The 240,294-nt window shown below is 42.5% G+C and overlaps 6 protein-coding genes and 3 long non-coding RNA genes across 28 annotated transcripts; 5 read left to right on the top strand and 4 right to left on the bottom strand.

Annotated features, from left to right (window-relative positions):
• Positions 1–2,860: 2,860 nt before the first annotated feature.
• Positions 2,861–11,141, bottom strand: LOC111769336 (uncharacterized). Of its 2 annotated transcripts, none has more exons than XR_002802291.2 (3): positions 10,627–11,141; positions 9,907–9,987; positions 2,861–2,992 (listed from the first exon to the last, which is right to left on the bottom strand). It is a non-coding gene; the product is annotated as an uncharacterized lncRNA (long non-coding RNA). The 2 variants fall into 2 exon arrangements; XR_011428807.1 differs by lacking the exon at positions 2,861–2,992 and adding an exon at positions 9,646–9,782.
• A 622-nt stretch (positions 11,142–11,763) lies between these two features.
• Positions 11,764–68,342, top strand: CDKL1 (cyclin dependent kinase like 1). Of its 2 annotated transcripts, none has more exons than XM_003363681.5 (9): positions 11,764–12,594; positions 40,703–40,824; positions 54,006–54,078; positions 56,440–56,530; positions 57,126–57,326; positions 59,336–59,418; positions 62,255–62,311; positions 63,705–63,860; positions 65,467–68,342. In XM_003363681.5, the coding sequence occupies exons 1-9, from the start codon at positions 12,427–12,429 to the stop codon at positions 65,572–65,574; spliced, it is 1,059 nt and encodes a 352-aa protein (XP_003363729.1). In that variant the 5' UTR covers positions 11,764–12,426; the 3' UTR covers positions 65,575–68,342. The 2 variants fall into 2 exon arrangements, with proteins under 2 accessions (XP_003363729.1, XP_070098771.1); XM_070242670.1 differs by having other exon boundaries at positions 11,799–12,594; positions 59,138–59,418.
• Positions 28,860–32,834, top strand: LOC138918980 (uncharacterized). The gene is made up of 2 exons (XR_011428797.1): positions 28,860–29,122; positions 30,559–32,834. It is a non-coding gene; the product is annotated as an uncharacterized lncRNA (long non-coding RNA).
• Positions 68,221–79,201, bottom strand: DMAC2L (distal membrane arm assembly component 2 like). 5 transcript variants are annotated; one of them, XM_070242685.1, is made up of 5 exons: positions 78,793–79,201; positions 71,815–71,926; positions 70,684–70,892; positions 69,934–70,105; positions 68,221–69,148 (listed from the first exon to the last, which is right to left on the bottom strand). In XM_070242685.1, exons 2-5 carry the CDS (start codon positions 71,919–71,921, stop codon positions 69,034–69,036), a joined length of 603 nt encoding a protein of 200 aa, XP_070098786.1. In that variant the 5' UTR covers positions 71,922–71,926; positions 78,793–79,201; the 3' UTR covers positions 68,221–69,033. The 5 variants fall into 5 exon arrangements, with proteins under 5 accessions (XP_070098786.1, XP_070098793.1, XP_023480738.2 ...); XM_070242692.1 differs by having other exon boundaries at positions 69,934–70,102; positions 78,793–78,934; XM_023624970.2 differs by lacking the exon at positions 78,793–79,201 and adding an exon at positions 77,889–78,019 and having other exon boundaries at positions 69,934–70,102.
• On the top strand, positions 78,028–118,269 carry L2HGDH (L-2-hydroxyglutarate dehydrogenase). 6 transcript variants are annotated; one of them, XM_070242657.1, is made up of 11 exons: positions 78,045–78,234; positions 81,742–81,857; positions 82,553–82,704; positions 86,242–86,424; positions 87,984–88,115; positions 97,317–97,479; positions 98,762–98,796; positions 105,372–105,539; positions 106,445–106,602; positions 107,679–107,810; positions 116,186–118,269. In XM_070242657.1, exons 6-11 carry the CDS (start codon positions 97,323–97,325, stop codon positions 116,379–116,381), a joined length of 846 nt encoding a protein of 281 aa, XP_070098758.1. In that variant the 5' UTR covers positions 78,045–78,234; positions 81,742–81,857; positions 82,553–82,704; positions 86,242–86,424; positions 87,984–88,115; positions 97,317–97,322; the 3' UTR covers positions 116,382–118,269. The 6 variants fall into 6 exon arrangements, with proteins under 6 accessions (XP_023480706.1, XP_023480713.1, XP_023480710.1 ...); XM_023624938.2 differs by lacking the exon at positions 86,242–86,424 and having other exon boundaries at positions 78,028–78,234; XM_023624945.2 differs by lacking the exons at positions 86,242–86,424; positions 116,186–118,269 and adding an exon at positions 115,637–115,932 and having other exon boundaries at positions 78,028–78,234.
• On the bottom strand, positions 84,160–84,321 carry LOC111769334 (translation machinery-associated protein 7). Its single transcript, XM_023624996.2, has one exon. It carries the CDS (start codon positions 84,319–84,321, stop codon positions 84,160–84,162), a length of 162 nt encoding a protein of 53 aa, XP_023480764.1.
• A 4,044-nt stretch (positions 118,270–122,313) lies between the features above and the next one.
• Positions 122,314–210,789, top strand: SOS2 (SOS Ras/Rho guanine nucleotide exchange factor 2). Of its 3 annotated transcripts, XM_070242506.1 has the most exons (24): positions 122,421–122,760; positions 138,548–138,674; positions 141,050–141,175; positions 142,826–142,957; positions 144,065–144,229; positions 158,137–158,340; positions 160,992–161,135; positions 164,428–164,538; positions 167,784–167,882; positions 177,914–178,041; positions 178,537–179,192; positions 179,865–179,946; positions 181,599–181,721; positions 185,917–186,020; positions 188,189–188,411; positions 191,380–191,499; positions 191,647–191,809; positions 196,948–197,065; positions 198,557–198,729; positions 201,431–201,547; positions 202,722–202,983; positions 203,513–203,554; positions 208,146–208,255; positions 209,070–210,789. In XM_070242506.1, exons 2-24 carry the CDS (start codon positions 138,636–138,638, stop codon positions 209,577–209,579), a joined length of 3,951 nt encoding a protein of 1,316 aa, XP_070098607.1. In that variant the 5' UTR covers positions 122,421–122,760; positions 138,548–138,635; the 3' UTR covers positions 209,580–210,789. The 3 variants fall into 3 exon arrangements, with proteins under 3 accessions (XP_023480621.2, XP_070098607.1, XP_023480629.2); XM_023624853.2 differs by lacking the exon at positions 138,548–138,674 and having other exon boundaries at positions 122,314–122,760; XM_023624861.2 differs by lacking the exons at positions 122,421–122,760; positions 138,548–138,674 and adding an exon at positions 122,921–123,403.
• Positions 210,790–211,301: 512 nt separating this feature from the next.
• On the top strand, positions 211,302–218,079 carry VCPKMT (valosin containing protein lysine methyltransferase). 6 transcript variants are annotated; one of them, XR_002802256.2, is made up of 7 exons: positions 211,321–211,644; positions 211,770–211,880; positions 212,050–212,122; positions 213,175–213,294; positions 214,292–214,396; positions 216,985–217,274; positions 217,918–218,079. XR_002802256.2 is itself a non-coding variant. In XM_023624878.2 (7 exons), the coding sequence occupies exons 1-6, from the start codon at positions 211,379–211,381 to the stop codon at positions 216,997–216,999; spliced, it is 690 nt and encodes a 229-aa protein (XP_023480646.1). In that variant the 5' UTR covers positions 211,321–211,378; the 3' UTR covers positions 217,000–217,037; positions 217,918–218,079. The 6 variants fall into 6 exon arrangements, 4 of the variants coding, with proteins under 4 accessions (XP_023480639.1, XP_023480646.1, XP_023480653.1 ...); XM_023624878.2 differs by having other exon boundaries at positions 216,985–217,037; XM_023624871.2 differs by having other exon boundaries at positions 211,302–211,644; positions 216,985–218,079.
• LOC138918954 (uncharacterized) lies at positions 217,604–223,199 on the bottom strand. 2 transcript variants are annotated; one of them, XR_011428736.1, is made up of 3 exons: positions 222,037–223,199; positions 220,104–220,273; positions 217,604–219,530 (listed from the first exon to the last, which is right to left on the bottom strand). It is a non-coding gene; the product is annotated as an uncharacterized lncRNA (long non-coding RNA). The 2 variants fall into 2 exon arrangements; XR_011428735.1 differs by lacking the exon at positions 222,037–223,199 and adding an exon at positions 220,351–220,601.
• Positions 223,200–240,294: the final 17,095 nt, after the last annotated feature.

Genomic DNA, 240,294 nt, shown 5'->3' with positions numbered 1-240,294 from the left:
TGAAGGAGCAAGCTGCGCCTTGCACTGGGCCCAGGTAGACTCCTTAAGTGTCAGAGAAGGCCTGAGGCTGAAATCAGAAGTGTGTGCAGGGCTTGTTTCTCAGGGCCCCAGCGTTCAATCAGTGATGATATTTTTTCTAAGCAAAAACTTACCTAAAATTGAAATCAGACAAAAAACTGACAGTTATTAACTCCAGGAAGGCAAAATTTGTATAAAAAAGAAAAAGTATGACCAGTGGTTGAATGGCATAACCTTGGTAACAGTAAATATTAAAATCAAAATCGAAACATGATTATATGGGGACAGGACTTGGTGCTGTGGAGGTGAGGTAGAAAAGTCACCTCAATCCTCATCTTTCACAGTGGGAAACCAATGGATAATACCTAAAATTTTAAAATCAAGAAACAGCTTATTTAGTGACATGGAAATAAAATAATCTGCTAAAAGAAGGAAAAGTTGTTTTTGAGGTGAGAGAGGAGCCTGCTTTTTTGGTGACAAACTTTATAGGACTATTTGGTTATTTATGTGTGTGCCTACATTTGATTTTTTTTTTAATGTCAAAGAAAACTTTAAGGGGCTGGCCTGGTGGCACAGCAGTTAACTGCGTATGTTCTGCTTTGGCGGCCCTGCGTTCGCTGGGTTGGATCCCAGGTGCAGACATGGCGCCGCTTGGCAAGCCATGCTGTGGTGGACATATAAGGTAGAGGAAGATGGGCACGGTTGTTAGCTCAGGGCCAGCCTTCCTCAGCAAAAAGGAGGATTGGCAGCAGTTAGCTCAGAGCTAATCTTCCTCAAAAAAAAAAAAGAAAGAAAAGAAAACTTAAAAGTAAAATCTTGAACCAGTGCTCCATGATAGCCAGTGAGCAAACACACAGAGCAAGTCCAGCTCCTTCCACCTGCCTCACGCAGAGTAGGCATCTGGTAAGTGGTAGAGCTGACATATGCATGATGTGGAAGGAGGTGTCGTAATCAGGGGAAGAAAACTGGGTTGAGTAAATTAGAAGGTCTTGTGAGAGAAAGCATTTTCATCAAACTCTTCTTGGCTAAGCCTCCTGTCCAGCCTTCCCTCCTGCCCCCCTCCCAGCCCCATGGAACACCGGCACATGATCATTCCAGCCTCACTGCTAGACTCACAACGGCTTCCCCACCCCGAAATTCTGATTTTTCACCAAAAATATAAATCCTTTACTTCACTCAAGGCACTCAGGTGAAGCTAAACTTTTACCTGACAGCTGTGACTGCTTCAGCCAGACCCCTGTCTGTGTTTCAGAATTTCTACCGCACGTATAGATTGTACGTCTCAATGTTAACACTCAGTTGTCACTTTCGAACCACACAGCACTTAGCCCTTAGCTCAGACAACTTACTGACCCATCTGGACCTCCGTCTCCTTATCTGTTGATAGGAAATAATGGCCACTTCATGTGGCTCTTAGGAGCATTAAGTGAGGTCATGTGCACTGAAGTTTATTTTCACCAGGAAGTTAATTGAGGGCATAAGGAGCACATTTTCATTCTTTAGTTGTTCCTGTCATTGTGTGTCACACGTTGGTAGACTTGTCAGGGGGATTTTTGTTTCTTTTTTGAGGAAGATTAGCCCTGAGCTAACTGCTGCCAATCCTCCTCTTTTTGCTGAGGAAGACTGGCCCTGAGCTAACATCCATGCCCATCTTCCTCTACTTTATACGTGGGACACCTACCACAGCATGGCTTTTGCCAAGTGGTGCCATGTCCAAACCCGGCATCCGAACTAGTGACCCCGGGCCACTGAGAAGCGGAACGTGTGAACTTAACCACTGCACCACCAGGCCAGCCCCAGGGAACTTTTTTAATTCTGCTTTTTTCAAGTTTCTTATAAGCTTTTTCATTAGAGAAATAACCAATATCTTGTACCAATGGTCCAAGAAACTCTCCCATACCAACCCTAGCAAAAGGGATCATTTTAGGTTTTAATGAGAATTTCAGACTGTTCTTAATTCGTCTTTCTTAGGAAAAAAGCAGGAAACATTTGTTAAAAATCTGCTACATTGAGAGCCAGCCCTAATGGCCCAGTGGTTAAAGTTCAGCATGCTCCGCTTCAGCAGCCCAGGTTCAGTCCCCAGGCTCAGAACCACACCACTCGCTTGTCAGTAGCCATGCTGTGGTGGCGGCTCACATAGAAGAACTAGTAGGACCTCCAACTGGAATATACAACTATGTATTGGGGCTTTGGGGAGGTAAAAAAAAGAGAGAGAGAGGAAGATTGGCAACAGATGTTAACTCAGGGCAAATCTTTCCCAGCAAAAAAAAAAAAACCTACTGCATTGACATCAGGAATAAGTCCAATATTCTCACTCTCACCACTCGTTCATTGTCTTGGAGGTCCTAATCAGTTCAATAAACCAAGAAAACTAAGAAAAAGAAATAAAATTAAAGTAAAGGATTAAAAGATTTAGAAAGGAATAAAAATGCTATGGTTTGCAAATAAACGTTAGAAATCATAAGTGAATTTGGAAAAGCAGCTGGATGCACTGTCAACATAAAAAAGTTACATATACATAAACTTGCAATACACAAAATGAAATTTTAAAAGGATACCATTTGTAATATAGAAAACCATCAAATATCTAGGGAGAAATAAAATGACATGCAAGATCTCTGTATAAAACTACAAAACATTAATGAGAGAAGTTAAAGAAGTCCTGTTAATGAGTTAGGTTTGATATTGCAAACATGTCAGCTGATTTAAAGATTCTGTGTGACTACAGCAGGTATTTTATGGAAATTGACAAGTTGATTCTACAATTATATAAAATGCAAAGGGCCGGGAATACTCAAGGAAATCTTGAAGAAGAAAAACAAACCTGTGAGTCTTAGGCTGCCACATTCCTAGAGTTAGGATAAGGCTTCTCTAGCAGGTAAGATAGTGTGACATTGGCACAAAGATAGACGATGAAATACAGTCGAGTCCAGGAACAGACCCCCACTTGGTTACCTTGTGTAAGACAGGTGCACTGCAGTGGAGTGAAGGAAAGGATGGCTTCTCAATAAATTATATGGAAAACAATAATGGAAAAGCAAATTAATCTTGACAGCAACTTCACACAATAAACAAAAATACTAAATAGATTATAAAATATATAAAACTATAATGCTTTTAAAATAAAACATAATATCTTCATGAACTCAGAATAAGCAAAGATTTCCTAAATAATACATTAAGACTTTGACTTACAAGAAAAAGTTGATAAAATGGACTTAAAGATGCTCTGTTCATCTAAGGGCATCTTTAAAAGAATGAAGAGGCAAGCAACAAAATGGAAAAGAGGCTTGCATTACATATATCCACAAAAGACCTACCCAGAAGATATAAAGAACTTCCACAAATCAATAACAAAAAGACAGACAACCCAACAGAAAAAATGGTCAAAAGATTTTGAACAGGCATTCCACAAAAAGGTAACATCCAAGTAGTCAATAAATATGTGGAAATATATTCAACTTCCTTGGTTATCAGAGAAATGCATATTTAAAAAAAAACAATGCAGTAGTTTCACAGCCCCACCAAAATGGCTAAAATGAAAAAGACAAGATAAAAACAAATAGGTGAGATTGTGGAGAAACTGAGGCACTTACACATTGCTGGTGGGAATGTAAAATAGTACAACACTTTGGAAAACAGTTTGGCACTTTCTTAAAAATGTTAAACATGGATTTACCATATGACCCAGCAGTTCTACTCCTAGGTATGTGCCCTAGAGGAACTATGTCCACACAAAGACTTGTACGCAAATGTCCATTGCAGCATTATTCACAATAGCCAAAAAGTGGAAGCAACCCAAATATCCACCAACCGGTAAGCAGATAATTAAGATGTGTCATATCCATGCAGTGGAATACTATTCAGCAATGAAAAGAACAAAGTACAGTACTGGTACATGCTGCCATGTGGATGAAAATCAAAAACATGTTAATGAAAGAAACCAATCACAAGAGATCACATATTGCAGTGATTCTGTTTATATGAAATGTCCGGAAAAGGTAAATCTGTAGAGACAAAAAGTACACAAGTGATCACAAGGGGCAACGCTTGAGAATTGAGTGACTGTAAATGGGCATGAGGTTTCTTTTTGAGATGATGGAAATGTTCTAAAATTAGATCATGATGATAGTTGCACAACTCTGTAAACTTACTAAAAATCGTTTATTTGCAAAATTTAAATGACTGCATTTTATGGTATGTAAAATATACCTCAATAAAGCTAAACAGAGAGAGAACATCCAAGGAGTCAATAAACACTTAAGATATTCAACTTCATCAGTTACCAGGGAAATACAAGTTAGGCAATAAAGCCACTACAAAGTGAAACCACAGTACAATGCGATTACACATCTGCCAGAATGACTGAAATGAAAGAGGAGACAGCGTGAAGTCCTGATGAGGATATGGAGCAACTGGAACTCTTACACACTGTTGGCAGGAATGTAAATTGATACAGTCACTTTGAGAAACTAAAGCTGAACACACACCTTGTAACCCAGCATTTCCCATCATAGGTCTACACCTAAAAGACATGTTCACTGAAAGACACACACAAGACTGTTCATAGCAGCATTGTTCATTCTTGCCAGAAACTGGAAACAACCCAAATGTCCATCTACAGTAGAAGGGATCAATAAGTCGTGGTATATTCACAACTCAAAATCAACAATCAAAAAGAACAGCAGAGCGATCAAAAAGAATGAACTTCTACTGACAACATGGATTTCAGTCCCTCCAAATATAAGGTTTTGTATAAGAATCCACACATTAAAAGTATACTGTATGATTTCACTTAAAAGAAGTTTGAAAGCAAGCACACTAATCTTTAGGATTAGAAATCAGGATGGTAGTGACCTCTGAGGAGGAGTGAGGGAATAATGATTGGGATGGGGCATGAGGGGGAGCTTTTAAGGGGCTGGGAACATTCCATCTTTCACTTCTGGGCAAGCTGTACACTCGTGACTGATGCATTTTTTCTGTGTACTTATACGTCAATAAAAGACCCTCATTAGATTCTGTGCCAAGACCCACACTGGGGAGACATTGACCCTATGATGTAGGCAGTGGGGTTCCTATTTTATAAATGAGAAGACCAGTGGTCAGTCATTGTCACGGACTGGGTTCTCTAGAAGCAAACATCAGATGGAAGTGAAGTGCAGGAGATCCATTTGGGGAAACAGCTGTGTGAAGAAGAAGAGGAAGTGAGCAGGAGTGAGCAGGGAGACAGCACAGATGTGACACCTGTGAAACGAGAAGGGGAGGGATGGGACTTGGTCGAGCCTCACACTGCAGCTCTGAGAACATCTTGGCAGGTAAATGGGGAGCCCCAGAGCAGAGACTGCCCACTGGAGGAGTCCCACATTGATAAGCAATGACTCCGCTCTCAAACCATCCAGAACTCAGTTGGTCATCAGCTGGGAGCAGCCTGGGGAGAGCCTGGCCAGGGTGGAGGCAAATGCTGAAGGCTAATGCATTTCCCACAGCAGGTCCCTCCCAAAGGGAGATCTGATGTCTACAACTGCCCCACACACGTTTAGTTGGAAAGCTGGGATGGATCCCGCGTCCATCTGTCTGTCTGAATTCAGACGGTCCTTTTATGACTGCTTAAATCAAAACCTATCAAATGTAGCGCAAACATCTAAGAAAACCATTAAACCAGTCCACGTCTCTAAAGGAAACATACAAAGTATTTGGAAATGTAAAGATAGGAGTAAAGGGCATTCCAGGCAGAGAAAATGTATCTGAAATAAACATTATTGGCAGTTAAGCTCCTGTATCAGGGTTCTTTGATGGCTCTTTGATTGTCATGGATTAAAGAAAAAGCTAAAGAACTGGGCTTGGAGAAGACCTAGGAACAGGAAGGAGCCAGCAGACAGTCTCTTTGAGCCCTAGGAGGAAAACACTCCAAAAGCCTTCTGCACTGCACTGTCATGCAAGACTCAGGTTCCTGGGGAAGAGGATCCACGTGGCCTAGGCTTGGTTAGCCCTTGGCCACGGAGGGTGAGGTACCTGGAGTGATGGTCCCACTGAGACAGAAACCCAAAGCAGAAGGAATGGGTGTTGGGCTTTTAACAAGGAGAAACGGATGCTGGGCTGGAAAAAGCAACAGATGTCGTGTATAGTTATAAACCACCACTTGGTGAAGCTTAAAAAACAACCACTCACCACATGTGAGTGAACTAGTTCATTAAATCATTATGATCTTCAACCACAAGTTCTTTCCTCAGTGATTTTGGTAAGTGTAAGATTTAGCACGCTCTAAATACCACATTTAATTTGGGGTATATGACTTCATCCTGGTAATGTTTCTCAAATCTAAATCTTCCTGGATTAGTTTCTTCACTGTGATTATCTCGCGATGGTGAGAAGACAGAGAATCCAGTGATGTGTATTGGTCACTGAGCACCTGCCAGAGCGCCCAGCCACTTGACACATAAATTCTCTGTTAAAGCACCGACTGTATCCAGCTTTCCAGTGTAAAATTATTTCTCACTTTATGTATCCTGAAAACCCGCAGTGGATACCACTGAAATTCCGTAAAGCCCAGTTCCAAAGTCTTCTTCAGGATCCCACAACCCTGTGCATCCATTAATAAAGCTTCTTTTACTACATAATAGGTAGGTATTTCTTTCTTTCTTAAGGATAAGGAACAATGACCCCATATTTTCCTCTGTAGGGGAGGAAGACATTTCCTCTACCCACTCTAGGTCCTTCTGGCCAGACTATGAATTAAATTCACATGAGACAGAATAACAATATAATTGGGGAGCGGCAGGGGGGACCCTGAAGCCTTGCCCCTGGGCTCAGCACTGGATGAGGTATTAGTATTCTGCCCACCCTGGGGGGAGTTTGCTCACACAGAAGTTGCTGAGCTACTGTGGGAAGGACGCATAATGACAAGGCTCATTGCAGCGTGAACAAAGGAGGGAGCTACATTGTGTGTTATAAGTGCTTCGGGTCAACTCAGAAATCCTGACAACCACCCTGTGCGTTAGGGAGTATGAGCGAAACAGTCAGGAGCAAAGGTCCTAGAGTCTGCCTGCCCGCGCCCCACTCCCCGCCTCACAGCTCCCGAGCTTCATGTCCCCAGACAAGTGACCGACCCAGTCTAAAACACACTGTCCTCAGCTGAAACTGCAGGAGAGGAGTGGTGCCCATCTCCTAGGGTTGTTGTGAGGCTTGTGTATAAAATGTTCTCAGCATGATGCCCGCGACGAAGTAGGCACTAGGTACACAGCCATTGTTGTTTAGGCAATAGTAATTATCTCACACGAGATCAAACACCAGTCAGAAGGTAGAAACCCTGTCTTCGGCTCCAAATCCAGGCTCTTTTTCCTACCACGTGTTACTCTACTGAGTGTTTATTGCTGCCTTCAATGATTAACGTCCCACGGGACTGCTTGTGTTATCCAAGGACACTGAAGCATTCTAATTATGCAGAGCTGAAAAGAAAAGATTGCCACACGTGGAGAATCCTCATGCTGTTTCACTGCTCTTTGCACTGGCTTGAGAAGAAAAGTCCATGGATCAGACCATGCCTCAGCTTCCCAAAAACTATACTTTCCAGAAGTTACAATTCTTTGATATCAAAAGCAATTGCAGTCCTGCCACTGAAAGGACTGCCTGTGATTTGACAGGACAGAGGCCACAGCATCTTCTCTGTTTGGTGCTAAACGGTGGCATCAGGTTTTTGCCTCCCCTTCAAAGTTCTTCTCAAATATTTTGCTCCAGCTTCCTCCAAACAAAACAACTAATGCAGCTGCAAGTCACGCTGGCTTTCTGGGTCACTGCCCCTTAGTCGTGCACAACTGTGCGCTCGTCCCTACTCCAAGCACCACTGCGCCTGGCCCTGTGCCAGCCTCCCTGGGTACTGAACCTCGCGGAGTCCATAAAGTTAATTTTCCAGACTCACTTTAGCCTGGTATGAACTCCAGACAAGGTAGCTCTGGAGAAATTCACGTTGACTTCCCCACCTCATTTAAAAATAAATTTTTTGAATTTTCGAAAAGAAACATGCACCAACATACACCATGTTCTGAGCCATAAAACAAATCTCAAAACATTTGAAAGAATTTAAATCATACAAAAGGATTTCTCTGAACACAATGGAATTAAACTAGAAATCGAGAACAGAAAGATATCTGGAAAATCCCCAAACAGTTGGAAATTAAACAACACACTTCAAAATAACCCATGGCTCAAATTGGAAGTCACAAGGGAAATTAGAAAATATTTTGAGTTGAATGGCAATGAAAATACAACATACTAAGATTTCTGGTATGCATTTAAAGTGGTGTTTAGAGGAAAATTTATGGTATTAAAGGCTTATATTAGAAAAGAAGAAAGATCTAAAATTAATGGTCTAAGCTTCCATCTTGAAAAACTAGAAAAACAGCTAAAAGTAAAGCAAGCAGAAGGAAGAAAACAATAAAGGGGTGAAATCAATGAAATTGAAAAACAGAAAAACTACAGAGGAAATCAATTAAATCAAAGCTGTTTCTTTTAAAAAAACCAATAAAACTTGTAAGCCTTAGTCAAACTGATAAGGAAAAAGAAGGAAAAAAAACTTAAACTACGAACAATCAAGAATGACATAAGGAACACCACCATGTACTCTATAGACATTAAAAGGGTCATAAGGTAATATTATATATAAAAAACTTTATGCCCATAAACTTAAATATGTAGGTGAAATAGACAAATTCCTTGGAAGACGCAAACTCCCAAAGCTCACTTAAGAAGAAATAGATATTCTAATAGTCCTGTATTTTACTAAAGAAATAGAATTTTTAATTAAAAACAGTTGAACAACGAAAACTCCAAGCTCAGGTGGCTTTACTGGCAAATTCTACCAAACATTTAAGGAACAGATAATACCAATTTAATGTAAACTTCTCCAGAAAATAGAAGAGAAGGAAACACTTCTTAACTCATTTCATGAGATCAGCATTACCCTGATACCAAAACTAGACCAAGACATTACAAGAAAATTATAGATCAATATCTCTCAGAAACATTAATGTAAAAATCCTCAATAAAATATTACTAATCAACTCCAGTAATGTGTCAAAATGATAGAACATCATAACCAAGTTGGTTTTAGCCCAGGAATGCAAGGTTGGTTCATCATTTTCAAATCAATCTATGTAATTCACTAGACCAACAGACTAAATAAGAAAAATCTAAGATAATCTCAATAGATAGAGAAAAGCACTTGACAAAATTCAACATCCATTCATTATTTTTAAAAAACACCTCTCAGCAGTTGGAATTAAAGAGAACTTTCTCAGTCTAATGAAGGGCTTCTGTGTTAGTTCTATTGCTGCATAACAAGTAACGCCAAAACACAAACATCAAATATTTATTATCCCACAGTTTCTGGAGGTTGGGAATCCAAGCATGACTTAGCTAGGTGCGTCTGAATCAAGTCTCTCACAAGATTGAACTTGTGTTGACAGTTGGGGCTACAGCCTCATTTGAAGGCTCACTGGAGTGGGGGCGATGTGGAGAGATCTACTTCCAAGCTCACTACATGGTTGTTGGCAGGATTCAGCTCCTTACAGAATATGGGACTGAGTGCCCAAGTTCTTCTTGGCTGTTGGCCTCCTCAGTCCTCGCCATAGGGCGGCTCACAACATGGCATCTGGATTCCCTCAGAGGAAGTGAGCAAGCGAGTACAAGAGAGGACCCAAGGTGGTAATCACAGTCTCTTTGTAACATGATATCAGCAGCGATATTCCATTACTTTTGCCATGTTGTTCCTTAGAAACAAGTCACTAGGTCAAGTCTACACTTAAGGGCGTGAATCCCAGGAGGCAGGGATCGTAAGGACCGTCCTAGAGGCTGCCCACCACAGCATCTACAGCGATCTAGCCAGCGTCCTACCTAGTGGTGCAAGCCCGAATGCTTCCTTTCTCAGACCAGTGATAAAGACGTCTGCTCTCACCACTCCTGTCTGATAGCACACTGCAGTATGAGAAAAAGCACAAAGACACACCAGTTAGGAAGAACTAAAACTGTCCCTGTTTGCAGATGGCATGATTGTGTACATAGAAAACCCCAAGGAATTTACAAAAACCATCTAGATCTTATAAGTGAGAAAACATCCGGGTGGCAAATGAGCATATGAAAAACTGTTCAACATTAGTCATCTGGGAAATGCAAATTAAAACCACAAGAGGGCCCGCCCATGGCCGAATGGTTAAGTCCATGTGCTCCACTTGGGCGGCCCAGGGTTTTGCTGGTTCCAGTCCTGGGCGCATCAGACCTAGGCTGCTTGTCAGGCCAGGCTGAGGCGGCGTCCCACATAGCAGAACTAGAAGGATCTACAACTAGAATATACAGCTATGTACCAGGGGGCTTTGGGGAGGAGAAGAAAAAGAAAAAAAAAAAGAAGACTGGCAGTAGACGTTAGCTCAGGGCCAATCTTTAAGAAAAAATAAAAATAAAAAAAATATAACCACAAGAGGCAATTATCCATCTATCAAAATGGCTAAAATCAAAAGAACTGAATGCAAAGTGCTGGAAAAGGTGCAGAGTAACTGGAACATTGCTGGTAGGAATGTAAAATGGTAAACATTGGAGAATATATTGGCAGTTACTTACAATAACACGTCCTGGCCATACGACCCAGCAGTATCCCTGTAAGTATTACTTTCCTAAGAGAGATGAAAACATATGTTCACCAGAAAGACCATGCATGCATGTTTACAGTGGCTTGGTTTATAATCAGCAAAACCAGAAACAACTCAAATGTTCTTCAACTGGGAATGAATGAACAAACTATGGTTTATTCATACAGTGGAATATTACTCAGTAATAAAAAGGAATGAACTACTGATAAATGCCAACAACGCAGATGAATCTCAAATGCATTACGTTAAGTGAAAGAAGCTTAGCCTCAAAAGGCCACATAATGTATAATTCCACCTATATGACATTCTGGAAAAGGCAAAACTACAGAGACAGAAAACACATGAGTGGTTGCCATTTGCAAACAATTTCTGGGAGGTTCACAGGTCACCTCTGGCCCACCCCTGGACGCCATCTATGTGCTACTGTATTTTCAAGGGGCACCAATCCGGCTCCTCCCAGCTCCAGCTCCTTCCTAGGCCCTATCCAGATTTACACTCAGGGCCATGCTGCTTGGCACTGGATTGGTCCCTGTTTCACAGAGAGAATGTTCACTTCTCTCCTCAGGTATTGCTCTCAGGGCAAACACCGGCCTCAGTGCTGGGCAGACGGAATGGGATGAATGATAAAGTTGCGGGAGTCTGCCCAGTGGCAAATGCCCTCATTTCACGATTTCCCCAGGTCCTTTAACCTCCCCACTGTGCTCAGGCCTGAGAGAGCAGGAGTCTTGGGAGAAGGGTGGGAATAAGGAACCTACAACAGGGCGGGAAGGCCCCCCCAGCCCAGAGCTAGAGGCGGAACGTGTGACTTTAACCCATCTCAGTCTTGATGCCTTCCTCTTCGTCTTTGCCCAGCTCCCTTCTCTCATTCATTCATTCCTCATTCACTCCTTCGTTGACTGGAGGCTACCGCGCTGACCAGGACAGACACAGAAGCTGCCCTGTGTAGCCGAGAACGCGGGGCGTATCCGGCGGCCGGCGCAGACCTCCTGGGGGCGGGGCGAGCGCGGTCCTCCCCGCGGCCCCGCCGCAGCTGCTCCGACGCCCCCTCCCGCGGACGCCAGCCGAGGGGCTTCCCGGGTGGGCGGGCGGCCGGCCTGGAGGCCGGGGCGGGGCTGCGGGGCCGGCGGAGGCGGGGGCGGCGGCAGAGAGGTCCCGGCCCAGAGCCCCGAGCGGCAGGTGCACCTGCGCCCCGCGGGCCCCGCTCCCCCTTCCCTCCCCTCCCCACTCATTCTCCCCCCTCCTCGTCCTCCTCCCCCTCCGCTCCCCTTCTCTTCCTCCCTCCCGTCCACACTCATTCTCCCCTCTCCTAGTCCCCCCTTCCCCTCCCCTCCTTTCCCCTCTGCCCCCCTCCCTCCCCACTCCTCTCTCCCCCTCCCCCTGCTCCCCTCCCCCGCCCCTGGGAGCCCGGGCGTCCTCCTGCCGGAGGGAAATGAGACCCAAAATGGGAACCGGGGAAGCCCTGGGCCTTGGCAGTCCTGCAGCGGATCGGGTGAACTACGACGTTGGAAGACGGATCGCCTTACACCTCCGTGCGCTGCAGGACGCGGTTACATTTTAACTCGCTGGTCTGGAACGCGATTGAACTGGGCGAGGAGGGCGCCGCCCGGGGCTGGCGTCCTGGGTCTCGAGCCGAGGCCTGGAGGACGCGGGGGAGCCCTGAGCCTGCAACAGGTGTCCCCGGTCTCCTCTAGGCTCCGTTCACGCCAATATTTTATAGGCGACATTTTCAAACTATGTGAGGATCCATTTTAAGAAGATTTATTCCTCTGTGATGGAGAAGTATGAAAAAATTGGGAAAATTGGCGAAGGATCCTATGGAGTGGTTTTCAAATGCAGAAACAGGGACACGGGTCAGATTGTGGCCATCAAGAGGTTTCTGGAATCAGAAGATGACCCTGTCATAAAGAAAATCGCCCTTCGAGAAATCCGCATGCTCAAGGTAATGGATTCTTTACAGTGAATTTTCAGGGACTAGAAAATCACAGTGAGTCGTGCTATATTAAATAAGTGCCTTGACCTGTGGTTACATCTCCTTCCTGCACGGATTTCGTCCTCAGTGACACAAATGGGACAACTGTGCACAAGTCGCCAGTTATGTAATGAACTAGAGACGTCAGTGCCGGAAGGAAGGTGTGTTCACTTTCAGAGATGCTGTGGGATATTTCATTTCTCTTCCCCATAGCTGCTTCCCCGTGTGACCTGTAGATCTGGTTCTTCGGGAGCCATGGACTTTGATAGTAGGGAACTTCTGCAGCTGGAGTCTGCTAGCATTCATGACATTTAAACTCTAGGTCATCTTCAGCTGATATTCTCCGTCCCTTAAGAGAATTAGTCGTGCGCCTGTTTTCAAACTGCGAGGAAGCTGACAGGTTTTCACTACACCTCACATTTATCTACTGCTGAGCATCATAGTGTCCTGTCTCTAGAAGAAGGATTCTTCTTAAAGGAGTGAAACGATCACTTCAAAACCGTTCATTAGTCAACCCTAGGAGACCTTGATATGGGGTGGGGACAGTTGTTTGTTACAAGCTGAAAGCATTTTTTCCTGTAATGGGAAGAGGCTTCTTTTCTGAATTTCTGTGAAGATGAAACCCCAATCGCAAGGCAGAGTGTGCCATGCCATGAACGCAGTGGGGGTGACCTTGGTTTCAGATGGTGAGGGCCTCCATGTGCAGCTAACCGTGTGACCAAGTGTCCGGGAAGACCACCCCACTGGGAGGGGTGGGGCTCATGGGGTCTCTCTCCCTCTTGCTTCTCCCACCTCCCAGCCTCTCGAGGAGTCTTCTTTTCCCCAGGAATTGCGTGTGTGGGGTTATCTCTGGATGAGGACCCTGAGTGGGAAGCAGCAGGCTTTGGGTAAATTAAATGGGCAGATCACAGGACCCCTTTCCCTGTTCTTTATACCAGCAAGCTCTCACCTGTTGTGAGAAGACGCTTCCAAGCCCTTGCCCCCCAAAGGGCGAGACCAGCAGTCTTGGCCCACCCCGTGACCTGGCCCCTCTGCCCTCCCCAGTCCTCACAGGGTCAGTTCTCAGGGTTGCTCCTGGGCTGATGGGCATTTTCCCTTTCTCTGGCTTTCCCGAGAGGAGAAGGCGGTAACTGTACTTCAGGGGTTCATTTATTCCAAAGAAAAGACAGTCTGTTCCTAGCAGAGAGGCAGTCTGGCCCCGATTCTGAAGGTGGCCTGTGGACACCTCTCTCTGCCTCCCCCAGCCTTCAGCGATGCGGTGTTTCCAGGTGCAGCTCCCTGAATTAACTGAGTTCCTCCGGGATGGGCACCTCGCCCCTGTATCTCTGGGTCAACTGCTTGGCATGTAGCAGGCTCCAGTAAATGTTATTGTTGGATTAAAAAGAACATGAACAAGATAAGCTCTTAGGAAGGGTAGGTGTTGCCAATCAACAGGGAAGTCAGATGTGTTCTCTGGAACAAGTGAATGTGGATGTGCTGTAAAGGGTCGAGTTGTGGTCACAGGAGCCTGACTCCAGAGCACACAGCACCCCAGTCCCCAGAGATGAGTGCACACAGGCAGACCCCCCATCTCTAGGAGGTGTTGGCCCTAGACTCTCGGTACCTTCTGTCTCTTTAAGCCCTAACTTTCCAGAATTCTGTAATATTCCTCACACAAAATGAGTAGTTAAATATTTGCTGAATTAATGAATTGAGGGTTTGTTAAATGAAGTCATATTTTCGGCATTTGTTTCTTCAGTAAATATTTGTGGAGCCCCATTGTGCCTAAAACAATGTTTATACGAAGTTATACACTCTGTCTTTCAGACGCCTTAACTTCTGGAAGGGAAGTCAGGTGAATTTCCCCTCGGCCCTCACTCCCAACAGACTGGGTGCCTAATGGGCAGGGCCTGGGTTGTTCACCTTGTCCCCATGCCAGGCAAGAACCCGCTAAATAAAGCGTTTGGAGGCACATTTGGACTCAACTTTGCAAAGTTTCGGGAGGCATGGAACGCGAGAGAAGGCAGTCAGGGCAGATGGTCCCTTCTGGGAAAAGGCGCACAAATGGGAAGCAGCATATTGAGAGGACTCGGGAGATAACCCCAAAGTCTTGGTCAAGATCCCTGCTGGGCTCCGGCAGGCCAGGGAGAGAGGGAAGGAAGGGAAGCCTGGGTCCAGTAGGAGGGGGTGCGAGGAGTTTCCTGGAAGATAGGTCTGGCCTTGCAATAAGTGATGGTTAGCGCATAGCTGCACCTTGGCCCCAGCTGGCCCAGGGTTTGGAGCCTGACTCCCGGGGACATGTTGAGACAAGGAAACCGGTGAGGTCCAGGCAAGTGCTTTAGGCCCCATCGGAGCCGGAATCCAAGCCAGCGCTCCAGTGCCATGGGAAGAGGGACGCAACTCCAGGTCCGTGCGAGCCCCGGGGGGTGGTAGCTCAGGGCTCCGTGAGTCTGAGTTCCTAGTTGGGTGTTTTTTCCTTGCACACTCCTCACACAGCTGGGGTTTAATGACCCCTGCAAAGGTCAGCCACCAGGAACTAGGAGGACTGAGGCTGAAGGTACCTCAGTGCCCTTGGCCCCAGCAGTGCGACAGGCTGGGTCTGACCCCGGACCCCTCCTGCTACAATAGGGAAAGCAGGAAAGGCAGATGAAGACCAGGGTAGATGGCCTGAATGCCCGGCTAAGGGGTTCCACTTTCTCCCGGAAAGAAGAAAGCCAGCCAAGATGGTTTTCATATTAGAAAGTTGTCGTTTGCAGACTTTTGGGTTTCATGAACCAGTAAAATTTCCAAAAAAAATTCTTTTTTTTTACAGATTGGGGTAGGGCTACCAGCATTTTAAAAAACCAACTACCGACTACTATCACCATCACTTCGTAAAAGAAAGGACATTTTAATATTTTTTAAAAACTAGGAAAGACACAATTTTAGAGAAAAGCACAGTCTTCCTGAGAGTAGTTGACAACTATAAATAATATCCATATATATACGTTTCTCTGGTGTGTGTGTGTATCATTGCCCTTATTTTTCTCATTTCACTATCCATTGATGAAAATGGTGACATCATTTGTTTTGTGCGTGAATATTAGTACTATGTCTGGGAACAAAAAGGTTCCCCAGATCCGGTGATGTTCTGCTTACAGGATCTGTGTCTGATACCACGAAATACTAGTACCACAGAAGAACAGAGTGGTCCCCTGAATTTTATGTTATAATAGAATTTGGCCTGTATCCATCCTCAGAGAATTCCGTGTGTATATGCTTTTTAAACTGTTTATTTAACAATTTAAAGCAACTCCCAGTGGTTGCTAATGGACTCCTTTAAAAATCCCAGTTGTTTCCTCTCAGGCGGATAGGATCGGGGGTGAGTTGTCCAGCCGCCAGCTGTGTAACGTCCAGGGCAGCACACCTGTGGAGCTCCCGTTCTTGATGTGAAAGCGTGTATGAAGATGTAACCGTCCGCTGGTAAATGTTTGTATGATAATTATTATCAAGAAACCTATTTTGCTAATATTTTCAGAAAACATTTTTTCTGAAAATTTGAAACACTTTTCAAACAGTAGTATTTCATGCCATTTGGAAAAAGTGTGATACTTTTTTATGACATAAATTCACTATTTGTACTAATAAACTAAATATAATTCACTCCTTACCCAAAGGTCCTACTGCAGTCAACCCTTCAATGTTTTAATTGTGAATCTTATTTTTTCCAGGTTACGTAATTAGGCTTTTAAAAAAATAAATAGTTGCTCCAGTTAAAATCAGTCAGCTCATACTCCACGTTAGGAACAAATTAGGTGCCGTTCTGGTGCCAGTAGTAAAATTATACTGCAGTAGCTGAGCTCAAAGAAACTGTCCTACCCTTTCTTAAACTCACTTTCCATTGCAAAACAAAAAGAGAAAGAATTCAGTATTTCAGTCAGTGTGGTTGCTGAGACACCTGTGTGTCAGAGCTGACACGTGCTCATTCGGCAAGTTTTGGCAGAACTCTTGCCATGTGCCCGGCACTGTTCTCTGCCCGTGTCCTCACAAGTAAGGAGAGACTGCCAGTAGACAAATAATTACATGTCAAGTGGTGAAAAATAAAGCAGGATAAGGGGCGGAGGATGCTGGAGGGGCTTGCTTACCTATACAGGGTGGTGAGGAAAAGCCTTTCTGATGAATGACATTACAAGAGAGACCAGAAGAAATGAGAAGGGGTGACTCATGCAGCTTCAGGGGAAAGGCATTCCAGGCAGAGAGAACAGTCAGTACAAAGGCCCCGAGGCAGGATCAAGTGGTGGGTTCTGGCATGTGCTGGCCTGTGTTCTAAGAGGAGCAGACAGATGAGTGCGTCACAGAGTAAGCAAGAGCGAGAGTCTTAGGAGATGAAGTTAAAGATAAGGAGTCGAAGTGAGGGCCTATGAATGAGGTGGGGCCGTCAGAAGGCTTTGAGCAGAGGGCGCCCTGGCGTGACTAGAAGGATTCCTCTAGCTGCTGGTGGCTCCAGCTCCAGGAACAGGAATGTGAGTTAGAGACTGTCAGGCTAATCCAGGTGTAAGGAGATGGGTTTGGTGTGAGTGGTGGCGGTGGAGGTGGCCAGATTCAAGACTTTTCTGAGAGAAGAGCATGTCGCAATATGCTGGTTGGCTGAGGAATCAGGAATGACTCCCAGGTTCTCGACTTGAGGAACTGGAAGAAGGAAGAGCTCATTCACTGTGACAGGGAGACCAGGTGCAAATTTGGGAGAAAGGAAACCGGGAGTTCTGTGTTGGATATGTTAAGTCTGAGATGCGAACCCAAGGAGACTGTAAAGTGGCGATTCAGTGCACTACGAGTCTGGCACTGAGGGGAGAGTTGGGTTGGAGGTGCAGAGTTGGGAGACAGCAGCACAGCAGTGGTGTCAAAGGCTGTGAGCTTGGGTGAGGTCACCCTGGGAGACAAATACGGAAGACTGAGCCCTGGGGCTCCAGCGTCGGGAGGTCTGGAAGACGAGGAGGAACCAGCAAGGAGGCAGGAAGGGCTGATCCTCGGGGTGGGAAAACCCCAAGAGCAATGTTCATGAAAGCTTGGGGAAGAAAATGTTTCAAGAAGGAGGGAATAGTTATTGGTGTCAAAGGTCACCATTAGTACAGATTTAGAATCAGCCATTGGCTCTGAAAATATGAGGGTCATTTGAGATCTTGACAACAGCTGTTTGGGTGGAGCGGTGGGAATGAAAGCTCCATCAGAGATTGTTCAAATGAGGATGAGAAGGGCCAAGTGGAGACGGTCACATCGGCAACTCTTTTGAGGAGTTTTATTATAAAAGGACGCCGAGAAATGGGGCAGGAGGCACTTGGAAGGATGTGGGGTCAAGAGTTTTTGTAGCTGTTGTTTTTAATATGGGAGAAAGAAGAGTGTTTGTATTCTTGGTATCAATCCAGTAGAGAGAAAACTTGATGTTATTGGAGGGAAGGAATTCCTGGAGCCAAGGCCTTGAGCTACTAGCCTGGAGCATGACCAGAAATAGCTCTAACGGCATAATAAATGACCTATTTGTGGACCAGCTAGGAGATTAGGCTCCCTCTTATTTTATTTGGAATGTTGCTAGGTTCTTCACGTACACGATCCTTAATCTTATGTAACAGGACCCCCACAGCCATCTCCAAGCTATGCATGAGGGACTGCTTCCACTAGGATGTATGACATCTGCTGATTTGCACGAGACACCTGAGCCCAAAGGAGAGAATTCAACCCCTTTCCATAAGCAGGGTTCAAGCATATAAAGATATTTTGGATGGGAGGTGCGGCGGTCATGACAGAAGCCAGATTACGGAGAGGGGCAAGGTCCCTGAAAGAAAGCCACCTTAGATCAAGAAGTCTGGCATGATAGGCTGAAGTCATTGCAGGCCCTGTGGTTCAGGTGGGCACTGTTTCTGCATAAAGCAGGTGACTGTGCTTGAAACCAGCCCAGCCCCCTGGGGAAGATCTGTGTGTCCAGCAAGAAGAGGACTGTGTGGTTCAAAACTAACACGAGCCAACCATCCCAGAATAATTGTATTACTAAGGTCCCCAGCCTCGAGGCTGCTGAGCCTTCCCTCTGGGAATAAAAATGGTAGAACTATTAGAAGAGGAAGGAAGCAAAGGATTCCAACCAGCAGTGGTGGGAAGAGCAGACGCTCCCGGAGGAGTTGAGATGAAGGACAGGACGCTGCCATCATGAGGTGCCTGGCAGACCTTTGGCAGTGTGGCAGACAGTACAGGGGGCCTTAGAATGGATCAGTCATGGGCCAAAAGCAGCAGCTAGGACATTGTTTGTGACAACCCTTCCTCTAGAAGATAAGAAAACCGAGAGACAGGCAAGGAGAAGGAATCACATGTTGCCATTTGGTGGCCCAGCAGACTTGGGCAAAGCGCCAGGCGTCGTTACCTAGGATGCACAGATTATGCTTCTAACAACTTTAGAAGGTGGGTATTGTTTCCCGTTTTACACGTGGGTTCGGCATGGTTAATTATTTGCTGTGGCCTCCTGGTTAGGAAGCTGGAATGCAGCCGCGTTCCATCAGTCCCCAAACCCACAGAGCAGAACCACCACGTTCCACCAGACCCCACACTCAGAAGTTCCCCAGTGGCTGGTCCCCGGCATTTATCCCGGCCTTGCCTCCAGCGGGGCCTGGGCTGTGGGTCACATTCTCACTAGAATAGGAGTTCTTCCTGACTCTCCTTCCAGAACCCTGCGGATCATTTTAGAAGGCAAAAGTTATGGTTTGCCACCAACGACAGTGCGAATGAGCAAGGGGGAAAAATGTCCATTAAAAACTTTACTGTAAACATGGCAATAAAGTGCATGCATCCTTAGTGAGGAAGGGACCACCCCCAAGGGATGAAAATTGTTCCGGGGCGGGGTGTCAAACTTTTATATTGTATAAAGCACAGATATACATATAGTACATATGGATATACAGTAGATTTGTGGAATTAAAATTTCACTGGGGGGTGATTGGGAAAAAAATGTGCAAAAAGACTCCTTTGGGGAACAAATAGGAAAAAAAAAAGCCCACAGGGTATTGGGAAGGTAAGAATGCTGAGTGTGGACTATGTGCTGGAAACCTGCTGTCATTTGACTGTAGTCATGAATACTAATAACCTCCCAAATGTTCAGAGCATCTCCTTTATTTCTATGATCTCCTTACTTTAAGTAACCGTCTATTACTTTAAGTAACTACTTACTTTAAGTAACTGGGGCTGTGTGACTGCATGGGGACAGAGCCAAGTTAGGAGCACATTGTCTGATCTGCTCAGAGCCGTTGGTGACCTCGGGCGAGCTCGGGAGCCTCCTGGAAGCTGGCCCAGAGCATCGCGGTGATTTACGTCTCTGTTTGCCGTTGCTTCACCAACTGTGCTGAGGGAGCAGAGTGCTCCTGGGCCAGCCATCTGATGGTGGTCCAGCAGCCTTGAGGCTGCGAGGACAGGAAAGTAGAGGGTCAAAAAGAGCAATAGCAGAGGAGAGAGAGATGCACAGTGCGAAGGCAGAAAGGTGGGCTTTGAATGCAGTGCTGGTAAGGAAGGGAGGCCCATGTCTCCCCAGAGACGATCACCGCCTTAGATATCAGACCAGAAAGTCTGCTGGCAGGTTACCGCTCCAGCGACGGAATGGCCTGTGGGAGGTCAAGGTTCCCTGCCACCAAAGCATTTACTAAGAGCTGAATTCCAGGCGACGGTTAGCCAGGGTCCCATCCCACTGAATGCTAGTCAGCTTTAGGATCTAACTGGAGCTTTCACAATTTGTAAAGGCTTCTGCTCCCCCAGTATTAGTTGAACGAATGTTTCTCCCATATTAGTTGGATAATATTTCCCAACTCAATAAAAGTCTCAGTGGGAAATCCTGTGACAGCTTAAAGAATTTAGTCCTGCTGTTGCTAATTGGTGCCATTTCTAAGTCCCTTCTCTTCAAATTGTGTAATTGGCTTGTTGAAATGGATTAGTAAATTGGGGTTTTTTGGGGTTTTTTTTGAGGAAGATTAGCCCTGAGCTAGCATCTACCGCCAATTCTCCTCTTTTTGCTGAGGAAGACTGGCCCTGAGCTAACATCCGTGCGTATCTTCCTCTACTTTATATGTGAGACACCTGCCACAGAATGGCTTGATGAGCAGTGCCATGTCCACACCAGGATCCAAACTGGCGAACCCCAGGCCGCCAAAGCAGAACGTGTGAACTTAACTGCTGCGCCACCGGGCCGGCCCAATTAGTAAATTGTTTTAGCCGTATTCAGCATTCTCTGTTGTGGCTTATATGAGATTACAAGCTCAAATGTCTGTGGGGATGACACTGATACCAGAAGTGAGTGAAGCAGGCTGAGTGTGAGACAAGATGGAGAGATGGGGACTAGGGCGCCCTGCAGACCACGTTGTGTGTCAAGTAGGCGACCACTGCTCAGCTCCACAGACTGCGAGCCCAGAGTCTTAGATTTTCATTTCTTCTTTTAAAAAGCCAGAAATTAAAGTTTTATGTAAAATCTCCTGGCTTTTTCCCCGCAATGCTTTGTTTTGAAAAAATTTTCAAAATATATACAAGTGGACAGAATAACACAATGAATTCCTGCATACTCTTAGCTAGATTGTTTAGTCAGTTAGAATTCTGCTTTATTTCCTTTCTGTTTCTGTCACACACATGCACATGCATGTGCACTCACACACTTTTTTGGCTGACTCATTCCCCAAGTACGCAGCATGACTCTCTTAGAACAAAGACATTCTCCTGCAGCCACAGTAGGATTTCCACACTCCAGAACTTTAACATTGACTCAATATTGTTATCTCATGTTCAGGCTGTGCTCAAATTTCTCATATGGTCCCAATAATAGTCGTATAACTCTGTGTATAATTATATATATATATATTTTTTGAGGAAGATTAGCCCTGAGCTAACTACTGCCAATCCTCCTCTTTTTGCTGAGGAAACCTGGCCCTGAACTAACATCCGTGCCCAGCTTCCTCTACTTTATATGTGGGACGCCTACCACAGCATGGCTTGCCAGGTGGTTCCATGTCCACACCCAGGATCCGAACCAGCAAACCCCGGGCTGCTGAGAAGCACAACGTGCGAACTTAACCGCTGCACCACCGGGCTGGCCCCTGTATAATTATATTTTTTAATCCAGGGTCTAATCAGTTGCCATACATAGGATTTAGTTGCCACGTCTCTTCAATCTCCTTTATTCTAAAACAGCTGTGCTACGTTTTAATTCTTCTTTTAGTTGTTCATGACATTGGCATTTGAGGAGGGTCCTGGCCAGTCATCCCGCGGAATGTGCCTCCACAGAGATTGTCTGGCTGTTTCCACACCGTTTGGTGCAGGCTGGACATCTTCAGTGAGAACGCTGCATGGGTGAGGCCGTGTCCATCACACTGCTTCTCATCAGGAGGGACCTGATGGCGGTTTGCCCCACAGTTGGTCCCCTTGGTTCTAATCTCCTGGTTAAGATGGGTCTGCCATGTTTCTCGATTGCAAAGAAACATTTTCCCTTTATCATTAGTAAGTAATCTGAGGGGTGATATTTTGCAATTGCGTGACTCCCTGTTCCCCAACAACTTTCACCCAAAGATCCTGCCTCAGTAAGTTATCATAACAGTTATTATAAAATTGTGATTTTCAACAATTCTTTCTACATTCATTGTTTATAATTTTTCTGAAAAAAAAAAAACAAAAAAGAACTTTTCTTCACCACCATCCCCCCCATACACGTGCTTTTTAGTATCACTGTGAATTTGTGGATTTTTTTTTAATTCAACATGTCACAAACCGTCGCTGTCATTCTTTTTGATTCTCAAATTGCCTGCATCTGGCCATCCGGGGCTCCTTGGATCCAGCTCCTTGTCCTGACGGATCCTGGTCCTTCCCTGAGTGTTTCTTTACTGTGCGGCATGACAGAATGTCCCGGGCTCATCCTGCCCGCTCTCTGGAATGAGCCGTTTCTCCTAGGAGCCCTGGTTCCTTTTAGTGAGAACGAGATCTAACTTTAAAACGTGCACAGGCAATTTAAGGGAAGGCTGAGCACCATCCAGGCCACGCAAACCCATCTGCGGACAGTGTTGGGCGCGCTGGGTCTGGGCTGGGCCTTCGGGCCACATGGCTTTCGTCGTATGCAGTTTTCTTTGGAGGCTGGCAGGTCTGGCCCCGCAACATGCATCACTGGTGTAGGGACAGACGCTGGGAGTTAGGGAACCTGGTTGTCACCAGCATGGACCACAAAGCAGGGCATTCCCTTGCGATGCCCACAGTGACAGAAACCAAACAAATGCCCCCATGATCTCTGCCTATTTGTTCTACAAGTGGAGACCTGTTTAGTTGTATTTTACAAGATAATGTAGTAACTGCAAATAGTAACAGACTGTTTTGTTTGTGTATTAGGAGATTTTTTGACCTAGCTCACGACATGTTTATCTAGAAAGAGTATATTCCTGCTGTGTCGTGAACTCCTAAGTAATAAAGCTGCCACACAAATATTGCAAGAACAAAAGCAGGAGCAATCGCCCGGCTAGCTCGTGACCTTCTTAAAGACACCGAGTCTGTAAGGGGAGTAAGCACACACTGCCACCTGTCAGCGTCCTGAACACTCCTGCTCTCATCCTGCCACACGCCCAGGCTCCAGCAAATCAAATACCACAGAGCAGGAGGAGGCCGAGTACGTGATTTTATAGTGAACACTGGTGAAAAACGTAATTATGCCTTTGCTTTTTTGGCCACTTAAATTATTTTTATTTCCAGCAAGTAAAATTTATAGGTAGACAACCTGTATTATATAGTTATTATGAAACAGTCAGTCCACACTGGAAGGTGGTACTTTGTATGTGGAATGGAAAATTTTTTTTTCTGCTTTTTCTCCCCAAATCCCCCCAGTACATAGTTGCATGTTTTAGTTGTGGGTCCTTCTAGTTGTGGCATGTGGGATGCCGCCACAGCATGGCCTGACGAGCGGTGCCATGTCTGCGCCCAGGATCTGAACCAGCGAAACCCTGGGCCGCCAAGGCGGAGCGCTTGAACTTAACCACTCGGCCACGGGGCTGGCCTGCTGTCTTTCACTTTAAATGTTTTTAATGTTTTAGTTTATCTTTTTATTTGGCAGGACTGATGTTTTAGGCCACAAATTTGCTTTCAACAGACATATTTTCTTGCTAATTATTAGCCTTCTTTATTACTTATTAACTTTAAAAGCACTGTTGTAAAAATGCTGTTGGATAAAATTGCCTGGTTGGAAATCTTTGAACTCCATCTCTCTTTTTGTTAGAATATGAAAGATAAGAGTTTCTAAACCAACTGATGCTTCAACCACACCTTAAAAACAGTTTGATTTGTCGCTGTCAGTTCATTGTTAGGTTAATTTTTGGCTGTGTCAGTGTTAATTTTCCTTTTGATCACATTTGTACTATTACTTCTTTCCTAGTACTTTTCAAGTACTTTATTAGTCGATAAAGCAGATTGAGCATCCGCTGTGCGCATCCTTAGCCTGTGCTGGGTCTTGAGAGGAGTCCAGAGGAGACCTCAGCCCAGTCTCTGGCCAGAGGACCAGCCTGGCACATTCTGCTGCATCCGTGTTGTCTACGGAAAACCCCACATAAACAACCCTCAGGCCCCAACCTCTGCACCTGTGATGGCAGCTCTCTCAGAGCTCCTCCCTTCCGTGCGTCACGCCCCGCCTTGGCTAGCCACCCCCAAAACAAAACACTAGCAGAGTGTCTGCCATGGGTTCCTGGCATTTGGCAGAAATGTGGGATCATTTCCTTTACCAAAGGAGAGCGCTGACAGGTGATCCCTCAGCAGCACCAAGAAGGTGCAGGGTATTTTCCTCTCAGCTGGAGATGGTGGTGATAATCCAAATAGCCTTTTTAATAATGAAAACAGCCCCCCCCCCCAAAAAAACTGATGTATTAACTAGCTGTCTGGAACTAACTTCAAAATATTTATCTCGGTTTTATAACATAGTGAAGAGCTTATGCAACTCATTTTTAAACCATTTGCATGATAAAGTCACATGTGCTTATGTAAGAAAAAAAAAAAGCCTGAAGGTCCAGGAGGACGTAAAGTGAAAGGAAACCTCCCTTCCTCGCCACTCTCCATCCTCATCCCCCCAAACCGCCACAGGCTCGCATGCTTCACTCCAGAGGACTTCTGTGCTTGTACAGGACATATATTTCTGTTTTAAAAACAGATGCAAATGCTATCATATTGTATATACTATTCCGTAATTACCTTTTTGTACTTAATATGTCTTGGACATCTTTTCAAGTCAACACGCATAGATGTGCCTTATTTTTTTTACCAGCTGCATACTATTTCATCATTTGAATATGCTATCAAGTCCTATTGTTTATTTAACTGAGGACTTATTAATGGGCATTTCGGTTTTTCCAGTGGCCAATCACGTACACATAAAGCTCTGCACATTCGAGAGAATATCGGGGCAAGGAAGCATGACTTCCACAAGTGGGTCATTGGGAGCTGTGATGAGGGAGTGTAGTCCTGATTCCTCTCTGGTCCCCGGTCCCTCGGATTAGCTCCTGGAGCACAGCACCACGTGGTGCCTGCTGGTTCAGTACATTTGCTCCCGAAGGGCTGGGGTGCACATTCCATCATTCTGCTGGGCTGGCTGGTTGCAGGTGATGAGGCATATAGCAGAACGCATGGATCCTTGGCCATATGCTGATTGTCATGCCTCCTTTGCTGCAAAATGGGCCCCTTGGTCTGCTGTTGTGTGGACTCTCATGCCAGTGAAGCAAGCATTCTCTAACCCTGGGATTGTGATGCAGGCAGGAAAGGCAAAGCCCATATCTAGAAGTAGTATCAGTTCCAGTAAGGACAAATGCTGGGCTCCTTAAAGGCCAGTGCAGATCAGGGCCTCAGCATCAGTTTTTGCTACTGGCAGGTTGGGTCCTCAGTGGCAGCAGGAGCCAGATCAGCCTTGGAGAGAGGGAGCCAGTGCTACTGGGCCATGCATAGCCACCCTCCCTGCCACTCTGCTCATGGGTAGGTTGCACAAGCACTGGGGTGGCCAAGGACAGAGCAGGCTGACACCCACCAGAGAAGACATCCTCTGCCTGGTTGCTCAGTGCTTCCCCTGCGGCAGATGCTCTCTGGTGGGCATTAATACGAGGCCCAAAGGTCCTCCAGCTCTGTGCTCACTCCCGCAAGTACAATTTATGCCTCTTCTCCAAGTAATCTTTCAATCTGGCTCCTTCCAGACTCAATCAACTAGACAAGCTAGTTGCCACTGCCCACAGGTCCATGCACATCTCAGGTCCTTTCTTCCTCCACACAAAGTAAACCATCAAGTGCTCAGCTTGAAGCTCTGCTCAGTAGGATTCGCCTTCACCATTGTCCTTCAAGCCCTCTGCTGAGTGGGGTTAGCGTGATGGCAGTCCATTCTCAACTAGTGCCAACGTAATGAGCTGGTCCATCTGGGCGCTGGACTTGAGGTTTTTCTCCTCCATTGCTTGGAAACTCTGGTTCAACCATATCTGCAAGTTGAAGCAGAGGCGACAGTGCAGCAAAACAGATGACATGGGTGAACAGGCCACTTCCTTTGTAACTTGCTTGTTCCCTGTGGATCTACTTGATCCCAAATGTATAGTTTTCGTAGTGGTGGGTTGCTGCTGCATCGTGCAGTCTTATGACAGTGGATCTCTGTTGCCCAGTTCACAGTGGGCAGCTCTGGGTCACAGAGTCACATGATGTCCCATAGTCCGATGCCCAGACTCTGCTAGGGCTTAGTGACACACCAGGAGCTGGACAGCGCTAGCATGATTGTACATACCGTGTTGGATGGCCTGAGTGTAGGATGGCCTGGACCTACCATTAAGTTCTCTCTTGCTTTGGGTCCTACTCAGGACCGGCAGATCACCCGGTGAATCAGACAAAGCAGTGTTCCCAGGGGCTCTATGCACGGCCTCCAAAACCGAAAGAGACCCACCAAGCACAATGCCTCTTTTTCAGTGATGGGGGACATAAGGTGCAACAATTTGTCCTTGCTCTAAAGGGGGTGTCTCAGCATACCCCAGGTCACTGGACCCTAGACATCCCCCAGACCATGCCCCAGAGGGTTTTCTCCCATCCTTTGGCACACATGTGTCTTAATTGGGTGTCCACAGGACTTGCCATTTCCCCTTCACCAGGAGGCCCAGTTAGCCTGCTGTCATGAGTACAGTGGATCAGCAAGATGTTCTGTGGAATGTCAAGACAATCAAGGTCCCTGTGGACTATATTGTAAGAGCAGGAGAGTTAACGTGGGCCTTGGGCGGGACAGTGAATGTGAACTGCTGTACGTTCCACAGAAAGCGAACTGCTCTGATCCTCCTACTGATGGGGATTGGAGCGAACTCATCCATCGATCAGTAGTTGCATATCAAGTGCCAGAGACTAGATCTGTTCCAGGAAAGATGCGACTTCCGGCCCAGCAGCTGCAATTGGAACTACGATTCGGTTGAGTATATAGTGGGCTACCAGGTGAACAGAGTGGGGTATGATGGGGATGCCACTCTGCATCCTCTAAATCTTTGATGGTGGTGCTAATCTCTGAAGTTACTCCTGGGATGTGGTTCTGCTTCTGATTTACTGTTTTGGCCAGGGTGTTTTGGGGGTTGCGCAATTTCAGGGCTTCCATTGGCCCTTTCTGCCATATTGGCTCTTACTCCACAGGTCACAGAACCAATGTGAGGGATGGCCGGTTGCTAAGTGTATACAGTCTAACTATGTACTTGGGAGTGAACCCCTGGACCCATGGGGCCCACTACAAGGCATTACAAGGCAATGATAACATTGTGGGTCCCCAGATAGCAGTGCTAGCTCAGGCCTTGTAGCCACAGCCCTTGAAAAGTCTATTTCCCTTTCCCCAGTTACTCTGGTAAATGGCCCCAGATCCCTTTGGGAAAGGATCAAGGAGTGCTTGTGGTGGCATTCCAGGATTCTTTGGCAAGGTGACTCTATCAACAGCACTTGGTCTACAAACTGACAGATCTAGAAACTGGGTGAGGAACCGTGGTTTCCATTCTCACAGTTGACATCGCCTGCCTGCCATCTCGCATTCCTTCTGGGAACACAAGTCAAGCAGCACACCTGCCCTTCTAGTTCACCCATGAGGCCTCTACAGCGAGTTCCCATCTGTGCGTCAGCATGGATTTGTGGGAACTAAGGCGTCTGGCCTTGCTTCCCACGATGGTAATTATGAACACCCTGCCACTGTCAGCAGCTGGTCTCAGCCCCCTGGAAGCTTGTTGCTGCTGTTGGAACCAGAGAGCCTAGTTCTATGGTGACCTCTCCAGCCCACAGAGGGCAATCCTGTCCACCCAGCCTGCAGAGGACTGCCACCATGAGGTTCTCAAGATGTCAGTGACTCCTTCCCTGTGCCTTCCTTTCTGCTTAGAGGAGAGTGTGTTCTCCGGGCCTCCAAGGAAACATAATCAGGTAGTGGGTTCTGCCGTCCCACGTCATAGGTCCATTCTAATGTTTCCACCTCTTTGAGCTCCCAGGCCTCTTCCTCAGTACTCTGCCAGGGCAGTACCAGCATCTCCACCTTATCTACTGGAAGCCCAGCCTTCAAAAAGCCAAGCCAACAACATATTAAAGTCTGCCTGCAGGTGTCCTTGTCAGGAATTAAGTCCCAAGTCATGGGACAGTGCTCCCACATCAGTGACTTTCCTGCGTCCAGCCTTGCACATCACCACTGCCGTGGTCCAGCCCCTCGAGATTCCTGCTGGTGCGTCTGAGCCAGCTGTTGGGATTCTTTGCGTGTAGTTGTTTCCTCCTGGAGCAAGAACCGTATTGCCATGCTCAGGCACTGCTGCAGCCCATGCTGGTTACAGGGCTGTGGGTCGCGGGAGGAGGTGGGTAGAATCCAGAGGACATGCGTCATCCTCCCAAGGAGCACCTGCCTCATGAGGTCTTTTCAGGGACTCCGAGAGAGGGGAAGCGTTTCACCTTTGGCAAAAGGGTGGAAGCTGCTTCTTCCAGCCCGGGGGGTTCTAGGAAATTTGAGGATTTGAGATTCTCAGGCTCTTCCCCCTAATGTCCCTCTCTTTTCTCACCAGAGCCCTGACTTTGGCGTGAGACCTGTTGCGGTTGGGCCTGGTGTCTCTTGTCCCTCTGATGCCCTTAAAACTAAGTCCCGAGGCTGATTCTGCACAGTCTGTCTGGTGTCTGCGGAGAGAGAAACCTCTTTCAGGACTGCCGCAGAGCCTTCTGACTCCCGGTCGACTCGTGGCTAACCTGAACCTGTCATTTTCTCTTCTCTTTTTTCAATGACCTAGAGGTGTTAACAAGCCAGCTCCTTCAGTAATCCCCGTAATTACCATTGCTCCACCCTACTCGTGCACCGCAGCTGCCGCATGAGCCGACCTGTGCCTCACTCAGAGCCACCGCGGAGGAAAGTCTTAGTAACTGTGTTGCTGCGGTTCCCAGAGCTTCGTCTCGGCCCACGTCCCACCAGCACTGGGGGCCTGTTGCGGTCTGCCTGGGGACTGATCCAGTTCCAGGATCCCATTCCGAAGATAGGCCAGCAAGGCCGCTTCTGGTACTACCCGTCTTGGCTTGTACACGTCCCCCAAAGTGAAGTCTGAGACAAGGGGCTGTGTGTTAGTTGCTGATTTGGGGAAGTGATACCAGGGAGCTGGAGCAGAGGACAGGAGAGAGGGAGATGGGGAAGGAGGACCAGCCAGTGCAGGGGCAACAGTTCCCTGAGGAGCCAGGGACCAGAAGAGGGGAGCATTCACCACCACTGCCTGTCCCCGTTGGCCAATGGTCCCCCCATGGGGTGTTAACTCCGGAGTGTTAGAATCATCCCACCAGCATCCCATACATCCCTCCTTGGGCAGAAAGCAAAGGGTACGGATGCAGCTGAGGTGGGGGCTGTGGGCTTCATCCACTCAAAGCTGGTTGCTGCAGTGACTGTTAAATTAAAACATTGGCAGAAAGGCTGGGAAGCAGGACACAGAGGCACTGAAACGCTGACCTCCTTGCTGTTCCACAAACTTCCCAGGCAGGAGCGCACGTAAGAGCCTTTGGAACGGCAGTGCCGTCCGCCTGGAACACTTTTCTGGAACCCTCACGACCCTTCCTCAGGTCTCCCTTCATTTGTCACCTTTCAGTGAGGTCTCCCCTGACCACCCTGTTTTAAGTCACACCCCCCACCACGCTATGCCCCCTACCTACTTTCTTTCTTTCCATAAAACTTATCACCATCCAACATGGTCCAGTATGAGCTTCCTGAGAGCAGAGATTTTTGTCAGCTTTGTTAAATATTGTAATCCCAAAGCTCAGACTAACGTCCAGCACAGAGTAGGGCTCAGTATGTTTTAAATAATAATATGTAACAAATGAATATGTGAAAATAGAGTAATTTTTAATACATTTTAATATACTATTTTCATCTATTTTTAATAAAATTACTCCATAGCTTCTATTTCCATATACTTTTACAAAATTACTCAGCTCACCTCTTCACTCAACAATACATCACTGTCATTGGGTCAATAGACAGACCTCTATTAATTTCATTCTTTTTACTAGCTGCATAGTATTTCATATTTCATGTTTAAATGAACCACAGTTTACTAGCCATCCTCTTCTATCAAAGGACATTTGTATTGTTTCCAATGTTTTGCCTCCACAAACAATGCTGCAATAAATATCCTTGTACATACATTTTTAAGCAATGGTGCTTCTGTTTATACGAGGTGTATTCCCAGAAGTGGCGTGCTGGGTAAAAGAGTGTGCGTGTTCCAACAGAGTTCATTTTGTAGAACAGTCATAGATTTACAGAAAAATTGAGAAGATCATTTAGAGAGTTCCCATATACCCTGCATCCAGTTTCCCCTATTATTAACATCTTACTTAGCGTGGTACATTTGTTATAATTAAAGAACCAGTAGTGATACATTATCATTAACTAAAGTCCATACTTCATTCAAATTTCTTTAGTTATTACCTCATGTCCTTTTTCTCTTCCAGGATCCCATCTAGGAGACCACATTGCATTTAGTTGTCCTGCATCCCTAGGCCTCCCTTGGCCGAGACAGTTTCAGACCATCTGTGTTCTGATGGCCGTGACATCTCTGAGGAAGACTGGTCAGGTGTTTTGTAGAATGCGCCTCTATTGGAATTTGTCTGGTGTTTTTCTCGTGGTTAGACTGGGCTCGTGGATTTGGCGAGGAAGATAACCGTGTCACACCATGCCGAGCGTGCAGACGATCAGTATCAGTGTTGACCTGAGTCCCCTGGTGAGACAGTGTTCGTCAGGTTTCTCACCGTACAGCTGCTCCTCTTCTGTCTCTCCACGCTATGCTCCTTGGAAGGACGTCCCTCTGCGCAGCCCTCCTACAGAGTGGGGAGTTAGGGTCTCCTCCTTGAAGGCGGAGTATCTACATAGATTATTTGGAATTCTTCCACAAAGGAGATTGATTTATTCTCCCCTATTCATTCATTCATTCATTCATTCATGTCAGTATGGACCCATGGATATTTGTGTCCCTTTGACATACCCCCTTCAGTGTAGTGTTTGTTTTTGCTTTAGCACTTCCTTACTTTCTGGCACTACGAGATGCTCCATCCTCATCTTATATTTTTCCTGCCCTCCCTAGAATCATCCATTTTCTCCAAGGAGCCCTAGTTCCCTTCCCTGGAGAATGGTATTCAAAAACAAGATCTGGGCACTGGGTTTACTTGTTGCTACTGGGGTGTGGCTGCTTCTAGGCCCTCTCAGCTGACAGAGTAAGGCAAAAATGCGTGTATACACACAGATCCGTAGTTATTTTTATATGTAACCATCTGTATCTATATTAAGCTGAGCATGAGTTCATGCTGATGTCTCCAACTCTAATCCATGGATAGATGAGATCATGGATTATCCTTGTCTCCTCTCCTGCTTGTCTGTAAACTCCCGCTCTAATGGGGAGAACCTGGCTCCCATTACCCAGCATTCATTTACTTAAGTGTTCACTTCCAGTATACATATATAGCAGAAGCAGAATTGTTACCCTGCATCCCCCATGGGAAACAACCTTATCAACAAGAGTACCGTGCTCATGTGTCATTCCTTTAGTCCTACAGACTACACGTTTCCAAGGTTACGTAGGTCGGCACCTTCTCCCTCCACCCCCTTCAGTGAGGTTGTTTCATACATTTGTACTATTCACTTGACAATATGCATTTAAGTTTCATAGATGTCTTTTCATAGCCTAATAGCTTGTTTCTTTTTATTACTGAATGAGATTCCATTCTTTGGGTTTAGCACAATTTGTTTATCCATTTACTTATAGGAAGACAACTTGGTTGCTTCCAGTTTTGGGTTATTATAGATAAAGCTGTTAGAAACATTTGTGTACAGGTTTTTGTATAGACATAGTTTTCAAATCATTTGGGTAAACACGTAGGAGTGTGATTGCTAGATCATATGGAACAACTACCTGGAGCTTTGTAAGAAATTGCCAGACTGTCTTCCTACGTGGCGGTCCCATTCTGCATTCCCACCAGCAGTGACTGAGGGTTCCTGTTCCTCAGTGTCGTCACAAGCATTTGGTGCAGTCAGCTTTTTTTGGGTTTTAGCCATTCTAACATATGTCTTATGGTATCTCATTGAGATTGAGTATCTTTTCATATGTCTCTTGCTCATTTCTTTTTCCTCTTCTGTGTCTTACCTATTTATATCTCTTGCTCATTTTCCCACTAGGTTGTCTTATTCTTTATAACACATAAAACTTCTTTGTAATTTTAGGAACATCACCGTTTATTTGTCATAACTTTAACAAATATTTCCCAGCCAGTTGTCTTTTGACATTGTTTGTAGTTTTGTTTTGTTTTTAGCAACCAACATTATTTTACTTATTTTTTATTATGATAAAATATACATAACACAAAATCTACCGTTTTAACCATTTTTGAGTGTACAGTTTGGTGCCATTAAGTACATTCACGTTGTTGTGCAACCACGCCCACCACCTGTCTCCAGAACTTTTGTCATCTTCCCAACGTTATTTTCTTTTTCTGTAGCCAAACTTACCTATCTTGTCTCTTTTCTTCTGGATCTCCTGTGTTGTTTTTAGGATGCTCTCTCCCCTCCCAAGTTCATATAAAGGTTCTCCCAGTTTTTTTCTAGTATTTATATTAACATTTTTAATATATCTGAAATTTATTCTTGTATATGGAGTGATGAGATATGGTTCCATTTTCCTGATGGGTATCCAGTTTTCCCAGAATCCTTATGAAATAAAGCACTTTCTTTTCAACTACACTGAAGTACTGCCTTTGTCACATGTTAATTTCTCTTAAATACCTGGATCTCATACCAGACGCCATACTGCTTCTGTTTTTTCATTCTGTATCCATAGCCTGCTGGCCTACTGATGAGGATGACAATGAGGATGATGGCGATGGCGGTGGTGGTTAGAGGCACTGTATTGAAAATTTTACCATCTGGCAAAGCAAGTTGCCCCCACTAGTTTTTTTCTTGGCAATTTTTAAACAATTATATTTCTGTATAAACTTAAAAGTCATCTTATCTAGTTCTAAAAAAAAAATCCCGTTTGGATTCTGATTGGAATTGCATTACATCTACATTTTTTTTTTAGAGAAATTGACCTTTTTATGATATGAATTCTTCAGTGGTGTCATTTTATCATGACCATACCTGTACTTCCAAAGTCCTTAAATGGGGTAAAGGTGAACTTTAGAGCTTTCTTTGTGAATCAAAAGAAAAACTGGGTTCTGCTGCCATTAGCTCTGACACTGAGTGGCGAGGTTTAGTTGAGAGCGTTCATCCAGGTGAGAAGGAAGAACGAGAGGAAATGTGAGGAATCTTGATTCTTTCTCTTCTTAGTTTGGACAAGCTCTAAACCGGCTCGATCTCAAACCCTTGAGAGTAATGTAATATACTGGTCTTGGAATCCTTGGGAAGTGGGGGGGCACATCATTCTGGGAAAATGTTAATTGACAAAAGATTCCTGCAAAGATGTCTATGTAACCCAGACCTATCATCAAGTTCAAAAGTCTTAAAGGCTTGCAGAAAACACTTATTGAGAGGCTTCCACTTTCTAAACTTTAATCTCTGTTCTTTCGTTATTTAGCACAGTTGTGAGAGAAGAAGCATGGTTTTGAAAGCAAACAGGATATGACCATTGAGAAAATGGTCTGTTGTTTTTCTCTAAAGCACAGACAGGATAAATATCCCCCGCTCGCCCCACAAAGAACGTAGACCAGAGAAGCCTTGACATTTGAGGGATAGGAGAGGCCAGATGTCATGGTCTGTACACGTCAACTGAGAAGCATGTGACCACTGGGGACCTCCTAGAGTAGACGTCACAAACCCAACACCTGCAGGGGCCAGGCAGGGGGAAGAAATGGTTCACTTCCACAAATAAATGCACTTTTCCTTTTTTCAGCTTTATTGAGATATAATTGACACATAGGAGTGTGTAAGTTTGAGGTGTACAATGTGTTGATTTGATACACGTGTATGTTGCAAAATGATCACCACCATAGCAGTAGCTGCCACCTCCATCCTGTCACATGGTTAGCATTTCTTTTTTTCTGGTGAGAATGTTTAAAATCTACTCTCTCAGCAACATTCAATATGCAATACCATGTTATTAGCTATAATCAGCATGCTGTACATGAGACTCTCAGACTTGTTAATCTTATAACTGAAAGACTGCACCCTTTGAGCAATCGTTCCTCATTTCCCCACCCCCCACCCACCCCTTGGTAACCACCACTCAACTCTGTTTCTCTGAGTTTGTTCTTTTTAGATTCCACCCAAGTAATATCACACTGTATTTGTCTCTGTCTGACTTATTTCACTAGCATAATGCTCTTGAGCTCCATCCATGTTGTCACAAATGGCAAGATTTCTTTTTTTTCTCATGGATGAATACTATTCCGTTGAAATAGAATTTTTCTTATTTGTCTTGAAAATGCAGTCCTTTCTATTGCTTGTACATTTTCCCACTTTTGCTAGAAACCTGGGTACGTTTAATATCTCACTTTTAACTCCAATATATGTAAATTAATAATGCAAGAGTGATGATAAAAGGCACCTATCACTCGGCCTTTGTGTCACGGAGTGGTAGGGAGTGGCGGGGACTGTGTTGAACAAGGCGCACAGGCCTTATCTAAGTGAGCAGCTGCTTCTGAGCCCCAGCTCACTGAGGCCACAGAGACTGCAGGCCGGTGTTGCTAGATGGCCAGTGTTTTCAAGAGAATCCTGGTAACCAGGTTTTTAAAGTAACATTTCCTGCTGAAATGTTGGCAACTAGTACAAAATTCTTCAAAATGTGGGCTAACAGGCCCAACATCTCACCTTGGAGGTTGTAGAAACCTGAGCTCATCACAGCGGACAGGTGGTCAGCGGAGATACGGGCCGATGACGAGGCGGAAGAATCCGGCCAGAGGGTACACAGCGTTCTCAGCTCTGCAGGGAAACCAAGCAGAGTGCAGGATAAATGCAGCTGATGAAAATAGAGTCCTTTTTTAATGTCAGAGAAAATGCTTTGGTTCACAGCATAATATGAAGTAGCAGCATTCAAAACACAGAAAATAAAAGGGAGACCAAAATAGAAGTGCAGCAGCCGAGGCAGAAACATGTGTGAGAAACGCCGTCTGAGCCAGCGCAGGCTTCTGGATGCAGAGGTGAAGATGGTGCTGGCCTGGAGGGAACCGCCGAGACCCTCAGGCCTGGGCCAGCAGGACTCCGAATGCTGAGGACAAGCCCAGGCCTGAGGCTTTGCTTCACGTCCTCACAAACAGGAAGGCATTATGACTGGATAAGCCCTGGACCCCATCCTTGTGTATGCACAGTAACTGAGCCCGTCCTGTTACTATTGCTGGTAGGTGTAATGAACGTGCTGAGTAAGCCCGAGAACAACCCACCCATTGTGTTGCTGGGGTCGTCTCATCTCATTCGTCTGTGTCCCCAGAGAAGTCCATTCAGTGCTGAAGAGGGAGCATCCAACCCTTGTGAATGAAACATTCGCAGTATTGGAGCTGTGATTAAAAACTCGTGGCTCCCAGTTGCAGAGATGTCCCTGAGTCCTGTCCCTGGGGTCAGGGGAGTCAACAGAGAGGCAACAGAGAGAGAGGAGGGAGGTGATTTGAGATGCTAAACCCACACCATCTGGCCCCTGGTCCCAGAGCAGCACAGACACTGCTTCCAGCGAGGTCACATGACTTTGCCTGGGGACCCCCACCTGGGAACCTGGGGGGGGGGCACCTCCCAGGCCTCTCTCCACTTGACCTCCCAGCAGCACCGTCACTGGGACCACTTCCTCCTTCTGTGACACGCATGGCGTCAGCTCTGGTGTCTTCTCTCTTATCTTGAGGGGCCTTCCTCCCTTTCTCCTCCTCTGCTTCCTCCTCACCCACCACATGTCTGGTGCTGGCTCCTTGGCCTCTTTCCCATGCGCTCTCCTGGGCTGTCACATCCACCCACGGCTTCTTACCCTCATGCTGACTCCCTGGCTTTATCTTCAGCTCAAACTCCAGCCAACCTGGCGACTGCACTTTGGTATCTTAGAGACCCCACCAACCCAACGTGCCAAAAACCGTAGTTTCTTTCCCCAAAACGTACCCTCCTCTTGGTGACGGCGCCACCATCCACCCCATTATACAAACCTTCGGTTGCTCTTGACACTTCCCTCTCCCTCACCCCTCGCCACATCCTGACTATTCCGATAACAAAGTTCATCTCCAAACAGTGGGTTCCTCGCCATCCCCCTCGTATCTGCCCCGTCCAAGCTGCCATCTCCCACTGTCACCAGGCTCCTCACTGGTCTCCTCTCACGTATTGCCTCCTCCAAACCATCCCGTATCCTCCCCCCATAGCAAACTTTAACAACCCAAAGGGCCTCATATCACATCTTGCAAAATTCCTTCCAGTACCTTCCCATTGCACTTAGGATATTGTGTGAATGTCTCAGCATGGCCCGCAAGGCCCTGCCGGACCTGCCGTCTGCCCGGCTCATGGTCTCAGTTCCATGCGCCTGACCTTCAAGCCACACTGTCTTCCAGTTCATTTCGTGGCCTGAGTTCCCTCTGGGCTCAGGGCCTGTCGCTCTTCCTGGAAAGCTGCCACCTCTGCCCTTGTTGTGGTCAGGCCCCTCTTGCTCTCTGGGACTCGGCTCAAGGTCAGTTCCTCAGGGACCATCTCTCTGAGGCAGCTAATCTCTTGCATGTGGAGGGCTCTTCATGGCACCTCCTTGTTCAAGGCCTGCAGCCTCTGTCCCGTCCCCCAGCGTGTCACAGAGTCCAGAGCAGAGCCTGAGGCCAAGTGGTGCTCTGGAGATCCTTGAATAGATGAACGCAGCCAGGACGAGGACTGGCTCCCAGTATCTGCTGCTCGGGAACGTTTGCAGGTGGCCCAGAATCCTGGCGACCCAGAGAGAGTTAATAATTTACTTAAAAACATTTATAATTTAATATTCATAAGTCCTAGTTATAATTTATTCTTAGAGATCGGTTTTTCTAAATTAAAACTTTTCTGAAAATAAGTTGAGAAATAAGTTACTGGCCGTTTTGCAATTATATGAGAGTTCTCTCATGGAGGGGGATAGGAGAGACAAGTGGCTTAAAAATCCCAAGCACTGCCCTGTTGCTGGAGGCGAGCCCTGCGGGAAGCAACTTGACAATACACGTTACAGACGTTGAATGTTTGTGGCCTCAGAGCTGGCTGGGGTCTGCCAAATAGCGCTCCTGCTCCTGGCCGAGGGGTAAATGTGTGTGATCCTTTGGGAAAGCAATTCGGTATCTCTAGAGCCATAAAGCTGTATTTCTGGGGCTCTAGATGGTGCCCAACCAGCTTCCTCAAGGAGGTCTTCCCTGGACCCTACCCCCTTCCTCAGACCTGGTAACTACCTTGATTTTTGTAAGATGCACCATGTCTGTGCTCACTTGTTCAGTCTCTGTCTGCCTCCCAGGCGCTGAGCTCCATGAAAGTGGAGACGGGATTTGCTCAATTTGTCTCTGCATCCTTAAGACTAGCACAGCGCGGTGTGCACATTAAGGTAAAGAGACAGTTGTTCATAAAATGAATAGTGAAAATCATCCTCAATAGAAATAGACTTAACCCCAAATAACAGTATTAACAGTTGACCCTCATGGAGCCGTTAATATGAGCCTGACCCTGTTGTACGCGCTTTGTGTGTGACAAAGCTGTCACAGAGTCCTCGAGCTTCCTGCCCTCACAGATGGAAGCTGAGGCCTCGAGAAGTTAACTTATTTGAAGTGAAGATCTACCAGCTAGTAAGTTTTCATCGAAATTTTATTTTTAATAGGCAAAAATTAGACAGAGTCTGATGGTATTTGAATAGAATATCCTGCAGTTGTTAGAATCTAGGTTTTTGGTTTTTGTTTTTTGAGGAAGATTAGCCCTGAGCTAACATCCGTGCCCATCTTCCTCTGCTTTATATGTGAGACGCCTGCCACAGCATGGCTTGACAAGCGTTGCCCTGTCCGCACCGGGATCCGAACTTGTGAACCCTGGGCCATACCCAGGATCCAAACTGATGAACCCTGGGCCACTGAAGCAGAACATGTGAACTTTGCCGCTGTGCCACTGGGCTGGCCCCTAGGTTTTTGAAAGGCGCATAGTAACAGGAAGATGGGTATAATATAATATTTACTGTCCCCCTCGGTTCCATGGATACTGCTGTGACAATGCCCTCTGCCTCCACGTGGCACCCGTGCTTGGGTTCCAGAGTTACAGCTCTTTCAGTTCATTCCAGGTGTGTCAGGTGGGGTAGAGGAGGCCAGACAGAGAAAGTGACATCGTGGGGATTGGAGTGTTTCAGAGAAGCGGGTGAGCAAGTGCTGAGATGAGAGGGGGCAGGACTCGAGAGAAGTACACTGTGTCTGGGAGGAAGTTATAGGAGATGAGGCCGAACACGGAAGCTGAGGTCAGGTCGAGAGGACCTCCGGGTTCTCCAGAGGCAGCGGTGCCCTGCATGATGGTCGCTGCAGGTGTGGACACAACAATCGGAGGCACCAACGTGGCGTCCAGAGAAACGCCGGGTGTTTGTTTTGGTAGAATTGATGTTTGTACTTTTGCTAGAAAAGTTGGCTAGAGATGTGAGTGAGGACTATACGTGGAACGTGGAAAATTAAAGAATCTAAGATTCCAAGTCTTAAGGTCTAAAGACAATGATTTTTCAGAGCCCGAAAGAAAACCTCTGCCTTTCGCTAATTCTCTCATAAAGCTGCCATTCAGCCCCTCTGAACGGGGTTGTTTGTTTTCCCTTTGAGACGTTTGAGCCAGTGCAGCTCTTTGGTTTAAGGCAGTAGTGAGCTCTGTCTTACTGTGTCTGGAAAATGTTAGTTCAGGCTAAAAGTTCCAGGTGGGGCCACATAAATGTGGGTTCCGTAGCTTGGAGTACCGTCTGTTCTAAGGCCTGCATGACTGATGGCTTAAAAATCTTGGCTGTTTTGTATTTCTTTCATCAAATGCGTTGTCAGGAGCAGGAATTTCACATCTTGAAGATACAAAGGAATTTTACGAAGAAAATAACTCTTTAATATTTCCCTTGCTGGCTACTTCTCTCCTCGCTGCCCATACCAATGAGCTATAGCACGCTGTTCAAGAACTTCAGTTTTTCTCCTCTCACCTTTTGTCATTCATGAAGCACCTATTTGCCTGTGATTAATACCCCTGGCCACCCACTGACTCTCCTGGAGAATTTTGGAAAAAACCCAGATGCCTGGCCTTGCCTAAGACCAATTCGGGAACTCTGGGGCTGGGGCCTGGGCCTCTGTAGTTTTCACAAGTTCCCCTGGTGATTTGAATACAGGGTGATCTATTGCTGTCTTAATAAACTTCCCCCAAACTTAGTCGCTAACAACAAGAGTATTATTTCTCGCAATTCTGTGGCTTCACTAAGTATTTCTTCAGCTGGCCTTGCCCAAGGTTCGCACAGGCAGCTGAATCCATGGGGGCGGCTGGGGCTGAGTTCGGCGAGACACCTGGGCCTCTCTTCCCAATGGTATTTCATCCTGGGATCCTTCAGGGCTGAATCTGCGTGGGTCTTGTGATTGGTTCCAACCACTGGAATGAGGCACAAGTAATGTTGCCTGACTTCCAAGACTAGGCCTTACAAAGCATCGTGGCTTCCTCTTTTGCTCTCTTAGACCACTGCCCAGAGGCCTTCATGCCCTGAAGAAAGTTAACCATTTTTGCTTTCATCACAATAATTAGTTTGCCTGTTTGTAGTGTTTCTGCTACGATTGTGGACAGAAGGGGCCAGGAAGCTAAGTACAAGATTTCTCTCTGACAACACCAACGTTCATTTCAGCCCTTTTTTCTAGTTAGACACTTTAAGTTACATCACATTGGAGAGTCTTCCTAATTTTTCTGTTTTAAAATGTTCCATCAACCTAGAAGTTATGATTTACAAGTAATTATCAAATGCCTATTATAAGTGAGCCCCTATGCTAGGCGTATAACAACATCATTTCAAGTAAACAAGAGAACGCAGACCCTGATGTCATGGTTCTTATATTTTATGGAATGTACCTATATTCCATATCCACATATCCAGAGTCATAGCATGGAATATATCTATATTCTATCAAATGTATCTAGCATCTGTGGAATGTATCTCTATTCCATGGAATGTATCTAGCATCTATGGAATGTATCTATTATATCTACTGACAGCAGAGCACATTAAACAATCAATTGAACAATGTTTACTAAGTAATCCTTACTTAGTAATCCTGAAAGATTCCAAAGGACACATGCTTCTGGGAGACTGCGAGACATACAGGGGCGCTGAACCAGTCTGGGGAGATCAGAGGAGACCTCCTTAAGAAGGGACCTTTGATCTGGGCCTTAAAGGATGAGTTGGTATCAACTAAAAATTTCCCCCCTCTTTTCATTCTCTTTTCTTTTCCAGCCTTCTCATAGCTCTCTCTGTCACCTGAGTTCTAATCATTTTTCACTTACAAGCTGGTAACAAACAGCTCGTACAGAGAGTAGAATAATACTGTTTACATCCTCCTTCAGTCTGAGACGTGAAACTTCCTAAAGGACAAACAACTGTCTTTTCATTCGATCAAAATTAGAGAAAGCTGTCTTTCCCAACTCACCTTTGGCACTCGCTTTCCATATTTTCAGCAACTCAAGCATCCCAACCTCGTCAACCTCATTGAAGTCTTCAGGAGGAAGCGGAAGCTTCACCTGGTGTTCGAGTACTGTGACCGCACCGTTCTCCATGAGTTGGACAGATACCAAAGAGGGTGAGTGAGCCATCCCTTACAAACACGTGAGGGGAGATTAGCAATGACCCTTTTTCAGATTAGACGGGAACAGCCAGTGTTGGGACAGCATACTCTGTGGCTGGGGTTGACAGCAGAGGCATTACCAAAAATGCTGGGAAAGAGATCTTATCTGACTGTTTTCATGAAGAAAGTGGCAGCAGCATTATTGGGTAGAATTTGATTTCTTTAGTGCGTTACCTGTGTGTAGAAGCTATCTGAGTATCTAAGAAAGGGAAGGAAGGATGTTAGTTATTCCGTGCCTGACCAGGGGGGCATGAGGACTGAAATTGAGAGGAAGAGGCCACAGACGATAGCTAACAGGAAGATCAAGGCTGAAGCGAACGTGGTGCTCCATTCTGAGCAATCCACTGTGCGGTCGGCTGCGTGGGTCGGGACTTCTTTCATTACAAGTGACAAAAACCCACCTGAAGCAAGCATGAAGAAGGAGCATGTTGGTGGCTGTCACCGGCAAGGGCCTGGGATGACTTCAGGCTCCGCTGAGGTCCTCGCATGTCTCCCTCTAGAGTATGCAAGCCGCTGTGTGCGCTAAAAGGAGGCTTGGTGAGCAGACAGAGCCTTTGGTTGAAAGAAAGGGGGGGTCCCTTCCTCTGGTTGAGGGTAAGCAGAGTGCTGGCAGGATTTGGGCTCCCACCCCCTCCCTAGCAGGGGAGAGGCCTAGGTGGTGGTGGTTCTCTCTCTCTCAACTCTTCTTCTCTCTGTGTTGGCTTCATTCTGCCTTGCAGGTAAGTCTCCCTTACAAGGTGGATTTGGGAGGGTATGTGTGTGGTGTGTGATGGAAGGAGTGAAGAAGGGAAAATATGGAATAGAAAGTAGGCCACAGGCTTTTATCAATCTATATAGCCATTCTAGAGGAAGGGAAGTTCTAGAAGAAGGTAGCATCTGCATAGACGGTCCAGCGGAAGATGGGCTGAGCTCAGGTGATGCAGCTATCCTTAGGGCCAATCACCGTGCCAGAAGGAGAGGGTAGGATGATTGGCAGACGCCAGGAAATGTGATTCAAAGTGGGTCAGTCAAAGAAGACTTCGTGGAGGAGGTGGCCTTTAAGTTGAATGGTGAGAAGGTTTAAAAGAAGTTGAGTAGGGAAGGATTTCCCAACTGCTCCTTTTGCCCTGCTCCTGGGAGCCCAGCTTTGGCTGGGGATAATAAGCAGAGCGCATTGTGGATCAGAGTGGTGGAATGGCGCCCCACCTCAGCCCCTGTTCACACTCCCATTCACGCGGGAGGCTCAGGCTCTTGCAACAATGCTTCCGAGCCTCGGCCAAGCGCTGGCTCTGCCAGGTGGTGGTGGTTATATGTGATCTGCATGACATCCAGGCAAATGGGATTAAAGTGGCTGCTGGTTTGTTAGTGAAAAGCACAGGCTTTTCATGTTAATTTACACAACCAGAGAGAGCCAAGAGAACAGACGCCTCCCTTCAGAAGGTCACTGACACAGAGAAATCGTGTGTTCGAGGGAGAAAACATTCAGTATGTTGACATTTGCTCTTTTGATTGCTTGCGAGTGACACGTCAATAAATCTTATTAGTATCAGTTGCTCGCGGCTGCGTGGTGCTGGGGAGAGGTTGGGGGAGCTGGATCAGTCGCGATACGTTGGGTCGCTTGGAAACGCGTGTTAGCAGGGGATCGAAAACAAGCGGGAGTCAGTTCTTTTTTGGCATATAGTTTAAGCAGAAGAGAAAAAGGAGAGGGCGAGGAGAGATTAAAATTAAAAGCAGGTTTTTTTAAAAGCTCCGTTGGCAAAATACATGTGTTCCAGGAAATAGAAAATGCTTTACTATGGAGGTGGGTTAGAGAAGAGAAGGACGGGTAGATATTTGGGATTACATACAAGCCACTTCACTTCCAAGTGACAACATGCTATGGTTTGTCAAATATAAGATTGACTTAAGGAACACTGACAAATGAGCAAGTTTGAAAAATAGGATTTATCCTAAGTCAGATCATATTCATTTATTTTGAAGTTTAAGGATTTTGTTTGTTTTAAAAATAAAAGTCACTTTCCGTTATACTAACTATTTGGCAATTCTCCAATCTATTTTAAACACTAGTTCAAATTTTTGCTTGTCATCATTAAGGAGTAAATGTCGTTAAACTGTGTCAACCAAAGATTTTTAAATTCATAGGAAAACTTTTTATTTTCAATGTAGAGATCTCATACTGTAAAATAAAACTTTGTAAGTACATTCCCAGTAAAAGTGGGTCAGCATCAACTGTGTGACCTTTGGCAAGTTGCTTACAGGTGTCCTCACCAGTAGAAATGAGAGTTCAGCACCCCGTAAAGTTCAAGAGAGCTTCCAGCTTTACAGTGCTGTGACCCGATGCCCTAGTGCCCTAGAGGGCAGAAGTTCTCCTTCAGTTTCACAGTGGACCTGTTAGACAATATCAAAAGGCTCATGTGCTGATGCTGGTGTGTTCCCTGCCTGGTGCCAGGCTGGGTCCTCCTTAGGTTTGCACACTTACCCCAAGAACCTCCTGTGATCACTGTGTTTCTAACTTCAGGTTTCTAAAGTACAAAGTAACCATGCCCTTCTCCTACATAAAATCCTTTAGTGGCTCCCACCCGAAAGCTTGCTGGTGTGGTAAAACCCTGGCATGGGATGCAGATGCCACTCACTCTGCTAGATGGCTCCGTTTCCACCAGACTCCCACCCCGTGGAATCAGGCGCATCCTAGGCTTCAAGATGTGCCGTTTTCTCAGCGCGGTTGCCTTGCCTTCTCGCCTCTGCCCTGCGGCCTCCTGCTGTCCATCAGCTGCAGCTCAGTGTGACCTTCTTTGTGACGCCTGCTTAGCACGCTGAGGAGAGTGGGGCTTCCTTCTGCTGGTGTCCATGACATCTTCTGGGATTATTTCTATTACAGCCCCATCTGTCCAGTTAATCATGAAATATTCAAGGGCAGGGGCTGTGCCTTCCCCCCTGGGTACCCCAGTATCTTCTAGCTTAATTCTTGGTATTTGGCTCATCCCCAGTACTTGTAAAATGACCAAGTTAGCAAAGCAATAAATTGATACTTACAAAATGATTTTTTTTTAATGTCACAGCTTCTTTTTTTAAAGATTTTTATTTTTCCTTTTTCTCCCCAAAGCTCCCCAGTACATAGTTGTGGGTCCTTATAGTTGTGGCATGTGGGACGCCACCTCAGTGTGGGCTGATGAGCGGTGCCATGTCCTTGCCCAGGATCCAAACTGGCAAAATCCTGGGCCACTGCAGCAGAGCGCGCAAACTTAACCACTCGGCCCCGGGGCTGGCCCCACAAAATGATTTTAAAGAGTAATCATAATTTTTGATTATTTTTTATTTTAAAATAGTTACTTTAATTTAAAAATTCTAAAACCTAATATTGTCAAAGGAAATTGTCAGTACACTGCTGGAGCAACCTGTCCAGAGGGCCATTTGACAATATGTGTTAAACGCCTTAGGGACATAATCTTAGACTGAAAAATTCTACTCCTAGTAATTTACCATAAGAAAATAATGAGTATATGTGTAAATATTTAGTTATATAAGTGTTTATTGATAAAGTATTATTTATAATGAAAAAATTGGGGGCTGGCCCAGTGGCACAGTGGTTAAGTGTACATGTTCCGCTTCGGCGGCCAGGGGTTCACTGGTTCGGATCCTGGGTGTGGACATGGCACTGCTTGGCAAAAGCCATGCTGTGGCAGGCGTCTCACATATAAAGTAGAGGAAGATGGGCATGGATGTTAGCTCAGGGCCAGTCTTGCTCAGTAAAAAGAGGAGGATTGGCAGATGTTAGCTCAGGGCTAATCTTCCTCAAAAAAAAAATTGGAAACAACTGAAATGTCCAAAGATAGAGGATTGGTTAAGTAGATTATGGTGTAGCTTTACAATGGAAGACGGTAGAGCCACTGAGAATCATGCTTACAGATAAAACATACATTGACATAGAAGAATGTCCATGAGCAGTTGCAAAATGAAAAAAAAATTATGCTATAATAAAAAGACATTTCATTTTCATAGAATTTGTATATAGACAGAAAAAAGAAAAGTAATTAATATACACATTTTAGTAGTGATTATCTCTGAGTTGTGATCATTATGGATCTTTTTCATTTTATTAGTGTTTTTTATTTTCTCCATGTTCCATTTGTTACTGTGGTAATGTTCTAATTATTAAAAATAATTCTTGCCAGATCAGACTCAAAGACATCTCTACTTTGAATCTGAAACGGGCACCAGTTCGTCTCCTTTTTAACATGTTTGTAACTTTTTGTACTCCTTTGAAAACCTTTTGGAGAAGATTTAGATTTGTGCTACTACTAATAAGCAAGTTTTTGCCACAAGACTCGTCTCCTGTCGGGTGACCTGGGTACATCTTTATCAGGATCCCCCAGGGCTGTGCTCCTGTTGTTTGTATTTACCTTCAGGCAAACACATCACCATTCCTTGTCTTCTGTTGGACTTAATATGCTTTGTACTTACTATTTATAAACTATTGGTCCCTCCTATGTCAAAGTTTTGTAAGTGACTAGTTTAGGTGTTCTCTCCTCCTTTTTCTGCCCATCTATAAGTGCAGCCTGACACAATACATCATTGATTTTTTTCTTTATGACACTTCCTCTCTGACTCTCATGTAGTTTGTTGAAAGAACATCTGGTGGGTAAAGGGGATTACTACAGGTTTTCAGTTTCTGACAATGGAACTCCTGACAATGGAATTCCAGAACTCTCTCTTTTTTTTTAAAGATTGGCACCTGAGCGAACAACTGTTGACAATCTTTTTTCTTTCCTGCCTTTTCTCCCCAAATCCCCCCAGTACATCGTTGTATTTTTTTTTTTAGTTGTGGGTCCTTCTAGTTGTGGCATGTGGGACGCCGCCTCAGCGTGGCCTGACGAGCAGTGCCATGTCCCCACCCAGGATCCGAACTGGCCAAACCCTGGGCAGCCGAAGCGGAGCTCGAAAACCTAACCACTCAGCCATGGGGCTGGCCCCAGAACTCTTATAAAACCCTAAAAATCTCTCTCTTTTTTAGATTAAAAGTGATAGATTATTTGTAGTAAAAATATTTCAAGCACACAGAAACGTATAGAAATATTATCATTTCTCAAATTAACATTTGAGAAGTTTTCTAATTATTTTTATGGATATATATTTTTTAATAGATTGTATTCCACACACTGTTGTGCATTTTTCAAGTGTGTTTGGGAGCTGTATCCCTATTCATGCAGATCTACTTTTATGTTTTTTAAATGGCCGTGGAGAATTCCACTGTACAAATATACCAGGTTTTCTTTATTTAATGCCCCATTGACAGATATTTAGATTGTTTCTAGTTTTTCTCTGTTACCACCAAGGCTGCAGTGAACCACCACTTGCACAAACGTCTCTATATGACAAATCCCTAAGAACGTATTTCTATAGGAGCTTGGCCAGCTCTTCCCCAACTTTCTGAGAGTTATTTTGTGAGACCGACACATGATGCTTTGGGGCAGAGATGTGCAAAGCAACCTTAAGGGGATAGAATGGCTACCCAGCTTGTTGGATTTGACTGATTGCATATGCTTTGTCTAATGACAAGAGCCTCCTAATTTGGAGATGGGTGCAATGTCAGCCTAATGACAAAAACCAAATTGCCTACTTTCCCTCGTCCCCATTCTTTGCTCACCAAACACCCTTCTGATTATAATCTGACTTTCTTTATGCAGTTGCCTACAGGAAAAGCATAAGCTGGTACTCGGAGTGTGAACATGGATGAATGAATTGGCATCTGGTTTTATATCAGGCTAGTAAATTTGTTTGCTGTTCACCTGCCCCTTTGATGTGGGTACTGTCTTGGTGTGCTGACACAATTAAGTGTCCACGTCTGCAAACCTGAGGAGCCCTATAGAAGCAGCCAGCCTGCTGGCACCACACTCTCCGTGTTGCTGTGATGAGATGACTGTTTTCCCCTCAGTTCTGTTCTTCACTTAATAGTCTTTGATGTGCATTTCTACGTATGTTGCAACATAATCTTTAGATCTATTATTAATACCTATAAGATATGGCATCAAGTCATGTTACTGCCTAACTATCCCTCCATTGTTGAATATTGAGGCTGTTTTCAATGTTTCATCTGATAAATGGTTCTTCTATCAAATCTTCCCACAAATAGATTTTCCTTCTTCTGTACTTTTTCTTTAGAAGTTCTCAGGGGCCGGCCCCATGGCCGAGTGGTTATGTTCGCACTCCGCTGCGGCAGCCCAGGGTTTCACCAGTTCAGATCCTGGGCACAGACATGGCACTGCTCGTCAGGCCACGTTGAGGCGGCGTCCCACATGCCACAACTAGAGGGACCTGCAACTAAGATATACACCCTGTACCGGGGGGATTTGAGGAGATAAAGCAGAAAAAAAAAAAGATTGGTAACAGTTGTTAGCTCAGGTGCCAATCTTTAAAAAAAAAGTTCTCAAAATGGGATTCTTGGGTCAAAGGGTTTGCCACACTGAACCATTTACCTTATCACCAGTGATGTAGATTTATGTATTTTTTCCTTATAGTCATGGCACTTTGGATTCTATTATTAAAATATTTGATGAATGAATTCCATCAAACATGTAAGGAAGAAATAATACCAATCCTACAGAAACTCTTTCAGAAAATATAGGAGGAAGAGACATTTCCCAAATCATTTTATGAGGCTGCTACACCCTCATACCAAAACTAGACGAGGACATTTCAAGAAAAGAAAATGACAGATGGATATTCTCTATGAATGTAGGTGCAAAACTCCTTAGCAAATCAAATCTAGCAATATAGTGCACTATAAAAAGAGTGATATACTGCTTTTTCTTGATTTATCAATTTTTAGACATCATCCATAGACTTTGTATTATGACAGATGAGGATTTATCTCTCTTATGCCATTATTCCCTCTGTGTCCCCTTTCTACTCCCCCCAAATAGTTACATTAACATTTTATTAATTCAGTGTTCCGTGTCCCCATTATTACACCTATGTAAATATTACCTACAGCTGAGCTTTCTACCATACCAGGGTTTCCTTTTGTACTTTTTCCACAAGTTAATATTTGCCTTGCTTTTTAAATTTGCTTAGTAGTCTTTAACCCTATTTCTAACTTTCCCCACTCATTTTTAATAGCCTCTCAATATACTTTTCCATATCAGGTAACCCATTGGTTCCTTTTTCTTCTTGGTGGTGTCCTGCCCTTAGACTCCCATTCTCCACCTGTCTTGTACTTGAAGCCTGCTGTCCAGCTGTCCCCCAGGCCTTCCCTGGGCTGTCGTCCTCGGAGCGCCCTCTGCATTTCTCTGTGGTTGGATTCACTACTTCCTGGCACTCCCGTCCTCCTCTTTCTGGGTTTACTTACTTATTTTGACCAAGCACATCCATCTCCAATTGGTTAAAAAGATGAAATAGTCATGCAGAAATCTAGACTACAGACATTTCTAATGACACCCCCTCCCCCAATCCTCACTCTTCTTTGGAGCCAAATAATTGGGAACCTTTTGTGTTCCTGGGGGTGAAACAAAATCCCCAAAGGAGGCAGGAAGGCTGCCGTGAGGTCACACTGGTGAAGGGCTCAGGAGCACGCTCCTCCTCCACCTCTTCCCACTCTCAGAGGATGGATTCCATTCCAGCCTCCCTGGAGGAGGGCCTCTGCTGAGCCGAGCAGCAACCCAGCGGGCTCCAGAGGAACAGTTGTAGCTCTCAGCAAATCACCTGAACTGAAGACCCCAAGGAAGACGCCCTGACCATCCAGGGAATGAAGGCATGCCTTCCTGAGCCCCTCCCACCTTGGTTTGGGACAGAAATAAAGGGGGTGTGAGTCAGTTTTCTCATGCCTTGCATAGACTCCCATCTCTAGGTCTGGGGAGCTGGCATCTTCAGGAGTACAAGTCCCACCAGACCTGCCCAGCCAGCCGGGAATCCAGGAGGCCCAGGCTGGATCCTGTCCAGCTCCCCCTGAGCGTGTTTACTAGGAAGAGGAAACGGAGATACGGTTTGTCCAAAGTTCAATGTCCTGATCTCATGGTGAACCAGGTCCAGGCACGGAAAAGCTCAGATGCCTTCCTTCCCTCACAGGTTAGGGTTGAGCTTACACATGATTCCTCTGAAGGCACAGCTTGTGTTTGAGCTAGAATCCCACTGGGGCTCTTGAAGGCAATAAAGAATGAGAGACAATGGGCGCTTCCCTTGGTCACTGTTCAGTCCTCCCCCCTCTGCCCCAGAGCTCAGCCATGACCACCATTGCCATCAATATGGAAACAAACACTTTAAAGTGGAGTGAACTCTTAGCCTTCCCAGCATGAGTACAACTTGAAGGACATCTGCCTTGGCCCGAAGGGTCTGGCCACTCACTCTGACTCTTCCAAAGCTTTTACGTTTGTTAAATATTTTCATCTTTATTTAAGATGGTATAAGGCAGGGGCCGGCCCAGTGGCACAGCGGTTAAGATCACACGTTCTGCTTCTCAGCGACCCAGGCTTCGCTGATTCAGATCCCGGGTGTGGATGTGGCACCGCTTGGCAAAAGCCATGCTGTGGTAGGTGTCCCACATGTAAAGTAGAGGAAGATGGGCATGGATGTTAGTTCAGGGCCAGTCTTCCTTAGCAAAAAAAAAGAGGAAAATTGGCAGTAGTTAGCTCAGGGCTAAACTTCCTCAAAAAAAAAAAAAAAAAAGATGGTATAAGGCAGGGGCCGGCCCAGTGGCACAGCGGTTAAGATCACACGTTCTGCTTCTCAGCGACCCAGGCTTCACTGATTCAGATCCCGGGTGTGGATGTGGCACCGCTTGGCAAAAGCCATGCTGTGGTAGGTGTCCCACATGTAAAGTAGAGGAAGATGGGCATGGATGTTAGTTCAGGGCCAGTCTTCCTTAGCAAAAAAAAAGAGGAAAATTGGCAGTAGTTAGCTCAGGGCTAAACTTCCTCAAAAAAAAAAAAAAAAAAGATGGTATAAGGCAGAGGGCATGGTGATGACAACCCTCCACATGCCTAGCTCTTGAGTCACACGGCCCAACCTGGACGGGTTGCTTTCCGTTCCCAGAATGCGGTTGTCGTCCTGTCATTTCCCTTCACCATCCTCCTGGACATTCCCATTGCTCTCCTCTTGTTGGGTCTGTAGTTTCTCTATCTCGTGTAATCTTCTTCTAGAGTTTCCTTCTTTTTGGTGGAGTGCATCCTCCAGGGGCTTCCTGAGAAAGAGTGTATGAGAGGTTAAAAAAAAACAAGAGAGAGAGATTGAGACCTTGCCCTCACGTGTTTAAAAAGTCTTTATTCTCCCTTCACGCTTGGTTAGCATTTTGTTTGGGTATAGGTTTTTGTGTTTGCTTTTGGTGGAAGAAAATAGTCCTTCAAAATTTTGGAGGCATTCTTTTTAGTGCCTTCTATCTTCTAGTGCTAAGAAGTCTAATGTCATTCCACCTTCTGCTCCTTTGTGAAGTCCTGATTCTTTTTTATGTCCAGACACTTGTGGAATCCTCTCTTTGTTCACAGCATTCTGAACCGTGGAGATTGCAGGCTTTCCTTTTGTTATGGTGGCACTTGGGGGGCCCTTTCTGTCTGAGGGATAATTTTTTTCTTTTTTTGGTGTGGAAGATTGGCCCTGAGCTAACATCTGTTGCCAATCTTCCTCTTTTTGCTTGAGGAAGATTTGCCTTGATCTAACATCTGTGCCAGTGTTCCTCTATTTTGTATGTGGGATGCTGCCACAGCATGGCTTGATGAGCAGTGTGTATGTCCGCTCCTGGGATCTGAACCCATGAACCCTAGGCCGCTGAAGCAGAGTGCATGAACCCAACCACTACACCACCAGGCTGGCCCCTGAAGAACAATTTTTGAATTGTTTCATTATTGATTTCCTGTCTGTTGTTTTCTCTATTTTCTCCTCCTGGACCTTCTGTTACGTGGATGTTGGCCTCTTGAGTGGTGCTCTGGTTTTCTCACAGTGTCTTGTTCTCAGTTCTTGGTGCAAACCGCTCTCCTTTTCTCTCTGAGGATATTGATGTTTTAAAAAAACGTTCTCTTTGCCCTCCATAATTTCTGTTTCTTCCAAGTTGATTTTTCTTTTTGTTTGATCTGTAACTCTCTCACTTGGGGCTTTTCTGGGGCCTCATGGGATCTCTGGTGTACGCCCATCATTAAGAGTGGTGAGCTATTGGAAGCTCTGAGCTTCACTGGGGGGTTCTCTGGCTGGACCATTTGCTGGGGGGACCCCAGTGTCAGAATCTTCAGCTCTTTCCTCTGAGCTTCCCCCAAAAAGTCCTCCAGTATTTTCCCTGGAGAGGGAAGTCTGGCTGCCAGCCTTCTCAGAACCTGGGGAGGGAAGAGGGCTCGGGAGTCTCAGATTCAACAGTTAGTGTGTATGCAACCACTTAATCTCCTGTTTTTGGAGCAGTATCCACCATCTCAAGTGCACCAAATGTCCTCTGTTTTATCCTTTCCAGAAAACAAAACTCCAGCCTTTTTCTATGTAGGGGAGAGTGTTCCCTGTGGGAACAGAATAGGAGAGGGATCTAGGAGTTTAATTGTTTCCCAGACAGATTTTCCACACTCCTGCTTCCTTCCCACTGCCATAGAGATCTTGGCTGCTGGTTCCTGAGCCTTCGGAGGATTCTTTGGGGTAAATTGGTTGGTCCCCTATTCCCCTCTCCTGGCTTAGAGCCCAGCTTTCTAGGACTTGTTGTCAGTTATTCATCCAACTGCTTTCTGGATTCCAAAATGTGTTACTATTTTCTCTTCTCCTGTTCTCTCTGACTACCTCTCAGTGTAGTCTTAGTGGGTTTGGGGAGGGAGTGACGTTAGGTGGGTTTATTCAATCCTCCATCTTAATCCAGAAACTGTTTCTTCAGTTGGCTTCAGTGACACCATGTTCTCCTGATGGTTGTCCTGCTTCACTCCAGGCTCACCCCAGTCTCGTGCTGAATCCCCTCCTCTTCTGACCTCTGAATGTTCCAGGGCCTCAGGACTCGGACCTTCTCTCCTCTTTCTGTCTTCACTCCCTAAGTGGCTTCATCCAGTCCTAGGATCTGAACACCATCCATATGCCCAGGCTTTCCAAATTCCCGTCTCCAGCTGGACCTTCCTTCTGAATTCCAAACTGCCTACCCAGGGTCTGCCCTTGAATGTCCAGTCAGCATCTCAACTTGTCCACCCTCCCCTTGCCAAACCAGCTCCTCCCCCAGCATTCTCCTCAGTGAAAGGCACCACCAAAAACAGCTACTCAAGCTAAATCTTTGGTATCGTTTCTTGATTGCTCTCTGTGTCTCATATCCAATCATGCAGAAAATCCTGAAGACTCTATTTTTAAAATATAGCCCAAATCTGGTCACTTCTCACCACCTTAATCACTACTTCAGATGTTGTTTTTAGCAGAGAAGCTTTCTGGACCGCCCTATATAAGAGGCACTCCTTCCAGCCCGGCATCCTCTGTACATATGAGTATATCCAATTCCGGTCCAACATCACAGAATAGATTCTAGTTTTCTCTCAGTCCATATTTGTAACTCTCTTCTCCAACAGTGAAAACCTGGCTCCTACCATCGTCAGCTAAAAAGGATCTCAGAGTCTGAGGCCCTAGCATTTCAGAGAAGAAACGGAGTGATAAAGAAGTAAAGTGAGGAGCCAACCCAAGGCGACACTAGGGAGTTTGTACGGAGTTTTTACATTTGAGAATTGTGTAAGGATGTGCTCAGCCTTAGAGGAACATTAATGATATGCTATTATAATTTACTTCTAAACACTCTCTTTGCATAATTTCTTTGGGAAATGTTTTTAGAGACTAAAGGTACCTGCACTGATAACCTTATATTAAATCTTAAGTAATTAAATAATCAAAATATATTCCATTTTTTCTCGACAAAACACGGAGGCTGGGGGAAAGCGTTTCCTTTGAAATGCCCTCTTCTTCGTTGTGTTTTTCTAGGCCTTCTTTCTAGCCAGGTGAGTTTTTCTAACATCTGTGCCTATATGCCACTAGAACAAGGGAGAGAATTTGGAGAGAAGCTACTTCAAGCCCAGGGACATAGTTTTGCTCCAGAAATGTCCTAGCTCTTCTTCTTGGAAGTGGCCTCTTCATTTCCTCCACATTGTCTCCTCCTCTTTGCAAGCGTCCTCTGATCTGCTTGAAAGGATTTCCTGAACATCTGGTCTGTGACAACGGTGGCCTCCTAGCCCCTCCCAGAGGCTGGAAATGGCTCTTTTGGTCACACAACTGTTCAAGCATTTCCTCCCGGGTCTACTGATTAGTTCTGGCTGAGGACCACAACAAGTTTGTTTAATGTTTGATCACAAAAACACTACGTCTAGCTGGTGGGTGGGGTCTCTGGAAATAAATGTACTCTTTCTGTATCCATTTCACTCAGTGCCTGATATATATATATATATATTTAAATGCCCCAGAGGAGGTGCCTTTTCCTAATTTACACAAAAGATCTGCTGGGGCTCCTGGTTGCTCTGTTGGCATAAACTGAGAGTCAGAAAAGAAGAGCTTGGAGCAGTGGCACCGAGTTTAGACACTGATAGAGGACAGGCCAGAAAGACACGAGCGGGATGCACCTGGCTCCCAGAGAGGAGAGCACAGGGAAAGAACCAAGAGGCCTACGTGAGCTTTTAATTATTTTTTGTAACATGATGTGCAATGTAAATCTCTTCCTTATCTTCAGTAAAATCTTCACTACCCTAAAAAAAATGCTGCCTCTGGAGTCTGCAGAAACCATGTGCTCTCACATGGGAGATGCATTCTGCTTAAGATCATCAATGTGGGGCAACTTGAAAAAATAAACAGCATCTTTTATGCTGTATTTTCACTAACTTTCCATCAACAGAAAGCTTGTAGAAATGGAGCTTCAGTTACCAGGCGGTTTCCCAGGGGTGTCCCAGAAGTTTGAGGGGGTGGTTGTGAACCCTTGTTGAAATCCCTGTGCGTCTTCGTGGTCCCTCCTTGCAGATGTGGCTGTCGGCATCGTTGTGACCTTGCTGCCCTAGAACTCAGCAGTGTGCCAATCGCATGTTCTCTACACGTTGGGCCTGTGGACGCTCTGCCCCGGGAGTTCAACGACTCTGGTGTCACCTGGGATCTTTTACTAATTAGGCTCGTCTTGGTTTACTTGTGTCTTTTTTTGAGCTGAATTCCATGGCTACACTAAAGAATGTGTCTGTGCTGCTTCTTATTTTCATTAGGGTTCCAGAACATCTCGTGAAGAGCATTACTTGGCAGACACTGCAAGCTGTAAATTTTTGCCATAAACACAATGTAAGTCTCATGTTCTCCCTTGAAAAAACAGAAGGAGGCCCTTAAGCTGAGGTGGAGCCTTTGTCGATCATTTTGTGTATATAATTTTTCACCCAAATCTTTTTAAGCCTGGTTGGGGTGAGTAGAGGCTAAAAATGCTGACCTAGCTCTTCCTTCTTGTTCAGGTGACATAAAAGGTGCATTTTTATAATTTTAAGAAAGTAGTTATGCATTGATACTGATTAGAAACGACTCAGAGTTAGGTGGGATCCCATCCTCCTGGAGTCCGTATTGGTCTGGTGCCTCAAAAGGTCTGAAACTGGGGGTCAGAGCCCCAGGTCACTCACACCTGCGCAGCTGCAGCAGGCGGACGGCCAAGCACCCTGGACAGTGCTCATGTCTGCTTTGGTGAGATACGAGGGCCACGTCTGGAATGGAGCAGCCCAGGGGGACCGCCGACGCTCCAGCCACAGCCAGGCCTGGTGGGAGGCACGTGGACGCTGCCCCGGTGGCGGCATGACTTCACAGGTGCTGGAAGCCTGCCACTCGCTCCGATACGACACTGCCACTTCCTGCACACAGAAGCCAATACCAGGGCCAGAGCTGCACTTGGCCTCACGGGCGATTTGACTGCAGTGCATCATCCTGCTGACGGCCAGGGCCAGTTTAGCTGGGGGCTGCATTCCCTTCCTTGTGTGGTTCTAAATGATTTTTCCTGAAGCTGCCTTCCCAGAGGAGAAAATGTGAGAGTAGCCAGCACTTCTCCCTCCTGAGCCTCCACCTGGCTAAGGGCCACAATCCTTGTCAACGTGCATGTATACCAGGCAGGGCAGACACCTTATAGTCCTATTTACACTCTCCTGAGAGCAGGTTTTAGGACGGGGGAGCAAGAGAGACCACATGAAGGCCCTGTGGAGATAAGTGGGATGCATACCGCCATCCCTGGAAAGCCCCAGAGGCTCTATTTGTCCACATGAGCTGATGAGGGAGGGGGTAGAGGCTTGTAAAGAGTTCCCAGAACAGAACAGGAGTGCGTTCTTGCATACAAGTCCTCCAACCGTCTGTCATCACGATGCTCACGGATGTACCCATTTATAGTAACATGTGAAGCCAGTGGTAAAAGAGTGGAGATCTCAGGGCCATTAACTGCTGAGAACCAGATAGACTGTGATAAAATAATTCAGAAATTGTCTCTCCCCCGTTTTTCCAAAATAATAAGTGCCCATAGGGAACACTGACCCTGGTCTCTCACCCTGAGGGTCCTCTGGAGTGGGAACTAGGCCAGGCCCAAGAGGAATCTCTGTCCTCTCTCCAAATTCTGGAAAGTCCAGAGTACCCCAGGGTTTCAGCTGCAAGCAAGAGGGTCTCTCAGACGCAGAGGATCCAGTCTTCTCCAGAGAGGAAAACGCCTGGAAGAGGGGACGATCATTAGGAACCCTGAACAGTATTTTGACCCAACTGTTGTTTTTATGTCACTGTTAATTAGGTTGTTGATTTGTTCTTTGCCAAGAAAATTGTGATTTCATAAGAAAACCATGTGAAGATCCTTAGATGTTCTTCTAACATGGCCCTGTTAAACAGTGCCAGTGGGGTTTGGAAACCGCAGGTGATTTGGGTCTGAACTGTGGCGTGGGGGCTACCCCCCGGGGGGTGGGGGTGGATGCAGCGCTGAGAACCCTTGATGTGTGTGTGACGGAGCTGACATCTAGCGACTCTCCCCAGAGGCTGAGCGCCGCCTGCTCTGTTTATCTCGTGAGGACGAATGTCAGAGCTGGAAGGGAGCTCTCGGGACTCCTGATTCTGCCCTTCTCTTCCTCGGCTTATCTCAGCGAGCCTGGAGCTTGTCCTGTTTATGGCCCCCTGTGTCCTGTTCTCAGGCAAACAACTGAATCGTGAATTCTGCTTAGGCCCCAACTTGCAGCTCCTGCAACCACCAGGCGGGCCTCACCCAGAGTCTTTTAACAGTTCGCTTCACCCGGGCTGCCAGATTCAATACAGGACACCCAGTTAAATGTGAATTTCAGATAAACGATCATAGCCTTTTAGTATAAGTATGTTCCCTAAATTATTTATTGTTTATCTAAAATTCAAATTTAACTGGGTGTCCTGTATTTTTTTTTTCCAAGTCTGGCTACCCTGCTTTCATTTTTCCTTTCACCCTTCTGGGTCCCTGTGGGCCCTGCAGGAATTTGGGGTGATTCAGGCCATGATAGGTAGGGTACTGGAGTTATTTTAGGCTGCTATTTTGCAGCCTTTTATCCAAAAGGCCGGTGAGAGGTTGAAATGATTTTTCAAATATTTGCTAAATATTCACATTTTATTTATCCCGTGTATTATAGTTGCTCCTTAATAATCTGTTTTTGTTTTGATGTTTCTGACTAGTGCATACATAGAGACGTGAAACCAGAAAATATCCTCATCACAAAACAGTCAGTGATTAAGCTTTGTGACTTTGGATTTGCTCGGCTTTTGAGTGAGTATCGAAGTTTTCTTTAGTTACACATAAAAGACGGAAAGATTGTTTACATAATAAAGGATCTCAATGCTATAGAAAGCTAGTTCTTATATATCTAGGGCATAAGCTTGCTATAAATTACACTTCTGTAATTATTGAAAAAGTGTAGATACATTCAGTGGTTTTGAAATGTATGCCATACGTTAATTATACCAAAGTAAAGAGGTTATTATAAAGCATGTTGCCCTCCTGGTTTCTACCATTTTTTGCTAAAATAGAGCTTTTCAGAAGTACTATTTTAGATAAGTGGTTTTCAACTTTGGCAGCAGATTAGAATCATCTCAGGAGCTATGAACTATAACTTTAAAAACTACAGTGACACACTTGGACCCTCCTACAGGGTTTCCGGCTTAATTGGACTGTGGAAGGCCACCAGCATCAGTAATTTTAACAATACTGTGTTCCAGGTGAGTTTAATGTGAAACTGGCTCTGAGAACCACTGCTTTAGAAAAACCGCAGGATGGGGCACAGCTTAATTTGTCAAGTCTCCCCTCCCATTTTGATGCCGGGTTCCCCCGCTCTCTCTGTTTTCCATGTCCCATCACTGGCCAGCTGGACCAAGTGACTACTACACAGACTACGTGGCCACCAGGTGGTACCGCTCCCCGGAGCTGTTGGTGGGGGACACGCAGTACGGCCCCCCTGTAGATGTTTGGGCAATTGGCTGTGTCTTTGCCGAGCTGCTAGCAGGGGTGCCTTTGTGGCCAGGAAAGTCGGACGTGGATCAGCTCTATCTGATTAGGAAAACCTTGGGTAAGTGGTGTTTTCATCCTGCCTTTTGGGAGTGTGGATGGTTGACCCACGTCAGTGCTGGGCAGAGCCAGATTCCTGGTCTCATGTTATGCCTTTACGGTTACGAAAGAGGGAGCCCCCTGGGGCCTCATTCAAATGACTCCTTAAAAGGTGTCCACGTTTGTCTTAAGAAAGGGAATCAATAACTTTGGGTGCATACTAATTGTCCAAAAGACACAGATTCTCTCTTCAGCATGGTTGGGATCAAGTTAAACTCTGAAAAATGATCATGGCAGTAGTGACGACTTGCATTTCTATGAGAGCTTAGCCGTTTACAGCTTGCTGTGGAGTTTTATTTCATTTCTGACAATGTGGTAACTCGTTCTTTGGCTGTCCTTGACTCCAGCCTGCCAGGCTGGTGTGTATTGTTCAGACGCTGTGAGGGAAGATTCTGTCTTCTCAGGGTCAGGGAGAAAGGCTGGTTCCCCAAGGTCGCTCTCCTTGTCTTGCTTTCCCACCCCAACGCCCTTCCATTTTTTTTGTCCTCATGGGGGCTGGGGAGAGCAGAGAAGAGGGGCAGATGGAAAGATCTGGATAGCGATTGCCTTCCTCACAAGCCGGGGAGCGGAGCCACGCCTCCCCTGAGTGTCCCGTGGGGAAGCGACTCTTCTCTGAACTCACCAGCACCTGCAGTCTCCAGGTTTACATGTCCTCGTCCTTCTATCTTCCCAAAGATGCTGTAAGCTCCCTGAGGGTGAGATCATGTCTTCCATTTCTCTTTATCGTCCTTTGACATCCGCACACAGCAGGCAGTAAATATGTGCTGATGGCTTTTTGCAGTGACGTGGAAGGCACTTTGGGGCCCTTCCGGGTTGTTCTGCCTCCTTTGCTGTGTTTCCCTGGTGATTTCAGGGCGCCCTCTTGGTGTCCCCTCCAACTCTCGGATGGAAAAAGTTTACTGAAGTCCAGGCAGTGTGCTCAGGATGAAGCCCACAGAGATCTGGGGCAGGGCATGGGAGAGTATGTTTTGGCTGCTCATCCAAAATGGGGCGGGACAGCAGCTTTTGGATTTGAGTGAGAAAGTTCTGAAACAAATGGGTAAAATTGGACACCTTGAGGCCCCAGGCGGGAACTCCAGCCCTGGCCAGCAGCAGCATTTCTGAGGCCTGGTTGGCATTTCCGGGGCCTGGTTGGGGGTCTGGTTTTCACTCAGCTCTGGGGAGTGGGCCTGCGGGGACCCCAGGGCGCCCTTCCAAGAATCTCCTGATACTCTCTGAGCAGAATTCTTCTCCAAGTGTAATATCCCGAGAATTTTACAGGAGGAGGATTTTAGCTGAGTTGGCTGAAGTGTGGGCAGGGTGAGCCTCGCGTCATCCCCCAGAATGTAGGAATGCTCCTCTAGTTTCATGTCTTCACATCGCAAGTGCTTCTCAGCAGTAGATAAAATGGGATGTCCAAGTGATTGCTATTTGGCGAAATGAGAAAATCTGGTTCCAATTTGGAAATGTATTCCTTCCAGCTAGAAGATCTTCCATAATTTGTTTCCTTCCATCCCTCTTCCTCCCTCCCTCCCTCCCTTCCTCGATATCCGATATTTGGAGTGCTTGCTCTGTGTCAGGCACAGTTCCGAGTGCTGGGCTAGTACATTTCTAGCTCTACCCATCAGGATTCAGTTACCTCAATTTTGATTTGCAGTTGTTGCACTTGCTATTTAAAAAAACGTGTTGTCTGGTCTGCGTGTGTGCCGCTGGTTGTTTGGTTTGGATTTCTCCATATGTTGTGAGCCCTTGATGGGCAGGAGCCTTGCAGCCTCTGCTTCCCGTGCTCCTCAGGGCCTAACTCGGTGCTTCGTCCGTCCCCTGTCGGCTCAGCACAGGGTGTTGAGTACCTCTCAGCACCTCTCCCTCCGATTAAGAGCACACTGCAGCCCTCAAGGTGGGCACAGACGGACACACACGGACGGAGGGAAACCACAGACCAGAGCTTGCTGACCCTTCTCTTTCTCCCTCCCTCTTTCTTCTTGTGCGAAGGAGACCTCATCCCTAGGCACCAGCAGGTGTTTAGTGCGAATCAGTACTTCAGTGGGGCGAAAATCCCAGACCCTGAAGACATGGTGAGTGACCCGCTTTGGAAAGAGCTCTGCATGTCAGGGCTCAGGTTTCCAGGCTGTTTAAGTGGTTTCATTCTGTTTACACGGGGAGGTGCAGGCTAACTGGGTTTGGGTAGTTACTCACCTGCCCGAGCCCTACAGCCCACTCTGCACTGGAAGGTCGGTCTGAGTGAAAAGAAAAACGGGGCGAATCGGCTAGCAAGGCCCTGGCCTTCAGTGCTCCTTTAGAGGCTGCGGAGAGCAGAGGTTAGCCAGTGCCCTGGCCTCGCCTGTCCACCATCATTTTCAGCAGTTGAAGCGAGTAGCTCAGAGCCAATGAACGTTTAGACAATGACTCATCCAGGAAAGTCAGGCTTTGTCCAAATCCCTGAGTCTGCCCTGCTCTGGCTGCCCTGCTCTGGCTGCCCAGACCGAGGGGATGAACTTGCTTGGCCAGCCTCCCCCTGGTGCCTGTCCTCTGTGGCCAATATGGGGAAAACACTCGTTTAAAAAAACTGAAAAAATAAAAAATGTGCATACCCTTCACGCACTTTCAAGAATTTACTCCAGTGAAACCATTAGACAAGGGCATAAAGATGTGGCATTCTTTAATAGAATCATTTCCTTTAGTGTCCCATCAGTAGGGGATTAATGAAATAATTAATCAACTAAATAATTAAATAAGGTACTTCTATATCCTTACAATAGAAGTACCACATAGCCACTAAAAATAATTAGATTTTATGTGCATTCATCTGAAAAAAAATTCCCCAACATATTGCTAAATGAAAAAATAGTTATACAAAAGTATAATTTGACAGAATTTTAATAAATATTTGACAAATATACAAGCATATTTTTACGTATGTAAAGATAAAATAATATGACAACCTCTGGAAAATCATGCAAAGCTTTTTACATCTGTGAAATAAATGGCTGTAAGGATTTATACCAAAATATTAACAGTGGATATCTCTGTGTTGGGGTGACTTTTTTCTTTCATGATATTTTATATTTTTGAATGTCTTCTAATGAGTCTGTATTATAATCAAAAACATCTCAGAGCACAATTAAGGTTTGTGAAATCCTGAGATTCCACCGTCTAAGGAAGATACTTTCAAATTGAAACTAACCCTCCAGTTGGTCAGTTTCCACATGGAAATTCCATCAGATTCCATCTGAGCTGTCTGTCCCCTCAGCCTCTTGGCTTGTCCCACAGTGAAGGCTTCCACGTTCCCCCTCTCCCCATTGCCGCCCCCTCCTGCAGCGCTGGCAATAGGAAAAGTGGGTCACGCCGGGGAGCCTGCCAGGACGAAAAGGCAGGAACGACACTGGGCATATGGGAGGTGACCCAGCTGGCTCCCTCGTGACCTGGACATCCCCAGTTCCACACTAAATATCCCTTAGCGATTTCCTGTTCGCTTGTCAACGGGTGAAGCCTCAGAAACAACCCAGGTTTCACAAGTGTGAGGCGCTCCCTACGGCTTCCCAGAGGTTGTCTTGCAGGGCATTTCCTGTTGACAGGAACACAAGAAGCAGCAGCTCGGGGGCTGCGTCCGGGAACATCTGCGTCTGAGGCCCTCTGCTGGTCAGCAATCCTGCCTCCTGCCCGGATGCCGGCTGCTTCTGGGGCTGGGAAACTGGCTCGGCAGGCAGGATGGGCCGTCATGTCACAGCCAACCGGGGCCTCATCCGAGGCGTTGTCGCTGAGACAGCAGAGCTGGATGTCAGCGATGTCATGGCGATCCCCAGTGGTGCTGGGGTTCAACACACAGAAATAGCGAGAGAAATATTTAAGATATGGAGGAAAAAGGCTACTCTTAGGGGTAATACAAACCTGCTTTAGGATTTTTTTCTATGGATCTTAGGGAACTCCAAAGCTGAGGCTTTTATCTCTTACTCTTATCAGTGATTAAGAAGTGCACACTCAGGAATTGGTTTTGTTGACTGACTCCTTCTCCAAAATAACACGGTGCGCTTAAGCTTGACCGCAGCATCAGGGATGGTGTTTCATTCGATGGGCCCGGCCAGCCACTCCAGCCTCCCCTCACACGCTGCCGTCTGCACACGTGCACACGCACACCCACACGCACGCCATGCGTTTATTCGGCTCAGCTCGGCTGGCTCTCATGTTTTCAGGGCCCTCCTGGGTTGGCCTCTTCGCCAGTGGTGTCTCTTTAACTGGCCTGCCATCTGCCTGACGTTCAGCCTTCCTCCCCCTTTGGTGTCCGTGTTCGTTATTCCTGATTGTCTCCAGCATGTGACTGCAGCAAATAGCCTTATATGGACAAAGGGAGACTCCGCAAACAGTGGGATGATCAGGGAAACAGCAGGCTCTCATTGGAGGAGGAAACAGTGTTTATTCCAGGATGCCCAGAAGCATCTGTTCACCTGAGTAGGAGAAAAATCTATTTTGAAGCTCCCTTTATGTAAATGCCAATAAATGCAATAATTAGGACTCCTCTAAATAAATGCCAATATAAATGCCAAAAATTGTTCTGAGGCAAGGCAAGTTACATAAATTGAGGCAGAAAAAAGGAAATAACAATAACTCAACAAGTGTTTTTTTCCTCTTTCATGAGTTTTCCCTCATCATTCACTACCAGCATCAGTTCTTCAGGAAATGAAAGGAGTGGTTAGGAAGAAAATTTGGAAGAGCAGCTTAGAGAGAAGGAGCTTTTGAAACCGGCCGCCGGCAGTTTGTTTCAGGTGGAGGTGGGCTGGGCGGAGGGAGAAGGAGGAGAGAAAGGTGCCAGGAAGCCACTTCTCTCACTCAAAAGAAATTCAATCTGAGCTGACCTTATCTTTGAATACATACTGTAAATAAAACCCCTCTCTCTTGTCTTTTTTTTTTAAACAGGAACCTCTGGAATTAAAATTCCCAAACATCTCTTATCCTGCCCTGGGGCTCTTAAAGGTAAAATCATTGTTTCCAGCAGACCAGAAGCACTGGCTGGGTTACCACTGGGGAATTGGAAAGATTTGTCAGGCCAGGAATTGGAAAGTGTTCCTTTTAGAATTCTTCTTCTCCCTTCAAAAGTATAAATACTTTCAATTTTTAAAGTGGGTCACATTCTATTACAGTGAAAACATCTGTGTTTTTCACTTTAGATCAACCTAACATTATAACTGAAATCTAAATTTCCACAAAATAGAAATTTCAGACGGGTGGTGTTTTACAAAGGGATATTTTTCTTCAAAAAAATGCTTAGCCAAAGGATCCTTTTAAATGCCAGATCCTTATATTTGAAGTAGGTTTTGATTTTAAAACTTGATTTATATATACATTTCAGAAATACATGGCTCTTATGTAAAATGTTACACTCAATGTTCCCCCCGTATCCAAAAATATTTAATACATTTACTGATACATTTATAATATGATTTTAAAAAATGAGACAGAGGCTGGCCCAGTGGTGCAGCAGTTGAGTTCACACATTCTGCTTCAGCAGCCCGGTGTTCGCCAGTTCAGATCCCGGTTGCGGACACGGCACCAATTGGCACTCCATGCTGTGGTAGGCATCCCACATATAAAGTAGAGGAAGATGGGCACGGATGTTAGCTCAGGGCCAGTCTTCCTCAGCAAAAAGGGGAGGATTGGCAGCAGTTAGCTCAGGGCTAATCTTCCTCAAAAAACAAAAAGACAGTTCCTTGGGTGTGTAGTCGTGAGGTTTAATCTATCCAGGCTTGCGCCCTGTGGCCTACTTCCTGGTGAAGCTCATAGTTGAGACAGACGTAACATGAAGGGGTGTCTGTCGTGTGGCTCCTTCCACACATGCACATCTGTGCTTCTAATGCAGACTGCTTCTGGAAGAATATACCAAAAAAAAAAAGGATAGCTGGTTTTAAAAGGGAAATAGGAGAGCCGGAGTGGTGGAGAGACTTTGCTGAATCCTGTATGGATTTTATTTTTACCATGTGTGTTAGTTTTTAAATAAAGCTAGTTTTCCACAAAGTAAATGCAAGAGACCAAACCAGTCAGGTGGATTATTCCAGTTGGACACTGAGTTAAACTAAAAAAATTGTATCCTGCCCCCTCTGGGCGGGGCACCAACTGCATCAAGAACAGAACAAGGTGGAGAAAATGATTTTTTGTTACCATTTCTAGAAACTATTTATGAATAATGTATGTGCTTGTCCATTTAGGAATGATTGTGGAAGGAACTCAGATCATGATTGGTGTGTTTTTCCTACTTTTTTCCCCCTTTTGTTCCCAATTGAAGAGTTTAATCTTTGAAAGAAGAAAGATGATCTTAATAGGTTAGTACAATTTTAAAGAAGTAAGAGGAGGGAATTTTCTGTTCTTTCAGGGCTGTCTCCACATGAATCCTGCTGAGAGGCTCACGTGTGAACAGCTGTTACAGCACCCATATTTTGACAGCATCAGAGAAATAGGGGATTTGGCAAAGCAGCACGACAAACCAACAAGGAGGACCCTGAGACAGGCCCAGAAGCACCTGCCAGGGGTAAATACGGGGCCGGGCCTACAGACGTGTGCAGGGCTGCAGTTTCTGAGGCTCTTGTACCTGCCACCTGGGCAGAGTCTTCATCTGTACCTAAGGTGGCAGCCGCCTTGCCGCTCCAGCGTCCTCATTCCAGTGCGAGGAAGCAGGTCGCGTGATCTGCCAACCCGGGCCCCACAGACACCTGCCTCCCAAGGCTCCTTCTCCCTGGATCCTAACTGTGTCCCTGCCCACAGTTCCCTGTTGCCACACAGGGCAGGGGTGTTTGGCGTGATGAGCACAGGTCTCAGCCGGGTGCATGGGGGTCAGTGCAGCTGAGCGTGCTTCTTATGCTCCAGAAAAGGGAATCAGATTGATCCCAGGCTGTCATCACGTTTACCTTTAGTGTTGACTGACATTCCAGATTTATCCAAAAAAGGAACCGTTTTCCTCCCTGATCCTTCAGTCGTCAGAGCCAGCTACGGTCAATGCCGTGATGGGTGCTTCCGTGACAGCCCAGACAGGAGTTTAACCAGAGAACAGCGTCCAAGCTGCACACTGGGTGCCTGTGAAGAGTCGTGATTGGTGTAAAGCGGCAGAATGACCTGCATTCAGTGTCTTGTCATAAGCAGAAAGCTGTCATAGCTTAGAATGACCGCAGTTGGAACCACAACTGCAATGAGCTGGCTGCTCCTGGTCCCTCTGGGTCTGCCCTTAGCTGTGAATGACCTTTTCTTAGTCTTTCCTTTTGCAGCCCCCACACCAAGTGGCATCTGGGTGGTGTGCGTGAGGTTTGGGGGAGAGAAGAGGGTGGATGATCCATTAGGAGCAGGTGCAGCATGAACTCCAGGGCCCCGAGGTAGAGCAGCGTTACCAAGTCAGGAACGCTCTTGTTTTATTCTGTCATTTATGACCCAGGTTGCAAAATGGGCTGGAAATAGACCTTCCCTCCAGAGTTGCCCCTGTCTTGCTGTTTCTTTGTGTTCAAGAGTAAAGGGTTTGATGGACATATTTTTACTTGAAAGAATAGGGGAACTCCACTAATTTGTGTATCATTTGTAGGTCCTGAAGGATTCAACTATTTGATTTAAAACTACTAAAAAATACTTGCTTTTCAGACACCTAAGGCCAAATGGTAGAGTACAGAAAACAGATGCATGTCCTTACTTTCCTGTGATATTGACAATAAATTCAGATGTTTCCCCTGCAGCACAGGGAGCAGGTTCGCCTTTTTAACTCGGAGTAAGTGGGCACATGGCCTGAGTGCTGCACACATCAGTTGTCTTTGACACAAGACAAGGCATTGGTTTAAAAGACCCCTAAGGCCTCAGCAAGCTCTCAACTCCTGTGAACCTATGCTTTTGTGCAATAATGTTAGCATGTAGATTTTCCCTTCTTTTTCATAGTCTCTAAATTTTCTTTAATGTGGATGTTTTGCTTTTTTGTGTAAAATAAGCCTTTAAAAGGAAAAGCACAGACTAAATTTAAACATTTTGTCCTTTCTCAGGTCCTGGATTCTGTGCACAAAAAGCGTTTCTGTGCTGAAAAACTTATTTACCTCTTTCGCGATGTGTTATCAGTAATGAGAAAAGTGCCGGCATTGACCCTGATTCTGTGTTTGTATTTTCAGCTGCAGTGCCTGCCTCAGCTGACCACCAGTAGCATCCTTCCCGCCCTTGGTAACAAGAAGTACCACTGTTACACCAAGAAACCGGACTATCGATTTCCAAACATCTAAGGAGCTTGGAGATGGATGACAAAAAAGCGTTAATCAATGATTTGAAAAAATGAAACATACATTTGATTGAAATCACAACGTTGAAAAAACATCAGGAGGAAACAGAAGTAACTAACTCGGGGCAGCCACTTGGCAGGACTGGAAGGGAAATTCCAGAGGCAGTCTTCCATGTGTGATGGTGGCGTCCAGGGCAGGAAGGAAAAACTTGCCGAGATTTTCACTTGTATTTTTGTTGTATCTAAGTAGCTGGCCTTATGATCAGAATATAAACCGTATCTACTGCCCATACCTCTGGCAGAATTAGAGATGTAAAAAGGATTTGTGGGGCTGGTCCCATGACTTAGTGGTTAAGTTCAGTGTACGCTGCTTTGGAGGCCTGGGTTCTGTTCCTGGGAGTGGACGTACACCACTCATTGACGGCCATGCTGTGGTGGTGACCTACATACAAAATAGAGGAAGATTGGCACAGATGTTAGCTCAGGGTAAATCTTCCTCAGCAAAAAAAAGATTTGGGTGTCCATTGTACCATATGCAACAAGTGAAAAGTCGATTACAGAGGGGCCAGCCAGGTGGTGTAGCAGTTAAGTTTGCTCACTCTGCTTTGGCAGCCCAGGGTTTGCTGGTTCGGATCCCAAGCGTGGACCTATGCACTCCTTATCAAGCCATGCTGTGGCAGGCATCCCACATATAAAATAGAGGAAGATGGGCACAGATGTTAGCTCAGGGCCAGTCTTCCTCAAAAAAAAAACACTTATAGAACCCCCGTATTTCCCTGGGTCTGTTGCCTTGAATCCTATCTCCTGCCTTTTCAGATTGCCTCAACATCATATTTGAGGAGAGTTTTAGTTCTTGAAATCAAAATGTTTAAAATTCCATTCCCTGCTTGCTCTCTTGATTTTTATATTTTAAAACATTTTTGGGGAGATTTAAGAGTTGCTCAAAATATTTAAAATCATATGGATTATCATAAAAGTGTGGTTCACATGCTTATATATTTAATGATGTGTTTATAGACATCTCTCAATATGCTTTGCCTTGAGTAAAGGATGCGTCTTAGTCATTCTGCTGGGAGACAGATTTACCGTAACCCATCTCCATGGGCACAGTTGCCCTTCCCACAGAGGCACAGGCTCCATGGCTGATGAGGTGATCAAGAACAAGGCCTACAGGCTTCGCAGGAACAGGCCTGTCAGCCTGAAAGTAATTAGTACTTCATTCTGTCCAGCTCCGCCTCCAACCTGGAGACAGATCGACAGGCAGGACTGGCTATAGCAATCTGGGTTTCAGAAGACACTGCTTGTGAGCTTTCACTTGGGCCATGAAAGACAGTAGGTTGCAAACTGATGTTTTCCCTGAAATATCTTTTTACACTATACATATGTATGTATGTATATATACACACACATGCATATATATCTACATACACGTGTATATATACCATCCTGGCAACTGGAAGATAGCTAATAATGAGAAAGTAGTCCAAAGTGATATTGAGGACTCCTAGCTTTGATTTGGCCTTGATTTTGCTCCTATTCAGAAAGCTTCTTCATGCCTGTTCCCTGGATACAGGGCAACATGGAGCTCGCATCTCACAGATCAGCACCATTTTGGTTGACGTCCTGCTGCTATTTCCTAGCAGTTCTCAGCTGCGGCTTTTGAAGTTGTAGGTTACTGTATCTTCAAAAGGTTTCTTCTGCACCCTATTTACTGCTATGTTGATTTTCTTCATGAGAACATTTGACCCTGTTCACTCACTGCTAAGTAATCCACCAAATGCTGGCGTCCGTTCAAGAACTCTGGCTCCCCCAGCCTGTTCAGTGGTTTCCTAAGGCCCCCTGATGTCGGTAGCTCCTTGCATGGAGCTGATAGTGGATTCAGTACGAGTCCCAGGATTATCTTATTCTTGTTACACAGCCTTGATTCAGATGACAGGGAAGGACATCCAACTTCTGTGAGTAGTTTATAGTTTTTGGGTTTTTTTCCTTAACCCAAAACAATGCACTTGACGAGGCAGATGACTACAACTGCCTAACTCATCTAGTAGTTTTACTGAAAACCACGCAGAATAGAAAAGGAGCTCCAGACTAAACTGTGGTGAACCGTTTGCCTCACCACCCAGTAATCAAACCTGAGGGAGAAGTGTTCATCTCTTTTCTCTCGAGTTCTACTAAATGTATGCCTATGCTTAATTTCACCGTATCTGTAATCCTTTCTGCAGCATGGAATCATCAGTTTCATGAAGACTGTTCTACATCCTTGTCTTTTTTTTTTTTTTACTATTTTCTGATTTTTTTAAATGTCAGCTGCGATTATATTAGTAAATAGTGTATCATTTATGCTATGTGCTATTTACCTTAGCTTGTTCTAAACCCAACTAAAATTCCTTTTTCTTCCTGAATGTTGCATCATAGAAAGTGTTTAAAACTATTTCCACTGGGGGCTGGCCCCAGGGCCAAGTGCTTAAGTTCGTGCATTCTGCTTCGGCGGCCCGGGGTTTCGCTGGTTCGGATCCTGGGAGTGGACATGGCACGGCTCATCAGGCCACACTGTGGCAGCATCCCACATAGAGGAACCAGAATGACCTGCAACTAGGATATACAACTATGTACTGAGGCTTTGGGGAGAAAAAATAATTTCTACTCAAGGTTGTATTCAACAACTTAATGTTCAAACCAAACATACAGAAGTCCACAAACAAGTTGGTATATGATTAATAACAGAATCAGGGCCATTTCAAGTGGGTAAAAATAAAGATCTATTTTTATCTATTTATGATATTCTTTATCACAGCTGGGCTGGTCTTCATGAATGTTCCCTCTGTTCCACCACAACCAGCACAACTATTTGAATTCAGCCAAGCATTTATGACTAGTTTTAAAAAACTTTACACACAGAAAAAAACAACAGACTAAGCTTACAAAACAGACAAAGTAGCCAGAGCTATTCATTCAGAGAAAGGGTGTGTATAATAAAGACCACAAGAATGAGCATGCAAATCCTGGGAGCAACATGAAGCCTCGTCAACCAGACCACTTGGTGTGAGTGGCTCCTCCATCAGGGATCTGAAATGTAGCTTTCAGTGTTTCATAACTGTACATTCATAGGAACATGCTTCAATAACTTTCAAGTAAAATGTAACAAATTACTGTTAAAATACAATAAAGAATATCTACATCAAGAGCTATCTATATGAGGAATACATTCAAATTAAAATGCTACCTGGTTTACATTTTTCTTAAATGACTTAATGTACATAAATTCTCCCTTCCAACTTAGTAACTTGAGTGAGTCACATCTGAATATTTATTTTCTACATGATGGACTCTCTGCTTCTAAAATGTCATGGTATGGCATCCGTATAATTTTATTGATGATTATATAATATTTGTTGCTGTTTAGGATCGCCAATTTCAAATGATACTTCATATTGAAATAAGACACTTATTGAATATTATTATTTTACTTCAAATCTAATTTTAGTTCCAGAGAAGGCAGTGTTGTTTTAAAGACTTGGACAAGGTTTTCTTTTTCTCTTATTCCAGGAAGATCACTTAACAACAAATACTTGAGGTTTCTGCAAAAAGAGAAAGAAAAAAAGTTACTTCAGTTTGGCCTTTACTCTTATAGCATTAAAATAAACTTGATTTATTGACTTTTAGAAAAAATTACACACAGAATGTGTTTCTATCACCCTACACTTTCAAAATGACACCTAGAACAGTCACCTGAGAGCACGACCTTAAATGAATTCACGCCAGGAACTAAGGCAGACTTTGGAAAGATTGGTTCTTCTGAACTACATCAGTAATTCTAGCTGGATCCTTCCAAATATTATACGTACATTATGGCACAGAAGTCCTCTGCATGTGAAATACAAAATATGAATCCTGACCCAGAAAGGGAAAAAAACTGGGAAAGTTCTTAAAGGAACTCAAATTTCTATTAAAAGATGAAGCCTCAACTAATGTACCAGACAATCTGGTACTTTTGGTTCTAATGTTTAAAGTTCCCCAAACTTCCTGTAATACCGAGGTTGCTGGCAGAACACGGGGAAACTGCTTTAAAGACGGCGAGGGCACTCAATGGCGGATGCTCATCGAGAGCTGACCATAGCAGGCACCACACAGGGCTTTGTGTGCATGCAACTTTTTAAAAAGATGCTCCCTAAAAAATGCAATAAAACCATAACATGTTAAGGTCGATAATTTTAACTGTTTTAAAGTAATATAGATGAAAGTTCAGTCGTTTTCTTAAATTACATTTTTCAGAACTGAAAAAAGACACCACCCCTCCACTGCTGTAAATGCTGCTCACTCACCTGAACATCATCAAGTTTCCACCGGGGCCCTGACCACATACCTCAGACGGTGCAAAGCTGCCACCCCTTTGTCTGTGACATTCCCACAGGAAATTATTTCCATTTCCAACACGCTTTTCTGTAAGTTTTCAAGTTGACTAAGTCTCTCCAAACAGGCATCCTCGATGTAATGACACTTGCAGAGCCTTATTTTTTCCACATGCCGTAGGCCTTCTGGGGAAAACAAAGTCCAGTTGAAGAATCTGCTGTACCTTTAAGATGACCAACTGTCCGAATTTGCCCAGGACTGCTCTGGTTTTAGGATTGAATGTCCCATGTCCCGGGAAACCTTTCAGTTCCAGGAAAACTGGATGGATTAGTCAACCCTCTAACCACACAAGGTATTCACTAGACAGGCTGCGCTGATGGACAAGGCCGGTCTGCACTCAGATGCCCTTGTGCTAGAGGAAGAAAGACCCACGCAAGCAGAGGCTGTGTGGATACGATTATTCCTATGTTACCGAGGGTTTCTCAGGACAGAAGTTTGACAAAGACGGCTTGACAAATAAGGCCTTGGATTTTAAGTCAATAAACCACAGAATAAAGGCATGTAGAGACAAGCTTAGTGAGGGGAGAAAGAAGAGGAAGGTGTGACCTCTAATTTAAAAATAAGTATCAAGCACAGAAGGAAACTAACTGGATTGTACTGAAAGGGCACGAAGGACACACCCATGATCACAACCGCACGTCAACTGTAACAAAGTGTCACTGCGACCCACAGCATTTCCCATAAGCAAAGGACAGGCAGTTACCCATGTGGTCAAACCCAATGTTCATGATACAGGAGTCGGTGGCGTCGATCGCCTGAATCTTGTATTTGTCCAGAGGGCCTGTCGGGAGGTGGTTGTAGTCCTTCTGCCACCTCTCCTGGCCCTGGTAGCGCACCATAGCCCCACAGCGCAGCAGCCACTCGGACGCCGCCCTGTCGGGACCAACGTCCCGGATGCGTTCGTGATCCACTCTGTCGGCCGGAGGACAAAAGCAGTTAGCTTTCACCGTGATCACTGGCTTCTTACCTAGATTCACCAAATAAATACAGAATAGCAACAACTTTTCATTTCAAATGAGGCGGGAGAGACATATATCAGTGAGGGCCACGTAAAAACATACGATGGCTCTGCCTGCTACCCTGTATGCTTTTGTTTTTGTTTCCAAGTGAACTCTGTCAAGACATGCTATTTTGATGAGTTTATCAGGCCGACACGAGTCTTCATGGGTTCGTGTTGCACAGTAGCTTGACACCAGGAGGTACTCAGTAACTACGCACTGAATGAATGACTAGACTTGGTTATCATTTTTATTAATGATACAAGATTAAAGAGGGAATAATTTTGAACCTTTGTCCAAATTAATGTCATTTAGTGATATTTATTAATGTCTACATATGCCTGTTTCTCTAGTTAGTGGTATGAGTGCTGTATTAGGCAAAGAGGAGGTTAGTTTCATTAGTTTCAAAATATTTCTAAGCATGCAACCCACTGACTTTTCAAAAACTTGAGTTTCCTGGATAGTATTCAGAAGGCTAACTACATCCCTTAAGAAGCCATAGAATAAAACATTCTAAAAGTACATTTACTGAGCTTTTCTTATCATACAATAAATGTTCATTTTAGAAAACCTGGAAGGCATCAAAACGACAAACAAAAGAAAAATCACTGAAATCCTGACCCGACAGTCACTGTTCATATTCTGTCATCTATTTTTCTGGTCTTTATTGAGTGCTTGTGTGTATGTTTTATTTGTTTGTTTTTGAACAAAATTAGGATCATACTGCATACATTGCACAAAAACATGTGAAATACAACAAATAAACAAATTAGCTGCTGGAAAGTCATCAAGCTGTAACAGTCCCCAAGTTTCTTCACTTTGGTTGAGTAACTTACTTATTAAACACTGCATTCAACCAGCCCCAGAAGTGTCTGGAGTCACATGACCATGGGAGTTTCTTTAAGCCACACAACCGCTGGGAAATTGTTCCAAACAGCATCATTGGATCTAGACACACAAAACAGTATTCGTATTAGATCATCAGCTGGCAATCTGAGTCCCATACACATAGTAACTCACTCCACAGCTTCAAAGTCAAGACTCCGTGCCGAGAAAGCTGATGACTCGCTTGCCCCTCAGTAGTTACTGGGCAAGTCACTCTGGTCTCTGTTTCTTGGTTTCTTTTGCTGCAAAAACGAGGGGCTGAACTGGAGGGTCTCCATGGTTCCTTCCAGCCTTGACGTCAAGTCCCATTGTTCAATCCTCAACTGGAGCTGGCCTGCAGTGTTGCCACCTGGTGTCCACTCGGGCAGTGCACCTACAAACTTGCTGGAACCAGCTCCACTTGCACTCTGCATTTCCAGTGTCACCGTGACAGACAGTCACCAGGGGACAACGTGCGGAGGGTAAGACACTCACACGCAAGAAGAGGGAGGAGACACAGCAGACCTCCCCATGGCAGGCTGCAATCGTGCCAGCACAGCAGTCAAAGCACTGCCAGGGCAGCCGGGAGAGATGGGCCAGGCGGGGCCAACTCTCCCACCTGGGCCTTCTCATTTGTAAGATGAGACGATTTGCTCAGACGATTTCCAGCTGTAAAAGTCTGGAACTGTGAGTTGAGACAGGGATTTCTGGATTGGGTCTCCACGTGATTAACCTCAATTCGAGTTTCTCTAGTGTGCGCCCGGTGCAGCAAAGACACAGACAAACGAAAGGTGGTCTCTGCCTTTGAGGAGCTGATGACCGAAATCAGGCTGCAGTGAGCGAAAATGAGTCACCAGGTCCTCAAAATGCATGACGGAACCTGATAAATACCCCAAAGAGTGAAAATAAGGACAGACCAGGGTTTCAACAGACACGGATGCCAGGAAAAGTTCTGTCGGGTGACCAGTGGGGGCCGGAATGTTTCAGGCTGTGGTGGTTCACTTTGGGCAGCACGTGGGGCCAGGGGAGGAGGCCGACAGTTTACGAAGTCAGGTCAGGAGGGCTGTGGCACGGTCGGCCAGGCGTTTGCACGGTCTTCTGCAGGCAGCCGGGAGTCAGCGAGGTTTCAGCGCAGAGCACTGGACTGTCGGAGCTACGATTCGGGAATACTACTCAGACAGCGGCAGCAAGGTCGAGGATCAACAGAACAGGACAGAGAGTCAGCTAGCCAGGGCTTTTCCCGTGGTGCCGGGAAGAAAGGGAAGGGCACCGCAGAGGGCACTCCACATGGCCTGGGAGGGAGACACACGGCAACGGCCAGAGGCGCTGAGGATGACGTAAGTTTTGGTCCTGGGTCACTGGTAGATAGTGATGCCATTAACAGAAATCCGGGTTGTGGGTTCAGGGTTTCTCCCCCCAGTTTTTTATATTCTAAATATGAAGTGTTGGCAGCACTTCTAAGTGGAAATGACCAACAAATCACTAGAATCATAGTCACAAAATTGTAGAGCTGGAAGGAACTCAGGCCACCCAGACTAAACCTCTCACTTAGAGATGAGGAAAGCGAAGCCCTGATAATAAGAAACTTGCTGACACCCTAAATCCTTTCTGGAACAAGGCGGGGTATTAATAAACGCACGTGTTTAAAAGGACTTGCCCAAGGTTTCATGGCTAAGTGGTGGCAGCGCTGAAATGCAAACCTAGTTCTCTCTCCTACCAGACCAGGGCTCCTTCCTCAGTCACTGGATGGTTCTAGAACGCAGGAAATGAAGAGGAACAGAAAGAGGCCTGAGTGGGAACCACCTAGAGCTGAGGCAGTGACTGAGGATGCTGAGAGAGACGAGGTCTGAGGGCGCAACTTGGCGCACCTGCCCTCCGCCTTCTCTGCCATCACTCTGCCTTCCTTACTGCAAACCTCCCGCTCCCACTCCCACGCCCCGGCCCCTCCCGCTTTGTGTTAAAGCTCTCCCCTGTGCCCGCCTCTAACAGCTCCATTGGCTGCAACTTCATTTACACATCTGGGCTTTCTGGCTTCAACTCAGGCTGCTCCCTCTACTTACTGTCCCTTCCCGGCCCCCCATCCTGACTGTGGAAATCTTACCCAACCTCAAGACTTTATTCAAATGCCATCTCCATCCACCCATCCATTCATTCACTCAATAAATATTTACTGAATGTCTGCTAAACTTAGTGCAAGAGATACAATGGTAAGATAAAAACAAAACAAACAAGGAGAGACAAACATTCCTGTCCTCATAGAACGTACAGTCTCGTGAAGAAGACAGACAACATGTAAAGAAAGAACATGCAATATGGTGTGTTCACAGAGGGACGAACGAGTCTGAGAGCCTGGAGGAGGGCGTGAGGGCGAGGCTTCACATCAGAGGTGTCCTGTGAGATGCGTCTTACCGTTCCCAGTTGGGCAGAAGAAACAAAAGTATGCAGGGAGAAGAGAAGAGCAAGGACCACATCTCATTCTTTCTCGTGTCCTTAGCACCCGGCACAGTGCCATCTCCCTGGTGCCAGCGTGAAATGAACATTTGCTAATTAAGTCTCCAGTGGCTGGTATTTTTCCAGAGAGAAAGGGAGAACCAGAGAGACTCACTGAGCAGGTAAATGAGAGCAGTCCGTGAGAACTGAAGTACCCTCACCGGATTCACTCGGCCCACCTCATTACTCAGCTTAAAGGAAAGGCCACATTCACCCCGGCTGTGATCTCTAAAAATACTATTATACTTAAAATAATTTAAACGTAAAAACAAAATTTTTAGGGGCCGGCCTGGTGGCGCAGCAGTTAAGTGTGCATGTTCCGTTTCAGCGGCCCGGGGTTCGTTGGTTCAGATCTCGGGTGTGGACATGGCACCGTTTGTCAAGCCATGCTGTGGCAGGTGTCCCACATACAAAGTAGAGGAAGATGGGCACAGATGTTAGCTCAGGGCCAGTCTTCCTCAGCAAAAAGAGGAGGATTGGCAGCAGATGTTAGCTCAGGGCTGATCTTCCTCAAAAATAAAAAACAAACCCCAAATTTTTATTTGGCAATAAGGGTAAAAAAATAAAAACTGTGACTTTGCTAATTGATTTCAGGAATTTCAGCGGAATCCAAGCAGCCTCTGAGACTGCTTTCTGCAGGGGAAGAGGAGACCTCTACTGGCCAGTGGTGAATTTAACACTAACGAATTAGAAGAAAGCAGTAAAAACCAAGTTAAAAAATAACCGCTACTACATTACTGCTGTGATAAGTAATTCAGGAATTAAAATCCTTAAAAAACAAAACCAAACTTCTTCTTACTATCAGAACATGGCTTAGGGCCATAAGTTTGAACAGATGTTTCTAAAAGTTGCAATTATGTTTGTGACTTACAGAAGGCCAGACCTCTAATGTGGGACTCAAAATAGGATACATACAGTGTTTCTGAGTCAGTTTGATTGAGAGTTCTCCTATTTGCACAAAAACATTAATTTTTTTTAAGAGTCGAAGTTCTGTTTTCATGTATTAAATGTAATTACTATGGTGGGCTATTCAAAGTGATGGCTAACTTAGTGGTCAAAAAACCTGACCTAGCGAACTAGTTCTCGAGGGTGGTAAAAATGAGGAGAGAGGGGTGGGTGGCATCAGAATTAGGGTGATTTTTCCCAAATTACAACCTGTCTCACTGCAAATCACTCATTATTGATGCCAATTCTTATTACTGAAGTGTGTAGAGTCTAACAAAATAGAACAGAGCAATTCATTAAGAATTGGAAGCAAAGGTCCCAAAAGCCATTCCTAGCCCGACATTACATGGCAGTCATTGAAATACATCTTACAGGTTCTGACACAGACGGAAGATGAACAGGAATTCTCAGCTGAGGAGGTGTCATGAATGCAAACGTCCCCAACCAAAGACATTATAGGGTGTGTGAACGTAAAGTGAGCTCTTGATTTGAGATTACTTAATTGAAACAAATTAAGGTACAGTCATGCATCACTTGATGATGGAGATAGTTCTGAGAAATCATTAGGGAATTTCATTGTTGCACAAACATTATGGAGTATACTTACACAAACCTAGATGGGACAGCCTACTACACACCTAGGCTGCATGGTCTAATCCTATGGGACCGCTGCAGTATAAGCAGTGCCTCACTGACCAAAATGTCACTATGCAGTGTACGACTGCAGACTGAAACCTGGGGAAAGGGTAAGCAGAAAAAATTTTATAAAAAGGGCATGTGTCCTGTGAGTTCTCTCCCCTTGCTAAACTAAGCAGCACACAATGAAAAATCACACGACAGTAAAAGAGCCACTACCACAGGTCCAGGTGGCCCGTGAAAGTCTGACCCTAGAAGTCTATCGTTCTGTATTCAACCTAATAACAAATCAAAGACATCCTGTGCAAACTGAAAAATAACCATTTCCTCTACATACCTAGTAGAATGATTAAAATAAATAGTGACACCACCAAATGCTGGTGACAATGAGGAGAAACTGGATCACTCAAACATTGCTGGTGGGAATGTAAAAAGGTGCAGCTTCCTTGGAAAACAGTTTTGTCAGTTTCTTACAAAACTAAACATGTGCTTGTCATATGACTCAGCAATTGGACTCTTGGGCATTTATCCCAGAGAAGCAAAAACAAGTTCACACAAAAAGCTGTACACTAATGTTCATAGCAGCTTTATCCAAAATAGCTAAAAACTGGACACAACTCAGATTCCTTCAGTGGGTGAACGGTTAAACATACTGTGGTACATCTACACCATGAAATACTACTCAGCAATAAGAAGGAATGACCTGTTGATACAGGCAACAATCTGGATGGATCTCAACAGATTACGCCGAGTGAAAATAGCAATTCCAAAAAGTTATGCATTGTATAATTGTTTATATAACATTCTTGAAATGACACAATTTTAGAAAGGGAGAACAGATTGGGGCAGGAGGTGCCCTGGCACGAGGGAGGTGTAGTTACAAAAGGAAAACTGGAGGATCCTGGTGGTGATGGAACCGTGCTGTAGCTTGACTGTGGTGGTGGATACAGGAATCTACACACGTGATAGAAACTGTGGAACTAACCGCACACACAAATGTGAAACTGGGGAAATCGGAGCAAGATCAACAGATCGGTCAAGGTCAATTTCCTGGTTGTGATACAGTACCATCCTTTTGCAAAGTCTTATCCCTGGCGGGGCTGGGTAATGGGTACACAGGACCCCCACGGGTTCTTATAACTGCTTGGGAATCCACAAGGATCTCAAAACAAAACACTGAGTTTAAAAAATTACCATCTCGTTTTTTTCATTTGTGATGGAACACGCAATGACAATCTACATTGTTTTCACACATAAAGCAAACCACGGACAACTGTCCAGGCGGTAAAACCATTTAAACACACTAAAAGCAGTCATCCACGGAGAACTTCCCTGGCTGACGCCTGCGGGGCCGCCGCCCGCCACCCCACACGAGCCTATGGGCAGCGCGGCCGGTGCTCAGTTCCCAGAGGGTCGGAGGCAGGGGGGTGAGCTGACCTCCCAAAGCCCGACGAATGACCCGAACCAGATTCACACAAAGCCCTCCCAGCAAGACAGCGCATCACTCCATCTTTGTTCTGATCAGCTGTCTCGACCCTAAAAGTTAAAAACGGCGGGAGCGCTAGATGATGGCAGAGACCGAGCCGTCTGTCCCCTTGGGGCCCGTAGTCACAGGACCAGGAAGGACTGGATGCACAAAAGTCCAAAGAGCGCAGCTACGGGACAGACAGCCTGGGACTGGGCGGCTGGCGCTGCGCCGGGAGGGGGAGGAGCCTCGGGGCCGGAGGGCGGGGCCTCGAGGGGCGGGGCCCGCGGCTGGGGCGGGGCCTCGAGGGGCGGGGCTCGGAGGGGGGCCGGGGACCGCTGGGCCTCCCGTCGTCACGCCCAGACCTCCTCCCGGGGGCCCGAGTCCGCTCGGCGGTGAAGGTCGAAGAGCCGGGCCCTGCTTTCAGCAACCCCGGCGACGGGAGAGGGGCAGGGGCAGAGCGGGAGCACCCCCAGCCCCGCCCCGCGCGGACCTCGGGCCCCTACTCACAGCGTCTGAGGGAGGGAACGAGCCAGCGAGCGTCCCCGCGTCGACGGCGGCGCGGCCTGCCCTCCGCCCCCCGCCGCGCGCGCCCATTGGCCGCCGGCCGCGCTCCCACGTGGGGCGGGGGCGCGCGCCTGATTGGCCCCTGCGTGGGGCGGGGCTGGAGCGCGCGGGGCCCGCAGAGTCGCGCTGACGGGGTCGTGGCGCCGGTCATGGCGCCCGCGCTGCGCTACCTGGGCGGGGCCTGCGCGCGGGCGCGCGGGGGCTTCTCCGGGGCCTTGGCCTGGGGTTGGGGGCCCGCGCCGGGGGCTCCCTGGCCGCTGGGCCGCGGTGGCCGCAGGGCCAGCACCAGGTGAGTCGCCGGCGGCCAACCCCGCCGCCCGCGCTGCCGCCTCCAGGTGCCTCGTGCGGGCCTGTGCCCTATTCCACCTCTGCCCCTGTGCCCTATTCCACCCCTGCCCCAGTGTCCCTTTGCACCCCCTGCCCCTGTGCCCCTGCCCACCCCCTGCCCCTGTGTCCCTTTGCACCCCCTGCACCCCTGCTCACCCCCGGCCCGTGTCCCTATTCCACCCCTGCCCCTGTGCCCCTGCCCACCCCCTGCCCCTGTTCACCCCCGGCCCGTGTCCCTATTCCACCCCTGCCCCTGTGCCCCTGCCCGCCCCCTGCCCCCGTGTCCCTCTTCCACCCCTGCCCCTGCTAACCGCCTGTCCCTATGTCCCTATTCCACCCCCGGCCCAGGCGCGGGAGGAGGTGGCGTCCTGTGGAGCCTGGCTCAGCCGGCCGGACCCTGGGCTCCCTGCAGGAATCACGGGTCGTGTCAGTGGGCCGGAGAAAAAGCACGAGGGACGTGGTGCTGAGTGGAGGTCAGGAGCAGCTCTCCTTTCCTCCCTGTCCACTCTGGGCTGATTACCGAGGCTCCTGACGGCTCAGCGGTGACCAGGGTCTTAGTGTCTGCCGCAGGTGGTCGTTTGAGGATTAAAGGTCCTGGCGCGCTGTAAGCAGTCAAATGTGCGGTTTCTTAGCTGGCGTCTCTGGTGTCACTTGGAAGATCTGGCTCCGGTCTTAAATCAGTCGGATCCTGGCACAGGCTGCATCGAGGTGGCCTGGGGGAAGCAGTTAGGGTGCCAATTGAAGCCTGCAGAATTCAGTGTCCTGGGAATTGAAGTTTGGAGGTCACATCGGAAACCACTGTTTTTCTCTGCTCTCCGTAGAGGGAATGGTTTATGCAGAGGCTTTAAAGCTGCAAAGCTCTTGGCTCTTAGGAGAACTAGAAGGTGGTCAAGATGAGGTTGATGAGCTTAGCCGGGCAGAGATGGTGTGGGATGACACCAGAGAGGGGCTGCCTGGCTGCAGGGTTTTTGTTTTACTTTAACTACACGTTGAATTTTATTCTAAGAGCATTGGGAGGCTTTTAAAGGGTCTTAAAGAAGTAATTAAATGTCTCAAAAGTTGACTTTGGCTGCTGGGTGTTAGCGGATTGGACGGGGATTACAGTGGCCTAGGATTGGTGATTCATTGTAGGGGTATGTAGACAATTGTTTTGAAAAGATTCTCAAGGGAAGAAAAGTAGGGTTGGTGAAGGTTTTGTTTATACTTTTTATTTTGAAATAATTATAGATACGTAGGAAGTTGCCCAAAAAGCAGCTCTCATGTACCATGCACCCAATTTATCTCAATCATAATAGCTTATATAACTGCAGTACAATATCAAAACCAGGAAATTAACATTCATACAATCCACAGACCTTGTTTAGATTTCATCAGTTTTACATAGACTTGTGTGTGTGTGTTTCTATGCAATTTAATCATGTGTTAATTTATGTAACTACCACCCAATTAAGAAACAGAAATGTTCCATCAATACAAAGATATCCCTGGTGTTACCTACCCCTTTATATTCACTTTCCATCTCTCCAACCTTCCTAACCCTTGGCAACCAATAATCTGTTTTCCAGCTCTATAATTTTGTCATTTTGAGGATATTATGTACGTGGAATCGCACAATATATAACCTCTTGAGATTGGCTTTTTTCATGTGGTATAATGTCCAGGAGATCCATCCAAGGTGCTGCCTGTAGTGGTCGTGTCTTCCTTCTGATTGTCGAATAGCATTCCATGGTGTGGATGTAGCACAGTTTGGTTAACCACTTGCCAGTTGAAGGATGTTTGGGCTTTTTCCAGTTTTTGGCTATGCGAATAAAGCTGCTATGAACATTTATGTACAGGGTTTTACATGAACGTAAGTTTTCATTTCCCTAGGATAGATGCCCAAGAGTGCAGTCATTAAGACATGTAGTAAGCACGTTTAATTTTTTAAGAAACTGCCATACTCTTTTCCAGAGTGGCTGTACTATTTTACATTCCAGCCAGCAATGTGTGAGTGGTCCAGTTCCTCCATCCTCACCAGCATTTGGTGTTAGCACTTTTTTTTGTTCTAGCTATTCTGATAGAGGTGGAGTGATATCTCATTGTAGTTTTAATTTGCGTTTCCCTAGTGACTAACGACATTGAACATCTTTTCATGTGCTTATTTGCCATCTATATATCTCTCCTCCTTTTTTTTTCTTCTCCCCAAAGCCCCCCAGTACATGGTTGTATATAATAGTTGTAGGTCCTTCTGGTTGTTCTGTGTGGGATGCCGCCTCAGCATGGCCTGGTTAGAGATGCCATGTCTGCGCCCAGGATCCACCCTGGTGAAACCCTGGGCCAACGAAGCAGAGCGCGCAAACTCAACCGCTCGGCCATGGGGCGAGCACTCTCCCTCCTCGTTGTTGAAGTGCTTGTTCATGTCTGTCACTCGTTGTCGATATGGCTTGTTTGCTTTGAGAGTTCTTAATATATAGTCTAGATGTGAGTCTTTTGTCAGGTGTGTAGTTTGCAAGTCTTTTCTTCCAATTTTTTGGTTGTCTTCTTATCCTCTTAACAGGGTCTTTGCAGGGCAAAAGTTTTTAATTTTGATGAAGTCCATTTTGTCAATTTTTTTCTTTTATGGATCATGCTTTTGGTGTCAACTCTTCCTAGCCCTAGATCCCAAAGATTTTCTTGTTTTCTTCTTAAAGTTTTACAGTGAATATTTGATGATATAAAAATTTGTTAATTTTTTTAGTTAGAATAATGGTATTGTGTGTGTGTTTTTAAGAGACGTTTTAGAAATAACATATTGAAATATTTACAAATGATGTTTAGGATTTACCTTAAAATAATGTAATACAGGAGGGGGTAAAGTAGGTGGGGTGTAGAAGCAGCAGGGTTGGCCATGTTCCTGTAAGACCTGGATATGTTGACATGAGATCAGTGCTGAAGGTAACCTTGTAGTCTTCTCATTGCAGAGTTAGACTGTACATGCCCTTTCTAATTTGTGAAATGGTTGTGTGTTCAGGGTTTGTCATGGCTAAAATTGTGGTTCTGAGCCCATTTCTGGACCACTTATTTCCCTAAGGTTTGATGTTCTCACCGGCTGTTTCCTTCTCAGCAGAAAAAAAAAATTATAAATTCTTGCACACCGAGGCATTAAAGCCTTGATGGTGGCTTATCCTCAGAATACTGCACTTGGATTTGTAAAGAATAGAGGGTAGAGAATAGGGTGATGATCGCTGATGTGTGCGTCCCCCTACCCTGGGCAGAGCACCCTGCAGATTTAGAGCAGCTTTGGTGGAGCTGATTGTATGACCCACCAGCCATGCCTGTAACTTTTAAAGGGTTTTTCATTAGTATAAAGCGAAATAGCACAAAGCCTGATGAATATTTGATTTTAATGATAAATTAGTAGTTTAATTGTCCATTGATGATGAAAATATGCATGAGAAGTTTGATGAGGTCTGTAAACATGCATTACTTTAAAGATGACTTTCTCTTAAAGCTCGTTTGATGTAGTCATTGTTGGTGGTGGAATTGTGGGGCTTGCCTCTGCCAGAGCCCTCATCCTGCGGCATCCAGCACTTTCCATTGGTGTTCTGGAAAAGGAGAAAGATTTAGGTATGTATGTATGATTGGGTATGTATGTTATCAGTGTTGCTCTTTGAGCTTCACCGGAGCACCTGTTCGTTTCGTCAGTTCTGCATCATTGATGCCTGATGTCGACGGCAGTGTCCGAGTCTGCGTTCTCTAGAAAGCGGAGCTGGGACTAGTACTGGGGTCTAAGTCACTTATTTGAGGGGTTATCTGAGGAGACAGGAGTGAGAGGATGGGGAGAGTCAACTGCAAAGGAGGAGGATGCTTTATCAAGGTTGCTGCTGTGAGCTTCATTCCACCGGGACCTCTGAGGAGCTACCAAATGTTTCCCAAGATTGTGCTCATTTATCCATCAGCTTCTGTCCCTATTGGTTGAAGACTGTCACTAGGGATGTTGAGTTTGCCAAACCACCAAACATTAGAAAAGGCTCTGGGCAGAATGCAGGGAGCTCTTGTGGGCCCTTGAAGTGGTGTGCTGATAGTGAGAGGTGAGTTTGTGCACCGGTTGTAGCTGAAGTCAGAGGTGGGCTGGAGGGATTTCACACGGACTACACTTGGCCGCCAGAGGAAGCTACCAGTGCTCTGACTATAAGAACAAACTTGAGCGGAGTTTAGAATAATGTGATCTCTAATAGCTTCAGCTATAAGTTTGTTGCCCCACTGCCTAGATTTTGTATGAGTCATGTCCTTTTTCTTACCCTGTTTCTCTCGTTCTGTAGCTGTTCACCAGACTGGACACAACAGTGGTGTCATACATAGTGGAATTTATTATAAACCTGAGTCTCTGAAAGCTAGATTATGTGTGCAAGGTGCGGCCCTCATCTATGAGTACTGCAACCAAAAGGGGATTTCCTACAAGCAATGCGGCAAGGTATGGCGTTTTACCAGGGCCTTGACTTATTTATAACTAGCATTTTCTTAGTGATGTTTAATGTTGAATAAAAAAATGCCTGGCTTTTCTTTCTTTGCATCTATGTAATTTGCAAAATCTGGACGTTTCATATAAATGAAATCATGCAATATGTTGTCCTTGTGACTGGCTTCTTTCACTTAGCATAACATTGTCAGGGTTCGTTCGTCTTGTAGCCTGTATTAGTACTTCTGTCCTTTTATATTCCGTTGTAGAGGTATACGGCCTTTTGTTTATCCGTTTATCAGTTTATGGACATTTGGGTTGTTTCCACTTTTTGGCTATTATGAAGATGCTGCTATGATTCATGTACAAGTTTTTGTGTGGGCCTATGTTTTCATTTCTCTCAGGTGCATACCTAGGAGTGGAATTGCTGGGTTACGTGGTAACTCCATGTTTAACGGTTTGAGGACTGCCAGACTGTTTTCCAAAGTGTTCCACTGTTTTACATTCCTACCAGCAGTTAGTGAGGATTCCCACATCTCCACATCCTCGCCAGCGCCTGTTGTTGTCTGTCTCTTTTATTTTTGCCAACCTAGTGGATGTGAAGTGGTGTCTCATTGTGGTTTTGATTTGCATTTCCCTAGGAATTAAGGATATTGAGCATCTTTTCGTATACTCTTTGGCCACTCATTTTTCTTCTTTGGAGAAATATCTATACAAATCTTTTGCCCGTTTAAAAATTGGGTTGTTTGTCATTTTATTGTTGAGTTGTACCTGTTTTTTAATATATTCTGGATATAGTCCCTTATGAACTATATGATATTTACTAAAATACTACTAAGATATTAGAATACTTTTTATCTTTAAAATAGAATAATAGTAATAATGATATTTTAAATGTTGCTAAATATTTTCTCTCATTCTGTAGATTTTCTTTTTTATATTCTTGATGGTGTCCTTTGAAGAACAGAGGCTTTTAATTTTCATGAAGTCTAGTTTATCTTTTTTGTTGTTGTTGCTTGTGATTTTAGTATCCTATCTAAGAAATCATTGCCTAACCTTAGATCATGAAAATTTACTCTATGTTTCTTCTGAGAATTTTATTATAGCCTTATCTCCGACATTTAGATCTATGATCAACCTTTTTGTCCCCCAAGTGAGTAGGTTTAATTCTGAGTGGTACAGAATTCAGGGTAGAATAAAGACTGAAGAGCAGACTTTGGCAAGATTCTGAGCCAGGTTCACTCTGACCTCACACTCAAGTAGAAATGGCTGAATGAGAAGAATTAAAGAGGAGATGGGCCACTGTATGATTTTTTTCTTTTCTACTAAAGTTTATTCTTAAATGTACAACAGGCTCCCAGACAACACTTCATTCTAGCTGCAGGTGGCAACATATGTAATGGCAGGGACTCCAGATGTTTAAACAGGAATGGAGTGGGGGATCACCATCGCCCAGGCACAAGGAACAGCTTACTTCTTGCCCGATTTCTTAATTCCAGCTGTGGCCATGGGGGCCTTCTGCTTGGCCGTTGCTTTCAGCTCCTCGAATTTCTTACGCTCCTCTTTTTGTTCCTGCTCGAGTGCCTTATCGTCCTCATCCATTTCCTTGGCCTGCTGTTTGGGCTGCTTCATCAGCACCTTTGCAGCAGGCCTCCTGCCCCTTCCCCAGACGCTGCTGAGCTCCCCACCCCACCCCCTGCACCCATACCTCCAGCGTATGATCAGTTTTTAATTAATTTTGGTATATGGTGTGAGGGAGGGGTCCAACTTCATTCTTTCGCATGTGGATATCCACTAGTTGAAAAGACTATTCTTTCTACATTGTTTTGGTAACTTTTTTAAAAATCAGTTGAGTATAAATATAAGAGGGTATGTTTAGGATTCTCAGTTCTATTCCTTTGATGTATGTCTGTCCTTACGCCAGTAGCACACTACCTTGATGACTGTAGCTCTGTTATTTTTTGAAATCAGGAAGTGCGAGTCTTCCAACTTTGTTCTTTTTCGAGATTGTTTTGACTATTCTGGGTCCCTTGCATTTCCATATGAATTTTAGGGTCAGTTTGTCAGTTTCTCCAAAAAGGCAGCTGGGAGTTTGATAAAGATTGTGTTGAATCCTTTGATCAATTTGGGGAGTATGGCCATCTTAACAGTATTAAATATTGCAAACCATGAACATAGGATGTCTTTCCATTTGTTTAGATCTTTAATTTCTTTCAGCAATATTTTTTATTTTCCACTGTATAGGTCTTGCACTTCTTTTGTTATGTTTATTCCTTGGTATCTTATTCTTTTTGATGCTTTTGTGAGGGGAATTGTTTTCTCAATTTCATTTTGGATTATTCATTGCTAATGTAGAGAATATGATTGATTTTTGTGTATTGATCTTTTATCCTGCAACCTTGTTGAACTCATTTGTTAGTCTAATAGTTTTGTGTGTGTGGATTCCTTAGGATTTTCTATATGCAGGATCATCTTGTTTGCAAATAAGATAGTTTTACTTCTTTTTCAATTTGAATGCCTTTTCTATTTTTTTCTTGCCTAGTTTCCCTGGGTAGAAACTCCAATACAGTGCTGAATAGAACTGAAATTGGACATCCTTGTGTTGTTCCTGATTTCAGGGCAAAAGCATTCAATCTTTCACTGTTAAGTGTGATGATAGCTGTGGGGTTTTTGTAGATGCCCTTTATCAGATTGAGGAAGTTCCTTTCTATTCCTAGTTTGTTGAGTGTTTTTTATTATGAAAGGGTGTTGGGTTTTCTCAGATGCCTTTTTTGCTGGTATTCAGGCAATCATGTGGTTTTTGTCCTTCATTCTATTAATATGGTGTATTACATTAACTGACTTTTGGATGTTAAATTGGTCTTGCAATCCTACGATAAATCTCACTTGGTCATGGTATATAATCCTTTTTATATGTTGCTGCTTTCAATATACTGGTATATTGTTCAGGATTTTTGTATTGATTCATATTGCATCAAATTCATGAGGGACATTGGTCTGCAGTTTTATTTTCTTTCCATGATTTTGTCTGGTTTGGGTATCAGGCTAATACTGGCCTCATAGAATTAGTTAGGAAGTTTTCCCTTCTCTTCTGTTTTCTGGAAGAGTTTATGAAGAATTGGTAATAATTCTTCTTTAACCATTTGGTGGCGTTCATGAGTAAAGCTCTTGGGCCTGAGCTTTTCTTTGTGGGAAAGTTTAAAGTTAACTAATTCAGTCTCTTTACTTGTTACAGGTTTGTTCAGATTTTCTTTTTCTTCTTGAGTCAGTCTTAGAAGTCTGTGTCTTTCTAAGAATTTGTCCGTTTCATATAGGTTATCTACTTTGTTGTCAAACAGTGTTCATAATATGCCCTTTTAAGGATTCTCCATGTAATTTTTAAAAATAAGAGTTCATTGGCACCATTAAAGATGTTATGAAAATTTTTTTTAAATGATGTGGGAAAGTGGTCCTGACATAGTGTTAAGTGAAACAACCAAGATATAATACTGTATTTATAGTTTTTATGATTGAGTTATGAGTTTCTTTGTTTTTTTGTTTTTATCCTTTAAGCCAAAGGAACCAGCCAACATCCACTGAACACCTTTGAGAAACATACCAGGCCCCATGCCTGCCCATAGGATGATTTTGAGCTCTGTAGAGCCTACTTCATTCTGGAGCCCTGAACACTACTTCACATTCCCTCTTCAGATCAGATCACATCATTGCTTTTAACCCATCTCAGCTCAGCTCCAGGTATTAATGTACAGATTGCTGCTTCCAGGCCACGGTGGCGTCACTGTGACTTAATGCCTGATTTTACAGTTTTTCTGGTTCAGTCACTTATTTGAACTTTTGAAGGTCTGTCCCTCTCCCACTTCTTCTTTTTTTTTTTTCCAAGTTTAAAGTCCTTTTATTTATTTTTTATTGAGGTATAATTGACATACAACATTATATTAGTTTCAGCTGTACAACATAATCAATATTTGTGTATGTTGCAAAATGATCACCAGAATAAGTCTAGTTAGTATCTATCGCCACACATAGTTACAAAAAAATTTTTTGTTTCTGGTGATGAGAACTTTTAAGACCTGTTCTCTTAGCAACTTTCAAATATGCAATACAGTATTATTAGCTACAGTTACCATGCTGTAATTACCTCCCCAGGACTTATTTATTTTATAAAAGTTTGTAGAGAGTTCTTTATGTATTCTGGATACTAGATCCTTATCAGCTGTATGATTTGCAAATATGTTCTTCCGTTCTGTGGGTGGTCTTTATACTTTCTTGATAGTATCCTTTGATTCCACTTCTATTTTTAAGATTAATTCTTTGTTCATTTAAGTAATCTTTACACAATGACTAAAAGCATTTCCTCATGGAGTTCTGTTGACTCCTCGCTATGAGATGTGGTTTGTGGATTCTGATGTACCTGTGAGTGTCATCTGTGCTTTCCTTTGCTGGCAGCTGTCAAGTAAGGAAGACACTACCTCCAGCAGATACTTTGCTCAGAAATAAATAGAAAAAGAGTCTTGAGTACAGTTGATGAATTTACTGTTTGTTTCCTCTGCAACAGAATGTATTAGTAAATAGTTTGTAATGTACTTTATTCCAGGAAATAAAATGGATAGTTTTGTGTTAGTGAGATCCCATTATACTGAATACTGGCTATCTTTCTGATGCACTGGTATTTCACATTCTCTTATAGAAATAAGGCCATTCTGATTTTCGTGTTTTTGTTTTCTAAATTAAAGACTAAGCAGCCTCTGCTTCTTTCCCCTCTGGACTGAGGGAGCGAGTGGTAGTGATAACACTTGCTTATGGCCACAATACGTGTAGAGACTGTGATGGGAGAAGTGGAAATTGAGGCTGCATCTCACCTTTGGGGAAAATTTGTTTTAGTGCATTTTTCTTAAGATATCTTTTTTTGGTGAAGGAGGAGGAGGAGAATGAGGTCATGAAAAAAGGGAGAAGTAGATACATGAAGAAGAAAACAATTTCTCTCTTTTTCTTGAGGAAGATTTGCCCTGAGCTGACATCTGTGCCAATCTTCCTCTATTTTTTGTTTGTGGGATGCCTACCACAGCTTGGCCTGATGAATGGTGTGGAGGTCCGCAGCTGGGATCTGAACCCGTGAATCCTGGGCTGCTGAAGTGGAGCATGCAAACTTAACCACTGTGCCACTGGGCTGGCCCCTGAAAAAAACAATTTTTAAAAATCAACCCAATTTGAGTGATAGAATGATTTTCTATTTATCTTTCATGGCTGATGATATGTTTAACTCTGTACTTGTTCTTTGTCTTTATTTTTTTAAGCTTATAGTAGCTGTTGAACAAGAAGAAATTCCCAGACTTCAGGCCCTATATGAGAGAGGCCTGCAGAATGGTGTCCAGGGCCTGAGGCTGATCCAGCCAGAGGATATAAAAAAGAAGGAGCCGTATTGCAGGGTAAGTGATTCACTGTAACTCCACGAACGTGCTCACAGGGACGTGTTCATTTAGGGCTCAGGCCTGTGACTTGGAGGCGGAGGGTGAGTTTATAGGAGGCGAGAATTGTAGAAACAGCTAGATGATCCTGTCACAGAAGCAGTGAGGAGACACCACCAGAAGGCATTGCCACAAACTCTGGATACCTGGTTTTTTTCTTCCCCATGAGAAAATGCCGGGTCTGAAGAATATGAGCAAAGATGACAGGAGGTCTGAGATCTTCTGGCATGTTGGGAACCCTGAGCCGTGAGGCGTGGTTGGATTGTAGATGGGCGTGTGGGGAGAGAACGTCGATGGGACTGGAAAGGCAGGACTAGGCCTGCAGGGAGGGACTGATGTTCACGCTAGTAACTCTGAAGTTTATCCATTAGGCATGAGGAGCCACTGAAAATTTTTGAGGAGGGTGCCTACAATTTCTGCTCTGTATTTTAGGGAGATAAGGCTGGAAGGGTGGATCGTAGAGTAGCTTGCTTAAAACATGCTATAGGCAGAAACAGATCTTTCTTTCATTGTGAAAGAGACATGAATAATAATAGAACAGTTTCTCTGCATATCGCCTGTCCTTGATAGCCTTTCAGAGGCTGTCAGTCCAACCCGCATTCCGCTGACTGTTCCAAGGAGTGCCTGTATCTCCTGTACCGCATGCCCCACTATTTTCTTGACATACACAGGAGCTGGACTCTAAGTACTTGGCTTACAGAGCGTGACCTTGAACTCACTGCCAGGCAATGCTTGTCAAAAGCCTGCTTTGGAGAGACAGTATTTGTGCCTGGAGGGTATGTAGACCATTCATTCCTCTGCATCTCTCCAGACCCTCAGAGAGGCACACCTACACTGTAGTGTTTTGCTCTCTCCATCCGACTCCTTGACCCCAAATTACTCTCTTTGAATTGTGCTTTGGTTTTATAGCATCAGCCTGTAGAGAAGGTGGTTGTGTCACTCACTGAGGCTCCTGCTGTAAGGGTGTGGTTGAGGACATTGGTTCACGGTGTTACACAACGTCTCTCTGAGAACCCTCAGGAGAAATTTCTCTCAGACCTCAGTTCCAAGAATATTTTGTTCTTCCTGAGCACAGTTGGCTTGTTTTTATCTTGTGGACACTGTGAGTCATTTAACTGGTTGTGTTGCCCTGTTTGCCTTGGCTGCAAGGAAGCTCAGAGACACATGTGTGCCCCACTCCTGCCAGATACCTAGTGCTTTAAGCATGTGTTTTTGTTTATGTACTAACTTCCTTCTTATCTTTCCACCCTCGTTTTCTGTCTGCCCTGATATTTTGGAACTTTTTATTGAATCATAACTTACAACAGAAATCATAGATGTACAGCTTGATGCCTTTTCATTAAGTGTGACCAGCACTCAGATCAACGACAAAACACGACCAGCCTCCCGGTATTCTCCTCATGCCCCTCCTAGTCACTACCTTTCCCTTAAGGGTAACCACTGTCCTGACTTCTTACATCACAGGCTTTTGAATTTTATGTAAGTGGGTCATATACCATGTGCTCGTTTGTGTCTGGACTTTTTAAAATTTACTATTGTTTATGGAATTCATCCATATCATTGCATATAGTTGTAGTTTGTGTGTTGTCATTGCTGTATGTCTGTTGTATGAAAGTAGCATGATTTTTTCCACTATTGATGGGCATTTGGTTAGTTTCCAATTTGGAGCTATTCTAAATAGTGCTATTGTGAACATTCTAGCACATGTATTTTGGTGAATACATGTACACATTTCTGTTGGGTATATACCTAGAAGGGAAATTACAAAGTCATAATTTATACATATGTTTAGCTTGGCAGGTACTGCCAAAGAGTTTTCCAAACTGTCTCAATTTATAGTCTCATCATCAGTGTATGAGAGTTCCAGTTGCTCCTTATCTTCACCAACGGTTGGTATTGTCTGTTGTTTTCATTTTAGCTATTCTGGTGGGTATATAGTAGTATAATATTATGGTTTTAATTTACATTTCCCTGGTGACTCTTAAAATTGTACGCCTTTTCATTTGTTTACTGGGCATTTGGATATTTTCTTTTGTGAAGTACCTGTTTAAATCCTTTGCCCATTTTTCTGTTGGGTCTAGATATCTGGTAGAATAAGTTCTTCAGTTTTGTTCTTTAACGTTGTCTTGGCTGTTCTTGCATGTTTGCATTTTCATATATATTTTAGAATTAATTTGTTAAACTCCGCAAGATAACCTGTTATGATTTTGATTGAGATTGCATTGAATCTGTAGGTCCGTTTGGAGATAATTTACATCTTTACAATATAGAATATTCTAATTCGTGAACATCGTATATCCCTCCGTTTATCTAGGATCTTTAATTTATTGCAAAAATGTATTATAATTTTCAGTGTAGAGGTCTTATGTCTCTCTTAGATTTATTTCTAGATATTTGATGTTTTTTGATACTCACATAAATAGTCTTTTTTTTTAAGGTTTATTTTCTACTTCTGTTGCAGATATATGGAAATATAATTGATTTTTGACCTTGTATCCATCTTGGTTGTTTTAAATTCACTTATTGATTCTAACAATTTATAAATTCTTTTTGAGTTTCTATGTACAGTCATGTTATCTGCAAGTAATAACTATTTTATTTCTTCCTTTCCCATCCATATACTTGACAGGCTCAATGTTTAATGCTAGTATATGTTGTTTTCTATGTGTTTCTTGTTCGTTTGTCTGTTTTTACAAGCTAACGACAGATAGAACACAAGACAGATAGGAATGGATTTTTTCCCTTAAGTTATCTTTAGTTGTACAGTTAAAGTTGAGTCACAATATATGATTTTCTTAATTAAAGTTCCCAAGAGGCTGATAGTACTTGGGAATCCAAATAGTGTCGAATGAGTTCTTCCTGCAGAGAAGGTCATAGCGTCTTCAGCTCCAGCGGACTCAGCTTTCCCGTCCCCAGGACTCAGTCCAAATGATCAAAGTGTCTTGCTTGTGGGTTACACTGGGTCTTCTCCTCCGTTTTCCTCTGTCCATATGGTCTTTGTCTCTCTGAGATGGGGAAGGAATGACTGATTCTTTAAAAAGAAGACACACTCATTGAATATCTCATTTTGGCTGTTTCTGTCAGGCTTTGGGCAGATGGTACATGGTACAAGCCAGGGCTGGCAAACTATGACCTGTGGGCCAAATCCTGCCTGCCACCTGTTTTTATGGCCTCTGAGCTAAGAGTAATTTTCACATTTTTAAATGGTTAAAAAAATTAAAAAAAGAATAATATTTTATGACAGATGAAAATTACATGAAATTCCAATTTCAGTGTCCATAAATAAAGTCTTATTGGAATACAAGCACGCTCATTCATTTATGTATTGTCTATGGCTGCCTTTGCACCAAACAGCCAAGTGGAGTAGTTGCAACAGAGGTCATAAGTCTCACATAGACAAAAATATTTACTGTCTTTACAGAAAAAATTGCCAACCCCTGATCTTAATTGTAGGGAGCCGTATAAGGATTTGAACAGGAGAATGACATGCACAATGTGCTAATTTAGCAAAGTTAATCAAGTTATGGTATGTAGAATAGCATTGGATATAGAAGAGAGGGGAGTCTTGAGGTAGGAGGCCAAAGCCATTTATAGTTATTTTTGAAAGGCAGCTGTGCTCACCACCAATGCCACTTATTTATAGTCATTTTTAGAATGTCTGATTTCTGTCCAATACTCTTGTGTATCATAGGTCAGCAATTCCCAGACTTCAGGGAATTTTGACATATTATTTTACCTATTTATTATTTGACATATTTTTTTAACGTATAACTTTATTTTACGTCACTGTATCATCTCTTTTTTTTCATAAACTGGAGATTTACGTAAGGTGAGCAGCAGCACGTGGTGGCTGGGAAGGCAGGCAGACGTAAGTTCAAACCTCACATCTGCCTCTTCGCCAGCTGTGGGCCTGGAGTGGGCTGTTTTCTAAGCTTCAGGCTCCTCATTTGTAAAACAGCTGTTGCCCTGAGAATTAAGTAAAATAATATGTGTCAAGCATCCAGCATGTGTTAATCTTCAGGAGTGGTAGATATTATGATGTGCTTGTTTAAGTGATTCTGGTGAATTCAAACTGGTTTTGTTTGAAATACTTGGGGACTTTTCATGCTATCTGTTAAGATAATTAGGGATGCTTAGTTAGTGTGTTCTTTTCCCCTGGTTTATATTTCCCACTTTCCTGATGATTTGCTTGTAGCTCGTTATTTTATTGTGTTTATTTCCTTTAACCATACCAATTCCTCTGTAGAGTAAAAAGGCTATTTAAAAACATTGTAGAGAGAGCCTGGGATAGTTTAAAAACACAGTTGTGAATAACCCAAATAAGAGCTTGTCTTAGTTTGGGCTGCTATAACAAAGTACCATAGACTAGGTAGCTTATAAATGACAGAATTTATTTCTCACAGTTCTGGGAGCTGGAAGCCTGAGATCAAGGCTCTGGCAGAGATGACATCTGGTGAGGGCCCACTTGCTGGTTGACGGACGCCCATCTCGCTGTGACCTCACGTGGCAGAAGGGGTGAGGGAGCTCTCTGGGGCCTCTCTTATAAGGGCACCACTCCCATTCCTGGGGGCTCCACCCTCGCATCCTAATCAAATGCTCCCAAATGCCCCACCCTCTAATGCCATCGTGTTGGGGCTTAAGTTTCAACATGTGAATTTTGGGGAACACAACATTCAGTCTATAGCAGAGCTCGTCCTTTAGACTGATGCCATACTTCAAGGAAAAAAAAATACTAGTATTAAAATTAAGAGAATAGGGGCCTGTACATATGTCGGGGCAGGACGTATATGGGAAATCTCTATACCTTCTGCTCAATTTTTCTGTGAACCTAAAACTGCTCTAAAAGATCAAATCCTTAAAAAAATGAACAGATTTAACTCACGTCCCCCCTTATCTGTACAGTGCTTTACAGAAACTGTTGAGTGCTTCCTGAAAGCCTGCTGCTGTTTTATAGCTTTATGTGATTTCGATAGAATTTAGTTGTGAAACTAAGATGTCAAAATCTCACTGATCTGTTCCTGTTGACTAATACGCTGCCAATTGAGAATGGAGCAATTTATAACCTCCTTCAAAAGGGCATGCTAATTTTTAACATGTTTCTATTTTTATTTGCTAAAGAAAAGCTCTTTCAAACTTTAAAGTTGGTGTCAAAAAAAGAAAGAAAAGGACATGTGCGCCCCTGACCCCACTGTAGATTTGGTCGTGATCTAAAAACAATATTGACTGTGGAGTTTGGAAAACAGGATTGTTGGCTTCGTGGTAGTGCTGGAATTTGGGTAATTTGGAAGATTCCAGCTAATCAACTGGAAAACAGTCATTGTCTGTTATGAATCCTTGTGAGGGGCTTTAAAGATAGAAAAAATAAGAACAGGATCCATATTCTTTATATCATGCTTTACTGTTCAACACCCTCAGCTTTTCACACATCATAAAGGTTAAGGATGAGTCTGGATATTGTTCTGTGCACCTGACTCTGATTCTTACGGATCTTGAAATGAGGTAGATGAGATATGTGGACATAGATAATCGAATTACATACCTGCACTACTTTGTGTCTAGTAAATGAAGAAGCTAGTTAAGTTACTTTCCCAAGGTCACAGTGCTCCTAAAGAGTCCTCAGCCCCCAGATCTGACTCAGAACTGGTACGTTTTTCTGTTCAGTTTGACGACCATTTTCTTCTTTACTGTGTGCCAGACATTGTGTTAGGCACTGCAGGTATGAAGGTGAGTGAGACATGGTCGTCAGCTTGAAGGGAGTTAGAGCATGGCAGAAGACAGGATTTTAGTACAGTGATAAGTATTCTGATAGCACTGGTGCCAGTGTAAGGGAGAGCTTTTAGTTTAGTCCAGGAGCTTAGGAGACCCTTCTCAGAGGTGAACCCCCACTTGAAAGATGAATAAGTACTGTAACTTAGAAAGGAGGTATACCTTGCGTTTCTCTGAGGCCTCTGCAGAGGTGATCTACTATATATAATGCCACATTGTAATTATCAATGCCTAGATGTATTTAGGGATGGCAGTATATAGTGGAAAATATAGTCTGGTTATTTCATAAAAGTGTCTTGAGTAAATTCCTCCCTTTTCACCCAACCTCACCACCACTACCAAGAGTGGTGGGCAAAATTTCCATGGTACAAGGTCAATTCTGTTTCTTTCAGGCCCTCCAGAAAGAAAAAGTTTATCAGAGCAGCTCTAAAGGGCTTATTGGACCAGATCCCTTTAAGAAGGAAATTAAGTACCCCACAGGGGAGCATCTTGGAACATTTTAAACTGCCTCTTTAAACTTAGGCTTGGGAGGAGAGCTTTTTTTTTTTTTTGAGGAAGATTAGCCCTGAGCTAACATCTGCCAATCCTCCTCTTTTTCCTGAGGAAGACTGACCCTGAGCTAACATCCATGCCCATCTTCCTCTACTTTATACGTGGGACGCCTACCACAGCATGGCCTTTGCCAAGTGGTGCCATGTCTGCACCCAGGATCTGAACCAGCGAACCCCAGGCCGCCGAGAAGCGGAATGTGTGAACCTAACCGCTGAGCCGCCGGGCCGGCCCCAGAGCTCTTGACAGCTCTCTCTCTGGGCTGATCCTGACTGCTTCCTCTGACCTTGGCTGTGCTCATCTGCCTGCCTTCTCTTTTCACTATTGGTCAACCACATGTTCATGTGTTCCCTACACTCCCGACTGACTTCCAGCTCCCAGCTTTCCCTGTCCTGCTTGCTGGTTCTCCAGCCCCCTGACCTCACGTGACCTCAGATTTCAAGCTCTGGCCTGCTCACCTGGACAGTGCATGCCCCGTCTGCTGGGGGACAGACACAGCCAGCCTGTCCACCAGCCCTGTGCTGCGCCAGCACTGGATGGCTTGGCAGCAGTGACTCGCTCCGCCTTCCCCCGACACACACATGTAGGTGGGGCACACAGCATCTCAGGAGGATGGTCAAAGCCAAGAGTGGAAAGGGTCAGAAAAGAAGGGAGACCTTTTAGGGAAGGTCTAGAGGGGAAACTCTAGTGTGTTTAAAGACAGTCCTCAAAAGCCCATTCATTCAGTAAATATCTGAGTGCCTTCTGCACGTCAGGCATTGCGCTGGGCTACAGGAGTGTAAGATGAATAAGGAGGATATTTGGGATTCCAAAAAACTATTGATGTGAAGCACATTTACAGCACATGTTATCCCTCTGTTGTCATACTGGCCACATAGTTTTATGCTAGTAAGCACATTTTTGTGACTAAACTCTTGGTCTTATCCTAAGTTAGCTTCCAAGGTTATTGTACCCAAGGTACCATTTATAGGTTGAAGTGGAATCATACCTATTGACCTGTGGATTTAGGGATTGCCAGGCAATATAAGGTCTCATGTAAAATCTTTCTGATATCTGCTGTACTGAAACAGAAGGAATGATTTCCCATCCTTGGCAAATGCTCTCATGTTCTGGAAGCAAGACTGTCGGGAGAATGATGAAGTTTGCCAAATGTCACTTTCAGTCTGTGCGGAGAGACCTCTGGCTGTTTGTGAGCCTTCCCCCTTAGTGTGACCTGGCCTTTTGGAAGCCTTGATCAGGGACAGGTGGCAAAGTCAAAAGCTTTTAACGGGGCCGGCCCGGTGGTGCAGCACTTAAGTGTGCACGTTCTGCTTCGGTGGCCTGGGGTTCGCTGGTTCTGATCCCGGGTGTGGACATGGCACCGCTTGGCAAGCCATGCTGTGGCAGGCATCCCACAGATAAAGTAGAGGAAGGTGGGCACAGATGTAAAGAGGAGGATTGGCAGTAGTTAGCTCAGGGCTAATCTTCCTCAAAAAAAAAAAAAAAACGCTTTTAAGGACCAAGCAGGTAAATGTATTGGAGTAGGCATGGGCAGTGAATACAAGATTGAGATATTTAAAATAATATTATCAGGGGGCTGGCCCCGTGGACAAGTGGTTAAGTTCGCACGCTCTGCTTTGGCGGCCCAGGGTTTCGCTGGTTGGGATCCTGGGCGCGGACATGGCACTGCTTGTCAGACCATGCTGAGGCGGCGTCCCACACAGCACAACTAGAGACCCTCACAACTAGAATATACAACTATGTAGTGGGGGGCTTTGGGGAGAATAAAATAAAAAAAAAAAAAAGATTGGGAACACGTTAGCTCAGGTGCCAATCTTTAAAAACCTAAATAAAATAAAGTGATATTATTGGATATTATTTGAAAACTGCAACAGCAGAGCTGTGCTGGCCAAACAAGAGGACGGCAGTGCTTACCAGCCACACTCGGCTTCTGGGCTTTCGTCGTCCTGGGGACCAGGCTGCCCTCTCAGGGTGAATGGATTGGGAGAGCTGACGTACTCGTGTCCACAGTCAGGCAGCAGAAAATGCTGGTGTTACCAGGGATTCACCAAAATGTAGTCTATACTTGGTGTGTGAAATTCTGCTCTTATCCTTTTCTTCATAATTAGAAAAGACCAATGCACATTCAACATTTGTTCCAAAACATTAAATAAGTATAGTTGTAGATCATTCATCTATAGAGTTTGATCATGTCTTGAGTGGCAAAAAACAACACAACTACAAAAAACCCAGGCTGTTAATTTCTCACGTCACCTGAAGAGAAACTGTGAATCAGCCACATGAAGTCTCCCTTCAGCGTTTGTGGACTTGAAGACAGGGTCTGCAGCAAACCACATCAGCGCTCTGCAAACCTTGGGAGCAACTCTGCATTCCCACTGAGTGTGCAGAAGTGATAAACTACTGGGGAAATCTCAGTGGGGTTATTGAAAACTGAATTGTTTGGTGAGACAGAAGGCAACTCAGAATCAGATATGAGTCAGAATCAGATATGGTGAGGGATGAACAAAACTGAAACACCCGTTGTGGCAGCAGGAAGAGCCTGGCAAAGTGAACTCCTCTAAGGAGGAGAATTGCTTCCTGATTATAGAGATTTTCTTGATTAGCTAGTAGTATTTCTTCTATCTGCTAGACATGTTAATATATGTACTCATCATCAAATTTAGGCACTGAACAGAACAAGCTTTTATTTTATTTTTTTAAGATTATCAAATTTTTGCCAAGAAACGATAATGCATGTTATCCATCAAAATAAACAGTAAAAAAATTCAGCCAAAAATAAAATTTGTTGAACAACCTATCAGTGATTTTTAATTGTATTGCCTTGACTTTTCCACACTCCTGTCCCAGGGTCTAATGGCTATTGACTGCCCATATACTGGCATTGTGGACTATCGGCAGGTGGCCTTGTCGTTTGCCCAGGATTTCCAAGAAGCAGGTGGCTCTGTCTTGACCAATTTTGAAGTAAAAGAGATTGAAAAGGCTAAAGAGAGTCCTTCAAGAAGTAAAGATGGTAAGCCACCCTCGTCTTTTCTTTTGAATACATGTGTTGACTTCTGAACCATCTGGGGACTGTTTTTGGCTGGGTAGCCCTGGCGGGAGGGACGCCAGGAGCTAGGCTAGAGTGGGACGCCGAGCTGGTGCAGGTGCAGAAGGGACCGGGGAGACCGGGCGACGGAGGACTGGGACTTGTAGAGAGTCTTGTGCTGATGGAGCTAGGCCCGAGCGCTAAGACCTGAACTGACGGGGTAGCCCCAGACCCTTCCCTCTCCTGCCCGAGCGCTAAGACCTGAACTGATGGGGTAGCCCCAGACCCTTCCCTCTCCTGCAGGTTAGAGTCAGCATCCCTTGGGGATGCTCGTTAAAAACACAGATTTTGGCATCACACAGTCTTACTGAAACAGACTGTCTGGGGATAGGACACGGCTCAGCCATTCTGAACACACCCTACCCCTGCATTGTAGACTGCACTTAGAGTTTGTTTTGTTTTGCTTTGGGGACAGTTTTTGTTTGTTTGTTTGTTTGTTTTAAACCAAATGAATTATTTTGTTACCCTTGAATTTGCTGTTGGGAAATTTGAGGAGAAAAAAGGTAGTGCTTGGTTCATTCTTCTTGATAGATTTTTAAGGTGATCTGGGCCATCTGAATCATTCTCCCAATGTCCTTTGAAAATTCTGAGATGATGACAAATTGTTAAATTATTATGATTGTTATAGGTAGGTAGCTTAATCAACCAAATTATGAGGCAAGTAGATCCTATTCTTTACCTGCTGTACACATGCTGTATAAGACTTGGAGATCCAATGTGTCTGATCAGGAACTAATTTTATAAATAGTCAGTTTGTTATTGGAAATGTTGCGTGGTGATAACTCTTGCTTCTCCACAGCAACTAGAATCTGCAAGGACTCAGGGAACCAGCACCTGGATAGGCGTCACAGCATCAGTGCTGCAAGAGAATGTACACTGATTCAGGACCCATTTTACAGCATAGCTTCTAGGATTGTAGTTGAGAGGAAAGCTGGGGCTGCCTGGTTGAGCTGAGGTTGGGATGATTTATAAGCATAGATTAAATGAATTAAAATGAAATAAGCTAAAAACATGCCAGAGTTTCATGTATTGTCAAATATGAGCTAGCTTAATCTTGTTACTTAGCAAAAAGCTTCAGGATGAAAAGTGGGAGGCAGTCATGGTTATGACTGAAGAAAATTGCTTAAATTTGTTTCTCGTATAATATTTCAAGTAACGCAGGCTTTCTTTTACTAAAAATAAATCTTTAATTCTTTTTTTTTTTTAGGGGTGACATATCCAATTGTTATAAGGAATACAAAGGTAAAAATTCTTAAGCAAAACTGCCTTCATCTACTTTATCTACTTTCACCCCCTCTCGTTTCTTAAAAACCACAGTGCTTAATAACCACAGTGCTGTATTTTATGTTATTGGATGAAATTTGTCTAAGGTAAAAGTTATTCTGAAAGAAATTCTCTGAGAGCAATGTAATAGCGTTCGTTCTAAGGGTTTCAGCTTGGAAATGTCTTCATAAAGTGATTGTGCCAGCAAAGAACAGGATTATAAGCACTCAGAGTGTTTAACTTCAAGGCAAAACTGGTAGACACTTTATTGCTCTGCCTTCTGCTCTCCATTGACTTATTAGCTCTCTACTAAGGAGAAGACGTTGGGGGACATGTTGTGCAGAGCGAGATGGACTGCTTTCCTTCACTCCACATGGTCTAAAACAAGCGCCGTGGGATGGCATGGAAGCGTTGCATTTGCTGTGTGTTCACTGAATGATCAGAGTTAGTCAGGAGAGCAGAATCATTAGCATTGTAGGATTTATTATGGGAATTAGGCCTTACACAATTATGCAAGGATCTGAGGAAGCAAAAGGCAGAAGGGGAGTTGGTATATCGGAGGCATCTCCAGCCAGTCTGAGGAGCCCAGTGTGTCCAGCTGCTGCAGTGGGGCTGCAAACGGGAAGCTCGTCTGAGGAGGAGAAGATCTGGTGGGGCTCCTGCCCCGGTGTCTACACCCATGCAGTGGGCTGGGGCGCTGCTTGGTCAGTGGTCAGTAGTTGGGAAGAGGAGCTGGAAATGGAGCTATGATTCACGTGGCAGTGGGTGTTTGTCACACAGTCGACAGGAATGACCTTCAGAGCAGAGCGGCTGCTGCTGCACTTCTGCCTGCCGTATCGTGTGCCGTTCCTGTTGGGTCGACTTTGGGTTGGGACCATATAGGGAAGGGCATTCTGTCAAGCATAGTTCCCAGCTTACGCACCTCGATGCAGTGTAAACCCACGGTGCATCCCTGTTCAGCTGACATCCATTTGCACCCACAGTAGTAACTACATTTAGCTTCCAGGTAAAGATGGTAGTAAAATTACACTTCCACCTACAAGGTGCAGCTGTCTTTCGCACCACTGAAGGCATGCTGATTCTCCAAAAAGATACGCAGTCCACTTCACCCATCTTTGGGTGATGTTCATTTCTTTTCTAGCTGAGTCACGCTCCCCTTTGAGATCCTGTAACTTACATGCTGAGATGTAAGGTCACCCGCGGCTGTAGCATCTCCTGTTAGACAGTAGTTCTCAGCTGGAGGCGATTTTACCCCCGGGAGACGTTTGGCAATGTCTGGAGACGTTTTTGGTTGTCGCAACTGGTGGAGGGGGACAGTGCTACTGGCATTTAGTGAGTAGAGACCAGGGATGCTATTGAATATCCTACAATGTGTGGGACAGGCCCCCATAAGAAAAAGAGGTCTGGCCCCAAATGCCAGTAGTACTGAAGTTGAGAAACCGTTGTGTTGGATCATGGGGAAATGGAAGAGACGGGTAGATTAGTCTTCTCTGGCCCCCAGCACAGAGCACCACAGGCTGGGGGCTTCAACAACAGAAGCTTATTTTTTCACAGTTCTGGAGGCTAGAAGTCTAAGATCAAGGTATTATTAGGGTTAGTTTCTGGTGAGATCTTTCTTCTTGGCTTGTCGATGGACGCCTTCTTCCTGTGTCCTCGTGTGGCCTTTTCTCTGTGCATGCACATGTGCAGAGAGAACGAGAGAGAGCAATCTCTGGTCTCTTCCTCTTAGAAGAACACCAGTCCTAGCAGATTAGCCTCTGCTCTTGTGACCTCATTTCACCATAATTACCTCCGTAAAGGTCCTGTCTCTGAATGTAGTCACATTGGCAGTTAGGGCTTCAACATACGAATTGGGAGGAGAGGGGATGAGACACAGTTCAGTCTTTAACAGTGAGCATAAAGAAAGAATTGGTAATGTAGAGACATATATTTATTTCAAAGTAAAGAAGAAATTCTCATAACTACTACATTCCTCATTTCTGTCACCAATCATGTGGTCATAGCTAATACTTACAATTTCCTTCTTCCACTACCCATTCCATAGTCCGTTTGCCCATAGCAGGCATCGCTGCTGGCCGTGGTTCCTAGTTTGGTGGGGTAACTCAAACTTTCATTCCTACAGTGTCTGTGCCATTAGCAGCCTTGCCTGTTGGGTTGTGGTGGTTTCTATTAACTTTTATAACAATGTATGGGGATACTAAGAGATACCCCAGGAGATCTGTACTCCAGACATACTCTGCTTTATCATCCCCAAGCCTTCTCTGTGGTAGCAACTCTATTTCTCCTTGAGAGTCGGGATCGCTTATCCCATTCAGTACAGAATCCCCTCTGCCTGTTGATTCACTGGCCTGAGAAACCCAAAGTGGCAAGGTGGGTACTGTCAACTTCTAGCTTAATGGAACCATTGCTTATTCTCTAAAGGAAGCATTTCTCCCTTGGGAACTAAGACTTCCAGAGCCCAAAGTTGTGTGGATAGGAAGCAAAAATTTCACTACTAGATTATTGTAATAGTAAGGAACTCCTCCCATTTCTACCTCTTGATTTCCAGACCTGTGAAACCTGGCTATGAGAGAAACAACACCATATATTAGTCACTGATTGGGAGGGTATAGAGCATCCTAGAAGACATTGCCCTAGCCCTGCAAGGAGTTGCCAGCCTGCTAGTGCTGTTAGTGAATCTTCAAAAGCGCATTCCACTTCCTGTCACCCACTGGCTTTAGGATGATGGGGAAAATGATAAAATCAGTAAATTCCACAGGCGTGAGCCTATTGTTATACTTCATTTGCTGTAAAATAAGCTCAATGATCAGAAGTAATGCTTCTGGGTAAAATACCACAATGGTGAATAAGGCATCCTGTAAGTTCACCGATGGTGGTTTCCGCAGAAGCGTTGTGGGCAGAGAAGACTAATCAATATCTGGAGCAAGTGTCTGTTCCAGTGAGGACTAAGTGCTGCCCTTTTTTTTTGATTGAAGTGGTCCAGGGACCATATCAGTGGCTCTGTTGATCTCTGCTGTTGGCAGATTGAGCATTCAGCAGTGGCTGTAGACAGATCAGCCTTGGTGGGTACGTCTGTGTTGCTGAGCCCATGCATCACCTCCATCCTTGCTGCCATAACCATTTAGCTCATGAAGCCATTGGGTAACAGACAGGGATACCTAGGGAACAAGGCTAATTAAATTAACATCCACAGAGCAGGTCATCTTGTCTCCTCACTGTTAAAACCTCAGCCGAGGTTACTCTTCAGTGAGCATTCATATCAATGAGCATTCATATGGAACTCAAATATCTTCATCCTCTGAGCCTGCTTGGAGAGGTCCATTCACATACCTCTTCTCCAGAGCTCCTCTTCCTGACCACCCGGCCAACCCTTAGTCACATTAGCACATGGAGCAGTGTAGGTCATGCTTGTAGCCGTCCCCCCTCCTAGGGGAGATAACAGCCAGGTATGGAGTTCAAGTTCTCCCCGTGGGAGGATTCTCCTTCACCACAGTCCTGCAGGGCCACTCCCGAGTGGGGCTCTGGCATGTAGTTGTTCACTTTCGAGTGGTGCCAGGATGTTGTGCAGAAGCATTTGTAAACCAGGCCTCTATTTTGTCTTCCTTGGTCAGCTCATCAAAGAGAACTTCCCATGGGGCCACAGGAGCTGGTTGCGAGGGAGGAGGTAATTTAGCAGGAGCAGGGGACATGGGAATTTGAGCCACCTGCCTCTGCAACTTATGTGTGCCTGCAGGATTGTACAACCCTGAGCTTGTATAACCTACTTCCTTTTGATGACAGAGTGCTGCTTATGCACCCACTTTTGTGGCTTGGTGAGTCAGACAACACCCAGTTAATAATGAGTAGTTCACTTGGTAACTTGGTGACCTGGGGTCAAGTGTTGAGTCAAAGCCAGAAACACTTTCTCAAAAGGAGGATAGTGATCCGCAGAGGATGGTATAACTGTCCTCGAGAATCCTAGAGTTCCCTGCTGTGACTCGCCTATAGGGACCTACCAGTCTCTGTAAAACATTGCTGTCTGCCACAGATACTGCAGTTGCCGTCAGATCTGCTGGGTCACGTGGTCCAAGTGGCAGCGCAAACAGGGTCTCCATTCAAAGAAGGATTGAAAGTCTGTTTCTGCCCCTGCCCTCATGCAAGGGACATTTCCACTAGAGTGTGGCATCGTGTGATGGAGGATGTGCAGGGCCTGTGGGCACCAGCGGACACGTATTTCACCCACAGTTACCGTGGTTGTTGCCTTTTATTTTGGCATTTTCCTTTAGTACAGTTACACAATATAATTAAAAATTTTGAGTCAACTTATTGAGTTGAACATCTATGCTTTTATGAGAGGTTAAAAGAAAAGGAATTTTTAAACTTTTGGGGAGAAGATTTGTAAACTAAAGATTTACAGATTGCATATGGAGAAGAAGTCTGTTTTACTTATGAAATAGGAATAGAGATGTATAGTTTATTTTTTTGAAGAAATTTCTGTTTGGGGGCCGACCCCCTGGCTGAGTGGTTAAAGTTCCACGTGCTCCGTTTTGGCAGCCTGGGTTCGCAGGTTCAGATCCCAGGCACGGACCTCCTCCACTCATCAGCCATGCTGTGGCGGCATCCCACATTCAAAATAGAGGCAGACTGGCACAGATGTTAGCTCAGGGCTGGTCTTCCTCAAGCAAAACAAAGAGGAAGATTGGCAACAGATGTTAGCTCAGGGCGAATCTTCCTCAGCCAAAAAAAAGAAAAAAAAAAGAAATTTATGTTTGAACAAATATTCAGATCATTCAATGTTTACCTAAATTTCCACTTTGGATGTGAAGTTAATGTGTTACTGAATTTAATTATTGTTTCCTGTATGGCATAAAATGATTTCAGAGACCTATGACAGTTTTTAATCATTTCTTTTTTTGGAACTGTTCCTTGAGTCTTTTAAAGAGACCTTCTAGGTTATTGCATGTTTGTACCATTCTACAAATTATCTTATCTTTACATTCATCATTAGGCTTATCTATGTTTTATGTTCCAAGAACCAAAGAATTGCTGGCCTTTCAGGTAGTAACTAGTAGATTTGTATCACATGAAAATATTTCTTGTACTTCTGGTGTATAACTCTAGATGAACAGGAAAGATATTAACCTATTTAGAAGAAGACATTTTTTGTTTTTGTTGACGTAGCCCTTTTGACGTCAAGGGTCTTAAAACTATCATAGTTTAGCTAATTTGAATTCACTACAAAGAAGTTTCATCTGATTTTTGTCAGAAGTGCAACCTGTTATCTCTTGAAAAGTGGCTGACCTTTGTAGCTGGGCAAAAATAGGATGCATACAGAGATAGAAGAGGGCTGAGTCAGTAAGGCTGGAAAGAAAGAGCGTGTGGAGACGGGTGAGAGCTCCAAGGCTTCAGAAATGGGTCATCTGGGAAGGAAATCGAGGAAGAAGAAATTACCTGGAGCAAGGAGGTGCTAGTGTTTACTCTGTAAGAAGTAAAGAGATGAGAATGAGAGTGTGGGTGTGAATCGGGGGTAAATGAAATCATTTAGGAAATAGGGTGGCAAATTGGCTAACCCTGGCAGGATAAAGCTAAAAATATGCAGATGATAATCACAAAATAAAATTTATGGGAAAATACAGCAGCCTAAGATTAGCACTCTCCTAGTTCTTAAAGCAAACCTTGACTACAGAGTGTGTTCTCAGTAAACGTGGACTGAACGAATGAGGTTTTGAAAGGAGCCTCAGTTTGCAAGGTAGATATTGACCAGGAAGGAGAAAGTGGATGGTGGGTAGATTCCGGTTGGAATTGAGCAAGATTATTGAGTGTGAAGTAAACTGAGAGTAACAAGATAATTACTCCTAGATGAGATGGGAGAAGCTCTCTGGAATACAGAGGAGGCCAGATTGGTGGGCTGTCTAAGTGAAGTTTGCTTCTTCGTGCAACAAATAGTCAAGAAGATCCATGCTAGGTCTTAGTAAAATGGGGAGGGGGTGTGTGTGTGTATGCGCTCATGTGTGGCTTAAGTATCCTCACTAGGTCAACCACTGTATTTCTAATTTGAAGTACAGAATTCAAAGTGACATCCTCTTGCGGGCCACTACCCTAAGTTTCTAGGTGCCACCTGAATGCTGAAGAGCTTATTTTGCTGATACTTGTATTTAATTTCCTCTTTTAAAAGGGATAAAATAAAGGGCCAGCCCAGTGGTATAGTGGTTAATTTCACGCACTCCACTTCAGCAGCTCGGGGTTCATGGGTGTGGACCTACACACTGCTCGTTAAGCCACACTGTGGCAGTGCCCCACATATAACATGGAGGAAGATGGGCACAGATGTTAGCTCAGGGACAATGTTCCTAAAGCAAAAAGAGGAGGATTGGCAACAGATGTTAGCTCAGGGCCAACCTTCCTCACCAAAAAAAAAAAAAATAATAACAATAATAATTAATAAATAAATAAAAGGAGGGAAAATGAGCAAAGTCATTTTGTACCCTTACTGGCTTTTCTATCATCTGTTTTTCCCCCTTGACCTGTTCTTCTCCCCTCTGCTGCCTACCGTGCACTGTTGTTTTCTCTCATAGGGAGAGGAAGTTCGATGTCAGTATGTTGTGACGTGTGCAGGACTTTACTCAGACCGCATTTCAGAGTTGAGTGGCTGTAATCCCGATCCTCGAATTGTACCCTTCCGGGGAGATTACCTTGTCCTGAAGCCGGAAAAACGCTATCTTGTGAAAGGAAACATTTACCCGGTAGGTAGTGATGCTCTGCCTTCCCACTCTCTCAAGATGGCTGTGGGCGAGACGAGAGGGGAGCAGAAACTTCTACCTGGGTCAGACGTGAGAGACATGTTGAAGGGCTTTTAGTGCAAGCATTTCACCTGTGTCTCTTGTGGTTAAATCCCTAAACCTTTATTCTGATATAGTCATTAAATTATGGTTACTTGCCCACCAGTCCATGTCTTTAGGAGGCGTGAGCGTGTCACGGGAAGGGCTGTCAAGACAGACCCAGTTCTTCCTCCTGTCTGGTGGAGGGAGCACTCCTAAGAGGACTTGCCCTTCCAGCATGCCCAGATCCCCAGCCCCTGACTCAGTTCACTACCTGTAGGTGCAGAGAAGGGGACGTGGCCACTGCAGTGTCCTGGTGTAGGAGACAGAGCCGTTTAAGTGGAGAGTTCACTCTTCTGTCTGGAGCCACTAGGCTGAACCAGATGAAATTGCCAATATTCAGCTGTTTCTTTGTGACCTTGCCAAAACATCCATTTCATCTGCTTCAACCTAATACATCCCACTTTACAGAAGTCTGCTGTGAATGTGTTTTTTTCTGGCAACTCTGATTTTCTTGCCAGCCACATACATCCCTAGTTGGGGTGGGGGTTGGGGGATAACCTGAAATAGGACAGTTCTTTTCTTCTTCTTCTTTAGCCAGAAAGAGGAAAAGATGGGACAATGTTTTCAGAGTCAACAGCACCAGTGTTTCCTGTGTGGCATTTCTAGGCAGAAGCGTGTGAACAGAGAAGTGCATCTGAGACAGACCAGAAGTGATGCAGACTGAGTGCATGAGAAGAGAGTGTTTGAGGTTACCGTGCATGTTTGCATGTGTGATAAAATGCGGCATGAAATGGGGCTCATAGTCCTTTGCTATGTTGAATCCGTAGGTCCCAGATAGCCGATTTCCTTTCCTAGGCGTTCACTTCACACCAAGGATGGATGGCAGCATTTGGCTAGGGCCGAACGCAGTGCTGGCCCTTAAACGAGAGGGCTACAGACCCTTTGACTTCAGTGCCAGAGATGTTATGGATGTCATTATCAAGAGGTAATTTTATCTCCTAAAAAGACAATTTTATATGCTTATGTTTTTAATGTGGGAAATTTTGTCTTTATTCATATTCTATTCAGTAAATCCTCATGTTTGTGATTGGTGTATTGATATTTTTATTAATCCAAATTAAGAGCTTTGTGGAATAAGCATAACTTTTTAACTACTTCAAGAGCATGCTGATGAGCCAGGGTGATGCCTTGGTTAAAAACAGTAAGACCAAGAGCCAGTCACACATCTGACAATCCAAATCTCAACTTCTACTTGAGTTTGGGGGAAAAAAAAGAAGTTTGTCTCAAAATCAGTAGATGGCTTACTTTGATAAGATCATTTCAAGCCCGTCACCATTATTTTGAGAACCACTGGAGAAACTGCTGATCACTGAAGTTGTTTCCTTTTGTGGGAAACTGACAACACTGTTGTGTTGACGTGGGACGCAGATTCTTTGCTGTTCTAAGAATTAGCTCGACTGGGTGTTTTGTCTGGTCTTTCCAGCAGTGTTGCTCTCCAGAGGGTTTCAAAATCGCTAGAATGCTTTTTAAGCTATCCTTGAGTTTCACCCTGCGCAGATTCTGGAGCAGAAGGTTTCGGCTGGGGCTTCCTAGCCTGTGTGCTTGTAAAGCTACAGAGACACACGCCCCGCAGGGTCACACTGGAGAATCACTGCAGGAGCGCCCGCCTCTGCTGACTGAAGAAAAGTGGGTACATGGCCTCCTTGGTTAGAGCCCTGATTTAGAGACCCGGCGCTACCCTTTAGGCGGTTGTGAGAGTGTGTAGCACTTGCACTGGACAGCCCTGCTGTGGCCAGGCTTTCAGAGTCCTGCTCTGAGACCAGCATTCCCTGGGATTTGAGTTTGAAAGGTGTTTACCTTTGGAGTTTGGAAGGTATTCTTTTGCTGAAGTTTCTTTATGTTGGCCAAAAGTTGATTTGCTTTTAATATGTGGTTTTTCTGACTTTGCCTAGATTTCTGTGATGCCACCCAAAAAAAAAAAAGATCAAATAGTTGTAAGTGTGTTTTGTAGTAATAAAGAATTCCTTTCTCATATAAAGATTTTATTTGCTTTGCTTTCAGTGGCTTGATTAAACTGGTGTTCCAGAATTTCTCTTACGGAGTTAACGAGATGTACAAAGCCCTTTTTCTCAGTGCAACAGTGAAGCACCTTCAAAAGTTTATCCCTGAAATTACTGTCAGTGACATCCATAGGTAAGGAGAAGCCGTTAAGGACTGTAGATAGAGTCAGGACCTGGGTGAACTGGGGAGGTGGGTCTGATGTCCAGTCAGTGTGTCCACTGCGTCTTGTGTGCTCTCCCTTCCCAGCACGTTGCTGAGTTCCCTCTGCAGTGCATGTGGTGGGCTTGCTGCCTTGTGGCCCTTAGTGCTTGGACTAGCCCATTTATGATTACCTAGACCACCGTACAGCATTCACTGAAGCCTCCACCGCAGCTGGATTGTGATGCCACCTCTGCCTTTGTGTCCAGCTGTCATTCATGACAAGAACATCTCACCTGAAATTTTTTCTAATCTCCCTGGCCTCTTACTCTTATGATTTTAAAGCCTTTTGATCTTAATTCCATATAAGATCATTGATCCCTATGTTAACTAATTAGGTAGTAAACACATTACAACATTGTATTTTGATTGATTGTTAAAACCTATTAGAAACACACTCCTGTACCTGGCCTCTTATCTTGCCTCCTCTCTGCCTCCTTTGCTCTTCCATGGGCCTCCTCCACGGAGGGACTCTGCCTGCAGGACAGAAGTGGGAAGTGGTGTGGTAACAGTCAGTCTAGGTCCTTGCTCCAGGGGTGTGGGGCAAAGGAAGGATCACTTGAAAATATTTTTTTTCTTAAAGATAAAGTTTTTCTGGACGTGGTCTGTAGATTGTCTGAATACCACCCAAGCCTACCTTCTTTTCTCTTTGGAGGTATTTTTAGGGTGTTTACCTTTTTCCCTGAACAAGCCATCCCTGGGCCCCATCAGCAGCGTGCTTTGAGATACTCTCCCTCCGTGAACCTCTAGAGTGCTGAGTGTTGGTCTCTGCAGTAACAGCTGCTGAGCTTGCCTCATGTGAAATGTCAGCAGCTCGGTTCTGCAACTGGGAGGAGAGCAGTGATCGTGTCAGCTGTCTCCCTTAGGGGAGCGTCCTGGGCTCAATCTGACTCCAGTGTGTCGTTCTCAGGCCAGCCTCTTTGAATCCTTAGAAGAACTGTTAAAACCCAGCTAACATCTTTACTCTTCTCTCACTCCTCTACTCACCTTCTGAAGTAGAAGGGATAAAAATATCTAGGCTTTGTTTTCTGTCACTCACCTATAAATAATAAAGGCTTTTATGTTCTCAGTGGTCTGCTTTAGCAGACTGATATTTTCTATCTGAAAAGAGATTGGTCAAATCTGATGTCTGTCACTGCTGTCACTGTTCTTGGAAACAGTAGGTGGGTGCGGCAGACTCTGCATCAGCAGTTGCAGTGAAGTCACCACCCGTATTCACTTACCGCCTTTCATAGCAGCCTGAGAAGACTCTTTAGACCAGTGGATTTCACACAGGAGAACTGGACGTGGAGCTTGTGGTTTTCGGTGAACACGCCTGTCTCTGGTGTGAGGGTGTGGATTTCAGTCACCAGTGCCATTAGCACATAGGGGAAAAGGGCACACAGCACTGTAGGCAGGTGAATTGGGGACAAATTCAACCCAATCGTAGGTGAATCTCTGGAGACAGAGAAGCGGAGCATGTTCAGAATTCCCTTTACCCCTTCCCATGACTCCTGTAGCTCTTGGAGGAAGGAAATTATCAGTGACAAAAAGGAAGTTGTAGGAGATATGTTTGATACCATTTATGTGAGTTTAAACAACACCATATACTATCTATGGATTGCACATGTAATATGAAAATAAAAATGAGCATGGGAGAGAGAAACACTAATTGAGGAGAGTGGTTACCTCTGGGAGAGAGGGGAATGGGGTCCAGAGAGTTCCACAGGGGGCTTCCATCATGTCTGTGATGCTTATTTTTTAAGCTGTTTGTAAGAAAACAGGTGTTCATTGTGTGATTCTCTGTACCTTGTTGTATCCCTGAAATACTAAATGATAATAATAAAAAGTAAGGTCAGTAGACTCCCCCACATTTTGAGTCCCAAGTTCTGCCTTCTTGCAGCCCAGTGTAGTAAAACCATTGGTGCTCTAGTGTTGATGTCAAGACAGACGCATATTGAGCAGTTCTAGACAGTAAAAGAGTGCTAGCTCAGGACAGTGTCGTTACATTGCAGGAGCCACCAGAGGACACCCAGCTTGACTTCTCATTGCCAGGCAAGAGCGCCTTGGACATTAACTTCCTGGTGAACCTTAGACTGGAGTGTAAAGTTGTAGCCTGTCAAATATGTGTTAGATGTACACACTTCTCATTGTTAAATGATAATCTCTGAGGTTCTTAATTTAGCTCTAAAGTCCTTTAATTTGTTCTGTGATTAATTTGACTTGATAATCTAACAACAGTTTGTATCTCTTAGCCTTGTAAGGATGTAAAAGAGGAAGACATATATGTCAAGGTCCCCTCTTTTTCCACACTTGATTTTGAGAAGTGTCTTAATTGGGCAAGATGCTTTCATCATGAGTGATAGCTAGAAACTGCAGTGTGTCGTTGTGAAATGCAGAGGCAACAGCCAAGCACTCGTGCAGTGAGGTGACCGAGATCAGGGCGTCTCAGTCTTGGCACTATTGACATTTTGGGCCAAATAATGCTTTGTTGTGGGAGACTGTCCAGTTCATTGTAGGATGTTTAGCAGCATCCCTGGCCTCTTCCCACTAGATGCCAGCCGTACTCTCCTGGTTATGACAATTAAAAGGCCTCCAGACATGGCTGAATGTCCTCTAGGGGGCAAAAGCTCCCTTAGTTGGGAACCACTAGTCTAGAGAATTTGGTAACCCTCCCACTATAAAACATTGAATCTTGAGAAAATATGATAAAAGTCCTTTGAAATACATATAACTGAGAGTGCAAGAGAGTTGGGGAATCCCAGGGGCAAACACAAAGAGGAAATGGAAAACCCAAGTACTAAGAGGAATTGGGGCTGCTGCTGTCCTGGAGGGGAGGGGGGTGTGTGTGCGTGCTGATTTTGGTATAACTATACTGAGTTTTATTTGTAATTGACATGTGATTTACGGACAATAAAATGTGCAGATCTTAAGAGCTCAGAGAATTTGGCAATTGTATAAACTCATGTATCCACCACACCAAACAAGATATAAAACATTAGGGACTTATTTTAATTGCCACTCAAGTGCTGGAAAGGAGGCCTTGGGTCTGAAAAAGCTGAAAATTTGGAGCTGAGACTGCTGTGTAAGGCAAGGGATTCTTGAAGGGCTGCACCCTTGGTGAAAAGAAAGTCTAGAAAAAAATTCCCCTTGGTACCAGGAAATGTGAAGAAATTTCATCTGCCCTAGTCTTGAGGGGTAAGTGGAATCTCCTAAAAATCTGCAACCATGGGCCTGCCCTAACAAGTGCTTGGAGTTTGAATTTATACCACCAGCATGATCTAAGAACCTTAAGATGAGAAATTAAGTTAAAAAGTAGATCCAGATATGTTTAGATCCTGCTTCGAACTAATCATCTCTCCCTCTCTCATTGTAAACAGATCAGAGAGAGAGAGATTGAAAATCAGGGTAATTTGGCCACAGACTGAATATTGTTGATACTAAGCAATTATTAGTTTTGTATTATTATTATTTTAAGACTCTTGAAGAGAAATTATACATCGAAGTAAAATGATATGCTACCTGGGGTTTGCTCTAAGATAACCCAGTAGAGAGAGGTGGACAGTAGGTGCGGATATAGATGAAACAAGATTGGCTGTGTTGATTATTGTTGGTACTGGGTAGTATATACATGGGAGTTCATTAAACTATTCACTTTACTTTTGTACATGTTTAAAACTTTCCATAGAAAAGTGCTCCCAGGATGGCCATGCCCCTGGAGCACTTGATAGAAGCAAATGCAAAATCTGTGTGGAGGGATGTGACCTCAAGCCAGCCCCCACTGCTCCCCCAGATAAAGCCCTGCTGAACAGAAACTCACCTTCAAAAGTTACGGAGCACCTACGTGAGAGCCAGCAGACAGAATAAATACCAGCATTAGACCCCTGACAACTTTGGGTAATGGTAATATTAAAAACTATGAAGTCAGTATGCTCCATTGAATTAGAAACAAAAAGGAAGGGAAAACGTGAAGAGGAATAAAAAAAAAAAATCTGGAGAAATTTGGAAACGAATTAATTAGAATTTCTAGAAATGAAAAATATAGTTCTTAAATTTTTTTTTTTGAAGAAGATTAGCCCTGAACTAACATCTGCCGCCAATCCTCCTCTTTTTGCTGAGGAAGATTGGCCCCAAGCTAACATCTGTGCCCATCTTCTTTCTGCTTGAGGAAGATGGTCCCTGAGCTCACATCTGTGCCTGTCTTCCTCTATTTTGTATATGGGACACTGCCACAGCATGGCTTGATAAGCAGCATGTAGGTCCACATCCAGGATCTGAACTGGTGAACCCCGGGCTGCTGAAGTGGAGCATGCAAAACTTAACCGCTACACCACCAGGCTGGTCCCTATAGTTCTTAAATTTTAAAACTCAAATGACTAGGTTAGACAACTAGTTAGACTTACCTTAAGAGAAAATTACTACATTGTAAAGTAAATCTGAAGAATTTAGAGAACAATTTTGTAAGATAAAGAATCATGAGAGGGCCGGCCCGGTGGTGCAGTGGTTAAGTTCACATGTTCCGCTTCTCGGCGGCCCGGGGTTCGCCAGTTCAGATCCCAGGTGAGGACATGGCACTGCTTGGCACGCCATGCTGTGGTAGGCATCCCACATATAAAGTAGAGGAAGATGGGCATGGATGTTAGCTCAGGGCCAGGCTTCCTCAGCAAAAATAGGAGGACAGGTGGTAGTTAGCTCAGGGCTAATCTTCCTCAAAAAAAAAAAAAAAAAAAGATGAATCATGAGGAAATTAAAAGACATGGAGAAGAAAACAAGAAGATTCCAGCCTACATCTCATAGGAGTTCCAGAGAAATTGAGAAGAGGCAATACTTTGAAGAGGAGTATTTGAGAATTTTGTAGAATTGACAGAAAAAACTAAAATTCAGGATGCACAGTGAGTCCCATCTGAATAAATAATACTAAATACAAGAATGGGAATAGATTATATAACTTCCAAATCAGTAGAGGAGGAAAAAAGAATACAGAAAAGACAGTAACTCAAGAAAGGAGGTGGGATAAGCCCAGGAAAATCCGGTTAAAGACCATAAAATAATGTTAGAAATCAAACATACCAGTAATCACAATAAGTTTAAGTGTACTTAATCGTTAAGACAGAGATTGTCGGGTTGGATTAAAAAAGAATCCATCTATGTGCTGGGCAAATGCTTAACAGAAGAAAGGTGAGTACTGGGTTCATTTTAGATAAAATACACTTTAACACAGAAGTTGTTATTAGAGATAAAGAGGGTCACTCTAAAATTGTTGCATGTAATAGCAGAGCTGTGAAGTACAGAGGACAGAAACTGACAAATCTGCAAGCGGAAGTCAACAAAACCACAATTGTGGTGGGTGATTTTAAGACAAGTCTGTTGACAGAAGATAGATGGAGCAGATAAAATATTAGATTTGCATAACACAGTTAAAACACTTGATTTAGTGGGTGTATAGAACCCTCTCACCCTCATTACAGAATACTTGAGTTATTCAAGCCCTCATGAAACATTTACAAAGGCTCAAAATGTTCAAAGCTCTAAACCAAGTTCTCAACAAAATTTAAAAATTGGGCATAGAAAAACCATGTTCTCTTATCACAATCCAGTTAGGTTGAAGATTTGTAACAGAAATACCCCTCCTTTGTGTTTGGAAATGAAGGTGGAATGGTTTACTCTCCCCATATGAGCACTCCCAATTTAAATATGCTCATGGGAACCTCTGTTTTCAGATAACAGTAGATCCCATGGTGACTGTTAGAAAATACTAAATTGTCCAGTTTGGAACTGGCCAAAGATGTCAGCTGTAGCCTTTCCTAGTTGTTTTCCCGCACACAGGATGATGCCTGCCACAGAACAATGAAGCAGTAACTCCAGCACTTCTCAGATGAAAGAATGCCATTGTTACGTATTCACCTGTTGTTTCTGTACATATTTAAGGGTCTGGGATGTACATTCCCATTAATTTAGCTACAAATATAGCAAAATAAATGGCTACAGAACACTAAAAATTAAATGTAGCTGAATTCTCAGACATTAAATTTGCTGAATTGTTTGTTCTTTCAGCTGTTAAAATAGAATTTAAAATAATTAGAAGTTAAAAAATTAAAAGTTTTTAGAGGCTGTGCCTGGTGGCTGGTGGTTAAGTTTGTGTGCTCTGCTTTGGCGGCCTGGGGTTCACAGGTTTGGATCCTGGGCGTGGACCTAGCACAGCTCATCAAGTCATGCTGTGGCGGCGTCCCACATAAAATAGAGGAAGATTGGCACAGATGGCAGCTCAGCGACAATCTTCCTCAGCAAAAAGAGGAGGATTGGCGTCGAATGTTAGCTCAGGGCCAGTCTTCCTCACACACACACAAAATTAAGTTTCTCGCCTTATTGAATGCTTGCTATGTACTAGGCACAAATCTAGACATGGGGGTGAAGTAGGGTGTTGTGCAAGATGCTGTCCTGGCCCTCAAGACAATTATGGTTTATCTTACCTGAAATTTCCAAGTATGATATTTAGTCTGAGGTATTCTGAGGGGGATACCTGTACGTAATCATGCAAAGCACAACCACAAGTCGCATGAAGTGCTGAATAGAGAACATGAAGAATTTGGTAGTTTAAATAGTTCATGTTAAATAGTTACTTTAGTTTGAACTAAAGTGAGATCCTTAGAAAAACAATTTTTTTTATAGTTTTGAGTCTAGGTTTTGAACACTTGGGCAGGAGTGTAGGGACACTGAGAACATAACTGGTGTTTGTCAGAGCAGTAACTAAGTGTGGACACATTTTAAACTGTGCTCAGTCACTATTAGCTTCTGTTGGCTTGGGAGGAGTAAGGAAGCCTCTGCAGAGAGAGGAAAGTTTCTCCGTGCATGGTCGTCAGCAGCTGCTCATGCTGCTGTGGGCCCCCTAACATGCTGGCCTTCTGCCAGATTAAAGGAGAGGGACCAGAAAACTCAGATGTTCTCAGCAGCCATAGCAGCATTGTCCAAGAAAAGGGGAGAAATGTTGCTTTGGTGTGTTGAGATAAGCTACAGGTAGAGAATGTACAAAATGGGCCACACAGCAGCTGAGACGCTGACGTGTGTCCTTACCTTAAGAAATTTCAGCTTCAGTCCCGTTCTGTCTTGTGTTCCAAGTGTTGTGTCTGATTCTAACTTGGACATCCTTCCTGTCCCGACTCCCTGCAGGCTTCTACAGGGCAGACTGCTTGCCTTTCACCCTTGTTGTAATTCTTACTTACCTCTCTACAGATGAACAGTATAGCTGTGTGACTTCAGGCAAGTTATTTCGCCTCTCTGTGTTTCTTTGCTGTTAAATATAAACTGTATCAGCCTCCTAGAGTTGTTGCGAGGATTAAATGAGAGAATTCCTAGCACAGAGTAAGGACTTGGTAAATAATAGCTCTTGTTATCATTCTCTCTTCCCAGCCAGGCTGAGGTCATAGAGGTCAGTGTTCTCATCTTGTTCTTTGTGTCTTCCTCAAGTCCTTATCTGCATTGGCCCTGAAGCAATAAAAAATGTTTAGTATTGTTGCCTGATTTCTTCAGTCTTGGTGGTATGTATAGAGCAGCTGTTTTCAAACTGGGTTTTCTTAAACAGTTCTAGTGGTGGTCCTTTTAGAGTCCAAAAATATTTTATTCAAATTTCACCTGTAAATTTTAAGTATTTTAAAAACTAAAAAAATATATAATTTGTGTTATAAAACAAAACTTTAAGTAGTAAAGGTGCTTACGGTGTTAACATGCTGCCAAGTTAATTCATTTTTGTGCTTTTCCTGTCATCTCTGTTTGATTAATTGAAGGTTATCCTGACATTGAAGGCTAAACTGTTGAAAATAAAAACAAACTACAGAACAAGAACCTGCTGCCGTTTGCAAATATTTTTCTCCATAAATTTTAATAGTGTGCAATCAAAACACGCAAAAAACAGAACTCTGTAGTGGACGTAGGACTGCAGCTGCCACGCCTCACTGCTGCTCTCGTTGCTCTGCATTCATCAGAAGAGCTTATTGTTCCCATTGGTTGATCTGATAAATTCATTTTATAAATTTCAATAAGAAATGTATCTATTCTAATTAAATGTGGATTATTTATAATAGCTTTCCTGTTCATGTACTTGTGTGGGAAGCATTTCTTGGCACTGTCCTGTAGCAGGCGTATGCTCTAGGGTAAGGATCTAGGTCTGACAGGCTACAACTGACAGCCTTTGGCTAAACTCACACCTATTAGGTTTCCACATAATTGTGCATTTAGAAGCATAAAGACTTTATTGCTTTCAGAGTCCTTTGAGACCACTGACTCGTGGAGCGTCCTGCCTCCTGGTCAGTTGACCACCACGCTTACTTTTGCAGAGGTCCAGCTGGAGTGAGAGCCCAAGCCCTGGACAGGGCTGGAAATCTGGTGGAAGACTTTGTGTTTGATGGAGGCGTTGGAGACATGGGAAATCGCATTCTTCATGTGAGAAACGCACCTTCCCCTGCTGCCACTTCTTCCCTGGCAATTTCTGGAATGATCGCAGATGAAGTGCAACAGAGATTTAATTTGTAATTAGTGGAAGGAGCTAGGTATGCATTTTAATCTCCACGTTTGGCAACAAGAATACTAATTGCATTCTTTAATTTTAAGGAAAATGGTTTGAAAATATCAACTTTAGGTATCTTGTTTAGGTAACCACTGAATTATTACAATGCTGTAACATAGAAATAATAATTTTTTAAAGCCCGGGCTCTTTCACTTTGGGAATAAAGAGGAAAGGTACAGTTGTGTCTATCCTGAATCCCTGACTGTTAATGACCCGTCCTCACCAATGGGGATCTAGAGATTGGGCTCGTTTAGAATTTCTGGGAATGATGGCATAAAAAATTGATTATTCCCTTAACTTTTTGGCTTTATAATATCTAAGCCTTTTTTGTCTCTCCTACACAAGAAAATTTAGTATTTGTAGGTTGCAAACCTTTTAATTTTGAAGAGTCAGAAAAGGTCAAACTATTTAGAGCAACAATATTTGTATTTGGGAATTTGAAATTCTTGATTTTAAGAAAATATATCAAATCTCACATTTTTAAGTAGTTTGAATAAGATTCTATCTTGGCTATAATATTTGTAAGAAATAACTTTGCAAAAGAAGTGCCAGCCTCTTTGATTCCCAGCTCTCCCAAACTGACCTGGTGTGGAGTCATCACTGTGTCTAAGCAGCACTTGGCTAAGATGCTGCTGCCCGCCCTTCAGTCTTCTGTGGCTGAGGAGCTGAACGAACCTGCAGCTGATGGGCTTTTACGAGAACAGTTTGAGAGACCTGTCACTGGTAGACAGAAGTCTGTAATTTTAAAAATTATTTACCTCTTCTGTCTCTGTCCCTCAGTTATGCCAAGGTTCTCAGATGCTGGCCAAGATCACTAACAATTCATGCCTACTTGGTTTTTCAGGGATCCTATAGACTTTTATGAGGATGTTTCTTCATTTTGGGAAATACCTAACTTTGAGGCATTCACTTTTGTAAACCGCAAAAGTGCCTTAACATTCATGTGTACTTCATGAATATTTTACACTGTTGCCCAGTGCCATACTGTATACTGTACATATGCATGTGGTCTCTGTTGAAATGGATCTTGCAATTCAGAAAGTTGGAAAATAGAAAGATAAATGGAAATATGGCAGCCTACTGATTGGGGAAACCTTTATTACAGAACCACCGCTTATGTGAGACATTTTCATCCATGCCCCCACATATGCTCTCTCAGGATCAACCTTCCATTCTTCATTTTTTCTTTCCTCTTCCCTCTCCAAAGCTGTGTGATGGATGAGTTAGAAGGATGTGCACTTTGGTTGATAGGAAAAACTTTTCTGTTTCCTTCCTTTTCACTCCAAGCTTCAGTGATTACACTGATTGAGCTACCTCATCCATTAATGGAAAGGCTGCGCATCATCAGCTCATGCTCAAGAAGTAGCACAGCCCAGGTAAATGCACTGGTAGGCAGTCATTTGGCACTTGGCATGAGCATATTGGAAGCATTCAGAAACCACTCGAGCAAGAAACAGCCCTAATGGTTCTTCTTAACAACTGATTCCTCCAAGAAATGGGACATACAGCGTATTTTTCTGTTCTGTTACAAGACCATTAAGTGATGGAAAATATTAGAATTCTCTATTTAATCAACAGTAAGATTATGTGTATGCTAAGCTGTGAAAGACTGAAATTACAAAAATAACTGTCTTAATTAAAGCAATCCTCATTCCATTTGGGTCTGTACTATACCTCCAACAAATATAAGTGAAGAAATTATTGAAAGTCTTTTGAATGTGTAGGTCATGCTGTTTGTAAAAATATTTTATATTTATGTCATAGGATTTTGTTGTGTAATACTGATAGAATATTTAAAAGTTTTGTGTATTTCTGAGGAGAAAATGTATATTAATATTAAAAATATTTTAAGGAGCCTTAGTGTTGTGAACATAATTTTTAGTTTTATAAAAACTCTGATTCACATAAATTTTTTGTGTCAAACATGAACTACCCCAGCTTTAGATAGCAGCCAATCTTAAAAAGTTTAAAACTTCAGTATTTGTGTGTAGTATAAAAATCAGGTAGAGTAGTTTATATTTTGGATAAAAAGTAGAACACTTCTGGGGCTGGCCCCGTGGCCGAGTGGTTAAGTTCGCGCACTCCGCTGCAGGCGGCCCAGTGTTTCGTTGGTTCGAATCCTGGGCGCGGACATGGCACTGCTCATCAAACCACGCTGAGGCAGCGTCCCACATGCCACAACTAGAAGGACTCACAACAAAGAATATACAACTATGTACCAGGGGGCTTTGGGGAGAAAAAGGAAAAAAATAAAATCTTTAAAAAAAAAAAAAAAGAACACTTCCCCACTTACAAAAATGGCTTTCCATCTGGTAGTGGTGGCAATATGTGGCTGACCTCAGTGTCATCTTCATACCCCAGAGCACTAGGCAACATTATTTCTGTTCCATAGCAGAATGTATATAACATATAAAAACAGTGCTTTTTGGGGAGGAGCAGGGTCCAAGAAATAAACCAATCTTTTGGCATTTTATAAAAAATTACAGTTCCTCTTGGAAAGACATTTTTGGTATGCTCTCTCTTACATGGGGTCGGGCTTCTCGTATGAGCCTCCATAAGGGTTATAACCAAATGATCTGTCTGAGCGCCTGCCCCACTGCTTTCCGGCAGGTGGACTGTGAGAGCACCAGAGTTAGCCACAGCAAACGAACCATGAAAGTGAGTGACAACAACGTGTATTGTTTCCTGTGGCGTTGCTTTGGTTTGCTACTGACTGGCAGCACTTGTGGCTTTAAATAAATTGAGGAAGTAAGAGGGAGTAATGGGAGAAATGTTGAGCAAGTTCTTGAAAATGTCTTTCAGTGGGAGAATATTATTGGTAAAATTTTACCTGCCTATTAAAATTTGAGATGTGCTTGAGTCATTCAAGTTATCTCCCAAAAGCCATTTTAAATTCCAAAAAGACAAGTAAAATTACCATCAATTAAATTATTAAAATGATAGCCTATTGATTTTAAATCAAATGTATAATTGAGCTCTTTGGTATATATACATAGGCCCTCCCTTTTACAGTATTGGTGTGCTTAACACTTCCATTTTTTAACACTTGAAGCAGGTGTTTATAATGAGGTTGGAAATTTTTCATTTTAAAAAATGGCTTTTAATTAATGTTTTTGAATAAGTGCAATTTCAAATGGTTGAACATTCAAAAGTCATAGAAAGGTACACAGTGAAAAGTCTCCGTCTCTAGCCACCCAGTTCTCATCTTGGAGGCAACAAAAATTATCAGTATCTTGTGGAGACGGGCAGAGAGGTTACATCTATGTATAGTAAAACACTGCGTCCATCTTATTTTACACAGTGGTAGCATACTCTGCACACTATCTTATACATCCTGCTCTTTCGCCTTCCAGTGTATCTTTGAGAATGTTCCACAGTGCCTGGTTCTTTTTAAATGACTGTATAGGTTCCATTCTGTGGATTTACTGTTATTTGTTGAACCAGTTCCTACTGATGATTATTTGAATTGTTTATTTCTAGGGTGTTTTTGTTTTGTTTTTGCTGTAACAAACAATACTGCAATGAATAACCTTCTAAGTCATTTCCCCTATGAGCAAGTATACCTATAGGACACATTCCAAGAATTTGCTGGGTCAAAGGGTGTGTGCCTTTGCAACTTTGATAGCCGTTGTCCACTTGCCCTTGATGGAGGCTGGACCATTTACACTCTCACCAATAATGAACCAGGGCACCTGTTTCCCCATACTCATCAGCACAGTGTATAATCGAACTTATTCGTCTGTGCTATTCTAATGGATGGAAAATAACTCAGTGTAATTTAAATTTGCTTTTTCTTAATGTGAATGAAGGTGAGCATCTTTAATATGTTTGAGACATTTATATTTCCTTTTCTGTGAACCGTCTTCATATTCTTTATCCTTTTTTTTCTTATTGAGTTATGGTCTTATTAATTTGTAGGAGCTCTTTTAGATATTATGGAAATTAGCTCTTAAGGGAATGAATTGCAGATATTTTTTCCAGTTTGTCATTTGCCTTTTGATTTAGCTTGTGTTGGGTTTTTTTGCCATACATTTTTAAAAAGAGAAGTTATCAATCTTCCAGATTTTATATCATAGTAGGAAGGTCTTTTATACTGTGAAGTTATAAACAAATTATTTTATGGTTTTACTTTCTACATTTAAGTCTGACACATCTGGAATTTATCCTAGTGTAGAGCGTAGGGTATGGATCCAACGATTCTTCCTAGATGGCCCATTTGTCTGGTTGGGAAGCTTTTTACTGGTGTCATTCTTGGCTTATCCTCCACATGCACGCGGATCACATTTCTGTTTGCCTAGCCCAGAGATCACAACTCAGATGCCTGTGGAGACTAGGCAGGTTACGTAAAAGGGTGAAGAGTGCCAGGTGGGGAGAAGAGCCAACTGGAAATGGGATGGCATTCTTTTCTAAAGAGGGTGGCCACTGCCCGCCGCCTGCTGATTACGCCCTAGCAGGCAGGCAGCAGGGCCCAGTCTTTGTCAAGAGAAGCTGGAAATCCAGAATTTTTATATGAAGTTTCTTGACTTTAAAATGTTAACAACAATTTAAAAAATTTAAACATAGCCTTGGCTAAACAAAATGTATCTTCAGGACAAAGGTTTCCAATATCCATGGCCAAGAATGAAACTTGCCACTAACAACTTTACTCTCCTGTAAGGAAACACAATCAGAGTCTAGTAGTTTGACAGTCTCGTAGTCTGTAACCGGACTCCTGGAAGAGGAGAGAGAAGTAAAGACGGTCTCCGTAACCCAAAGTCCTTGCCCTCACTGATTGGAAAATTAATTGGAGAAATGCAAGCATTTCACTCTCCTACCTTTTATCCCACGTACATATGGCTGTGGCCATTTATTAGAAGACATTCTTGATTCAGTGGATACTTGAGTTAGAAAAATGATCTCTTAAGTTTTCCAACTGCCATTCTGATTTTGCCAAAATGACAAAATGGTGTGTGATTTGCTCAATTGCTCACCTACTCATCTGGGAACTGAAGTGTGGCGCACTTATTTTTTTGCGCCCAGTTCTTCCTTTCCCTTCCTCACTGCTCGTGGCTGGGGACAATCTGTTATAATTCATGCGCTCAGCATCTTTCGTGGGATGAAATTTACGCTAATGATGAAGTTTCCAGAGTCTATGCCTGTTCAACTCAGGAAAGCTCAAGGTCTGGGATCGTTCTGGGTTGCTAATGAGTATGGCTGGGCCCCAAGGGCGGATCCAGGTTTTCCGGGACGGGTGCCTACACAATTTGGAGGACACCATTAAGAAAACAATTCAAAACTGTTTGGGAAGTTTTACAGAAAAGATATGATTTTGTGAACACATAGGGACCCGTGCAAGCGAAGGACCTTTAACTTCAAGTTTGATTAGCGTCCTTGTCACCTGCCTTTTCTGGCCTCGGTGTGTGCTTCGGGCCCGCCACGCCTCCCTCCTGCATCCCCACACGGCCTCCGCGTACAGAAGAGCCGCGCAGAGCACAAGGACGCTAACCGTCGCGTCCAGCCCGAGCGCCCCTTCGCATCCTCGCACGGCCTCCCAGGACCGCAGCCCTGGCTGCAGGCGCGCGAGGGGAGGCCCCGGGTCAGCTCGGCGTCGGGAAGGGCGAGAGGAGGCCGAGCGTGCGTGACGCGCACCGGGTCGGGCGGCGGGCCTGGAACCGCCCCGGCCCGCCCCCTTGACCACCCCGCCCCGCTCCCCGCGCGCCCCCTCGCCCCGCGCGCCCCGCTCCCCCCCCGCTCCCTCGCCCCGCGCCGCGCCCCCCGCAGGCCCCCGCTCCCCTCCCGGCTCCTCGCCCCGCCCCGTCTCGCGCCGCGCCCCCCTCGCGCGCCCCCCTCGGCTCCCCGCCCCGCGCGCATGCTCCGTGCGGCGCTCGCGCTCGCGCCGGGGGCCGCGCCGGCCGGGGGCGGGCCCACAACTGCCGGACGGAGCGCGGCGGCCGGGGCGCGGCGGCTCTGTGCGCGCCCGAGGGGCCCGCTCGCCCGACGCGCGCGCCCGGTCGGTCGGGGCCTCTGAGGGGACGCGGCGGGGCCGCGGGGGGCGATGAGGGGCCGCGCCGCCGCCGCCATCCGCCCGCCGCGGCCCTAGCGGGAGTCGGCGGGGGGCGAGGCCGGCCGCCAGCGGCCGCAGCCAGACAAAGGGGAGGAGCCGCCGAGCGGCCCGCGCCGGGCCAGGCCCAGCCCCCGAGCGCCGCGAGCAGCCGCCCGCCGCCCCGCGCCGCCGCTGGCCCGGCCGGCCCCCGATGCGGAGGCGCCGCGGCCGGGGCCATGCAGCAGGCGCCGCAGCCGTACGAGTTCTTCAGCGAGGAGAACAGCCCGAGATGGCGGGGGCTGCTGGTGCCGGCCCTGCGGAAGGTCGGTGCGGGCCGGGCCGGCGGGCGGGCGGGCGGGCGGGCGGCTGGGGGGCCCGGGGCCGCGTCGCGCCCGCCGCCCGGAAGGAGGGCGCGCTGCGGGGGAGACGCGCCGGGGGCGCGGCCGCGGCGGCTTCCGCGGGGCCCCAGCCGCTGTCCGGGCCGGGCCGTCCGACGCGGCTCGGGGCGGCGCTGTCCCTGGCGGGCGGCCGCGGGGCCCGGCGCCCCTGCCTCCCTGCCTCCGCGGGGTGTCCCGCCAGCCGGGCCGCCTCCCGCGCGGCGCGCTCCGGGACTCGCTCAGAGAGCTGCAGCTCGTAAACATCAGTCCTGGACGTCCGGGTCGTCTCTCCGGGAGATGGTGTTCGTCTGCGCCTGGGAAATTGGGGGATAATCACGCTCGCGGTTTTACAGCGAGCCCCTTTGTAAGGTCGAGACGGAGTTAGAGACTGTAAATGGTGCGTGGTTGCCGAGCGCGAGCCTGCCCGGCCGTTGATGCAGACTTACTCCCTTCTGCCTCTCGTGCGGGATAACCAAGGATCAATTGTAGGAAAAAGGAGAAATAAGCACTAATTTAAAAGACTGCACTTGGAAAATAAATCTTCATACAATAAATTTCTGTAAATGAAAGGAAGAGGTATATTTTAAAGGTAAAAATGTGTTGCTCATGCATTCAGAGTCTCAGACTTTCCATTATTTTCTTAATTCGTACCGGGAGATATTGTCTCCTTTGGGCCAAACATCGTCATGTCTTTTTAAAGAAGTTGGGGGAGGTGACTTAGGGGCAGCTAGACAGTTGTCATATCACTGGCATACTAGGTGTTAAAGTATTAGATTGACTTTGCTTCCAAGGGCAGCCCACTCTACAAGGAGAGGGAAAGAAATGGCAAGTGTGCCGAGTGGTGATCGTGAACTCTGGCCTGCGCTGAAAGCACAGGGGGAATGCTTAGATGGTAATTGACCCTCCTGTGAGTAATTGTGCTCAGAAGTGTCAGTAGGCCTATTGCCTGTTGTTGGCAGTGTGATCTAGGTATCTACTCGTACCTTGTGGCAGCGAGTAGTGTCTGCGTATGTGTTGTATAACTTACTCAGTAGGTAGCTTTGACCCTAATAATCCTACATGCACAGCTTAGATCTGTTTCTTCAAATTAGGCTGGAAACAAAGCCAGGACTAGCGTCCAATCCTAGTCCATTGCTTTAAGCCTATTATTTTGCATTTCCATGTTGTGCTTGTTTTCCTGGAACTCAGGTGCCTTGTAGATCTGTACTGTCTTATTCCACGGTTCTTGTGTATCCTTCGCTTATGGAATAAATACATCTAAGAAAATTTGGTCTTTTGAGGTGAATTGAATTCAAAAAGCAATTTCTATTTAATTTACTAATTTACGGTTATTATAGAATTGAGGTATATTTCCATGGAAGACTTTTTTATATTTTTGGAAGATTTTTGGTGTTAGTAATTTGGATTCTGTCCAGTTTTGCGGTGTTGGAACATGTAGGTTTGTAGTGTTTGCTAAGAGTCATAGCTGTTAAGGAGCTCAGGGTCCACTCTTTCTTTGCAGGATGTGTTAAATTCTGGTATGTACCTGCCATCCAGGCCTTTGTAGGATGACAGTTCCTGCCACTTCGAGGGAGGCTCAGTCTTCACATTTGGAGCATCTAGAACTTGGCTTTCTTCCTCCCTCTGACCAGATAGTTACAGGGACTCCTGGCGTTGGGAGTAGCAGCAGTAGCATCAGGTAGACCGCTGGGTCTTTCCCCTCCAGTTGTTGTTGTCATCGATCACATGTGTACTCTAACTTCATTTAACATCTGTTGAACACGTTGTAGGTACTTGGCACCATGCTGGATACTAAGAATATGAAGGTGAATAAAAGCAAAGGCCCTGCTCTAAGGTGGTTACCATCTGGATTGAAAATTCTCAACTTTGAGTTTTGGGTTTATATACATGAGACAGCAGTTGTGAGCTCAGAGTTATGTAAGGGCTATCTGTGGATGTGAAAGGAGCAGTGCCGTTTAACTGGCACTGTCAGGTCCGTCTGCTTGGGCATCTTGGTGGAACCTCCAAAACTGTTAAAATAGAATTTTCAGAAAGGTAATATCATGAGTGTCCTGCAGATATGAATGGACGTGTGTCAGTGATTTTGATCCAGCTCGTTACTTAATGACGGAACTTGTAAGATGTTGGAGCCACGTCGTGTGACTCTTTGAGGAGGTAGGTATTTATAGGCAGATTAATAAAGGAATACTAGGATAAGATTGTTGAGTTAGATACAACATTAGTTAAAATCCTACAGGGACGTAAACCGTACATTTTGGATTACCTTTTCTACTGATCAGAAATTATTTGTATCTGTACCAGACAAAAATCTCTAAGTTAACTTTACAGATTTGTAAAATGGCCCCAACAGTATGGAGTAATCAGAGGTTCACACAGAGCACTGCGCTGAAAACACCCAGTAAGCTGTTTTGCTTATTTTCAAGTTTCAGCTAGTTTTTATGAAAACCGTAATTTAGATATATGTATATATGTGACAGAGTCACCATTGTTGACATTGAAAGCATAAGGATTTTTTTAAACTAACATTAAATATTCATTTCACTAGGTAGAAATGCAAATATTGAAAACTAGGTTTATAGAGAAATAATTCAGGAAATAGAAATGTGTTGTTCTTTAACTTTTAAAACAACTTCATGTAGAGCATTTAAATACATACAGAACTACAAGGGTAAAGCAGAGAAAAACGGCAGTACTGATGGATTGTTAACATTACTGCTAAATTATGTATCTTCTCTAAAAGAGCCAGAAACATAAATGCCTTCACCACTAGTCCCAAGAACCTTGGAGCTATCGTATTACTTGGAGGGAAGAAGAGCGTGGGATGTATTTGTAAATGCAGCTTATTCTCTGTGTCTTTGGAATGCCTTTGGTACTTCGTGCATGTGCTATTTGATTGTATGTCGAGAAGAATCAGTGTAATCATTCTACATGTGGGAAACATGCCTTAAAATCATTTTATCAGGTTTTGAAGTCCCTGATATTTTCCTTCTAGATGGCTTTTCTGTAAGGTGTTCTTCACCAGGCTAGCCATGGAAGAAACTATGTCTGTTGCCTTACTATGTGTAGTTACAAATGTCATAGAGAACTAGAAAGAATTCGTTCAACTACTTTGTTCCTGAGTCTGATTTGATTCAGGTTAAATATCGACTCTCCACCTCAGCCATTACTGTTTGCTCTTAGATACCTGTCTGAAACGCAAGAGGTGTGAGAAACTGTGTAAGTTAACTAATGGCAGTGTGTGGCGGGGAAAAAGAAGATGGGACATTTGATTTAGAAATGCTTTTGTGAAATCGGAAAGATTCTAGTGTTTCTGCCTTTGTACTAATGTCTGTTGGAACTGTTTTAGAAGATTGCACTGGATCTTTCTGGGGCCCAGAAGAAAAGTATAGGTGCTTTGAGAAATAAAATTGGCATCACTGATACAAGAGGATCAAGGAAGGCTTCTCTAAGGAAGTATTTGTGCTGAGTTCTGGAGGATATATTCAAATACTTACTGAGTACCTCTGTACCAGGCATCATTCTTGATACTGAGGTTGTAGCAAGGCCCCTGCTCTCGTAAAGCTTCCATTCTAAATGCATGTGGCCAGAGGCCTGGGAGAGAGAGATGGTAAAGAAGTAAACAATTATCTGAAAGATCAGTAGGCATTAACCAAACACAGTAAGGGGGAGAAAGAATTTGAGGCCTGTAAAGGTAGGAACACGACTTGTTTTAAAGAAGACTAAGTGAACAGAAGGGATGAGGCTAGTTGGGAGCTACAGGTAGACCAGGTTAAGGTCTCTACCTGAGAATAGGAAGTGCTGTAGGATTATTTATGTAACAAAGTAATTAGATTAAGGTTAATCCTGTAGGATTATTTATGTAACAAAGTAATTAGATTAACTTAATCAAAATTGGTTTTTGAAAAGGTCACTCCAACTGAAAGCTAGAAACTAATAGGAGATCCTATGATTTTCGTGACATGAGGCCTGTTCTGGATTTCCTAAAGCCACTGAATATAACAGTAGAGCTCCAGGGAGTCATTTGGAATTATTCCAAACTAATAATGACCCAAGCTGACCCAAGAGGTTCAGCTAGAACTGGATGAGCATTAGGAGTGCATTTTAACTTGCTGCATTTAGCTCCCTGTCAGCCATGATTTAGTGGTCTTCTTCTCTTTCCAGTTTAATTTTGGTGTGGTATATTTGGAGCAATAATATTCCATTAAAGTGTTTTATGCTGAGTATCCAAAGCATTACCTGTGTTACCACTTGACATAAATCAAGTGTATGTCTTTTATGTTAACCATGGCCTCTCTTGCAAGGGAACAGTAGTTTGATTATATCCTCTGTTAGGCTGCATATTTGAATCGGGAAGGAATTTTAATGGAACTAATGGATTTAGCATTATCTCATGTAGTCATGTTAAAAATTAACAACCTAAAATTCTTTTCTTTTTTTACATAAGAACATATGATAGTAAGTAGAAAGCTTTTGAAATGTATAAAGTGTTATGCATTTCACATTTTAATGTGTGGAGATGAAGCAACACAATGAAAATAACATCAAGATCTAGAAGTGAGCGCTAGTGTTGTCTGTTCAGTTTTCAGTACCCCAGTTTTCTTCGTTGAATCACTTTGTAAACTCAAACACCGCCTCTTACTTACTTAACACTTTTTAATTCTTTCTTAATTGCCTCATTAGCAGCATTTGACAGTTGCTCTCTTCCTCCTTGAAATCCTTTCCCCCATTGGCTTCCAGGACACCAGACCCTGCTGTTCCTTCTGCGTCTCCTGTTGGTTCCTCCTCGTCTCCCAACCACGTCATCCTGACCTCTCCAGGGCTCAGTCTGAGCACTTCTGTTTCTGTTTACAGTCGTTTCTTAGAGATCCTGCCCAGTCTCGTTGCTTCACATATCATCTATATCTGATTTCCAAATTTTTATTTCTGGCTCAGACCTCTCTCCTAAACTTGGATATCCAACTTTTTTCTTGATACTTCCACATAGATGTGTGATAGGCATCTCAGCCAGTACTGAGCTCCTTCTCTTCCCCCCCAAGCATGCTCGCATCTTTTGTAATATTTCCCATATCAGTAAATGGCTGCTCTGTCCTTCTAGTTGCTCAAAATAAAATTCTTGAGTTATTCTTGAATCCTGTCTTTCTTTCATAACCTAGACTGCATGGGACGGTCTTCATCAGCCATCTCCTGGAGTGTTAAAATAGCCTCTGGCTGGTCTCCTATCTTCTGTGATCACCCTGTTCCGTCTCCCTCAGCACCAGAGATAAGTGAGGTCCTGCCATTCCTTTATTCAGAGCTTGCTCATTGCTGCTCAGAATAAAAATCTGAGTCCTCACAGGGGCTTGCGAGTCTGGTCTGCCCCTCCCCTTTTACCTCTCGGACTTCGTTTACCACTGTCCCTTTTTCTGCTCTCCTCCTGCCCTACACTAACTTCCTGGTACCTGCAACACATGGACATGTTCTAGTGTTAGAGCTTTTGTACTTGCTGTTTCTTCTGCCTAGAGCAACCTTCCAGCAGGTAAAAAACATGACTGACCAGTTTACCTCCTTTAAGACTAGACAAACATCGTCTTCTCGAGAGGCCTTCTTTTGCAGCCTGTCTAAAACTGCACATCCCCTGCTTCTTGGACATTCCTATGTAGACGTTTGCAGCATGACCCGGTCCAAGCTTATCATCATCTTCCATGAACTGCGTCTCCAGTATAAATGATAGACTCAGTTCTCAAGCCAGAAACCTCATCATGTCCTTCTCTTCCCTCTCACGCTAGGCTCATGTCTAGTCAACACAGTCTTGATTCTTTCTCCTAAATTAGGAGTTTTCTAACTTTTTTTCTGTGTATCGCCAAATGAATTTTTAAAAATTTGCACATTTTTATGTTGACATCTAAAAGTTTTCATCTTTAAATTCAAATAGTTGCAGAGGATGTAATTTTGTATGTGTTCTAAATACTAAGTTCATCAGTCTTTTAAATGTATCTAATGAAATCTAAGTACCATAACAATTTGAGACTCACCATTCATCCTATTAAAATATACATGACAGTGGTTTTTTAACAGTTGGAAATTTTATATCACTCTTCTTTTCCTGTGAACTTTTCATTCCACTTCCCCCATGTAATTCTATTCTAATATAATATTTTTATGTTTGTCTTTGACCCCCTCCTTTGTATTTACACTTCTTTGCAACAAAAGTCTATTGCATTTTTTAAAATGCTCCAGTGAGAAATTTTTAAAACCTTTAGAGCTTTAAAACCTTTTTTTGGGTTGAATTATTAGTAGGACATGTTGATCAAAAGAACGTAAATGTCATGAATTTTGAAAAATAATAATCATAAAGCTTTATTGAAAATGCATTACTTAATGACATCTGTGAAGCTGTTTGTTTTTAAATTAGTTCATATTTCATGGGTGAATATTACTTATTGCTAGAATGAGACAGGGTCTTGCTGGAGTGACCAGGGTTCAGCACCAGTTCTATTCCTGTTTTCCATTTCTGTAGATGTAAGCCCTGAGAACCATTGTTAACAGAAATAAAAGAAAAATTTGAAGCAAACTCATTTTTAAAGCTTCTTTCAAATTGTATGCCAAAAATTATATTGTGATCTATCAAAAACATGATTCTTAATGATCTTTCAGCCAGCAACTCTTTTAGGTTCTTTAATTTTGTTTAAGACAAAAAGTTGGAAACCACTTGACTTGCAAAATGATTTGTTACCTGGTCTTTAGAGTTATTCGCTTTTTCATTTTCTAGCTTTTCCAGAACTTGTCAAATGAGTAATAATTAGAACTGTTCGTTTTTCACTAACAAAAAAAACTTAGAGGTACTTTGTTTAGTCTGATATATCCAAGAAAGATTGAGAAAATAAAAACAGTATTAACTTCAGTACACCTTATCCTTGATAATAGTTATTGATAAATGTATCTTACCGTATCACATTCTTTAAACATTTTCATTGAATTCTTGAGCACAGATTTAGCTCATTGTATTAGTTCTCTGTTGCTGCGTCACCAGTGGTCAGAAACCCGGTGACTTAGTGCAGCACACCATTGTCCTCACAGTCTCTGCAAGTTGGAAGTCCAGGTGCGGCTAGCTGGGTTCTCTGCTCAGGGTCTCACAGGCTGAAACCAAGGTTTTGGCTGGGGCTGTGGTCTCGTTTGAGGCTTAGGGTCCTTCTGCAAGCTCACGTGGTGGTTGGCAGAATTCATTTCTTTGCAGTTGCATCTCTTGACGCCCTCAGCTTCCTAGAGCCTGCCACCACTCCTTGCCACATGACCCTCCCTGTAACATGTCAGTTTGCTTCTTCGTGGCCAACAGCAATGCATTTGCTGCTGTTTCTTGTCTCACTTCTTGACCCTCTTTTAAAGGCCTCACCTGATTTAAGTCAGGTCCACCCAGGATAAGTTCCCTTTTGATTAACTCAAAGTCAACTGATTACAGACCTTAGTCAACCTTGCCATATATGATAACCTGATCATAGGAGTGATATCCCATCATAGTCACAGGCCCTGCCCACATTCAAGGGAAGAGAAGTATATAGGGCTTGTATACTTTGGGTGGGAATCTTGGGGGCGACCTTAGAATTCTGCCTATCACAGTCTTTCATTTTACGGAAAATATCCACCACATAACCTAATTGGTAAGGTCAGTTTTAATTGTCAAGCCAACCAGCCTAATCCTATTTATCTTCTTTCCAACAAAGTCTGACTTAATTTTTTCAATTCAAATGAATATGTTAGTACGTGTCACATGCCAACCATCTCACTTCTGAATTCTAATTGTAGGATAGAAAGATAGATAAGATGTGAAAACTTGTTTCGAATTTTTTCTGCTGAATGAAATAAGGTAATGTTGCCTTTAGTATTTCTTAAAGTTGCTTTCTTTTCTTTGTTCTCATGATCTTTTCACCTCATCAGGATGTGTTTTTTGACAATAGTCTGGGAGAGAAAGAAGCAAGGTACTTAAATGAAAAATATTTATAATTGTCTCTTTATTTAGTGTCCTAGAATTAATTAATTTATTGCACCCCAGGGCAACACAGCATGGTGAAATTCAGGCTAAGTAAGAGATCTGCCTTTCCTCAGTGAAGTGGGAGGAGGGCACTGGTGAAGGCAGGTGGGAACGCTTCCCTCCTGGAGGCAGATCTCGGAGAGCCGGCCTCTGGTAGTTTGGGTAGTGTGCTGAAGGGCAGGGATTTGGCCTCGGGAGTCTTAAACTTTGAATACAATGTATTTGGTAATAGTGATCTTTTCCCAGTTCACAGAAAAAAAGCCAATATTATTTTTTTTTAATTTTATTTTTCTCTCGTAAGCTTTTCTTAAGTCTGTGGTGCCTGCCTGCTGCAGTTTACTTCGTAGTGAGTAGTGGAAGATTGTAAAATAAATGGACTAGAGATAGAGAGGTTTTACAGGGAAAACAGCTTATGATACTTTTTGTTTTTTCTTACGAACTTGCCTATAGTTTTAAGTTTTATAGTCATTTTTCCTGCTTACTATGATGAAGTGTAACTATCTTAATACTTCATGTTCTGCTAAGAGCACTGTGACTTCCAGATGCTCTCCCACTGGAACAGGTTGGGAACCACGGATCCAACCTGCTGCTTCTTGGCTTGGCAGGCTGATGGGCTGCGTGTCCGGGAGGGTGCTCACAGATCGTTGCCATTTCATTCCAGTCAGGGGACATTTTAATGATGACAGTTTTTAGCCTCAGCTAGTGGTCTTTCTTACATGTTTAGATTATTTTATGGTTAGCCCTCACCTGAGTGTTGAGCTAAATAAAATGGGATTCTTGGCCTGTACTTACCTGCATTTTAAATAAATCTGCATTGAAAACCCATCGAGAAAGCACCTGATAAACAGCACTGACTGTAAGTGAGGAGTGAATATTCACAGACAGTAGGAATAGAGGAGCAAAGAGCGCGAGTCCCTCATTTATGACCTGTGGGAAATGGAGTCTCCAGGTATATATCCTGTGAAGTAATAACAAATTTCACGGAGTTCTTAATTTTTTCTCAGTCCCCAGATTTCAGTTAGGCCAAGAAATCTGCTTGCTACCTTGAATTTATTGATTTAACAAGTATTTAGTGAGTGCTTTCTTTATGTGAGGCATGGCATTAGGTTATGCGGGTGTCAGGAATAAAGGGGTAAGGAAATAGGAGGAAACCAAAAATGTAAGAAATAGTTCCTGACCTTAGTGGGTTTATAGCGTACAATGTGGTTTCGATTCTTGATTATACACCCTGATCAGAAAAATCGCACCTCACAATATTATATTTTTATATTATTTTAACAACTTTTTGGGAGTATAGTTGACGTACAATAAACTGCACATATTTAAAATGTACAATTTGATAAGTTTTTATATATGCATGTATCAGTGAAACCATCACAATAAAGATATGTGTATCCTTCAGCCCCATAAATTTCCTCTTGACTTTCTATGTTTCTCCCTCCCACCCCTCCCCACTCCTCATCCTCAAGCAATCACTGATGTGCTTTCCCTGCCTGTAGATTGCATTTTCCAGAGTTTTATAGTAAGGGACTCATGCAGTATATACTCTTTTGTTGTCTGGCTGCTTTCGCTCAGCATCATTATTTTGAGATTCATCCATGTTTGCATAGATCGATAGTTCATTCCTTTTCATTGCTCAGTAGTATTCCGTTGTCTGGCTGTACCACTCTTTATCCATTCACCTATTGATGTACATTTGGTTTTCAGATCTTGGCTATTACAAATAAAGATGCTCTGAAGATTTGTCTACAAGTCTATGCGTGACAGTATGTTTCCTTTTCTCTCGGGTAATTACCACAGAGTAGCTGGATCAGATAGTAGGTATATATTTAACTTTTTAAGTAACTATCAAATTGTTTTCCATCCAAACTGTTATACAGTTTTGCATTCCCACCAGCAATGTATGAGTGTTCCAGTTCCTCCCGCCAACACTTGGTATTTAATTTTACCCATCCTAATAGGTGTGTACTGATATCTTGTTTTGGTCTTAATTTGCATTTCCTTAATGATTAATAATGTTGAGCATCTTTCATGTTCTTATTTGTCATCTATATATCTTTTTTGTTGGCGTGTTTGTTCAGATCTTTTGCCCATTTTTATTGTTTGTTCTCTTATTGTTGAGTTTTGAGAGTTCTTTCTATGTCTGAATATAAATCCTTTATCAGATATATGCTCCACAAAGATTTTCTTCCAGTCTGTAGATTGTCTTTTTATTCTCTTATCTTTTGAAGAGTGGAAGTTTTAAATTTTTATGAAGTCTACCTTATCCGTTTGACTTTTTAGAGACTGTGCCTTTAGTGTCGTATCTAAGAAATCTTTGGTTAAGCCAGAGTTGCAAAAATTTTCTCCTGTTTTTTCTTCTAGAAGTAGTATAGTTCTCATTTTTACATTTAGATAGATGATCTCTTTGAGTTAATTTTTGTATATGATGAGATAATTTTGTATATATTATGTGGGTTTTTTTGCATATGAATATCTGGTGGTTCTACCATCATTTATTGCAAAGGCTATCTTTTCTCCTTTGCTAAAGGCCTTTGCACTTTTATCAAAAATCATTTGTATATGTGTGGTTTTATTTCTGGATTCTCTTCTGTTCCATTGATCTATTTGCCTGTCTTTATGTAGTGCCACACTGTTTCGATTATTGTAGCTTTATAAAAATTACTGAAATCAGGTGGTTTTAGCCCTCCAACTTTGTTCTTTTTCAGAGTCATTTTGGTTATTCTAGGACCTTTGTATTTCTATACGGATTTTAAAATCAGGATATCAATTTCTACCAAAAAACCTGCTGGAATTTTTATTGGGGTTGTGTGGAATCTATAGATCATTTGAGAGGAATTGACATCTTAACAATATTGAATCTTCCAACACATAAAATTTCTCACTTCTTTTAAAATTTCTATCAGCAGTATTTTGTAGTTGTTAGTGTTTATCTTTAGAATGAAATTTGCTGCTTTTTCTTTTTAAATTGAATTTTAACTCTTTCATAACAAAAAAGACTTCCAATATTCTTAATTGATGTTTGAGACATTTGCATCCTTGCAGAAACCTTGGCACTGAAGTGAAGACTTTGGCATAAATAAATGTCAGTCAGACTGTGTAGCCAAAGGGGTTTATTTCTACACTTTACCAGAAACTCAAATGTTAGTTGATTGAACAAATGCGTTAGCAAGATTTTTTTATTTGATTGTAAATATGGAGAACTGAAAAGTACAAATTAGGAAATAACTTTTCTGAAACTTGTCAAATCTAGTGTTTATCAGGGTAAAAAATAAAGTTTAATGCTTTTGTATTTGTCTGTGCATGAATCTATAGTATTGTGGCTCTTCTGTTTACAGTGTATGTGTAAGGAAATACCTTCTGGCACTTTAAAAATATGGTGTAACTAAAATACAGGTCTGACTTGTTAATCTACTGTTAAAGACTGAAAATTATTTTAATTGCTCTTTTTCTGACTAGTCTTTCAGAAAAAATATGATAGATGAGTTTGTTCTGCTGTGTTCATTTTATGTTCACTGTCTCTTAGGGAGCTGAGATGGTAGACACTGTGAAAGTGCCAATTATGGGTATCATTCATTGTCATCTTGATGTCCTCTTAGTATTTGTGGGTGAGATTTTAACATGCAAGAAGTTCAGCATAAGAAACTTTGATGCTTAATGTTAAAGTTGCTTTGTAGGTTATTTATTAAAATCATAATCACAGAAAAAATATCCATCCCGCTTACACATCTTAATTCTCGTGCACAGTGACTTTCACTGAGTAAGGCCCTTGGCTTTTATGGAAGGATGTTATAAGAAACAGCCTTACGAATTCTACTGTTGAACTTCCAATATAAATGTTTATTTTATATTAAAAAAGGAAAGTCTTTTTTTATTCTATTGATCTAATAGAAATACGTGGTAAGATGTGACTGTTTCCTCTTGTCATGTTAAAGAAGCACAGGATGTAAGAGGAAATATTTACTTCCCCCAAACTATTTTGAATTTATAAAAAAAATATATATTGTGGGGCTGGCCCAGTGGCGTAGTGGTTGAGTTCGTTCACTCCGCTTCGGCGGCCTGGGAACCTGGGGTTCATGGGTTTGGATCCCAGGTACAGACCTACACACCGCTTATCAAGCCATGCTGTGGTGGCGTCCAACATATAAAATAGAGGAATATTGGCACAGATGTTAGCTCAGGGTCAGTCTTCCTCACAAAAAACAAAACAAAACAAAAACATGTGTATATATATGTATATATATAGTAAAGCCTGGCTTTTTGGATGTTGATCCTATATGAATTTCCAACTGCCTTAAACACTTCTTATCCAAACTTCTAAAAGTGATTTTTACTTATTGTATGGGTTTCATGACTCCTTACTCTTTCCCACCTTTGTACTTCAAATCATGTTTCCTTATAAATTAGTTTGTATTTTATCAACATTATTCATGCAGATAAAAAGATAACTGGCTCTATAAGACTTGTTATGAAAAATAGCAGCGCCTCCTCCCTATTCACAAAAGTTTCTGCTTTCTAGAGACAGTGACTTTTAACTTTTCAAAGTGATTCGTTTCAGTATTCTACATCTCTAAGGGAGAAAAGTACTTTTATTGCTACTTCCTGATTTTTCTGTTCTGGGCATTTTCTGTTGACTTCCTACCATGAAAGGTAAGGATTTAATGTTTTTTAATACACATATACGTTCCCCCCTCTGTCCACACCCGCATACTTCCTGCCTTTCCCCCAACCCCGTGGTTGCATCTTAATTTTGGTTGGGTCAGTGTTCAGAGTTTGCATTATACGACTGTAAATGCTATTTATAGTTAAACCACTCTTTCTTTCTTACCTAACCGTTTACTTTTACTGGATTTAATAATTGTCTTATATTCTTGTTTGTGTGGTTTTCTGTGTACTTACTAATTCAGGCTCAAACTACCAGTTGTCTAAATATCCTCTCAAGATTTTTAGATCCATCAGATGCTCTATCATTGTCTTGAGGTGTTTCCTCCCAGAGCCTCTGACCTGCTCCATCTGGACGGGTAACCTTTATGTCTGCTGTACAGCTCTCATCTTATAATGTCCCTTCACTTCATCCTGGGCATTCTCTTGGCCATTCTTCTGTATTGGTTCCTTTGTTTCCTGTACCTCCTATTTTTCTCTTTCTTGATTTATACTCTTGTTTTAGTGTGGTACAAACTATAGAAGCTCCCTGAGAAAGGATGTGTGGGAGATACAGTTGTTGATCTTGTTGTATGTAAGCATGTCTTCATTTTACCATGATGTTTGGTTGATAGTTTGCTAGGACCTTATTCTAGGTCGGAGATCATTGCCTTCCAGCTTCTGGTGATGCTGTTGAAGTCTGGAGCTTGTGTAATGTCTACTTCTTTGTAGACGACCCGCTTCCTCCCTTCACCCTAAGCTTCTTGGATATCCTCTTTGTCTCCAGTGTTCTGACGTTTTAAGTTTATTCATCGAGCTGGGACTTTTGACTTATTTTATTGATAATTTCATCTCTCGATTTTCTGTTTGCTAGATGATTCTCTAACTTTTTAAAACCTTATCTATGGTGAAGTGTAACACACAGCCAGAAAATGCATAAAACATAAATATGCAATTTAAGGAACACCTCTTTAGCACTTTTCTCAGTGGGACTCTCCAGAAGGTGACCACTTCTGTGGCCATCACTGCCTTGCTCTTCTTTACAGTCTTACTCTCCAAGCGTGTGTCCCTGAACATTGCAGTTTAATTTCGTCTGATCTGGAACTTTGTGAAGAGAATCCCGTTTATATGTATTTTTATCTGCCTTCTTTCTGCCAACATTATTTTGAAGATATAGCCACGTTTTATGTAGCTTTAATTTCCTTTTTTAATTTTTTTTTTTTTGCAGTATTCCATTGTGTGGATATGCCACAATATATCTGTTGTACTCTAGATGGATATTTGAGTTTCTCTCCAGTTTGAGGGCGTTATTTATGCGCCTACTTGTACATGTCTTCTCGTAAACATGTGTGCTTATTTCTCTAGAGCAATTGTGTCCAATATAAATATAATGTAAGCCACATACATACTTTTAAATTTTCTCATAGCCACATTAAAAAAGTAAGAAGAAACAGATGAAATTGATTTTAATAATATATTTTGTTTAACCCAATAAATCTAATCATTTCAGGATGTAATTAATATAAAATTACTGAGATATTTGGCATTGTTTTTTATACTAAGTTTTGGACATCTGTTGTGTATTTTATATGTACAGCCCGTCTCAGTTCAGTGGAGTTACGTTTCAGGTGTCAGTAACCACATATGGCTGGTGTCTACTCTGTTGGACTACATAGCCCTAAGGGATCTCACTCTCTCCCTCCCTCCCTCCCTCCCTCCCTCTCTCTCTCTCTCTCTCTCTCTCTCTCTGTCACTTGCTCTCTGTCTCTCTGTCTCTCTCTCTCTCTCCACCAATGGAATTGCTGGGTTACAGGGTAGGCATATCTTGCACTTTAGTAGATAATGGCAAACTTTTCTAGAGTGATCAAGCCATTTTACCCTCCAGTAGCAGTGTGAGAGTTCCCGTTGTTCCACATAATCACCAATACTTGGTATTATCAGACTTTTTAGTTTTGCTGTCTGGTAAGTGGTAACAGTTTTCATTGTGGTTTAATTTGCATTTTCTTGATTACTCAAGAGCTAGAGCACCTTTCCACATTTATTGGCCGTTTGAATTTCATCTTTTGTGAAGTGCTGGTTTAAGTATTTTTGCCCATTTTTTCTATTGGGATTTTTAGCATCTTTTTCCTGCTGAATTTTTAGGAATTCTTTATGTATTCTGGTTGTGAATCCTTTTGTTATATTTTCTTAAAAGTGTCTTTTGATGAACATAAGTTTTAAATTTTAATGTAGTTGTTTATCAGTCCTTTCCTGTATAGGTAGTAATTTTCATGTCCTGTTTAGGAAATCATTTCCTATCCTGAGGTCGTGAAGATATTATCTTGCTTTATATCATCAGAATTTTATTAGGTCTATTTATTTAATAGGTCTAAAAAATACAACTAGAATTCATTTTTGTGTAAACTGTGAATAAGAGTTGAGTTTCATTCTTCCCCGTATGGGTATCCAGTTGTTCACTATTCATCCACTTCCCCCACCTTCTCATGACACCCGCCCACCCTCCTGGTTCTTAGTGCCATCTTGTGGAAAATCAAGGGTCCATATACCTGTGGGCTTGTTTCTGTCCTCTCTCTCCTGTTCCATTCATCTGTTTGTCTATCATTATACTAATATCATATTCTTAATTACTGTAGCTTTGTAGTAAATCCCAATAATGATTGGAGCAAGTACTTGTGCTTCTTTAAGAGTGTATGACTGATTTTCTTAACCTTTTGCATTCCCATATAAGTTTTGCAATTATCTTGTCAGTTACAGCAAAACAACTTTTTTGGTTTTGACTCTGATTTTATTAACTCCGTGGATTAGTTTGAGGAGAATTGATATATTTACAATATTAAGTCTGATAATTCATGAACGTCGTATTATTTACTTAAATCTTTACTTTCTCTTGGAGTCTATAGTTTTCTCCCTGGGAGTCTTATACTTCTTTTGTAAGATTTGTTCCAAGGTACCTGATATATTTTTTTATTCTATTGTAAATGATAGTACTTTTAACTTTTATTTTCTAACTTTGTTGCTGTTACATAGAAGTAAAACTTTTTTATTAATTAAAATAATTTGTACAATATTTTTGATTTTTCTTCACAGATATATTAGTCTGGGGTCTCCTGAGAAACAGAAACACACACAAACTTCCTCTCTTTCCCTCTCTGTCTCTGAGGCAGAGAAGTCCAAGATGCGCAGTCAGTCAGCTGGAGACCCAGGAGAGCTGATGGTATACTTCTAGTCCCAGTCCAAAGACAGAAGCCCAGAATCGTGGCCCAAAGACAGTCAGGCAGAGAGAAGGAATTCTTTCTTACTTAGGCTTTTATTCCATTCAGGCCTTCAAGGGACTGCTTGAGGCCCACCCACATTGGGGAAGGCACTCTGCTTTACTCAGCCTGGCAATTCGGATGTTAATCTCATCCAGAAACACCCTCACAGGCACACGCAGAAATAACGTTTAACCAAATGCATGTCTGGGCACCCTGTGGCCCAGGCAAGTCGACACATAAAATTAACTGTCACAATGGGCAATCAAATCGTGTAAATTTGTTTCTTTCTTTCTAATTCTTATACGTTTACTTCTTGTTCTTGCTGTACTGTGCTGGCCGGGACCTCCAGTACAATGTGGAATAGAAATGATAACAGCGAGTATCCTTGCCTTTTTCCTGGTCTCAAAAGGAAAGCTTTCACTATTTCACCATTATCTATGCTGTTTATTATAGCTTTTTTCTAGGTATCCTTCACCAAATTAAGTAATAAGTTCATTGGGAGATTTTACTATGAATGAATGTTGAATTTTTTTAGATGCTTTTCTGCATCTATTGAGATCATATTATTTTTCTTTTTTTATCTGTTAACATGGTGAATTACTTTGCTTGATTTTCCAACATTAAACCAACTTTACATTCCTGGGATAAACCAAACTTGGTTGTGTTGTATAGTTTTTTAAATATATTATGGAATTTTGTTAGTTGATATGTTATTTAGGCTTTTGTTTCTAGGTGCATGAGTGAAAATGGCCTATAATATTTATCTTTCTTTTTGACTTTTTCTATCAAGGCTAGCCTCAAGATAAGTTGGGAAGTCTTCTTCTTTTTTCATTTTCTGGGAAAGTTTGCTTTAGATTATTGCATTTCTTCCTTAAATGTTTGATGAGTTTGTTAGTGAAGCCATCTAAGGCCCATATAATGAGCTATAAAGGCAAGTATCAATAAATGTCAGAAAAGTGAAATCATAGAAAGTATGTTTTCTGACCACAATGTGATTATTCTAGAAATCAGCAAGAAAAGAAAAAAAAAAGACTTTAAAAAAATCCCATATGTTTAGAAATTAAGAAACATACTTTTAAATTCTAAAGGTCAAAGAAGAAACAATAATGGAAATTAGAAGCTATTTTGAACTGGATGATTTAAAAAAATATTCCATGTCAAAATCTGTGGGTTTTTTACAAAAGTAATTCTTAGAGAAATATACATATTACAGAAGAAGAAATGTTGAAAAATAATGAGCTAAGTATCTATCTCAAGAAGTTAGAAAAAAGAACTAACAAGCAGAAGAAAAAATGAAGATGAGCAGATATAAATGAAGTATAAAACTAACATAAAATAGGAAAGATCAACCTAGCCTAGTTCTTGAAAAGATTAATCAGATTGATAAACCTCTAAGAGACGGATCAGAGAAAATGAACACATGTGTAACTGGTATTAGGAGTGAAAGAAAGTCTGCCCTCTAGATCCTAGGGGTTTACAAAATACAAGAGGCTGTAATGAACAGTGTTAGGCTAAATTTTGAGAATTTAGATGAAGTAGACAGCTTCAGCTTCATGCTATTTTCTTTGTGGGAAGGTTTTTAATTACTGATTCAGTTTTTCAAAACTTGGAGACTGTTTTAAGTTTTCTGTTAATTTTTATGTCAGTGACACTGATATCCTTCTAATAGCATGGAATAAAAAGTTAGAGCAATACTTAGTTCAGTCATTCAACAGATTTTGCATGACACCTACCATATACACTCGGCCATATTTGTTCCTTATTCCTCATATCTAGTTCGACTGGGTTATTTTTTAGGACAGATTAGTAGGTTCTAACTTTAAAGAATTTAACAACAAAGAAGGCTCAGCACAGCCACATGACGACAACAAGGGGCATGTAGCATTGTGAGGGGAAGCGGACTAGCGGTCACTTCCCAGAGCAGCTCTGTAACGCGTCAAGTGGTGTGGTTATTCAGAGAGCCTCTGTTGCTGGGTCACGACAGTGTCTGTGGACTTCTAGTAGATCTGCTGGTTAATTTCCAAGTGTCTGTGAGTCCACTGAGATTGTGTAGAATCTTTTATGTGTCTGTACTTTCTGGTGGTAGGGAGGAAGGGACCTATGGCTTTCAACAGAATTTCATAGTCCAGAGAAGTTTGAGAACCACTGCACTGTGGGTTAAGAAAAGTTTATAGAGACCAACAAAGACAGGGTTTTTTGTTCATTTTTTGTGTTTTCTGTCTATATTTGAGTAACCATTCTAATAAAGTAGTATTAGTTATATATAAGGTTCTCTGATTTTTGTTCAATAAATATTATTTTGCCTGTACTTTAACTGAGAACTTTTTTTTTAAAGGTTCAGGAGCAGGTACATCCCAATCTCTCAGCTAATGAAGAATCTCTCTATTACATTGAAGAGCTGATTTTTCAACTGCTTAATAAATTATGCATGGCTCAGCCAAGGACTGTTCAAGATGTGGAGGTAAAAACTACTTTGTTATTTCAAAAAGCCACTGAACCACTGTACAAATTAATTTTTGTATCTAAATCTCTATCATTCTAAATTGTGGAAAAGAACTATTGATAGGCCCAATAACAGGTGCAATTCACAGACCTTCTATAGAGCAAAAAAAGCCAGATCTCAGAGAGTACATGCTGTATGATACATTTATATGAAGTGCAGAAACAGCTGAAATTAATGGTGATAGAAATCAGGATGGTGGCTGCCTATGAGGGGTAGAGATTGAGATGATAGACATGTTGTGTATTTTGATTAGGGTGCTGGTTACCCAGGTATAAGCATTTTTCAAAACTTACTGAATTGTACAATTAAGATCTGTGCATTTTACTGCATATAAATGTTATCTCAATAAAGGACTAGTATAAATCTTACGGATATTTACTCATTGTTGGAAAATACATATATGTATACCTCTAAAAGATTATGTGTGAATTAATGCGAAAATACTTGTTTTGGCTTGGTTACATGGGAGTATTTTTAGATTTTTAGAAATATGTATCACAGTTTTCAAAAATTACTTTTGTTGGGGCTGGCCCCGTGGCCAAGTGGTTAAGTTTGTGCACTCAGCTTCAGCGGCCCAGGGTTTCGCTGGTTCGAATCCTGGGCGCGGACATGGCACTGCTCATCAAGCCATGCTGAGGCGGCATCCCACATGCCACAACTAGAAGGATCCACAACTAAAAATACACAACTATGTACTGGGGGGCTTTGGGGAGAAAAAGGGAAAATAAAATCTTAAAAAATTACTTTTGTTGCTATACTCTTTATATCACCTTTCTTTTGAAAATTGTTTCTATAATAAGGCAGTGACTACTAGTGTGAAGGAAAATCTCAGTTTGGAGTAATTGAGCTATTAAGATTTTCAGGGACTCTGGGAGTTAAAGCATTTGTTTCTCTATTCTCTGTTGTAAGAGTTGGACATTAAATAAATATAATAAAAGCATATTTTTAAATATACTCAAAGCTGAGAATATAATTTTAGAAATAGGAAGTCCTGGTAAATTGGATGTTGTTAGTTATTGTTCATGCCAATCACTGGTTAAATTTGAGATTAGATGAACCATAGTAGTAACTTAAAAGGCTTGCGTTCTTTTTGCCAAGCCCTTGTATTTGCTTAAGCCATTCTGAGCTCCGTACCCGCTTGATCCTCTAAGAGGTACATGATCTCTCTTCTTTTAAAAATTCTTCTCTATATTTGAAGCTCTAAGATTAGCAAAAAGAGAGTAACTGGATAATAATTGGTAATGAGTTAACAACTCCTGCCAGGTAAATTTTAACCCTAGAAACCTTACTGTGAAACCACCGATAGAGTATTTTGTGCTAGCTTTAATCTCTCCTAAAGTTATTACTTTTTACTGTTTCCAGTTCCATCTTAATTATGCTTACACTTAAACTTTTTTCTTTACCCATGGGAATTATGTGGAAAAATCTTGATAGTCCTATTGGTATTTTTTTCTAAAAAAAAGTTCATTAGAAAAATTATTACAGGAATCAGAACATGTTATATCACTGTTATCTGCTAGCATTAAGGATGCTGATAAAGTTTAATTTTGTATGAATTTTCTTTGATGAGCACTTCTGTTAACAATAATACTGCTGTAATCTGAACAGGAACGAGTTCAAAAGACCTTTCCGCATCCAATTGATAAATGGGCTATTGCTGATGCACAATCCGCCATAGAGAAACGAAAACGAAGACACCCTCTCTTACTGCCTGTGGACAAAATCCATCCTTCATTGAAGGTAATAAAAAACTTAAACATTGAGGAAGTTCTTCGTAACAAAAAATACTTTATATAGTGTTGATATATTTATATAGTGTTTATATGGCATGGTCTGTGTTATTGTGTATGTGCACTTGCATGTGTGTATACTTGTACATACACATATATACGTACATGTATTTCTTAATAGGTGTACAAAGTAAAAATAAATATGCTTTGATAAAATCAGATTGCCTTTTCAATAATATTAAAAGTTAATGATAAGCATTAATGCATCTTTGTAGCGTCTTCTGATGACTGCTAGCCCTGACTGGTTTTCAACCTTTTGTTGATTGAGAAAATACAGAATGTCAAAAGCTACTGTCAGTTCAGAACTGTTTTTAAATTAATCTATTTATTACATATATTTTTATGTACATTGGAAAAGTAGGCTAGGGAATATTCTTTTGCCTGTAGAAAATGTTTGGTGCACATAGATTTGAATACCTCTTGGTAGCAATTTCAAGACCCTCCTCCCCCAATAGAAACCATTGTACTTTGTTGATACTGGTTAAAGCAGGGTCCTTGAAGACAGCAGATACTTGTCACATGGGTTTTGGACAAGGTATTAAGAGGTTTTCAGTGAAGGCCAACCCAAGATTTATGTATTAGAATCAGCTCTCTCTTCTCTTTGATGCTAAAGGCAGATTTGTTAGATCACATGTCTCTCTAAAGAAAAGCCCCTGATGCTGGACCAGTGGCTGATTTTATATCCTGTGGCACCTATAAGTTTAGACATGGTTTATAGAAAGTTCTTTATAAGCAAGAATGTTAAATAAAATTTTTAAGTATCAGGGCCGGCCCCGTGGCCAAGTAGTTGGGTTCGCACGTTCCGCTTCAGCAGCCCAGGGTTTCTCTGGTTCGGATCCTGGGCACGGACCTGGCTCCGCTCGTCAGGCCACGTTGAGGTGGCGTCCCACATGCCACAACTAGAAGGACCCACAACTAAAAATACACAACTATGTACCAGGGGATTTTGGGGAGAAAAAGGAAAAATAAAATGTTAAAAAAAAAATATTTTTTTAATTGTTTAACTACTACTTGACAGTGCCATTTTTTGGAATTAAATTGTTTATTTTTTCTGCAGGAGGTTTTAGGGTACAAAGTGGACTACCATGTGTCCCTGTATATTGTGGCTGTACTGGAGTATATCTCAGCTGATATTTTAAAATTGGCTGGTAATTATGTTTTTAATATTCGACATTATGAAATATCTCAGCAGGACATTAAAGTGTCAATGTGTGCAGATAAGGTAAGTGTTAAAGATATTTCACCTTTACTTGAATAATAATGATTGTATGTCACTTCTACCTTCGCCTTTTTTTTATAAATGATTATTTTAGTAGGTTTTGTAATTCCTGGTATTGGAAGACAGAAAAATGCTGGCTTTACAGACTAACCATGATATTTCCAAGTTTTTCAGCATCTGATGGGGAGAATCTCTTTTTTTCCCCATCACAGATCTTTTACCTACAGGAAGAAACATCCAACCATCAAAGCAGTTTTAAGAAAAGCAATTTGAGTTTCATATTTTTAGAAAGAAAAAGTATATGGAGTATTCAGATACTTTTAAGTATAAGAAGTGGTTTTGTTAAACATACTGTGATTTCACAGTAGTTTAGTGGGGCACAGGGAGAGAGGAAAAGACTTGGCAATGCCCAAGTTTCTTCCTTCTGATAGTTTTTTGTTACTGGTTTGCTTCTTCCTTGACTATAAGCTACTGGGGAAAGAAATTGATTCTTTATTTTCCTCTCTCCTCCTTTTGTTCCCTTTCTACTTTTCCTTCTTTTTTTTCTTACTTTTTAAATCAACGTTTTTGAGTACCTCTTATGTGCTAGTCACTGCCCTGAGCATTGAAGATGCAAGTGAGCAAGTCAGCAACCCCTGTGTTAGAAGGAATTGATTTTAGTGGGAAATAGAAATATTGTAAACAAGTAGTTGGAGTACAATGTAATTAAAGCTATTATACAAATAAATCAGAGGTCCAGTGGAGACTATAACGTGGGGGAGAACAGGAACACCTCACAGAAAAAATGGTTAAACTAGACCTGTAGGCATGAATGACCCCCAAGACCTGGCGCGTGCCAGTGGTGCTCTACCTGGACTGCACGTCACAATTACCAGGAGCTTTTAAAGAAGACTGATGCCTGCATCCCACCCGCAGAGATTCTGGTCTCCTTAGCCTGGTGGGACCGCCAAGCCTCAGTGTTTTCAAGTTTTTTGAAAGCACCCAGGTGATTCTGATGTGCGGTTATGATTGATAGCCATTGTACCGTATGCCGTGCCATAGTCTCAGAAAGGATTTTTCACTGAAATTTTCTAGTAGAAATTCCTTGTTATTTCTATTTTGACTTCTAAAATTACGATTAAATTTTTTTTTACTTTGTTTCTCTCTCAAGCTTTTAGAAACGTTGCAAGTACAATAAAAGTACTGCCCTGTGTCCTGCGCTTGAGAGTAAGTTGCCAGTATAGTGCAGTGTGTCCTACAAGCAGAAATATACTCCTCCATAACCACGGTATGACAATCAAAATCCAGGAAATTAATGTTGACGTCTTATGCCTTCTAATCCTCAGACCCTATAGAAATTTTGCCACTTGTCCCAATGATGTCCTTTTATAGCAAAATGAACCAGTCCAGAATCATAATATTTCGTTATCATGTCTTTTTTCTCCTGCTTCAGTCTGGAACAGTTCCTTATTCTTCCTTTCACTCTTAGGACCTTGACACTGTAAGAATTACACCAGTTTTTGTTTAAAATGCCCTTTACTTTAGTTTTTTCTGATGTTTTCTCTTGATTAGATTCAGGTTATGGATTTGTGGCGGGAATATCATAGAAGTGATGTTGTGTTCTCCCCTTGCATTTTCCCACATGGCACACAATTTTGATGCATCATGTTACTGGTGATGTTCACTTTGATCATCTGATTAAGGAGTTTTGTGCCAGGCTTCTCTACTGTGAAGTATTCTTTTCCTTTTTTTTAATTAATAAATGTTTTGTGGAATATTTTGAGACTGTGTGAATATCTTGTTCCTTATCACACTTTAAATTTATTTGTTTATTTTAATATGGACTCATGGATTGTTGTTTTATTCAATGGGCCATAACCCATTATTTATTTATTTGGATATTCAGATTGTTCCAGATTTGTCCAATGGGAGCTCCTTTAAGTTGGCTTCTCTGTTCTTATTGTTCTTTGAACACTCTTTTGACATAAGACATTCCAGGTTCAGCGTATTCTTTACCTGCTGCTCAAGCCTGGAATTAGCTGTTTTCTAAAAATTCTGGTTCCTGGTAGAAGAGAATGATACTTAGAAACCAAGATCTGGGTGCTAGATGAGCTCATTGCTATTGGAGTGTCACTGCTCTCGTCTCTTAGAGGCCAGAGTTAGGGAATATGTGTGTTTGTATATATGTATTTGTGTGTGTGTGTATACATTATATATATACATGTCTATTTCTTATCTGTCTTTATAGGAGTTCACAGATCTCTCCAATCCAAATTCAATACCACAGGGTTCATTTTAGCCTTCCCTTTTTCATATTTGTAGCTCCCTTCTCTGATGGCGAAAAACCTGGCTCCCATTTTTCTTAATGTATTTTCTTATTTGATCATTATTCTGTATATAACCAATCTCTCAGCAGGCCTCTCTCCTCCCACTGGTGTAGGCACCCTCCTTAACCCTATTTTCACTTAGAAACCCTTCTCCCCCCTTTGTATACGCTCTCCTTACCCCACTCAGGTTCTGACAATCCCGTGTTGGGCTGCTGCTGGGCCAGCTTCCCATGCAAATGCCCTCCTTACCCACTTGGGCTCCACCACCCTGCATCAAGGTGCCGTTTCGTGGACGGTCTCAGTACCCCGATGGGTCCTGTGTCAGGTTGGCCCCTCTACAGGCACCCTCCTTACGTCACCCTGAGGTGGGCCGTCACAGCGTTTCCCACCACCACCTGTAGGGACTCCTGCCTTATTTGCCCTGTTCCTCTCCGGCTCACCCCCACCACTGGCCTTGAACAAAATTGTTGAGGAACTGTGGGAAGGAGAGATTTTATACTATATTTGAAGTTCACCTTTTCCATGACTCTTTTTAAAGGCAAAAGCAATTAAATTCTAAACAATTACACAGTTTCAGAAACAAGAGAGACTGAATCCTCACAATGAACTGACAAGTGATCACATAGCCTCTGTTTGGGCACTGGGAAACTCATTTCTCACAAAACTGTTCATTCATTTTTATAAAATTCTAGTTAGGTGAAATGTCTTTCCTGTGCAAGGTTAAAATAACTTCTCTATTAACTTTCATTCATTCATTCTAATTCTGTCTTCTAGACTACATTGAATAAGACCAAACTGTTTTTCAGAATAAGTCTTTCAGTTATCTGAAGCATTTTTCCATGTACTAAATCTTCACCTTTCAAGACTTCAAAAAACAGTCTTCATGTGACAAGCTTTTCAGATCCCATTGTTAATCCTGCTCTCAGACTGCCGTTTCTAAAACTCAATACAATGGTCTGGATTTGGTCTGACCAACACTGAGTACAACGAAACGCCCACCTTCCTTGTTCTATATGCCATTCTTTTATAATTTGAGCGTCAGTTATTTGGCATCCATGTCATTCTATTTACTTAGTGAGTTTGCAGATGTCTAAACTCCCTAGGATTTTTCACATGACGTACTATTGTGTTATATCTTTGATTTCTAAAAACTTGTGCTGTTGATTTTTTTTCATGTAAGTTTGAACTCAAATTTATACCTAGAAAATTTCATACCGTTGTTCAAGAGACTATGCTCCAGCATATCGATGTTATAAAAATCTAGTTTTGTCATTCACCATTTTAGATATCCTACTTAGCTTTTTATAGGTTTGCAAATGTGAGAAACTTTGTTTTTGTTGGAATTATTTATTAAAAATATTGAAAAAGAGTATGAGATTTCTCATATTCGTTATTAGAGGTGTTCTTCTGGGTTAATAAAGTACTACTTTTTTTCCATTAAGGTCTTTTAGTCAGCTACTATTTCACCTCTTGTCTAATTCAGAAGTTAATAGACTCTCTGTAAAGGACCAGAGGGTTAATATTTTAGGGTTGTGTGCCATACAGTCTCTCTTGCAACTGGTCATCTTTGCCTTGTAGCAGGAAGGCAGTTGTAAACAAATAAATGTGGGCTGTGTTCCAGTAAAACTTTATTTACAAAAACAGGCAATGGATTCAGTATGGCCTGTGGGCTATAAGTTTGCCCATCCTTTTCTACCGTGATCCCAAGTTTGTCATAAGAGACTGTTGTATGCTTAGCTAGAATCCAGGTGCCTTTATTTGTGGATCTAGTCGTGTGAATGGAATAATGAGATTAGTGTGACATGGTATGAGCTTAGTAAATCTAAACTGATTTCTAGTGATCACCATTTCAAGAGCTCACAAACCATCTGTTTAATAAGCTATTTGAATAAATGATTTCTAGGAATCTGTATAATTTTCCAGACAGGAACTTGAAATCAACCTTTTTTCTTTACATTTAAAAATAAAAGCAACATTTGACTATTATGCGGTATTCTGACACATCAAAGATTGCTGAGGATAGTTAGATGATCACAGGAAAGGATTGTGGCACTCAACCTGTACTATACATGTCACTATTAAGGAAAATGATATTCAGGCTGGAAAAATAGAAGAGATGTGCTTAAGAGGAAAATTGATGTTTAAGAAAGGGGCTGGCTCGGTGGCACAGCAGTTAAGTGCGCACGTTCTGCTTTGGCAGCCTGGGGTTTGCCGGTTCGGATCCCTGATGCAGACGTGGCACCACTTGGCAAGCCATGCTGTGGTAGACATCCCACATATAAAGTAGAGGAAGATGGGCACGGATGTTAGCTCAGGGTCAGTCTTCCTCAGCAAAAAGAGGCAGGGCTAATCTGCCTCAAAAAAAAAAAAAAAAGGACACGAAGGGTCATGTCAGCAACATGGCGGTGTGAGCTCACGTGGGACTCTCTCCCCTCCAAATTACAACCAAAAAGAGCAACTGCTTTCCAACCAAAAAAAAAATCCTAATAACAGAAATTGGCAGAGACCCACAGCAGCCAAACGATGGAAGGCAGAGAGGCTGGAGCCACCCTCGGAGGAGCTGGAACGGGGTAGGAGAGAACTTTACTCCCTCCCCTAGAGACTGGGATCACTGAGGTGGGTGCAGGAAGGAGCGGGTGCGGGAAGGAGCAGGGGAGGGGCCGCGCATCCAGGGATTTTCCAGGACTCCCACCGCCGGTGCAGTGGAAACCTGCTAACGGGGAAAGCTTTCGTGTGGGGGACCCCAGCAAGCCAGGGCCCCAGGAGACCAGAGAGCGAGAGCTGATCCAGTCCAGATCAGCATGAGTGAAAGTGCCCCTCCTCCCCCAACCCACACTGCACGCCCCCATCGGGGCTGAAGGTGGAGGGCTCAGAACGCAAGCCGCTTGACCCCCATCTAGTGGTGACAGGCTGTAACTGCAACTGAATAATAGCATCATGCGCAAAAACCGCTTCTCTACCATCCAGCAATTTATAAAAGCTCCAGTCCCAAAGGAAAACAATAAAAATACAGAAGTAGGTCCTGAGGACTTGGAAATAGGTAAACTAAGTGAAGATGACTTCAAAATAGCTATCATGAAAATATTCAATGAGTAAAGGGAAATATAGAGAAACAAGTCAATGAGTTCTGGAGTTACTTCACAAAAGAGATTGAAATTATAAAGAAGAATCAATTAGAAATACCAGCGATGAAAAATACAATGGATCAGATAAAACAAAATACGGATTCTCTGAATGCCCGTGTAGACACCATAGAGGAGAAAATTAGCATAATCGAAGATAGACAAGCTAAATGGCTCCAGAAAGAGGAAGAAAGAGAACTAAGAATTTAAAAAACCTGAAGAAAATCTCAGAGAAATAGCTGACTCAATGAGAAAATGCAACTTAAGAGTCATCGAAATTCCTGAGGGCGTGGAAAAGGAAAATGGAGCAGAAAGTGTGCTCAACGAAATAATAGAAGAGAACTTCCCGAATCTAGGGATTGAGAGAGAAATGTATGTGGAGGAAGTTTTCAGATCTCCTAGATTTGTCAATGTAAAAAGACCTACTGCAAAGCATATAGTAGTAAAAGTGGCAAAAATGAAGGACAAAGAAAGAAAACTCAGGGCAGCAAGGCAGAAGAAAATAACCTACAAAGGAACCTCTATCAGACTTTCAGCAGATTTCTCTACAGAAACCTTACAAGTTAGGAGAGATTGGAGTATTCAAAACTTTAAAGGATAAAAATCTTCAGCGAAGAATACTCTATCCAGCAAAAATATGCTTCAGATATGAGGGAGAAATTAAATCTTTTCCAGACAAACAAAAGCTAAGGGACTTTGTAGTCACAAGACCTCCACTACAAGAAATCCTCAAGAAGGCTCTCATACCTGAAAAAAAGAAAAAAAGGGATGAAGTGGTCACAAAACACAGAGTAGGGAGACAGATAGAGTCTGAATAGGATAGCAAATATTCAAGTATAGCATTAGGATAAAGGGAAGTAAATCACCAAAGCAAAGACAGTCTTATCACTCTAACCACAAATTCACAACACAAGTTGGAATAAGAGATGAAAATAATAATTTAGGAGGGGAGGAGGAAAGGGACTGAAACAGTCTAGCCTAAGGAAGTAAGAGACCACCAGAAAATGGACTATGTTATACATGAGATTCTGAATACAAACTTCAGGGTAGCCACTAAACTAAAAAACAGAACAGAGACACAAAACATAAATAAGGAAAAATCTAAGAAACCCAGCATGAGAAATTGCAGTAGTCAATGGGTAGGCTAAAACACACAGGACGAGAAACAAAGGAAACACAGGAAAACAGGAAAACGAGCAACAGTATGACAGCATTAAGCCCTCATGCATCAATACTCACCCTCAACGTAAACGGACTGAACTCTCCAATAAAAAGACACTGAGTGGCAAAAGGGATTAAAGAACAAGATCCAACAATTTGTTGCCTCCAGGAAACACACCTCAGCTCCAAGGACAAACACAGGCTCAGAGTGAAGGGCTGGAAGACAATACTCCAAGCTAATAGCAAACAAAAGAAAGCAGGTGTCGCAATACTTATATCAGACAAAACAGACTTCAAGATAAGGCAGGTAAAGAGAGACATAGAGGGACAATATATAATGATCAAAGGGACACTTCATCAAGAAGGTATAATGCTTATAAATATCTATGCACTCAACACAAGAGCACCAAAGTTCATAAAGCAACTATTAACAAACCTAAAAGAAGATATCAAAAATAACACAATAATAGTAGGGGACCTCAACATCCAACTCATATCAATAGACTGATCATCCAGACAGAAAATCAACAAAGAAACAGTGGAGCTAAACGAAAAGTTAAAACAGTTGGACTTAATCGACATATATAGAACACTTCATCCAAAAAGCTGAATGCACGTTCTTCTCAGGTGCGCATGGAACATTCTCAAGGATAGGCCATATGTTGGAAAACAAGGCAAGCCTCTACAAATTTAAAAAAATTCAAATAATAACAATCATCTTCTCTGATCATAATGCTGTAAAGCCAGAAATTAATTATAAGAAAAGAGCTGAGAAAGGCGCAAGGATGTGGAGACTAAACAATATGCTATTGAACAAGCAGTGGATCAGTGAAGAAATTAAAGAAGAAATTAAAAACTACCTGGAGACAAATGAAAATGATAACATGCCATACCAACTCATATGGGATGCAGCAAAAGCTGTACTAAGAGGAAAATTCATCACAATTCAGGCATATCTTAACAAACAAGAAAAATCCCAAATCAGCAATCTTAAACTACACCTAACTGAATTAGAGAAAGAAGAACAAACAAAGCCCAACGTCAGCAGAAGGAGAGAAATAATAAAAATCAGAGCAGAAATAAATGCTATTGAAACAAAAAAGGCAGTAGAAAAGATCAGTGAAACAAAGAGCTGGTTCTTTGAGAAGATGAATAAAATTGACAAACCCCTAGCCAGACTTACAAAGAAAAAAAGAGAGAAAGCTCAAATAAAATCAGAAATGAAAGAGGAGTAGTAACAACAGATTCAGCAGAAATACAACGGATTGTAAGAGAATACTATGAAAAACTATATGCCAGCAAAATGGATAACCTAGAGGAAATGGATAAATTCTTGGACTCCTGCAATCTCCCAAAGCTCACTCAAGAAGAAGCAGACAATTTGAACAGACCAATCACAAGGAAAGAGATTGAAATAGAAATCAAAAGCATCTCAGAGAATTAAACCCCAGGACCAGATGGCTTTCCTGGGGAATTCTACCAAACTTTCAGAGAGGATTTAATACCTATCCTTTTCAAGCTATTCCAAAAAATTAGGGAAGATGGAACACTTCCTAACACATTCTGTGAGGCCAACATCACACTGATACAAAAGCCTGACAAGGAGAGCACGAAAAAGGAGAACTACAGGCCAGTATCGCTGATGAACATAGATGCAAAAATTCTCAACAAAATTTTGGCAACCCGAATACAGCAATTCATCAAAAGGATCATACATCATGATCAAGTGGGATTCATACCAGGGATACAGGGATGGTTCAACATCCGCAACTCAGCCAATGTGATATACCACATCAACAAACTGAGGAATAAAAACCACATGATCATCTCAATAGATGCAGAGAAAGCATTTGACAAGATCCAACAGCCATTTGTGATTAAAACTCTGAACAAAATGGGCGTAGAAGGGAACTACCTCAACACGATAAAGGCCATATATGACAAACCCACAGCCAGCATCATACTCAGTGGGCAAAAACTGAACACCATCCCCCTGAAAACAGGAACAAGACAAGGATGCCCTCTATCACCACTCTTATTTAACATAGTACTGGAGGTTTTGGCCAGAGCAATTAGGCAAGAAAAAGGAATCCAAATAGGGAGGGAAGAAGTGAAACTCTCGCTGTTTGCAAATGACATGATCTTATATATAGAAAACAACTACGGCAAAGTTGCAGGGTATAAAACCAGTTTACATAAATCAGTAGCATTTCTATACTCTAATAACGAGCTAACAGAAAAAGAACTCAAGAACAATACCATTCACAATCACAAGAAAAAGAATAAAATACCTCGGGGTAAATTTAACTAAGGAAGTGAAAGACCTATACAATGAAAATTACAAGGCTTTTCTGAAAGAAATGGACGACAACATAAAGAGATGCAAAGACATTCCATGCACAAGGATTGAAAGAATAAATATAGTTAAAATGTCCGTTCTACCTAAAGCAATCTACAGATTCAATGCCATCCCAATCAGAATCCCAATGACATTCTTTACAGAAGTAGAACAAAGAATCCTAAAATTCATATGGGGCAACAAAAGACCCCAAATTGCTAAAGCGATCCTGAGAAAAAAGAACACAGCTGGAGGCATCACAATCCCTGACTTCAAAACATACTACAAAGCTACCGTAATCAAAACAGCATGGTACTGGTACAAAAACAGGTGCACAGATCAACGGAACAGAATTGAAAGCCCAGAAATAAAACCACACATCTATGAACAGCTTATCTTCGACAAAGGAGCTGAGGGCATACAATGGAGAAAAGAAAGTTTTTTCAACAAATGGTGCTGGGAAAACTGGAAAGACACATGTAAAAGAATGAAAATTGACTAATCTTTTTCACAAAATATTTCACAGAAATAAACTCAAAATGGATCAAAGACCTAAAGCTGAGACCTGAAACCATAAGGCTTCTAGAAGAAAATGTAGGCGGTACACTCTTTGACATCAGTATTAAAAGGATCTTTTCAGACACCATGTCTTCTCAGACAAGGGAAACAATAGAAAGAATAAACAAATGGGATTTCATGAGACTAAAGAGCTTCTTCAAGGCAAGGGAAAACAGGATTGAAACAACAAAACAACCCACTAACTGGGAAAAAATATTTGCAAGTAATACATCCAACAAAGGCTTAATATCCATAATATATAAAGAACTCACACCTCAGCAACAAATAATTAAACAACCCAATCAAAAAATGGGCTGGAGACATGAACAGACATTTCTCCAAAGAAGATATACAGATGGCCAATAGGCACATGAAAAGATGTTCATCATCACTGATCGTCAGGGAAATGCAAATCAAAACTACACTAAGATATCACCTTACACCCATTAGAATGACAAAAATAACTAAAACAAATAGTAACAAATGTTGAGGAGGTTGTGGAGAAAAAGGAACCCTCATACACTGCTGGTGGGAATGCAAACTGGTACAGCCACTATGGAAAACAGTATGGAGATTCCTCAAAAAATTAAAATTAGAACTGTCATACGATCCAGCTATCCCACTACTGGGTATCTATCCAAAGAGCTTGAAGTCAGCAATTCCAAAAGTCCTATGCACCCCAATGTTCATTGCAGCATTATGTGCAATAGCCAAGATGTGGAAGCAACCTAACTGCCCATCAAAAGACGACTGGATAAAAAAAATGTGGTATATATTTACAATGGAATACTACTCAACCATAAAAAAGAACAGAACCGTCCCATTTGCAACAACATTGATGGACCTTGAGGGAATCATGTTAAGTGAAATAAGCCAGATAGAGAAGGACAATCTTTGTATGACTCCACTCATATGAGGAATTTAAACATGTGGACAAAGAGATCAGATTAGTGGCTACCAGGGGAAAGGGGGGGTGGTGGGTGGGCACAAAGGGTGAAGGGGTGCACCTACAACACGACTGACAGACAATAATGTACAACTGAAATTTCACAAGATTGTAACCTCTCATTAACTCAATAAAAAATTTTTAAAAAAAAGGAAAAGCAAGAGAGAGCAAGAGTACAGAGCTGCTCTGAAGAACTTCATTTCTCTCAGCCCCGATGTAATAGGAGCAGAGTTCTGTGTTTTTTTCTTTCGTGATAATATTATTCCATCTGTTCTAAGAACTGGCTGTAACTTGTTTATGGTTCTTGTTATGAACATGACCAAAAAGTGCTTTTTATTATCCTAACCTTTCTTCTGATACTTAACTCATTTGGGCTTTAGCTTTTTTTACAGGTCTTATAGTTGACAAACATATACAACACATGTATGTTCTTTAAACAGATATCTTTTGTGCATTTACTGTGTGTCAGATGCTGTGGATTTTAAGGTGAAATCGTAGTTCTTAGAAATTTCAATGCAAGTTAGGTGCTTCTATAGGAAAGAGAGAAGATTGCTAGTGGAGGGCTGAAGCCAGTGGAAGAGATTCTGATGGGGAGTCAGGAAAAGCTATACAAAAAATTATACTTGAGCTAAGCGGTGAAAGTGGCCGGGGATCTTTCAGATGAATAAATACAAAGTTGGAAGGGAAGGGAAGTAAGAAGACATTCTAGACAGAGGAGGATGGAAGGAACTGACCAGATTTAAGAGATGTTCCTGAGTTACAGTTAACAGGATTTGGGGACTGATTTGATGTAGAAGTTGAAGTGGTAAGTTTGGGGTAATGACAGGTTTTCCATTTAGGAAGACCAAATCGGTGATGATAGTATGGCTGATTCTCAGGTGAAGTATACATGTATAGGTTTGGTCAGACAGGGAGATATCTAGCAAGCCTTTTGTAACACTTGTCTAGAGTCCAGAAAGATGCCACGGCTAGAGGCAAATATTTAAGGAGTCATTATCATCTAGGTAGTAATTGGAAGTCATCTAAAATGAGCTTACTCAGGAGAAAGTATAGCAGACATTTCCAGCTGGTGACAGTGAATACAATCTCCAGGTTTGTTTCTTAAAATTTTGAGGCCCAGCTCCGTGGCCGAGTGGTTAAGTTCACGCGCTCCGCTGCGGCAGCCCAGGGTTTGGATCCTGGGCACAGACATGGCACCGCTCGTCAGGCCATGTTGAGGCGGTGTCCCACATCCCACAACTAGAAGGACCTGCAACTAAGATATATAACTATGTACGGAGGGTTTGGGGAGAGAAAGCAGAAAAAAAAGAAGATTGGCAACAGTTGTTAGCTCAGGTGCCAATCTTTAAAAAAAAAAATTTTGAATTACTTGCCATCTATTTGTGTTTACAAATCTGAGAACTTCACATAAAAGTGTAGATTCCAGACTCTTCTTGAAAAAAGAAAATGAAAATGCCTGACACACAATTGCTGGTGTTGAACACTGCCATTTGTCTTTAGGTGCATGCACCTTCCGTGTGCCACGATCCCACTACTTCTTAGAGATTACCATAATGTCACCTGCCTGACGCCTGTTGTGTTGTGTGACCAAAACAGTTCCAAAAACAGAAGCCTGCGTTGGGTGCTGGGGAAGGTGGGTGGTGGAGAAGGAGGCCCCACTGACAGAGTGGTGTATCAGCAGCCAAGAGAAGAGAAAGTTTTAAGAAGCAGAGAGTGGTCAGCGGTGTCAGTAACTGGAGAAAACAAGTAAGAAGGCTCTAGGAGGTCATTAGTGAGAGCAGTTTCAGCAGAGTGATGAGCTTGAGAGATGAGCGGGAATAAGATGTTAGACATAGCAAGTATGGACCACTTTAAAAACATTCTCCGGTGGGGAAGAGAAAACTGTTCTGTCACACCTTTGGTTCTTTTGCATGTTTGTTTAAGATCAGATTTCGTCAGCTCATTCCCTGTTCAGCCCCAGTGGTTTCTTGAAAGGTCTAAAGTGGGTGGGACCTGGGGGTAATGATGCTCAGTGGCAGGAGAGTAGTGGCCTGAGTGGGCAGCGAGGAGGAGAGGGGTTTCCCTTGCCCCAGGAGATGGGGCTAAGGAAGTAGGCTGGGTTAGATTGCAAATGGCCCTTATCCTCACGAAATTAGGATTTTATGATGAAGGTAACAAATACCAGTATCATTTTCATGGAGGGTATGACACAAATTTGGTTTAGGAACATGATTTTGGAAATGGAGTTGGGAAGACCAGCGGCAGGGAGAGCATGTTGCAAGACGTGGGTATCCTCGCAAGTGACAGTGCACACTTACTAGTGGAAAGCATGCAGCGGGGAAAGAACTGACCAGGTTTAGGAAATCTTGCAGAGTCAGAGTCAGCAACATCAGGAGGGCAGGGTTCGTGTTCGTTCCCTTCACTGCTGTGTTTTACCAACACCTGGCACAATTTCTGGTGGTCAATAGATGTTTTTCAGAGTGCATAAATGCATGATTATCTCACATGTGTTGTCAGAATTTCCTGTCATCCCCTTGAAGCTGTTTTACTTTTCTAAGCTTCCTGTTTGGGATTGTGCCTTTCTCTTTTCCTGAACTCTAAGAAATTTTTAGTCAGTCTTGAGTATATAATTAAGTAGATCCAGTTTTTCTTTTCTTTTTGGATTATTTTTAATTCTAAAAAGTATGGTCACCTTTTCCTATTGCTTTTGATTTACAGCTAGTTCTTGCCTATTGGTTGACTTAGGAAGCCCATAGCAGCTATCTTTACTATTTTCTGAAAGGGGAAATTGTCACCACAGTAGTTTAAGGCATCTGTGCGATGGTTGGTTTTAACAAATGAACTTAATATGAGTTGTTGATGTAGTAAATATGCATCAGAAAAGCATCACACTGTTAGTCTGTCATGTGCCTCTGCAATAGTGTCATTTCATTTTCTCCTTTGAACTCTACCCAAGTGCATTCAGCCATCCTTAACGTGGGACAAGGAACTACCTTTTTGAATGCTTACTGTATTAGTAGTGTGCATTTATATACATTACCTCATTGAATTCTTTCATCAGTTGCATTTTATATATATATATGGAGTCTGACTTTCAAAAGAATAAATAACTTGTCTGTAATCATAGGTAAGTAAGTGGTTGAACTGGGATTTTGGCTCAGATTGTTGTTCTCCAAAGGTGTGCTCTTTTTGCTATTGTATATGTGTATTTGTGTGTGTGTGTATCTGTGTATTACGTATATATGCATACACACACATGCACTTATATATATATTTCACTATTGCATTTATCTTATTTCCAGAAATATTCACTTTTCCATATCCAGTTTCATTTTTCCCCTTCAACTTTGTGTATTTCTCTTATTTTGAATTTTCTCATCTAAATTAGGCTGTAAATATACACAACTGTCATTGTTTAATGTTTTAATTCCAAGTACTTTGAGGTGGTTTTGTAGAAGTAAGGAAAGCAGATTTATACGTTACTGGTTTATATTTCTCAGGTTTTGATGGACATGTTTGATCAGGATGACATAGGTTTGGTTTCTCTCTGTGAAGATGAGCCGAGTTCTTCAGGTGAATTGAATTACTATGACCTTGTCAGAACTGAAATTGCAGAAGAAAGACAGTATCTCCGGGAACTAAATATGATCATAAAAGTATTTCGAGAAGCCTTTCTTTCTGACAGAAAGCTGTTTAAACCTTCTGTAAGTACTTTTTGCGTTTGAAATTCTACCCCGGAAGTCAAATAGTAGCTTAAAATCACAAATAGTAACTTTATATACATCATGAGTATATAAAACAAAAATGTTCTTTTATGTAGTATTTGTGGGTTTTTAAAATGTATGAATTGTTATATTAATGTAATAAGTGTGGTGACAGTGAAAATTAGACACAAAATTAGAAAGGGTGATTGCACCAGAATGAAATCTTTTTCTGCTCTGCAGTATCTGAGATTTATAGTCATTCATTTGAAGATGGTGAAAAAGGTGTACGGTCTAGAAAAGAAAGACTTAGGCTTTTCTTGTCCTTTGGTAAGTACTTTAAGGCAGTTGGTGAAAGTTTTAACAGTGGAACTCTTCCAAAATAAAAGTTTATGCAGAATGTCACATAAACAGAGACAGAGCTGCCGTGTTGGAAGACAGGGTGGGAGCGGGTGGTGGGATGGCATCCAACGGGGCCTGCGTCTCTTTCTTACCTCTTTAGCTTCTAAAGTCAGCTCCCAGGAACCCAGCTAGACAAATACTGTCTTGGAAAAACAGATTTTCTTTTTCTTTCCTTCTCTTATCATGATTTGTTTTTTCTTAGATGTCTGTGTGTCCGTCCTTCGCTGTAAATACTCAGCCTTTCTTCTACCTCCTGACTTCCCCAAATAACTATCACGAGTGAATAGGAGTGCTGGCTTAGTGCTTAAGATTGGGAACTGGTTTAGCTTTTTTCATGCTTTTCCAAAAGAATGAGTTTCAGTGATAATTTAAGGTGTTTTCATTGGCTTCTATCCTTTTTCTTTTGTACGTGTGTTTAACGTTGATGATAACTCCCACTGGACACATTGCCTTAAGTAGCCGGCATTTTCTGCTTTTTAGAGTACTATCCTATTTTACGTGACCCTTCTAACAGTCCTCTGAGGTTGGTAGGGCAGGTGTTACCATCTCTGCCCTGCTAGGGGGGGAATTGACACAAAATAGTGATGACTTGATAAGTTATAGAGGTTGAACTTGAATTTGGGTTCCTTTATACTACAGTATAATTGAGTTTCATCTGTAGTGGTATGAAGAATAAAAATCTAACAAATGCTGGTAGCTAATATTGTCTTATTTGCCTTTTCTGTGTCCATCAGTTTTCATTCCTCAGGAGTTAATTTTTACGGTTCTTTTCACTGAATTAGTGCTGGTTTGATAGAAAATTTCCATTATAATACTGAAGGGTCAAGAGAAGGAGAATTCCTTTTTTCTCTATATCTACCATAGTTTTTTAGCATAGACTGGACTGTAAACTTTTTTCTTTTTTTTTTTTTTTTTGCTGAGGAAGATTCACCCTGAGCTAATAACATCTATTGCCACTCTTCCTCTTTTTTTGCTTGAGGAAAATTAGTCCTAAGCTAACATCTGTACCAGTCTTCCTCTATGTTGTATGGGGGTCACTGCCACAGCATGGCTGACAAGTGGTGGACGTCTGCACCCAGGATCCAAACCCATGAACCCAGGCTGCCAAAGTAAAGAGTGTTGAACTTAACCACTATGCTGTGGGGCCGGCCCCTAGACTGTAAACTTTTGAGATAAAGACCATCTGAGATCAAAACATAGTACTCAGCAAATATTTGATAAAGGAATGAATGACTTTTAAGAGTGATCTTAATTTACTCCTTTGGGCCCTACTCTTGTGTCTTCAAAAGCTCAGCATTTGTGGAGGGTCTCATATATGCCAGGAGCTTTTGTAGAAATCACCTGATTTAATCCTCCTAAGAACTTTATGAGGTAGGTATTAGTGTACCAGCTATGCAACCCTGGGCAAATTACTTAACCGCTCTGTGCCTCTGTTTTCTCATTTGTAAAATGAGGATGATGATAGTATCTATCTAATAAAGCTGTTACAAAATTACATGTCAAGTACTTAAAATAGTGCCTGGAACATAATGAGTGACCAGGAAATCTTAGCTGCTGTTATTGTCATTATCCTCCTAATCCAGGGGCATTCATCTAGCAAGTGGTGGGGCCAGGATCCAAGATCAGATCTGTCAGTTCGATAGCCCCTGATGTTTCCATTACAAGATGCCAGAGTGAATAATAGTTGGCCGTAACGTGGATAATCAGTCATATGGTCTGTCTGTGTCCAGGGGACTTCACATGTCTTAACCCAGATATAATTCACACATAGGAGCTTAAATGAAATCCTTAATTCCTCCTCAAATCCAGGAGACAGGCCACAAATAGTGAAACCAGATTGTATCTGGATTGAGTCACACCTTCATTTTGATCCCAGCTCTTGTCATTAACCAGCTCTGTAAGAACTGGATCAAGACTGTTAGCCAATTTTAAAATATTCAGATGCCAGGATTCTTTATGTAAAGAGTTGCTTGGATCACCCACAATATGAGATTTTAGAACTGTTGAACAGAACTATCTGGAATCTGTATTTTCCAGTAAATTTATTGTGTGTAATCTAAGAGGTTTTTTTATTTCCCTTCCTTATTCATGATTGACTTTTGCTATGTTTTATAATATATGTCTTAGAATATATTAGTATGTAGTTGGGTGAAAATACACTCTTAACAATTATATTGCTTATGTTATATTTAGTACTTTTTAAACAAAATTCTCAACCTCATATCTTAACCTTTCTTTTTTTTCTTTTTCAGGATATTGAGAAGATTTTCAGTAACATTTTAGATATACATGAATTGACTGTGAAACTTCTAGGTTTGATTGAGGACACAGTTGAGATGACTGATGAAAGCAGTCCTCATCCCTTAGCTGGCAGCTGTTTCGAAGATTTGGCAGAAGTAAGATCACAAAACTACTTTATAGTCTCATTTAGGTCCTAAATGCTGTATTAAGAAATTTAGTAAAATATTTTTTGTGAAAAGTAGAAGACACTGCTGGCTACTGTAAAAAATACTTAGGATTTAATCAATAGCAAACTAAAATGACATTCTCTGTGTTTGTAGTGACACTTACTTTGTAGTGTAATGTTTATAGTGAAAGTAAATAGAGGAGTAATGTTTAAGATTTTTTTTAATAGCAAGTCCATTTAAGGTGAAAGAATAGCAATTTTATTGGCCATAGCTGTTTAGCTTTTGTGGATTTTAATTTTGAAAAATTGAAAAGGAAGTTTATGTATATATATATTTTTAAAGATTTTATTTTTCCTTTTTCTCCCCAAAGTCCCCTGGTACATAGTTGTATGTTTTTAGTTGTGGGTCGTTCTAGTTGTGGCATGTGGGATGCCACCTCACGATGGCTCGATGAGCAGTGCTATGTCTGTCCCCAGGATCCTAACCAGCGAAACCCTGGGCTGCCAAAGCGGAGCGTGCGAACCCAACCACTCTGCCGCGGGCTGGCCCCAGGAAGTTTATATTTTAATCTTTTTCTCAGAGTGAAAATCATTATGTTGTCTTTTAAATGATTATAAAAATAATGTAGCTCAGTGTAAAAATATTCAGAAAAATAGAGACAAATATAAATTAAAAAGTCACTTCCTTTTGCAACACCCAGAGATAAGTTTACCTTATAACATTCATTATTCTTAGAAATATTTTTCTGTACATACATTCAAACCTATGTGTATTTACAAAAATAAGATCTTACTATTTTGTAACTTGCATTTTTCATTTAAAACATCACGAACATTTTCAATGTTAATAAATTTACGGGGCTGGCCCTGTGGCGCAGTGGTTAAGTTCGCATGTTCCGCTTCTTGGCGACTCGGAGTTTGCTGGTTCGGATCCCAGGTGCGGACATGGCACCGCTTGGCAAAAGTCATGCTATGGTAGGCGTCCCACATATAAAGTAGAGGAAGATGGGCATGGATGTTAGCTCAGGGCCAGTCTTCCTCAGCAAAAAGAGGAGGATTGGCAGTAGTTAGCTCAGGGCTAATCTTCCTCAAAAAAAAAAATGTCTGCGGGTATTTCCTGGAGGAAGGGGTCTTCTTGTGACCAAATAAGCTTGGCAAAATGGGAAATACTGCACATTACATTTCCTTCCTGGACACATGACACAATGCACAATCGCAACGCATGTTATTTAAAAAAATAATAAAAATAAATAAATAAATTTACTTCACAATTTTTAAAGTCTGAGTAAGTACTATGTTTTATGGTGACACCATTACATACTTTTAACTCTATGTTATCCTTAAGCATGTGGGTTGTTTTCATTATTTTGTTATTGTAAATAGTGCTGCGACAAACATATTTGTGCCTTCGTAGTCTAATAATTATTTTAGGATATATCCCTAGAGGTGGAATTGCTTCACTAAAGACTAAGTACAACGTTAGAACTTTGGAACACTTTGCCAAATTTACTTCCAGATAAGTTCCAGTAAGTGCAGGCCCTCTTTCTTCTCACACCTTCACTAACTCTGAGTTTTATCCCATTCATTTTTGCCCGTCTAATGACAAGAAAACAGCATCTCATTGTTCTTTTAATTTTGCTTTTTTTTTAACTAATAAAGTTGAAAATCTTTTCATACTCAGCCATTTTTTCTTTTAAAAGTGCTTTCTTTAGATTTCATGTAAATTTCCTAATTTTATAATCTCTGCCTATATTTTTCTGAAAATATGGATCACTTTTACTACATCCATTTTGTAGACAATGAAACTGATAGTATAGAAATATTCAGTTACTGATACCTACCCAAAATATTCAGCCCTGGTTCTTATTAGAAAGTCTTATATTGTGATATCTTAGCATATTAATTTGTAGTCTCGTTGCTTGCTGTATTTTTAAAGATACCATGGTTCAAAAACATAATATATTCTCTAATTTTTATTTTGTTTTTTATTGTGGTAAAATACATGTAACAAAATTTTCCATTTTAATCACTTTTAAGTGTACAATTCAGTGGCATTAATTAAATCCACAGTATTATACAATAGTTACCACTCTCTATTTCCAAAACTTTTCATCACCCTAAACAGAAACTCTACTCATTAAGCAGTAACTCCCTCTTCCCTCCCCAACCCCTGGTAACCTCCAGTCTACTTTCTGTTTCTGTGAACTTGCTGATTCTAGATATTTGATGTAAGTAGTATCATGCAATATTTATTCTTTCGTGTCTGCTTATTTCACTTAGCGTAATGTTTTCAAGGTTCATCCATGTCAGAGCATGTATCAGAACTCCATCCTTTTCTATGGCTGAATAATATTTCATTGTATGTATATATCACACTTTGTTTATTCATTTATTTTTTGATGGACACTTGTGTTTTTTCCACCTTTTTGCTATTGTGAATAATGCTGCAATGAGCATTGGCATACAAGTATCTATCTGAGTTCCTGTTTCCATTTCTTTCGGGTATATACCTAGGAGTAGAATTACTGGGTTGTTTGGTAGTTAGTTGGTTCGCTTTTTGAGGAACCACCAAACTGTTTTCCACAGAGGCTGCACCATTGCACATTCCCATGGGCAGTGGATGAGGGTTCCAGTTTCTCTGCATTTTCACCAATACTTGTTATTTTCTGAAAAATGTACTGTATTTCTAAAATACAAAAATGAAACAAATCTCTTAGTTCTAACTAAACATTGGGGATATTGATTATTATCAACCAATAAGAATTTATTTAAATATAAACACTGGACAAAATAATAGGCAGTTTCTGCTTTGTTATTTTACTGTACGTTACTCTCTGCTTCTTTTTCTAATGTTGAAGACTGTAGAGTGGATAAAATAGCAGTATCACTTTCTGCTTCATTTGAAAGTATCCTGAGTGTAAACTCATTCCAACCTAACTGAAATGTCCAATCCTGGCCTTCTTTTACTAATCACTACACCTTTCGTTTACTGGGAATAGATGTACATAAGCATTTTCATAGTTTAATGCTTGTGACCATAAAGTCAGTGATGTATTTTAGGACCAATAGCTTCTTGTCATCCCTTGCACAGTTGTGACTTACATTTTTAAAAAATTTCCCAGTTGCGGCCATAATCATTGTTTTTCCCTGAAAAGTGGAGAGCAGAATGTTCAGAAACCTAGTTGAGGACTTGAATGAAAATTTGCCCTTGAGTAATCTGTGCTATATTAGTAGAAAAGATGTTTTTTTAAACCTAATATGTTTTTCTTTTTAAAAAATAGGAGCAGGCTTTTGATCCTTATGAAACATTATCACAGGACATCCTTTCACCAAAATTCAATGAACATTTCAGTAAGTTGATGGCCAGACCTGCAGTGGCTCTACACTTTCAGGTAAACTTGAATTGAATGTTTTTTAATAAAGCATCTAAAGAAGTATTTCACCTCTTGGCTTTTAAATATTTATAATTCTAGAATCTTTTCATAAAGCAAGTGAGGACATATTTCACCAATCCTTCAAAATGTTAATTCTAAGCCTAGATTGTTCTGTTTTCTGTCTTGAGTTCTTTCAATCTGTTCTTAATGTAGGAATCTTCTATAAAATACCATCACAAATATTGATTGACCAGAAAAATCTGGAACATTCTGGATGTGGGATGTAGAGATGAATATGGAGAGCTATTTCAGATTTTATTTCCTACAGGAGATAGAACTGAAATCATAGAGTGGAGAATATCCTCAGGTGTAATCATACTAATTTCTCTATCAGGCCTAGAATTTAAAGGAGATAAATATATTAATGGGGAGTAGGCAGTATGCAAGTTAATTGGTTCAGTAATACTGTTAGATAAAGTGAAAGTAAGTGAAGAGAGACAAAGTTATGTTTTTTACTCTCTCAGCACTTAACAAAGGTTGCGTCGGCCTTGATGGTCCTTGACTGCTTATTGCTGTAGAGACCTCCTGCGTCTGGACTGGCTCTTCTCCCACAGTGTAGGAATATGGTCAAATCCTTACTGTCCTAAAACACGCAAATAAATAAACCTTTTGTCACTCCAGCCCCCAAACCCCTGTCATTTTTTTCCCTCTGTAGCCAGTTGTCTTCATGTTACTTTCCTCCATTCTTCATCAAACTGCTATCATCTGTGTTCTAGTCAGGATCTAACACTAAAAACTGCTCTTGACAGTGAACGTAACCACCAAATCCAGTGGCTACTTGTTCTCATATTTATGTCTATAGTATTTGTTAGTCCCCCTCTTGTCCTTTGGCCCCCGGGATGTTACTTTCTCCTAATTTCCATCTTCTCTGATTTCTTCTTCCCAGGCTTCTTCACTGCAGCTGTTATCCAGCTTCTGTCATCAGCCCCTGCTTTCCTCTCCTCTATGCTCTCCTTGCGTGCCTTTATGTTTGCCCTTTGCTTTTGTTACTGCCCATATACTGGTGACTTCCTGTTTGTATTTTCAAGCCACGACTCTCTTCTGAGTACTGGGTGTGTGTGAGTGTGTGTACACTTTCATATAACCAGCTGCCCTTTGAACTGATTCACTTGGATATCCCACAAGCACTTTAAATGTAAATGTTCAAAACTGCTCTTACCTCTTCTGTCTGCCTTTTTTACTGTGAATTCCCATTATTACCTTCTACTTCTACTCTACTCAAAAACTTGTGAACTTGAAATAAAAATGACACCTAATTCTCAAAATTTACTTCAGTTGAAGGAATAACTTTTTTAAGTTAAATGTTATATATTCATGTAAACCATAAAGTAAACGTTAAAATGGGACTATCTGCCTATAAGATCTTTGCATACTCATTAAAAGCACTCACAACAATATTTCTTGTTTCCTTCCTATTTTATTAGTAATTCTTTCTGTGGGATTTGAATGTTTAGGACCCAGTTATTTAAGCTATTTCTGCAAATATGCAGTGAAATTGAAAGAGTTAGATAAAACACTTTTTCAGGCCAAACTCACTTGTACTGTATTAACTTCATTGTGTAAGAAAACGATAAGACTTTAGAAGATGTATAGCATACTTTAAGAGTATGAGCTTTCATGTCCGAACTTTGGCTTTGTGCCAATTAATAGTTGTCTTACCTTGAGCTAGTCACTTAATCGCTGAGACTCAGTTTGCTCCTTTGTAAAGTGGTGATGGTAATGTATACGTCTTGTGGTCATGAAAGTTGAGAGGGAATACACTAAGCACATTGGCACATATTACGCACTCAAACGCTAGCCTGGGTTGTTGTTAGAGGACTGCTTACACTATAAATACATGTTGCATTAATATTTTAGAATGCACTTTAGTAGCTGTTACAAGTGATCTTTGTAGACTAATTTTAAAGTTTCATCTTGGGTCCAGATAAAGCACTATGTATAAAAATATATCCAGAGTAATTCATATCACTATTGTAATTAATTACATGATAAAATAAATTAATCTTTAGGAAAATAAGTTGACTCTGTGCCTATCCTGGTAACAATTTTATGGGACAAATTATAATTTAACTTCGGTTAACAACATATGAGAATTATGGGAATATTCACCCATGAGGATATATTTTAAAAGCAGCATATCAGATTCTTTCTTCATAATATATATTGCTGTTGTCTGTATTTACCTGATGAGGAGAAATACCAGTTTAAATAAGTCAACCTTAATGACATTTGAAATCAATATGAGTGACTTTTAAATCCTTTATAAATTTTTAAAACATCAGTTATTCTACAGCCTGTTAGCTTTCAAAACTGGGATATACCTAGCCCTAGCTGTGCAGTAGGGTCTTTCAGTGATTCAGGGTCACAGGGAGCTCTAAGGAGATCAGTTTCTAGTCTATCTGTCACCTTGTTTGTGTTTTTGCATTCTCTTTTCCCGTTTCTCTTACACATTGCTTATTGCCATATTCAATTTTGCGTTATACTTGGATCTAAGGTGTAAAAACCTCCAGGGCACCAGCCAGGAGCTAAAATGTATTGCTCCTGAAGGAGAGTTCCTTGATCGCAAAGCAGAAGAGTTCCAAAGAAGGGCCGTGATGGTGTTAAAACTCTTGGCAGCCGACATGTCATGTCAACTCAAACCTGGATGTCCTCTGTGAGAAGCAGTTATTGGCTCTTCCAGAGGCTTCTTGTACTTAAGACTGTGACATTAACATGTGTGTTGGAATTTAAGAACGAAGTCAGACTTTCTGCAGAAATCAGATCTGAAATTTATTTAATCATTGTTTGGTGGAATATCTTTAAATCACATCTAAAATGTGCAACATCCCAAAAGATGCATCCTGTTTAAACTTAAACCATTTCAATGATGACCTAAAAATGTGTGAGAGGGTACATAGCTTTTCAAAATTCCTTTAGGGTAGGTGGAAGCCAAAACTTCTGAAGAAAAGCTGAGAGGACTATTGTGAAAGTTATTTTACCCATGTGCGAGATGAAGAAATATATGTATTTATCTATCTAATAACTTAAAGGAGGGAAAGGAGAAAGAACTTGCTTTACAGCACTTCAATTTCAATATAGAACATACTTTCCATTATAGTTTTGGTAAGTCTGTACCTTGGCGTTCCTAAAGCTATTTCTGTTAGGTGCTGCTTTTATGGCTCCTTCGCATCACAGATAAACTGTTGCATCTTTTTGCTCTGCAGTCCATTGCTGATGGGTTCAGAGAGGCGGTTCGTTATGTCCTTCCACGCCTGATGCTTGTGCCAGTGTATCATTGTTGGCACTACTTCGAATTATTAAAGGTAAGATGAAAGCTTCCTTAGCCAAAAGTACTTGCATTTATGAAGCTTAAAAACTAGTTTTTGATCCGATCATATTATTCTTTATATACATAAAAATAAGTTACCTTAAATGTTTACGTTTCCATGGGCCATGGAGAAAAGCCTGTATTTCTTCTTATCTTTATATCATTTCCAAGTGGTAGATAGAGGAAAATTTATCTTTACCTGTCATTTCATAATAGAGAATCTCAAAGTACTAACATTATGGAAAAGAAGGTATTTTTTTTCATTGATTTTTGGAGGTACACAGCAACCGTGGTTTAACTTTATATGAATAATTAGTAACTTTTATGCATAACATTGATCTAAATTTCCATCTTGTTTTAACTTATTAAGAAAAGCACTTTTAAAGTTGACATTTTTTTCCATGCAGTGTCATGTTCTTCCTCTCTTAGCTAGGACCTAAGCAACATATTAAAAACAAATTATGGTAAAACTTGAACTCTTTTGAAAGATCAGTAAACATAAAAATATGTTGAATTTTTAAAGGTTCTAATATATAGTATAAACTTTATTATGATGTAGTACATACTTAGAGAAAAGTATAAAACATAAACGTGTTATATAATAAAGGTGATGTGTAAACACACTGGCGGTAAACCCCTACTCTGACTTCAATGGCAGTTACTTTGTAGCTTTTCTTTAGTCTAACTAGCTGTATATATCTCACCTAAAATATGTATAGCCTGTTTCTAAACGTTAAATAAATTAGATCAAACTGTATGTATTATTTTGTGTTTTGTATCTTCTCCCAGTTATATTTGTAAGATTCTTTGATTTTTTTTTTTATGTTGTTCTAGTTAATTTTCTTCTGTTGTTTGAATAAACCATGATTTATTTATCCTTTTCTGGTTGATGAACAGTGTCTTGCTATTAAAGGTTCTAAGGTATAACACCTGCCATAGACATTCTTGCGCATATCTCTTAGTATACATATGCATGCATTTTATTTCTCTAGAGTATATACTCGGATGGAATTGCTTGGTCATCGGGTGTGTATATTTTCACATTTAAGAGATAATGCCAAACAATTTTCCAAAATGGGTGTACGCTTTGTACTCCTACCAGAACTATAAGATGTTGCTCTTTATGCATATTTTCACACTTTTAAATTTGTCATCTGGTATATTTATAATGGTATCTGGTGGTTTTAATTTGTATTTGCTTGATTATTAATCAACTTGGGTATATGTTTATTGGCCTTTTGGATAGCCTTTCTGTGGAGTTATTCAAGTCGTTTGCCATTTTAAATTTCTTCTCTTCTGTGTCTTGTCTTTGCATTCCACATTTCTATTTGTTCCTGTTGCTGTGCATTAATTAAAACTGAGTATATTCCATACTTATTGTAAAGGTTATAGTTTCACTGATGAGATGTGAGTGGTTTCACTTTATTATTCATTCTTTGAAGCCTTAAAGTACAACTGCCTAGTTATAAAAGACTTATCTGCTGTCTTTGGACAGGCATCAGAGTTGTCAATGAGTGTTTCTTTTTCCACTTCAGGTTCCATATGCACCTTCCTTTGATCTTTAAGACTGTTACCAAATGGGCATATGGAGAGATGGAGATTTTCTGGGGACCATCCATTCTCATTTCTGTGCGTCATAGCTACTGATCTGCATTGACTCCAGCTAACATCTGAGGACTTTTGTCTACTTTCAGATTATTTTTCTTTTTCAATTGTAATTTCAACATATCTTGCTCAGTAAAATTTTTTTCCCCAATATTTTTATTGCTTTTTAGAAGCAAAGCATCTTTCTCCTTGAGCATTTTGTACCTCTCCTTTAGGTTTAGACAACCTATTCTGACTTTTTCCTTCTAAGTCATTATTAATAATATTAAAATAAAAGTCAGAATAACTCTATATTTTGTAGGCTTCTAGGCAAGGAATTTATTTTATGATTTCTAATGAATACCTACCTCAAGAATTCTTTTTCATGGAGTTTTTCAGCCCATAATGTGTGATGCTGGCTGGAGCTCACCAGCTTTTGTGCACAAATAGGTAAACAACTTGATTGTGTATATCCCCATGGAGACTACTGGATCCACAAAGAACTCATGCAAAGGATTTCAGGCTTCATATGAATACTACATTGGCAGCCCCAGATGTATATTTGGATTCATAAAATTTTTTAGATAATGTTCATGTCTAATTGGAAGTTCTATCATTAGCCTTATACTTGCCTTCTAATATTTGCCAACATTTAAAAATCCTGGTTTGATTCTGTAATTGAAGCTTATTTTTTCCCTGTCTGGATGAGTGGGTTTTAAAAATCCCTGAGGTCTGCATCTAAAATCAGCATGCTGACTGTGATGGCCTGACTCATCCTGAGGCCATGGCTACTTTTGCCATCAGTTGATCACTGGACCTCAGGTCCTCTTGGCCATTGTGATTGGGACTGGTAGTTGGTCAGTTAATTTAAATAATCATAAAAAGAAATATTGTATACATTTTAGTTTAATAAATGTACACATACAGAACCCCTACAAATGAACATTTCTTCCTTAAGTCACAAAAATTATCTTCTATGATTTCTAATTTGCATTTATTTTTAGATGCTACATGAACTTGAAATGCTTGTAAAGCAGTCTGAGAGCAGAAACCTAGATTTTTATGATTTTTCCAAATCTTTTACAGTTATCTTTCCTATCTATACCTTTTTAAAGGGACTTGCCTTTAAAATCATTTGATTGAGTTGTCATATAAATATCCTTTTTTATACTCATATTTCTTTGACTTATGTAATGTGTAATTACATAATTACAGCATCAACACAACTGGCAAAAACATATTTGGAAGCATATGCTATTGATTCTTGGTAAGCATATGACTCTGTTAGTGGGATCAGAAGGGCCTAGATATCTAGAAAGTGGCCTACTTATTTATAGCATTTATTGTCCCGTGGGCATCAGTCTGTATGTTATGCAGTGCGAATGATCCACAGTAAGGAATGCATTGAACATCATGACTCTGTGCATACACACACATGAAACAGAGTTTCATGAAATGCTGCTGAGCATTTCATGCAGTGTTCTCTATTATACACTTAATGACAGGGATATGTTCTGAGAAATGTGTCGTTAGATGATTTCATCATTGTGCGAACTTCACAGAGTGCACTTACACAAACCTAGATGGTACAGCCTCCTACACACCTAGGCTATATGGTACTAATCTTAGGGGACCACCATCATGTATATGGTCCGTTGTTGACCGAAACATGGTTATGTGGCACATGACTGTATTCTATTCTGTTTCTTTTAAGAAAAAATGATATTGATCTAATCTAATAGATTATCACATACACTTTGAAAAACACTGAAATAAGGACTAATTCTAGGCACCAGCTAGAGGGGTTATCACATGGGCAGATGAGAAACTACTTTTTACTTTCATATCTGTGCTGTGATAGTGTTGGTTTTTTAAAACAGTTTGTTTATTTTTAATCGTGGTAAAATATACATCACATCAATTTACCATCTTAACCATTTGAAGTGTGCAGTTCAGTGGTGTTAAGTATGTTGTTATACAACCAGTGTGGTGGGACACTTGGGTTCTCCTACTTTTTGGTTATTGTAAATAATGCTGCTGAATACTGGTGTACAGATACTCCTCGAGTTTCTACTCTCAGTTCTTTTGGAGATATACTCAGAAGTGGAATTGCTGAATCATAGGGTAATTCTATTTTTAATTTTTTGAGGAAATACTGTACTATATTTCTTAGCAGCTATATCATTTACATCCCTACCAACAGTACACAAAGGTTTCAGTTTCTCCACATCTTTGCCAACGCTTGTTAGTTTATTTTTACTTATTTATTTATTTATTTTGATGAGGAAGACTGGCCCTGAGCTAACATCTGTTGCCAGTCCTCCTCTTTTAGCTTGAGGAAGATTGTTCCTGAGCTAAACCTGTGCCAGTCTTCCTCTATTTTGTATATAGGTCACCACCACAGTGTAGCTTGATGAGCGGTGCCTAGGTCTGCACCCAGGATTGGAACCTGTGAACCCCAGGCCACCAAAGCAGAGCACATGAACTTAACCACTATGCCACTGGGCTGGCCCCACTTTTTGTTTTTTGTTAGTGGCTATCCTATGGATGTGAGGTGGGATCTCATTGTGGGTTTTTTTGTTGGTTTTTTTTTTTCTTTTTCTTTTTGGAGGAAGATTAGCCCTAAGTTAACATCCGCTGCCAATCTTCCTCTTTTTGCTGAGGAAGACTGGCCCTGAGCTAACATCCGTGCCCATCTTCCTCTACTTTATGTGTGGAACGCCTGCCTCAGCATGGCTTCATAGGCTGTGCCATGTCCACACCCAGGAGCCGAACCGGTCAACCCTCGGCCGCCAAGGTGGAACGTGTGAACTTAACCACTGCACCACCGGGCCGGCCCTTCATTGTGGTTTTGATTTGCATTTCCCTAATGATTAGTGGTGGTGAGCATCTTTTCATGTGCTTGTTGGCCATTTGTATATCTTCTTTGGAGAAATGTCTATTCAAGTCCTTTGTCCATTTTTTATTCCATTTGTTTATATTTTTGTAGTTATGTCATAGGAGTTCTTCATATATTTTGGATATTAATACCTTATCAGCTATATCATTTGCAAATATTTTCTCCCATTCTGTAGATTGCCTTTATGTGATACTGTTTGGGCTCAAGTACTCATCCAGAAGAAATTTCTTTTCATGATAAGCTTACTTTGGGGTGAGAACCATGAGAAAGAAGACGAACAGAGTGACTTAAGGCTATCACGTTCCTTTGGGAGTAGAAACAATCCTGGAGCAGTTTTAACTTGAAGTATCTGCTTCAGTCATATACCAAGGGAGATTTATTTGTGGACATAGCATTTAAATATTGTTCAAGTTTTATTTCCAGAATCAGGATTTACAATAAGCAAGATAGAAGAAAAACTACCTAATGAGAAATAATAGGTTATCATATGTAGTTTGCCTGAAATTATTTCAGAGTACATTGTTGGATTATTGTTATTTGTAGCAATACTTTAAAGTTCATTTTATAGGGTATATTATGTCTTTTTACATTTAAACCCCTCTGGGGTTAATCACAAACTATTTTCATTTCCTTTTTTTTTCCAGATAAATTTTAGATGTTTTCTTAAAATATATTTCAATCCTTATGTAAAGAGGAAGAGGAAAAAACAGTTCATTTTCTGATTCATAAGTAACTTTCTACTACCATATACTTATATTCTAAGAAAAGAATCTGTTTATCCTTCTGTTTCTAAAAACGTCTACTCTCTCGCATCAAAGCTAGGTAACATTCTTTTATTCAAAGCTAGGTAACATTCTTTTGCTCCCTAACTCTCTGGCCATTTCCTAGAAATCCAGTAATGGAAAGAATGAAAATTCCCCTCTTAAGAGACCTTAATCCATCTTAATTTAATTAAAGCTTAACAGGAAGACCTGTTATTAATAATTTTAATGAAGTTCATTGGGAAAGATAAGCCAATAGTCCAATATGAGAAAGTTCAGTTTCTTTAGGTAATACTTTTTAACCTTTTACTTTGAAAAACAGAGAAAAAAGTTACAAAAATAGTCTAGTGAGCTCCCTTCACCTAAATTCACTGATTAACATTTTGTAACATTTGCTTTGTCACTGTTTTTGTGTTCCTGTGTGAGTGTGAGTGTGTGTTCCTGTGTTCATAACATCAAGAGCCTGAGATAGTGTCTAAAGAAGGAAATGCTCTGACTCTTGAAAAAGACTATCAGGAATAGTTTACTACATAATATTTACTCTTCCAGCACTGACACATCACTCAAGGACGTCTGAAGGAAGATAATGCATTTTGTTTTAAAAAGCGCATAAAGAAAAGTGATAGGTTTTAATGAGTTGAATTTCCCACCAAATTATTAAAATTCTATGTTTATGAAAATCTAGAGAGAAGTTTATTACTAGAAAAGAATTGATCACGTATGTTATTTCACGTCTAGACTGAACTCCCAGTATGATGATTTAGAGGCAAATTCTTAATTTATTGTAATTCCCCTTGCTTTAGGCACAGAGATATCTATAATAGACACAGCACTTTATAGGAATTCAAGAGAAGCATGGTACTTCATTGAAGTCTCATAGAGTTAAGAAAAACTTACATGAAGTGTAAAATCTTGGACAGGATACACGTGTAGACAACTAAGGAGAATAATGATCATCAGGTAAGCAAGAAATCTATTCTTCAGTCAGGTTCATAAGATACTACACATTAATGAAAGATCACTTCCGCTTTATTCCTTAGTTAAGGCGTTTATTCTCTTTGACCACTTTTCCAAAGCACACTTATGTCATTTTATTTCTTAAACTGTGTGATTATCCAGTTTGTTTTTAACATAGATGGGGACCCCTTCCACTTGTGGTCAGCGGGTTTAGGCAGAGACCAAGGTTCTGCATAATTGTGTTTGGTGTCAGTGTAGAAAGGCAGTATAGTAGTGTGGCAAAAAGCATGGGCCCTGGGCTTGAATACAGACTCTGCCACTCATCTTGGGTGAATTACATAACCTCTGTATGCCTCAGTTTCTTCTTCTGTAACGTGTGTACTAACAGTCCCTATCTTAGAGAGTTGTAGCACAGATTAAGTAAGCTCATAAGTAAAAGAGCTTGCACAGAACAAGAGCTCAGTACGTGTTCATTGTTGTTATTTGTCTGAACACTTAAAATTGTAAGCATTTATACAACAGTCACTCATTCTAGTTACCTTACTGGGTACCTACCATATGCAAGTACTGTACCAAAAATGAATAAAACATAGCCTCAAGCCTTAAGGAGTCCATGGTTTAGTGGAAAAGATGTGCATCAAATAAATAATTACAAAATAAGTGCAATATAGAAGTAGTACTGTGGGATCAGTGATACAGGAGTAACTAAGTCTGTCTAGGGAAGTTAGAAAAAAATTCATATAGGCATTGCATCCGTAGAGGTTTATCCTCATGTTCGAGCGTGTATGTGTATTATTTATTTCGGGGAGCCATGAATGATAAAGGTTGAGGAACTATTGCAGGTTGAGAGAGACAATAGAAACATGACAGCTAAGTGCAGCACTGACTGGATCCTGATTGGGGGGAAATTACCCTGAAGGGCCTGACTGGGACCGTGACAAAATTGGATATGCACTGTAAGTTAGATAATAGAACTTGACCAATGTTAAATTTCCTGAAATTGACTGCTATACTATAAAAGAATATAAAAGAATATCTTTGGTCTAAGACCTACTGCTGAAATACTAAAGGAAGAATGGGGAATGATCCTACTTGAGAGAAATTTGTGATACATTTGTGTTTTCCTAATATTCCAAAGACAATCTCAGAACCATTCCACAGTGGCCTGCCTTTCTCAGCAAGGAACTGAAAGGATGATATCACAAACTGCTCTCAGGTGGTTCGGGGAAGAATGGTGTACACCTACACGCAGAATGGTGAAGCATATGTGGCAAAATGTTAAAAATTGGTGACTCAGTATGCAGGAGTTATTTGTATTATTTTTATGAATTTTCTGTAAATTTGATATTATTTCAAAAGAAAAAATTTAAAGGAGAGAGGGGGGACGAGCTTCAGAGGGAGGAGGCATTTCCCCTGAATCACAGAGGCTGAGTTCAGCAGGTGGATGAGAAGGGGCAGGGGCAGAAATGTAGAAAGCCCCCTGGGGCGTGAAAGAGTGTGACTTGTCTGCAAGTAGTTCAGCGTGATAATTTCTGTGTCAGTGTAAGATGTTTAGGATACATTCTTTGAATTGTCTATAGAGAATTAGCTTGGATTTCCATTAATCTGTTGTTTATTAAACCTCGCTGCCCAAAATTCAAGAAATATTACGCGAATTATTGGACTAATGTTATGGCAAACAGAGGCACTGTTTTCTATCCTTCTGTCACCAGGAAATCCTGTGCCTTAAGTATCCTGAGGTTTTATTTCTCCTTGACAGCCTGTAATTATCACATGGATATTTAGAAATGACATGGCCATTTATGTGGAAGAGTCTGAGCAGCCTTAAGACCAAGTAGATAGTAAGAATTTAGCATCTTCATATACCTAAATTGAAAAGTAGTTTTCATTTTGGTAAAGTCTTGTTATTAGTGATAATTTGGAAATTTGGATCAACAAAAGCAATAATGAAAAGCCTATAATTAATCTTTTTATATCATCAGTATCCGTATTTACTAAGAAAATATTTTAGAGTGGAGCTGAGAAGAATCTTTTTGTAAGAAATCTTTAAAACAGGAAAATAAATAATTTTCACCTTTAGAAGTCAGAATGGTTAAGTACTGATCCTTTTTCAAACTTCCTTTGGTATTTTGTCTCTTCCCTTCATCTTTTCATTTCATTTCTTAATCTAGGGATTAAGGTTTTACTTCTACTGATACTCACTTAAATTATATTACAAATCTTTTGATATCAACACTTCTACATGTATCTTGAAAAGTATCAGATGACTCTGTGCTCCAGATGGAGAATAATTTCTAGGACATATAAATGAAAGGTAATGGACTGAGTACTCAAATAATATCCATTCAATTCCTTCATGAAGAGTGGGAGCCACTGCTGAATGGTTTTCAGGTTATTCTTAGAATGTAAGGAAAATTTGTTGCAAAATTTCTAGTAAGGTAGTTTAAGATCATGAAATAAATTTAAATTTTTAGAAATTTTCTGAAAAGCGATTGTAATTTTTCCATATTCTTGCATAAATCTATATTTGCATCTGTAAATCTCCATATGACGTCTATATAATGCTCCATTTTGAATTCTTCTGTCAAACAAATTAAAACATTGGGGCATCATCCAATCTGAATTATAAAGTAAATTTTCTTCCATTTCAAGACTGAGATACAAGAGAAATCTTTGGATAAAGAAATAAAGCCAGGGGCTGGCCCCGTGGCCGAGTGGTTAAGTTCACGCGCTCCACTGCAGGCGGTCCAGTGTTTCGTTAGTTCGAATCCTGGGCGCGGACATGGCACGGCTCATCAGACCACGCTGAGGCAGCGTCCCACATGCCACAACTAGAAGAACCCACAACGAAGAATACACAACTATGTACCGGGGGGCTTTGGGGAGAAAAAGGAAAAAAAATAAAATCTTTAAAAATAAAAAATAAAAAATAAAAAAAAAGAAAGCCAGAGTTGTTAGGATTAATAATGCAATTTATAAGTCTTATTTCTAAGGGTTAATAAGATAGAATATTAACCTTCATGATTTCTTGATATTTAATAGAACAGTTGAATTTTATGTTGTAAAAAAATATCAGTTGAATCCTTTGTGAGATGCTGTTTGCAGAAAGGTTTATGATTGAAGTGCTAAAGTTAGCATACTTGATTGTGTTGTATAACAAAGATATGCAAGCTTTTAGAAATCACTAAAATTTAAGAATTTAGGGGCTGGCCTCGTGGCCGAATGGTTAAGTTCGCACGCTCCGCTGCAGGTGGCCCAGCGTTTCGTTGGTTCGAATCCTGGGTGCGGACATGGCACTGCTCATCAAACCATGCTGAGGCAGCGTCCCACATGCCACAACTAGAAGGACCTGCAATGAAGAATATACAACTGTGTACCAGGGGGCTTTGGGGAGAAAAAGGAATAAAATAAAAAATCTTAAAAAAAAAAAAAAGAATTTAATCATTAGAGAATATAAAATAACTTGCGTTTCTATGTTATTTTCTCCATTCATAGTTACTAACAAAAGTAACTTGTAAGCTTCATGTTTTGCGTATTTAAAGTATTTTTATATATCTGGAAAATGTCCAGGTGATTATCACAATTGCTTTTTATCTGATTCTATGGTAATAGTACTTTATATCTGTATTCTATTTACATATGTAGAGACAGGGTTGGGTTGAGGGATAAGGAGGCAAACATATAAAATTATTTTCATATTAGCAGTGTTTTTGTTAAGTATATTTAAAATTCGTTTAGAGTGGGTAATATTGTTGCTGCTTCCTCTAATTAGAAGAAAGAGAACTGAACAATGCAGGTTTAATTTTTCTTTTTGGTTTTTCTTAGCAATTGAAAGCATGTAGTGAAGAACAAGAAGACAGAGAATGTTTGAACCAAGCTATTACTGCTCTCATGAATCTCCAGGGTAGTATGGACCGAATTTATAAGCAGTATTCGCCTAGACGTCGACCTGGGTAATTCCACACTGTTGAAAATATGCATGCTTCTGCATACTTGATTACATCTGATGCCTGGTTTTCTCAAGAAGTGTTACTTAATAGTGATCATTGCATTCTTGCAAGTTATACTTGAAAGTTATACATCTTTCTTTTGGCTTTTAGTCTTTTAAAATTGGCATTGTCATGTTGTTAAAATATATTTAATAAAATTTTAAAAGACAGATTAATAATTTTTTGTAATTTATATAAGAAATTTAGGATTATTTGTCACTTTAATTCTTATTGCAGTAGAAATGAAATATAGAGCTTCAAGTGCTTCTCTTTTACAATAATGAAATTGAGAGGTATTGTTTAGTGGCTAAGTTAGTAGCAGAAAGTTAATGCTGTGTGCAAAACTTAGTATTTGGTTATTTAATATTTTTGTCAGTTGATTTGAGTTGGTTTACAGTTAAAACCATTTGGATTGTGTAGCCATTGAATAGGCTAAATTTATCTTGGTATTTTTTTTAGGGATCCTGTTTGCCCTTTTTATAATCGTCAATTAAGAAGCAAGCACCTGGCTATTAAAAAAATGAATGAAATTCAGAAAAACATAGATGGATGGGAAGGCAAAGACATCGGACAGTGTTGTAATGAATTCATTATGGAAGGTCCTTTGACAAAAATTGGTGCTAAACATGAACGGCATATTTTTCTCTTTGATGGCTTAATGATTAGCTGCAAACCCAATCATAGCCAGTCGCGGCTTCCAGGGTACAGTAGTGCAGAATACAGACTGAAAGAGAAGTTTGTCATGAGGAAAATACAAATATGTGATAAAGAAGACACTTGCGAGTGCAGACATGCTTTTGAATTAGTCTCCAAAGATGAAAACAGCATCACATTTGCTGCCAAGTCTGCCGAAGAGAAGAATAACTGGATGGCAGCACTCATTTCTCTTCATTACCGTAGCACACTGGACCGAATGCTGGACTCAGTGTTACTGAAGGAAGAAAATGAGCAGCCACTGAGGTTACCAAGTCCTGAGATGTATCGTTTCGTGGTGAAAGACTCTGAGGAAAACATAGTTTTTGAAGACAGCTTGCAAAGTAGAAGTGGAATCCCCATTATTAAAGGAGGAACTGTGGTGAAATTAATTGAAAGGTTGACATATCATATGTATGCAGGTATGTGAAACTCATTGCAAGAGCTTATCTAGGGCCAAGGAGCTAAAAGCTTTTCAGGAATGTTCAAAAATGCTTGAGGCTTGGGAAAAAAAAATAGATTGCCTCTAAAATATAAAGAGAAGACTGCAGGGGCCCGCCCAGTGGTGTAGTGGTTACGTTTACACACTCTACTTCCATGGCCTGGGGTTTGTGGCTTTGGATCCTGGGTGCAGACCTACACACCACTCATTGACCCATGCTGTGGCGGCATCCCACATACAAAATAGAGGAAGATGGCCACAAATGTTAGCTGAGGGCCAATCTTCCAGAGACAAAGGAGGAAGATTGGCAACAGATGTTAGCTCAGGGCCAATTTTCCTCACCAAAAAAAAAAAAAAAAGAAAGAAAAGAATACTGCAGAATCAAAAAGAATAACTAATTAAATGTCTCTAAAATATAATAGTGTTAACTTCATTAATTATTAAATATTTATAAAAATTGTATATTCATGTATCTTAAATTGGGAAACAGTCCTCATTTATCAAGAAATACCACTATTGGCAGGAAGAACCACAGTGGGAGGGGCCAGAATAAAAAGGAAAAGGAAGGAAGGCCTCCAAAATGTGCTACTTTGAATTAATTAAACTGAGTAAATGGAACTCATGCAACCTGTTTTATGCTCTGCCTTTTCAGATCCCAATTTTGTTCGTACTTTTCTTACTACATATCGTTCATTTTGTAAACCACAGGAATTGCTAAGCTTACTAATTGAACGGTAAGAAAAATACTTATTTCACTTATATTAACATTTTGTAAAAGTTAACTATCCTTGCAGAGTGCTGGATATCTAGGATGTGCTGCTAGTATGTTTTTGAATATAATTTATTTGGCATTAAATTATCAGTATCATTGTTCTCTTCAAACAGTGTGCTTACTGAAATCCGTTTATAACAAGTCTTTGCAGATCTTAGTAATATTTATAGTGGTAATCAGAAAGCCTGGTTTTAGAAAAGAATAAAACTATGTATTTTACTGAATTTTTTTCTGTGCAATGAAGCAATACTTGCTTAAAAAAGACATTTTTACTTTTCACTTTTAAAACAAACTTTTTATTAAGGAAAATTTCAAAACATCTATAAGAGTAAGTAGAAAAATATAATAAACCGTATTTATCAATCATCCGTCTTCAGTAATTATCAACTTGTGTTTCATCTGTTTCCCTGCCCACTTCAACACTAACCCCAGGATTACTTTGAAGCATGTATAGATCCTGGATAGCATATTTCATCCGTAAATATTTCCATTTGTTTTTCTAAAAGATAAGTACTCTTATTAAAAATATAACCACAGTATCATTATTAGACCTAAAAAAATTAACATTTCCTTTATTATCATTAATTTTAAAAAATTAAGTTTTGGATTAAAATTTTTCTTTTTCACTGAGTATATTAGTGGCACTTTAAATGCTTTATAGGTTAAAATATAGTATCTGGAATCTAAAATAATGTTGATTCACATTTAAAAACTTACCAGAATTTTATCTTAACTTGTATCTTTATGTTGTTCTCTGAAATTACCAGACTGAGTCAGTGGGATTTGCTGTGAAGATTTACGTAGTTGTATTTCCATGTCCAAAAAAAGGAAAGCACACCTTAGAGTTTAGGTGTATTTCCTATGATTGGGCAAGATTTTTTTTTTAACTTTTTTACCTTATCCACTTAAGGTGTGTTCTTAAATATTTTTTAAAATTCAGTTGGGGGGCCGGCCTGGTGGTGCAGCTTAGGTTAAGTGCACACATTCTGCTTCTCGGCGGCCCGGGGTTCGCCAGTTCAGATCCCAGGTACGGGCATGGCACCGCTTGGCAAAAGCCATGCTGTGGAAGGCGTCCCACATATAAAGTAGAGGAAGGTGGGCACAGATGTTAGCTCAGGGCCAGTCTTCCTCAGCAAAAAGAGGAGGATTGGCAGCAGTTAGTTCAGGGCTAATCTTCCTCAAAAAAAAAATTCAGTTTGGACCATCTCTTTGGATTTATATTCATTCATTTAAGGAAACTTACGTCTGCTTTCATTTTAATAAAGTAAATATTAAGAACAGATTATTATATAAGCCATCTCTGTTAGGTTCTTTAAAAAGGTTATACTCCTTACAGATTCTTTTCTTGGCTCTTTTCCATTGACCTGTTGATCAGTACTAGTTAATAAACTTTTTTTGATAAAAGTAAGAATAAAAAACCTTAGTACTGTATAGCCAAAGGGCATTTTTTTGTAGCATGTAATACTTTAAGGGAAGTTTATCAGTGATTGCACTTTTCACGTAAATGGTAGGAAAGAAGGTTGCTTAGTTAGAATACTTTTCCTGTTGTATTTGAAATCCTTTTCATTTATGTATGAACATCAAAAATTTCTCTCATTTTGCTTTTCTTCTTAGATTTGAAATTCCAGAGCCAGAACCTACTGAAGCAGATAAATTGGCAGTAGAGAAAGGCGAGCAGCCCATCAGTGCAGACCTTAAAAGGTTTCGCAAGGAATACGTCCAACCAGTACAACTTAGGTTTGGCCTGAATATTGTATTTTTTGTGTGCCGTTCAATTTTCAATGTATCGTTAGCACAAAAGTTCTTACCTCTGAATTCAGATATAGGTGCTGTTAACTTCGTAGCAGTTAAGTTAAACTTCCAAAGTTCTTTCTATTAAAGCTACTCTTAAATACTCTGAAGAAGCTTGATTGTTAAAAGAGAGTGTGTTCCTTGCATCAGACATCTCTGGCGTGTGATAGGTTATGCTTACAGACCAGGAGACCTACTGAGTAACAATTACAAAGTTTCATATAAGTGGCCTGCTGTCAGCCTCTCCCTTTTGTTTTCTTCGTGTCCCATTGTGATCATCTAGTAATCCTGGGCTTTTTTACAGTTTACAATATTTACGAAAGTTCTAGTTCTTTCCCCACCCTTCTCCCACAAAGTATATAGACATTCATTACTTTATCTGAGAAATCATTTCAGTAATTTCTAAAAATTTATTTGATAAAAGCAGCTGCCGCTTGTTAGGTACTTACTGTGTGCCCAAGTGCTTTTTCATCTCATCTTCTCAATGCAATTACTATTTCCCCTGTATATCAGAAGAAATTGAAACTTAGTGGATAAAGTATTTGAGAGAGTCCCTATAAAGGGGTGGCCCAACAGGATTCAAACCAACCCCTTCCTGACTTCCTACCCCGGAGTGCGTTTTAGCACTGAGTGTTGAAAATGGGCGGCTCCTTTGAAGAGCTTTCTTTACGGTCCAAGTGAAAATCAAAGTGCTGCCTGCCCCTCTGTGGGAAAACTGAGACACCGTACCAATTGCATGCAGTCTGAATATTCTTTTCTCTGTAAATGTGACGGTTCCTCAATTACTGTCAATCAATAAATTGAAATTTATTGACTTTATTTATTGATAAAATTTTTCATCATTGATACAATTTTTTCTTTTTGGAGGAAGATTAGCCCTGAGCTAACATCCATTGCCAATCCTCCTCTTTTTGTTGAGGAAGACTGGCCCTGAGCTAACATCTGTGCCCATCTTCCTCTACTTTATATGTGGGACGCCTGCCGCAGCATGGCTTGATAAGCGGTGCTAGGTCCATGCCTGGGATCTGAACCCTCAAACCCTGGGCTGCTGAAGCCTAGTGTGCGAACTTAACCATTACACTCCAAGCCGACCCCTATGATTGATACAGTTTTATAATTATTGATGCAATGTTAACTGAATATAGTAATTATTTTCCAAGATAATTGCCACGGATAAATGCAGTTTTAGAGAAATTATGGTACTCTCAACTGTATGTTTCTCGGCCAAAACTTTTAATATGTCATTCTTTGTATAAGAAGATGAGATTATTTACCCATCAACAATAAAGAAGTAATTAATTTTTTTCTACTAGCTGTGATGTATTTGTGTTAATACACACTCAAATTCAGCCCTTTGACATGAGGCACACATTTATGAGGCTGCTGTCTAGGGGCAGAATATAGTCCTCGACTCTCAGTTATACACATTCTTTAAATATTTATTTCTAAGCATTTTCTGTGTTCTCAGTCCTGTACTTGTAACTATGGTGAGTACAGAAATAACATAGAATATCGTCTTTGCCATCATGATATTATGATTTTATTGGAGAAAAATGATACATGAAACAGTGATGTAATATTCTACTTTAAGTATTTAAGTGGCTTAGAAAAATACATCCGTATAAAATTTCAGGAATAGCTAAGATTAGGCTGGAGTAATTAGGAAAGGCATCTTGGAAGAGATAAAATCTGCAATTGTCCTTAAAGGATGTCTAGGATTTAGACAGACAGGAAGGTGATTGTAGGTATTCAGGGTCCTGGGAAATGAACAAAGGCAAGAAGGCAGAAATGAGAATGGTGTGCAAAGGAAATAGTTAAGGAAATTGGTTCAAGAGAAATGAAGACATTGTATTGCAGGTAGTAGTAGATAAGATTAACTGTATGGAATGGGGTAGAGTTGAAGATGGCCTTGAAATCGAAGCCAGTTTGTTAAACTTGTCTGTAAGCATTGAAAGATTTTTAGCCATGACAGTAATTTTTATAGTGATAGTAACTTTTTCCAACATTGTATTACAAAATTTTTAACATAAAGAAAAGTTGAAAGAATTCTACAGTGAACACCCATAAACCCACCACCTAGATCTACTGTTAACATTTTACTGTAGTTATTTTATCCCATATCTATTAATTTGTCATTCTTCTATTGGTCCATTGTCTTAATTTGGGGGATGTATTTCAAGGTACACTTCTCCTTAAAGACTTCAACTTGTTTATCATTAACAGTTCAGTATTTGTTTATTGTTCTTTTTTTCTAAAATGTGTATACAATGAAACACACAGGTCTTACATATACTGTGACTGAATTTCAACAAATACATACATCTCTATAATCCAAACTGCTTTCAAGAATGTAAAATGTTACCATCACCCCAGAAAGTTCTCTCATGCCCATTCTAGTCAATTTTTTTCTCATTGCCCAAAGCAGTATTCATCTTCCTCCGTAGATTAGTTTTACTGTTTTAGAATTTCGTATGAATGGATTCTTATATACTCTTATGTCTGTCATCATTACTCAGCATGCTTTTGGACGTGTTGCTCTTGTCTGAGGGGTTAGTTCTGTTTGGTTGCTGAGGTGGTATTCTCTTATTTGAATCTACCACAGTGTGTTTATTCATTTTCCCACTGAAAGGCACCTGGCTTCTTTTCAGTTTTTGATTATTACAAATAAAGCTGCTATGAAGTTTATTTTAGAAGTCTTTGGTGAATATATTTTTATATATCCCACAGCGCTTGTCCTGATTACCCCCTCCCAGCGATGTGTGAGAACTCCAGGTGCTCCCCAGCCTCGCCAGCATTAAGTGATGTCATTCTTTTTACGTTGGCCAAACTGGTGGGGAATAGTGGTATCTGTTTGTGGTTTTAATTTGTATTTTTCTGATGACTGGTGACATTGAGAACTTTTTATTGTCTCTCATTGGCTACTCCTACTTACTTTGTGAAGAATCTTCAGCTCTTGTGCCTTTTTTATTGAGTAGTCTTTTTATTCTGGTGTAGTAGTGTGATGAATAGGATTGGACGCAGTCTTTTGTCAGATAGTTTTGCAGTTATTTTCTTCCAGCCAGTCTGTGGCTTGCCTATTACTTTTCTTAATCATGTCTTTTGATAAGTTCAAGTCTTTAATTGTGATAAAATCTAATTATGAGTTATTTTTTCTTTTACATGGAAGTAATTTTTAAATTACATTGGATGCTATAGAAACTAGGAAGAAAAGAAAATGGAAGGAGAGTTACTTGAATTGACCTAAGTGTAAACTTAGAAGCTAACAATTTTGTGATCACTTGAAATATTCTTCAAGCTGCTAAGCTAACCAGGCGTACAGTGACTTAAGGTTGTTTTATTACAGATAGGATAACAGAAATTGGGAACTTAAAGTATTTTCTTAGTCTGGGAGAAAAACTATTGTCTCTCAGTTGGTGGGGTGAGGTGGGGGTGGCTAACCTAGAAAGTCACTGAAATAATGAAGGAAAAAATGATAATGTAATGTATTTACACTATCTATAAATCTCTGAGGTGGAGAATCGAATGTTATATTTATATAGATTGATTAAATCTCTATTCGCAAGATTGTAAGTGATTATTTTTGTGGTACTACAAAACAAAATAGCTGTTTTTGTCAGAAATATTTTTGTCTTCTGGTAGAAATGTGGGCACATATGTAAGTTACATAGAAATTTGACAATAGTTTTTGAATGTAAAACCAGATACACTAAATCTCAGTTGATTTTCCATTTTATGTGAAAAATAGATCAAAATTTAGATCTTAAAAAAATCCTTTCAACTTAAAGACTTAAAAATAGATTTTGTACTATATAGAGTATGAATTTTCTACATATCAGTAATGAAAAGGTACTTTTTCTGAACATAAAACGAATGGCTAATTAAGTACAGAAACCCTATGTTTTATGCTTATAAATTTTTTTGAAAGTATAATTTTTAAAGAAACAGTCTGGAGACCTACTGTCTTCGTGTCATTGAAGCATTTAAGGTATTAATTAAATACAAATTAGAGACTCTTTGAGTGTTATATTGTATATATAACACCCTTATATATAAAGGTATCACCATGGCGTGGAGAAGTGAAAGCAGTATAATTGAATGCTTATGTGTCACTAAAATTTAGCTCTTCTTTTCACTTTATCAGGATCTTAAATGTGTTTCGGCACTGGGTTGAACACCATTTTTATGATTTTGAAAGAGATTTGGAGTTGCTTGAACGGCTAGAATCCTTCATTTCAAGTGTAAGAGGTATATTATTTAAAGGTTTGATTGGATCTTGTGTTGCACATGAGTTTATTTGTATTTTTTATTTTATTTTATTTTGGTGAGAAAAATTAGCCCTGAGCTGCCACCTGTTGCCAATCTTCTTCTTTTTTGCTTGAGGAAGATTGTTGCTGAGCCAACATCTGTGCTGGTCTTCCTCCATTTTGTATGTGGGATGCCACCACAGCATGGCTTGATGAGCGAAATGTAGGTCTGCACCTGGGATCTGAACTTGTGAACCCCATGCTGCCAAAGTGGAGTGCACAAACTTAACCACCACGCCACCAGGCCAGCCCCCTAAGTTTATTTTTAAATTTGTGTGACTTTTAATTTAAGAAACTGAACTATTTCTCATTTTTAAAAAGCTGAAATAACATTTGGAATGATTTTTATCAACTCTGAGAAGCTCTCCTATGTACAGAACCACCTGAAGTCTTAGAACCCTGCCTGTTCAAGTCTTTTCAACCTTGCTTTTTCGAGAAGGAGGATCATTCTTTTAAAGAAGTCAAAAGTCCTCTTTAATAAATTTAAGGCTTAATTTTATCTCATCTCAAGGTTTACATTCCTTCAATTAATTAAATATTTGTTTGATTTTATCTGTTTTCTTATTCTCCTTAATCTTATTCTTTAGTTTTGAATGGTTAATGGCTTATGGCTTTTTAAATAATACTTACTTCCCCTGGAATAGTTTTTGGTATATTTTTAGCACCTGGAAGACAGCAGTTGCCTACCTGAAATTTCAGAATACAGCCTGTGAAATGAAATTCTAGGTCATGAATATGTAAACAAATGTATCATCAAATGTATGTTATTGAATCAAGAACATTTACATTTTATCTGACAGTATAAGGCATTAATTAAGAATACCATAGCTAAGCCTAGCTTGTCTCATCTCCTACTTGTTCTCTAAGGGGAATTTTACTTTCATTAAAAGAGAGAATGTGATTCTTTGTTTCAATTTTAAGATGTTTGAGATGTCTTTTTTCATGTGTGGCTTAAAACTGTTTACAGTACAAAATTAATTTTTAAATAATATTCTTAATGAGGACAATAGATTAAATGTAATCTAAGAAGCTTCTGAAATACACATATTAGAATAAAGCTAGTAAATGGTTAAGTTAGTATCTATAGTTAATGTCTAAAGGCCTTTCCTATGTAAGTTATACCTCAGGATAATCAAATAGTTGATGAGGAAAAGTTTCTTTTTATAATATTGTAAGTAATAAGTGAAGAAGGAATGATAGAATATTACCATCTCTCAACTCCTGGTAACATCACAAGAAGAAGTAGCAGGATATTATATGCCTCCTGTCAGCCAATCTGGTAATGTACTAGTTGAGTTCACGCACTCTGCTTCAGTGGCCCAGGGTTCGCAGGTTCGGATCCTAGGCACAGACCTATGCACTCCTCATAAAGCCATGCTGAGGCAGCGTCCCATATACAAAAAATAAAGTAAGATTGGCACACATGTTAGCTCAGGGACAATCTTTCTCAAGCAAAAAGTGGAAGATTGGCAACAGATGTTAGCTCAGGGGCAATCTTCCTCACTGAAAAAAAAAAAATTGATCCTGAATCAGATCTAGTCTCTGTGTCTGATTTTACAGAAAACACAGGGGAAAGAGAAACATGGCCAATGTTTTGGCAAAATTCAGACTTGGGAAACGCCACAGGGCTAATGATTCAATTTCAACAAATAAGTTGCAAACAAAAATGAGAGATGAGGGGGAACCTGTAGATTAAAGGAGACTTGAGATATATTGACTCAGTGCAATGTGCAGTGTGTTCAGATCCTATTTTGAACAAACCAGCTGTAAGAAAGTGTTTATGAGACACGGAAATTTTAACAGTAACTAGATATTTAATGATATGAAGAAGTTATTGTCATTTTTTTATATGTGATAATGGTATTGTGGTTAGTTTTAAAAGCCTTTAACTTTTGGGTACATACTTAAGTATGAATGAAGTGATATGATGTCTTAGATTTGTTTTGAAAGGATGTAGGGAGAGGAGGGAGGGCGTGAATGGGGTTAGATGAAAGAACAAGTGGCCATGAGTTGATAATTGTTGAAGCTGGGTGAAGGTTAAAGATTATACAGAGATTTGCAGTTGTGTCTGTCAAGTAAAAGGCATTTTTGTTTATGATCTTTTTCTAGGGAAAGCTATGAAGAAATGGGTAGAGTCAATTGCTAAGATCATCAAGAGGAAGAAACAGACTCAGGCAAACGGAATAAGCCATAATATCACCTTTGAAAGCCCACCCCCCCCGATTGAATGGCACATCAGCAGACCCGGGCAGTTCGAGACCTTTGATCTCATGACACTTCATCCAATAGAAATTGCACGCCAGCTGACGCTTTTGGAATCTGATCTCTATAGGTAGGCAATCAGTGATAATTTGATGCTCTGTTTTCAAGAACTTTGAACATACCTGTAGTTTCAGAACATTTTGCAAATTATTCATGAGTGCTTAAAAATACCTCCGCTGTTCTTTGGGCTTGGAGGAAAGCTCATAGCAGTTTTTAAGTTCAGTGTCTTCTGCAGGTAAAAGTCGTATAGCATGTTGCTCCTCAGGCCTGGGTTGGGCGCCAGCAGTCCCTCACAAGAGGATGGCAGGGAGAGGACCAGGGCGGCAGGCACCCAGCCCCCTTCGGCCTCTCCCAGATCTCTTCAGCTGGAGCTGGCTCAGCTGAGGCGGTCAGCATGGGTGTGAGGCTCTTGGCAAATAGACTCCTGAGTGAGACACGCTTTCTTCTTTTTATTGCATTCTACAAATCAAAATTTTAATTTGTGGCTTGACTGGGTTAGGTTTGTTGGGCAAATGAATAACAAAATTCTTAGAAGAATAAAGATTTCTTAACTTCTTTTAAGGAGTGTCAGATACTGTAGCTATTTGAAGTCAGTATTAAAATGTTAAAGAAAGTTATTTGTGAGGTAGTGTGATGACGAACCATACTTAAACCTTGTGAGCCATTTTCTTTCCTTTATAAAGATTACTAGATGTGCGCTTGGCTGTTTGTTTTTAACTCTATCCCATCATCTGTCTTTATGTATAAAGCGTTTCCTGCCGTCGCCTTATATCCACACACATCACCCATTCTCAACCTAACCTTTTAGTTTCATGGCTTCATCACTTCCAATGTTGTTCTCTACTCCCAGTCAGACACCTCCTGTGGTCATATTCTGAATCTTGTCATCACTGCAAACCATTCTTATTCCAAAATTACTAATGGAAGCATCTCATTCCTTCGTAACTACAGTCTTCTCTCCTTTCAGCTTACTTTATCAGCTTCCTGTCTTTTTAAACCACTATCTTTGCCCCATGCATTAGCCCCCTCTGTCCTCTCCTCCCTCCTAATTTAAGGTTTCTTCTTTCATTTACAATGCAGGCTCCTGGGAAGGACTTGCAGGAACCCTTGCCCCTGGTCAAAAAATAACCCCCCACCACTGTTGTTCCATCAGAAACCTTTCTGCCTTCAGGAGCCCTTTTTAAAGTAAAGACTCTCATGAGGTTATCCTGATTAGCAGCCATTTTTTTTTACAGGGATTATAATAGAAAAGCAAGAATATATAGTTTAGTGCTAATTAAAAATGTAGGAAGGCACCAGAGATAAAACTTTGCTTTCTTTAGAACTGGGCCTCTGGTGTCGCTGGCTTTGCTGTTCAGAATTTAGCACACACGTCAGAGGTTGTCATTGTTTGATTCAGAACGTCATGTTTTAAGTAATTTGGAGTTCGGGTGGTTTTTGTTTCTGTTGTGGCATTTGTGAAAGGTAGGAATGAAAGCACTTGTTACTTGAGATAACAAAGCAAATAGTACTGAATCAAGTGTTTCCTCATAGAGTGACTGCTCCATGAATGGACATCTGAGAAAAAAAGTGCTTAGCTCTATGTGGACCTGGTTTCAGAACATAGAAATCCCATTGTTAAGTGATTTGTGTATTATGGAAGAAGGGCAACATATGTAAAACATTGGCACTTTGTAAGCTAAATTTTTGGTGAAATAATAGAACCACTTCAGAAAACTTATTTCAAAAACTGTTAGTAAGTACCCATTTGTAGTGAAATCTACTGGTTAAAAACTTTTTTTTTTAAATTAATAGCTAAGTCTGTAGGACATTGATGACAATGCCAGTGGTCAACTTTTTTTTTTTTTTTTTTGAGAAAGATTAGCCCTGAGCTAACATCTGCTACCAATCCTCCTCTTTTTTGCTGAGGAAGACTGGCCCTGAGGCAGTATCCATGCCCATCTTCCTCTACTTTATACATGGACGCCCACCACAGCATGGCCTGCCAAGTGGTGCTATGTCTGCACCCAGGATCCGAACCAGTGAACCCTGGGCTGCTGAGGCAGAATGTGCACACTTAACCGCTATGCCACCGGACTGGACCCTGGTCAACTTTTTAAATTATGTAATCCTGACTCTCTGTATACAATGATTTAATCTGCTCTTCTGTCTGATTTTTTATTTATTTCAGCTATTCCAAAAAATGTAGAAAATAATACAATGAGGGCTCGTGAACAGCAAAAGCGTTACAAATAAAATTGAGATCTCTTATGTAATTCTCCCCAATCCCATTCTTTTCTCCCAAGGAATAACCACTATCCTGTATTTGGTGTTTATATTCCTACGTGTCATAAGATTTACACACACATACACTCCTAAAAAATATATAGTACTGTTTTACGCATTTTAAAACTGTTTATATTTATGTGTCATTCTGCAACTTGTTTTTTACTGAAGTTGTTTCTGGCATTTGTTCAAGTTGATGAATCTAGCTCTAGTTTGCTTGTTTTAGTTGTGGTGTGCTCTTCCGTTGTGTGGACACTGCAGAATTTGTCCAGTCTCTTGATGAGTCTCTAGGTTGTCTGAGAGTTTTCACTCCTGCCAACGCTGCTTCGCTGCACCTTCTTAGAACCCGGTGCCTGGACAGCGCCTTCCTGGGTGGAGAACTGCTAGGTGATCTGGGACGGATATCGTCAGTACTAGGAGATCTGGCCACATCGCTTTACAAAGGGTTGTATCAGTTTTTACTTGCACGTCAGTGTTGGAGAGTTCCTGTTTTTTCACCTTTTTACCCATTGGTTATTATCAGACTTTTGTTAGTCTGACAGGAATAAAATGGAATCTGATTGTGGTTTAGTGTTCTTTTCCCTGAATAAGAGAGAAAATATTTTTTCATGTTTGTGGCTATTTGGGTCTGTTCCTCAGTGAATTGCCTATTTGGCTGTTTATCCATTTATCTTTTGGGTTAATTGTCTTTTCTGTTAAGTTTTAGGAGGGGTTTAAATAATTTTGATTCCAGTCGTTTGTGAGTTAAGTTACACTGATTTTTGGTTCCACAGGAAAGTCCAGCCTTCTGAACTTGTAGGGAGTGTGTGGACCAAAGAAGATAAAGAAATAAATTCTCCAAATTTATTAAAAATGATTCGCCACACCACAAATCTCACCCTCTGGTTTGAAAAGTAAGTTTTACTTACTCTGTCTTATTCTTAAGAATCATAATTTTAAGTCATATATAAGCCAAAATTCTGGCTGAAAATATATTTATTCTCTTCTACACTAGGTGAGGAAATTGCTTTCTAAGCCATGAATTTTTTTTTTTTGGTTAGGTGCATTGTGGAAGCAGAAAACTTTGAGGAACGAGTGGCAGTACTAAGTAGAGTTATAGAAATTCTGCAAGTTTTTCAAGATTTGAATAATTTCAATGGCGTACTGGAGATAGTCAGTGCAGTGAATTCAGTGTCAGTGTACAGACTAGACCATACCTTCGAGGTAAGTTTTAAGCTTAAATATTTCATCCTTTCGGGATGAGATAAAATTAACATAAAAGAGAGTCCTTCTACTACTGGTCTTTTTGAGTAAATCCATCTTATTCCCTTAAATACAGTGATGTCAAGATATTAGTAGATACATCAATATACCCTAGGAAGCCTAGGATTCATCACAGAATATGGGATTTGTGACTTTGTTTAATATGCTTACCTAACTGTAATGAAGTTCCAGATGGATTTTTTTTGGCAGCACATTGATTGATAATTTCAAATAAATGATAAAGGATTTTAAATATATATACAAATTACTTTAATCACCTTTAGTATATACTCAAAGAAAGAGTAACATGGAGAGAACCCTTTCTAAAACTTAAATTTTTTTTTTAATTATAAAATATTATATATTTAGTGTTTATTATGGAAAAGACAGAAGATACAGAAAGTATAGAAGGAAATTTTGTATATATTTTTGATAACAAAATTGAGATCATATTGTACATAGATTTTTATGGCCTGTATCTTTTTATCATAAACATTTTCCTGTTTTATGAGCTTATTTTCAAAAACAAATTTTTATTTTATTTATTTATTTGCTGAGGAAGATTAGCCCTGAGCTAACATCTGTTGCGACTCTTCCTCCTTTTTTGCTTGAGGAAGATTAGCCCTGAACTAATGTCTGTGCCAGTTTTCTTCTGCTTTTTATGTGGGTTGCCACCATAGCATGGCTGATGAGTGGTGTAGGTCCAAACCCATGAACCTGGGCCGCCAAAGCAGAGCATGCCAAACTCAGCCACTTTGTCACAGGGCCAGCCCCCCAAAAACAAATTTTTTTTTTTTTTTTTTTGAGGAAGATTAGCCCTGAGCTAACTGCTGCCAATCCTCCTCTTTTTGCTCAGGAAGACTGGCCCTGAGCTAACATTCATGCCCATCTTCCTCTACTTTATATGTGGGACGCCTGCCACAGCATGGCGTGCCAAGCGGTGCCATATTCGCACCAGGGATCTAAACCAGCGAACCCTGGGCCTCCGATGCAGAACGTGCACACTTAACCGCTGCGCCACCGGGCTGGCCCCCCAAAACAAATTTTTAATGGCTGCATAGTTTTGTATCCCATGGATAAACCATAGTTTCCTTTATCACTTTGTTGTGGGACAGTTATTTCTGATTTTTTGCTGGGATAAATTTAACATGGAACATCCATATGCAGAAATCTTTGTAAGACTTGATTATTTCCCTAAATGAATTTCTGGAGGTGGAATTCCTGGGTCAGAGTTTTTATGTATTTTAAGACCTTTGATACTATTGCCAAGGTGCTAAAGCAAGATATGATAAATCCCTCTGGGTAATATCATATTGAAAAGTTATTTACAGATTTCATGGGCCAAAAGTAAAAAAGCACCTCCTCTTTTTTTCTTTGTATTTTTATAAATAACTAGTGAGGTTTTAAAAAATTTATTAGCCATTTTAATTTCTGCTGTATAATTAATCTATTCATATTGTCTCTTATTTTTCTATTTGAGTGTTTGCATCTTATTGATTTTTATGAACTTTTATATATTAAAGATAGTAACACTTAGATACTGCCCATATTTTCTCTGGTTTCTATTTGTCTTTATCTACTTTTTTTATTTTAAAATTTTTATATATGAAAGTTAAACATATCAACATCGTCATTTACAAATTCGTCTTTTGCTTTTGTACCTGGAGAGTCTTTTGTTGTTGTTGTTGTTTTGAGGAAGATTAGCCCTGAGCTAACATCTGCTGCCAATCCTTCTCTTTTTGCTGAGGAATACTGGCCCTGAGCTAACATCCATGCCCATCTTCCTCTACTTTATATGTGGAACACCTGCCACAACATGGCTTGACAAGCGGTTTGTAGGTCCACACCCAGGATCCAAACCGGCAAACCCCAGGCCGCCGAATCGGAATGTGGGAACTTAATAGCTGCACCACCAGGCCGGCCCCTGGGAAGTCTTTTTTTCATGCCTAAGTGAAGGATAAAAAGAGACTTAGCCATACAAATATATTATTGCCTTTGGGAATGTGCATTTTTACAGTCTTTCTGGGAAGTAATCTGGCAATATATGTTAAAATTTAAAATATACATGCTCTTGGACACAGAATAAAAACACCAGACTACAAAGTTAGTGTACAAAGATGTAGTTTCTGCAGCATTAACTGAAGTAGCAGAAAACTGGGAACAACCTGTGTGTCTATCAATAGGAGAATGATTGAGTACGTTATCCTTCACCTACCACGTAGTATATTGTGTGGCTATAGAAAAAAAGGGAATAGGATCTATGTGTATTGTCTTAGAAGAATATCTGTGATGTTTTAGGGGGAATGTCTTAAGAAACTTTAAAATAATGAGTGTAACGTGATTTCATTTTGATACAACAAAGCAGAACAAACCCTAAGCATGTAAGCAGAGTTGCACGAGCATTGAGAAGAGTATGGAAGGACACATGGTCTTCTCTTAATGTTGGTTCTTTCAGTGGGTTGTAATTAGAGGGGAGTGGAGGGTGAACTGCTTTCATGTATGTATTTTTCTCTTTGGATGTTTGTATTTTATTGATTTGTATTAACTTTTTATAAAGGTATTAGCAGTCAAATATTGCCAATATTAATCTACTTAATAGATTAATAATTTCAGTTCTGATTCTGAAAAACTCTGAGGTGAGGTAGTATATTTGTTTTGAGAAGTTAAACTTTAATTTCTTAAAATATTGAGTGCAGAACAATATTTATGAAAGTATGTATAAGGTATAAAGAATAAAAATACAAAGAACACCTGTATACCTGGCATCTGATTTAAAAACCCCTCCCAAGTCTGTCTTCTTCCCTGCCCCTTCAGAGCCAACCACTATTCTGAATTTTGTGCTTATCTTTCTCTTGCTTTTTCCTATAGTTTTATTATTTGTATCTCTAAACAATGTATTGTTTCATTTTGTGTTTCTTAATTACATGTGAATATAATTCTTCAAAGACTTCTTTTATTCAACATTATATTCCTGAAGTTCATCCATGTTGTTTCTTGTAGCTATAGTTCATTCTCTTTCATAACTGTATCATATTATAGGAATAAATTTACCAAAATTTATTTATTTATTCATTAGCTCTAATAGTCTTTGAATTGTTTCCATTGTGGGCCTATTAGCAGTAATATTGTTATAGACATTTTCCTGCCTATATATCCTGGTGCATACATGCACAAATTTCTGTAAGTTATATACATAGAAGTAGAATTACTGGATGATAGGATGTAGATATCTTCAGATTTACCAGATAATGCTAAGTTGCTTTTCCAAGTAATTGTACCATTTTATATTCCCACCAGAAATGTACGAGTTCTAGTTGTTCCACATTCTCACCAATATTTGATATTGTCAGTTCTTTTAATTTTTCCAGCCTTGTGATTTGGTTTATAATTCCCTGATTTCTAATGAGTTTGAACTTCTTTTTAAATATTTATTGGTTCCTTGTATTTCTTCTTTGGAAATGTTTGACCTTTTTTTTGTTGTTTTTCTTATGAATTTGTATGAGTTCTCTTATATACTGGATTTTAATCCTTCATCATTTATGTGTGTTGTAAATATCTTTTCCCAGATTGAAGTTTCCCTTTTCACCTTTTTTTTATGATTTCTTTTGATGAACAGTGTTTTTAATGGAGTCAAATTTACTTATTTTTTTTCTTTGTAATTTGTGCTTTTTGGTGTCTTGTTTAACAGATCCTCCTGTGTTATCTTAATGTTTTGTCTTTCACATTAAGTCCTTAATCCAGCTGGAAGTGAGTTTTGAGTATGGGGTGAGGTTGGAGTCTTAATTTCATTTTTTGTTCCATACAGCTAGTCAGTTGGTCTCACACATTTATTGAAAGTTCATCCTTTCCCCATTGATCTATAGTTCCAGCTGTGTCATAAACTGAGTGTCCATAAGTGTGTAGGCCTATTTCTGGTCTCTCTGTTCCTTTGATATATTTGATTATTTATGTGCCAATGCCACATGTCTAAATTACCATAACTTTATACTAGTTCTTGATAAAGTATAGTAGGGCAAGTGCCCACCAAACTTAATCTTGTTCAAGAGTGACTTCCTTTTGACCCTTTGCTCTTCTATATAAATTTTAGAATCAGTTTAATGTCTTTAAAAGTTTGGGATTTGGGTAGGAATTGCATTGGCTCCATAAATCAGTTAGTGAGGAACCAGCATTTTTACAATAATGAGTCTTCCCAACCATGAACATGGCATATCTCTCCATTTATTTATTCATTTAATAAAGTTCTGTGGTTTGCTTAACAATTTCACACCTTTTTTGTTAGATTTATATTAGAATATTTTTTAAAATCTTGTTTTCTTTATTGGTGATGTCTAGAAATGCAGTCGATTTTTACCTATTGGTTTTATATCCAGCAACATTGCTAAATTCTCTCCTTAACACTCTATATGTAGATTTATTGGATTTCTTCACATACAGTCATATCCTCTGTGAATACTGACAGTTTTTCTTTTCAGTCCCTAGACCTTTGTTTATTTTTCTTGTCCATGCTAGTTGGGACTTCTGTGTTACTGAATACAGGTGACAATGCAGTCACTTTTACTTTTTCCTTAAGTTAAAGGAAATGCATTGAATGATTCTCTGTCAAGTATAATGTGGGCTGTGGATTTATGTGTGTACTTATCAGGTTAAAAATAAAGTGATTAATTTTTAATAAGAAACTGTAATAATGAAATATAAAAGAAATGACTGCTTACTTGGTTTACTAAATTTTTGTTCAATTTTTCTCTCCTTCCCACAGCCTTCTCCTCCTTACCAAAACCTTACTCTTAGTCCCAAAAGACCTTTCAGTTGAAAAATATTTGATTGCTGAGGGATTGTATTTCTTTCCTATGGCTGTAACTTGAAACTCTGGCTATACAGAATTATTAACAATAAGGTCCTAAGGAAGAATTTTTTTATTGCTTAATCCTCTAATTATATTAGAAAAAACTGTCTTATGTTTACAGATAAGAGAAATCATTTCAGGCAAATGTAGAAAAATTGTTTTTCACATATTTGGAAAATTTTATAAAATTCAAAGCTCTGCATAAAATATGATTGAATTGTAAATACAAATTATACTCAATTTATATATTTTAAAGGCATTGCAGGAAAGAAAAAGGAGAATTTTGGATGAAGCTGTGGAATTAAGTCAAGATCACTTTAAAAAATACCTAGTAAAACTTAAGTCAATCAATCCACCTTGTGTGCCTTTTTTTGGTAAGTTACTAAATATAGATCCATAGTTTGAGGGAGAGTGTGTTATAACCAAAAGAGACCAGCCTTTATAGGCAGATTGTCCTGATTCTATCTGAGCGCATCTGCTTTTAGTAGCTGTCTATATTGATAAATAAAATTTAAACTCTCTTGGGACCGGCCCGGTGGTGCAGCGGTTAAATTCGCACGTTCTGCTTCGGCCCAGGGTTCCCCAGTTCGGATCCTGAGTGCGGACCTACGCACCACTTGTCAAACCGTGATGTAGCAAGCGTCCCAAGTATAAAGTAGAGGAAGATGGGCACAGATGTTAGCTCAAGGCCAGTCTTCCTCAGCAAAACAAGGAGGATTGGCGGCAGATGTTAGCTCAGGGCTAATCCTCCTCCTCAAAAAAACACCTTAAACTCTATTTTCTGATCTATAAAATGAAGATTATGAGAATCACCTCATAGAATTATTATAAGGAGCTCTGTGGGGTCTCATCTATAAGAGCACTAATCCCATTCATGCGGCTCCACCCTCATGAGTTAAGCACCTCCCAAAGGCCTCACCTCTTGATACCATCACATTGGGCATTAGGATTTCAATGTATGAACATTCAAACCATAGCTTGCACATGCATGCATATGCGAGCACACACACACACACACACACACAGCCCTGGTGGTTATAACCAAAAATGTCTTCATTTCCCAAATATTCCCTGGGAGACAAAATTGCCCCCAGTTGAGAGTCACTGATTTAAATGAGTCAGTAATTTTGCATGAAAAAGGAAGTAAAAACTTTCTTACTGTCCCCAGAGTGAGGAATAATTCTTTTTCTTTTTTTTTTTTTTTTTAAAGATTTTATTTTTTCCTTTTTCTCCCCAAAGCCCCTCGGTACATAGTTGTGTATTCTCCGCTGTGGGTTCTTCTAGCCGTGGCATGTGGGACGCCGCCCCAGCGAGGTCCGATGAGCAGTGCCATGTCCGCGCCCAGGACTCGAACTAACGAAACACTGGGCCACCTGCAGCGGAGCGCGCGAACCCAACCACTCGGCCACGGGGCCAGCCCCGGAATAATTCTTTTTCTATCTAAATTATGGGCTTTGAGAAAACAGAATTAGTTTGTAAATCTATAGTCTTATTAACCAGAATTGGGTTAAAATTAATTTACTGATTAGAATCATTATTTATAATCAAGTATTAAAATGGTTAAAATAGATTTAACACAATTTATACTTTGTGAATGAATCCTCCCTTTTATTTTAGACTATTAGTCTAAGAAATGGTGAATTAAGCTTTTTCTAAATCCTCATTTTCTTTTTATTTTAAATTATCTCTGTGAAAAAGTTCTTACTGTAGAATTAATTATTAAGTCTATCAGAGACTTACCAGCGTTCTAGGAGTAGAATTGCTGGATTATAGGGTGTCTTTCAACTTCACTAGATCAGTTGTTTAGCAAAATGGTTAAGTAACCAACTTTGTAACTTTTCTTCAAATACTTTTTTTTTTACTAGGAATATATTTAACAAATATTCTGAAGACTGAAGAAGGGAATAATGATTTTTTAAAAAAGAAAGGGAAAGATTTAATCAATTTCAGTAAGAGGAGGAAAGTAGCTGAAATTACTGGAGAAATTCAGCAGTATCAGAATCAACCTTACTGTTTACGGATAGAACCAGAGATGAGGGTAAATATTTCTTTGCTTATCTTTAAAAGAGAATATGTTAAATCCTCTGTCATCTGTAAGAAATATCAGAACCACACATTATTCTATTTATTTTGTTATGAAAATAATGAGTTAATAACTAATAAATAGTAGTAAAAATATTAGATATTCTGTACTATAATCTGCAGTTATTAAATTATAATATTAGATACTTTTTCTTGAAAGTATTGCTTCTTTGCACAACTGGTTCAGATAACGCTTTCAAAAAAATGAATGAAAAAAATGGAAAGAAGCTTTCTGATATCCATGCAGTAAAAAGAAAATCCACCACTAGTACTATCGTTGATTTGTAGACATTTTAGATGTTTTACATGTGCCAGTATAACATTAAGTAAGTAATCCCGTCATTAGAAAACTGGGTTTAAGCATTCTATTAATTGATGTTCTTTTTTGAGCAATATTGTTCATAATGTTGATTCTGTGGTACTATAAGATATGGAATTCCTCCTAAATTAGAGTGAATGATATTATGTTTATGTTAAATGAATTTTATTATATTGTACTTATTTGAAATTCAGAACATATAAGTATTGATCACAGTAAGTTCACCTGTCACATTAAAAATTGTGCTAAACTCTCAACATGTAGCCCGCAGGTGGGCATGTTGGGTGAAAATGGCCACCATCATCACTCCCACCCTCCTAAATTCTAAGATGGTGACTATTCTTTGTTCCCAGTTGAAAACAAAGTATCTTAAAGGCCTAACAAAGAATGACCTAAAGTACACCATTATGAAAATGTATGGATGCCTGCTCGAAAGAAATGGTGATACACAATTGGTGGTCATCTGTTTCATCCCATTCCCTCACCATTGGGCCAACTCTCTGTGATGCAGAACTTCATGAGGATAAAGAAATATGTTCGTGAAGCCCAGAATACAGTTGACCATATATTTCCCCACAGAAATAACGTAATGTTGTAGTTGGCTATGCTTGAAATAGTACTTTTAGCATTCACTCAGTAACTCCTAATAGGTTTTTATGATCTGGTCTAGACTTCCTCTCACAGTTTAAAGCATTCTTTTGGGGGCAAAGGGGTGGGGCGGAGAATGCTTTCTTTGTAACTTGAGTCAAAGTAAGTTTAAAATGTAAACAAAGTAGCTATTCACTTTTCAAATCATAGTTAACCAAGCTAAATAGTATTAAAAAATAGAGCAAAGGATGAGGAAAGTCAAGAATACTGCTGTTATAACTTTATAAAAGTCTTTGAATTACTATTGGTTCGTATGATTTAATTTAGACAACCTAAATATAAGAACAAATTGTTAAAGGAGTAATATGATTTTCTTGAAATGGGCAGAATGCCTGAAAAATGGAAGAATTTTATACTAGAAATTCTAAAGATCGTTTTGCCTACTTCTCAAGCTAAAACCCAGTACTTCTTTTTGTATGTGCTTTTAAACCACTTCAAAATTAAATAAAGCTAAATCCAGTGATTTGCTTCTAAGGAATTTTTCTAAGGAAATCATCAGAGATGCACAGAAAAATGTATATACAAGGAGTTAATAATAATAATTGTTATTATAGCAAAGAATTAGAAAGCACTTGTATGGATAACTACCTATGTGGCAGTTGGTGAAATAAATTCTGGAACATCCATCTGATGAAATATTATAGAGTTAAAATTTGTATTTTAGGGGCCGGCCCCATGGCTGAGTGGTTAAGGTCTTGCACTCCGCTGTGGCGGCCCAGGGTTTTGCTGGTTTGGATCCTGGGTGTGGACGTGGCACTGCTCGTCAGGCCACGTTGAGGCGGTGTCCCATATGCCACAACTAGAAGGACCTGCAACTAAGATATACAACTGTGTACCAGGGGGGATTTGGGGAGATAAAGCAGAAAAAAAAAAAGATTGGCAACAGTTGTTAGCTCAGGTGCCAATCTTTAAAAAAAAAATGTGTATTTTTATAAAGTAAGTAAACCACATGGAAGAAAATTAATTGAATGTAAACTAAAAAAAAGGTTAAAAATAACTATGGTGTGATCCCAATTTTGTGAGGAAAAAATGCAATATGGGTATACATGCATATATTCACACACACAGTTTAGACATTGGAAAGAAACTCTAACAGTAAAATGTTAACAGCGAGATCTCTGGTTAATGAGATTACTGTTGATTTTTCTTTTTGCACTTTGCTAAATCATCTACATTTTCTACCTAAAAACTTAAATTTAAGCTTAGAAAAAAATTTTTGATAAAGACAAAAAAGTGATTTTACTAGAGACTAGCACAGATTTTTAGTTTATAATTGTTCTTGAAATTACTTTTGACTAGACCTTAATCCGATTTATCTCTGCTTTTTTTCTGATTATCACAGTTTCATTGTGGTATTATAACTATAATTCTGTTCTAAACACTTGATAACTTACTGGTGATGATCATTTTGTTGTTATAATGAGTAGGAATAATGTTAACTGAGGGATACTGAACCATGGGTTGATAAGTGAAAATCTGTTCATCCTCTTAGAACTTTAAAACTAGATTATACAACTTCCATAGAAATTATACAGTTTTATCCAAAAGTAGAGAGATTGGAATCAGCGATCCTTGTGGACTTTTCAGACATTATGATCTCTTAATTTGTTGATAATTTTTTTGTATTAAACTGATGAAATGAATGATTTAATAAGATCTAAAACATGTACTTATGCATTTTTGATTCCAGCGGTTCTTTGAAAACCTTAACCCCATGGGAAGTTCTTCTGAAAAAGAGTTTACGGATTATTTGTTCAACAAATCACTAGAAATTGAACCCCGCAACTGCAAACAGCCACCTCGATTTGTAAGTCCATTATGATTTTGGAAACATTTTTTTAAAACGATATTATCTTCAATGTTTAACAACCTGCTTCAGTAGCTGTTTTTGAGTGTTTTGTTTTGCAGTACAATACTGTTTCTAAAATTATATATACCCGGGCTGGGGGGAGGCTAGAAATGTCAGCCTTTTGATAAAATCTGGTTTATCCCTTATCTTAGTACTGCTTTTCTGTCCTCTTTTGATCCTTCCTAGTATAGTATAAAGGGAAAAGCTGTGAGAAAGTGAGACCCTAAAATGACAGGTAGCTGGTTGGAACAGGAAGCGAAAGGACCTGAGGAGGAGAAAGCAGGTGTATCGGCTTTTTCTGCTTGACCGTGACTCCTGCCACGAGGGCACCATGGTTGAGCCCACTTCTCCCACTAAAATGTGCTGCGACAGTTCCTGGTTATTCCCGGGGTTTGCATGGCGACAGGAGTAGTAGAAGACCAGTTCTAAGGAGCTGAAAGTGAAGGAAGATGTGGGAGGAAGTGAAAACGTTTATCACACACCAACTTTGGGCCAAGCAGTAATCTGGGTAGTTTCATCTCATCTCCACAAGAGTTGTATGATCTCATTTTACCACAAAATCTGAGGCCCAAAGCAGTTAAATGAGTTTTTCAAGGCTGGACAGCTAGATATTGGCAGTTGAGATTTCAGCTCAAGTTATCTCAGTCTGAGATCCATGTTTTTCACTAGCTTACCACCGTGAGAGTTTTAAAAGAGGGCAGAGGTTGAGGATGGGGACAGTGCTAGCGGTTTTCTCCAAAGACTAAAATGCCATTGTAGAATAAGTGACCAACCTTACTTACTATTAGGAACAAAAAAAGGTCTTTTTTTTGGTATAATATGTTGCATAGATTGTGTCCACAGTAAATATTTGTAAAATTGACATTGGTGATTTGAAGGAGAAGTTTAGGTTCAAGTGTTTGGGGAGCAGAAAGTTATTTTCACACAGATCTTCAAGATTTTTATTTCTGAGTATGAAAAGAGGTTTACTTCTGTTGGAGTTCATCTTAAAATTAAGCCAGTCAAATCTCAAAGTCTTGTAGAATGTTACTGACTGTCCTTGCAGATTGTAGCTATAATCTAAGAATTAGTAAGGTAGCGCTGAGTCATAAAAATGCAAGTTAGTAATGGTAATTATGTTTGCTTCTCCCAGCCTAGGAAATCAACTTTCTCTTTAAAATCTCCTGGAATAAGGCCTAACACGGGCCGACATGGCTCTACCTCAGGCACTTTACGAGGTCATCCCACCCCGTTAGAAAGAGAACCGTGTAAAATCAGCTTTAGTCGGATTGCTGAGGCTGAGCTGGGATCAGCAGTGTCGGCACCAACCTCTCCCAACACGCCGTCCACCCCGCCGGCGTCTGCTGCTTCAGACCTCAGTGTGTTCCCAGACGTGGACCTCAGCGCTTCCTGTGGTGTGTGCTTGATGTAAACCATTTGGGGAAAAGGAGCCTTGCATTTCAGATCATTGTTCGCATTTTAATTAGGGAACTGTAGAATTCTTTGCAGACTCTATTGGTGTGAAAAGTGACATCTACGTGTGAAAATAGTGATTGATTAACATGAAGGGAGTAAGGCATCTTTTGTGCATTGTTTATGCATATTACTTTCTAATTTATTCCTTCAACAAAGATTTATTTAGTGGTTTTTGCACCCTATACTACATTGGGGAGTGATAAACAATGAATGAGAAAACAAGCAGATAAGTTCTGTGAAGGAAATTTTAAAGAGACTGTGATAGGGAACTACTTATGCTAAGAAAGGAGAAACATTCCAGATACAAAGAGTCCCGGATTCATTTCTTTAAAAACTAGCATTGCAAAAGATGATGAAATTCAGTACTTTGTATGTGTTATTATATATGTGACTTTATGCAAATATATTTTAAAAATAAAATCATGCCTATTACCTTCCTTTTCAAATGAATGTTTCTCTTTGCAATAGGCAGCAATAGCATCTTTGCTCCAGTCCTCTTGCCACACTCAAGTAAGTAAGGATTTGAGTTGATTCTAATGAAATGACTGTAAAGATAATAATTGAGTTAATTAAATTTGTTTATGAGTATTTTGGATTTTAGCAACATTTAAAAAATTTAAGGAATGAAATTCTTTTTTTTTTTTGAGATTTTATTTTTCCTTTTTCTCCCCAAAGCCCCCCAGTACATAGCTGCACACTTTTAGTTGTGGGTCCTCCTAGTTGTGGCATATGGGATGCCACCTCAGCATGGCCTGATGAGCGGTGCCATGTCCGCGCCCAGGATCCGAACCAGTGAAGCCCAGGGCAGCCAAAGCAGAGCACACGAACTTAACACTCGGCCATGGGGCCAGCCCCTGAAATTCTTATAAATAAATTGAATTATTTACTTATAACCGGGTGCTCTTTACTGTAGTTTGTCTTCATAATTTTACAACCTATGTATGTCCTAGGGGCTGTGTGTGACCTTGAAGAAATTGCTTAGCATCCCCAAACTTGTTAAGGATCAAATGAGCTGCCTCTGTAGGTCACCTGGCACATTGCTTGGCACAGGATGAGCAGTAACCTCAAGTCAGCTGCCTCTCCTCTCCCCACCCGTCCAGGTCACTCTCCCCTGGGGATCCTCTACTAACTGTTTGTCAGGCTCCCAGGCTCGCCCTCAAGCACTTGTTTCTTCACATGATCTTAGTTAATTACAGCACTATTTTTAGTAAAACACCATTCTGTCATTCTTAATTGTTTCATAATTTATGACATAAATGCTGTCACCTCTCTATGGTCATTTGTTTAAAACAAAATAACCCAAAAAGGGCACAGCAGCTTCAGGAGTAATTCTCCCAGTCTGGTGGACTTCTGCTTCTATCCTGGTAACATGTATATAATTTAGATAGTAGCAAGAGAATCCCATCTCCTGAGAAAGTAGGTTTATTCTTTTAAATGTTTAATTACTATACTTTGTTTTAATTTTTAAATTTTTGTCAAAGTGATAGATTCATAGAGTTTAAAAGGCAAATAGTGCTAAAACACCTAAATGGAATTAACAACAGTCCCTACCCCATGTCTGCCCACCCCTTCCCTGTTCTCCAGTGACACGTGCACATTTTGAGATGACGTTTTTGTGCTGTTCTCTCTTTGGATCGTTAGTTGTCGACAGTGCTTGCTGACTTTCTGTTGTGGTGGATGCAGCTCTCACCCTTCCCTCTGCCTAGTGTACTTGCCACGGCTGGGGAAACACCGCTCCCTGCCAGTCAGGCAGTGGCTGTTCTGGTTGTGCCTCCTTCTTGTCCAGCTGTTTCCTGCAATGAGTAACAGCTCATTAATGCTTAGGTTTTGTTTGTTAGTTTTTAAACATCTGCTGCTCAGTCTTCCTGCAGCCTTTCATAGCACAGTTTTCTGTAAGGTCAGGCCACTCAAGGAAGCTATCAGGATTTTTAACTTGGAAACCTTCCTGGTGCCCTTTTGTCCTGCTCCAGTTTGGACCGGTTGCCGTCTCGGTCTCTGACCCAGCTGTCATCCTAGAACTTTGTTTTGTTGTCATCCTGGAAATTCCCTTCACTTCTCTCCTCCGTTGGGTCCTTTTTTTTGGATTCCTTATCCCCTTTCTGATATGTTCTCCTGTTTCAGTAGGGGCACGTCCTCCAGTAGTTACCTGAGAAAGGATACATAGGATATAAAGTTTTTAAGTTCTTGCATTTCTGAACATGTAATACATTTAATTGTTAAACTTGGCTTGGTCTAGAATTTTACATCATTTTCACTCAGAATGGTGAAAGCATTTTCCCGCTGTCTTCTAGCTTTCATACTTGCTGTTTAGAAGTCCAGTATCATTCACTTATAAATTATTCATGCATAATTTTTAAATGCCTGATATGTGCAAGCTCTGTTCTTAGAGGCAAGAGATATGGCACTGAACAAAATAGACAAAAATCCTTCTGTCAATAACTGTACATTCTCAGTCTTTTTTTTTTTTTTTTTAAAGCCAGAGGATACTTGCTGTAGCCAAGGGACCCAAAAATGCAGTCCCTTAAATGGAATAGAAATTTATTTCTCACTATAGCCAGAGCAGGTGACAACTCTGCTCCACAGGGTTTTCAAGCTAGCGGGACAATTCAGGATTCTCAAAATGTGGCTTCCATTTCTGAGTCTTGAGTAACTGCTTCAGCTGTTACCATTTTCCCACCTATAGGAACGTGGAGGGCAAGGAACTTTGTTATAAAAACGTGATCTGGGAGTGGCACACATCACTTCTGCTCTCATGCCATTGGCCCAAACTGAGTACCCGGACACACCCAGCTACAAGAGAGGCTAAGAAATGTTGTCTCCAACTGGGCAGCCTTTGTCTTGCTAAAATTCATGGGATCCTATTAGTAAAAGGAGCAAAGGGAAGGGTACACTGGGGGACAGTTAGTAGTCTCTGCCACAATATATTCAAGACACGTTTAAGATCTCTCTTCCTAATGGTCTGCACGTTAACGATGACCCGCTTTGATGTGGGCCTTCGTTTCTTTCATTTGCATGCACTTAATGAGCCTTTAAATTTAGAGATTGATGTCTTTGATTTCTAGAAGATGTTCCTTGTATCATGTATTAATAATTTCTTCCACACAGTGTTCTCTGACTCCCTTCTTGGAGCTTCTTTCCCATGCTGTACATCCTGAATTGATCCTCTAATTTTCTTCTCTCCTAACATTATAGAAATCGTTTAGTAAATGATCCTACAGTCACTAGTGTGGAATACTGAAGTTATTTAAAATGCTCGCAAAAACTGTAATCTTGTAGAGAAATGCTCTTGATAGAAAATAAAATGGTATTCATGCTTCAGCAAGGGTTATTGAGTGCTTGCTGGGAGAAGCATGACACAGTGGTTAAGTGGTGTGATTGTGGAGTAAGACACGGAAACTCTCACAGCTGTCCCAGCATCATTCAGGTATTTTCTGCCTCCAGGAGTGTGTTTGCTTCTGTGAGGAACAGAAGACCTAGCGGAGTGTGACTTAAGCCATAAGAAAGCATTCGGACTCACATGATTGGAAGTAGAGACAAGCTGCCTTAAGAATGGTTGATTCAGTGGCTCAGTGGTGTTACTAAAGACCAGGTTTCTTTTTGACTCTTCCTTGTTTTGCCCAGATTGTCGGCTTTATCTGAGACTGTTTGCCCTCGTGGTTGTGAGTGGTGGCAGGAGCCATAAAGTGTGTGCGTCTTTGTTCAGTCAGGTGAGGAGGAGAGAGAGGTACAGAGACAGACTCACAGGGCTTTTCCAGAAGAACAGGGAACTTCCTTTTCAGTAGCCCCTAACAAACCCCCTTTGAAATTTCACTAGTCTGGATTGGGTCGTGTGCCACGGCTAAGCCAGTCCCTCTGGCTGCAGGAATGGCATTACTCGGATTGGTCTAATCAGGCCTTGTCTCTGGAGCTCAGGAGTAAGGTCAGCTGTCAGTGAAGCACTTGGTTGTGTGCGCGAAAGAGAGGCTGCTGAAAATCTGATCATGGTGAGGTGAGAAACTGAGTGCCATGCCCACTTCTTGACTGGAATTGGGGTGCGCTGGGAAGACGTGGCCGACTAAACCACATGGGATGGATTCACCATCACCAAGAGGAGTTCTCCCGAAGGCAGGGCTGAGGATGCTGGACAGGCAACAGGCACACATCCACAGCCGGGAGTGCTCTTTCCAGCCTCCCCACACCATCTGCTAGCACCCAGGGGCATACTGTTTGTTTCAGCTATTAGCACCTTGAGCCAACAAGACCCCCTGAGGTGACTGCAGTCATGAGCAGGACAGCAATTTTTGACATGGAGTAATGAGTTTGACATCTTTACTTGGATGTCCCAGAAGCAGTTCACACTCAGTGTGTTTAAAATTAAACTCATCAACTTCTTTCCCAACTAGCTCCTGTGAACCCAGTCTCAGTATAATGATAAACAAGATATGGCCACTGCCTTTATGATAACTGTGTATGGAGAGAGATCAAATAGGGAGTTGGTCCATAATTACAGGTATTTTTAATCATATGAAAAATGAAATAAATGAAAATAGTTTCTTATTCTGTGTCTCGTTAGCATGTTTAGGGATAATTTTTCCCCTAGTACCCTATTATTTTGTAAATTTCCATTAATGTGGTTATATAACACGTCCGTTATCAATGAGAGACTTGCAAAGAGGAAGAGTCATGTAACGCAGCCCTACCGTCTGGTCTCCTTGATGGAGTTTTTATTACCTGCATACAAGTGTACCCAGTACTAGCTGCTGGCAAGATGCATGGTCTCTGTTTATGGAAGATCTTTCTCTGGGAGTTATTACAGTTTATACAAATATGTCTGTTTTGTTTGTTTTACATTAGAAAAAAAGGCTTTTCAGGGAGCAGAATCTCATTATTAATCTTAATTAAATAGTATGTCTTCCTTTAGCTAAAGTACCTACCATGTGCCAGGCACAACCACTGTGCTACGTGCTAGGGATACAAAACAAATACACACTTCTCTCAGAGGGCTTACGGTTGAATGGAGAGGATAGATAAACCAAGTCTGACAGAGTCTACAGCAGATTGAAATTGTTTTGTCTTATGACTGCACTGTGAATTGTGATTAACTCATCTTCTTTACCTCCAGAGTCCTTCTTCAGTTCATGCGGTAGTTTACATAAACTAAGTGACGAGCCCCTGATTCCTCCTCCGCTTCCTCCTCGGAAGAAGTTTGATCACGATGCTTCGAATCCCAAGGTAGTCAACGGGACTTAGGTTTGCCTCAACTTGTTCAGAGTTGTGAATCTTCAGAATAGTGCTTGTTCTTATAAATATGGTTTTTAAATATTTGTGTTGTTTTATTTGAAAAATGTTTTAAATAATTGTTTAATCCTCATAACGCTTTTTCTAAAGAGGCTGGGCAGATTCACAGATAACTCAGAAGAAGTACATTTTCTTTCTGGTAAAGGTGGAAAGAACTTTAGTATTCAAAGCATTCTTCAAACTTTTATGCTGCATCAGAATCACCTGGAAGGCTGTTAAAACCAGATTGCCAGCGTTTCTGATTCAGTAGGTCTGGGGTGGGGCCCAAGAATTTGCATTCTAACAAGTTTCCTGCTCATGCTGCTGGTCCCTGGATCCCACCTGGAGAAGCACTACCCTAAGCCTCACTGGAGAAGCTAGAAGTAAATGGCTGGAAAGCAGAAGCCAGCATGAGTCCTCTTCACATCCTGTCCTTTCACGTCTGCAAAGCTGTGTCTTCTTTTCACTCGCTTGCCTATTATTATATTTAAAATGCATAAGTTTATGAAATGTACATCCGAAGTAAGATAATCTGAGGCGTTATGTTCTAAGATTTCAATTAAAACATCTCATATATAAAAATATTGAAGTGGGCCCGGAATTAAACTGAGAATAATTTACTCATAAATCTGATCATTAAACCAGATTAACCTGTTTTAAGCCTCTGGATTTAACTTGGCACCTAAGAATTTTCAGTCTTTTAAAAACTTTTTCTTACAGACTTTTCAGGAAGAATAGAGGTATAATTTAATTACTTTTTTTTTTTGAGGGAAATATGAAATCTGATGATGACCCTCCTGCTATTCCACCAAGACAACCTCCTCCTCCAAAGGTGAAACCCAGAGTTCCCGCTCCTTCTGGTGCATTTGAGGGGTCTCTGCACAGCCCACCTCCACCGCCGCCCAGAGAGCCTCTTCCTGACACGCCTCCACCGGTTCCCCTTCGGCCTCCAGAACACTTTATAAACTGTCCGTTTAATCTTCAGCCACCTCCCCTGGGACATCTTCACAGAGATCCAGACTGGTTCAGAGACATTAGCACACGACCAGATTCGCCCAACACTCCTCCCAGCACACCGTCTCCACGGGTGCCACGTCGATGCTGTGTGCTCAGTTCTAGTCACAGTAATCTCACTTATCCTCAAGCTCCCCCTGTTCCACCAAGGCAGAATTCAAGCCCTCACCTACCAAAACTGCCACCAAAGACTTACAAACGGGAGCTTTCGCACCCCCCAATGTACAGACTGTCTTTGCTAGAAAACGCGGAAACTCCTCAATGACCTTAGCCATATGTAGTCATTGACACTGGAATGGTATTTGTAAAGTTTTTTTTTAATTTATTCAAAAAAAGGTATAGTATTTTAGTACTTTTTACAAATAATGCTCTTACAAAAATGCTACTGATCAAATAAGCTTTTAAAAATTGGAAAAATAAAAATACAAAAGTCCTTTACCATTATCCTCAGGTGATCAGTAGCATTGCCTTGTCTTGGATCCTCAGTGCTGCCAAAAGGCCAGTATAAAGAATTTCTATTTGCACTGTAGACTCTGCTAACATACGGTTTAAGGTGACATTGATTGCACTGAAAGGGGATAGTGCATTTGTGGAATTTTTCAAATTTGAGTAATAGCTGCCTTTTTAAGGCAGTGAATTTACACAGATATAGGGGGTGTATGGTGTTACTAATTTTTAAACTTCTTTGACCATCTTCTAATTCTTCTAGTTTTTACATCTAGGACAATTGTAAATAACACCCACTGTTCTTAAACTCTTTAATGCCATGTCTTAAATGCCAGAATTTGCTGCTGAAGACAAAAATGAAACATAGAATGAAAATAATAGAATGCACTGTGTTTATTATTTTGTCAAAATGTAAACAAAGACTACCTAACCCAATCATAGAGGAAGAAAGGGCATGTATCTTACTCAGATGTGCCTTTTGTTTTTGCAGACTATGGTGTCTTTAGCTAATGAGTTGCCTATTGTTTTGGAAAACAAAGTTAATATGCCGCGTGTATGTACAGTTTTGTTTATATTGTATATTTAAAGATAATCCTAGTAACCTATATAAATTTAAGTGACTTGAGGCCTATAATACAATCTGCTACTTTACTAATTCATAAATTCAGAGGAAAAGTTTCTTATGGCATAAGAACCAACTGCCTTGCCTTCAAAACTTACTAAGTTTCTCTGTAAATGTTGTGTTAAAATTTTTTTTTAACATTTTTTTTAGATTGGTAATATTTAAACCAGCAGATACTTAAAGCTTTATTAAACTTTTTAATCAGAGAAGTGAGTAAAACTTTTCTTTGCCATTTGGACTCCTTCCTTCCAAGTGAAGAAGGGCGTGTTTTGCTGATAGTGCATAGCAGCGGTTGTGAAACAGCCACAAGCCACGTGGTTTATTGACTGGTCTGTGGCCTTTTACTGTGCTTTGTATCAGAGTTCTTAACAAGATTAATAAACCACCCCAGTCTTACTTTTTAAAAGACTTTTAAAATGTGTTTTCATTATAAGTAACGAGGGGGGAAGATTGTTGAGTTCTGTAGAAATATGTACACACATTTTCAATATTTTGTGCAACTTAAATTACATAATCCCGCGAATTTAAGTGATGTACATTTTAGAGGCATAACTCTGTCTTAACTCTTAAACGCCATCAGCAAGCCTCCAGCCACCATTTTTGTGCATTCGGATGAGCAATCAGGAGCGCTCCAGAAAACTCTTTAACGAGCAGGTTACAGCCGTCCTCGGTGGGGTCTGGGAAGCCGCCTGGATTTAGGGCCGATGGCGACTGCGTCAGTCGGGCTCCACCCAGGTGGAGACGCTCCGAGGCTGGCTTTCTTTTTTAAAGAGCAGACTATAGAACTAGCTTTGCCCGGAAGAGTAACGTGCGCTGTCCCTTCGCGAAGCCACGCTCGTACAGGGGAGAGTCGGGGAGTAGGCGCCCAGCGGCGGGCCCCGCCCAGGACGCCGCCTTCCGGGCTACTCTCTGCGCACGCGCCTCCTGGAAGCGCCGGGCCGCGGGCGGGGCGCGGTGATGACGTCACTGCGCGCGCCGCGTGCTGGGCCGGCGGGATGGCGGCCGCCCGGGAGGCCCCGGTAGAGGATCTGCTGCAGAACTTCGTGCGGGTGCTGGAGAAGCGAGATGGCACGGAGTTGCGCCTCCAGCAGTACGGCTCCGGCGGCGTGGGCTGCGTGGTGTGGGACGCCGCCATCGTCCTCTGTAAATACCTGGAGACGCCCGGGTTCTCCGGCGAGGGCGCCCACGCGCTGAGCCGGCGGTCGGTGCTGGAGCTGGGCTCGGGCACGGGGGCCGTGGGGCTCATGGCCGCCACACTCGGGTAAGCCGCGGGGCGGGAGACCCCCGGGGCGGGGCGACCCCAGGGGCGGGAGACCCCCGAGGCCGGAAGACTCCGGGGCGGGCGACCCCGGGGCCCGCCTCCCCGCCGACCGCGTCGTCTTACAGGGCGGACGTCGTAGTCACCGATCTGGAGGAGTTGCAAGACTTGCTGAAGAGGAACATTAACATGAACAAGCATCTCGTCACCGGTTCTGTTCAAGCCAAGGTACTGAAATGGTTTGTATGGCCTTTCCGCTTGTTTCCAGATAGCCCTTGTAGGCCGCTTGAAATTGCGTTTCACTGCAGCGTGCTTAATACGAAGGAGACGTTCCGGGTGTTGTGTACAAAACAAGAATCTTTTACATTATTAAAGCAACACGTAAAATATTTGGTTGACGTTTTTAAGGGGGGAAGAAACAGAAGACTTTCCTTCTCCTCCGGACTACATACTGATGGCCGACTGCATATACTACGAGGAGGTGAGTACTCAGTGCAGTCTCTTCCTTAAGACCTGCCGCGTTTCCTGGATTCTGAAGCACACATCTCTTCACATTTCAACGTTTCTGAACGCGAGGTATTTGTCCTATAGTTGGTAACACAGTAAAGAGAGAGTAAAGGTCCCAGGGACCACACGTTAATCGTGATTAACATGCAGGCCTGTGAAGCATGTTGAGAAAAGTGCCATGTGCTTTTTACTGGAGGCGTCTGTAAAAAAAAAGGATTTGGCCATCTGGATCTATTATGAAAAGCTAAGATTTCTACTTTTTTTTTTTACTTAGCTATTCCTAGTGAATATGTTAACTGTGACATTGAGAATTAAATTGCATTGTAAAGAATTCATTATTCTATAGCAAGATCTATTAGACTCAGAATGATTTCTTTAAACGGCAGTTTGTATAGCGTTGTGGACATCACCCATTTTCTAAATAATGAGCTTTGAGCCAGCTTATGTTCCTTAGGATCAGACGTGTCTTGTAGGTAAATTGTTGATTGTTTAAATCCCAAATTAAATTAGATTAAATAAAGTTAAATTTTTAAGAGTGAAGTCAATTCCATTTGTTTTCCCATGGGAACTCCAAAATGCATTCACTTGAATCCTTTCTTTGGAAACTGAAATCAATACAATGGTTGATTAGTTAAGAGGAGTTTACCAATCATTAGTTAGAGAGCTTTGACTGCATGTACTTTGTTGGATGATTCAAAGATGGATAAATTGTAGGGGAGTTATAATTACCCCCACCACCTCCCCTACCCCTTTTTATAGTAAAAATATAAAATTTTTAAAGTCATAAACAAAAACCGTTAAGTTCGCGCACTCCACTTTGGTGGCCCAGGGTTTTGCCAGTTTGGATCCTGGACGCGGACGTGGCACCACTCATCAGGCCATGCTGAGGCAGCATCCTACATGCCACAACTAGAAGGACCCACAACTGAAAAATACAACTATGTACCGGGGGGCTTTGGGGAGAAAAAGGAAAAGTAAAATCTTTAAAGCAAAAAAAACCCAAAAACCGTATTCCTTTTTCAACAGTCTTTGGAGCCATTGTTGAAAACTCTAAAAGATCTCAGTGGATCTGAGACTTGTATTATATGTTGTTATGAACAAAGAACGATGGGAAAAAATCCAGAAATCGAGAGAAAATATTTTGAGGTGAGTTCTGCACTCGGTCTGTCCTTGCAGTGCCCATGCTTCAGGAGGGCTCTGTGATGTGTGCAAGTGCACTGCGGTCATTCTGAGTGGGAAACCCTCTCCTGTGACCCCAAGGAGAGGCTCCTTCACAGCCTGCCCTTCATCTTTTCTCATCATCTATTTATTTTTCTTTTCTCGTTAATTGATCTGGTATGTGCAGAACAATGTAAAATAATAATGCTGACACCTTGTCTCTTCTGAGGAAGTGTCCAGTGTTTCTTTATTAAACATGATGCTGGCCTTTGGGAACATAATAGTGATGTATGTATTACTTTTGGAGAATATATCATAGAAACATGATAATGTGGTATGGTTTACTTCTGTGTTTTCCTCTACATCTTTATAAAAGCTTTGACCAAGATATTCTATTTATTTTCAGGGGTTTTTCTTTTTCTTTTTCTTTTGAAATAAAGACTCAAAGGAAGTTGCAAAAGTAGTACATAGAGCCCCATGTACCTTTCACCCATCTGCCCCCAGTGGTCCCCCAGACCCTTTTTATGGGCAAAAATCTGTCACGTTACAAGTGACTCCCTGAGGGTACGTCTCTACAGCCCTGCAGTTTTATCCACTGAAAGGACTGCTTTTGTTAAATGAGAAAGTAATTATAAGACTCTCTTAGGTATATGCTAAAATGGTTTTTTATTTTCGTGTTTTTCTTGAATATGAAGAATCTTAACTTTTGAAACTGTATAGTTGAAAATGTTGTGTTATACAGTTTCAGTTGAGTTAAAACATGTAAAATGCACGTATATCAAGTGGTGGGCTCAGTTGTCCATATGTGTACACCCAGCAACCACTGCCTGACATAAAGATAGGGAACGTTTTCTGTCTGTAGGACCTGAGAGGCTCCACATGCCCCTTCCCCGTCAGTGCTCCGCCAGAGGCAATCACCCTTCTGACTGTCCCTCAGGATAGCTTCTGCGATTGAACTTGAAGTATATCTCTTTTAAATTTATAGCTCCTTCAACTGGACTTTGACTTTGAAAAAATTCCTTTGGAAAAACATGATGAGGAATATCGAAGCGAAGATATTCATATTTTATACATCAGAAAGAAAAAATCGGTAAGTACATTCTGGGCTTTTCATCCTCTGGGAGATTTCATCAGCCGGCAGCTGTCTCAGCCCGTGTGTGGTGTAGACGTTGATTCTGGTGTGGGTAAACACTGGCTTTGAGCACCAGCTCTCACTGTTAAGATCTCTTTCCTGGCCTCGGGTTCTTCCTCTACAACACAGCACGCCTTTTTTCTAAAGGTGCCGTCCGGCTGTGAATTACTTTGTAATTGGGCATTACCTCCAACAATACTTTAGCTGTTTATAAGGTTTTGTTTTCTCAGAGATTTTAAAATACCAGTTCTGACCTTTGTGAACTTTCTCCAACCATTCAGATTTTTTTTTTTTTTTTTTAAAGATTTTATTTTTTCCTCTTTCTCCCCAAAGCCCCCCGGTACATTGTTGTATATTCTTCGTTGTGGGTCCTTCTAGTTGTGGCATGTGGGACGCCACCCCAGCGTGGCCCGATGAGCAGTGCCATATCCGCGCCCAGGACCCGAACCAACGAAACACTGGGCCGCCTGCAGCAGAGCACACAAACTCAACCACTCGGCCACGGGGCCAGCCCCAACCATTCAGATTTTTTTAATAGTCAAAGTAAAAAATATAACAAGGCCGATCTATCTAATAAAGAAAAATGCACTCAGATAGAATTGATGTATGTCGCCTTTTTGTTGCTTTCTGTACCTGTTATAACAGCTGCATTTTATGCAGGTTGCCTCTGCGATGCCTAGAGTTTGAGCCTCTGGAAAGAATTGTGTCCCATCTGTCTGTGTGTCCCCAGCACCTCTTTTGTGTATGTGACTGTGTAAGGCAGGGATATGGTCGATTTTATGAATTAAGGCTGCAGAATATAAGAAGTCCCGCTTGTTTCTGTTATCTTTGCTTTGATTGAATTTGTTTGTGATGGAGTTTCTTGATTATGTGAGTTCTGGCCAAAAGCAAATAACCTGTAATTTGGGGATCGAGACTAGGTGTAGGACCATAAGGAAAGAAGAGCAGTGTGATAGTAATTCAGGTCAGCTGACTTTTATGTGGCGTGGTGCTGGAGATAGAAAGACACGTAAAAAATGCCCTATGCCTTAAAGGATCCAGTTTTAGCTGAAGCTGTTGTGTAGTTTTAAAAGTAGAAGTTGTTTGAGGCATGAAGATTTCGTTTCCTAAATATAAGGACTTTTTTTTTTTTCCGCAAAGAATCATTTCTTTTTCAAAAAATTTGAGATACCATAAAATTCACCCTTTTAAAGTGTACAATTCAGTGGTGGTTAGTACATTCACGAAGTTGCACGACCATCTCCACTCTCTAACTTCAAACGTTTTCATCACCCCAGAAAGAAACCCCATACTCATTAGCAGTTACTTCCTATTCCTGCTTTCTTCCCGTTGCCAGTCCCTGGCAACCACCGATCTACTTTGTGTCTATGGATTTGACTGTTCTGAACATTTCATATAAATGGAACCACACACTCCGTGGCTTCTTGTGTCTGGCGCCTTTCCCTCAGCACAGTGTTTTCAGGCTTCATCCATGTTGTATCGTGCAGGAGCACTTCACTCCTCCTTATAGTCAAATGATATTCCTTTGTATGGATACACCACACCTTATCAATCCGTTCGCCAGTCAGTGGACATTTTGGTTGTTTCCATTTCTTGGCTGTAATAAATAATGTTGCTATGCATATTTCTGTACACATTTTTGTGTGACATAATGTTTTCAAATCTCCTGGGTATATACCTAGAGTAGAAGTGCTGGGTCATGTGGGAACTCTGTTTAACTTTTTGAGCAATTGTCGAACTGTTCCAAAGCTGCTGTACCATTTTACATTCCTATGAGCGATGTCTGAGGGTTCCGGTTTCTTCATATCCTCACCAGCACTTGTCATTGTCCATCTTTTTTTGAGTATAGCCATCTTAGTAGGTATGAAATGATATCTCATTGTGGTATATTTTCATTTCCCTAGTGACTAATGATGTTGAGTATCTTTTCATGTGCTTATTGGCCTTTTGTACATCTTTGCAGACATACTGTGCCCATTTTTAAATTGAGTTGTCTTTTTACTGTTGAGTTGTGAGAGTTCTTTATGTATTGTGGATACTGGACCCTCAGCAGACACATGACTTCCAAATACTTCCTCTCATCCTGGGGGTTGTCATCTTTTTTTTTTTTCCCCCCCTGCTTTTATCTCCCCAAATGCCCCCAGTACATAGTTGTAAATTATAGTTGCGGGTCCTTCTAGTTGTGGCATGTGGGACACCACCTCAGCATGGCCTGACAAGCAGTGCCATGTCCGCACCCAGGATCCAAACCCTGGGCCGCCGAAGCAGAGTACGCGAACCTACCCACTCGGCCCGGAGGCCGGCCCCTCATTTTTTTGATAGTAAGCCCTCTGAAGCACAGGGGTTTTAATTTTGACGATGTCTGGTGTCTTTGTGTTTTCTTTGGTTGCTTGTGCATTAGGTATCAGTGGAAAAAACCATCTCTAAGCGTTATGCATGATTGTTCATTGGGATTGCATTTAGCCATTACTCGGTCTATTACCTAGTATTAAGTACCTGGTAAATACTTAACTTCTGATAAGAAATCAATTTTTTTCTTCCTGCAGAAATTTCCATCGTGAAAACTTTAATCATCTCACCCAAGCCTCTAACAACCTGGGTAAGCTAAAGATGTGAATGGAGCATGTGAAAACAGCATGGGAAGATTGCGTTCACAGATTTTTTCCAGCATGTCCTTCAAGACCCGCTATATAGACGACGACCACCACGGGCTGGCTGTGATAGGAAGATGCCTGCGGGCCTGAAATCCGGCTTCATTTACTTTTAGCTCGGCATCAAGTTCTGTCTGAAAGCAGCACTGTATGTCAGTCCCTCCTCAAATAAAATCGGTGTTGAGGTGAGCCTGAAGTCTGCCAGAGGCCAGCGGAGAAGCGGGGTTGACCTGCCGCTTCCTCAGCAAACTAGAGATAAATTGATCGATCTCTAAAGGGTTGTCTATTACTGCGTAACAATGTTTAAACTCAAACCAGTACATTTTAGTTTGTCTTCAAGATAGATACATTTAAAAGGGGGTTTTCATTGTAACGTAATTATGCGGTGGTTTTGTCATATGTATCTTCCACTTCATTGCTTTTAAGATAGCTTTAATATTTAAGGGTTCTTTTACTTAAGAAATACTGAAAATATTGTTTTGTGTACTTACGTTGGCCACAGTTTTCTTTTCCTCCACCATGCATGTCTCTGTGAGTTAGAGAGTCATTGATACTGGGTGCGTTGGGAAGACTGAAAGTGAAATCAGGAGATCGGGAGGGGGCCGAGGTAGGTTTACAAGATTTTTATTTGAGAAAGGAGTGAGAACAAAAGCCCCGTTTCAGGCTCGTGCACTTGTGTGGCTCATGCACTTTCCCTCGTGTATATCTTCCAGGAAAGTGGGGCTGAAATCTCTGGTGTTAACTGGTTTACGTGAAACAGAGAAAGGTTTTTAAATAACTGAAATGTGGTTCTGTACACATTCACCAAATGATTTGGATTTTGTGTAGTCTGTTTTAGGTGTGATAATCTGCGCACAGGCTGGTCTGTCAGGGACTTGAGTCTCGCTGGTTCTGAAGAGGAGTGGAACCTGGCCGGAATTCTTGTGCTCACAGGCGCGGGTGCATGGTGGTGGCACGTTTTATGTGTTAAAATAAACATCGTTTTTGAGATCCTGTGACTTTGTGAATGTTTCAGAAATAGCTTTGAAGAAAATGAACATGTAAAGCAGGTGACTGCTTTCCAGAAAGAGCAAAAGCAGCCCTAATTAGAGAAATTTAGGATCAAAGTCAAGAGAAAGTTCTTTCCTTCAGGCTTACTTCAGTCTTTAAAGTTTGTTTTGCTGTTCCTTTTCAAAGTGCTTTGTTCGTACGCCTTTAGCATTCCATTAAGCAGTTTACTAAGCAGTTAGTGTAGCCTCGATCTATGATCCTTTGTTAGTTACAGGTAGCACCAGCTTTTATTAGTGAAGTCTTAGGACAAATGACCACTTTCTAGCTTGTTCCATGACTTTATGGAACTTGTAAAAGTGAGCTTGACATCGATCAGCTGCAGTTGTCCACCCAGATTCCACAGGCCCCTTTTCACCCTCCTCCCTTTGACATCCCTGTACGAATGTCATACGGCTCCTGTGCCTCGGACTGGTGCGCCAGAGCCTCCTGGGGGTCAGCCTCTGTGCCGTCACCAGAATCACACCTGTGCTTGTGTGTGCTTCCTCCCCTTCCCTGTCCACTCCCCACTCCCTGACTCGGCTTATCACCTCCTTCCTAAGTCACCTGCATTTGTTCATTGCTGTCTGTGTCTGGGAACTGACCTAAGTTACTAATTTAAAGAGTTAAGTGATTTATGAGAGAAGGTCAAATGGGATTTTTTTTTCCTATTCTGCAATAAAGCCAAAACAGAAGTTAACAGGTGCCCAGTCCCCAGGTCCCAAGATCACAGAGCCATTTTAGGACAGGGAGCACTGCAGCCCTCGCTGAGGGTGCCAGTTCTTGCAGCACGCCCTGTCACTGGCCGCGCCCCCAAGCCTGGGCAGGCCTGGCAAAGGACTCCCTTGAGGAGAGCATCTTGGGGAGTGGGGCTTGGTCCTTTGGGCTCTCATGAGGGAGGGAACTGCATCTGCACTCAGAGACCCCAGGAGGGAGGCCAGGGGAATAATTCAAGATTCAGGATGCCTCCAAGAAGGGAAGACCAGCTTCTTTCCACCTGGGTGGGGGCGTGTACCCAGCAGATGAGTGCGTTTGTTGCTTTATTGCAGAGCATGAGAATGGGATCTGAGAGGTAACCTGGGGACTGTCAGCAGAGGCTCTGCAGGTGCATCCTGCCAGCCGGAGAGGTGATAGGCCAGTTGGGGGCTGGAGGACTCCGGCAGCATGTTAAAAGGCAGGTGCAACAGATGAGCGAGGTGTGATGCCACCAGCTGGGGGATCAGCCAGAACACAGCCAACTCAAATCTCAAGGGGCTGCCAGTGCTGAGGGACGAGCCTTCTGTCCTCCAGGCGAGGGGAGGTTGCCACTGTGCACAGTGAAACCCATAGGCCACTTAGCGGAAGGCAGTTACAGCCAGTTAGGGAGCCCCCGCCGTAAGTCAGTGTTTCTCAGCCGGGGCTGCACCTGGGATCACCTGGAAAGGCAGATGCAAACAGAAGCCCTGTTAGGCCCCAGCCCAGCCCAGTGAAATCAGCAGCACGGTATTTTTGTTAAAGAGCTCCAGACAGTCTTTGTGTTTAGCCTAAACTGAGAACCATTGCAATAAGGAAACCTAACATCGACTTCCAAGGGGAGAGAGCAGAGGGAGGAGAAATAGAAAGGTGCACCGTCCGCGATGAGAGTGGGCCGCCACTGCAGGGGAGGGAGAGCTGTGAAGCGATGTGGAACCTACGAAATAGGAGGCTTTAAAATAAACAGGGCTGGGCTCTAGAAGCTATTGAAATACTGGAAATTTAGAGAATCTGCCCAGAAGGCAGAGGTGATGCAACAAGGAGAGGGGAATTCAGTCGCTGGAAGAGCACTGTCGCAGGCGTGTCCCCACGACAGGAGTCTCCTCTACTGCGGGTCATAACCGCGGGTCCACGGGTCACGTTTGGTGAGCCTGGGAGTGGAGTTAGGTTATTCTTAGTTATTTTCAGAAGTATTAATAATCCAGAATGACTGTTAGTGGGGTTTTTACACAGCATACCTTTTTAATTTTTCTTACCCTTTTCCTTGAAAGTGTCCTTGTTAAATGATGCCAAATACAATATTAACTCAGACTGTTGATAGCGTTTTCATTGAAGACTTGGGTCATGGAACTATGACTGTTGTCCCAAAGGTTCCCTGTAGATGGCGTTGCCTGACCTTGTCTTTGAAGGGTCAATAGCAAGGAAGCTGTTAAAATATTTTGAAATGGAATCACACTTGCATTTTAAAGATGAACTAAATGAGACTTTACAGAATCAACCTACCTATCGTGAGTTCCTTTCGAAGCATAACACGGTTATCTTAGTCCGTTCAGGCCGCTGTAACAAAATACCGCAGACAGGTACCTTATGAACGACAGACATTTGCCACTCCCAGTTCTGGAGGCTGGGTTGTTAGAACAAGATCAAGGCCCGCGTCCTCACAGGCAGCTGTCTCTCATGTAACTCCATGGCGGAGGGGCGCGGGATCTCCCTGGGGTCTCTGACAGGGCACTCGGCCCCTTTGCCAGAGCTCCACCCTCATGTCCTTTCACCTCCCAAGAGGCCCCACCTCCGGGTACGGTCACATTAGGGGACTGGGTCTCAGCAGACGGGCTTGCAGACCGTCGTAACAGTGTGAGCGAAGCTGGATTTTGTTTCTTATTTAATTGTATCTGATTTATCCTTCTGTCCATTGCATTCGGATAGACCTTTGGAATTTTCGAGTGTCATTCATAAAGCTACATAAATTGTAACTCATAAACCATCTCTCTGCTATCGGTATCTTCTTTGAGAGAGAGAGACGGACGTATAAGAGGCTAAATTAGTTCAAGTTCCGAAAAGTAAATTCACCTTGAAAGGAACCTTTTATATTACGCATGATTTTACATCTGAGCCCTTGAAACGTCTGATTAACTTTAATTAGTTTTCAGAGCAGTGTGCCTTCCTCACCAGAGTGGTATGCAGCTTTTACGTCAGGCTTTCGCCACTTCTGATCCTGGGCGCGGACATGGCACCACTCATCAGGCCACTTGAGTCGGCGTCCCACATGCCACAACTAGAAGGACCCACAACTAAAAATATACAACTGTGTACTGGGGGGATTTGGGGAGAAAAAGAAGAAAATAAAAAGAAGACTGGCAACGGATGTTAGCTCAGGTGCCAATCTTAAAAAAAATATGTTAGAGCAGGGCTGGACCAGTGGCACAGCGGTTAAGTGCACACGTTCCACTTTGGCGGCCCGGGGTTCACTAGTTCAGATCCCGGACGTGGACATGGCACCACTCAGCAAGCCATGCTGTGGCAGACGTCCCACATATAAAGTAGAGGAAGATGGGCATGGATGTTAGCTCAGGGCCAGTCTTCCTCAGCAAAAAGAGGAGGATTGGCGGCAGACCTTGGCTCAGGGCTAATCTTCCTCAAAATAAAAAAAAAAAAATGTTAGAGCAAATTAATCTCTACAACAATTTTTTCTCACGTGCATTCTGAAAACAGTGTCAGAGCACAGGCCGTGAGACCTGATGTCTGGATTTGAGTCCCAGTTCTGCATTTACTAGCTGTGTGACCTTGAGGAAGTTACTTAAACTCTCTGTACCTCTGCTTCCTCGTATGTAAGGTGAGGATCCTCATAGTATCTCCTCAGGGTTTGCTGTGGGGATTAAGTCAGTTTAACACATGCAGTGCCCTTAGGTGCTGGACGTGGTCAGCGTTCAGTAGATGCTGTGATGACCGTTGGGGGCATTACTTGACATGTGGGGCCTGGGGAAGTGTGTGCAATGAAATCGATTTGATCTGTGTTGCAGTGTGAATTCTGGGTACCTTTTTGCAAATACGGACCCATGTAAACGGCTCCCGGTCATGGTGGGAATGGCACCTGGGTTGGGAGGAGGTTGAGAACCCGGCTCTGCAGGACTTGTATTTGAACAAGTAAGCAATTTTAGAAAGAAAAAGAAAATACGGCGGAAGACAAACCTTTGCCTGCTTCATTGTTACAGTTCTGAAGCAAATTCCATGAGCATTCCAAGGCCGGTAGAGAGGAAATCCTCACCAGACGGTGCAGGCGCCTGGGCCTGCCGGCTGCAGCGCCAAGGGTAGCCTCCCAGCTCCTGGGCTGCTTCCTGCTGTGGTTCTGCCCTCTGTTCAGCTGAGGCCGGTTGGTAGCAGCGGATCAGAGTACAGCAGCAGGTCATTTTCCCGCAGTCGGGGACTGTGTCCACACAACGGTGTGCAGAGTTGAGATGTACTGACTCACAGAGCAAGAGGACACTCAGACGCTTCTGTGGCAGCTGCCTCCTTTTCCATGAGGCAGGGGCTGGGCTCCGCTGGCCCCTCAGGCTGACTGTGTCTGTACCGCAGACAAGGCGAGAGCCAGAGCCTTGACTCGTGTCTGCGCCGCCCTGCCCCTGTGAAGTGGTGCATGTGCTTTGCTGCATTATATTAAACTTTCAAGGCCTTTCTGCTTTCAACTGATGGAAAAGATTGTCATGAACACTAAGTAGCTGGTCTTAATTTTTGGAAACGTTTATTGCTTACCTATAATATCCTCACTCTAATGAAGAATAAGTTCATACTTTTTACTGTTCACAAGGTTGAAAACAATGATATTTCTTCCTCGCAAAACAAAATTAAGACCCCTGAAAAAAGAGATGTGGCTCTTAGAGGCGTCGCTGTGGGACGGTCAGCAAACTGCCTCGTGTTGTCGCTCTGCTGCAGCCCCACTGGCCGGCTGGTAAACCCTCCGTGGCCAGTGCTCGTGGACGCCCGGACACCCGGGTGGCTTTTCAGAGTTAACTTTCATTGTGATTCGTTAATCTGTTGCAGTCCAGCACGGAGCAGTCTGGTTCCAGGCCCGCGCTGGCTCCGCGCCGCTCTGAGAAATCACTGCCGGAGTGACGTCTACAACCAGGCAGGCCGTGTGTCCCGTGCAGTCCCTGCCCTCTTCCCTCAGGAGGCGCTGGAAGCCCGCTCGTGCTGCACACACGGCACAGCTGTGTGCTGGGGGCTCCAGCTACAAACAGCGCGTTTTATAAACCAAAACTTAGACGAGCCCCTCTACACTGATGTTCAGAGAGCGAGCGAGCGAGCGAGGAATCATTTCATGGCCTCGAGTTCACTTCGAACAGAGGCCTGGGCTCCTGAAACGGAAAAACAGGAAAAACAAGTTCCCCACTCCCACAGATAATAAATGTTTAACCAGAGAACGTCTTTGGATTTCACTGACATTTGTGAATGTAGGTACAATCATGTGCTTTTAAAATAGCCATCTTCTTTCTAAATCTTGTCAGAAGGATTTAAAGAAAATTCTCCTGTTGACAACTCTCTTTTCACTCTCAGGAAGTGTCTGACTCCGCAGTCAGTCTGTTGCTCTGTCTGAAGCAAGCGTCTGGCTGTTAACCTGGGGGTCCAGGGAGCGGGAGGAGCAGCAGGGGCCCGTGTGGGCGGCGGGAGCAGCGCTGCGGGACCCCAGCTCGGCTCTAAATCCACCGCCCACCCTCTACTCACTGGGCTCCAACGTTCTGTTTCTCTCTTAAGGAATCGCCCCCTGTCTAGCCGTGTGTCCTTGGGCAAGTTCGACTCTGAATGTTAGTATCCCTTCTGTAAATGAGGACTCTCCCCACTGGGCAGCCTGTGGTGGTGGCCGAACCAGATGCTGCACGGGCACGAGGGCGAGAAGAAGCCGTCTCCCCAGCAGGGGCCTCAACTGCTCCTCTGGGAATTCAGACCAGTCACTCCTCACAAACGAGAGGCCGTCCTGCGTAAACAGGAGGTGAGGTGGCCCAGGACACGCAGACAAAAGCCCCCACCGCCACAGGGGAGGGATTCCAGGCGGAGCAGCGTGCCCATCATCTACTTTCACGTCCCACCCTGCCTTCGCCTCCTCCTTAGACCCCACCTGCATCACAGGAAGGGCTGAGAAGTCACTGGACAAGACTCGAGAGGCTGCTCCTACCAAAAACTCCTGTGGGACCTGAATAAGATGTGAGGCATTCCTGGCAGAGACTTGGCGGAATGTAACAGCAGAACAAAGCAGAGAAGGAGCCACCTTTGAGAGCCCGCAGGTCCCAGTGCAGCAGCCACATAGCAGAGGAGATCCTGGAGACGCCCCAGGGGACAGCACACGAAATACTAAATACAGTTGTTGCTTTGAAAGTCTTCCCACATTTAACCCAAAGCTGAGGCCCCATATGTAGTCTCTAGAACAAAACCCAGTGCAGAAGATCCTCAATACTTTTACATTCTCTTCCCTTCCCCCTCTGTGACTTCTCTGCAAAATTCGACACATTGATTCACTTTTCAATTCAGTCAGCAAACAGGTGTTTGCCAGGTGTCTGGGATGCACGCTGGTACTCTGTTAGGGACTAGGGGCAAATAAATTGATAAAGTGCACTTAAGCTGCTCACTTACCCGTAATATGATAGACACATGCAAAAATAATTGCAACTCTGAGAGCCCGCCCACACGGCTGGGCCAACACTGGTGGCACAGCACTCTCCTAATGTGGAGCTGCACACCGTCCACCGTCCACCGTCCGCCTCCCCAGAGCCCGCCCGGCCGAGTGGAAACGCACCTCTGCACGCGCCCGTGGCCGCCCTCTGCTCTCTTACGGAAGCGGACTTTTCTGGATGCAGCATGCTCTGCTGCGTCTGTGTTTGCTCACCATCTGCCCATGTAGCGGACAATAGTAGCTATGACTTGTCCTCCATCAGGCCTTCTGCCAACCATCTGACAAAGACCAAATTTCATCTAAGAAGCCGCTGCACTGACCCCCTCTGCTGCCCAATGACCAAGCCCAGCCCAACAGCCTCATGTCACCAGCCACAGTTTAAGGGTGGGTGTCACATGACCCAGGCTAACCCCACAGAGCCCTCCTGGATAAGAGGCACTTTCGCTTTTCTGGGGAAGCTAAAGCTAAGGATGCAATAAGCCTTGAGCTATCCCAAAATAAAAGCCAGCACCGAGGAGAGCAGAGTCTAGAAACCAAGAGAGAAATCGGGACCCTTCCTGATGATTCTGTTTGAGCCAGCTGACACCAGACATACCAGAAGCCGGCTGCACCCCTGGCCCCCCAGTTCTATAGCCTAGTTAACTTGGTTCTGCTGGTTTGGGGTTGCCGTGTTGCAGGCCCTGACTGGGGAGCTTTCAGACCTTTCCACCCTTCACACTTGGCTCCTATCTTAAGATGCTTTCAAACACTACTTTTCCTAGGAAGCAGTCTGCTCTGTAAGTCTTCATTTTGTCCATAAGACCAGTCAGGTCATCTTAGCCATCAATTTACAAGCTTCTAGGACAGTGTTAGTTGCTGAGCATACTGTGGCAATCTTATCCTATCAAACTACGAAGGTAAGAGTCAGCAAAACTGAAGAAACAGGGGCCGGCCCGCTGGCGTAGAAAGCAGTTAAGTTTGTGCGCTGCACTTTAGTGGCCCAGGGTTTGCGGGTTCAGATCCTGGGTGCGAACCTACACACCGCTCATTAATCCACATTGTGGAGGTGTCCCACATACGAAATAGAGGAAGACTGTCACAGACGTTAGCTCAGTGACAATCTTCCTCAAGCAAAAAGAGGAAGATTGGCAATGGATGTTAGTTCCAGGCCAATCTTCCTCACTAAAAAAAAAAAAAAGTAAAGAAACAAAAACCCATTATGGGAGTGGTTTAACTGTGTTAACAAAAAGAGCAAATCCACCACCTTTGCACCCAGAAAATGTTCAAGTCCACCTCTCCACCCCATCATGGGACCGTTATTTAGAGGGAACATCTCAGGAGTGGAGAACACGAATTGCTTAGGAGAGCGGGAGGGTTCTGGGGCTGGACTGACGCCTGTGGCCGGGTGGTGCCCGCACAGTGGAGGGAGGGCTGCCGTGTGTGTTAGGAGAGGTCCTTGGGCAGCGAGGTCAGAGACCCCGAGGGCAGGATCTGGGACAGGTTAAACTTCTTGCTGCTTTTCTCCTGGGTTCAGGAAAAGCCCACATTTAGTGTGGAGTTTCAACTTTGTACCTCTTTTATTGAAATTCCCTTTAGTTACACAGTTTTCAGGAAAGTCTGACACCCAGGCATAGCCCACAGGTGGTGGCAGCGAGCGAAGGGGCCGCTGTAACCAACACAGCTGCCCCGCGTTCCTCCTCTGGGGAGGCCCACTTGAAACTGTCGATACAATTTACATTCACATCCGGTTATTCCAAATAATTGGTAAGGGAGTTTTAAAAGTTAATTGTGATTTCTTGTATGGGACACTGAGGTGGTTGTAATGCGACTCTATAGCATCCTGAAACCAAAATGAGAAAAAAATACCTAAAACAAAACTATGAATTTCAGAAGCTTCTAGAATGATCCCTGACTCTCACAAGGGCTAATTTATGAAAGACATAAGACAACTATTCACTTCCTGTTCCCACAGTAGAGTCCTGGCTTGATTTTAAAGGCAGGTTTGGTGATTGACAGATGACTGGCTGCGAGTGTAGGAGAATTCAATTACCAACCAATAGGAAACCAGATCAAGTGTTGGGGTTTACATATGGATGAGCTTGGGACTGTCAAAACTGATGTAAGTGCTACCTTCTGTGCTCTGGCTTAATGTGATCAGGGCTACATAAGACCCAAGCTAATATTGCCACTTAGCAATTCAGAGCTTTGCATTTAGCGATCTCTGCCAGACTTGAGCAATGTGAGCAGAGAGTATGGGTGTGTGTGTGTGTGTGTGTTAGGAGGTGGAGGCTATAAGCAGATTTGTAATAATTGATAAAAGGCTCGGGGAATTCTAGTCCCAATGTCTCTAGGGCACGGGCACAACTTGCCAAACAGCCCTGAAAAATGTGACCGTTCTTCCGCAGCAAAAAGAATGGCATTGTTTGCTGTCCTTCCACGAGGATGCTGGCAAGGAGAGGGGGACTCTGGCTGCTCAGCCTCCCATCGGGAGGAGGAGAAAGGGCTCCGGCTTGTGAATCTCCCCAGAAACACTTCTCCAACCACTGGAGGGTTCCCAGGACTCTCTGACCCACCTGTGAGTTCCCAGGGGGTCTGCCACCGTCTTTCCAAATAGTCAATGCCAAGTATTGACCGTGATTAAGAGAGTGGCCCCCCACCCCGCAGGTCACCCTGTCCCCCTCCTGGTTAAGGATGTGCCTCAGCCCTGTGGTGGAAACTTCCTGGGCAGATAGAAGCCAGAGGGTGGAGGCTGACCTCCCACCCCTGCTGTTGACCTGCTCCGAGTCCTCACAGGCCCCTGGGCTGAGTGTGTTCTTCACCAGTAAGATGGGTGATGGTGGTGGTGTGACATCCTGGGATGCTCAAATGGGAAACTGAGAGCTCAACGTGAGAGCTGGGTAGAGAGGTGAGTCACCATGTTTGGTGCTCACAGTGACAAAGGCCAGAATCCTTCCTGCCCTCTCAGCTGAGCCTCCACTCCAGGTAAACAGAATCAGCTCCCCGGAGGGCTGGCTCTCCGCCACAGGCCAGCTGTGGCCCTGCTTCCCCTCTGAGTGAGCTTGCTCCTGGGCACAAGGTCCACATAGGGTGGAGGCGGTTGTGACCGGTTCCCCTTGTCTCTCCCTGTCTTCCTCTCAGACGCTGGGAGCTCCTGGGCCACGTCTTACCAGTCCTCGCCACCCTGTTTCTCTTCCCAGAATGCTCTGGGGAGAGAATCAGCATCTCTCCTGGATTGTGTTAAAAGGGCCTTGCGAGGGGCGGTGCTGGGGACACCTGTGCATTGGGAGCCTCCGTTTCTAAAGGAGTGAGTGCCAGACACTCGCAGCATTTTAGAGATACTTTATTATTATTATCTTCATTATTATTATATTATTATTATTATTATTAAGGGAGCGCAGGGCCTGGTCCTCCAGTCTATCCTGGAGGAGAGTCCTCAGCACAGCACCGCGCCTCATTTCATTGTCCTGAGGAATTCGGGGCGCGGGTCTCCCGAACCGGATGGAAGCAGCCCCGCCCTGGGGACCCTGCGGTGGAGACAGGCGGCCCGACCCCGGATCCGGGAGGAACCCGGGCTCCTTGGGCTGAACCTCGGCTGGCTGCTGCCCGCGGGCGGCCACGTGGTCAGAGCGGCGGCTGTGCCGCCAGGGGGAGCCGGGGCGGGCCCATGTCCCCGCTCTGTCCCTCCCCCGTCCCCCCGTCCCTGCTCCTTCCCCACACGGTCCCTATTCTGTCTCTGCTTCTGTCCCCGCTCTGTCCCCACCCTGTCCCGGCTCCTGTCCTCGTTCTGTCCCCGCTCCAGTCTGTCCAGCACGCGGGTTCGCTGTCCAGCGCGCCCTCCTCTTCGAGGGCCCCACGCGCTACCCACGCTCATCCAGGGTGTAGACGCGTCCTCGTGGCGGTGTGGCCGGGTGCTCGCTATCCCCCCCCACCCCCTCGCGACCTGATGGAGCCCGTCGGAGGCGCGCAGACCTGCGAAGGCGCTCGGCAGTCTGGCCCCGACGCCCCATCTCAGGGCTCCGTCCCTGTTCCGCTCCCTCAGGGTGGCCCTGCGGACACTTCCTTGCGCCCCTGTCCCGGTCGTGTTTCCCAGCTGCGCGGCCCTCGTCGCTCCGGGGGTAGCCTCGCGGGTCCAGGGGTGCGCCTTCTTTCCCAGTTCGTGACTAACCCAGCTGTGCGTCCTCCAACACTGCGAGGGGCGGGCAGTCCTGGGGGGCTTCAGGAAATGAGAAGTCAGAGACAAGGAGGCGGTGGCCGAGAGCGTGGGTGGGAAGGTGGAGGGAGGGCGAAGAGGAGAGGCAGCAAAGGCTGAAGGGCGGAGAGGGGCGCAGGTAAGGGGGGAGGGGTCCCTGGGGTGAGGGGCAGAGCCCAGGCAGGAGGAGCGAGCTCCAGAGCACAGGCCAGGGACAGGTTCTGGAAAGAAGAGGGTCTCCTCCTCAGTACGTCTAGAATGGCGGGGGAGTGGGGCGGCTCACCACTAACCTTCTTGGGACTTCACTGTTCCAGGAACAAAGGAGGGACCTGAGCCTGGACAGAAAGAGCTGATGCTGCTAAGGATCTATCCCTGGGGTGTTGGAAGTGGCATCTGTGACATAGAAATGGCCATGTGGCCTGATTGGGGGACACCCAGGAAACGGCGGGGAGGAAGAAATGCAAAGTTGGGGATAGGCGGTGTCTCTAGGGTCATCCTTCCCTCCTCCCCATCCTCACCCCGGGTACTAGGGTCCGAGGCTGGGGGGGGGGGCATTCACCAATTTGGCTGTCCCCAGACTGCCCGGCGCCCCTTCTGCCCTCAGAGCACCCCTTGCTGGCTATGGTCAGCTGGGCTCGGCTCTTGGCTCACATGGTGCATGTGGTTCGGGTCCCTCTCTCTCAGGTACGTGTGAGATTCTTGGTGGGTGTGGGGGGACCCATTAGACTTTGGGTCACACAGGCTTTACATCAGCTCTGGATCAGTATGCCCAAGTGTTAATTCTCAGAGAGACAATTCAACACAGTATCAACTCACCATATGGCCAACTTATCACATTTACCAAAATAACCAGTTTCCCGAAAGCTTGTTTCAAGGACTATTCTCTGTATGAATATATTCATGCGTGTATTTTTCTCAAATATAGTCAGTGAATATAAATGTGTTCTTCATGCATAGTCAATGATTCTGAAGATGTCCAATAAATAGGAATATATTTTTATTGTGAATATAGTTAATAAAAATGTATTTGTCGTGGGCTGAATTGTGTCCCTGCAAAATTCCTATGTTGCAGTCCTACCCCCAGTAACTCAGAGTGTGACTGTGTTTGGAGAGAGGGTCTTTAAATAGGTGATTTAGTTAAAATGAGGTCTTTAGAGTGGAACCTAACCCCATGTGACTGGTGTCCTTATAAGAAGAGGAGATCAGGACACAGACAAGCACAGAAGGACGACGATGTGAGGACAGGGAGAAGGTGGCCGTGTGCAAGCCAAGGAGAGAGGCCTCAGGGGGAACCAGCCTTGGCACCACCTTCATCTCGGACTTCTAGCTTCCGTTACTGTGAGAAGATACATTTCTGTGTTTAAGCCACCCAGCCTGTGGTACTTTGTTATGGCAGCCCCACAAACTAACACAATGATCTTATAGCTATATTTTTAATTATGAGATAGTAGTCCATCAGTATTTTGAGGAATATTCAATTTGCCAAAGGTTGGAGTTATAGAGTAGTTTAGACTTCTCGTAAATATATTCAAGAAGAAGATATTCATGTAACATATTAAAGTTGGCATAGAGCCAGGATGGCCTAGTGGTGAAAGGTCAGCGCTCTCACTGCTTCGGCAGCCTGGGTTCACTTCCCGGTCGCAGAACCACCCCACCCATCTGTCAGTTGCCCTGCTGTGGTGGCGGCTCACGTAGAAGAGCTGGAATGACCTACCACTAGGATATGCAACCATGCACTGGGGCTTTGGGGAGGAAAAGAAAAAGAGGAAGATTGGCAACAGATGTGAGCTCAGAGCAAATCTTTCCCAGAAAAAAGGGAAAAAAAGGTCAACATAAAAAATTTGTTCAAATTCATTGACTCTTTTCAGGAAGGATATTTCTTAACACTGGATTTGGCTAAATATGACAAATTGGCCACTGATTTCCAGCAAATCTGGCTACTCCCACCACTCGCATGTGTCGTTAGACTGTCCTCTGCCGGGGCAGGACGGGGTCTGCTGGCCATTCTTGTTGCACTCCTTGCACACACACCAGGAGCAGTGTTAGATGCACTCTCTGATTCTCACAACAGGCCCAGGAGATAAACAGATGTTCCGGGGCACACTCGAGGATATCAGAACTTAGAGCAGTTAAGGAACTCCCATGGGCACAGAGCTAATCAGAGGGGGAACCCTCCCTGGTTCTGACAGATCTGAGTCCCAGCTCTGCTGTGTGCCAGCTGAGTGACCTCGGGCACGTGGCTCAACTTCTCTATACCCACTTCATCCCTAAAGTGGGGACAATATTACTCTTCACCACATGGGGCTGTTGGATGAAATGCAATAATACATGTGCTTGACCCAGAGCCTGGCATGTACAGAGTCGTCAGATGTTAGCTATTACTATGAATTTAGGAAATATGGTAAGTAAGTATAACACCAAACATTACACAGCAGGGTTTACAAGTGCTGTCCATCTTTCAAATGAGGAAATCACGGCTGAGAGAAGCCGAGGGGTCAGGTGGGGCCCCCCAGTCTTTTGTTCCATCAGGCCTTCAACTGATTGGTGAAGTCCACCCCACAGTGGAGAGGGCCGTCTGTTTTACTCCAAGTCCACCAGTTTAAAAGGTAATCTCATCCAAAAACACCCTCACGGAAACATCCAGAATAATGTTTGACCAAGTATCTGGGCACCGTGGCCCAGCCAGGTTGACACATAAAGCTAACCATCACAGTGTCTCCGCCCAGCGCCACCCAGAATCTTCTGAGAGAGCTTCTGATGGCACTGCCCCTGAGTTCCGTTCCCTGACGCCCAGGAAATGTGGCAGAGGGCGGGTGGGGTTGATCTCGAGCCCCGCTCACCCATCCATCTCCTTCCTCAGCTTCATTTTTGGTCACTTCACTTGCTGTATCAGGCTGGCACGGTTGTAGGTGAACATTTTTTTCCGCTTGTCATTTCTCCTGATATGATTGTAATGTTTTAATTATACATTAACTACAATGAACCATGGGAAAAGTGTGTTTATAATGTTCTCTTTAATTATGGTATTTGTTTAAGGTTTGCTGAAGCATTGCTCATTTTTTAAAAATCAATTCTTTTGAAATAGAACTGCTGACTTCAAAAAATAGATTTTTAAAACACTATGTCTGTGTAGAAATGGTATGAAACTAAAAGCTAAACTGTGCATAAACTGAAATATCGCCACCCTGAATGTCAGGGAAAGGACACACTTTGGAGGCTGGTCTCTAAGTGCAGGGGCAAAACCAGCCTCTTAGTGGGAAAGTCATAACACGGAGACCATGAGGCCACAGCTGGGCAGCAGCATGCAGATGAGGAGAAGTATCAGGGAGCTTGCTCAGGTCAGTGAGTAGAAATCCCCACCTCGTAACAAAGCAAACGCCAGTGCTGGAGGAATACTCAGTGGCCAGATCCCTGGAGCACGGCGCAGGAGGGACTCTCATAAAACTAGACACCTTATATTTACACGGCACCCTAAGATTCTAAAAGATGTTTCCTTTACAGTAATCTGATTTGTCTTGATCTTACAAACCACGCGGTGCTGCAAGAAGGCTGGCTATCCTTCTTGCTGAGACTCAGAGAGATTCCAGGTTACAGGGCTGCGAAGAGGCAGGAAGGGACCAGACCCAGAGGGTCCTTCAGCGTCACAGTCAGTCCAGCGTCCTTGCTGGGTGCCTGGGACTCCCGGCCAGGGCGCAGGGGGTGCAGGGGAGAACGAAGGACACAAAGCAACCCCTGGCCCTTCTTGCTAATTGGCCTGCCTCAGAGAAAACGGAGTCGGTTCGACAGGGCATCGTCTGTTCTGAGTTGGGGACTCCCCGCCATATAAAGCTGCAGGCCTGCCCCGAACTGTTAAAGGCGAAAGAAACAGAAAGAGGGGATGAGCTCTTAACACAATCGACAGGTCACTGCCTTTCTCACCAACCAAAAATCTCCCAAACCTTGAGGAACGGCAGTGGGGGAGGGGAGGGGAGGGAATGGGAGGAGCCGGGCGGGAGACAGGTTTTCTCCGGGGTGGGGGTTGGAGGGGGTCACACCATGGGAGCTGTGAAAAATGAATCTGTCTTTTCTGTGAAGATTCCTTCGCACAGATTTTCTGGGAAACCTGTCACTGAGGCTGCAATGGAAATGACTGTCCTTTTCGGCAGTTTAGCATTTTCTGGAGGGAATGGTGTGAATGGATTTGGGGATTAAACTGCAAATTATAATGAAAATTAAAGGTGTGTGATGTGGCTTTTGTGGGCTCTGTCTCCTTTTTCAGGAGGTCAGTCCAGCCAATCCAGTTGAAAGAGGAAATGTCAGATTTGGTTGCAGAAGCTGTAAAGGGTGACATTTTTGGTCCCACCTTTTGTGCTGGGAGTGGCTCTTCTCTTCAAAAGAGCAGTAAAGAGCACCCCCAGGATACAAGGCACTTCCCTTGTATATTTAAGCTCCACTAAAGCGGATTGATGGTCCCTGTCTCCTAGATGAGGTAGCTTAGGGCACAGCTAAGGGCACACAGGGCTGGGCTTCTAGCTCAAAGACCATGCTCTCTCCGGCCATCACGAGGGGGACCAGCTCAGTCTGCAGACAGAGGCAGAGTGGCCAATGCGATTTCTTCTTGGCTCCTTCCTAAGAAGGTAACCAATCATCTCGTCTCGCCTGGGAGTGGAGGGTTTTTCCAGGACACGGGGGAGTCCTGGGCCCGTTGAGACAACTCGTCACCCTCCTTATTATGTTTCCAGACGTCCTCATAGCAGATTCTTCAAGAGCCACGTTGAGTGCTAGATTTTTTAGGAAGACACAGCGATACATGCATGGGATTTGCATATGATTTCCTCTACGCAAACAACATTTGCAGGCATTTGAAATTTAACATTTTGCTCTTCTCCTAAGATTGTCTTTGGGCTAGTTTTTCTCCCCATTTCTTCTTACTTCCTCATTGTCTCAAATCCCCAAGGGATGGATGGCGAGGAGGGATGGAAACAGGGAAAAATAAGTAAAGAAAGACATCGGCTCCTGTTTTTAAAATGTGGGTCTGGTTACAGGATGCTGAGGGCTGATCTGCAGTGGCGATTTTCCGACTTGGACTTGGCGGGAGGTGGCCACTGAGGTGGCCTGCAGTGAGGCCGGCCCCCGATGTTCTGCTCTTGTGTAATTCCCTTCCCTGAGCATGGCCTGGATTTGGATTTGTCTTGGGGGGCGCTCTCCCTCTCTCTCTCCCTCTCCCCCTCTCTCTCGGATCCCCAGCTCTGGGAAAAGCCAGCGGCCCCTGTGCTGAGGAGCTGGTGTTTTCTGCTGGTGCCCAGCTGACAAGGATCCGGGCCTGCTGAGGCCACTTGTGGAGCTCAGCCTGGGTTCCCCAGCACCAGCACAGCCTGAGATCACTGCAGCATCATGAGAGATCCTGTGCCGGAATCCCAGAGCTAAACCCGTCCCAAATTCCTGACAGGACAAACCGTGAGATATAACTGCTATTTTCGGCCTCTGCGTTTTAGGGTAATTTGCTCAGAAGCGACGGACCGGATAACTAGTGCAGACATGGATCTGAGTTACCCAGACAACAACTCGATGCAGTGTGTATTTCTGGGTCCCGCCCTGGGGATTTACTCAGTAGATGTGGCCTGACACCTTTGCCTTTTCTCCAGGAATCCCAGGGGATGGGAAAGTAAAGGGTTTCTGCTGGAGGGCGGACTGCTGGGTGTAGCTGCCAGACGTACAGGGGACAACAATTATACTTGAATCTCAGATAAATAACGAAACCTGTTGTAGCCTGTGTGTCCCCTGCAGTGTTGGGACGTAGCTATACTGAGGCATTATTTGTCACCTGAAGTTCCCGTTGAACCGGGGCCTGTGCTTCCATCTGTAAACCCCATCCAGAGGGAAGCCCTGCCCAGGTGAAGTGGCCTTCCTTGCACAGATAGCAGGGTTCTGTCCCAGGGGGCTGTCCAGGGGCTGCAGGTGCCCTGTGGGTCCTGCCCTCTCCTCCCCCGCAGACTGAGGCCCCTGATGGCTCTTGGGGGGGGGGGGGCGGTGGCACTTGGGAAGGCCTTGCACACTGCCCGCCCCTCTGAGCGGCTGGAGGCCCAGAGGAGAGGAGGGCGCTCAAGACCTGGCAGTGGGGCTGGTGGCCACGGGCCGAAGAGCGCACAGCCCGGGGAGGCGGGTGCCTTTGGGTGCCGTTGGCATCAGCCTTTCCCAGGACAGGAGGAGAGTGAACAGCAGCCTCCTCTGCGCCCTCCGGGAACTCAGACGAATGCGGTGCTCGTCGTGAACGCGCGCACGTCTTACTGTGATGGTCTGAGTCTCTGGTGAGTCTGTTTACTGCCCTGTCAGCCCCGTAAAGGGGAGGATGCTTCCATAGACATCCTTCAGGACGGAGGTCCCAGGCTCTGGCTTTCCCTTCCTCTGTGGACGCTTTCTTGTCCCAGGCAATGGCCTTAATTCTTTTCAGCCATGAAATATCTTCAGACAGAGAAGGATTGACAATGTGAGTGTGTGAGAGAGACTGGCTGGGTAGCCTGAAATGCTCAGGATGGGCATGGAAGAGGAAGGCTCAGAAAATGTGCCACCAGTAGCAGCGAGACTTAAGCATGTGCCTTGAAACCGGACACCGAAAGTGAGGCCACAAAGCTCTGCCCTGGGGTCTGCCATGCCTGAGGCACAAGGCTCTGCGCTGGGGTCCACCGTGCCTGAGGTCACACAGCTCTGTGCTGGGGTCAGCCGTGGGAGGCCTGATGCAAGCTGGCAACCCACAGGACGAGACCTGGGCAGAGCCTGCCCAGGCCAGCTGTGAGGGGCTGAGGCTCTCAGAGGAAGGGAGGAGATTCGGGATCATTGCACAGAGTCTCTGTCTGCCCTGGAGCCTCTGAGTGTTCTGGGAGAACCCTGGTGCTGCTTCATGAAGCCAGCTTGGCTCAAACAAAACACATTTGAAAAGTGGAAGCCCAAGGATGACCGTGCCATTTCACACCTTGTATGCCTGGAAGAACCCCACAGGAATCCCCAGTTCTGGAACCCCACCCAAGCATGGCAGACATAGAAGGCTTGAGAATACTATGGATCCAGATTTAAAGAACCGTTCAGAGCCAGCCCTGGTGGTTTGGTGGTTACGATTCGGCCGCTGCACCCTGGGTTCATTTTTGGTCAGGGACCCACATCACCCGTCTGTCAGCTGTCACACTGTGGCAGCTGTGTGTTGCTGTGAAGCTGAAAGCTGTGCCACCAGGATTTCAAATACCAGCAGGGGCACCCATGATGGACAGGTGTCAGCAGAGCTTCCAGACTAAGACAGACTAGGAAGAAGGACCTGGCCACTCACTTCCAAAAGAATTGTCCGTGGAAGCCCTGTGAATTGCAGTGGAGCATCATCTGACAGAGCACTGGAAGGTAGAGGATGGCGCAAAGAGACCGGGCAGGGTTCTGCGCACGGTGTGGCTGGGAGTCGGAATCCACTCCACGGCACTGACAACAAACAGAGCTGGAAGGGCGTTATAACCCAGTCCAGGTTCCTCTTTTACAGACAAGGATCCAGGCCCCCGTTTGGCCTTCACCTTGGCCTCTCTGGGGATCCGAAAAACAAACAGCCACCTCAGAGGTTTGTTGTGAGCATCAAGTACAATGATGTATGTAAAGCACGTGGCCCCCAGCACTCAAAAACGGGCACTGTTACTACTCTTTCTCTGTGGCTGTGCTTTTAGGTGTGTGGTGGAGGCAATGTTGGGGTCAGAGGGGAGTGTTTCTGTGAGTAGGAAAAGGAGCCCAGCTTCTGAGACAGGGCTCATAGCTACTCCGAGTCTTTTGGTCTGGAAAGGACCCTCAGACCATTTAACTCAACCCCTTTGTTTTAGAGATGATGGAACTCAGGTCCACACCGGTGAGGGCTTCTCAGGAGTCCACAGCCCTCGTTTCCTGGAATCCCATATCCTGCTGATGCAGGAGGGAGAGTCCACGCTTTCAGCCTGGAAACGGCCCCGCGGTGGTGCCTCCTTCCGGCAGCAGCAGAAGAGAGCTTCTGACATACCAACCGAGCGTCCACTGGATCCTTTCAGATGCCACCACCACCACCATCGCCCACTGCCACCCCCACCACCACCATAGTGGGCACCTAAACTTTCTGTAAATGAATAAAGGCGCTCCATTCCCGACTCCTGAGAGAACTAATAATTAAGCACAAAGGCAAGTCTGGGTTTGAAATTAATGCCTGTGGGATTCTGAAATGATTTTGAGATAAAACGAATAGTTTACACTCATTTGCGTTAGAATAGATAACATTGCTTAGGAAAAACTGCTCTCTTGAACTTGGGAGACAAAGCTCACGTCTGTTTTCATTCACAGGCTCAGGGAGCTTGGAGAGGGGAGGGCCACCAGGGGTTTGAAGCTTTTAAAGCTGACTGGACAGAAATATGGCTGTCTCTCTGAGACAGACGAGCTCTGAGGGATGTAGTGGCGTTGGTTACGTACAGGGTATGTACTTCATTTGTATTTATTTGTTTAATCTTCATGACAACCTTAGGAAATCGGTGCTAGAATTATCCCCATTTTACAGATGAGAAAACTAAGACAGAGAGTCATGTGTTCAAGGTCAGATCACTAATAAATGGCATCACCAGGACCAAATCTTGGAGTTTGGCTGCAGAGTCCAGCTCTTACCAGCTCTGCTCTCTGCGTTGAGAGAGCCAAGGTACCAGACCCAAGAGACGAAGAGCCATCTGGACATTCCTCATGAACATCTGCTTCTCCTCTCATTACTGCTCTGAGACTGAGCGTCTGGAGCTGAATCTCACGGTCCCTAATGCCTTCGGCTGGCTGCCCCGACCAGACTGCGGGCTGGAAAGTCCTGGACACATAGGTGGGATTTTTATTTTATAACCTCCGGTCCTCACCCCTCACTTTGTGCTGCTGGGAAAATCAGGACCCAGCTCTGCTCTTCGTCCACACTTGGTGAAAGGAGCCAGCACCAGGCTCAGAATTATAGATTTTTTAAAGGGATTATTCCATGAACCCACCCCGAGAACCCACCAATGCCACCAATAAAGGGAGCAGGTAATTCAGTAAGGAGCACAGTGGAAGGACACTGTGGCAGCAAATCGATTCCATTCTTTCCTGAGGTTCTAACGAGGCACCTCGCTCTTAATCCCCTTTCTCCTTCTCGTTTTGATCCAGAGATGATGACACCACAGCTTCTGACAACAAGTTAAATTATATAATGAGTTTTCAGAAATCTACAGTAAACTCAGTAGCAAGTAAATACGTGGAGAACAGGCACTTAGCGGGAACTGAGTTGGAATAAATGAGTGAATGCTTCGCTACCCTTCCTACATGCGAGGAAGCACACCGCACGCCACACACACCGTACTGACCCCTCCACGCCCTTGTTTTCACTTCACGTGCCTTGTAGCACAGTCCATATTCAGCACGATCACACAGAGATTTACCCCATTCTCTCTCACGACTTCATAGAAGTTCATTTGGATGTATCAGAATTTATGTAACCTCATCTGTTAAAGAACCTTTTCTTTTTGTCTAATCTTGGGCTCTTACAAATAATGCTGAAATAAATACGTGTGTATTTTTGTTGTTTTGTTGTTGTTGTCATTATCATCCATGGAAAAAAATCCTTGAAGTGGAACTGTTGGGTCAAAGGATATTTGTCTTTTACATTTTAAAAGGTATTTCCAAATTATCCTACAAGGAGTTTGCACCTCAGTGAGAAGGAGTTTCAGATGCCTGGTCTACTTGCTTGTTATCTGACTGGAGTTTCATGTGAAATACAGCTTTGCTGTGTGGCACGCCAGGCAGGTCAGGCGATGACGCACATATGAAGTGGAACGGGCGCGTTTGTCAAAATACTTTGAAGTGCTCAGCGGGAGGGAGCCTGTGGACAGTGGCAGTGCCACTCTCGAGACAAAGGAGAAGAGTTGGGTGTGGCTCTCGTGTCTGGTGCGTGGCAGTGGTGGCCGTGCGGGATACCCACCATATTTCTCTGGGACCTCCAGACGCTAGACTCTTCTGGTCTACACCCGCTCGGTACAGAGAATAACTGTGACTCAAACACGTTCACTCTCCTAATTATGTCAGATAAGCGTGCGGAACTCACCCATCCGACCCCCCGTCCCCTCTGAAACGGACATCTGAAGGTGTGCGTTCCTGGGTCAGCGTAAGCTAAACTCACTTGACCTTCAGCCAAGTCACCTGAGAATCCAGCAATTCCTCTGACTTGTGGCTTCCACAAACTCCCACCTGGGCTGAGGGCTTGGTGTGTAGGTAATGGACGCCCCGGGGCTTCTTGTCTCAGCTGAAGCTGCACAGCAACAGGTGGAGAGGCAGGACTGGCTGCAGGTGTGTCAGGCGAGTGGAAGCCGCGGGCTGCGGGGAGCTTGTGGGTCAGCTACGAGCGCCCTGTGGGTCCCACCCCCGCCCTTCCTTCCTAAGGGAGGTAACAAGGCAACCGCATCACCAACCTCGTGTGTGTCTGCTGGGATTTTACCACGTCCTCTCAAGCCACCAGCAGGTGACACCCAGCCTCATCCAAAATCACGTTCAGGTGATAGACGGTAGATTCCCTGCTGCACCAGGCCCACATCCTTCCACTAACGGACCGGGCCGAGCGTCGGCCCCACGTCCCGTCCTGGGCCGGGCACCGTGGGAGACAGAAAGGAGATAAAGCAGTTGGACACAAGCGAACTGGAGCAGAGGGGAGCAGACGCAGAGGACTGCGGGGGAGGAAGGAGATGGTGGCACAGGGCGGGACCAGGGTCGTGCCAGCAAAGGCCTCAGAGAAGCAGCACCTTCGGGAGTCACCAAGGGAGGAACAGGCCGGGCAGAGCCTTAAAGCAGAGCGCAAGGAGCACCGGCTGGTTCTGACCTCAGGGCCCCGAGTCATCCAAGCCTCTGTTTTCGCCTGTCAGATTAGGGCAGTAACTGCCCAAGCCTCCCCGGGTTATTGAGGTCAGTGAGTCAGCCTACAGCGCACGGACTCCCTCGTCCTGGCGACTGCTCAGAAGTGTTCCTCCTCATCTCCCCGTCCCCAGACGCTGCTCCTCTCCCGTCTCGGGTCTCAGGCTGAGAGGTCACCTAGAGGAAAGTGGGGAGGAGAGGGCCGGACAGTGACATCTGTTTTCTGGGTGGTGCCATTAGGTAGATGGAAAAAGTCAGAAAGAGGAACTATTCCGTAGGAGAAGATAGGGTTGATTTGTGAAATTCAGAGTTTGAAGTGGTGGTGAGCCAGCCACACTGGTGGCTGGAAACGCCAGGGCTGAGAGCCAGCAGCAGAGGGCTGGAGGCCGGGATGGCTCAAGCCGCACGTGTCCCTGAATTCCTATGAGAGGCGGCAGCAGCTGTGACTGAGGTGAAAAGAGACCGGAGACCTGTGGACTCAGGAAGGAAGACCCTAAAGATGAAGCCAACATCGCATCACTGACCAGACCACATGGCACCCATGGAAGTGAGGCACCCCCAAAGGTGACAGCACCCACGCCTCTCCTGGCTGCTTGGTCACAGATCACCATCCACTTTTTTTTTTTAAGGAAGATTAGCCCTGAGCTAACATCTGCCACCAATCCTCCTTTTTTTTGCTGAGGAAGACTGGCCTTGAGCTAACATCTGTGCCCATCTTCCTCTACTTTATATGTGGGACACC

The sequence above is a fragment of the Equus caballus genome, chromosome 1, assembly GCF_041296265.1.
Source record: "Equus caballus isolate H_3958 breed thoroughbred chromosome 1, TB-T2T, whole genome shotgun sequence".
Classification (NCBI taxonomy): Eukaryota; Metazoa; Chordata; class Mammalia; order Perissodactyla; family Equidae; genus Equus; species Equus caballus.
Note: the sequence above shows the minus strand (reverse complement) of the source record. Positions and strands in the feature narration are given on the sequence as shown.

Bases quoted from the DNA above. Each gene is read 5' to 3' on its own strand.
- CDKL1 (XM_070242670.1), top strand. From the start codon at position 12,427: ATGGAGAAGTATGAAAAAATTGGGAAAATTGGCGAAGGATCCTATGGA. The intron at 40,825-54,005 runs GTGAGTGAGCCA...TATTTTCATTAG, and splicing joins TTGGACAGATACCAAAGAGG to GGTTCCAGAACATCTCGTGA. The intron at 56,531-57,125 runs GTGAGTATCGAA...ATCACTGGCCAG, and splicing joins TGGATTTGCTCGGCTTTTGA to CTGGACCAAGTGACTACTAC.
- DMAC2L (XM_070242685.1), bottom strand. From the start codon at position 71,921: ATGATGCTGTTTGGAACAATTTCCCAGCGGTTGTGTGGCTTAAAGAAA. The intron at 70,893-71,814 runs GTAAGTTACTCA...TCCGGCCGACAG, and splicing joins TTGAATGCAGTGTTTAATAA to AGTGGATCACGAACGCATCC. The intron at 69,149-69,933 runs GTATGTGGTCAG...CTCTTTTTGCAG, and splicing joins GCAGCTTTGCACCGTCTGAG to AAACCTCAAGTATTTGTTGT.
- L2HGDH (XM_023624938.2), top strand. From the start codon at position 78,095: ATGGCGCCCGCGCTGCGCTACCTGGGCGGGGCCTGCGCGCGGGCGCGC. The intron at 78,235-81,741 runs GTGAGTCGCCGG...TTTCTCTTAAAG, and splicing joins GGCCGCAGGGCCAGCACCAG to CTCGTTTGATGTAGTCATTG. The intron at 81,858-82,552 runs GTATGTATGTAT...CTCGTTCTGTAG, and splicing joins GGAAAAGGAGAAAGATTTAG to CTGTTCACCAGACTGGACAC.
- LOC111769334 (XM_023624996.2), bottom strand. From the start codon at position 84,321: ATGAAGCAGCCCAAACAGCAGGCCAAGGAAATGGATGAGGACGATAAG.
- SOS2 (XM_023624853.2), top strand. From the start codon at position 122,674: ATGCAGCAGGCGCCGCAGCCGTACGAGTTCTTCAGCGAGGAGAACAGC. The intron at 142,958-144,064 runs GTAATAAAAAAC...TTTTTTCTGCAG, and splicing joins AAATCCATCCTTCATTGAAG to GAGGTTTTAGGGTACAAAGT. The intron at 198,730-201,430 runs GTAAATATTTCT...TTTTGATTCCAG, and splicing joins GGATAGAACCAGAGATGAGG to CGGTTCTTTGAAAACCTTAA.
- VCPKMT (XM_023624871.2), top strand. From the start codon at position 211,379: ATGGCGGCCGCCCGGGAGGCCCCGGTAGAGGATCTGCTGCAGAACTTC. The intron at 211,881-212,049 runs GTTTGTATGGCC...GACGTTTTTAAG, and splicing joins CAAGCCAAGGTACTGAAATG to GGGGGAAGAAACAGAAGACT. The intron at 213,295-214,291 runs GTGAGTTCTGCA...TTAAATTTATAG, and splicing joins TCGAGAGAAAATATTTTGAG to CTCCTTCAACTGGACTTTGA.